At 41.7% G+C, this 271,690-nt stretch overlaps 5 protein-coding genes across 12 annotated transcripts; 3 read left to right on the plus strand and 2 right to left on the minus strand.

Moving 5' to 3' along the window:
- The first annotated feature begins 53,077 nt into the window (after positions 1-53,077).
- On the plus strand, positions 53,078-125,169 carry EPS8L1 (EPS8 signaling adaptor L1). Of its 2 annotated transcripts, XM_072156795.1 has the most exons (22): positions 53,078-53,227; positions 73,929-73,974; positions 75,023-75,063; positions 92,546-92,604; positions 100,072-100,233; positions 101,318-101,467; positions 101,556-101,638; positions 102,341-102,560; positions 102,905-103,013; positions 103,126-103,175; positions 106,058-106,184; positions 106,511-106,599; positions 106,690-106,764; positions 106,895-107,043; positions 109,591-109,726; positions 110,819-110,868; positions 112,679-112,775; positions 114,196-114,342; positions 118,676-118,784; positions 118,959-119,130; positions 122,810-122,942; positions 124,197-125,169. In XM_072156795.1, the coding sequence occupies exons 2-22, from the start codon at positions 73,958-73,960 to the stop codon at positions 124,281-124,283; spliced, it is 2,262 nt and encodes a 753-aa protein (XP_072012896.1). In that variant the 5' UTR covers positions 53,078-53,227; positions 73,929-73,957; the 3' UTR covers positions 124,284-125,169. The 2 variants fall into 2 exon arrangements, with proteins under 2 accessions (XP_072012896.1, XP_072012897.1); XM_072156796.1 differs by lacking the exons at positions 53,078-53,227; positions 73,929-73,974; positions 75,023-75,063 and adding an exon at positions 91,112-91,245.
- A 4,587-nt stretch (positions 125,170-129,756) lies between these two features.
- Positions 129,757-207,321, minus strand: LOC140135372 (leukocyte antigen CD37-like). 2 transcript variants are annotated; one of them, XM_072156797.1, is made up of 9 exons: positions 207,171-207,321; positions 167,547-167,625; positions 158,597-158,669; positions 153,921-154,045; positions 141,420-141,494; positions 140,640-140,744; positions 137,615-137,845; positions 137,262-137,345; positions 129,757-131,022 (listed from the first exon to the last, which is right to left on the minus strand). In XM_072156797.1, the coding sequence occupies exons 2-9, from the start codon at positions 167,610-167,612 to the stop codon at positions 130,945-130,947; spliced, it is 837 nt and encodes a 278-aa protein (XP_072012898.1). In that variant the 5' UTR covers positions 167,613-167,625; positions 207,171-207,321; the 3' UTR covers positions 129,757-130,944. The 2 variants fall into 2 exon arrangements, with proteins under 2 accessions (XP_072012898.1, XP_072012899.1); XM_072156798.1 differs by lacking the exon at positions 167,547-167,625 and having other exon boundaries at positions 207,171-207,320.
- Positions 207,322-240,774: 33,453 nt separating this feature from the next.
- On the plus strand, positions 240,775-247,025 carry NDUFA3 (NADH:ubiquinone oxidoreductase subunit A3). Its single transcript, XM_072156801.1, has 4 exons — positions 240,775-240,920; positions 243,170-243,244; positions 245,263-245,340; positions 246,712-247,025. The coding sequence occupies exons 1-4, from the start codon at positions 240,905-240,907 to the stop codon at positions 246,801-246,803; spliced, it is 261 nt and encodes an 86-aa protein (XP_072012902.1). The 5' UTR covers positions 240,775-240,904; the 3' UTR covers positions 246,804-247,025.
- A 661-nt stretch (positions 247,026-247,686) lies between these two features.
- TFPT (TCF3 fusion partner) lies at positions 247,687-256,173 on the minus strand. 5 transcript variants are annotated; one of them, XM_072156805.1, is made up of 6 exons: positions 254,870-254,994; positions 254,183-254,432; positions 252,096-252,166; positions 251,696-251,765; positions 250,492-250,734; positions 247,687-248,169 (listed from the first exon to the last, which is right to left on the minus strand). In XM_072156805.1, the coding sequence occupies exons 1-6, from the start codon at positions 254,962-254,964 to the stop codon at positions 248,080-248,082; spliced, it is 819 nt and encodes a 272-aa protein (XP_072012906.1). In that variant the 5' UTR covers positions 254,965-254,994; the 3' UTR covers positions 247,687-248,079. The 5 variants fall into 5 exon arrangements, with proteins under 5 accessions (XP_072012906.1, XP_072012907.1, XP_072012908.1 ...); XM_072156806.1 differs by lacking the exons at positions 247,687-248,169; positions 254,870-254,994 and adding exons at positions 249,227-250,280; positions 256,005-256,173; XM_072156807.1 differs by lacking the exons at positions 247,687-248,169; positions 254,870-254,994 and adding exons at positions 249,227-250,280; positions 255,587-255,726.
- On the plus strand, positions 256,133-265,719 carry PRPF31 (pre-mRNA processing factor 31). 2 transcript variants are annotated; one of them, XM_072156802.1, is made up of 14 exons: positions 256,133-256,291; positions 256,460-256,642; positions 257,810-257,870; positions 258,498-258,581; positions 259,445-259,542; positions 261,094-261,200; positions 261,286-261,455; positions 261,590-261,747; positions 261,825-261,914; positions 262,033-262,160; positions 262,256-262,328; positions 264,041-264,169; positions 264,765-264,863; positions 265,018-265,719. In XM_072156802.1, exons 2-14 carry the CDS (start codon positions 256,469-256,471, stop codon positions 265,141-265,143), a joined length of 1,497 nt encoding a protein of 498 aa, XP_072012903.1. In that variant the 5' UTR covers positions 256,133-256,291; positions 256,460-256,468; the 3' UTR covers positions 265,144-265,719. The 2 variants fall into 2 exon arrangements, with proteins under 2 accessions (XP_072012903.1, XP_072012904.1); XM_072156803.1 differs by lacking the exon at positions 258,498-258,581.
- Positions 265,720-271,690: the final 5,971 nt, after the last annotated feature.

The following is a 271,690-nucleotide window of genomic DNA, read 5'->3' on the forward strand; positions in this document are numbered from 1 at the left end:
AACTACTTTGGGAGAGTAGAGAGAGGGAAACAATTTATTTATTTTTGTCTGTTTTTTTTTTTTTTTTTTTTTGGGGGGGAGGGGGGGTGGGTGGGGAGATAAGTATAGTATGGAGTATAATCTCTAGATATATGTATATGAAATGTATCATCTCTTGGCTAAGGTTGGATGTTTAATTCCCAATATGTACCCTGCTTTTGTTTAGGCTAGAGATGGGAAAGTATATTATCTACGTGATTGTTATGTTCTGTATACTATATGTATATGTATTGGAGATTTATATATGTGGATTATAAGAAGAAAAATAAAAAACTTTTTAAAAGAAGAGAGATTTTCATTGAGTGTTGCCAATATAATTGGTTGTTCTTTTGATGGGGCTGCAAATATGAGTGGTTGCTACAAAGGTGTTCAGGCCCACATAAAGGCAATGTCATGCAAATCTGTATATACATGGTGCTACGCCCACATTCTAAACTTGGTTATTGTCGATGCAACTAAATGTGCTTGTCAGGTCAAATCTTTCTTTGGCCTTTTAGAGAAGACAGCAGTTTTTTTTGCAGAATCCCATAAGCGGTCTTCTGTATGGACAGAACAGGTGTCTTCTCAGGCACAAGGCCATGACAAATTAACCAGACTTAAAAAGATTGGCGACACATGCTGGTGGAGCAAGCCAAGGGCCTTAAAAACAATATTTGGTTCGTTCCGTGACCAGTCTAAGCAGCTGTATACTACATTGCTGTATTGCTTGCAGTACATTTCAACTTGCCCCACATTTGGCGATAAAGCAGTAACTGAAGCAAGTAACCTTCTTCTTTGCTGGACCAAGTATGAAACCTTACTAGTGTCATTTTTGTTTATGCAAATTTTTGAGATTGCATCCCCTGTATCAGACTACCTGCAGACACGTGGTTTAGACATATTACAAGCGTGGCGCATGGTTGAACATACCAAGAATCAGATGCTGCAGATTAGGGAATCATTTCTGGATCTGACTGAAAATGTTAATTCATTTGTTCAGACAGTTGACTCCACCCTCGAGGAACATGGCATAAATGCAGTACAGGCAGTCCCCGGGTTACATACAAGATAGGGACTGTAGGTTTGTTCTTAAGTTGAATTTGTATGTAAGTCGAAACTGTATACTTTATAATTGTAGTTCCCGACAATTTTATTTTTTTGCCCCAGTGACAATTGGAGTTTCAAATTTTTTTGCTGTAATAGGACCAAGAATTATCAATAAAGCTTCATTGCAGACAATTTTAAGCTGATTATTGCAATCTGGGACTATTTTAAAGCATCCAGAGAGCTTCACCAGAGGTCACAGTGGGCAGAGGTGTCCGTCTGTAACTATGGGTTGTCTGTAAGTCGGGTGTCCTTAAGTAGGGGACCGCCTGTAATTGAAAAAGCACTACCGCAAAAAAGAATTGCAAGAAAAAAGAGAGTGCCTGGGGAATTAGCTGTAGACGAGCCCTCTTCTGACCCTCTGCAACATTTTCAAAATTCGGTTTTCTATGTAGTCATTGACCAAGCAACACAAAGTATTGAGACCAAATTCTCTAAAAATAAAAATCTTATTCAAGATGTTGCTTATTTTGACCCCAGGCAGTTCAACCAAATAAGTTATACTGACATTCCATCAGATGCTTTGAAGACTGTAGCTGATTTGGCCGAAGTTGATATTATTCAACTTAAAGTTGAGTTACTTAGCTTTAAAGAAAATTATGCAGTTCTGAAAAAATCTATGTCCTCCTGTAGTTGAAATTAGAGAAGAAACTGAAGAAGAGGAAGAAGTGACTGATACCAAAACATTAGCCTGCGAAAACTGTCTTACATGCTGCTACAGACTGTTATTTGACTACAATTTGCACTCTGCTGCCTACAAGTGTCATGTGAAAGGGTGTTCTCTAAACTAAAAATAGTGAAAAATCGTCTTAGGTCCATGATTGGACAGGAACTTTTAGAGTCGCTCCTTTTGCTGAACATTGAGCGTGATATCTCATGGGAGTTAGACTATGATGACATTATAAGTTGATTTGCAGGGTCTTCTGTTCTCAAAAGAATGCTTTTATAATGCTGCTATTACAGGTTTCTGTTGTTTATGTTAACAGTTAGTGTTAAAAAGGTTGTATTAGAAACTTGAAAAAACCTTGATGTGGTAGTGGAAGGAAGATTTGTTTATTTAAAACTCTGTTTATTTAACTCTATTTAAAATTGAATATGTTGTTTTATTTATTGTACCTAATATGGACTCTTGGGCATTGAAGGTGCTTCCTGCCAGTTGATTAGTGGAACTGTAGGGACCTAATTTTCACTAAAGACAGGTAGCAGAAGCCCATTACACCTGCAGTGCAAGCAGGGCCGATTCTAGCATATTTGCTGCCTGAGGCGAATATTAAAATGCTGCCCCCCCCCACGCTCCCTGTTAAGTAAATGCTGAAAACTTTACTAACAATTAACAACCCTACAGGCAGCTCCCTGACACTGTGTGACTGACTACAGGATCTGAGAGACATTAGTGGCATCTAGTACCTTATAGATGACAATCTCTTCCATCAGGACGACTTTATTCCGGGTTCTCCAATCCATGACGTATCACTGCTGAATTCACGGGCAGATATCTTCAGCTCCGTGCAGCATCTCCACCCAGCGTCCCTAAAAATACCACAGTCACTTACAGTATAAAGTCTCCTGGAAAACAACACTGCGCTCCTAAATAATATATACCCCTCACAACACAACTGACCGCACGCTACCCCACATCCCTTCATTATATAGGGATAAAATCTATATACATATAATATACTGTATCCCATATACAGCCCCTGCAGCTAAGTAATATACTGTACCCGATATACAGCCCCCCCCCCAGCATAGTAATATACTGTATCCCATATACATCCCCCCAGCTTAGTAATATACTGTATCCCATATACATCCCCCCAGCTTAGTGATATAGTGATATATAATATATACAGCACCCCCCAGTATAAAATGATTCTGGCCCCATATAATATATACTGAATCCCCCCCAGTATAAAATAATTATAGCCCCAAATAATATCTATAGCATCCCCCCCAGTATAAAATAATTATAGCCCCAAATAATATCTATAGCATCCCCCCCCAGTATAAAATAATTATAGCCCCAAATAATATCTATAGCATCCCCCCCCAGTATAAAATAATTATAGCCCCAAATAATATCTATAGCATCCCCCCCCCCAGTATAAAATAATTATAGCCCCAAATAATATATATATAGCATCCCCCCAGTATAAAATAATTATAGCCCCAAATAATATATATATAGCATCCCCCCCAGTATAAAATAATTATAGCCCCAAATAATATCTATAGCATCCCCCCCAGTATAAAATAATTATAGCTCCAAATCCCCAAATAAAATATACAGAACCCCCACCCCCACCCCCACCCCTAGTATAAAATAATTCTGGCCCCATACAATATCTATAGCATCCCCCTAGTATTAAACAATCATAGCCCCAAATAATATATATATAGCATTCCCCCCAGTATAAAATAATTACAGTATAGCCCCAAATAATATAAATATATATTGCATCCCCCCCAGTAATAAAGAAATAATTATAGCCCCAAATAAAATAGCATTCCATGATCCCCCCCCCCCCAGTTTAAAATAATTCTGGCCCCATATGATATATATAGCCCCCCCCCCCCGCGCAGTATTAATTATTAGCCACAATTAATTAAATACATGAAAAATAATAAAAATCATACTCACCTGCAGGCAGCTGCTCCCTCGGCGCGGCTCCGGTGTTCACGCGGCTCTCCTGTGAGACGCGGCTCCGCACAGTGACACAGGCGCCGCGCCATGACGTCATGGCGCCTGTGTCACTGCTTAGAACGGAGCGACGCAGCTGCCGGGAAGGCGCTGCGTCGCTCCGCATATAAAACGCGCCTGTGTCTTAAAGAGACAGGCGCGATTTATTTAGCTGGTGGGCGATTCGGGCGTTAATGGACGCCCGAATCGCCCACTTTAGAGCGGCGAATTTCGCCGCCCTTTACAGGGACCCGCATTCTGCCGCCTGAAGCGAGATTTTCATCTCGCCTCATGGCAGATGCGGCCCTGAGTGCAAGTTTGTCTTTCTACTGTCTTATAATTGTGTGTTATAACTTACCTTGCACCCTGACAGAATCCTCTGTGTAGCCCCAGGGGTTGGGCTTTGGTTTGGATGCATTTCAAAAACCACATGTAACTTGTCTGTGCTGCAGACTCCTCAGCTCTTGATCCCCACCTTTGTGCTCCTGTACAGCTCCGCCTTCTGACACTGATGTTAGGCTCACCAGGCTGTGAGTTCTGTGAAGGAGCAGGATGGAGGAGCTGTACACGAGCACAAAGGTGGGGTTCAAGAGCAGAGGAGTCTGCAGCACAGACATGTCAGGTGTTGTTTTTTGAAATGGATTCAAACCAAAGCCCAACCCCCGGGGCTACAAAGAAGATTCTGTCAGGGTGCAACACACAATTATTCTGTAATGCAAATGCTCAGAGATAGCAGAAAGACATATGTGCACTGCAGGTGTGATGGGCTTTTGCAACCTGTCTTTAGTGAAAATGAGGTCCTTGCTGACGGGTTAAGTTTATTTTACAAAATGCCTAATTTCACACTTCTCTATTTGGTTGTTAAGTGAATTTGTTTTTTAACCTGCTACTTATACATTAATTGATGTTACCAATGCACAAAGATGTGTTTTTTGAAGAAGAAAATATAGCAGGTTTTACAATTAATTTACGCATAGTCTTGCATTCTTTATTTATAGTGGGTGGGCCCCAAATGTCATTTTCTCTGGTGGGCCCCAGATACTCCAGTCCGACCATGACAGTAAGTATGTTGTGCAGCACTGGAGGCTGATTCTACACTGGATAATTGATTTCTGCTCTTTCCCTCTCAAATTGTTATACCTAAACTATGTGCAGTACTGAAGGAGTCCCAACACGCATTTCACCAGATCACCCAGACTTCTTCTAGGGGCTTTTAATAATCGGGTAGTTGTCAGCAGAAAACTGGCACACAATTACATTATTAATTATGGCTTAAAGGGGTATTCCAGGAATCAGCAATTCATATACAAATGGGTCCTTAAAATATAAGAAAATCTGTAATTAGCTGTTATTTAAAATTTTACTGCCCTTATCAGAAAAATGCTGCTGACATACACTGTAATGAAGAATTAAAATGATACTGGCCCTTTAATCAGTCCGCACAGAGCAGACACAGGACAAAAGATATGGCCACTAGTCACATGTCCACATCACATGTCCTGCACCTGCCTAGGCAGGTCATGTGATCACCACTACGTTTGGCTGTAGATGTTTGGTTGCGGTGCATCCAGTATGGCCTGAGTTTTGGTGATGGCAGATACACATCATTACTACGGTAACAGAGCAAGAAAACCTGTTAGATCATCACTGGGAGCAGAGCATAAGAGGGAGGAGGAGTTACTGAGAACTAAAGGATCTTGGGACTTGTAGTTTCAAGTGGCGGCCATCTTGGTGATAACTCTTTATTAGAGATGAGCGAGCACTAAAATGCTCGGGTACTCGTTATTCGAGACAAACTTTTCCCGATGCTTGAGTGCTCGTCTCGAATAACGAGCCCCATTGAAGTCAATGGGAGACTCGAGCATTTTTCAAGGGGACCAAGGCTCTGCACAGGGAAGCTTGGCCAAACACCTGGGAACCTCAGAAAAGGATGGAAACACCACGGAAATGGACAGGAAACAGCAGGGGCAGCATGCATGGATGCCTCTGAGGCTGCTTAATCGTACCATTATGCCAAAATTATGGGCAACAGCATGGCCATAACAGAGTGACCAATGAGGCTAGATAGCATCTAAAACATGCAATAATTGACCCTGACACTATAGGGGACAGCATGCAGAGGCAGCGGCAGCAGCGGCAGGCTAGAGAGTGTCATGGCGACATACCCTAAATGGACTCAGGCTTCAAACCAATGGGTGGCAGAGAGGAACCAAAGGAGGTGAGCAAGAAGCGCTGAAATGATTTCCTATGTGAACAAAAGGTTGACGGTATATTTAGTCGATAACACAGCATGGTGGCGACATAGTGACCGAGTTCCATAACGTATCTGGTGAAACACCCGAAAAATGAGCCTGACACAGCTCTTTTGATAAGGGGACGACATGTGGAGGCAGCCATGGAGACGACTTCCATGATTAAGAGCGACAGTATGGGGCATTCATATTGCGCTGCTATGATTGCAAATTCAGTTCCCCAGCATGGCGGCGACAGATGGGCCGAGTTCCACTATGTATCTGGTGAAACACCTGAAAATTCTGCCTGACACAGCTCGTTTGATAAGGGGATGATGTGCTGCATATCCTCTCGTGCTCCAGCGTCTGGGGTATAGAGAGTTGAAATGAGACATTGGTGGACGCTGTGGAGGATCGTGGAGGCAAAATGGACAGGAAACAGCAGGGGCAGCATGCATGGATGCCTCTGAGGCTGCCTAATCTTGGGATGGAGCTGGCGGTCCACTGCCAGGCGAGCTTTCGCCTGTCCAAGCCCCTGTCTCTCGGCTCCTCCCCACCCAAAATGGGCCTGGGGGCCAGAAGCGTTTACTTTGAAAAAATTATAATTTTCAAAGCAGGCCGGGTCGTTTGAATATTTCACCTAGGAATAATGGAATAGCATAGTGGTTCTATTTTTAATTGTTTTTCAGAAATGGTTCCATGATTAAGAGCGACAGTATGGGGCAGCAGAGGCAGCATGCATGGATGCCTCTGAGGCTGCCTAATCTTGGGATGGAGCTGGTTAAGAGCGACAGTATGGGGCATCCATATTGCGCTGCTATGATTGCAACTTCAGGTCTCCAGCATGGCGGCGACAGATTGGCCGAGTTCCACTATGTATCTGGTGAAACACCTGAAAATTCTGCCTGACACAGCCCGTTTGATAAGGGGACGATGTATGGAGGCAGTGAACTAGTAGTAGATTAAAGGTACTGCAGTTAAAACTATGTTAGTTGGATCTTGGGATGGAGCTGGCGCTCCGCTGCCAGGCGAGCTTTCGCCTTTCCAAGCCCCTGTCTCTCGGCTACTCCCCAAACAGCACTTCTAAGAGCCTTTTGTATAAGATCAAGTATAGTAGTGTTCTTATAAGTTTGGGATATGGCGGGTGAGGGGAATGTAAACAGATGCGCAAGAAGCGCTGAAATAATATCGGTAAATGATAAAAGTTTGCCAGTATATTTTGTGGATTACACAGCAGGGTGGCGACAAAGTTAACAAGTTTGATGTGGAAGCCATGAAAACAACCCAAAATTCTGCCTGACACAGTTCGTTTGATAAGGAGACCATGTATGGAGGCAGCTATATGGACGACTTTTGGAGGCAGCTATGGCGATGACGTGTGGAGGTAGCAATGGAGACAACGTGTGGAGCCAGCTAAAAAGACGACATGTGGAGGCTGCTATGGAGACAATTTAATTTGGATAGTGCCTGTATGTGGCAGTCCAAAAAAGTTTTCAAACCAGAGGAGCAGGTAGGTGGTCCTCCAGAAAAATTAAATACATAGAGTACTATAGGTAGAGCCAGTTGGCCCTGGCAAAAAATAGCCAGTTTCCTCTGCTTTAGTGTACAAAGAGGAGGAGAAGGAGGACAATGAGGAGGAGGAGTGCATACTTTATTCAGGTTGAGCTTCTTTCACCTGGTGGAGAATGAAAATCCGGAGAAATCCAGGCTTTATTCATCTTGATAAGCGTCAGCCTGTCAGCGCTGTCAGTCGACAGGCGTGTACGCTTATCGGTGCTAATGCCATCAGCTGCACTGAAAACCCGCTCGGACAACACGCTAGCGGCAGGGCAGGCAAGAACCTCCAAGGTGTACAGTGCCAGTTCGTGCCACATGTCCAGCTTGGAAACCCAGTAGTTGTAGGGAGCTGTGTGATCATTTAGGACGATGGTATGGTCAGCTATGTACTCCCTCACCATCTTTCTGTAAAGATCAGCCCTACTCTGTCGAGACTGGGGACAGGTGACAGTGTCTTGCTTGGGTGACATAAAACTGGCAAAGGCCTTGTAAAGCGTACCCCTGTCAGTGGTGGAAAAGCTGCCTGCTCGCCTACTCTCCCTCGCTACTTGTCCCGCAGAAGTACGCCCTCTGCCGCTAGCGCTGTCAGAAGGGAAATACTGTTTCAGCTTGTGCACCAGGGCCTGCTGTTATTCATGCATTCTCACACTCCTTTCCTCTCCAGGGATGAGAGTGGAAAGATTTTGCTTGTACCGTGGGTCCAGGAGAGTGAATACCCAGTAATCGGTGCTGGAATAAATTCTTTGAACGCGAGGGTTACGGGATAGGCAGCCTAGCATGAAATCTGCCATATGCGCCAGAGTCCCAACGCGCAAGAATTCACTCCCCTCACTGGCCTGACTGCCCATTTCCTCCTCCTCCAACTCCTCTTCTTCTGCCCATACACGCTGAACAGTGAAGGACTGAACAATGGTCCCCTCTTCTGTCTCGCCAACATTCTCCTCCTCTTCCTCCTCATCCTCCTCCACCTCCTCCGATATGCGCTGAGAAACAGACCTAAGGGTGCTTTGGCTATCAACAAGGGAATCTTCTTCCCCCGTCTCTTGTGACGAGCGCAAAGCTTCCGACTTCATGCTGACCAGAGAGTTTTTCAACAGGCCAAGCAGCGGGATGGTGAGGCTGATGATGGCGGCATCGCCACTGACCATCTGTGTTGACTCCTCAAAGTTACTCAGCACCTGACAGATATCAGACATCCACGTCCACTCCTCATTGTAGACTTGAGGAAGCTGACTGACCTGACTACCAGTTCTGGTGGAAGTTGACATCTGGCAGTCTACAATCGCTCTGCGCTGCTGGTAAACTCTGGATAACATGGTTAATGTTGAATTCCACCTCGTGGGCACGTCGCACAACAGTCGGTGAGCGGGCAGTTGGAGGCAGCGCTGCGCTGCCCTGAGAGTGGCAGCATCTGTGCTGGACTTCCTGAAATGCGGCTAGATGCGGCGCACCTTCGTGAGCAAATCACAGATTGAGGAAACGCTGAACTATGAGATTTAACACATGGGCCAGGCATGGCACATGTGTCAGTCTGCCGAGTTGCAGAGCCGCCACCAGGTTATGGCCGTTGTCACACACAACCATGCCTGGTTTCAGGTTCAGCGGTGCTAGCCACAGATTGGTCTGCGCCGTGATGCCCTGTAATAGCTCTTGGGCGGTGTGCCTTTTATCGCCTAGGCTCAGAAGTTTGAGCACCGCCTGCTGTCGCTTAGCGACGGCACTGCTGCTGTGCCTAGAGCTACCAACTGATGGCACCATGCCCACGGATGGTAATTCGGAGGAGGAGGTGGAGGAGGGGTGGGAGGAGGAGGCATAGTAGGCCTTTGAGACCTGGACCGAGGTAGGCCCCACAATCCTCGGCGTCGGCAGTATATGACCAGCCCCAGGGTCAGACTCGGTCCCAACCTCTACCAAGTTAACCCAATGTGCCGTCAGCGACATATAGTGGCCCTGCCCAGCAGCACTCGTCCACGTGTCCATGGTCAGGTGGACCTTGTCAGAAACGGCGTTGGTCAGGGCACGGATGATGTTCTCTGACACGTGCTTGTGCAGGGCTGGGACGGCACATCGGGAAAAGTAGTGGCGGCTGGGGACCGAATACCGAGGGGCGGCCGCCACCATGAGGTTTCGAAAGCCCTCGGTCTCTACCAGCCTATAGGGCAGCATCTCCAGGCTAAGCAACTTGGAGATGTGGACGTTGAGGGCTTGGGCGTGTGGGTGGGTTGTGCTATACTTCCTTTTGCGCTCCAGCGTCTGGGGTATGGAGAGCTGAACGCTGGTGGATGCTGTGGAGGATCGTGGAGGCGAAGATGGGGTTTTCGCACGGGAGGTGTTTGGGCCGTGGTCCTGGGCAGGGGGCTGACTAGCAGATGACACAGGGGAAGGAGCAGTGGTGTGCCCGGCCGGAGGTGAACGGGCTTGGTGCCATTGAGTGGGGTGTTTAGCATTCATATGCCTGTGCATACTGGTGGTAGTTAAGCTAGTAGTGGTGGAACCCCTGCTGATCCTGGTTTGGCAAAGGTTGCACACCACAGTCCGTCTGTCATCCGGTGTTTCTTTAAAGATACTCCAGTCTTCTGAAAATCTAGCCCTCGCCACGGGAGCTTGACTACGGGCAACATTTGGCGCTGATGCACCAGCTCTGGCCCTGCCTCTCCGTCTTGCCCCACCACTGCCTCTTCCAACCTGTTCTGCTATAGGACTCGCCTCCGTCTCAGAAGCACTGTGTTCACCCGGCCTATCAACCCAGCTTGGGTCTGTCACCTCATCATCCTCCGATCCCTCAGTCTGCTCCCCCCTCGGACTTCCTGCCCTGACAACAACTTCACCACTGTCTGACAACCGTGTCTCCTCATCGTCTGACACCTCTTTACACACTTCTTCCACTACGTCAATAATGTCATCATCACCCACAGACTGCGACCGGTGGAAAACCTGGGCATCAGAAAATTGCTCAGCAGCAACCGGACAAGTGGTTTGTGACTGTGGGAAGGGTCCAGAAAACAGTTCCTCAGAGTATGCCGGTTCAAATGCCAAATTTTGCTGGGAGGGGGCAGACTGGGGGGAAGGAGGCTGAGGTGGAGGAGCTGGAGGAGCTGGAGGAGTGCTGATTTCGGTGGCATGGGTGGACTGCGTGGAAGACTGACTGGTGGACAAATGGCTAGAAGCATTGTCCGCAATCCACGACATCACCTCTTCGCACTGTTCTGGCCTCAACAGTGCTCTACCACGAGTCCCAGTAACTTGAGACATGATGAACCTAGGGAGTGTAGCTCTGCGGCGTTCCCCTGCTCCCTCATCAGCAGGTGGTGTCTCACCCCGCCCAGGACCACGGCCTCTGACCCCTGCAGTAGTTGGACACCCACATCCACGCCCTCGTCCTCTACCCCTAGCCCTCGAGTTAAACATTTTCAAAATTAAAGTGTAAACTTCAAATTATTTTTTTTTTTTTTTTTTTTTTTAAACAAAACAATGCTATCCTATTGCTATGGCTAGTTTCTAACCTACACTGATAGCACACAACTGGATTTTGTGCTGTGCCAGATGACTTTGAGTTATAAGAGAAATAGACGTAAAAAATAAATAAATCAGCAGACTGTGCCTAATTCAAATCAAACCCCTAATAAATTGTCCCACTTCGGTGTTTGAGGTGGATATGTGGGTCACTAAGAGCTAAACACAACGGTCGCAAGTCTCCAAGCAAATTCCTCACAATATGGTACTAGCTGCACTACTAATGCCAGCAAGCCCAGCCACAAGCAAACCAAAAAAAAAGGAAAATATAACGCTATTGTAGGCCTAAATAAGCCGTTGGGGTTTTCCTATGGCTATTTTCTAGCCCACACTCAAAGCACACTGCTTTGGCAGATTACTGTGAGTTCCAAAAAGAAATAAACGTAAAAAAAAAATAAATCAGCAGACTCGGCGTAATTCAAATCAAACCCCTAATAAATTGTCCCACTTCGGTGTTTGAGGTGGATATGTGTGTCATTAAGAGCTAAACACAAGTCTCCCTGCAAATTACTCACAATATGGTACTAGCTGCACTACTAATAGCAGCAAGCCCAGCCACAAGCAAACCAAAAAAAAGGAAAATAAAACGTTATTGTAGCCCTAAGAAGGACTGGTGGGTTCTTGTAGAATCACTCCTGCCTAACACTATTCTAATAGAATACCCAAACGCTTTCCCTGACCAGCAGTAGCTCTCTCCCTAGCGGCATCCAGACAGAGAATGACGCGGGCAGGGGCTAGTCTATTCCAGGGTCACCTGATCTGGCCAGCCAACCACTGCTATCGACGTGTAAGGGTACCACGTCATGCTGGGTGGAGTGCAGAGTCTCCTGGCTTGTGATTGGCTCTGTTTCTGGCCGCCAAAAAGCAAAACGGCGGGAGATGCCATTTTCTCGAGCTGGTGAAATACTCGTCCGAGCAACAAGCAGTTTCGAGTATACTAATGCTCGAACGACCATCAAGCTCGGAGAAGTATGTTCGCTCATCTCTACTCTTTATACTTTAGAGAGGCCAAAAAATTTGGTGAATCATAAAATCAACTATTTCAGCTCCATTTTGTGACTAATGTCATTGAGTGTTGATATATTCATTTATTTATAACATCATGGGTTTTTCTATCTGACCTTCATATTCCCGGAATACCCCTTTTATTTGCATCCAAATACAGTTCTTCATGCTGCATTCTATAGTTAGTATGAGTGTTACAGACTTATTCTGCCTGAAAGGCCATAGGCTAACACGATAGGGGCAAAGCTTAGATGTCATAACATTCTGCTGTAAAGAAAGCCAACTAATAGATGGCATAAACAAAGACTAGACAGTATAAAGCTGCACCAGATTGCACATCCAGACACACTTTGACAGTCTAATCTGTCTCAATATTAGGCAGGATTAGTAATCTGATCTTGAGTATTGTCGGCTTTACACATGATCATTGTAAATATGCTGTTATCTCTGTTTTGTGTGTTGTGCTAAAGTGTCATGGCCGCTAAGGCAATTGTCTGGGTTTTGTTTCTATGTCTTCTTTGTTAGTGACATCCAAATCATTCAGGTTATAATGTTATTAACACCAAACATGTGGGATAAGATAACCCAGTGGAAGAAACAAAGGGCGCCTGCAGCCGCCCACTGCCCCCACAAAAAAAAAAAAAGTACTCACCTTCTGGTGCTCCCTGCAGGGGGCTGCAGTGTGTTGGCGCTACCTATATCCTTCGGGGGGGGGGCTGCACTCTGCTGCGGCAGCCTATATACTGGGGGTGGCTGCAGTGTGCTGGGGCTATCTACATACTGGGGGACTGCAGTGTGCTTGGGCTATCTATATACTGTGGGAGCTTCAGCGTGCTGGTGCTGCCTATATACTGGAGGTGCTGCAGTGTGCTGGGGCTGCCTATATACTGGGGGTGGCTGCAGTGTGCTAGGGCTATCTACATACTGGGGGACTGCAGTGTGCATGGGCTATCTATATACTGTGGGAGCTGCAGCGTGCTGGTGCTGCCTATATACTGGAGGTGCTGCAGTGTGCTGGGGCTGCCTATTTACTAAAGGGGCTGCAGTGTGCTGCGGGTACCTATATACTGAGGAGGATGCAGTGTTCTGGGGCTATCTATATTTGGATGGGGAGGTTTCATTGTGCTGGGGCTACCTATATACTGGGAGGAGGCTTCATTACACTGGGACTACTTATATACTGGGGGGTCTGCATTGTGCTGGGGCTATCTATATACTGAGGGGCTGCTGTGTGCTTAGGCTATCTATATATGGGGGTGGCTGCAATGTGCTGGGACTATCTATGTAAGGGAGTGGCTGCTTCGTGCTGGGGCTACCTTTATACTGGGGAGGTTGGCCTCAATGTGCTCCCTATATACTGGGATTGCTGCAGTGTTCTGTCTACCTGTATACTATGGTGGTGATAGAAGGGTTCATTGTGCTGGTTCTCTGTATACTGAAGGGGGCAGTGTTCTGGATACCTAGGGGGAAGTGTGTAGTTCGACTGGGACTTGGTCCAGGTGCTGTGGTTCTGTATGAAGTTCAGTTCTAGTATTGAACTTCATACTAGTGCTATATGCTGTAAATCGCTATTATAATAATTCATGACGGACACATTGGGGCAGATTTACTTACCCGGACCATTCGCGATCCAGCGGCGCGTTCTCTGCTCTGGATTCGGGTCCGGCCGGGATTTATTAAGGCAGTTCCTCCGCCGTCCACCAGGTGGTGCTGCTCTGAAAAGCATCGGAACGCGCTGGAGTTCACCGAGCCGGGCTGAGTGAAGGTAAGTGCAAGCTCTGCGACAGATTTTTTTTTTTTTAAATGCGGTGGTTTTTCCGAATCCGTCTGGTTTTTGGTTCGACCACGCCCCCTGATTTCCGTCGCGTGCATGCCAGCGCCGATGCGCCACAATCCGATCGCGTGTGCCAAAATCCTGGGGCAATTCAGGGGAAATCGGCGCAAATCCGAAATATTCGGGTAACACGTCGGGAAAGCGCGAATCGGGCCCTTAGTAAATAACCCCAATTATGATTTGAAAGACACTGTATATGTTAGAATTAATTCAGGGGAAGCAATGTATAAGATAACATAGTGAGATAGTACGGCATACACTTTAATCCATACATTAATGCATCTCTCTAATATTTTTCATTTGTGGTGGGCTGTTTATGCAAAAAATCAGAGCGCATCATAAATATTTTAAATGCCTTGGATAGCGGGGCTATTTTTTATGAGATTCACCATGTACAGAAAATTACCTATAAACTGCCCTAGGGATATATGTGGGCATTTAACTTATTATTTAACTTACTGCAATTTTCCCCAGTGTGTCTGGTTTAAGTTTCCAAGTATTTTGCCACTTTTTAACATAATTGTTATTTGCAAATTTATGTATTTGTACAAAACATACAAAACAGTGCTGTAAGGTACTATCACTGCTTGAGCTAGATATATCTTCTCCCAGTATAATAAAAGGGAATAAAAAAATCATATATGACTGGAGGAAGGCTGCAGAAATAATAAACTTCTTATCCTCTCTCCCTGCTCCCTTTCAGCCACTTTGCGCCCTCCACGATCATTTGGCATAGAGGTGGCGTGAAAGTGGGCAAATAACCACAACTCCTAGCAGTTTGCTCAGAGTCAGCTCCAGGTTTCATTAGGCCCCAGGGTGACAGAGCCTCAGTGGGCCCCTTTACAGTGTGGCGGCATTATAAATTCAGAAGTTAAAACAGTCTCGTGTTCCCTAAAATATTGCTAGTTTATCATACCAAACAGCCTACTCCTTGTTATTTTATAAAAGGTCCCCTGACACCCTATGGATTCATTAGATACAACTCTCTACCCCCCCTTGGATTCATTATGTACAGCATTATGTAGGCCACTCCCAGCAGCTCTGGGACCCGGCACTTACTCAGGTACGCCCAGTGCACCAATCAAGTTAACATTCTTTTGACCAGTACAAGGTTGTGTAGGTCTGAATTTATAAACTATGACTTTTTAAAAACTCCCAAAGCTGCTCCAGTCCCTTCCAGGCGTATAAGCAGAACATACGACTTTTATTTTATGTTTAAAGTCGCAAATAGCAGAGCAGAAGAACACTGCTGACAAATGTATTAAAAGGCCAAGGCCACTTTAACAAATCTTATGGACTGCAGAGCTGTCCCAAGGAGCCTAATGATACCTGTCCTACTATGTTCCTGTGGGATAGAGAATGGCATGCAGAGATAGAAAAGCTATGAAGTTAGGGATTTGTGCTAACAAAGCAGGGATATTGTAAGACAGCTTAGAATAGAATGGAAAGACTGTCAGGTTTTATTAAATCACTTCTTACCATGGCTAGTTTATACTCAAAGAATAATGTACTCAAGCTCTATCCTGACGAAGGGAGCACTTCCATTTCAGGCGAAGAGCTCCGCGTGCATAGGTCAAACACCGGACCAGAATGTGTATCAGTAATGGAAAAAGCAAAAGTCCAGCACTAGTGAAGATCCTCTTAAAATGTATTTTCTTTATTTCCTTATTTTAAAAGCCATACAGAAATAGTATACATTTCGGACAGCAGTCATAACCGGACTAGGGGCTGCTGTCTGAAACGCGTCAACAAGATGTATGCTATTTCTGTATGGCTTTTAAAATGAGGAAATAAAGAAAATACATTTTAGGGGGATCTTCACTAGTGCTGGACTTTTGCTTTTTCCATTAATGATTTATTTATAGAAGTGATTTATGGTTTATCTGCTCTTTGGTCAGGACACTGAAGGAGGGATCTTTGGTATTGGCACAGAGGGTGTCTGAGCTCTACTTACTGCAGTGATGGCTGCAGTCTATGGATTGTGGCGGTCTGTGGAGAGACACGTGTCTTTTAGTCAAGAGTAAACAACCTGCTGCCTTTACATCATTCATTTTCAAAATGTATAGCTGAGAAAGCTCATATATTATCTCGCTTGCCATCTGCAAAATATTTTTATGTATGACGAGGTGCCACATTGTGCATTCTTCAGTAATGTACACACCCATTGGTGGCATTCTAGCTTTTTCTTCTAAAGCTTCCAATACCTGTAAAATCCTGCCAAGCAGGTTAATGTAGAGCTGATGGGTGTCCTGTGTTATTATGTAGAACTGCCCATCAGACTGGAGTGAGATACTCCTTATCACAATGGGTGTCTCATGGGCAGGGCATGACAAGAATGTTAACTATGTTACAGTCTAAAGTCAGAAAGGGGTTAATTGTATTCATGACAGAGCTACCTGTGTTACCGAATGTCCTCCTCCCAACTCTTGTTAAACTGGTTCAACCACTAATGACATAGTGGACTGTCACTAGACTTGGAAAAATAGTTCAAGTTTATGATCAACTGTAAATGCAAAACTTCTGACTATAGATATTGTGTAAACTCCTATATTTTACTTTAAACACCTATACAATGGATGCTGTAAGTCCAACTATAGTCCAAAGTGACCTTAAACGGCTATTATTTATTTATTTATTTATTTATTATGATCTATTTATAGTGGATCATTAATTCCATGTTGCTGTACAGTCAATAAGGGGCTCACATGCATTACATACCTATGCAAGGGTATCGGCTGTTGTATTAAGAGTAATGTCAAGACCAACACATTGTTGTGTCTACTGTCACCCATTAGGGGAAGGGGTTTAGCATGTCACAGGGATTCTCTCAACCGTTCTCTTTTTAAAAAAATTATTTATATAAATCTTTATTATTTTCCAGACTTTCTATTCACATGAATCAAAAATTAACAAAATCCCTTTCTTTCCCCTCCCACCTGCACCTCAAAGCAGAGGGAAGAATAACCACAATATCTCTTCTAAAAATATAAACTTTCCAAAATGCTTCTTTCTATTATCAGGTTCAACAATAATAAAACACATATGACATATACAGTGGATTGCAAAGTATTCATACCCCTTGAAGTTTTCCTCATTTTTAAACTTTACAGTCACCTACTTAAACTAAAAGTGTTCCTACAAAGTATTGGCTCAGGGGGCTGAATACATATAACCCACCACTTTTCAGTTTTTTAATTATGCAAAAATATTCATGAGCATCTACCATTTTCTTTACATTTCACTAATGTGAGTTATCTTAGTTTGTGGCTGTGATTTTTAAAAGGGAGGATACTATGCAACCCACTGTAGTTTAGTAAAACTAGTTTATCCAGGTCCTTTTCTAGTTTTAGTTTAATGCCTTCAATACTGTTCAGTGTAGATACAGTGGGGGTCATTTACTAAGGGCCCGATTCGCGTTTTCCCGACGTGTTACCCGAATATTTCCGATTTGCGCCTATTGTACCTGAATTGCCCCGGGATTGTGGCGCACGCAATCGGATTGTGGCACACCGGCGCCAGCATGCGCGCAACAGAAATCGGGGGGCGTGGCCGAACGAAAACCCGACGTATTCGGAAAAACCGCCGCATTTAAAAACCGAAAAAGTGTCGCTTGGGGAGCGCTTACCTTCACCTGGTCCAAGGTGGTGCATTCCGGCGCGATGAGATGACTTTCAGCGCAGCAGCGCCACCTGGTGGACGGCGGAAGAACTACCTTCTTAAATCCCGTCCGGACCCGAATCCAGAGCAGAGAACGCGCCGCTGGATCGCGAATGGGCCGGGTAAGTAAATTTGCCCCAGTGTCTTCTGTGTCTTCTGGACATCAGTGGATGTATTGAGAGGGCTCATTGCTAGAGAGTGTCACAATCGGTTCCATCACAGATCAAGGCAGTTTGCCGGTCAAACCCAAATCCAGCACCCAATCAGCACACAACACAACCCCCCCACCCCGACGTACTGATGTGTAGCCTCCGTATTTTCTATGAGCAGTCATATACAATAAAGCAACATCCTACTGTTATTACTGAGGTGGGAAAGCCCATTGAAAATCTGCTTGGTTTTGGGGTGCCAGTTAATATTAAATTAACAACAATATTCAATGGATCATTATAGGGGATTTATTAAGGGTACAATACAGGGAAATATACATAGAGGGTAAAATAACTAAGGAACAGAGTGGATAGGGGAGGAAGTATATACAATCTTATATACTATGACCCATAGCTCACACACAATGCCCATCCCCATACCACCTCCACCACTGACTTGGCCAATCCGATGATGATGTAGAGTCAATAGGTGGCATCCTTGCTTCCATATCTTATCACACAAACTTGCAGGACAGGTAGAAAGAATTATTTAAAAAAAATATATATTTTATTATAATAAAAGCTCCCAAAAACATTTTATTAAAATAAATCCTGGGCATCAATGTAGTATGTGGCAGCTCATCACATACATAGATCTGATCACACAAAATAAGTGAATTTCCAATGCCCTGAATGCTATAATGGAAACATCTACCAAATGTGTGAATCATTGTCTTGTGAATCAATGTTTTGTCTCGTATATAAATTTGAATAGAAAGTGTTCAAAAGGTGATACAATTGTCCAAATGGTATCACTAAAAATGACATCTTATGCCCCCAAAAAATTACACTTGGCACAGCTCCGTACACCAAAGTATGAGAAATTATGGATGTCAAAATAAGGTGGTGTCATTTTTTGCAATTTATACCATATTTAGATTTTCTTTCAGCTTCCCAGAATTTGTACAGAATATAAACTGGTACCATCAGGAAGTACAATGTGTCTCTGTCCTGCAGATAACAAGCCCTCATATAGCTTTTTAAAATGCATCTACCACCAGGATGAAGGACTATATGCAGATAAGCCTTATAGATCCCCTCCTGAGCCTGGAGCCCCTCAGACTCATTTGCATACAATCTTTCATCCTGGTGGTTGATGTCCTTTAACTGCTTAACGCTCAACGTCCGATATATCGGACGCTGAGCTCAGTGCCTTAGCGCTCAGCATCTCACTGGAAAAAGGGGCCAATGAGGAAACTAAAATCCTGGCAGCTGCAGGGCGCTTCTTCCCTAAAACAAGTCACGGCCACATGTGGGGGGTCTCTGTACTAAGGAGAAATTATAGAACAAATTGTATGGTGGGTTTTCTCTTTTTATCTTTTGGAAATGTGTAAATTTTAGTGCTAAATGAACGTATAACCGGCACAATTTGACCATTCTAAATTTCACCTCCATTTTGATTCAATTACTATGAAGATCTCAAGGGGTTAACAATCTTCGTAAAAGCTGTTTCTGATAGTTTGATGGGTGCAGATTTGAAAATGGGTTGGTTATATAGGGGGTTTTGATGCTTAATATGTAAAATTTCATTCAAAACTGTATTTATCCCCAAAATAGTCAATTCTGAAAATCCGGAAAATTTGTAAGCGCTTGATAACAATATAAATTATCAAGACATTTCAAAAATGATGAAAATGTAAAGTAGACAAATGGGAAATGTTATTCAGCAACAATGATTTTGAATTTCGAAAAATGGCAAATTTTTCAAAAAATTCATCATATTTTCTTTTTTTATGTAAAAAACGCAAAACCTATCAGCCAAAATTTACCACTAAAAAATACAACATGTGGGGAAAAAACAATCTCAGAATCGTTTAGATAAGTAACAGTGTTCAAAAGTTAGAACTATATAAAGAGACACAGGTCAGAATCCAGAAAATGGGACTGAGCCTTAAGCTACAAAATGGCTGCGTCCTTAAGAGGGTAAATGAAAAAATAAATAAATAAATATGGCTTTTGGAAGGATGGGAGGTAAAAAACGGAAACACAAAAACCAAGAAAGTGTGTAAACCCTCCCCATGTTAAACCTATGCTATAAGAACAGTACATACAAGTATATGGAGGAGATGTAGAGATGTGATGGTTCATGGTATAGTCCTGTGGAAACTGGAGTTGAGTTAAATAGAATATTAATATTAGTTACTACATTTATTCATGGAGCTAAACAGTGGCTCAACTGCCATAAGCGCATTGCAAAATGGGAAAGCTTATAAGGAAATATAAAAACTTGACTGGTGAGTCCTCTTTCCTACAATTGCGCTTAATTGTGTAATAAAAGAATTATGGTGCCAAGACTGGCAGCTGTATTCACTTTCCTTCAGGAATTACAGCCAGGTCACCTATCAGGCTCCAGTACATTTATCCTGGTTTCCAGTAATGCCTGGAGCAGTATGCACATTTGTTATGTTGAGTGAATGAATCTGCTGGTGCTTTTTTACCATAACTGTACACATTGTATTATCATGTTGTCTTAAGGTGACAATATCTAAACTATTCAATTAATACATTTTTAAAACACCATTTTTAGATACAGATTTTTAAATAAAAAAATGGATTGGTTGCAGCAGCAAATTACCCATGAAACACTTCCTCTAGTGACATTTAGTTACAGGAGAGTCCACTAATCCTAAAATAATCCAGTTCAATTAAACTACAAAACTGGAACAAAAATTGGGCAAACTTACTAAGCCATGTGAAGTAAAAAGTTGGAAATGTGGTTTGGGGTTCTCTCTTGATTTCTCTTTACCAATTTGTTATTATATTGTTGTTATATATAATTCTCCACTCAGTTCTTTGTCCCTCTTTATTTGTGCTATAACACTTGCAAATGTGGTTGGGAGGGATGTGGTAAGGGGTAGGAAACGGTAACGGTAACATGTCATCAGGGTTTCACATTTTCATAGTCAGAGGTTCCCATATTTTTTTTATTTTACTTTTTTAATTTAATAAATCTTTATTACATTTTTTTTATTACAATTTATATTTCTTATTACAAGGATTAAAAAAAAAAATTACAATTCTTATTTTTATTTTATATCATTACATACATACATATCACATTTTTATAATACAAAAAACATTTCCATTATGACCACTCTTACATATGTCATGGCCTAAAAAGATCCCCCCTACCCTCCCTAAAGGAAGAAAAAAAAAGAGGTTGTCTCCTCCTCACTCCTCCTGCTCCCTATTCCAGTCTTCCCATATTACGTTATACATTCTGGATTTATCACTTCTCTCAAAATATATTTTCTCATATATCAACATTTTCCTAGAACATATAGTCCAGTCCCTCACAGATGGTGGGTCATTTGTTATCAATTTATTCATTATAACTTTCCGTGTCCAACATAACAATTTATTTACCCTTCCCTCCTGGTTGTACCAATGGTTATACCGCCCTCTCCTCTCCACACCTATTACATTTGGAATCACGCTTCCTATACATTCTAGATAATCTATATGGCATATAGTATAACCTATTTACAATAAAATATTGCATAACCCTCAGTTGTGGATTAAATGATACCTCCGATATACTTTTCACAATTTGATTCCACCTATCAATCCCTATTGGGCCAAGTTCTTTTTTCCACATTTTTAAGGCTCCAAGATAAGGATCTTCATATTTTTTTCTATCAATTTTGCATAAATAAATGTTAGTCTACCCTTTCTAGAGCTGCTTTCCCATGTCTTCAATAGTTAATGGGGTTCTTGCCTTGAATAATCTCCAGCTCCACGGATTCTAATGCATGTCTCAACTGAAAGAACCTAAATATGTCTTTACTATTCAATCCAAAGTCATCTCTCATATTCATCCAAGTCTTAAGAACTCCCTCATCATAAATTTGGCCCAGCATTCTAACCTTTTTTAAATACTAATTATCAATCTGTTTTTATAATTAACTTTACTGCTTCCACACACTTTTAAAATTTAATATAAGTGTACCTGGCTCCCTGCTAGCAAGCTGGATCGAGTTACGGCGTCATCGTCTTTATCTGTACTCTGCTCTAACAACTCTACTTCTTGCTCCCTCCTTCCCCTTCCCTCATATAAACATGAGCTGACCTGTGCTGCAAGCAAACCTCTGCATGAGGGGAGGAGGAGGAGGGAGCATGGAGTTGTAAGAGCAGTGTGCAGATAATGATGATGACTCCATGACATGCAGTTTGATGACAGGGAACCAGGAATGCTTTTATCAACTTTTAAAAGTGAGTGGACACAATAATGTTAGTTATAAAAGCAGACCGGGAATAAGTATTACGAAGGCCATGGGAACCTGTTATTAGAGGAAAATGTGAACTCCTGACAACAGGTACCCTTTAAATGGTTGCATCTGTAGAAGTTAAACAATTTTTACCGTTATATCAGGCTTGATTTGCTACTGCTTCAATTCCCTAAAATAGGATTCCTAATTCCTAATGACTAGTTCTTATTCCATAGGTTACATTATGCAGGATGAACCTTGATAGAAATATGCCAGAAGTGAGCAACATACCTTGAAATGTGTGAATAATTTCCAGACCAGGTCTATTGTGACAGGAAGTAAATGTTCTTGTGTTGATCTTTCCAGCTATATCTGTAATTATAGGTGATGTAACTAATGTAATTACAGGGTTCAATGAAATCGTATTGCAGACTATTTGGAACAGTGGCTCATATGTCTACCATCTCATTACAAGTATTACCTTCACAGAGGCAGAACCTAATAGAATGACGTCCAGCATAAACCCATGGATTGTCACACTCACAGCAACAATAATATAAAAATGCATATTAATGGCCACATTCATTAAGACTTTTCCCCTCAAGCCATTTCACCTTTGAAATAGAAGCATCATGTACAGAATCAGGAGGCAATCTCGTAGTCAGGGACAGGCAGTTGGTGAAGGCAGGCTGCAATGGATCGAAGTCAGGGACGGAGCAGGAGGTCAGGGCTGGCACCGGAGGAGCAAAGTCAAGAACAGGTACAGGGTCACAACAGGAAATCAAAACACAAGCATGAGGCACAGAGAACAGCTTTCTCATTGGCTGGGAATGCTGGGAGATGCCAGGCTTCATCCATTTCCTGAAAAAGGCCAGCACCAATTAGCGGTGCGCTGGACCTTTAAATCTACAAGTGCCAGCGCGCGCTGACCAGCCGGGACGGGAGCAGGAACCTGGATAGGTAAGTGAGGTCCGGGGGAGTGGGAAGGGTCGGCGCCACAGAGAGGGGCACGGGTGCGCCTGCGATCCGAGATGGGGATCGCAGGGGTGCCCGTGACAGGCCCCTTTAGTCCTGCACAATAATAACACTTTGTAGTTACAAACCATAGTCTGGTAAGGCAATCAGACAGACAGATGATAGAAGATAAATATGAAAAATGATAAAGATTTATAGATAGAAGATAGATTTATAGATTGCTAGATAGATGATATACAATATACACTCGGTCATATACACAAATACATGCTTATATACACTGTCATATACACAAATACATGCTTATATACACTCACAGTCATATACACAAATACATGCCCATATACACTCAGTCACACCTGACATGTGTAGAGAAGATGGCAGTATACACAGAAGCCATGAGTTTCCAGGTCTCACATATGTCCCTCCACCACCCTCAGCTGGCTGCCCTAGTGGCCAATACAGTTCTTAGGGTTTTTACATCAGTTTTTAAAAATTTCCCCCTTTATGCCACCGGGCAGAGCACCGGTGTATAATAAATATAAAGGTCCAGAGAGGAGAGCCTCCGCACTGCTCTCCCCACTCCCGGGTGTCCTACAGGACCTGCGGTGATGTCAGCATGATTCTAACATTACCACATAGTGCTGAGAATGGGGACATGCTGCGCTGGGACAGGGTAAGAAGAAGGGGAAGAGGGGAAGGAGGGGAAGGGTGGAAGTGGAGGGCTCTGTGTGTATACAGTCATGTGCAAAAGTTTTGAGAATGATACAAATGTTAATTTTTACAAAGTCAACTGCATCAGGTCTTATAATGGCAATTTGCATATACTCCAGGATGTTATAACAGTCAATATTTGCCTAGAAAAACACATTTCAACTTCATTGCAGGCCTGCCTTAAAAGGAGAAGCTAACATCGTTTCAGTGATTACTCCATTAACACAGGTGTGGGTGTTGATGAGGACAGGGCTGGAGATTTATCTGTCACGATTAAGTAAGAATCACACCACTGCACACTTTAAAAGGAGGCTGGTGCTCTGCATCATGGTTTCTCTTCTGTTAACCATGGTTATCTCTAAAAAACATGTGCAGTCATCATTGCAGTGCACAAAACTGGCCTAACAGGGAAGAGTATTGCAGCTAAAAAGATTGCACCTCAGTCAACAATCTATCAGATCATCAAGGAATTCGAGGAGAGAGGCTCCAGGGCGCCCAAGAAGGACCAGCAAGCACCAGGACTGTCTCTTAAAAGTGTTTTAGCTTTGGGATCGGGCTACCAGCAGTGCAGAGCTTGCTCAGAAATGGCAGCAGGCAGGTGTGAGTGCATTTACACGCACTGTGAGGCGGAGACTCTTGAAGCAAGGCCTGGTGTTAAGGAGGGCAGCGAAAAAGATTGTTGAGTCTGAAGAAGGTTAAAGTGTCAGGATCAGTGGTATTGGATCCTCTGTACCATCAGGGATGATGACGTAAGCCGACATCTGGGACTGGAGTCTATGTGGTACTCGGTTTTCAACGGAGCCCGCCGCAAAGCAGGTTGGACTTGTTGCGGCTTGGTACCACCAGGTTGTTCCACAGGCGTGACTTTGTCTGCGGTGGCGGCCAAGGCAGAGTACAGAAACGGAAGGCAAACTCGTAGTCTGGGACAGACAGGAGGTTGAGACAGGCAGCACTGAATCAGAGTCGGGGACGTAGTGGTACGTCAGGACAGACAGCACAAGTTCAGAGTCGGGGACCTAGGGGTAAGTAAGGACAGGCAGCACAGGATCGGAGTCAGGAACAGAATCGAGATCACAATGGGAAATCGTGGTAATCGCAGATGGCTTGTAATACAGCTTTATCTCAGGTATGAAAGCACAAAGATCCGATAGGGGACACAGGAAGGGGCTGTATTTTATTATTGAACCACGTAAACGCCCTCGAGCGTGGGCATTGTGGGGACCCAGATAGGGACACGCTGGGGCAAACAGAGCTACACGGGTGTACCTGGACCCGGGTAGGGGCGGCCGTTCCAGTACCCTCCTTCCTTCAGCCTCCCCGTCTTCTTGGACTGGAGGAACCTTTGCAGAAGAGCACGATCCAGGATGTTGCCTTTGGGCTCCCAAACCTCTCCTCTCGCCCAAACCCCTTCCAGTCAACAAGAAAGAACCGCTTCCCTCTGACTGACTTCATACCCATGACCTCTTTCACCTCAAAGACATAGGTGGAATGTGCCTCAGGAGCTGGAGGTGGTACTTGCCGAAATAAGTGGTTCAGGATTGCTGGCTTCAGAAGGGAGATGTGGAAGGAATTAGGGACGCGCATGGTGGGAGGAAGGCGGAGCTTATAGGCCATGGGGTTTCAGCACCTCAAATGGACCTAGATAGGGAGGACCAAGCTTGTAGCTGGGAACCTTCAGTCGGACGTATCTAGAAGACAGCCACACCTTATCTCCTGGAGAGAAGACTGGAGAAGGCCTGAATCTCTTGTTGGCGTGGGTCTTGGTGCGGGTGGAGGCATCAAGTAGCGACTGCCGTGTTTGCTCCCAGATGGACTTGAACCAAATCCTTAATGGCAGGCACATCAGAAGGCTCAGACAGAAGAAGAGGTGGGCGTGAATGTCACCAAAAGACAGCAAAAAGTGGAGCTTTTGGCAGATTCAGAATGCAGAGAGTTGTAAGAAATTTCCGCCTATGGCAGAAGGGTGGACCAGTCGTCCTGTCAGGCGGAGACAAAATGGCGGCAATAGTATCCCTGGGTATGATAAACCCTCTCAACTTGTCCATAGGACTTTGGATGGTATGTAGATGAGACGTCCAGTTTAACCTGAAGTTGCCCGCACAGAGACCACCAGAAACCCGGAACAAACTGGACCCCACGATCCGAGACAATGTGCAGAGGAAGTCCATGTAGCCGGAAGATGTGCAGGAAGAAAAGACTTGCAAGGCGTGGAGCCGATGGCAGACCTGGCAGAGGTACAAAGTAGGACATCTTAGAGAAGTGATCTGTTACCACCCAGATGACTGTATTACTGGAAGAAGATGGGAGATCTGTAATAAAGTCCATGGCTACTGGGTATCAGCAATGCAAGCAGCAGACCTGCAGGTTTGAGACGTGATGACTTGTTATGGGTACAGGAAGCGCAGGAACCCACAAAATCTTGAACGTTTGCCACACAAGAGCAATGTCCCCAAGTTAGTATCCTCTTCCGAAGAGCAGGTCAGACATAGATCTTGCCAGGAGGGACCTGCCGTAGGTCCACAGGAGACACAACAACCAGTCGTTTCAGAGGAACGATATGACAAGAAGCCAATTCTTCCCCAACAACATCAGAGGCACGAGAGAGGGCATCCGCTTTGACATTCTTTTTGGCTGGACGGAAGTGAATCAGGAAGTTGAATCGCGAGAAAAAGAGAGAGCAGCGTGCCTGATGAGTATTGAGACGCTGAGCAGTCTGGGGATACAGGAGATTCTTGTGGTCAGTGTAGATATAGACCGGATGATGAGCGCCTTCCAGAAGATAGCACCATTCCTCCATAGCAAGCTTTATGGCCAGAAGTTCCCGGATCACCAATGGAATAATTCCTAATAATGGCAGGATGCATCTGTAGTCCTTTGTCAGAAATGACGTGTCCAAGGAACGGAAGACTACTCTGATGCAATTGGCATTTCTCAACCTTGGCATATAAGCCCTTAGACGCCTGAGAAATTGCCGGACGTGGATCAGATGAGACTGTAGGTCAGGAGAAAACACCAGAATATTGTCCAAGTAGACAACGACACAAATGTAGAGCAAGTCTCTGAAAATATTGTTGACGAATTCTTGGAAGACCGCTGGGGCATTGAAGAGTCCAAAGGGCATTACCAAATACTCAAAATGCCCATCACGAGTATTGAAGGCCGCCTTCCACTCATCACCTTAGCGGGGGAGGTTATATGCCTCCTGCAGATCCAGCTTGGTGAAAACCTTGGCACCCCGTAGGCAATCAAAAAGTTCAGTGATGAGAGGCAAAGAGTAGCAGTTTTTCACCGTTTTTCCACGGTAATCAAAGCACGGACGGAGGGAACCATCCTTCTTGGCCACAAAGAAGAATCCAGCATTAGCAGGGGAAGATGACTTGCGGATGAATCTCTTCTGCAAATTTTCCTTGATGTAGGCTGACATAGCTGCGGTCTCAGGCACAGATAATGGGTATACCCAACCTGCTGCCAGGAGATGTACCCGGCAGCAGGTGTATGGGACAATCATAGGGGCGGATGGGTGGCAAAATCTCCACTTGGTTCTCAGAGAAGACATCTACAAAATCCTTATAAGCAGCAGGAAGACCTGCCAGCTGCTTGGGAGAGTCCACAGAAGACATTACGGACACCGGGTGAACAGCCATGAAACAGTAGGAATGGCACTTGCAGAGACAGGGGCTCAGTAAGATACTGTAGAATCTGTCCACTGACGGAAGAGATAACCAGCAGCTTCTCTAGGTAAATCACAGGAAAGTGATGCTGGGAGACCAAGGCAGCATCCACGAAATTCCCTGCAAAGTCAGAGTCCACGAGGTTGAGACTTGAAGCGGGTTGCCTGTTCCAAAACTGAAAAGAGCAGGGACATTCAGAGGAGGAGAAGCTATACTTTCACTTAGGGACGCTTCTCCCAAGAACCCTAGGCACGGGCATTTTACTGGACGCTGTGGATGGACTGGTCAAGATGTAAGAAAGTGCTTTGGGCTGGCTCAAAAGAGGCAGAGATTCTCCTGTCTTCGTCTGGAACATTCCTGGGGAGATAGTCAGGCTCTATCCACTTGCGTGAGCTCCTTAGCAACAGGCACCTAAGACAGCTGAGGTGGTCTTTGGAAGACTGGAGCCAAGCGGGGCAGACGACTTGCGGCTCTTTCAAACGTTTCTCCTCAGAGCGCTCAGTAAACCTGATGTCTATCTGAGTGGCCAGAGAGATTAGATCACACAGCTTAGAAGGAAGGTCCCGTGCAGACAGTCCCTTTTTAAAGGTTGCGACCAAGGCGGCTTCATTCCAGGCTAGCTCCAAAGCCAGGGTATGGAACTGAACTGCATAGTCACCGACAGATGAGTCCCTTTGACACATATTCTGCAGGCTGGCCTAGGCCCGGGCTAGTTCCTCAAAAACTGACTGGAACTCGGCAAGGAAGGTGGTGATATTAGTGGTGACCGGGTTTTTCCCGTCCCAGAGGGGAGTAACCCATGCCAGGGCCTTCCCGTGGAGGAGGCTGATGATGAAAGCCACTTTAGACCATTCTGTGATGAACTGCGTAGACATGAGTTCAATGTGCAAGGAACAATGAGTGATAAAGCCCCTGTACAACTTGGGATCCCCATCATATTTAGACAGCATGGAGAATCTCAGCTTGGGTTCAGCGGAGGGGAGACTTGTCCGAGTTGTTGAGCTGGCGCGGCAATCCGCCAGGACTGTACGGCCACTACGGTGGTAAGATCAGCCAGTACAGGTAGCGGAACCTTGGTGGGATCCATGGGCGGATCTTACTGTCTGGATTGGTGGTAGTGGTAGAATCTATGTGGTACCCGGTTTTCACCAGAGCCTGCCGCAAAGCAGGATAGACTTGTTGCGGCGTGGTACCACCAGGTCGTTCCACAGGTGCAACTTTGTCTGCTGTGGTGGCCAAGGTGTAGTATAGAAACGTAAGGCAAACTCGTGGTCGGGGACAGGCAGCATAGGATCAGAGTCAGGGATGTAGCGGTAGGTCAGGATCGGAGTCAGAACGGGAAATCGGGATAATCGCAGAGGGCTTGGAATACAGCTTTCTCTCAGGCATGGAAGCAGAAAGATCTGATAGGGGACACAGGAAGGGGATGGAATTTATCAGGGCAGGCAGCTGCCCGGTGCCAATTATTGCAAGATGGCCCTTTAAATTTTACAGAGCTGCATGGCGGCTCCCAAGGACACGGGAACATGCACACCAGAGCATGGTCATCACGGGGACCGCTGCTGGAGCCGGGACAGGTGATTTACACGCTGGGGCACACGGAGGTACACGGGTGCGCCTGCAACCCGGGATAGGGGTCGCAGGGGCACCCGTGACATTAAGTTCATGTTATATTTTGCCATACCCGTGCCAAAACCTCCATGCAGTTTTCTGGGATTCCTGGTGACACACTTGATGATGTAAATGGTAACATATTTTATAATTTCTAGGATTTGAAGGTGTCTGGCTTCTTTTAGAAAAAAATTCTTAAAAAGTAGTACAAGAAACCAGACAAGTTGATGATCAATCCCCTAGGGCAGTGATGGTGAACCTTTTAGAGATCGAGTGCCCAAAGTGAGACTCAAAAACCACTAGCTTTTCCCAAAGTGCCAGCACAGTAATTTAGGCAGTAACAAACTTATTGCTACCAGAATCTTTGAGCTCCAATCCGACACCTTTTCACTCTTTGGACAGGACTAAGCAGCACAGGATGGGTCACTTTACAATAGCATGGCACTACCTGGACTACGTGAGACTGCGGGAAGATGCCATGTCTGGCAAACTCTGTGCCTGGGAGACAGCCTGTGTGCCCACAGAGAGGTCTCCGAGTGCCATCTCTGGCACCAGTGCCATAGGTTCGCCACCACTGCCCTAGGGTGTCTAAAAATAGTGACATTAAAAATTACAACTTGCCCGCTATGAAAAAAAGCTCTCATTTTGTTGGTGAAGGTCCAGATCACAGAGGTGAATTTGTTTATTTTTAAGCGTTCCATTATGATAATGAAGAAAAGACTAGTTGCTGCCTCCTAACACCTGAGCTGATGTTGCTGTCCTTTGCTACATGGCATTGGATTGTGTGAGGCAACATGAGCAGCACCCCTGCATTGTGCAAACATTTCAACATGTGTGACCTAACACATTCTCTTACTTACTGGAGGAAAGATTAAGAAACTTGTCTACGCCTTAAAGAGCTATAAATAGCTCAAGGTGGAGGCTGCTCTTAAACAAAACATTTCTTATTGATTTCTGACGTTTATTAAAATCCCTGTATTGTAAAATTTATTTTATTTTTATACACTGATGCTATGTCTGATTTTGCAACTTCAGTAAATGACGTGATCTTCTTTATCTGTCTTGCATATGTAGTTGTCACACAAGAGCTGTGTATAAGCCAATAGTGATCTTAGCAACCCCTATATATTATATAATTGTTGCAATGGTTGCCAATCTCCTTTTGAGCACAATTTAAACTAATCATACTCGTCCACAAAACTCTGCACAGTGCTGAATCTTCCTACTTTCGATCTGCCAGTGATCTTATATTATGCTCTTCTTTAATTTGGACCTCCTACTTATCCTGAGCTAAACCGATTCTTGCAAAGGTCCTCCCACCATTGAATTAATATCCAACCACCAAAACTTGAGGTAGTAACCGATCTTTGAAACTGCTGACTTCCCTGCCTCTTTATCTAAATATGAAGGCACTGATGTCTTATAAACTCGCCTAGCTTATATCCATTTAGGTCGCAGCACCACCTGAATGCAATGGGTGGAATGTATTATGACTGTCTTTTTCCACCAGTCATAATATAGCCCCCCTCTCCGCCAGCGCACGGCATCCCCGAAGCATGTTATTAGATCCAGAACTCGGCTCTGCCAGGCGGACCTCTTTAAACCAGATCTAACTTGGCTGAGATTGTAGCTGTAGTCTCCACTAATTTTCTGCTAAAGGCTATAACCTGCCGCACACCTACCCAGCGCTCTGCCCAGACACACCAACTGTGGGGTGTGGTTTGTAAAATGCTAAAAAGTGGCAGAGATGGGGCTTGATGTATGCCCCCTCCGCTAGAAAACTGTCAGAGCGACATCATAAAACTGAGACATTGGGACACATTTATTACAGCTTGTATACCTGTTTTCAGCTGTAATCTTTGCACATTTCCTAGCACAGACACCAAGATCTGCGACCTCTACCCCCTGTTCACCAGGTGGATGTACAGGAGGCGGTGCTGCACAGTGTATTAGGCTGGTAAGGGGCATTGGTTCCCCCATCTCTGCTCACTGCCTATAGATAGCGCCTGTTCAGGCACAAGCTATGGTGTTATTCTACACCAAGTCAGAGCAGCTTCCCGGATTTATCAGGAGGTCGAATCCTCCTGATCGATCTGGTGAGCACCGGGGAAGGGGGGCCAGCATGTGATAAATGTGTCTCAATGGGGCAGATTTACTTACCCGATCCAGTCGCGATCCGGCGGTGCGTTCTCAGTGGAGGATTCGAGTCTTCTGACGATTCACTAAGGCAGTGCACCCAATGTCCACTAGGTGTCGCTGCTGCGCTGAATTCCATCGGAGTTCACTGAAGTTCACCGTCCTACCCTGGGTGCAGGTAAGCGCGTGTCAAGCGACCCTTTTTTAAAAAAAAAATACGGCGGTTTTTCCGAATCCGTTGGATTTTCTTACGGCCACGCCCACAATCCGATCGCGTGCGCCAAAATCCCGGGGCAATTCAAGGAAAATCGCTGCAAATCGGAAATATATATCGGTAACGTGACGGAACAACGCGATTCGGGCCCTTAGTAAATCACCCCCAATGTGTCCTGTCCATGGCTTTTTCCACTAGTGTGACATTCCCCCAAATAAGCCTAAATTAAAGGAATCAAACCACAAGCTTAGTTTTGGTTTGAGGAGTCATGAGCACAGGCAATTGATATTTTTATTACATGTGAAATTAATTGTAACTTATGTATGTAGAAATGTCACAATCATTTCTTCCAGCTTCTCTCCTTTGATATATTCATTTCTTGTCTCATTCCAGTCTTTCACACATTTTGATTAGATAAAGAAGTTTTGAAGAGATTGTGAAATGGTTTACAGTATCTTTACAACTTTTATGTCAATACCTGTGAGATGATAATGTACAATATACCATGTTTCTCCATTGTCTTTACACGAAGGACTATCCTGTCTTTATTATAGAATCAAGACAGTACTTGTTGCAGCAGAAAAAAAATTTGGATGATAAATGATATGTACATTACAGTACGTACGGTTTTATTCCAGATTTACAACCACAATTAAGTTGGTGCACCATATGAAATATAAATAAAATGATTGCAATGATTTACACATCTCATAATGCCTTTGGCCATGGCAGCATAAACATCTGGAAAGCACTATGAATGCTGAACCGTATATAGAGGATATAGCACAGCATAGGCACCCAGCCAGACTTTAAAGGAAAACCTTAGATATATGATTACACAGAATCCAATAAGCACAGAATACAACACAATGAATTTCGTGATCACAAAATATCTTACATGAACATGAAGTACATTCCATATGCATAGAAATACTCACTAGAGATGAGCGAGCACTAAAATGCTCGGGTACTCGTTATTCGAGACAAACTTTTCCCGATGCTCGAGTGCTCGTCTCGAATAACGAGCCCCATTGAAGTCAAGGGAAACTCGAGCATTTTTCAAGGAGACCAAGGCTCTGCACAGGGAAGCTTGGCCAAACAAACACCTGGGAACCTCAGAAAAGGATGGAAACACCACGGAAATGTACAGGAAACAGCAGGGGCAGCATGCATGGATGCCTCTGAGGCTGCTTAATCGTACCATTATGCCAAAATTATGGGCAACAGCATGGCCATGACAGAGTGACCGAATGAGGCTAGATAGCATCTAAAACATGCAATAATTGACCCTGACACTATAGGGGACGGCATGCAGAGGCAGCGGCAGCAGCGGCAGACTAGAGAGTGTCATGGCGACATACCCTAAATGGACTTAGGCTTCAAACCAATGAGTGGCAGAGAGGAATCAAAGGAGGTGAGCAAGAAGCTCTGAAATGATTTCCTATGTGAACAAAAGGTTGACGGTATATTTCGTCGATAACACAGCATGGTGGCGACATAGTGACCAAGTTCCATAACGTATCTGGTGAAACACCCGAAAAATGAGCCTGACACAGCTCTTTTGATAAGGGGACGACATGTGGAGGCAGCCATGGAGACGACTTCCATGATTAAGAACGACAGTATGGGGCATTCATATTGCGCTGCTATGATGGCAACTTCAGGTCTCCAGCATGGCGGCGACAGATGGGCCGAGTTCCACTATGTATCTGGTGAAACACCTGAAAATTCTGCCTGACACAGCTCGTTTGATAAGGGGATGATGTGCTGCATATCCTCTCGTGCTCCAGCATCTGGGGTATAGAGAGTTGAAAGTTGCGCATGGAGACATTGGTGGACGCTGTGGAGGATCGTGGAGGCAAAATGGACAGGAAACAGCAGAGGCAGCATGCATGGATGCCTCTGAGGCTGCCTAATCTTGGGATGGAGCTGGTTAAGAGCGACAGTATGGGGCATCCATATTGCGCTGCTATGATTGCAACTTCAGGTCTCCAGCATGGCGGCGACAGATTGGCCGAGTTCCACTATGTATCTGGTGAAACACCTGAAAATTCTGCCTGACACAGCCCGTTTGATAAGGGGACGATGTATGGAGGCAGTGAACTAGTAGTAGATTAAAGGTGCTGCAGTTAAAACTATGTTAGTTGGATCTTGGGATGGATCTTGGCTCCGCTGCCAGGCGAGCTTTCGCCTTTCCAAGCCCCTGTCTCTCGGCTACTCCCCAAACAGCACTTCTAAGAGCCTTTTGTATAAGATCAAGTATAGTAGTGTTCTTAAAAGTTTGGGATATGGCGGGTGAGGGGAATGTAAACAGATGCGCAAGAAGCGCTGAAATAATATCGGTAAATGATAAGTTTGCCAGTATATTTTGTGGATTACACAGCAGGGTGGCGACAAAGTTAACAAGTTTGATGTGGAAGCCATGAAAACAACCCAAAATTCTGCCTGACACAGCTCATTTGATAAGGGGACCATGTTTGGAGGCAGTGAACTAGTAGTAGATTAAAGGTACTGCAGTTAAAACTATGTTAGTTGGATCTTGGGATGGAGCTGGCGCTCCGCTGCCAGGCGAGCTTTCGCCTTTCCAAACCCCTGTCTCTCGGCTACTCCCCAAACAGCACTTCTAAGAGCCTTTTGTATAAGATCAAGTATAGTAGTGTTCTTATAAGTTTGGGATATGGCGGGTGAGGGGAATGTAAACAGATGCGCAAGAAGCGCTGAAATAATATCGGTAAATGATAAAAGTTTGCCAGTATATTTTGTGGATTACACAGCAGGGTGGCGACAAAGTTAACAAGTTTGATGTGGAAGCCATGAAAACAACCCAAAATTCTGCCTGACACAGTTCGTTTGATAAGGAGACCATGTATGGAGGCAGCTATATGGACGACTTTTGGAGGCAGCTATGGCGATGACGTGTGGAGGTAGCAATGGAGACAACGTGTGGAGGCAGCTAAAAAGACGACGTGTGGAGGCTGCTATGGAGACAATTTAATTTGTATAGTGCCTGCTTGTGCACCAGGGCCTGCTGGTATTCATGCATTCTCACACTCCTTTCCTCTCCAGGGATGAGAGTGGAAAGATTTTGCTTGTACCGTGGGTCCAGGAGAGTGAATACCCAGTAATCGGTGCTGGAATAAATTCTTTGAACGCGAGGGTCACGGGATAGGCAGCCTAGCATGAAATCTGCCATATGCGCCAGAGTCCCAACGCGCAAGAATTTACTCCCCTCACTGGCCTGACTGTCCATTTCCTCCTCCTCCAACTCCTCTTCTTCTGCCCATACACGCTGAACAGTGAAGGACTGAACAATGGTCCCCTCTTCTGTCTCGCCAACATTCTCCTCCTCTTCCTCCTCATCCTCCTCCACCTCCTCCGATATGCGCTGAGAAACAGACCTAAGGGGGCTTTGGCTATCAACAAGGGAATCTTCTTCCCCCGTCTCTTGTGACGAGCGCAAAGCTTCCGACTTCATGCTGACCAGAGAGTTTTTCAACAGGCCAAGCAGCGGGATGGTGAGGCTGATGATGGCGGCATCGCCACTGACCATCTGTGTTGACTCCTCAAAGTTACTCAGCACCTGACAGATATCAGACATCCACGTCCACTCCTCATTGTAGACTTGAGGAAGCTGACTGACCTGACTACCAGTTCTGGTGGAAGTTGACATCTGGCAGTCTACAATCGCTCTGCGCTGCTGGTAAACTCTGGATAACATGGTTAATGTTGAATTCCACCTCGTGGGCACGTCGCACAACAGTCGGTGAGCGGGCAGTTGGAAGCGGCGCTGCGCTGCCCTGAGAGTGGCAGCATCTGTGCTGGACTTCCTGAAATGTGCACAGATGCGGCGCACCTTCGTGAGAAAATCAGACAGATTGGGGTATGTCTTGAGGAAACGCTGAACTATGAGATTTAACACATGGGCCAGGCATGGCACATGTGTCAGTCTGCCGAGTTGCAGAGCCGCCACCAGGTTACGGCCATTGTCACACACAACCATGCCTGGCTTCAGGTCCAGCGGTGCCAGCCACAGATCAGTCTGCGCCGTGATGCCCTGTAATAGCTCTTGGGCCTTTTATCGCCTAGGCTCAGCAGTTTGAGCACCGCCTGCTGTCGCTTAGCGATGGCACTGCTGCTGTGCCTAGAGATACCGACTGATGGCGCCATGCCCACGGATGGTAATTCGGAGGAGGAGGTGGAGGAGGGGTGGGAGGAGGAGAAGGCATAGTAGGCCTTTGAGACCTGGACCGAGGTAGGCCCCGAAATCCTCGGCGTCGGCAGTATATGACCAGCCCCAGGGTCAGACTCGGTCCCAGCCTCCACCAGGTTAACCCAATGTGCCGTCAGCGATATATAGTGGCCCTGCCCGGAAGCACTCGTCCACGTGTCCGTGGTCAGGTGGACCTTGTCAGAAACGGCGTTGGTCAGGGCACGGATGATGTTCTCTGACACGTGCTTGTGCAGGGCTGGGACGGCACATCGGGATAAGTAGTGGCGGCTGGGGACCGAATACCGAGGGGCGGCCGCCGCCATGAGGTTTTGAAAAGCCTCGGTTTCTACCAGCCTATAGGGCAGCATCTCCAGGCTAAGCAGTTTGGAGATGTGGACGTTGAGGGCTTGGGCGTGTGGGTGGGTGGGTTGCACTATACTTCCTTTTGCGCTCCAGCTACTGGGGTATGGAGAGCTGAACGCTGGTGGATGCTGTGGAGGATCGTGGAGGCGAAGATGGGGTTTTCGCACGGGAGGTGTTTGGGCCGGGGTCCTGGGCAGGGGGCTACCTAGCAGATGACACAGGGGAGGGAGCAGTGGTGTGCCCGGCCGGAGGTGAACGGGCTTGGTGCCATTGAGTGGGGTGTTTAGCATTCATATGCCTGCGCATACTGGTGGTAGTTAAGCTAGTAGTGGTGGAACCCCTGCTGATCCTGGTTTGGCGCAGGTTGCACACCACAGTCCGTCGGTCATCCGGTGTTTCTTTAAAGAACCTCCAGACTTCTGAAAATCTAGCCCTCGCCACGGGAGCTTGACTACGGGAAACATTTGGCACTGATGCACCAGCTCTGGCCCTGCCTCTCCGTCTGGCCCCACCACTGCCTCTTCCAACCTGTTCTGCTATAGGACTCGCCTCCGTCTCAGAAGCACTGTGTTCACCCGGCCTATCAACCCAGCTTGGGTCTGTCACCTCATCATCCTCCGATCCCTCAGTCTGCTCCCCCCTCGGACTTCCTGCCCTGACAACAACTTCACCACTGTCTGACAACCGTGTCTCCTCATCGTCCGACATCTCTTTACACACTTCTTCCACTACGTCAATAATGTCATCATCACCCACAGACTGCGACCGGTGGAATAGCTCAGCAGCAACCGGACAAGTGGTTTGTGACTGTGGGAAGGGTCCAGAAAACAGTTCCTCAGAGTATGCCGGTTCAAATGCCAAATTTTGCTGGGAGGGGGCAGACTGGGGGGAAGGAGGCTGAGGTGGAGGAGCTGGAGGAGTGCTGATTTTGGTGACATGGGTGGACTGCGTGAAAGACTGACTGGTGGACAAATGGCTAGAAGCATTGTCCGCAATCCACGACATCACCTCTTCGCACTGTTCTGGCCTCAACAGTGCTCTACCACGAGTCCCAGTAACTTGAGACATGATGAACCTAGGGAGTGTAGCTCTGCGGCGTTCCCCTGCTCCCTCATCAGCAGCTGGTGTCTCACCCCGCCCAGGACCATGGCCTCTGACCCCTGCAGTAGTTGGACGCCCACGTCCACGCCCTCATCCTCTACCCCTAGCCCTCGGGTTCAACATTTTCCAAATTAAAGTGTAAACTTTAAATTTATTTTTTTGTGTGTTTTTTTTTTTTTTTTTTTTAACAAAATGATGCTATCCTATTGCTATGGCTAGTTTCTAACCTACACTGACAGCACACAACTGGATTTTGTGCTGTGCCTGATGACTTTGAGTTATAAAAAGAAATAAACGTAAAAATATCAGCAGACTGTGCCTAATTCAAATCAAACCCCTTATAAATTGTCCCACTTCGGTGTTTGAGGTGGATATGTGTGTCACTAAGAGTTAAACACAACGGTCACAAGTCTCCCAGCAAATTCCTCACAATATGGTACTAGCTGCACTACTAATGACAGCAAGCCCAGCCACAAGCAAACAAAAAAAAGTAAAATATAACGCTATTGAAGGCCTAAGTAAGCCGTTGGGGTTCTCCTATGGCTATTTTCTAGCCTACACTGAAAGCACACTGCTTTGCCAGATTACTTTGAGTTATAAAAAGAAATAAACGTAAAAAAAATTAAATCAGCAGACTGTGCCTAATTCAAATCAAACCCCTAATAAATTGTCCCACTTCGGTGTTTAAGGTGGATATGTGTGTCACTAAGAGCTAAACACAACGGTAGCAAGTCTCCCTGCAAATTACTCACAATATGGTACTAGCTGCACTACTAATGGCAGCAATCCCAGCAACTGGCAAATCAAAAATAAGTTAAATAAAACGCTATTGTAGCCCTAAGAAGGGCTGTTGGGTTCTTGTAGAATCACTCCTGCCTAACACTATTCTAATAGAACACCCTAACGCTTTCCCTGACCAGCAGCAGCTCTCTCCCTAGCGGCATCCAGACACAGAATGATGCGAGCAACGCGGGCAGGGGCTAGTCTATTCCAGGGTCAGCTGATCAGGCCAGCCAACCACTGCTATCGACGTGTAAGGGTACCACGTCATGCTGGGTGGAGTGCAGAGTCTCCTGGCTTGTGATTGGCTCTGTTTCTGGCCGCCAAAAATCATAACGGCGGGAGATGCCATTTTCTCAAGCGGGCGAAGTATTCGTCCGAGCAACGAGCAGTTACGAGTACGCTAATGCTCGAACGAGCATCAAGCTCGGACAAGTATGTTCGCTCATCTCTAATACTCACCTAATTTTGGTGAAAACACCTAATTAATTATGTGAACAAAAAAACTCCCCATCTTTTCCAGCTTGAACAGGCCATGCAAGAGCATGAATGACCCAGTCACAAAATTTTGTGCGACAAAAGATTCTATTCTGTGACAACAAAACAAAATACCATTCTACACCCCAAAACAAAACTCCTTGGCAACTCTCCAAATCTTAGTCCACCACATGGCTCTCCTCTTATTCCTAGTTGTAAGCCAACACTATCATTAACATTTCCCCTGTGCTTACATTTCATTGGCAAAAATCAGGGGTTTGCCCTAGTAATGTTTACACAATAAAGATAAATTTTAACCCCTTGCTTAACACTTTTACTCAGGTTAATTGCTGTTTTAGCTCGTATTACTCAGTGGTCAATGTAAAATTCCAGAGTTTAGGTGGGGATTCTCTAAGCAGACACATTATGATCCATCTAGTTCTATGAGATACAGTGTGCTGACAATGTGCTTAGATTATCAGAGTCCAGGTTTATATATACTTTCATTTAGCCTCTGAACATTTACTAGTATCTGACACATAGAAAGAGAAATGAGATAGATCAGAGATGAGATAATGAGATAAATGATATGCATATACCGGATATACTAGAGTATATCTAGTATATGCCGAGGCCCCTAATAATACCACTAAAAACTGCGAAAACATATTGACTCGAGTATAAGCAGAGAGTGAAAAATGCATTGGTCACAGCCAACCAGTATATAGCCAGCAAGCTCCCAGTAATATACAGCCAGCCCCCTTTAGTATACAGCCAGCCACCTGTAATATATAGCCTGCCTGCCCCCTCCCACCAGTATATAGTCTGCCAGCCCCCTGTAGCATATAACCTGCCATCCCCTCTAGTATATAGCCTGCCAGCCCCATAGTATATAGCCTGCCAGCCCCCCATGGTAGAAAAAATTAACACTGTACTCACCTTTCCGACACCTCCCGTAAATCCTCTTCTTGCTTCCGATGCTCCGGTGCTTCTTCGGGTTCTTTGTGTCCTTCGACTTCTCTTTGGGTTCCTCCGACTCCCAACTAGACTTTTTTTGGAAAGTCTCTGCTTATCTGAATGATCCTATGAAGAGCAGCAACCTCTCACTAACTATGTCTTCTGTGTAGAATGGCATCTGGACTTCATATACTGTTGTCCAGGTTGGCCAATCACAGACATTCCTCTAGTTCAGTGGTTCTCAACCTTTCTAATGCTGTGACCCCGCAATACAGTTCCTCATGCTGTGGTGACCCCAAACCATGCAATTCGCAGTAAAAACACAGTAAAATTGTGGCTCCAATGGCTTTAGGCGACCCCCGTTTTTTGTCGTTCGACCCCCATTGGGGTCCCGACCCACAGGTTGAGAACCACTGCTCTAGTTGCTAAAGGGCTGAAAGTCACTTTATTGGCACTCAGCAGCCAATTAGGCAGATTGATGTTTTTTCCTTAACATGGACCCGGATCCCGAACTTGTTCATTCTTCAGGCCCAAGAGTGCCAAGCCCACCAAATTCAGTGTGGACCTGAACTTCGCAGTTTGGGTCTGATTATCGCTATTGGTAATGGGATGTTGCTGGACTGTTTATATATGGTTTACAAGTATGATGCTGTCTGAGTAGCATATATATGTATTCTCAAGTGAAATGTGCAGGATGGGGGTGCCAGCAAGACCTAAGGTATATGGGGCCCTGATCCAAAGTTTGCATTGGGGCCCTTTGATGCCTTATTACGGCACTGGCTGCAATTACAGCCACTGGTTTGAACCTTTTTGGGATTCCACGACTTAATTTTCTTCACTCTATAAGTTGCAAAAAAGAGGGAAACGCTGTTAAGCCAAGAAATGTTTCTGAATAGGTTTCTGTGGATGAACAATGATGCGCTATGCTATGCAGTACATCGTTCCTCAGCCACTAATTGGCAGAAGCACTTTTATATCGTACATAGATCATGGATGTACATCAGATGTAGAGGTAAGTAATGTTCCAAGTGCCAGTGCTGTACAAACAGCTGAGTTAGTGTATTTAGATGTTTAACCCCTTTCCGACTTTGCCTTTTTGCAGCTTCCTGACACAGCCCATCTGACATGTGTCACTATAAGTAGTTATAACTTTGGAACGCTAAAGCATATCCAGGTGATTCTGAGATTGTTTTCTTGTGACACATGGCACCTCATATTAGTTGAAAAATTTGTGTCATATGTATTGCGCTTTTATGAAGAAAATGGATATTTGGCGAAAATTTGGAAAGATTAGCAATTTTCGAAATTCTTAATTTTCCACTTTTCAAACACATGGTCATAACACCAAAATAACTTGATAACTAACATTTAACGAATGTCTGCTATATGCTGGCATGGTTTTTTGCATCCTCTCATTTTTTAAAATGTTATGAGGTTTAGAACTTTTGGTGCAATTTTTTTACATTTTTACAAAAACACAAAATCACTTTTGAGGGACCTGCTCAGATTTCAAGTTACTGTCACTCTGAGCAGATATGAGTTGTCACATTTTAATGACTATGGAATCTCTATTTTTTGGGGCAATTTGTACATATACGGGCTTATTTTCTGCGAGATTAGATGCACTTTAAAAATACTTCATTTTAGCAGGTCTTTAGCTTATTGATGAAATTTTATTAACTCTTGAATGTTTGGAGGTAAAGTAAATCATCAATTCTGGTTCAGATTTTTTTTTGCGGGGGGAGGGGCTGTTCACCATACCATAAAAATAATGTTATCTTTATTCTATAGATCACTACAATTACGATGATACCTCATTCATTTGTTTTAGTATCGCCATCTTTTTGAAGGAATAACTTTTTTGTTGACAGAGCTGGTCGGTGGCTTATTTTTTATGTGATAAGTTGTTCTTTTCAGTGTTTTTTTTTTAGGTTTTCTGTTTTGTTTTTTTTTTTTTTTTTTTTACTGAGCAGGTCCAATAATCTTTACGATTTCTTGTATAGCTTGTTACAGACACAGTAATACCAAATAGTTATTAGTGTTTTTGTGTACTTTATTAGCTGGTTATGGGTAATGGTGGTGTTTAGGGGACTTTCGCTTCATTTAATTACTTTTTTATTATTTTTTTTACAATTATTTATTGTTTTAAAACTTTTTTCCTGCTGATTGGCTTAAACATGTGATCGCTTGTTCAAGCTGTTATTAAGCTAGCACACTGTAATACAAATGTATTGCAGTGTGTTAGGTAACCTACTGATCAACGTGGGTTAGGGGGGAAGGGTCCGAACCACATAGGAAACACCTTACATGCAGCGTTCAAGGGGTTAACAACTGTGATCGGAGGGATCTGCGACTGCGGGAGTTATAGGCAGATGTCAGCTGTAATATACAGCTGACACCCACAGCTTCTGGCAAGGACTTGGCTTTAGAGCTGGTGCCAGATGCAGGACGTAAAAGTATGGTAAGAGACAGGAAGTTACCTTGACCCGTGCGGTGCAATTATGTCCTGGGTCAGAAAGGGGTTAAGGTGCTTTGTGTAACCTAAGTGTGCCCACTAACCCTACACCAGCTAAATCTCTTCCCACTAAACCTAAGCTACTGACCTGCTAACATATACAGTTATCTCTATAATAAAAGGGGTTGTCTGGGCTGGGGGAGTGGGGGCCTAAAATCAAGAATACAGAGATACCCCTTCTGGGGTACCCAGCTCTGTACCTCCCATCACTCCTGGTCTGTATACACACAGAGGCGCAGCAGTGACATCACAATTAGAGCAGCAGCCGCTGTAGGTCCTGGCTGTGGTCCGTGTAATGCTTAGACAGGTTGCTGACTGAGGTTCCAGAGGGAGTGGGCTGTGGTCGTGACCTCACTGCTCCATCTCTGTATACATACAGAGACCTTGGGTGATGGGAGGAACAGGGCTGGACAGTAGTGGATTATAAAATAGGCGGTTTGGGCGGTAGCCCGGGGCCCAACCTTATAGGGGGCCCATGGCCACCTAAACCAAATTTTATAATGAGAAGGACCTTCACCCATGAAATCCTCGGGCTCATGGCAGTCTTAATCCACCCCTGGCGCTGGACTGGAGCAACAGAGGGGGTAAGTACAACATGTCCAGAAATGTATAAGTACATATGTACATGAAAACAGAACCAATACCAAGCTCAGTGATCTGTATTGAGTACACATTTGTGAGCTAAGGTGTAATACCAGCACTTATTGTAAATCTGGCAACTCACACATGACGTCGTTGGTCGGGGGAATTCTCTTTAATCTTCTTCTTCTATATGGAGGATAGATTTAGAATCACAAAAAAGTTAGGATCCTCATTTTATCATCTCCACTTTCTAATAGTGTTCTTTTGTTCCTCTAAAGATCATAGTTATGCCCCTACAGTGGCAATTATCATGGTACCTGCCCCCAGTAGCCAGTGCTGCTGCCAAGTAGCCACAATGCTGCCCCATACTCCAGTAGCCAGTGCTGCCCCCAAGTAGTCACAAGCATCTTCCATGTCCCAGTAGCCAGTGATTTCCCCAAGTAGTCAAGGAGCTGCCCCATTTCCCAGTAGCCAGTGCGGCCCCCAAGTAGTCACAATGCTGCCCCCAAGTAGTCACATTGCATCCCCAATGCCCCAGCAGCCAGTGCTGACCCCAAGTAGTCAAGGGTCTCCCCCATTGTCCAAGTAGCCAGTGCTGCCCCCAGGTAGTCACAGTGCTACCCCTAGGTAGTCACATTACTACACCCATGTCCCATTAGCTAGCAAAGCCCCCAAGTAGTCACAGTGCTGCCACCATGAAGTCACAGTGCTGCCCCCAAGTAGTCACAGTGCTGCCCCACTAGCCAGAGCTGCCCCCAAGCAGGGCCACATCTGCCATGAGGCGAGATGAGAATCTCGCCTCAGGCAGCAGACCGCTAGAACCCTGAGGGGAGATGGCATGTTGACATGTTAAAATGTGGGTGATTCGTGAGCCCACAGCTCCATGATTCACCCATCAAAGAAATTAATTGCGTCTGTGCCTTTAAGACACAGATCAATGGACAGAGTGAAGCAAGTTGCCACAGTCGCTCTGTATGCAGTGCAGGACACAGGCGCTGTGTATTAGGGCTGGAAACTTATATGTGGGGCTGTAAATAATATACCTGGTGAATTTGTGGATCATCTATACATGGAGCTGTATATATTTTGGGGCAATCTGTATATGCGGCTGCATATTGAGTAATCTATGCAATTAAACTTGTTGGGGGCTATATATAGGGGGCAGATTTTAATTAAACTAGGGGTGTCTGTGTAGAGTACTAATTAATTAAACTTTGGGCAGGGTGTATATAGGGACTGGATTTTAATGAAACTGTATATAATGTATTTGGGTGGTTGCATATGGAGAGCTGTATACTGAGGCCTTTAATTAAGTTACAGAAGAGGTCTGCATATAAATATATTATATATTCATTATTCATTATATTACATATTAATTACTGCATATAAAATCATTAGGGGGCTGTAAGTAAATGAATAATAGCAGCAAGATTAGAGGATATTATTATTTGGCTGTGCTCACAGTTGTGTTTTGAAATGCATACAGTATATACAGTATACTATATGCATGTTGATGAGTTTTGCCTGATGCATTTGTACTGGGTCTGTAAGCACGCTATAAAAGCATCTCGTGATTCCAGCCTTAGGGGGCTATATATTAATTAATTAGTGGACACCAGGGCCGGATTAAAGGAGGGGCTCATGGGGCTCGAGCCCCGGGGCCCCCACCACTTTCACTTTATAAGGGGCCCCCACCAGTTTCCGACATTCAGCGACTCAGCTTAGCTGAGTCGCTAACTATCTCTGTGTGCAATGCGCAACGGCCCGTGGCCGCTAGCAATGCACATAGACGTCTAGGATGACAGCTGTGTCAGTGAGACACAGCTGCCTTCGCTGGGGGAGATCGCCGAGATCGCCATTTTCTACAGGGGACTGGCAGCTAAAGTCTACAGGGGGCTGGTGGCTATATACTACAGGGGGCTGGCAGGCTATATACTACAGGGGGCTGACAGGCAGTGGCGTAACTACCGCCGTAGCAGTTGCTATGGGGCCCGTGAGGTTCAGGGGCCCGGCAATGCACGCTCCATGCAGTGCTTTGCCACCCACTTGGAGTAAGTGGTCCGGGGCTGCAGTGCCGGGTGCCTGCCGGATCGTGCCCCCGGGCCCCTCCCTCTCTGTGCATCTACACATATCTCCTGGCCCACCCACCTCTTTCCAGGATCCAATGCCTGCTCATCTCCTTGACCCACCCCCCCCCAGCCACCTCTCTGACCCGCCCCCCCAGCCACCTCTCTGACCCGCCCCCCCAGCCACCTCTCTGACCCGCCCCCCCCAGCCATCTCTCTGACCCGCCCGCTCATCTCCCTGACCTGCCCGTTCATGACCCTGCAGGGCGGCACAAGCGACACTCTGCCCCCCCGCTCGCCTACCTGCTCTGCCCCCCCTCGCCCCCCCCGCTCTGCCCCCCCTCGCCCCCCGTATGTGGTAAGTATGTATGCTGTATATACTGAATGTGTGTGTATTTGCTGTATGTGTGTATATGGTGTTTTTATCCTGCATGTATGTGTATATATGGTCAGTGTATACTGTATGTGTGTGTGTATGTTTGTATATATATATGTAGACATATATATGTGTGTGTGTGTGTGTTGTATATGTATTATATGTATATAATGTGTATACTGTATGGGTTTGTATATACTCTGTGTATAAATGTATATGAGTGCATAAATGTGTGTATAGGTCTATACTTGTATGTATATGGGTGTGAGTATACGAGTGTAGAACTTTATGTGTGTATATATAAAGGTGTGTACACTCACCGGCCACTTTATTAGGTACACCATGCTAGTAACGGGTTGGACCCCTTTTGCCTTCAGAACTGCCTCAATTCTTCGTGGCATTGATTCAACAAGGTGCTGGAAGCATTCCTCAGAGATTTTGGTCCATATTGATATGATGGCATCACACAGTTGCCGCAGATTTGTGGGCTGCACATCCATGATGCGAATCTCCCGTTCCACCACATCCCAAAGATGCTCTATTGGATTGAGATCTGGTGACTGTAGAGGCCATTTGAGTACAGTGAACTCATTGTCATGTTCAAGAAACCAGTCTGAGATGATTCCAGCTTTATGACATGGCGCATTATGCTGCTGAAAGTAGCCATCAGATGTTGCGTACATTGTGGTCATAAAGGGATGGACATGGTCAGCAACAATACTCAGGTAGGCTGTGGCGTTGCAACAATGCTCAATTGGTACCAAGAGGCCCAAAGAGTGCCAAAAAAAAATTCCCCACACCATGACACCACCACCACCAGCCTGAACCGTTGATACAAGGCAGGATGGATCCATGCTTTCATGTTGTTGACGCCAAATTCTGACCCTACCATCCGAATGTCTCAGCAGAAATCGAGACTCATTAGACCAGGCAACGTTTTTCCAATCTTCTACTGTCCAATTTCGTAGCCTCAGTTTCCTGTTCTTAGCTGAAAGGAGTGGCACCCGGTGTGGTCTTCTGCTGCTGTAGCCCATCTGCCTCAAAGTGACTCAACAGCGATTTGAGTCACTGTTGCCTTTCTATCAGCTCGAACCAGTCTGCCCATTCTCCTCTGACCTCTGGCATCAACAAGGCATTTCCGCCCACAGAACTGCCGCTCACTGGATGTTTTTTTCTTTTTCGGACCATTCTCTGTAAACCCTAGAGATGGTTGTGCGTGAAAATCCCAGTAGATCAGCAGTTTCTGAAATACTCAGACCAGCCCTTCTGGCACCAACAACCATGCCACGTTCAAAGGCACTCAAATCACCTTTCTTCCCCATACTGATGCTCGGTTTGAACTGCAGGAGATTGTCTTGACCATGTCTACATGCCTAAATGCACTGAGTTGCCGCCATGTGATTGGCTGATTAGAAATTAAGTGTTAACGAGCAGTTGGACAGGTGTACCTAATAAAGTGGCCGGTGAGTGTATATATCATTGTATAAATGTGTGTAATTAAACATGTCTGTATAGGGGTACCTTCCCAAGAACATATGGGGGAAGTATATCTGGTCGCAAATTTGCTGTCGGATATACTTCCCTATAGGCTTCTATATGCCGGGGCTCGGTATGGTGAGCACAATGAGTACTCACTGTTTCGAGCAAAAGAGATAGAGCGTGCTCTATCTATGGCCGTAAGAACGGCCATGCGGTTCTATTCTCTATGGAGGAGGGAAGGGTGAGCTGCGCTCACCTCTCCTCCTCTCCAGTGCGCCCGACGTGTGCCTGCCATATATATATATTTTAAGGGGAAGGGGGCCCCATGCAGAAATCTACTATGGAGCCCAGCCTCTCCTGGTTACGCCCCTGCTGACTATATACCTATAGGCTATATACCTCCAAAAACATTGTTGGAAGGGCCCCCACCAGTTTGCGCCCAGGGACCCCCACCACCCTTAATCCCTTAATAACAAATGTAATCAATATACTGTAAGTGACTGTGGTATTTTTAGGGGTGTAGATTGAAGATGTCCTGCATGGAGCTGGTCAGGAGAAATCATAATAAAGTCCTCTTCCTGGAGCAGATCAGATCATGTAAGGTACTAAAGGCCACTGATGTCTGTGTCACTGGCTGATACTATTGAGGGGACAGCATCAGCCTGTAAAGTGTCAGCCACAGGGAGCCAGGGAGTTGTTGCCTTCTTATTTGTCAGCCTGTGCCGCTGTGTAATCCATTGCTAGTAATTTTGCTAGAATTCTTTTTTCAAAATTTGTCAATAAATTCAGTGAACCAATGTAGCAGGTGATAAGAAGCAAGCATTTAAATTTTCACCTCAGGCAGCAAAAAGGCTAGAATTGTCCCTGCCCCCAAGTAGTCACAGTGCTGTCCCCAAGTATTACATGTGCTGCCCCAGTAGTGAGTGCTGCCACCAAGTAGTCACAGTGCTTCCCCAGTAGCCAGTGCTGTCTGCCCCCACGCCCCAGTAGACACAGTGCTACCTCAGAAGCAAATAAATAAAAATAACTCATACTTACCTGCTCATCCAGGCGTCTTCTTCATATCTTTGGCGCAGCGATAATGATGATGTTGGGCTGTGCAGGGTCAAAGGCCACAGCTACGATCATCCAGACCACAGGCTTGACCAATAGCATGCAGCGGAGCACAGGAGCTGATAGCATCAGGTGCCCTGCTCATCACCTGCTCCCACAACACCTGACATTAAATAAAATTAAATTTCCCCCCCAGTTGAAGGCACTAGGATCCATGCCCCCAGGGCCAACATTAGGGAGTGGCAAGAGCATCTGTTCTTTCAAATGAATCTAAAATTGTTTTTCTAGTTGTCAGAAAGGGAACTGGAGATATTCACTTTTAAAGTGAGAATTTTGAGTATGATTTTTATACATAAAAATCACTCCCGGTAGTATTTTAACAGTAAATTTCTCTGTTTTCCTGACAATTTTAGATTCATTTGAAAGAAGAGACTCTCCTCTTACATAAGAAAAGAGAAGAGAGATTCTAGGTGCCACAGAGCCAAAGATATATCTCTCTCTGAAATGTACCCCCCCCCCCCCCCCCAGATTCTTAGCAGTCTACAAACACAGGAACTGCTGAACCTTGCAGATAATGGCAATATTGGGGGACATTTACTTACCCGGCTGCTGGAGATCCCTGAAAGTGCGTTGTCCGACTACAATGCACTGTGTCGCAATACCTTGCATGTGACGCTTCCATGCTCAGGTCCGCCGGAGTTCACCTTCTTCTTCCCGGTGTATGTAATTGCATTGGATGCGACACAATTTGAATATTAAATCCCACGCTCAGTACGAATCAGTCAGATCATTAGAAGGCCCGCCCCCGATTTCTGTTGCATGAAAGCCATGCCATGTTTTTAACCTTCTCCTATCCAGAACAAACTAAGAACACACTTGTTCTCTTTTATTTTGTGATTTTTTTTTTTTTTGCAAAAATTGATGAACATTCGATTCTCTTTGCCTAATGTCACTACGTATTAATACCGCAACCCAGAACATGTTCAATTCTGCCCAGGAGGTCCTCTTCTGTTCAACGTTGTTCCGGCTCCCTGTATCCGTGCGGTGCCGTTGCTCGAGCTGTGAAGTCAGCGGCTTGCTGGCGTTCTAGTGTGTGCTCCGCCATCGGCACACACTGTGATGTCAGCAAACCGCTGATGTCACAGCTTGAGCGATGGCTTTGCACGGAGAGAGAGCCAGAACATCGTTGGACAGAAGAGGACCTCCTGGGCGTGCGTCGGAAGGTGAGTACACTTTTTTTTTAAATCGGGTATAAGCCGAGTTAAGGTTTTTCAGCACATTTTTTGTGCTGAAAAACTCGGCTAATACTCGAGTATATACGGTAATGGCACCAAATTTACTTGTTAAAATTGCCATGAACAACTGCTTAAAGGAAATTTACCATCAAAATCAAGCAGGATTAACCAAGGACACTTACTCATAGATACGGACAATGTGACAGTGTCCTGTATCCTGTATTTGCCTAAATGGCTGTGCGGGGGAATTACAGAGCTTCGCAGTGCTGCAGACTCACAGGCTGTTACAATGAGCAGAGCAGATCCCTCAGAACAAGGGGTTGGGTGAGACATGTTTTGCTCACTGTAACAACATGTACACCTGTAACTTTGAGGGGCTCTGGTAATGCCAGAGAGCCCTTCAGGCTTATTAGCAAAATTTTAAAAGTTGATTTTAAAAGGAAGGAGGCCATGGATAACAAATATAAGACGATTATTAAAGTCACAGTGCCTGGATCTATGGGTAAGTGCTCCTGGTTTATCCATGCTTTATGCTAGATTTCCTTTAAGTAATGTGTACGATAAGCCCTTCTAGATGATTTGGCAGCATTCCAATAACTATGTATTGACCAGCATGCTAGTCATATGTCATGTGTTTGGCTGCAGGCAAGAGCAGATCATAGCAATATACTGGAGAGAGAAAACAAAATGACAAATATGATGTCACTCACTGTGTGCCATACATAGAATGCCTGTACTGCTACACCCACCGTAACCTTGGGCCACTAACATAACGTCTTCAAAATATTATGGAAGTGACGATCGTAAGCAAGTCTTCTTCGTCTTTGCGCAATTATTTTAATACAAACATCCTAAATTGTAGATATTAGTAGTCCATCAATGGAAATGAAACAAAAAAACATGTAATGCAGTAAAGATTGGAAACTCATGCCCCTTGGGGGGTGCTTAATAAACACCTAAGAAGCTTTACCAACAAGTATAATAACTCCAGTCGGCGCATAAAAATACCAGACCAGAACATAAACACAGAACCGTAAAATAACTGTGCACTTCTTACCCAAACATATGCCAGAAAAAAATACAAAAATTAGACCAGCCATCAAGCAAAAATAGACCCCTGAATAAGTAGAGAACCCTAAATAGACCAGAACCAAAATTTTTCAAAGTAGCCTGGTAGACCGGTAGCCTGCTCATAACATCAGAAAAGGTCCTTTATGCTTTTACATCGCAGTTGGTTTAACCTTTAATGATGTAATTAAATATCATTGTCTTTTAAAAGGAGTCTACCAGCACCCCTATCAATTTCTAACCACAAAATAAGTGTACTTTATAATATGGGAAGGGATTAAGGACCTATCAATGTAAAATCAATGGGGGTCCAATACTCCACCAATCAGATATTCAGAATTTCATTCTCTGTGTAATGTACTGAAGAGCCAGTTCACGTTGCTATTCCACCAGTTACTTAATCAAGTCAAGATCAGCAGAGGTGAAAAAAACACAGGAGAATTTTTTTTGTATTTCTTTATACAAATCCATTTATTCATCATACTTTATCTCTGTGCAGTATTTACTGTTGATTTTGAAAATAACAGAAATGGGAACAGAAAACAGTAAAATTGTTACTAAACCTTTAAAGGACATCTACCACCAGGATGAAGAAGTATAAACCAAGCACACTGACATACTGGTGTGTGCCCCCTCTGGCAGGATCTGTTCTTCTCTAAGCCTTACATGCTCTTGTCTTAAAAAAAAGGGGCTTTAGAAATTATGCAAATGAGTCTGAGGGGCTCCAGGCTCTATTAAAATCGAATTTGCATCATTTTATAATGATGGAACAAAGAAAACCAATAAAAGTCATTTTTAGAAGAATGGTGGCTCTAATCCCAAGGATAGAGGCCTCAGTGGAGCATGTATAAAGACATCAAAAATGTACTGTGTGTGGTTAGTGGGTAGGAAAGAGGTTCTCTTTAAGTCTCATTTGGTAAAACTATTCAACTATTAGCAGTACAGTTTTCATTTAACATTCAGTTTTAGGTGCCCTATGCACCTATAAAAAAATCTAAATTGAAAGTGGCTTTTTTATATATCTCCTACCATACATATCTTCTATGTGTGCCTGAATATTTGTAGCATACATATATACCCTGGATAGTGTGTTGCATTATAATTCATCTGCCCCCTGCCCTACTTGAAAACCCATCAAATGTATATAACACCACAAAGAAAAATAACACATCAATGGGCTGTGACGGTGCACATGCCATGTATCTAATTGCTCTTGGTGTCATAGAGGTGAGTGTTACATACTGGATCCCTAGAATTATTGTTTCCAGAATGACTTGATCCTGTGAATCATTATAACTATGTATGTACATCAGCACAGGGAGCATTCATTATGTTGCAGTGTAAGTTCAGTAATGAGAAAAATGTCTTATGTCATGTGATATTTGTTGGCAGACACCTTCCAGCTGTTTTACAATAAGAGAATAATTCCACGTATATTGCATTACACAGTTGTACACAATGTCAGTGCTCATGTGCAGATGACTTTGGGAGAGCACCACAGTAGCTTTTTAAGACTTGCAGACCATCAAGGGCAAAATGGGTGGACCTGTCTAGTACTCGTTTACTTTTCAATTTGCTATTCATAACTAAATTTCTTGTGTGTCCCCCACTGCTCTCCTATCTTTTTGAACTGCAGATATAGGATCATGGTAGACCACTCACACAGAGGACTCCTGCACAGAGAGAAATTGTTGTAGAAATTGTATCAGTTCTTATGCATTGGCACCAACAAAAATAGAACTCCCAACAAAGGGATCCTGCCTTCCCTTTGCATATCTCTCCTCCATGCAGATAATTTTGGTCTGTACTGATTTCCAAGGTGTTGGGAGGTATGTCCTCCATAATGTATCCTCTGTTAAAGTTGAATGCAATGCTCCAACTCTGCCTTGAAGCCTTCATCATCCCTTCCAGGCACAGAGGCTCACACAGCAATGGTGCTGTGGGGAAACAAAATATGGTGAGTATGTGATATAGGTGACTTATGGAATTACAATTGCTGTGGCATCTTAATTGTACTTACCTACAGAATAATTCAAATTTTTTTTATACTGTATGGTGAAAAGAGTAAATGATGAATTCAAAAACAACTGGCAGCTTTCTGTAGAATAACAGCAAGAAGCTTTCTAGAAAACCCTGAGGAACTGATACGAAAAGTAAATTGGAAATTATATAAATCTTCATACAAATGATCCTTATCTTTATTAGTTTATATATGTACGTTTATATGCAAACTTACAAAAAAATCACCAAACAGAGGGAGGTTCTCAATTGGTGTCCCTGCTAATAACTAGACTAATTCTCATCACTGGTCCAAGGCTATGGGTAACTGTAGTCTCCTTACTGAAATACACTGGTACCCAGTTCTTTTAATTCACCATATTGTGGCACTGCAGTAACACTACATTCTACATTGTGATATACAGGGGCACATTTACTAAGGCCCTTGTGCCAGAACTCTGCACGTTCTTTCAGGTGCAAACTGCTTGCACAGGTATGTAAGAAGTGTCGGCACCACAATTGTGTCACACGGGACCCTTTTGTGGTGCAGCTGCACTAGTCTTTATGCGACATAAATTAGGGTGCACTCCGATGCTCAGTTGGACTGTGCACCGGATTTAACATGCAAAGTCCGACAGAATAGTGTTGCAAGCCCAATGTTAAAGGAGCACCAAAAAAAAGTTGGTGCACTCTGTCGGAGCAGTGCAGGGGGCGCCAGAGTCATGAAAAACGTGTGCCAGAAATCTGGCACCCCCTGCACACTACACAGGCAAACTGCATTAATGCAGTTTGCACTGTTCTCAGTAAATGTGCCCAGAGTGTTAGTCTTAGGGTGGAGTCACACGTGGTGTTTTGAACCCATTTTTACTCTGTTTTTAAGCAGTCAGTTAAAAAAAGCATACATTTTAAAAACGCATAAGTTTTTCACCGTTTTTGTCTGTTTTTCCTCAAACTATAGTTTATGGGCAATTCTAAAAAAATATGGTTCTGACTGAAACATGCTCTACGTTTTAAAGGTTTAGTCATACTGATCAATCAAAAAGTATTGCATTCAGTGTTCAAAAACCAAATGGCACAAGACCGTTTTCACTGTTATTTGCATTTGGCCTAAACCCACAGCTGAAATAATTTTGAGGCGAAGACTTTTATCGCAGCATATATATGTAATCACATTGTACCTAAACCTGCATCTACAACATATTTTCCGGTGGTCTATTTGTTGGCTTTCTCATACAACCTGAGGGACTGTTATAAATATTGCACATATTTATATAAAATGGTGGCGAATGTGGGCTATCGTCTTTTTTTTTTTTTTTTTTTTAGGTGATTCCAGTGCGGCTGCTGACTTCTTATAGTAGCATTAGATGGCAGCCCTTTTAAGATATGTCTGTGTGCTATGTTTGAGCAGGTTGCCAAACTACACCTAGTTTCCAAGAGTTCTGGAATGTGGGTGTGCCCCATGTGAGAATACTGGAGAGGAACCTGCACCTGTCACACTACCAGCTGGGGACCCGGAGAAGGCGCACACACAGCAAGCTTTCCTTGGGCCCTTTATACAAGGAATGTGTATTTATTGCTCTGGGTTTGTGGATTAACCAGGCTGGATCTGCTTCACTGCTCCTGATCTAAGGTGAGCAGTCACGTTCTCTTCTATGTGTAGCGCACAGATTACCTGCAGCAGGTAGTTCTAATATGTACTATGCAGGTTCCATCAGAAGTCCCTTTTCCCTGTTACACTGCCAGTTTATATTCATCGATGCCATCTGATGGTGATAAGCTTTCTAAAGGGATCCCTTTACTCTTATGTTTACATTTTTTACCTTTTTTTACTATGATGATAGTCATGACTGCATTTTGAAATTGTACCACACTGTTGTGTATGCTGTACGTGCTTATATGCTAAACATAGCATAGCCTATTTTACACAGACACCATAAGAGTGTACTTTTATCTTAGATTGTCCAATTGACAAGAGCGAGATCATAAATGCTATATAGCAAACATTGTGCTATTCTGTATAGATCATCCAGTAGACAAACCAAAAACAGAAAATGACATGGTTACCTAAATGGTATCTACCGAATGTGTGTCTGAGGTTTCAATTGGAAAATCTTCTCAGCAGAAGGTTTCAACAAACATCAGTAGCGCCAATATTTGCTTTATTGTGTTATGAGCTGAGATTATGCTGGAAAATGTAGTTCTGTGGAAAATGCTACAATAGATAATGTGCGCTTTTTAATACAGACAATCTATATCATTATCTTTTTACAAATATAGTATTTACCTATCTATCTACCTATCTAGCATGCTTGATAAAGGTGGATTAAAACACCAAAACGTTGCCATGGAATAAAGCTTCACCCTCACCTTTGGATTACAACCTTGGAGTGCTGCCTATTTTTTGGAGATAATATCTATCTATCTATCTATCTATCTATCTATCTATCTATCTATCTATCTATCTATCTATCTATCTATCTATCAATTGTCTGTCTCATATCAGTCATCTATTTAATCTTCTGTCATCTATCTGTCTATATATCATCGATCTCAAATGTATGTAATCTATCTGTTAATTATGTGTCCATAGATCATCTATCTCGTAGCTTTGTTATAATGTTTCTAAAATCAATAATTTATTCTTAAGAAGGGAAATACTGAATACCTGTGTCACACTGGATTAACTCATAACTTTTGAACACTGATCTTAAGGGCCCAGCTAGGGTAGAGGGCAATATTTTTTTACATGCTGTCTCCGCAAATACATTTGTAGATTGTTCTATGCACCAACGTACATTATTATGAGGTATATTCAATGCGTATGACAGTTATCCATGGATAGTTGCAAATGACACTAAAAAAACTCCTGTCATGCCTTTTTTGAGACCTGAGATTTTTCCTGCTGATAAAGGCTCAGCTCTTATACTCACCTATTTTCAACCTTTTCCATAGTTGAGTTTGTTATTACAACACATTTTATTGACCGTAGCTATCATTGTAAGTAAGGGATCCGTTCTGACTCAGTAGTGTACTATAGTCTTGGTGGGTACACCTAGATCTTTGTCACCTTTATGTCACCACATGGGAGCAGCTTGACGTATCAAGTACATTTCACCTGAATCATCGAGGAATCACTCTGGTTCTATATTTAGATACTTGGAGGGTATTAGCTAACTATACTGATGCCATCCCTACACGTACAGACAATGCTCATTGTGATTGTGGCCTCCATAATCAAGTCATAAGCACAAGAATGACATATGCCACTTCCGAGTTTTTATGATGGTTAAAGAGCTTCTGTATTTTATAGGTGCTATTATGTCTTGTACAATGAACAGTCAGTTCAGGAAACTGTGGCTCCCCTGCTATCATTGCACTGGAACCAAAAGCAAAACTCTTAGATTTGAAAACATCTGTAATATAGCTTATCAATAATAAAAGAAGGTGCGATGAAGGTGAGTCATAGATAAATGTGGGTTTGCTGATATGAAATACACTGAAATCATTCACAAATAGCTCATTCACAAAGGGCTCTTTCACATAGGCGTTGTTTTTCACGTTCATGGTTCAGTGTTTTAGACATATGCCTCACAAAGCCATTGATTTCTATGGATGTTTTCACATTGGCTTTTGATCCGTTGACCGTGGGAAAATTATGAAACATGTCCTATTTTTTCATGCATGCGGATCATGGAAGGCAAAAGAAGTCTATGGGTCCGCAAAAAAAACTGATGAAACATTTGTTTTTTTTTTCACTGATGAGGCTGAAAAACCAGTTGTGATGTTTTCAAAGGAATCTTAAACCTTCAGATCTCTTTGCGAACACAGAGACAAAACGGAGACACAACGGAGACAAGACGCAGTGAACCAGGCAGGACAATCCATTCAATTTACTGGACATTTGTGTATTGTTTAAAACAATTTACTGTATAGTGCTACATATGTTTTAAATAGTTCTAATCAATATACAAATACTTCCAATTGTGGCAATTACATACACATAGAATAAACATTAAATGTCTTTTTTTTTTTTTTAATGTGACCAGGTCATATGTATAAGATGTTTTTACTAGGCTATTCCCAACACATTTGCAATGTCTGGTTACCAAGGCCTTGTTGGTAACTCACAATAATTGTTATTTAACTTGAGAGTCCAGTTCAGGTTTATAGACAGCACTACACCAAATTTAATTAACTGGCAATTGTACTTAACATACAGTCAACTGATCACTTTACTGACCACCATCATGGTACACAAATGACCAGACAGCCAATCCAGTTGTACATTTACGACCAGCTTTAATATTTACTTGTCTTTAGACTTTGGTCAATCGTCAAGCTCATAATGCTAATCCCTTCCCTGCCCTGAGGGGTTCAACTAGTTTGGCAGCTGTTGAATACTGCACATAGTGATGGTTGTATTCAGCTTATGTCACAGAATGTACATTGTGTTTAGATGTCTAAATTTGGAACTACCCATTAATGTCACAGACTTATTTCTCTGTTTGAAATCTTTATATGGTATCTTTGAATTCTGTTTGATGGTGGGAATTGGTAGCAGTGGTGGTCTGCATGCAGCAAGTATATACAGAGTATGACCGAGTTTCTGAATGTATAATGGACTTGCAGTTGGAGTGCTATAGGCTCTGATACAATATGCATGTCAAGCAAAATATAACTTCATTTTGCTACAATAGCAACACTCATTGCATCTGAAAACATTTTTAATCATTCCTTTTAGTTTTAACATATATTATACTGAATCCAACTTCCACAATCAATGCAGTTTTCAGCTGTCACCTGGTCGAATATTTTCTTTTATGAGAAACTTTATCAATTGTGTGAAAATATCTGGAATCAAAGGAATAACTTAACATTCTCTCAGTCAATTAGTGTTGTTGCCTATATCATCGCAGTTAGTGTTTGTCTGCTTGTTGTCCAAAAAATATCCCTTCTCAATCTATTAAAGGTTTTGTCCAGGTTTAGAAAAATAATGGCCAGCGTTTTGGTATTGTAGTCCAGCCTAATTAACTTCTGAAATGTAAGACATAGCCTCTGGACAAGGGTGGAGCTTTTCCTCCTAAAATGAATGCCACAATAAAAACACCTTTTCTATACCACCGTAAAATTGGTATTTTTGATACATAAATGTATTTTTTTTTCTGGATTCCTGGTTTAAAGGTTTTGGAGTAAAGGTTTTAAAACCTTCCAGATAAAGCCAATACATTGTTTTACCTAGTGCATTGTCTAAGGTAGTGGTGCATGGTACAGAGTCTTCCTTTGATGAATATAAATCAATGCAGGACCTATGATCTTATAATTCACACCCTTGAATGAGCATATTTTTAACATTACTATGTGCACATACCAACTGTTATCTGTGTTAAAATATGAACATAACATTGGGATTGGCGTATGGCAAGGAGGTAGCAGCATTTCTAATATGTGAACTGGAATAGATAAGCTCTACAAGCTGCAAATATATTAAAATTATAATAATCTTTATGTATACAGCACCATCATACTCTTGAACATTATATAAATCATAGAGGGCATATCCAAATAAAATAAGACAATACAGAGTCATGTGGAAACAATAGGGAGGATTGCAGAGGATGGGTTAGTAAAGAGAGAGTTGAAGTTTCATGCAGTTAGGGAATATGATAGGACTGCTTAAAGAGATGGGTTTTAAGAGCATTTTTAATGCTTTTGAGGTTGGTTTAGTTTGATAGTCCAGGGTAGGGCATTCCAGAGAATTGGTGCAGCCTAGCAGAAGTCCTGAAGACATAAGTGGGAGGTTCCAATTAAGGAAGAGAATAGTCTAAGATCGCTGGAAGTGCATGGGTTGGGGAATAAACTGAGATGAGAGAGGAGAGGTAGGGAAGTTGTTGTGCTGTGCAAAGCTTTGTGGATGAGGGTGATTATTTTAAACTGCATTTGGAAGGAGACGGCAACCAGTGCAGTGATTGGCATAGAATGGAGGCGTCAATATAGCGTTTGGTCTGAAAGACGAGCCTGGCTGCCGAATTAAAAATAGATTGTAGAGGAGAGAGTTAAGTGAGTGGCAGATCGGTTAATAGGTTGTTACAGTTGTCTAGACAAATGTAAATTAAAGAAAAAATTTGCATTTTAGAGGTTTTAATTGTAAGAAATGGATGGATTCTAAAGATGTTTTTGATATGCAGTGCAAAGGAGAGTTCAGCACAACCCTGAGACAGGGGGCCTGTTGCCTCAGGGTTCTGATGATGCTACAGACAGAAATGGAGAGTTGAAGGTTTGGTCGGTTAGGAGATGGTGGAAAGACAAGAAGTTGAGTCTTAGAATGATTCAGTTTCAAGAAGAGAGAGGACATGATGTTAGAGACAGCAGAGAGACATTACTACATTACTATTGTTCTGTAGTAAGGTAGGGGTGATGTTATGTGCAGAAATATAAAGCTGGGTAACATCAAGGCCGCCATCATGGGGGATCCAGTGCTGTTCTGTAGTAAGGTAGTCGTGATGTTAAATGCAGAAGTATATAGCTGGGTATCATAATGACCGCCAACATGGGGGGTCCAGCAGGAGTCACAGAACCCACAACCCCCCACGCCATCCTGACCCTCCATAGAGATCAAAGGTGTGTGTGTCTTTAAGGCGCACAGAGAGCTAGTCACTGGAGGCAGGCAGCAATTTTCCATTGCCTACATCCTTTAAACAAACCAGGCACTGCCCAGTTTTTTTTTCTTTTTTTTACTGTGCTGGGACGATGAGTGGGCATGCTGGGACTATGTATATACACTGAGGGGGCCTGCTGAGGCTATCTATATACTGAAGGGACATGCTGGGGCTATCTGTATGCTGAGGGGGCATGCTGGGGCTACTTGTATACTGAGGGGGCCAGCTAGGGGCCCCACAATTCCTAGTGATGGCCCTTCGGTATCTTCAGCATAAAATTGATACTGAAAACCAAATCTTCTGATGGTTTGTCCAACGGGGGCAGTTTAGAGGGAAAAGAGAAGAGGTCCTAGGACTGATCCCTAAGGAACCACAATGGTAAGAGGAAGAGCAGACCAGAGAGATCCAGAAAAGGAGACGCTGAAAGTGTGCTGAGAGAACTAGGAAGAGAACCAAAAGCACACAGTGTCCTTCAGGCCAATAGTGCAAAGCATCCTGAGAAGCTAGCGATCCACAGTATCAAATGCTGGTGAAAGATCTAGAAGAATGAGGAAAAAATAGTTACCTTTGGATTTGGCAGTGAGGAGATCATTGAAGACTTAAGAAAGAACAGTTTCAGTGGAATGTAAAGTATGAAAACCAGATTGCAGGGGGTCAAGGAGGGAGTTAGCTGAGAGATAGCGGGTTAGTTTAGAATAGAGCAGGCATTCCAGGAGTTTGGGATGAAAGGGAAATTAGAGATTGGTTGGAAGTTAATAGCACTCAACGGGTCCAAGGAAGGTTTCTATAGCAATTGGGTAACAGCATGCTTGAAAGAAGAGGGAAAGACACCAGAAGAAAGAGAGAGAGAATAAAAAAAGAAATGAATGCTGGGAAGAGGGACTGTACGAGATGTAAGGTGTTAGGGTCACTGATGAAGGTAGTGGGGCGAGTAGAAGAGAGAATACAGAATTTTCTGGTGCGCAAACTTAATTTTGTGGGGCACAAGCTATTTTCAGGTGTGAATTGGCAGAGACAGTTGCGGATTGCATGACCCTCCATCTGCAGACATTTTATGTTCAGGAATGTCTGGCAGTAAAAGACCGGAATCTTCACTTTACAAATCAAGAAAGCGGTTCAGAAATTTTATTAGATGTATGTTGGTTATAATCTGCCCCATACACATTACAAAAAAAACATAAGGTAAAGTGACCATCTCCTTTAAGGGCATCAACCACCAGGATAAAGAACTGTATGCAAATGAGCCTGAGGGGATCCATGTTCCATTTGCATACAGCCCTTCATCCTGGTGGTAGATGCCCTTTAAGTTATGCCTCTGATAAAGACCAATGTAGTCACCAGAATGCTGTGCCCTACAGACCAGTCTTTACGTATAGCAGGTAAAAGATGATTATACAATGTTTTCCTGTAACCAATCACACCCTGGTAATAAGCTTTTTTATTATTTATACTGTCTGGAACGTGTGCCCTACTTTATAACTCAACGCTCTATTAGTGCTAATATTTGGCAGTGACATATGTGTGGACGATTGCTGTAACTACATATAATTACCTCACAAAGTCTGATAAGCCGTTAAAGATCTTGTTGTGATGTCACTGAGAGAAGTCACATGTTTACTCTTATTGAATATGGTGGAGCCATCCGTAGGAAACCCTTGTGTGTGGGGGGATTCATGTTTCTGCTGAAAAATAGCCATGAGAGGTAGCACATGTGGCCACCGTATATCCCAAGGATTCTAGTGAAGGGTGTAATAAAGGTGCCTGTCTGTAGCCTGTTCACCATGTGTGCTTGCCTTCACTTAACCACTGCTCCCAAAACCTCTTAACAGATGGGCCAGAATGGTCAAGGAGCCAAGCACGTCTATTGAAATGAGAATCCTGTTTCTCTCAGTTCAGTGGTGTGCCACCTTTCAAAGTCCGTCAACTGGTCATAACTTCTTGGCATGTCTAGCAGTCGACTATCACCAATCACTCCTTTTGCTCTGCATACTTACTATTAAATCCTTCTTTGGTGGATTCTAATGTCACATTGTCATATTGGAGTTAATTATTATAACAACTTGTTGTTGCTTTAGTTGAGCTATTGTAAAGCTTTAGTAATTGGTGGTGACATGCCCACAAGCGACTCTTTGTGGTTGCTAAACAATGCATATTTATGGAGGCCCATTGGTCTTTCTGCCACTTTAACAGATATAAGGGTAAGGTTTAGGAGGTCAATACTGAGCTTTCCATAAGTCATTAGCATTTTACAAGCATTTTTACAGTGATTTTAAAGTGTGCTTCATTCTCAACTGCATGTAGTTTTTCATGATTTCAAGCGGTTTTTTTTTTGGAGTGAGATCATTTACGTATCTCATTATAATGGTATAACTGTGAGAATCCAGCATGTTCTTATAGAACATAGCTTATACAGACCTTAGGAGGTTAATACTGCCGACTCAGTTTTATGTTTAAAGCTGTTTGTGAAACCATGACACACTTGACGAGAGCTTACATGAGTGTTTACAATGCACTTCAAACATATCTGAAGTAGTTCAGGCTCTGTTCACATCCCATTTAGGAGGATTCCTGACGTATACTTCACTTTTCACGTTTCCTGCTAACATTTCACTGTACTAATCTGTGGACATGTTTATGAAATATATAAAATGTGAGCCTAGCCTTTTAGATCAAATGAGGTTCTCAGAACTAAGTCTGACATGTTGTTCTCTAACCTCACAGACTGGTGATATCCACAAAATACTAAATATCCAATGACTTGAGGCTACATTCACATGTGGCGTTTATATCTCGTTTTGAAACTAAATACAACAGCTGAGGAGAGAAGATTTGCCTAATTCACATTGATGTTAACATTTGCGCTTACATAACACAATGTAAATGCATGTTAATTAGAGATGAGCGAGTATACTCGTCCGAGCTTGATGCTCGTTCGAGTATTAGCGTACTCGAAACGGCTCGTTGCTCGGACGAGTATTTCGTCTGCACGAGATCGAGCATTTACTTAAGATAACACAGTGAAGAATACAATGAAAATAGTGAACACAGGATCATTTAAGTGAAGAACACAGTGAAGAACACATTGCAGATGTTTCCGTACATCTGCTAACTTATCCGAAGACACGCGTGCCGAAAGTTGTTCTTCACAATAGTAAATGAAGAACAATATGTTTGAAGAACACATTGAAGATATATGGAAACATCTGCAATGTGTTCTTCACACATATTGTTCTTCACATACTATTGTGAAGAACACCGTTCTGCACGCGTCTTCGCATAAGTTAGCAGATGTACGGAAACATCTGCAATGTGCTCTTCACTGTGTTCTTTTAATGTGTTCTTTCAGTGAAAAATCCTCGAGTCTCCCATTGACTTCAATGGGGTTCGTTATTCGATACGAGCACTCGAGCATTGGGAAAAGTTTGACTCGAGTAACGAGCACTCAAGCATTTTAGTGCTCGCTCATCTCTGCATTGTTTTCACATTGCTTTTGTAAAGTAAATGTTAACTGCAATGTCATTAGGCAAATCTCCTCTCCTCAGCTGTTGTATTGCATTTCAAAATGTTATGCAAACGTCACATGTGAACGCAGCCTAAGGGGAAAAGGGAACATTACACTAATGGGGGAAGTATGCAGTTGAATGAAGGTGCATATGCCAATTTTCAACCAAGAACTAATCAGTAGCTGTTTCCTTCTTTCCTAGAGCTTTCCTAGAAATCTAAGCTGTAGGGCTCTATAAAAAGCGCACATCCAAGTTGGACCAAAAATGTCATCAAATGTTCTCTGGTTTGTTCAGAGCCAGGTTTAAAAAGAATTGCACAGAAAAAAAATCCTTGCCCACACCAAGCTTTATCTTTAATCTCCAATTCTTATGAAAGGTTAAGATGTCTTCATATACTGCAAATAAATTCTTTCACGTATGCATGCTTTTCCTGTTGGTATTTGAAGGGCTGCCAGGTTTTCTCTATAAATGTGCAAGGTGTGTCTGTTTGCATAAATCTTTACTGCCCCTCCTGGGTCAAGTGCAAAATAATATACAGTAGAGTAGGAAATTGCTGCAGTGAACTGGTAATGTGTTAGTATTGCAGTTATTTTTACATATATTATTATATGGCTAAGGTGAGTGCAGAGGTAGCAGTTTCAAATCCCTGGTCCCTTTGTTTCCTCTGCCTTATACGTACAAAGTCACAAGTATTGTTAATGGCATATTGTAGATAGGAGGCCCTGTTACAGACTTAAAGCTTGAAGTTGTATGTCTTTGAATGAGTAGCTGTTTAACACTCGCTATATTGTGATAAGGTTACTACATCCGATCAAACTGTTTTGTTCAGCAGAGCTAAATTATTATTACGATTATCCAGCAGATTGATTATGGTTTCACTTGCGCCTGCTAAGTAGTTTTAATATTCATTAAATAATTATTATATTCATAAGATGGATATCAGCATGTACAATTATTTCCATGGAGTATAGATCACTTATGTGGACACTTATTCAGGCAGTCTGATGGAGAAGACACCAAGTGGGTAATTTCTGTATATTGGAATATCTGCAAGAGCTAGCTAAGGGTAGAACCACCTGAAGCTTTCTGCTATATATATTTACACTTGGTACCACCATAGTAGGGCCTTTTCTCCAAATGTACAGAAAAAGTACATGCGTCTAATTTTGAATCCACAAGTCATATCATCGGAACTATGGGTCATTTAAGAACCATGGGTTCTATACTGTTACTGTGTAATAAACATCATGTAAGTATAGTTTCTGTAGACTGTTGTTGTGTTCAGACTATATCCTTATCTTATTACATGTGGTTTATAGTTCCCACAGGGTAATTGATAATTGCTTCTGAAAAATGCACAAAAAAGCTTCTCCCTTTTTGCTGTTTTATAATATATAGCCAAAAGGGAACCTACTTTAGTCACTCATGACTAAAATAGGTACAACTGTAACCGAATCTGTTTCTTGAAATGGAATATTACCACCTACTAGCGCCACATGATTGACCAGGTTCTCCCAGATGCTGAGATTCCCAGATACTGTTGATAACATTTGTGACTCAAAACCTTTTTACTGGAGAGTGAAAATCAAGAATAATTGCATAGCGAATACCATGTGCTATAAGGGCACACTCTTAAAAAAAAAACTGCTTCATGCCTGGGTACATTTATTAGGGGTTATACACCTGAAAACTGGCATATAAAGCCCTGAAATAGGTGAAATACCTGTGCATAGGCAATAGCCTTGTATTGAACTACGCTGCCGGTGCAGCGCTGCTGTCCGCCAGATTTGTCAGGTGCCTCCTAATACAGGTGTCGGGGGGGGGGGGGGGGGGGTCAGTATTTAATTTTATGCTGGCACACTTAGATATGATAAATGTACTCTAATGACTCCATTGTCATAATTATATAAAATTACACATAAGTAATACCTCACATAGTTATGCTATTGTAGTTATCTGTAATTATATTGGGCTAGACTAATATATGTTGTCTATAGCTTTATTGTTATGAACAACTGGAGGTGACAGTGTACTAAAGTATCGAGTGAGATCAGAAGATCATATTATCTGCCTCTTGAGTGTGTGTGGCCCTACAGTATATAAAGTAAAGGTTTGTAATACTCAAAATATCTGGCATGATTTATGATCACAAATAAAAAGCAGCTGCAACATACCAGAGAAAATCCAGAGCAAAACAAGTGAAGGTTTATTGATCCATAACAGTGCAACATTTCGGTTCCACTATGGAACTTTATTCAAGCGTCCTTTATGTAAATGTCAATTGGTGCCTTAATTTAAAGGGCTGTATAAATGAGTGGGAGAAGGGTTTTGGCAGGGGGTTCAGGTCTACCTCTCTAATACTGTTGCCGTGTTTCCCAGAAAATAAGGCAGGTTTTTATATTAATTTTTGCTCCTTAAGAGGCGCTAGGTCTTATTTCCAGTGGATGTCCTATTTTTCCATTAACAAGAATTCACATTCATTGCTAAACAAAAGTATTTATTAAGATACTTTAGACATGTCATCACCCACATCAGCATAACCAGCCAAACTCTGCATTCCATCAAGAATTTCTTGTGATTATTTCCATGTACAGCAATCTATGCTACACTAAACATTCACGGAATTTATGAACACAAAGCGTTAAATAAGTTAGTACCTTCGTGACCAAGGCCACCAGCATGTGTCACTTTATTCATTAATAACTTAAGAACACTTTAACTTACTTTAGTGTTTTTGAATTTGTTTGGTACCTAGTGGGAAATTTTGGTTGATATATGTTCTGTTTTTCAAGCTGATAGTTTACCGTATCTCAGCTTTGTGTTGGCATAAGTGTCATTTTGTTTTATTACGATGCTAGAAAGATCACAAATCGAACAGCATTCTCTCAAATTTTTAAGAAAATTTTAGAATCAATTATTTTAGACAATTTTATTTGGTGGTTTTGAAGTTCTGTTAATAAACAACCCCCCCCCCCACCATATCAACCTGTTCTATTAACTTCACCCCTCAAACTATTCAAAACAGCAGGTATTCACTAGTATTCACTAATATTTATCATCAATGGGGCAGATTTACTTACCCGGGCCCTTCGCGATCCAGCGGCGCGTTCTCTGCGGTGGATTCGGGTCTTCCGGGGATTCACTAAGGCAGTTCCTCCGACGTCCACCAGGTGTCGCTGCTGCGCTGAAGTCCGCCGAGGCCCGCCGGAATGCACGAGCCTATTCCTGGTGAAGGTAAGCTCGAGTCCAGCGACACTTTTTTTAAAATGCGACGGTCTTTCCAAATCCGTCGGGTTTTCGTTCGGCCACGCCCCCCCCCCCCCCCCCCATTTCCATCGCGTGCATGCCGGCGCCGATGCGACACTATCCGATCGTATGCGCCAAAATCCCGGGGGAATTCAGGGAAAATCGTCGCAAATAGAAAATAATCGGGTAACACGTCGGGAAAACCCGAATCGGGCCCTTAGCAAATGACCCCCAATATGTTCATTTAGCCCTAAAATTTACCCACGTTAACTGAATACAAGTAGAAAATGCATCACAAATATATTGTGAAGTTTCTTCCATGTAAGAGGACACCCCATGTTTGAATGTAATCCACTGTCCGGGCACATTGCGGGGTGCAGAAGGCAAAGGAAAAGCCATTGAACTTTTATATTTCACTGGAGTTCACCTGCTTCATTCCGGTGTATGTGAGTGATATTCTTGCGACACAATTTTTTTTTTTTAATTCTGCATTTTTTCCGAATCCGTCGGGTTTTCCGATTTCTGTTTCGTGAAAGCCAGCGCCGATCACCACAATCCGATTGTGTGCGCCAAAATTCCAGGGCAATTCGGCGCAAATCGGAAAGATTCGGGAAACCCGGCGGAAAAACTCGATTCGTACCCTAAGTAAATGTGCCCCAATGTTACCAAAACACGCGATCACTCGTGGAACCTTTGGATTGTGTTTCAAAATGCAACTAAAATGCCACGTGTGAACGTGCCCTGAAGTACCACACACCTTTATCCCAGAGAATTTGTAAACTTTTTATCATGTAGTAAAGGGGACATTTTAGCTTATGGGCTTTTTCCATTTTACTTTCTGTTTATCGCTCCCCACTTTAAAAAAATCAATATCTTTTTTTATTTTTCAGTGTACAGAGCTGTATTAGGGTTTGTTTTCTGCGTAACAAATTGTACTTCCTATTGACTGTATGTTATATTCTGTGCCAAGTACTGGGAAGTGGAAATAAGAATCAAAATGTGGTAAAATTGACAAGAAACAGCATTTGCGCCATTTTCTTGTAGGTTCTGTTTTTAAGTCTTTCACTGTGCGCTCAAAATGGCATCTCTATTATATTCTTTGGTTCAGTACAATCACAGGGATACCAAATTTATAAAGGTCTTAATAACTTTTTCATACTTAGGAGTACGGAGTTGGCTAAGGTGTCATATTATTCTGGGACAAGCTGACATTTTCATTGCTACCATTTTGGGGACTGTGCAACCTTTTTTGATCACTTTTTATTATGGGTTGCAAAAGAGTGTCGATTCGGACATTCGGCCGCATTTTTCCATTACGCGGTTCACCACCATAAATAACTGTTTTGATATTTTTATAGATTGGGAATTGTGGGACGTGGTGATACCAAATATGCTGTGGGTTGTTTTTTTTTAAACTTTTTTCCACTTTTTTTTTTTCAATTTATTGTTTTAGGTTTATGGGTTGGGGGTCTTTTGGGACATTCTAATTCATTTTTTTTGTAATTTTTATTTTTGTGTTTTTTTTTTTTACATTACTAGCATATGAACTAGTGATCATGTGATACTACTTTATATACTCATAAACTGCAATAGCCATGTGTCAGCCTATGCATAGGCTGACAGGCAAACTGCTCTGTCCTGCCAAGCTTTTCCTCGGACAGATCGGGACCTTCAATAATTCTAAGCTTGAAAAAAATTGCACTAGGTCTTATTTTCAGGGGTGTCACCCTGGGAAACAGGGTATACAGGCAGTCCCCAGGTCACATACAAGATATGTTCTCTAGTTGAATTCTCCTTAAGTTGAATTTGTATGTAAATTGGAGCTGGTATAACTCCAGACAAAAGTTTTTTTTGTCCCAGTGACAATTGGATTTTCAAAATGTTTTTGCTCTAATGTGAACAAACATCAATAAAACTTTATCACAGACACCTTACAGCTGATTATTGCAGTCTGGGACTAAAGCAACATCCAGAGAGCTTCACCAGAGATCACAGGGGGAAGAGAGGTTTGTAACTAGAGGTCATCTGTAAGTCAGGTGTCCTTAAGTCGGGGACCATCTGTATATGTAATTCCTGGAATGCTGAATGTTGGTCAAGGATGTCCTATAAAGATCCCAATGAAAATATTGTACCAAAATATGTGTGTCGCAAAAAACGAATTTGGCATCCAGCACTCTGTACCATACGTGGACACGGTTCGTGGATTAATCAACGCGTTTCGGCAGGAGCTGCCTTAGTCATGATCTGAAAATATGTGTGCCTTCCTCTCTTTGAATTCAATATAGACTTGAAATGTCTTCTTCTATTTAATCACACCAACCATCTATGCTTCAGTGATGGTTTTAATATTGGGTTCAAGACTGTTTGCAATGTTCAGACACACTGCTTTCTTCATGAACTGTGTAAACCTATAGTGGGGCTTCATCAATATGTTGGCAATTAAATGGGGGACACCTAGGAAAAGGATATGGCACTATTTTTCACACAGCAGTGATGGGTAAAGAAAGTTGTATGTCTTAATATGGGAGAATAAAACCATATTGGTAAGGATCTGACATAGGCATGGAGATACATCATGTAACATAACTATTTTTTACCATGTATCACCACCAGCTTACCCTGTACTGTGTGGCTGTCATGACAATACCTTTCCGTAGTCCCACCTAAGTATTCACAGTCACTCTGATAGAAATGTTTCTATGTTGAGGAATGTTACCTACAACAAGATCTGTGTGTGTCAGGGCTCAGCTCAAATTATGTGCTATCTCTAGATGCCAAAACAGCTTCAACATTGGGCTGGAATGTAAAAGCGCTAAATTCATGAGGCATAAATCTTTAAAGAACATTAAGGACCTACCTTTAACCAAAGTATTTCTGTATGTGATCATCTGTGTTTGTCATACATGATTCTGATTCAACAGTAAATCAACCCGCTGATAACCAAGTACAATCAGACAGAGTTTATCAGTTTTTGCTGTGTGCAAAATTGATTTAACCCATGGGTTTCTAGTGTAAAGTGAGTGATACCCACAGGCAAATGGAAAAAACCCATATCTTACATATTGGGCCAGATTTATCAATAGCTCTAAGTTCAGTTTGCCTCACTAATGTGCAGAATGCGCCTGTGTACCTGTGTCTGTTTCCTCTACTCCACACCCAAACAGCTCCCTCCCCACTTTCTGTCATGTGCATTGAGCAGGCAGGGGGAGGGGAATGATGTGGAGGAGGGGAAGAATGCATGATAGAGTTGGGAATTACGGCTCTTCTTAGTAAGCTGGCTCATTAGGCTCCGCTCACAAAGAAGAGCCGGCTCTTCTGGCTCTTGTACGGCTCCCAGCAAGTACCCCCACTCCACACCACTTTTAACCCACTTTTAACCGATTGTATCAGGTTAAAGGGGTGTGGTGAGCCAGTTAAGGGTTGGGGTTAAGTGAGCCATTGGCTCATTAAGGGGAACCAGCTCCCGTTGTTCGGTTAAAAGAGCCGGCTCATAGAGCCAGCTCTTTCTCAGAAGACACATCACTAATGCTTGAGGAGACTGAGACCACAGCTAACATCGGTTGATCAGTGCCCAAAAACCTCTCCATTCGATAACCACAGCTCCTTACAGCCACAGAAGGTTGTCCCACTAAGGAGCATCCTACTTCTTGAAAGATACATCCCTTTTGCAGTTTTTCAATCTGTGGTATCAGGACCTTTGGAGGACTTTCAAAGGCCCTGAAATGGCTCTTGTATACATGTGTACTGATAGCAGTAACAGATGTACAAAGATTTCATGGATGAAGGTCCTTTTGAGGATATGGTTTGGGTGGCCATGGGCCCCCTAGTAGGCTTTGGCCCTTGGATACTGCCCAACCAGCCTATTTTATAATCCAGTAATGGTCCCACTTTTCCCAAATGACAAACAAAAATGGGGGTTCTGTCGATCTCTTTTGTAATTAAATCTCTCTCTTCACATGCTGGTGATGGGGGTCCATCACTAAACACTCCTGACCCAGCTTATGTCATCCTTCACCACTGTGGCCCAGTGTTATTCTCGCATCTTCCATGTACCGTCAAATAAAATTGGTCACATAAGCCACATATGCTTTATTCTCAACCCATATCTACAGCACAGGCTGTTACAAACAGCAGATTATCAAAAGCCCTAAAAAGATGTGTCATTACAGCACACTTGGAACAGAATAAAGGCATACATGATCCCTGCTCCTGCCATGTTTTCGATTAGCTGTTACAAGATTTTGCACTGGGACCTTAGGCCTGTGTTTCCAGACAGCCTGTTTGTTTGTCATTAAGAGGTCCAGCCTTCACTTCCCTGCTCTATTAGAAGGCTTCTGGGAAGTCTGAGGCAAAACACTAATTAGTTTGTTATTATGTCATTTTCTACAGGGGTGCCATTCTACTGCACTGTTTGCTAACTTTTAGAATTGCTCTTTGTTTAACTTTATTGAATGTGGCTTCAAAACTTAGCTACAGTGTAAACCATCTTATAATAGACGAAGTGACAGCAGTGGACTTTAGGTGACTAATGTATACAAGAAACATATATGCTACATAGCTCACATATAGCTATGTCATCAAGTATCATGGTATCAATGGCTGGGTCATGCTACATTTAATGGCTAAGTACTTCTTTTTCCACAGAGAAGTACATATAATATCTGGAAATGAAATATTGAACCTTTTATTGACTCAGTGTAATTACAAAGGAATTATACAAGGGAATGTTTCCAGCAGATTTCTCCTCTCAGTGCCAGAAAGGTGCTGTACAACACTTTGACGTCCTTTGACATCTTACAATTTAAGCATCGTAAATCCTTCCACATTACTTCAACATGTGCCCTGAGATTTATGACTGATAGCAAAATTGTGTGTACAAATGTACTGTGCGCATAATAAAGAGGGTGGATCTTACTAAACCAAATATGCTTGGTAGAAAAAAAGATTGGTATTTGCAAGTATTTATAGAGTGCAGCCAGGTAGATCAAAATAAGTATAGAGCACCCTCCCTGTCATGCTGTCCATAATCCCTAGAAATTCGCACCCGCCCTGACAAGAACAGTCCTAGGACTGACTTTAATGATTGTATTAGGAAATCCCATACCCAACAGGCTTCATGTGGCAGGTAGCCCTGGTCCTCAGGGGTTTAAACACATAGGGATACATGTATCATAAATCTGGCTTTGGCCATCTGTTTTTTTTTCTTTTTTTGGAATTCCTGATGTATCTTAGTGGTTTTTCCTTATTGATACATGTGGCATTTGGTCTTTAGTGCCCCATTGGGTAGAAAAGGCAATGTATGCAAATTGGTCAGTTGTGGGTTGTAAATATGGACAACAACGTGGACAGTGGCTCTATGCGGAATGGTGCATTGGAAAAGTGTCCACAACATGACAAAGATAGACACTGGTGCCTACCATACACATAGCAGAGTTGTTGAATCTTGGAGCTGGAAAGTAAGGCACACTTAGTGGCCACAGGTTAATGGACATAGCAGAAGTCAATGTGTAATAAATGATAAAACCTAATAGCATAATATCACATTACTAGCATACACTGAAGATAAATATAAATCTTATGAACTGCAAGGAATTGGTATTGTTTCAAGTATTACATCATTGTTTTAATAGTGACTTGGATAAAGAACAGGTAATATTTTGGCACAGTTCATGATTTGAGTTGATTGATCATTCAGTACTACACCCTGGCACCACCTTCTGCTAATTTTACAGTCATTGCAAAATTATCTCATAATCATATCAATTCAAGGGTGTGATTCCATCATAATTGGCAGCTTCATCTACAGTATGAAACAGCCAAAAAACGTAATTAAAACAGCAAAAAGATCTCTATATATACCCCCTCCATTATGAAAATGAAAGTCCACATTTACAATAATCTGGAAACTAAGATTCATTTTGATTCCACTTTTAAGTCTTATCATGTCTACAAATAATTTTACGACGCGTACAGGAACCAAAAAAAACTTTCCGATTTCTGATGTGACTTAAAACATTGTCAGGCCTGGTAGGGTAAGAAGATTATTTTAGATGACAATAAACATACTGCAGGACTATTTCCAATTCTGTATAAGTTCATATAACTCTATAAACAGGATGCTTATAAAACAAAGTATGTACTATAACTAAGACAAAGCAGAGCCAAGCACGGAGGAAGTATGGAAGAGCACGTAGACAGATTTTTCTAATTTTCTAGGTTTAACCAGCATTTTTTTTGCAAATTTAGTTTTTGGCCACACTGGCCACACTGGCCACAATTCAAAAAGGTGGAATGCTATGAGTAAGGTTTCTAAATTTATCATCATAGACACTTCTTTTGTGGTGTAATGATGCCTGAAATCTATGAGATATCTGGGGTTAAAAAGATCAGTGTAATAAATTGTGTTCTTGATAAATCCCTAATTTAAGGGAACCTGTCAGTAGTATTTCACATATCAGGTTAACGGCATGATGCTTTTGGTCTCATTGAGAAATCAAACTCCAGCTGCTGCTTTGGAAGCCCACATGTCTCAGGCTCCAGAAATTGAATAGAGATAGTTAGCTTTTCTATATGTGATTTCTCAAGAACAAACCAACAGATATCTTGGTCAGATACATATTTGTGTTGAGTAAATTAGACCTGTAGCAACAGGCAATTCATTTGATATGGCAATTTTGCCAACAGGATCCCTTTAAGTTACATACATTTTTTTGTAGAATTTTACTACACAGAGAGCAAAGCTGTCACTTGTACCTACATTATGACTTTCACTATAAAGGTCTATAGAAAAAACATTAAAGATGTCAAACCCCTAATCAAAACTCATCACCTACTTCACCTGGCTTCAATGGGCATGGGGCCATTTATGATGATTGGGGTCCTACCACTATGAACCAGATCACTTCAATTCAGTCAATGTATTTTTTGGCTCTCAGATGTTCCTTGCGTTTCCGTCTCAAGCGTAACATAATTATGTATATTATGTTTTTATTTTTGTAAGTTTTTTCTGTTTTGTTTCTGAAACACTGATCCATTTATCCCAGATTCAGTATGTCATATACTTAGATTTGTTATTGACCAACACATTGTGGCTTCAATCATGTAAGTCTTTGTAAGGTGGTACATAAAATCAAGACTACAACCATGCAGCCTCTACTGCTTCTCACTCAGCCTACCCGATGTCATTCTTCTCACACAACCAGCATACTCATATCCCATGCTCCTTACAAGGCCAGCTCCCCCTTGTTGCCACCTACTTTGCACATAACCAACAGCCCCAGGTACCTCTCATATGCACAAATGGAATGCCTTTGCCATGGCCAGCTGCCTTAGGTTCCATTCCTCTTCACATAGCCACCACATTTCCTCATGTCCTCAAAGAACTAGCAACCCAAGGGTCCCTTCCAGATCAGCAGCCTTATGTCCTCATATTCCTTACATGGCCTGCAAAACCACGACCTCCTGAATTCTCCTCCAGAACCTGTGATTACATAATTACAGGAGGAAATAGCTACTACATATACAAAAGTAGTATATTTGTTATTCCCCCTTAAGTTGTAGGGACTGTGATGATTAAGTTGTAGGGACTGTGATGATATCATCACGAGTCCCAGAGGATGATTCAGTTTGCTTACTACATACAGTTTTCTTACAGTTTTTGTTGTACATGGCAGAAGAACACAACAAACAACTGCCCCCAATTTGGGAGCTGCCCTAGTCAGGCACTTACCTTCTCCTTCCTCTTATTTGGCCCTGATGTATCATGTTAAAGTTGTGTAAAGCAATGGCGATACAAAAGTTTTATTATGGTGGTATAATTGCTAACAATAGTATACATTCAAAAAAATGTAAATGAAAAATGGATATTGTTACACAATTATGTAATGTCTGACCTGTGAGTTGCCTTGTGAACATTAAGAGACTCTTACCAAAAAGGCACAAACTGATTGTAGGTTTGGAGTTTTGTAGCAACAGTTTTGGCAGGACAGTTCAATGACAAATTGCAAAGCCTTGTACTACATTGCCTTGAAGGTTTAGCAAATAAAATTATCCTCCACAGAGCCCAGATATTATTAGGCTATTTTGGAAATAGTTGGTAAACCAATGGTGAATCGTCTCTGGTCCTCACTGACGATCTTATGCTTGATTTTCATAGCCATGACATAAAAATCATGTCTAAAAACAAATAAAAAACGCAAATAAAGAGCTCTTGTTAGGCTATGAATTGTTATGCTAGATAATGTAAACCAATTTGTGGAAAACAATGTGATCAAGAATCATATTTGTTTTAAGCAGAATCAATTTCAATACAGAAATTAATTTTACATGTAATGAAAACCTAAAATTGTCATGAAGTGGATCTCGGCAGAAATTGCTCCTGGTATTGTAAAAAAACAAAAACTCAGGCTAACTGCAAACCATTTATATGAGGCAACTACTTATACCTGTAAAACTTTAACTAACCTCTAGTTAGCACCTACTGGTTTACACATTCTCTGTATGAGTATTCATGGGAGTATGGTCCTAGCATTAATGTGTATATAATAATGTAGGCATCATAACAATGTTGATACAATACAGCACACAAGTCTAACATTTCATACAATATAATAAAATGCCTGGTAAAAACATTTGAAATATTCTAAATACTAAAATCAAAGTCTAACCCCATTGGCCAGTTGAACTAAAACAAGGCATTGACTAGCAGTCCCAATTTCAAGTTAACATCAAACCACATTATACAACAAAAGGTAAAAGAACAACAAAAAAAACCAAACTTTTTTTTAAATTTTCTACTTGTTCCACTTAATTTAAAGAATCAGTATGTGCACCTACTCCTGTCTTACGTGTAGTATTTAGGAGATTGTATTTGACTTAGTAACTACTGTATATGAAAATACTCACTATTGTTTTTCTTCACTACTAGGAGAAAGATCACGAAACCAGAAAGTCAAAATGAGTGCTTCGCCCCGGTATGTGCTATAAATGTTCATGAATACACATTAGAAATACAAATCAGGTTATTTAGGAGTCTAGTAATGGCAGTACTGTGGTCCATGGAGCATCAAAGCTTCTAGAGAAAATCCCTTGAATATGGCAGCTCTGTGACAACTTGGCAATATCATATAGTTAACTGATGATACAAATGCAATATGAATATACGATACTGTGAGGTGGCTCCCCCTATAGGTACATGTACATACCAGTCAGCTGTTTATTTGTGCTTAGTAACTAACCACAGACTACTTGCCAATTTTACCTGCAATTTCCTTATCACACCTTGCCATAAGCTCGCACATAATCTGTAACTTCTAACTACATATGATCTTGATATATTTCTACCAGTTAACATTTCTGTTTGTTTTGACTACTAGCTTTTTCTCTTTATTATGCTTCTTCTTTATAGCTTTAATTAGTTTATGTGATACAGTTGGGCAAAATTTGACAGCTATGTTAACAACCAGCCTGGCTCTTATCTTCACTTTTATCCTGTATAAAGCTTCATGGCAGGTGTAATAAGGAAAATTTAGAAATATGAATAGAGGCTGGGGAGTGGACCTGTACTCCTACCAAACCACCCCAGCTGGATTCTTCTGGGTTCACTGAAAAAACACTTCCGGTCCATTGAATAGTGTTTTCTCTTACACATTCATAGAGGATGACATGAGGCTCTCCCAGAAAAACTATGGGAAATAAGGTAGAACACAGCGTCTCTTAGAGGTGGCATTGCTGTGTGCATTGTTCAGGGACCCATCCCATACTCTCTATTACTTTATAACAATACATGGGTGACAACCCATGCAGCACCCATGGACCTACCTTTCCAAGAGAAACTAAGAATAAAACTGAATAGAAATCATAGACTTAATGAAAATGACTAGAAACCTACTAATTTGAAATAAACATTTCCCTGTAACATACGGACATGTGAGCTGATTTTCTGTGAAAGTTCTGTGGATCATTAATCTAGTAGTACCAATCTGATCACAGCATTCTAATTTATTGTTTGTTCTGTTTTAGGCTGAATGGGTTATCAAAACCCAATGCCAAATCCATATATGGTGAGTCCAATATTACTACAGATAATCCAAGTTTAGATATTTATTTTAAGTTATACTAGTATATTATTTTAATATGGAATAATTAGTAACAAATAGAAACAAGTTGTCTGATTACAATAACCCCTTTTTTCTCTTGAAGCCAGCCAACAGCTGAATAGTGATAACACTGGAAAACTAGGAAAATCATTCTAGTGGTGCTACAATTTCCCTATAGGGAAAAGTAAATGCTGCTGTTGGCAGAGACTCTACACTATAAGGACTTATAGATTTGAGCCATTCTTATATTAGTTGCATGGGCGTTCATGTAAATGACCACCATATCATACTTTATATTTTAAAAGGTGTTGTCTCATATAAAACAAGCCCTTCAAAATACAGAGATACTGATAAGGCATAAGTTGTCTTATTGAAACAAGCCCTTCAATTGTGGGAGGCTATAATAGGGCAAAAGTTCTCCTTAGGAGACAATCCCTTTAAAAAAGTTATTCCTAATAGGGCATAAATAGTATTGCCGAGATAAATCCTTCAATAGTGGGCAGTCCTAATAGGGCATAAGTTTCCCTGAGGAGTAAAGCCCTTTAAAAGATGTGGTACTAATAGGGCATGAGTTTCCCTGAGGAGTAAAGCCCTTTAATAGATGTGGTACTAATAGGGCATGAGTTTCCCTGAGGAGTAAAGCCCTTTAATAGATGCGGTACTAATAGGGCATGAGTTTCCCTGAGGAGTAAGGCCCTTTAATAGATGTGGTACTAATAGGGCATGAGTTTCCCTGAGGAGTAAAGCTCTTTAATAGATGTGGTACTAATAGGGCATAAGTTTCCCTGAGGAGTAAAGCCCTTTAATAGATGTGGTACTAATAGGGCATGAGTTTCTCTGAGGAGTAAAGCCCTTTAATAGATGTGGTACTTATAGGGCATAAGTTGACACATGGGGGAATTTATCTTATGCTGGAGCTAGGTGCATCAGTGTATGATGTTCCCCCCGCCTTTATGGCTCTGATCTCCTGTGCTGGATGGCAGCTGCACTGGTATACAACTATATGCCAGGCCCTGTCTGCTGTAGAACAGGGCCTGCTTCACCTTCTCGACCCTCCATGCCCACTTGAAATGGCGGTACCATAAGTGGGGAAATAATTGCAATTCCTGGTAGTGCAGCTGGAGTTTCTAGCATTTTAGGGCTTGTAAAACTTGTAGAAATTTGATAAGTGTCCCCGCTTGAGACTAGCTTTTTAGCACTGTTACCAGACAGATAACCCAGATTTATGCAGAACCCTTCCCTTGTGAGCTTCCCATAGGCAAATGCTTCATGTAAGGGTCAGTTACTAGAAAATCTAGACTATCAAGTCTTTTATATGTAATTAAGGAAGTGACTATCTTGACTATCTCCCAGAATCAATTAGAAGTGGGGGAACAAGCTAGTCAGACCTGTCATAGGTGTAAATGTCTATTATTATTGTAGCAGCAGGTGGTACAATGTACATATACAGCTGCTTTCTTCTTGGAGACAAAGGAGTGATGGGCATGAGGGTTTCAGGGTGTATATGATCTTTCATAAGGGCTGATCAGTGCTGCTATAATGTTTAACCCAAATAATACAGGGACTGCAGCCTCTTTCAGATAATTTTATTATCTATTCCAACTATAAAAAATGAGCCTTTGTACTTTTACAAAATTTTCAGAGATCTGGACTCCTTTTTTCTATTTTGTTCTGCATTATTTTTTGGTTTGTTTTTTTCATATGGTTTTACTTCATACACAGTAAATCTAAAATTACATTTAGGAACTGGCTCTACATGTATTTTTTCTTTTAAGTTTTATAAATTTGGGTCTTTCCTACCACTTCTAGTACATCTATTTTAGTGAATAATTGTAACCCTCATGACAACAATTCTAGGACAATGGCGTGCGACAGTTGGGGGTGTCCCTATACGGTCTGACACTGTCCAATAAAGGCCATCACTGTCCAATACAGTACTGCTTTGACAAAGAGACTTGTAAAACTTGCAATTCATTCATATATTTCTAGGAGGAATAACAGAGAAGTAAAACTGTGTTTAACAGGGAATACAAGTATTTAGTAAAATAGACAGGAGAGGTGAGGTCCTAATAAATCCTTATGCTTGTCAGAGGATTCACATAATGGGGCACATTTACTTACCCGGTCCTGTCGCGATCCCTGATCCGGACTGTCCAACGAGGATGAAGTCCGGAGCGATTCACCAAGATCGTGTGCCCGAGATCCTGCATGTGTCGCTTCCCCGCTGAGGTCCGTCGGAGTTCACCTTCTTCTTCCCGGTGTATGTGAGTGCAAGTCTTGCGACACAATTTGACATGTTAAATCCCGCACGTTGTCCAAATCCGTTGGATCGTCCGTCGGCCCATCCATTTGCAAGAGCGGGATGGTAATGCCCACTTGTAAATTTATTCATAAATATTCTGGAGTAACAACAGAGAAGCATGTCAAAGCAATGGACGGATTTATCAATCTGTTTACAACAGAATTATGTTATTTGCACCAAAAACCTGTCTAAAACACAGCGCAACATATTTATCAAAAGGTTTCAGTTTTTAGACACTTTTGTGACTGGGACCTCTAAATGGACATATACAGAACAAAAGGGGCATATAATTAGTAAATAGCAGTGTAATTTTGGCTGCAACAAAAAATGCATCCAAAATCTGCTGGATTTCTTTGCACCATCTAATAGGCAAAGCAGAGTATAACTAGTCAGTCTTATATTATGCCAGATTTATCATACAGCATCAAACATTGTAATAAATCTGACACCGGATAAGACTGTTGTCTAATTTAGCATTTTCTTACTTTCAGACACTTTTGATAATTCTGTCCCCTAATGTTTTTAGAAAACATGCTCCAGATTTTGTAATTTAGTAGAACATATACACGTGTCTACCAAAATAGACAGGTTCCAGCCTGTTGTACCATTAAAGGAAATCAGCCTCATGGATTTAGTGGTTTAAACCCAATAATACTTACACACTGAAGTGTGCACCAAAAGCAGGATTATATCTATATTTAACTATTAATAACTTATTTTCTTGTGAAATTACTTTTAAAAATATGCAATGGGAGCAGCATGTGCTCCTGTGTATGTCACAGGAGCCCCTTCTGGCTCCACTGACTGTCACCAACCTTTTGGCAAGGGAAGGGAGAAAGGAGACAGGCATAAACGCCGAAGGCAGGTGTAAAAAATTAGCATCCAAAAGAGGCAGAAATGGCTTCTGTGATGTACACATGAGTCTATTTTTTATAGTTTTTATTTTTGTAAAAATAAGCCATTAATAGTTCATGATGAACAGATCATTTTTTCAGGGGACACATACCAATGTATGAATGGTTTAATGCCACTAAACGCATGGTAGATTGCCTTTAAGTATATTCACTGCATACACAGTATACATATATATCTTAAGCTCCATCTAGTGGTGGCTGCAGCTGCTTCGAACATCATCATTTAAATCTATGGCTACATAGCAGATTTGCGATTCTGTATTATATCCAGCAAATAATTTTTTTTTTTTTTAAGTTTTTTTTTTTTTTGCATCATTTGTATCTGGAGGATCCGTAGCCCGATCTCAGTGAGCCTGCACCCACATTCTTCTCCTCTTTTTTATCTCCAAAGTGTGCTGTTTGTAATTTCTACAAGCAGCAAATAAATAGGTTGTCTGATTGATGCTACCATATACTGCCATTTTACAATATGGCAGTATATGGGGATTTTCCACATCATCTATGTGGATGAGCAGCAGATTGCTGCTCCCCAATGACATCACGTGAAGCGGCAATCTAAGCAAACATGGCATGCGAATTAACCCATCCAAGTTAAAGACAGCAGCCTCCATGTAGGATGGGGAGAAGTATAATTCCATAAAGGATGGGTAGGAGTAGAAGTCCATGAGGCATACTGTAATTTCATGTGATCAGATATATGCATGGTGTACAGCTTGCTAATGTTAGGAGGCTAAAGGATGATGTCATCCTGGTCACATGACATGCTGAGAAGAGGCATGGGACATGAGGTTGAGTAGATGGATAAGCCTTCTTTGTTGCCAGGGACTTTAACATAAAGTTGATTTATGTGGATGTAAGGAAAACATTTTTAGTTAAAAGAAGGGTGTCAATCAGTTAGACTCTGTCACTAGCTGTATATGTGAAAATGCGGTGACAGGTTCTCTTTAAGACAAGTAATCATATCTAGATGACCAGATAAATTTGCCATGCAGAGTTCTATATTCTGTTATTTACTTCACACCTTAGAAACTGTGCATTATCAATATATTTAATGCTTGCCCTTCCCTAACAAGAATAGGATACATTTTAGAAAAGTGTCTACCACGCCCTGGTTTGTTTCATTCCGTTCATATTTCTTCAATTTGTTCTTTTCCTATCTTGAGAATACATCACCTTTGATGAAATGTTCCTAGCCTGCTGTCCAGGATCACCTTGCTCTTCCAGAATCATCTCTTGCTGTTACTTAATGAAGAGTTCTTTCAGGAATGATATCATGTTTTACAGGGTGTAACTCATGATCTAAATCACATCTGCCATTACATTCTCTGTTGTTGTTGTATTCTTCTGCATCATGGGTTTAGAATCCAATCACTAATATATACATAGACACAGCTGAAACCAGAAGTTTACATACACTATATAAAACAACACATTCATGTTTCTCTTACTATCTGACATGAAAGCAGAATAAACCTTTCCCTTTCTAGGTCCATTAGGGTTACCAGGAGCATTAGGATTTATATTTGCCAAATGCCAGAAAAAATGCGAGATCGAATTTTTAATTTTTTTTACTATTACTGCAAAGTCAGATGTTTACATACACCAAGATTGCTATGCCTTTAAACAATTTGTCACAACCCATATGATGATGTCATGTCTTTGGAAGCTTTTGATGGTTTATTGGCAACATCTGAGTTAACTAGAGACTGTAGATGTATTTGAAGGCACACCTGAAACACACTACTTTTTTGTGTAACATCATGGGAAAATCTAAAGATATCAGCCAAGACCAGGAAGATAATTGTGGACTTTCACAAATCTAGTTCATCCTTGGCTGAAATTTCCAGAAACGTAAAGGAACCTCATTCATCGGTACAAACAATAATACTCAAGTATACACAAGCCCCCATCATAGCAGTCAGAAAGGAGAAGGGTTCTGTATCCCAGACCTGAACATGTTTTGGTCTAAAATGTGCACATCAAACCAAGACCAAAAGCAAAAGACCTTGTGAAGATGCTGTCTGAAGCTGGTAAGGTGTCATTTTCCACAGTTAAACTATTACTGTACCAACATGAGCTAAAAGGAACCATTACTCCAAAAGAAACATAAAAAGCCAGATTGTTTGCAAATGCATACAAAAGCCTTAATTTTAGGAAACATGTCCTGTGGTCTGATGGAACTAAAATTGAACTATTGGATATAATGACCATTGTTATGTTTGGAGGAAAAAGGGAGAAGCCTGTGAACACCATCCCAACTGTGAAGTATGTGGGTGGCAGCACCTTGTTGGGTTGTTTTGCTGCAGGAGGGTCTGGTGCACTTCACCATCTAGATGGCATCATGAGGCAGGAACATTATGTGGCAATACTGAAGCTACATCTCAAGACATCAGCCAGGAAGTTAAAGTTTGGGTACAAATGGGTCATCCAAATGGACAATTACCCGGCGCTACAGCCAAACTGGTTACAAAGTAGCTTAAGGATAACAAAATCAATATTTTGGAGTAACCATCTCAAAGTTCCAATCTCTATCAATTGAAAATTTATTAGCAAAGCTGAAAAGGCAGGTGCAGGCAAGATGGCCTTCAAACATGACTCCATTACACCAGTACTGTTAGGCGGAATGGGCCCAAATTCCTACAAAGAATTGTGAAAAGCTTATGGAAGGATATCCAAAATGTTTGACCCAAGTCAAACAGTTTAAGGTACCAAATGCTAATGAAATGTATGTAAATGTTGGACATTGCAGAAAGTAATAAAAATGCTATAATAAAAAATTCTGCTGTCTCATTATTCAGGCATTTGGCCAATGTAAATAATTTTGGTAATCCTAATTGACCTAAAACAGGGAAGGTTTCCATAAAACCTTGACTAAACCCTGACAGTGTGGATTTAACTTTGAAGACCAGGAGCAGTGTAGTGGGGTTAATTTTAGAGATTGCCGCAGGGCCAGAGGTAGGAATCCATCAGACATGGGGATATATCATAAATGTCCTTTATAAGAATACTGCTTTATTTCAGGTTGTAGAAACATTACACAGTAGATTGTCATGTGTTTCATAAATATTAGCTAAGGGTGTCCTTGCTTAAGGCTCTTCGCTATACAATGACATTAGCTGTAATATAACACTCATTTTTTAAATAGTCTCATACGTCCTACCAGTCCTAGCAAGTAAGAAGAGCAAGGTGTGCTGACAACATACTGGGGTATTTATCATGCCAGTTTTTTGGTGAACGAGACCGTAGCAATACCAGCAGCTTAAAGGGAACCTACCACCACGAATCTACCTATAAAGGTAGATCGGGTGGTAGGTGGATGTATGGGACGTGAGGATAGCCCTTTTTAGAGCTAATCCTCACGTCCCCGCTAGCATACCATAAACTTTATTGCCCTAATATGTTCATTTAATTAAGCGGCTACCGGGGCGTGGAGTAGCCGGACACGAGGCTACACGGCGCGGCTACTCCACGCCCCAGTAGCTGCTTTCCCCCGCCTACCCTGTGATCTTCGGCGCGCAGCTCCTGGCAGCTGCGCGCCCTCGTCCGAGAAGCCGGAGTTCTGCGCATGCGCAGTAACTCCGGCCAAGATGCGCGATCTCGGGAACGAGGCCGGAGTTACTGCGCATGCGCAGAACTCCGGCTTCTCGGACGAGGGCGCGCAGCTGCCAGGAGCTGCGCGCCGAAGATCACAGGGTAGGCGGGGGAAAGCAGCTACTGGGGCGTGGAGTAGCCGCGCCGTGTAGCCTCGTGTCCGGCTACTCCACGCCCCGGTAGCCGCTTAATTAAATTAACATATTAGGGCAATAAAGTTTATGGTATGCTAGCGGGGACGTGAGGATTAGCTCTAAAAAGGGCTATCCTCACGTCCCATACATCCACCTACCACCCGATCTACCTTTATAGGTAGATTCGTGGTGGTAGGTGCCCTTTAAAGTTAAGGATATCCGCAGGCTCAGGGTTTAAATTTTATCAAAAGTCCGTAATTATGGTGTTTGTTTGTTTGTACATTGTATTTATAAGATCAAGGCATGAAAGACAGGTCACACTTGGCATTATCCTGAGTCTAAAGCAGATTTTCCTGAAGGAGGGTACATGCTTCATTGCTACATGGAGAGTAGGACTGGTACCCAGCTTCCTGCCTTGTTTCGAAAAAACTAAAAAGCTGAAATAAGATCCTTATAATATTTGTTAAAACTTCTCTGCACCAAGCCCAAATTTTAGATCTTTCTTGTTGGATGCAAAACGTGTTTGGCAGGTGCCATGTGCTTGACACTAATGTTAATAACATTAGAATTTAGCTCCACCTTTATTGGATGGCAGAGCAAGACAAGGGCCTCCTGGCAGCCCTTGTAGCATCAGCTACAGATATGACCAATGAGGCCCTAAGAGAACGTACGAGGGCTGTTACTTCCACTCCGGGTTGGATGCGGAATGTGCTTTGTCTCTGTGCAAACACTGGTGAATAAATATCTTGTGTCTCCTGTTTTCTGCTCCTTGGGAAGTGTTTCAACAACAGAATAAGACGTTCTGTAAATAATGGTGCCCTGCCAACTCCAGCAATAGATGGGACGGATCCGAGCTTAATATGTGCTTTATTCACATGAGCAGTTAATATTTAAAGACATGTTGTTGAAAGTTCTCTGTAGCAGATTACATCCCTTAAAGGGGTTGTTGTCTTATTGTTTATATTCTTATGCTCTTAAAAAATAGACATCTTCCCAGTCCTCTGTTTCTCGCTCTAGCCACTCCATTCCGTCAGGTGACCTTTGCAGAACAGAAGTCGGTGACCTCAGCTCAGTCGTTGACTGATTGGTATCACTATCGCTTTTACTGTATAGGACTTCCACCCTCTAATGCTGCAGAGAATAATAAAAGAAGAGTTAGACATAACCTTTAATGAATTCATTACACACCATTTGTCCTTTAAGGGGCTATCATAAGCTCTAAAATGTGTGTTTTATTCTTAGGATCCCACTCTTTAATCTCCAGAACCTATAGACAGGGGTTTTGTTTATAAGCCAATATACCATTTAAGGTCAAATATAAGAATTTCCTCCACCAGTTTTTCCAATATACAAATGTGTAAATGAAAGTTGGTGAGGTTCCTTGATTCAACAATAAGATGTGGGCTGTGCTATAAAGCTGTTTTGCTCATGTTTCTTGCAGTGCCTCTACAGGTAAACCACAGAAGTACAACAGATTGATATCACATATGAACCTTATGTGAATACATCACTCATGTTGCTGTATATTCAAGTGACTAATCTGGCTGCTGGCCATGGATCTGTTGCAGGCTGTACTTGCTCAGATACCGGATATGTTTGCAAATGTCATTGAAATATATTGTTCTGAATTGTTTAACTATCTTTGAAATATGATGTCTGTGTACCTGGGTTATTCTGGGCACAATATTTGTATTCCATCCTTATCCAGTGGCATAAAGATAGTATAGAGGATATAAAAGAAGTCATTATACATTCTCCATCCGATCTATTCATCTTCATGTATGAAGTGCTGATCACCATAATTATAGGCCAGCCACTTGTGACAGTGATGATTGCAGGCGTTGCTTCATGAAGCAGGGTGGAGCGATATTTACAGGGAGAAAACAGGTAAGCAGATGATCCTCTCTGTAGTGCATAACCAGTGTAGGACTAGTTGCAAGTGAAGAACATTTACTAATTTATAGTGTATTATAGGTATTTTGTGGCAGTTGGTTTTACATTTTCACAAAAGAAAAGGAAGAAAATCCGATGATGATATCCCCCCCCCCTTACCCCCCAGATTCCTATTCACCCCTGGCTCTACTTATCTCTCTATGTTCCCTATTATTTTCTTGAATACAAATATCCATATTCATTGTTCATGTAAAGTGAAGTATTCTCCTAATTTAGACTATATTCAGAGAAATTTAATATACTGTACACGGTAGCTGGGGACATGCAGAGACTACTCTTCTGACAATTATAGATCCTTCTCTGCAGTTAGAATTATTGGAGTACAATTTTATTTGCATAATTGATTAAACCAATGTGTGCTTAATCCCCTCTGTGAAATCTGTAACTGGCCTCTCCCAGTATAAGCTATTTTAGATATTAGTACCATATTGCATAACCTGATTAGGCACCAGGGTGTTTGTGTGGCTGTTGCCTCTGACCTGTGCACCCCCTATCGCTATATCCTAAACAATTATAATCAACAAACGGTAAATAACTGTGAGCAGTGGGGGGCTGGCTATGCTGTCCCCCAGTCCAGCTCTCATTCATACAACACATGCCATGCAATGAACTGCGGGCTTAGATCTGCCCTCAGACTAATAAACACAGATCTGCAATATCCTATATAAAGCATACTTATGGATAGCAGTCTGAGTAATCCTGCTTCAGAAGGGTGCCAAATACCAGGCCTCTTCTGCTGTCACAAGACAAACTGGTTCTTCCAGACAACAACCAGGTCTTCCTTATACAGCCGCCTGACAATGCTCAAGATTCATACTCAAGGAGCAAAAAGGAGTCAGTCTTGTGGGGGATTCAGCGTTGTACCAAGCCTGCCCGAGGTAAATAACTTAATGAAGAATCTTCAGCGTGTGATATATAGATTCTGTCACATATTTAGCAGAGGCTGTACGGGTAGGACCATAATGAATACACATACAATTCAATATGATTTTCATCTTCTTTCATACTTCTCGCCTCCACCCTTAACATACATTTCATACTTGATGTTTTTACACTTACCGTGTGAATAACTGAGGGGTCTCCAAGAGCGATGATCAATACAATTATGTCCAAGCATACAGGGAAAGTAGGGAAAGGTCAAAATGTCACAAATGTGCATTTCTGTGACAAACATCCCCTAAATGTGAATATGAAGACTATTCCCCCAAAACAGATCTAGGTGAAGGCATATTGATGCAGTTCTAGATTTACTCTACGATCCCCTGATATAAACAGATGAACGACTTATAGGTCTCCCTGGTCTACTGTTTATTCTGCAAAATACTACTGTTAGGGCTTCACTGTGACATTTGGGTGCCCTTCAGTTGCAAGATGCAAGAAATGTGTAACAACTGTAATGATTCCAACCAGCATTTTAAACTATACAGGCAGTCCCTGACTTAAGGACACCCGACTTACAGATGACTGCTAGTTACAGACAGATCTCTCTGCGCCCTGTGACCTCTGGTGAAGCTCTCTGGATGTTACTTTAGTCCCAGGCTGCAAAGATCAGCTGTAAGGTGTCTGTAATTGAGCTTTAATGATAATCCTTGTTCCCATTACACCACAAAATGTTGAAAATCCAATTGTCACAGAGACAAAAAATACATTTTGTTTGGAGTTTCAATTACAAAATATACCTGTTCCGACTTACATACAAATTCAACTTAAAAACAAATCTAAAGAACCTATCTTGAATATAGCCTGGGGACTGCCTGCAATGGGAAAAATATAGATGTATACATAGATGGACATATTTGTGTGTGTGTGTATATATATATATATATATATATATATATATATATATATATATATTATATGTATTGTTTATAACTGCCAACAGCAAGCACTGAATCGCTGCAGTAAGATGTTGAGTGGGAGTATTGAAGGTGTTGGCAGTACATGAGATAGAAACTCAAACAATCCGCAAGTAACCTGTGTACATGCAGCACTCCTTATCCCTGAAAGGCGTTGTCACAAGGCTGCAGCCTTTACAGTTGTTTTGCAAAGAAAAAATACTGTCTAAACATTGCTTTATGTCTGTATGTGCTATAGAAGTATAGAAAGTAAAACCAAAGATTTCTGCACAGAATATGGCCATAGAAAGAAGAAATGTCATAACAATATTACTGTATAATGTACATGTTCACACTGCAAGCTCAATCGTATTAAACATTCCAGGAATCCACTTGTTGTGACTACAAGTCCTCCAAGGCATTGGCCTATAAGTAGTAAGATATAGAGGAACACGGTCTTTTCAATGTTTCACAGAAGTATAGCTGTTGTGAAAGAATCTCAGGTCATTTGCTATATAGTTGCCACATTTTTGGTTTTTGTGGTTTGTCTGCTGCTGTGTGACCGCTGTATCCTTGTACATCCTCCATGTACATGGCTTGTCATCATGCACAGAGTGATATTTACCAGAAGAATAATATTGGGGCATGAGAGTTGGTGTAGCCCTGTCTGCTGTGGGTTTAGGTGTGTTCCTGAATGTTTACAGAACACTGTAGGTAGACGCTTCCACGTTACATTCCTTTCCCTAATTACAGTACATTGTTAGAAAACTCTCCCCTATTGTTCAGCATTGACTTGGAGGTAGGTGGTAGTGAAGACTGGGGTCACAACAGCACGGGCTGCTTGAGTGCAAAGTCCTTGTCTGTAGCTGACCTGAGTGGTAATGCTGTCCTTTATGTACACTGCTTAAAGGAAATTTGCCAGTGTTAGCTCCTTCACTTACTATGGGCATATTTACTTGCGCCAGTTTTCTGTCGGACTTTGAATGTTGTCAAATCGGTTGACAAATGATACTACAAAGTTCAGTCAAGATTTTACCATGAAGAGGCTGCATGGTATTTCATTTGTCTGGCTTTCACGCTGACAAAGTCTACTTGTCATGTTCCTTGTTTGCATATAATACTTTTTAAGTTTTTTGAGGTCCATCAGCAGAAGAGTCCCTCAAGAGAACCTCAAGCTATGTGGTACTGGTCTTCTTAAGAGGGACCAGGGTACTTCATGTGATCCGGGTCAAGGCACCCCATTATACCCCAGCAGATTCTAAATATAATATTTTAAGTATTTAATCCTGTAAAACAGATCAGTAAGTGAAAACAGGTTGTGAGTGTCGGTATTACTGGCAGGGCCTCTATTTAACCAGCCCTGCTATGCTCTGTTGCTTTGCTTCACTAAGACTGTATCTGGTTTTTCTTCTGATTTGAGTACAAGATACATGAAGATTTATGCTATTTACTAAAAGTTCTGCCATTTGGAATGTATTTGGTTTTTATTCACCCTCTTTCTAATATTGACTGTTTCTCGACCAGCAGCATTTTTCAACAGCATTCAGTTTCAGCTTTGTAGGCGAGCAGGCATCTTCCCTATAGCCTACATGTTGCTGTGAACTGAATCAGATTGTAGTTTACTGTAAATAAATGCTGACTTACAGATGACTCCTAGATACAGAGGGACCTCTGTGCCATTGTGGCTTCTAGTGAGGCTCTCTGGATGTTGGTAAATTACTGAACTTTAGCCACAAGCTGCAATAATGGACTGTAACAGTTATAAAAGTGTCAATGAAGCTTTATTGTTCTTCCCAAATTTTCAAAATCCAATCATCACAGGGACAAAACTTACAAGATATACCTGTTCTGAACAAACCTACAGAACCTATCTTGTACATACTTCCTGTATATATGTCACATACAGTAAACTTACCAGTGTATTTGTCCAGTGGACTCCACATAAATAATTTCTACCATTACAGGCGGTCCCCTACTTAAGAACACCCAACTTACAGACGACCCCTAGTTACAAACGCACCTCTGGTAATTTGTCATTTACTGTACTTTAGCCCTAGGCTATAATAAACAGCTATAACAGTTATTAAATGTGTCTGCAATGAAGATTTATTGTTAATCCGGGTTCTGATGACAATCCAACATATTTAAAATCCAATTGTCACAGAGACCAAAAAATTTCTGTCTGGGGTTACAATTATAAAGTATACAGTTCTGACTTGCATACAAATTGAACTTAAGAACAAACCTACAGAATCTATCTTGTACATAACCCGGGGACTGCCTGTACAATGGTAATGGAGTTACATTGCAAAAAATGTTGTCTTTTCTACATACTTTTTATTCTTTTTTGAATACATAGTTTTGTTGGACATTAGTACTAATAAAAGTGACATTTAATATACCTGAATATACTTATTTATATATCATATTACCTGTGAATTTCAAAAACACTATGGAACCAAAACATGCAACACAATGCTGTGCATAAATAAATTGTGATGATAAAAAGTGATGATTTCACAATATCATGCATAAAGCCTTGTGCCCAGCACAAGGATAGTCCATAAAAATCTAGAAGAATTTCTGTTTTTCCGTTGACTGGGGCAAGCACCCAACTGACCTTTCTATATCCCTCTGCATTATAGCATTATAATTTGCATATTTGGCATATTGTTAAGAAATGCAGTATAATAATAATAAAAAAAAAACTTTAATATTTCTGTCCATTATGCAGTTTCCAAGAAATTCCCAGTATAATCTATATGCTATTTAGGCAGTTGGAGCACCCATGCTATGTCTTTAACATTGAAAGCGCTGTTATTCCTGCATCAAATGAAATGCTCTTCAGCAGAAGAGGAGAGTGATGAAGGTGGTGAAAGCATTGCTCCAGGTGCTGAGGACATGACATAAGTTCACCCACAGGCTCATTAGCATAAGGATTAAACTGGGAGTTTCTTGGATAAGGCAGTTATTAGTTCCCAAGACCAGTTGATACAAGTAAAGTGACTACACCAAGTGTACCTGACCCCTTTGCGCTTGCTTCAGATGCGTAGACTCCCCTCAGACTTGTGTTTTAGATGCGGGGAGGGTACAGGTACCTTCTTCCACATGATTTTGGAATGCCCATCCATTCAGGATTATTGGAAGGACATTCATTCCTACATTAACAAGTGTCTGGGTCTTCCGGGTGTCTGCTCCACTCAGGTGTGTTTTCTGGGCCTGGGGGGGATATTCTTCAGGCTAAATTTGAGAGGGCTCTGTTCAGGTTGCTAATATTCTATGGAAGGAAGGTTATTTTGCTGAATTGGAAGCCTTCTAAGCTCCGCACATTGGTCAAATGGATCTCGATGATTAATTTGGAACTTCTGGTTTATAAACTCACTTACACGGCTAGAGGTACTCCAGATCGTTTCTCTTCAATCTGGGATGTGTGAATGAGTGAGTGAATGTGTGTACTTGGAGAGGGGATGCCTCCTGTGGGGGGAATATCTTCTGTTGCTACATCACTGGCTGATGCATTTATCCTATGTTGATATTTTCATGCTGATAATTTTCATGATTGTACCTTGTACATCCCTGAGGCGGGTGTTTGCCTGTGTGCACTGTACATAGGCTTTTTTACAGGCCAGTTATGTACTCATCATGTCTATGATCTGAAAATTTCCTGTACCATTAATCCCTTAGGTACTCCAGTCAAGTAGTTAAAGAGAGAGAAGGCTCTTACTGTCAGACATCAAACTCTTATACATATGATATGGGGTGCTGATGCCGTTATATGGTTGCTAATGAATGTCCCTAGGAGGTTTTCCATTAGTATGTGTATTAGGCCATGCCAGAGGTGTGGCCTAACAGAATTCAGGGTGGTACTTCACTTACAGCATAATGCACTGCACCATATAACTAGAGCAAGCCATCAAATGATCACACGTTAAAGCTTTCTTTCTTGTGGGGCTAAAAAACCTTATTAATAAATTTACAAAATAGTTTCATGAATATAAAAAATGTTTAGTAAATGAAAATATATTGTAACAACTAAGAGATGCCATATATGTACTCCAAAATGGTATCATTAAACAATCTAAGGTTACGTTCACACTGCTTTTACTTATTGAGTGCAATAACTTCCTACTGAGGGCTACCTTATATATCATCTAAATATCAACATCAACAGTTTGCGCTCAGTGGAGGGCGGGGATGATATTTTGGCCTCCACTGACCATAGAGTTAGGATGAAAAAGCAATGTCTTCTCGACTTTTTATCATTTGCTTCCTGCTGGATAAAATGTATATTGAACGGATGATCTGTCTCTGGATACGAATGAATAGCTTATTGTATCTCCATACTTCTGACTCATTCCTTGTTTGTGCAACATCCCCCACCGGACCTAGCCTGTTTGGGCTTGGGGGCAGCTGGATTCCCTTTGGCTGAGCGTGGCCTAAGGTTCGTCTGGGTCAAGAGAGCTGGGTACCGGAGGAACAGGCCTCCCACACGCCAGGCAGGTAGATTTGCATGAAAAGAGGGAGATGTTGAGGATTGATGATGGTTCTCCCTAAGGGTTTATATAAACTTCCTTGAGAATGGTCAGCTCAGAGGTTTTCCAACCAGAACGTTTGTAACAGAAGTGATAAACATAACATTCGAATGGTCACATTAAATAACATTCCTTCCCAGGAAGATATTAACCAGTTGCATTATCATTTATAAACACCAGATGGCTCACAGAGGGGATCAGTCTCTATGACAATACATTTTATCTATTAGGAGATTTACTTTGTGGCACACTGCGTTGGCAGGGGTGTTACATTTGCTCTTTTATATACTTTTCTCAAGACTTCTCAGTTGATTCTTAGCAAATATTTCTATTGTTTTTTCTTTCACTTATGGGTCCATTCATTCAAGAAATGCAAACTAAACTGTGACTAGAATTAGTTTGTGTCATTAAAGGAAATCTACTATCAAAATCAAGCATACTCCTAGATCCAGGCACTTTGACAGTGGTTATTTTCTTATAATTGTTATCCATGACCTCCTTCCTTAAATCAACTAAAATCCCCTAAAATCAACTTCTAAAATTATCCTAATACACCAGAAGGGCTCTGGGGGGTTTTAAAAGCCCATCCATACAGCAGCTTCACATCCTGTTTTATATTTTGATGCAGGGACTAACGTTCACTTCACTGTGTGCAGCCTGTGAGATTGTGCCACCCTACGGTCCTTAGTGCCTAAATGCTGGAGCACTATCCCATCCCACTGTGTGATGAAACCTACTCTGCTGCATTGAGATTACCGTAGGCATGGAGAGGGGGAAAGTTCTGATGGAGCAGAGAGGGAGACACTGTAACAGCCTGTGAAGCTACAGCATGGAGGGGCTAAGGTTACGCCCCCAGCTCCCCAGTCACTCTGCCTAGATCTATCAGTAAGTGTTCCTAGTTAATTATGCTTGATTTTCATGGTAGATTTAAAACCCCTTCATGACATTGGACATAATAGTAGGGCACAGCGCACTGACGTGCACCTGTTTAAGCCAACCTGTAAAAAGAAAAAATATTTTTTAATAAAAACAAATAATTAAATAAATTGAAAGTGCCCTGAACACCACCAAACCCACATGTATCGCCGCGTCCTTAACAATCTGTGCAATAAAACAGAAACATTATTGGACCTGCTTGGTGAACGCCGTAAAAAAAACCAAACATACTAATTTTTAATCAATTCTCATCACTAGAAAGTGATCAAAAATGTTATGTGCGCCAAAATGGTACCACTGAAAAGAACAACTCATCCCACAAAAAAGCCCTCAACCAGCTCTATCAACTGAATAATACTAAGGTTATACCTTCAAAAAGATGGTGATACTAAAACAAATTTAGATTTTCTCTACACTAGTTTTTCTATAGTAAAATTTATGAGAATATACATAAAAAACTATATAAAAGAGGCATCACCATAATTGTAGTGATCCATAGAATAAAGATTGATGATTTTCTTTTCCTCCATACATGCAAGAGTTAATAAAATCTCACCAATAAGTATTTGCAAAATGTGTCTAATCTCACAGAAAATAAGCCCTAATATGTAAATTGCCAAACAAAATAAAGATTGTATAGCCTTTAAAAAGTGACAATACAAATCTGCTCTGAATGGAGCACTTTCCCATCAATGCCCTGGCGTGTGCCCATACAGCAGGTTACCGCCACATATGGGGTATTGGCGTACTCAGGAGAAACACTCTACATAAATGAGAGGACATGTAAAAAAAGCATGTCAGAATAAAGCAGACAAGTATCAAGATATTTTGGTGTTATGACTATGTCTCAGAAAAGTACCGTAGAAAATGTTGAATGAAAATTGCACATTTTTTTATTAACATGAAGTGCGTTGTGACACTAGAAAAATATATCAAAATCACGTGGACATGGCAGATTTGAGAAAATGGCCGTGTCAGGAAGCTGCAAAATGATCAAGTTGTTAACAAGGGGTTAAACGAGTAGGTGACTTTGGTGTTATGAATTGATTGTTTTGCATATAGGGGGTTTGACTGTTTTCTAATAGGGCGAAAATGTGTTGTACAGTACAAAACCCTTTAATACTTAACTTCTGGCTATTTATTGCTAAATACAATTCTTATAACCACATCACTGTATAACTAGGCCGGACAGGCAGGAAATGCTTTACATCTTACAATTTATCATTAGTATCTTTTTTTAATTCCACAGAACAAAGGAAGAAATATTCAAATGTCATCATGGCTGATGTCTCGCAATATCAAGTCAATGTAAGTATACCAGTGAATCACAGAGGAAGTATGTACACTATGGCATTTCCTCATAAATGCCAGTATTCTATTGATACCTGTCAGCAGAGTCATATATCTCATTGTTCACAGCGCTCGGCATGAGCTGTCCTATATAAATGACCCAAAGACAATACTGTTATTAAAGAGTCTTTCACCTGAATACCACTTCTGACATGACCGACAAATATCTGACATGCAACCACTGATTATGTGGGAACACAATCTTCCGAATGTGCGGCTTCAAGGAAACTGCATGTATATAGAAAGTAAACAACAAATGTGCTCTGTATTCATCATCTAATACAGGTTATATGGATGGATTGTGATCTTAGATCATCAATGTTTTTCAAAGTATCTACATAAAAAAGCCTAACCCCTTTGGCGGAAGAGCTGTCAATTGGTAGATCCCTTGCTTAGACACTGCTTGACACGTTCACAGTTATAGAGGACCAATAGATGACCAGATGATTGCCAAAGCAGTGTCTGTAGGAATATAAGGCCCATCCCCAGTGCACTTGCAGGCTGATTTACATATTGTTAAAAAATTATCTTTGCAAAGCTTCATCAGTTCATGGCCACAGGCTACCTTTTCTGTAATAGCTACATAATATTTGCACTGATTTATCAGATTTGCTGATTTAAGGCGAGATGCTTAGAATCAGGGTTACCTGGAATAAGGATTTAGGCCCACATATCATCACGATCTGTTACTCTGCAACAAGTAAACAGTGATGTTATTCTGTGTTCTGGGAAATTCAGAATTATTTAGAAAAAGTGTTGATACTGTATTCAAATAACGTGTAAGAACACACAGGGATGGAGAGGAGTCAGACTGTGATGTCCTCTCCAGCAGTGATTGATATCCCATAGGCCAGATATATAAGCATGTGTAACTCGATGGATGGCATCTGCTGGGCGTAGGTTTTGCTGATATGCAATACTTATTCAGTATTCCAGCCAGGTGTGGTCAACTCAGCATCACTCTGCTCCACACCAATAACTGCTTACAGACCAGGGCCGGATTATAGGCGGGGCTCACGGGGCTCTAGCCCCGGGGCCCCCACCATCTTGCCCCCCCAGGGGGCCTCCACCAGTTTGCACCCCCGCGGCTCAACTCCTGTGCCGCCACCTCCCTGAAGCCCGGCTGCCCCCCCGCCACAGGTGACTTCCAACTGCCCGCCTCCACGGCATAGGTCACCTCCTCCCCACCCGCCTCCATGTCCGAGCCTACCGCCCCCCGTCCATCCCCCTGCAAGGCCGAGCTGCACGCCCACTGCACAGTCGACCGCCAACACGCCTGCCCATCCACCTGCGCTACAATGTTAGAACTCCCGCCGCCCCCCGCCCAAAACTCCCTCCGTCACAACCCCCTTCCCCCCCCGCTGGAAAAAACGCCCGCCCTCCGCAACTCCCTCCGTCACAACCCCAACCCCCCCCCGCTGGAAAAAGCACCTGCCCTCCGCAATTCTCTCCGTCCGCCTATCCCCCCCCCCCCCCCGGCTGGAAAAAGCACCTGCGCCGCCCCACCTCTGCCGAACGAGCAAGCCTGCCGCCCCTCGCCCGAAAGAGCACCCGCCCTCCCCAGCTTCCCCCGTCTGAAAAATGCACCCGCGCCCCGCGCCCCCCCCCCCCCCCCCGGCCGAACAAGCACCTGAAAGACCCCCCACCGGCTCGAACACCCGGCTGACGCTGTGGCCAGTAACCCTTAAAGGTAAGTATATAAATATGTATTTGTGTGTATATATAATGTATATTATGTGTATATATGCATTTACTGTATATATGTATATTATGTGTATATATGCATCTACTGTATATATGTGTATATAATGTGTATATATGTATCTACTGTATATATGTGTATATACTGTGTATATATGCATCTACTGAATATATGTGTATATACTGTGTATATATGCATCTATTATATATATGTGTATATACTGGGTACATATGCATCTACTGTATATACGTGTATATACTGTGTAAATGTGTGTATATGTGTATGTATGCATCGACTGTATATAAGTGTATATACTGTGTAAATGTGTGTATATGTGTATGTATGCATCGACTGTATATAAGTGTATATACTGTGTAAATGTGTGTATATGTGTATGTATGCATCGACTGTATATAAGTGTATATACTGTGTAAATGTGTGTATATGTGTATGTATGCATCGACTGTATATAAGTGTATATAATGTGTAAATGTGTGTATATGTGTATGTATGCATCGACTGTATATACATGTATATACTGTGTAAATGTGTGTATATGTGTATGTATGCATCGACTGTATATACATGTATATACTGTGTAAATGTGTGTATATGTGTATGTATGCATCGACTGTATATACGTGTATATACTGTGTAAATGTGTGTATATGTGTATGTATGCATCGACTGTATATACATGTATATACTGTGTAAATGTGTGTATATGTGTATGCATGCATCGACTGTATATACGTGTATATATGTGTATATACTGTGTAAATGTGTGTATATGTGTATGTATGCATCGACTATATACGTGTATATATGTGTATATACTGCGTAAATGTGTGTATATGTGTATGTATGCATCTACTGTATATACGTGTATATACTGTGTAAATGTGTATATACTGTGTATCTACTGTGTATGGGTACATTCACACGAGGTATGCCCAACATGCGGGCACCGCCATGTGCTGGAGAGGAGGAGGAGGTGATCCCTCCTCTCTTCATAGAAAAAAGCGTTGAGCGGCCACACACACGCAAAAAGATAGAGCATGCTCTATCTTTCTGCAATGTATGGCACGGATTGGTGCCATACATGTGTGGCACTGTACCGCTGCCGGGCCGCCATTGCCCTCTATGGGGACGTATATGAGGCCGCAAATTTGCGGCCGCATGTACGTCCCCCCAGACGGCCGTGTGAATGAGCCCTAAATATGTATATACTGTGTATATATGTGTATTTATGCATCTACTGTGTATATATGTATATACTGTGCATATATGTTTATACTGTGTATATATGTATATGCTGTGGATATATGCATAGATGCATATACAGGCAGTCCCCGGGTTACATACAAGATAGGGTCTGTAGGTTTGTTCTTAAGTTGAGTTTGTATGTAAGTCGGAACTGTATACTTTATCATTGTAATCCCAGCCAGAACTTTTTTGGAATCTGTGACAATAGTATTTTAAAAATGTTGGGTTGTCATAAGAACCAGGATCAACAATAAAGCTTCATTACAGACACCTGTGATAACTGTTACAGCTGATCATTGTAGCCTAGGACTAAAGTACAATAAATTACCAATATCCAGAGGTCCGTTTGTAACTAGGAGTCGTATGTAAGTGGAGTGTTCTTAAGTAGGGGACCGTCTGTACTGTATTTATACACGCATAAATTTATATGCACATATATAGGTGCACCTTTAAATATATGTATATATGATGTGTGTTTTTATATATGCTATGTATATGCTCTATATAGTGAATGTGTGTGTGTGTTGCTGTGCGGGCTGAGGTGTATGTTACATGGGACTGCATATCTGGTAGCGGTGAAGGTAGATATAAAGATGTGTTACAGGGGGGCGAGGCGGCTGTAAGTAGCTGTGTTACTGGGGGCGAGGCGGCTGTATGTAGCTGTGTTACTGGGGGCGAGGCGGCTGTATGTAGCTGTGTTACTGGGGGTGAGGGGGCTGTATGTAGCTGTGTTACTGGGGGCGAGGGGGCTGTATGTAGCTGTGTTACTTGGGGCGAGGGGGCTGTATGTGGCTGTGTTACTGGGGATGAGGTGGCTGTATGTAGCTGTGTTACTGGGGATGAGGTGGCTGTATGTAGCTGTGTTACTGGGGGTGAGGCGGCTGTATGTAGCTGTGTTACTGGGGATGAGGCGGCTATATGTAGCTGTGTTACTGGGGCGAGGCGGCTGTATGTAACTGTGTTACTAGGGCGAGGCGGCTGTATGTAGCTGTGTTACTGGGGGCGAGATGACTGTATGTAGCGGTGTTACTGGGGGCGAGGCGGCTGTAAGTAGCTGTGTTACTGGGGATGAGGCGGCTGTATGTAGCTGTGTTACTGGGGAGGAGGCGGCTATATGTAGCTGTTTTACTGGGGATGAGGCGGCTGTATGTAGCTGTTTTACTGGGGATGAGGCGGCTGTATGTAGCTGTGTTACTGGGGGTGAGGCGGCTGTATGTAGCTGTGTTACTGGGGGTGAGGCGGCTGTATGTAGCTGTGTTACTGGGGGTGAGGCGGCTGTATGTAGCTGTGTTACTGGGGATGAGGTGGCTGTATGTAGCGGTGTTACTGGGGGTGAGGCGGCTGTATGTAGCTGTGTTACTGGGGGTGAGGCGGCTGTATGTAGCTGTGTTACTGGGGATGAGGTGGCTGTATGTAGCGGTGTTTCCTGGGGATGAGGCGGCTGTATGTAGCTCTGTTACTGGGGATGAGGCGGCTGTATGTAGCGGTGTTGCTGGGGATGAGGCGGCTGTATGTAGCTGTGTTACTGGGGATGAGGCGGCTCTATGTAGCTGTGTTACTGGGGATGAGACGGCTGTGTGTAGCTGTGTTACTGGGGGCTAGGCGGCAGTATGTAGCTGTGTTACTGGGGGCTAGGTGGCTGTGTGTAGCTGTGTTACCTGGGATGAGGCGGCTGTGTGTAGCTGTGTTACTGGTGGGGAGGCGGCTGTATGTAGCTGTGTTACTGGGGGTGAGGCGGCTGTATGTAGCTGTGTTACTGGGGATGAGGTGGCTGTATGTAGCGGTGTTACTGGGGGTGAGGCGGCTGTATGTAGCTGTGTTACTGGGGGTGAGGCGGCTGTATGTAGCTGTGTTACTGGGGATGAGGTGGCTGTATGTAGCGGTGTTTCCTGGGGATGAGGCGGCTGTATGTAGCTCTGTTACTGGGGATGAGGCGGCTGTATGTAGCGGTGTTGCTGGGGATGAGGCGGCTGTATGTAGCTGTGTTACTGGGGATGAGGCGGCTCTATGTAGCTGTGTTACTGGGGATGAGACGGCTGTGTGTAGCTGTGTTACTGGGGGCTAGGCGGCAGTATGTAGCTGTGTTACTGGGGGCTAGGTGGCTGTGTGTAGCTGTGTTACCTGGGATGAGGCGGCTGTGTGTAGCTGTGTTACTGGTGGGGAGGCGGCTGTATGTAGCTGTGTTACTAGGGGTGAGGCGGCTGTATGTAGCTGTGTTACTGGGGATGAGGCGGCTGTATGTAGCTGTGTTACTGGGGATGAGGCGGCTGTATGTAGCTGTGTTACTGGGGATGAGGTGGCTGTATGTAGCGGTGTTACTGGGGACGAGGCGGGTGTATGTAGCTGTGTTACTGGAGGCGAGGCGGCTGTATGTAGCTGTGTTACTGGAGGCGAGGCGGCTGTATGTAGCGGTGTTACTGCGGGGATAGTGGATAGTGAGCAGGAGGACGTGTGTGCACGCTACAATCAGTGGGGGCCTCCACCAGATTTTGCGCCCAGGGGCCCCCACCAACCTTAATCCGGCCCTGTTACAGACTATTTACATACAGCATCCAGAAAAAGCATCCAACTTTTGATTTGTCTTTTACTACATTGTTCTTATCACTATGTATTTGATCCATCCCTGGCAGATGGCAGTCACGTGGATACAGCCTGTACATGGTCCACCTCTGCCATAAGTTTGGGCAGCATGATCTTTCCTCATTACATAAGTGCTGAACTTTCACCATTTACCACATAAGATTACCATTTGAATGATGTCTCCATGTGTGTCAGGGGTAAGATTTGTGTGATAGAACAGGATGACATCAAGGACAACAATAGCCTTTAGGTCAGTCTGAGTCACCAAGACTTTTTAACATTCTTGCCCCACCCAGTTGATATTTTCTTCACACCAGAAATGCAAATATATAATGAGTAATTTAATGTAGCACAAAAACAGCATCGATACAGGTATGTGAGTATCTACCATTGTAATGCCTGGCACACCCACTAATGGCTTCTTCATGGCTTAAGAGTTAATCTCTGACCATACATGTGTATTATTCTAATCTAGTTAGAGCTTCTAGTGAGGATGAACTTTGCTGCACCAATAATGAAAACCTTGACAATACATTTTGCATTTTGGCTTGAAATCACAAGATTAATTTATGATTAGTACAGATTTACCATATGACAGTCTTATTGGATCCCACAAAGCTTCTGCAGCACAATGTAAATGCTCACTTTAGTTTAGATGGTCTTAAAGGGAAGCCCTCAGCAGTATTTTCATCCCTAAACTAATAGCAGCAACAGGTAGGGCATGATATATCAATTTTATTTCCGATCTATTTTGTTAAAAATGTCTATTTACTTAAGACAGTGATGATGAACCTTTTAGAGACCAAGTGCCCAAACTACAACCAAAACCCACTTGTTCATAATGAAGTGCTAACACAGCAATTTAAGCAGTAACATTGTTAATTTATTGCTCCCTGCTCTGCCCCAGCCTTCAATCTATTGGCATTCTGAGGATATGTGTAGAGAGAAGGAGAGGAAATTCAGATTATCGTTGTAGCTTGCTACCAAACAGGAAAAATTGCGTGGTCCAGAGCTAAATCCAATGATAATCCAACTTTCTACAACTTTTCATTACTTATGCAGTAATGTGAGGCCAAGGATATGCCACTTAAAAACAGCACTGAACGTGGCACGTCCTGGGCTGCCTGGGATTGCAGGAGGATGTTTTATGTCCTGTCACACTTTGTGCTGGGACAAAGGCCTGGGACCCCACAGACAAGGTACTGCGTGGCTGTGCACCTGTACCATAGGTTTGCCACCACTGACCAAAGACATTGGTGCATATTCACATTCACATTCTGTGTATAATGCAGAGTGCGCTAGATTCAGGATTTCTGGTGCACCTTCAGCATGAATTTGGCGCACCCCACACTGCTCCGGCAGAGTGAACCACTTTTTTTTCCATGCAGCTTTAACATGGGGCTGCGACACAATACAGCAATACTTTGCCCATTAAATCTGACGCACACTCCGACTGTGCACCATAAAGCATCCTTCAGTGGAGAAATTTTTGTCGCATGAAGCATAGTACAGCATGTAACACCCAGCCTTTATTATTTATCTCCTCTAGTTTCATTATTTGCCACTTTTGACACATTTGAATGACATTAAGGCAAATTATATTTTTTAATATCAAAGTGGGCAAATTTTGCCATTAAAAGAAAAAGGATTAAAAAAGATATTTAATATGCTACCTGAGTGTGCTGTGGTGAAAATCTTTGTTAATGGTTCATGCAAAGGCCAGTAATTTGGAGGAAGTTCCACATATTCAGATCATTTACATGTACAATTACAATGTATATAATTTTTTAGTATTTTTTTTAATTGTCCTTTCTGATCAGCCATAGAAATATTGTTCTGTCTTGTCTCCTTTAACTTTTTATATATATTTTTTTCAGCATTTGGTGACCTTCAAAATCGATGAAGATGATGATGTTCACACAGTGGAAGATGCCATTCGAAAACTTAACAAAATGGATGCAAAAGGAAGAATATGGATCCAAGAGATGATACTGCAAGTCAACAGTTCTGCTGTTAAGCTTCTAGATGTAGAGTCCAAGGTAAGATCACTGTTTCTTTTTGTTTTTCCATTTACCTCTTCCTGTTCATTCCCATTATCCTGATCAAATATCCTTTCAAATACTGTATCATGCACATGCATTCGATCTCCTGGGGCACAGAATAATATCAGTAACTCGGTCCCTGCCTACAATGTGCAATTTCTGATCTTCCTGTCTCCTCACATGTCCCCTCAAGCATGAGATACTGCTACCTTTATGTTACAGCTGAACCATGTCTGAAGTCCAGTTTGGCATCAGACATTGGGGCTCATTTACTAAGGGTCCGCTGACCGCTCAAACGTTGGATATTCCGATGATTACCGATTTGTGCCGCATTTAAAAGGGGATTGTGGCGCACGCGATCGGATTTTTGCGCAATCGCAACGGCTTTTATGCAACACAAATCGAGGGTGCGGGCCGTCGGGCGATCCGACGAATTCGGACTGAGCGCAGGATTTAACAATCAAATTGTGTTGCAAGACAATGCAGTTACATGCACCAGGAAGAAGAAGGTGAACTCCAGCGGACCTGAGCGGGGAAGCGACACATGCAGGATATCTGGTGCACTATCTTAGTGAATAGCGCCGGAGTCCATGATCGTTGGACAACGCACAGCGGGGATCGCGACAGGACCGGGTAAGTAAATGTGCCCCATTGGGTCCAATCTAACCTTTAGGACACCAAGTCAAAACAACGCCTCCCAGTCTTAGTTTTTTTTTATTTTAAAGCAGCTCCCTTAAGGATCAAAATGAACTGCTGCCAACCCGATTGACTTTGATGGACTTTGAGCTCCCTTCGCAGAGGGTGGCAGGGGTAGCAGCAGTACACCGCAATAAAGGCCATTCATAGAAGCAGCAGGGTCTTGCGATTTGCCATAACTATTTTCGAAAAGCAATGCTATAGTCAGATACTCAGAAATATATTTCCAAGGTTTAAGCGTGAAGAAAAGTTTCATATACACCTTTACCTTGATATGGGTTCAACAGTTCAACATTCTTCTGTTTCCTCTCTAGAACATTGTGCACAAATACATGTACAGTATAAATCATAGTAACTGATTTGTTTTGGTGTTTTGTGCTCATAGGAGGAGTTGGAAGTTTTTCCGATCTCTGCCATCCAGCGTTGTGATACTTTTCTCCCAGACAATAGACAGAGATCTCTATTGGTGTTAGTATGCCAGGAAAGATACCAACCCAAAGCAGATGTTCACTTCTTTCAGTGTGATGACATCGGGGTAAGCCATGCAAATTCAGAAGTGTAGAAAATGAACTGGTTATTATATTGTCAGCCGTTTCCTAATATCTTATTTTTCCATTTTCCAGGTGGAGTTGATTAGTGAAGATATTAATAGTGCCATATCTGATTCCAAAACTGGAGATAATGCAAAGAGACCTGCAGCCCTACGGTATTACAGCATTGGAGTAACCTCTAGCACCTTAGGGTGCTACTCATTATTTTTATTTTAGGTTGTTATGAGTCATATTATGAGGATTATAATGTAGTCATCCTTCAATGCTTATAGTACTGGACTCGCAGTAAACATTTTCTGTGAAGAACAAATAGTTGTGGGCTTTTGGTGAAAACATAACTGCACCTAGCAGTCTTCGCATAGTTATGCCCATCTATCTTCCTCTGCAGATAGAGAGAGGAGGGGAAGTGCTATAGTTAAACCTTGCCTCCCCTCAGCACAAATTTCATATTTTGAATTCGGCATGTGTGAAATAGTAAGATGTCTGAGACACTTGAACTGAGGCCTGAACTGAGGGCAGATGAAGTGATTCTATTGAAAAAATTCCAAAAACATCTCCACTCCGGACCATGGTTTGTGTTTGTATTGCAGCTCAGCAGTATAGAGATTAATGGAACTTATTTGCACTACCACACACTACCCATGGTCAGAAGTGGTATAATATCTGAGGGTCCCTAAATATGCAGCAAAACTAGGGGAAGAGTCGACGATGCATGTGCCCTATGGACTGTGTTCCAGGGGGGATATGTCATCTTCCCAGGATCAATATATAAATGTGTTTTTTTTCACCAAAATGTTTTTATTAAAATGTTTAGTAGAATTCTGTAACTTCTTATAATTTATGTTTCATTTCTTAAGAAATACCCAAGATAAGATAAATCAGCAAAGCACAAGTATCCCCAATTCATTTATGCCTCAGAGACAGTGGAAAGAGCTACAGCCACGCTCAGTCTCCCCAGCAGAGATCCTGGAGAGGGAATCACAGCGGCGATTTACTAAATCTTCAAACTCATCACTAAACCCTCACATCATTATCAATTCATCTCCACAGAGGCAGCAGTCAAAAAATTCCACGCAGGTATTCAGATTTGTATTGACTGGATATGTTTACATTTGATATTGACATTGTATATGACTTTTTCATAACTCACGGTTTAAATTGCCATTTTATAATCTCAGTTTGCTGTCAGTGAATGTAAACAGTCTTTTTTTTAATATATGCTTAAAACTGCACAAAATGACGACGGGAGAATTTCCTTATCACTGAGTATTTTCAGCACATGAGATAAAAGGTGAACATTGGACCTGGTTGTTCTATGTGAAGGGAACAAAGCTCCACAGGAACCACAGGATCATTTAAGTGTTGCTTAAGAAAAATGTATTTGCATTGCATATAGTGATTATTTTCTATTGTGTGCATAGGATTTAATCTACAGCCAAGTTATACGATCTGAGAAGCCCTCACAAGTCCCACAGTACTCTGGGAGTCAACAGATGCAACAGAAAAGTAGTTCAATAGAACAGACATTTGGTAAGTAATAAAATGTAGAACCAGGATGAACGGACACTAAAGCGAGCTCTACACTTACCTGTGTATATATAAGATCAAGAGTTCTGTACACTAAATGAATATTGTCTCATAGTTGACGGGGAACCCCAAGACCCAATGGCTGTCAGAGCTGGACAGGAAGTGGTGAGTATCATAAGATAAAACCACTTTTTAAAAACAATTATTCAATAAATAACTTTAACAGAATTTTATAGTACACAAATAATTGGTAGATTACAGAAGCAGTTTTCTTAAACATGGAGCTGCCTGGAAACCTACATATAGAAACCTATGCAGTCATTACTAGCCCAAATGGAGTGTGCTCTGAGTGACTTTTTTATGTATATATATGTGTATATATATATATATATATATATATATATATATTATTATTTTTAGGATATTTTTGGTTTTAATCTTTTTTTCTATAAATATTATACATTGTTTTATATTTTCCACTACTGCCCACTAGAGGGAGAATCATCTGCGTACTGCATTATGTAGCACTTAGATGATTTTGACCTTTGATGTTATCATGATTAAAGAGAGGTGGGAATCCCGAAACCAGGAGAACAAGTTTTGAAATCAGAGTATACTGTACATGGCATTGTGCTGATCTACTCAGTACAGATATCTGTAACAGAACAGACATTCCTGAAATGCAAAATAAAACAATAATACAATTCTACTTTCAAATCAGTAAATTAATAAATCAGTAATATCTATATTATTATATATATATATATTATTGAAGCATTTCCTTGAAGTATCTTCCACCAGATGACTGTCCTAATTAGCTTGCTCATTAGTGATTTTTATTAGTTATATTGTTTCAAGAATTGCAGAGAAAATAACTTTATAAGAATATGGAAATGACCCTGAGGTGCTCAGGCTTACCTGAGCGCCTCATTGCTCCACTGACAACTAATTATGCACGCTTCCACTCTTTGTCAGCCAGCTGTCCGCAAATCTCGAGCATGCGCGTCTCCAACTGACTATAAAGAGTGGATTGGGGGGGGGGGGGGGGTTCGGGGGGTGTGGCGTGTATAATTACTTGTCAGTGGTGCTATGAGGCTCTCAGGTGACATCAGGTTCCTTTAATATTCTTACAAAGTTACTTTTTCTGTAATTTGGAAGCCTTATTACTAATAAAGATCACTGCCTGCCACCCCACCCCCCCTTACTGGTAACGAGCAAGCTAATTAGGACAGTCTACCACTAGTAATCTGGTTGTAGATGTCCTTTAAAGTCTTTGGTTACTAAACATATCTAGAATATGATTCTGCATAATTGAGGAGTGTCAAAATGTACAATGCTGTACAAAGGATTCATTTTATTACATTGCATACAAATGGTTCTGCTTTTTTGAATGACTTTAGCAAATGTTATACTTTTGTTGACTAGAAATTTTGTGTTTAGCATTTTTAGTAGTAAAAATAAGTGAAAAAGAAACTTTCTCACACCACGGATTACTGTGCTACCCCAATGCCAAAAGGTCCTCAAAGCTCTGCACTTCCAGGTCAAGCAATGTTGTCCCCAAAGGACTCCATTAACATAAAAAACACAAATGAAAAGACACTAGAACAAAGGGACCTTTCGTCCTTCTAACACTCCTAGTTGATATTTTCACATATATTATATAATTGTCTCCTTTCTCTCACTACATCTTTTGTAATTTTTTTACCATTATTTTATAGCATCAGTAGAGGGCAGAGGCGTTTTTCAGTTCTTAGTACATAATGTCCTTGAGTTTGTCGCCACTCCAAACATAACTTTAGAGATGCCAAGAGTCTGAGATGCAAGTTCCTACCAGCCGTGATCTGGAGTGTACTGTCCTAAACTAGCTGGATTATTTACACTAGTGGTAAATACTGGATTTTCTACTAAAGATCTTACTGACTGAACCATTTGGGCTGTTATACTTTATTTGCATCAGTTGTAAGAGAGCTCCCTACAAAAACGTTAGGTTGCAGACACACCTGAAGGGAGTGTAGCGTGTATGGTGTTCATACAAATCCCATCCACAAGCCATGTACAAAAATGGCAACACAAAATGATTTACACTGCAGGTTTTGGGTCGTCAATTATTGCACAGCATTCTTAAAGGGTTTGCCCATGAAAGAGAATTCTCAAATTTCAATCCCCTAGTGATGTTTACACAATAAAGATTACTTTACAATTTTACTCTATAAGCAGAAACATTATGAGACATCATGATACAACATGAGATGTATATTACTGTACACATGACATTCTCAGCTCTGCTATAACAGCCATGGCATACACTATCAGCACTGCTTTATGCCTCTATTCTCCTACCCCTGGGTAAAGACCTTATCTGTCTGTAGCTTGTAGCTTTACTCTCCTCACATCGGCTTGGATGGGGGCTGGAGTGCAGAGAGCAGCTCAGTGCAGCTTCAGACATTAGAACAATATGTCATCCCAAACCTAAAGTCAGAAGATTCCGGGTCAGGTCCAGCGGCAACCGAAATTGTGTACACCAGGACTGATAAAGAGAGGTTGGAATTATATCTGTGTAATGCTGTATTTCTTTAAATAGCATTGAATTAGAGAATGTGTTATTTTAGTACATTTAAGAATCATGTCTTCATAGGAATACCCCTTCAATGTGACATTCTTTGCAATTCAGTGTGTCTTTTTCCCACTTTTAATAGGAGGATGTTACACATAAGAGTTACGGGCACCTTACATACTCTGGCTGAAACATTCAAAGTGTTTGTTAGAGAGGAACTGGCCACAAATAACCAAGCCTGGACCATTTATTCTCAATGTCTCACTGATCTGTGATTCACATTTTACAAATATGAAATTTATTCTACAACTACAGCAATAGAGCTAAGGAATTCTTCAGGTCTGGTACACTGGTGCAGGTTTCAGACACATAACCTGTAGCATTTTGCAAAACAGTATATGTACAACACACTTCCATTGTGGTAGAACATCATTTCATTGACTGTAACTATATTATCCCGAAAATATTTTATTTATACTATTGTGTTGTACAGGATCTACTGAACCACTGCTTCGATGACATTGAGTACTTTATGGGAAATCTTCAGAAGTCCGCAGAAGCATTTAAAGTCCTGAATCAAAGAAAAAAGTCAAGAAGAAGCAAGAAACAGGAAGCTGGAGGTAAAATGAACACACAGGATTTAATTATTGATATTTATGATATATTTTTATGGCATTGGCACTCTGGTGCATGAAACACATTTGTATTGACCATGAAGTTTTGGGATGGTATATGTTTTGTTTCTAATCTGCAAAAACTGCTGCTAAAAAGAATGGGACAAACCCCTCCATGAAATAAGAGAAGTAAAAAATAAGGCTCTGTATTTATATGGTCTACTACTTACCCTGTATGAAAATATTAACCTATAACATCCATATAAAATCTTAACCTATAACACCATAATAGAAAGCAAAATTCTTCTTATTTTGAACTTTTTTTTTCTCAGAGGGATTGCTGACTCTCCGGGCCAAACCACCAAAATTAGAAGAGTATGAAGACGCTGCACAGAAATTCAAATACTGCTTCTGTCTGCTGGTATATGAGAACACGAGCAGGGATTTAAACAGAACTTGTAGAACTTGAAATGTAGTGTCTTTATTAACTTTTTTCTTTCTCACATCATAGGCACGGCTTCGAAATAACATTATGAATCCCAGTTCAATTGAACTTGTTCACTTTTTATTTGGACCACTTAAAACTGTAAGTTTTATTTATTAGGATTTTTTTATTAACCTTATCTATTGATTGTATGTATGTGATGTATGTGATGATCTAAGGTGCTCTGCTTTGTATCACACAAAAATATAAATTTGACTTTTCCTTATATCAGCTGGTGGAGAGTTCTGGAGGTCCGGACATGGCTGGTAGTATCAAAAGTCCAATGCTCACCAAAGAAGCTGTTGCTCTGCTGAAAGAGTGTTTAGATGACAATGAACTAGAATTATGGAATTCTTTGGGACCACACTGGACCAAGCCAAGGTAATTCCACTGCTGTACATATACAATAAGTATTATAGGTCTATATTATTATTTATCAAGAGTTTCTCTTGGGGAAAATAAGCTATATGTACAAAATTTTTATGTATATTTTATTTACAGCTTATGCTTTGTTTAAATTAGCAATAGTCATCTGAATGGTGCCAGTGGGGTGAAGAAAAGTCACTGTGACATGTATCTGTGGCGCATAAAAAGAGGTGCAAAGTTAAAGTAGAAAGTTTTATCACAGTGTCTGATGCTGGATGATAAATTCTAGTCCGTCTGCATAATTTTTGCTACACTCCCCTTTCCCAGGGAAGCAATTCGTCCTGCGCTTTTTGTGATATTCGTTGTAAAAATTTCTAAAAAATTTTGAAAAATATGGTCCAAGACTTTTAAGACATAATTTACACTTTTTGGCAAAAATTTGCACAGAATTGGGTTGTAACCTGCGTGCTAGTCAATGGCCTGAGGCACATGTGGTTCCTGGTCTTAGGACACTTACTGTGACAGCACTGACATGTACTGCTCACTCTGACTAGACTTGACTCCAAGATGGAGTCTCTCACTCGCCTGTTCAGACAGACAGACCATGTGCTCCCGCCCACCAGCAGTTTATATACTCCCTTGCTCAGGTGGTAGCACACCTCCATTCATCTTCCAGCTTGCTTTACATCTTTGGACAATAGCATTAGGTATTGTTAACTCTTGAAAAAATAGGTAAAGGATTGGGGCTACTCAACATATATCATTCCATCCAATAGGGGTCCAAAAACATGTGCTCACGGATAGTTGAAGTATCATCAACAAACAAAAACTAATTACAAAGTGTCCAGAGCACCAGTATATAGTTGAAAATAAAATACACAGAATTTGTTTTTGAATAAAATACAGTTTTATTAAAATATTAATGTACTAGAGGTCCAACAAAATAATATATATATATATATATATATATATATATATATATATATATATATATATATATATATATATATCAAACTAATACACCTAATAGTACACCTAAGAAAATCACTAGCAACATAAATGTGAGTATGGCTATATCCACTGGTTGGTAAAAGAGGCCCCTGAAACAATTGTGTGATTGTGCAGTGTTCATACTGTTCAAGTGACTAATACCTCAACAATGTTTCTCAGAAAAGTCTTAATCATGAAATGAATACAAAATGTAAAAGTCAAAAATGTATGAAGGCAAAATCTTCTTTTCTTTTTTGCTTTCTTATACGTAATGTCTCAATTTAGACGCAATAGTTGGATAGAGCGTAATACACATTTGTCGTCACTTTAGTTGGATAAGACGTAGTGCACATTTATCATCACTTTGGTGTCTTAGTTGGATGAAGCATGACACACATACTAACAGTCTCTTACCTGGCTTGCAAATGGTTAAGAAAGCAAGATTGTGATATTTAATGGTGTTTGCTGCGTGTTTGTGAGAAATGTAGGGTCATATAATACTCACACACCGTTCAGTTTCCACTCTACTTGCAAGCGTGTGTCTTCTTCGGCATCTGGTCAGATTTACTGCGCAGGCGTAAAGCCAATGTGTGTTTAATAATCCGGAGCTCCGTAACTGCTGGTTCCTTTTAATGATAGCGCTTCTCCAAGGGCGTGCTCCACTCCTACCAAAGTTCACCTGGCATGTTGTAGTAATTTCCTTTCTAGAAATGGTGCAAGGAGAGTCTTACCGTGGTAGGATTTAAAAAACACACTTGTTCTTTGGTATCTGTGCATATATGTCTTCTGTGAAGACGAAGCGAAGTTCCAGTATTAAGATGCAATAAGATTCAGTGACAGTCAAGTTCACTCGCCAAGCTAGACGCGTTTCAGGGGTTCTCCCTCCTTTCTCAAAAGCTGGTGCTAAATGACTGCAAGATAAGGTCTTTATCTGGAATGGAGGTTTATAGCAGAGCTGACTCTGTGTGTATTATAGGCGAGTTAGCAGAGCTGATCTGTCTCCTCTCTTTTTCAATGTGTCGGATAATAGTATCTTAAGAGGCTAAATAAAAGTGTAGATAACCCCTTAACCCTGATAATCTAAGCACATTGTCGCACCCAGCATCTCATAGCACTGGAGGGATCATGAAGTGTCTGCTTAGAGAGTCCCCACCCACACTCTGGAATTTTACACTAACCATCACTGACTTATAGGAGCTAAAACAGCAATAAAACTGAGTAAAATTATAAAAAAAAGAAGTTTAAAATGGTCTTTATTGTGTGGACATGACTAGGGGATTAAAATTTCAGAACTTTCTTTCATGGGAAAACCCATTGAAGTCATTACACATTTTATCAGGTTCCTTTATATCTCATCTGCCCTTGGAGTATGGGACAGAGCTGATTTACACAAACTAAATTACACTATGAATAAAATAAGATATGTTTGGGAGATGCTCCATACCTGTCTGTTTAGAAGACCTGTGTTGTAGAGAAACTGTTGTGCAGTCAATCTCAATAACAAGAATATTGTTTTCCTTTCATATTATCACAAGCTGTTACACATTATACAAAATTTCCTTTTTTCTTAAGACTGGAATTTCCACGGGACTATTGTGAAACATATTTTCCAACATTTAACAGTGGATGGGTACCCAATTATATAGATGGGAAACCCTGGGAGGATCCCATTGAGCTTCAACATCGCCATGAAGAATTAAGATCACAGGTGAGTAGCTTGTGCATGTGATACATTCTACAGTGATACAGTCTCTTATTTCCTAGAAACATCACTATTCTTGCCCATGGGTTGTGTCTGATATTGCAGTTTTGACTCATACATGTATGTAATAACATCACATTGAATTTCTTCCTAAATTACCTTTCTTCCTATAGGAAGATAATTTCCCATAAATGTAGCAATGTTGTCTCTTAGAAATTAGATGTCCTTGGATACGACCACTCTGCACCCTGGCAGTGGTGGCTAGACATGCACTACTGAGCCCTGCCTGACCACCTTGATTCAGCTTTCAGTACCACAGGAAAAATGCAGGACATGCAGTAATTCCCAGCAATTTCATATGTAAAATTTCATTTGTTTCTTTCTGCAAAAACTCCAGCAGAGTTGGTCATATCTAAGGACAGCTATCTTGTTTCTATAGCACAACATGGCTACATTTATGGGAAATTCTTTTCAAGCAGGAACATTTTTTTTAATAACCTCCAGTTGAATAAATGTATAAATATAGTAGATTCATTCAATTAAATGTCAATGCCCAGATGAGAATACCCATTTTTAATCAACTGTATGATTTGTTACAGGGGAAATAACTGCCTCTGTAAACCAACAAACCATGCTTCTGATACTCCTATCAATAACACAGCTACTTCCCATCTGTTATTTCATCAGTTTTTTTGCATCAGTTATTGCGAGTCAAACCCAGAAATAGAAACAACACAGAGAAGGCTCCTGTTCTTTCAAGTTTCCACTCCTGGCTTTAGTTGTGAATAACTGATGAGAAAAAAAGATGAAATAACCAAGATAAAATTAATTAATCACATGGCAGTACTCTTGTCAGTATTTTGCATCAGTATTCATAACGGTGCATGAAGGACGACCCTGCAAGGCTTTTTTTTTATAATTTACACCAGAGACCAAATTATAGTGCAATTATATGCTAGCTTATAAATTATGTACTAATTATTGTATGTCACTTCTAAGACCTGTGTAGTGTAGTCAACAGAGTTCTTTAAAATGTAATATTCCTATGGACTGTTACTGTTTCTGTTTCATTTATTATTTCCTGTATGTTTGTTATAGCAATCAACTCCTCAAGTACAACAGCCACCCCCTCCCCCAGCTCTGAATGGGTAAGTGATGTCAAGTATTACTAATATCTAACTGTATACTATAAAGACTACAGGTTACAAACATTAATTCAAGTAGATGGCACAGCCACTATCATGTAGTGCAATGTCCAGTGATTCTTCTCCCTACAGTATCTCATCTGCTTTTTGCTCATATAATGTAAATTCTTCCAGTTCTGTAGTTTTGAGAAAGAGATTTTATGGCCAGAAAAATGTTTGCTCTGTGGGGGCATGTCCAGGAGCAGTTACAAAAACCTATAGAATCATCCTAACTTACCTAAATACCGGATTTGTATGTACATAGGATTTTTTGCCACTCATTCCTAGTTTAGCAAATAAATGTTATTGTTTGTATAATGAAAAGTTATATAATTTCCCAATATACTTTCTGTATAAGTTTCTCGTGGTTTTCTAGATCTCTGCTTACTGTCATTCTATAGAAAGCTTCTATGTTTACTTCCAGTGGATAGAAATCTGAACGACTCGTTATAACACAGCTCTGATTACTCTCTATGATAATAACAAGCCGTGCACCTGTGTGACCTTGGACAGATTTCTATCCACTGGAAGTAAACATAGAAGCTTTCTATAGAATGACAGTAAGCAGAGATCCAGAAAACCGTAAGGAATTGATACAGAAAGTATATTGGAAACTTGTACAAACAATAACATTAATTTGCCAAAATAGGAATACCCCTTTAATATCAAAGCTTAAAAAGTCACATAAAAGTTGTAAATGAGTTGCAACAGTTTCTCCTGTGGCTGTTCTGGAATGGATGGCAGTGAGAGTACCTACTTTTTGATAACTTGCACTTCATAAATCTGTTTACATCTGGATTCACAATATAAATCAGGACCAAGTTTTCTGAAGTAAAAAAGTGGAGTAAATTGTCTCATTCCAACAAAAAATTGCAAATTTGGAGCAAATCGGCAGATGTGGCCATTTTGAGACATTTTGAAGACAGAAAGATGATGTAACTGCAATGAAAATGCAATGTAGAAAGCAAGGATGGCACTCACCAAATAGTAGTTGTGGATATCTTCTTTTTTATTTCATCAAGTATATATACTCACAAAAAATAGGTGCGGGGGAGGGAGTGGGAGCTGAACGCCCAAACTGCAATGAAACACACACACTCTACTGCGGATTTTCCTGTGTGCACAAAGAATGTGTAGATTTCATGGCAATAAAATAATGTAACTACTGAGCATATTTGTTATTTAGTTATTAGAAGTTTGCATACAAAACATACTCTATAGAGGTTTGCACAGTGAAGGTTTGCACCTTGTGACCAGTGTTCTGCCCTGCTATGCCACACCGATGAATAAAGTTCAGCACATGATGTCAGTGAGTGCTGCCTTTCTTTCTTCCACTATGCATACTTTTCTACGGCTGAGCACCCCGTCCAACCAAATACACTCCCTCCACCCTCAGCCTGAAGTTAGTGTGTTTCTGCTTTAAGTGCCAGTGTTTACCCTCTACTTGTTTAAATCTCATTTGTTGCATAGAAAGAAAGATCTGAGAAAAGAGATGTGTTGATTAGCATAAAATAGTTTATAATAATAATATGTTATGCAAAGTAATACTTTTTACAATTTTACAAACACGGGGGAAGTACATAACTACATATGATACAGTAGACCTCAAAAGTCTGACCCCCAAAAGTCTGACCACTGCCATACTGGCATCTCGCCAGCATTCTGCACCTAGCTGCACGTAGCTTATCCTAGTTCCTTACTGGTTTATGAAATGTGACATATGAAGAGGTACATCTTACATAAATACATTATTACCATTGCTATTTTTTTTCAGCCACCAAGAAAAAGACAGCAAGTGTGTAAGCTGTTCATACGATTTTGTTGCCAGAAACAGCAGTGAATTGTCAGTGTTACACGGTGAAATACTAGAGGTATGTCCATATCTGCAGTCTATCTTATGGCATCCTGTTAGGCTCTCCTGATATATTGGATTCTGGTTCACAATTAGAGTCTCATGCCAGTTATTATTTAGATTTACGCCATGTAAGTTAATAATTTTTAGAATACCAGAAATACATATGGTATGAGGGTGTTCATCCAATAGCTGCCTCTAGAAATCATACAAAATACATGTTCTACTTGGCCAGGCATGGATGTTTTCACAAAGGGGAAAAAAACGTAATGTAAAGCATCTTGTCTTCCTGAGAACAAATTGAATGGGCAAGGTAAAATATGGCATGTCTGACACAGGGATTTGCCATCAAGTTTGGTGGGCATGCATCTAATGTGCACGGTTAGTTAAAACAAACCTGTCATATGGAAAGTATAATTAGACCTTGTTCATAAGATAAAAATAATAAGAAGAAGATACATTTGAATACCAGGAGGGAGACCTGCATTTAATAGATATTTATGACATTATAGAATGTCTAAGGAACACTGCATTGCCATACAAGCAGAGTGGGCGGTCCGAGGTGCTTCTTCCCTGTACCACCTCTCCCATGTCATAGGCAGCAGTGACTGCCAGACATCATACGCCTCCTCGGACCGCCCCCTCATGCATATGCTGGACCACTGTAAGCTTGGTCCAGTGTTCTGAGGGTATGGCAGTGCAGTGTTCGCTAGCTTTTTCGGAAAGTTGCTTACTCCAGTAAGCAGCTCCTAGAGCATTTTTTTTGGATGACAGGTCCTCTTTAAGAGAATAAATGGCAAGTTGAATCCTTTATTACAAAACTAAGATCGGACTTTTGAATATCAACTGAACTTCTCATATTGATAGCCCCTAGGCGCATAGCCGTTGGGCTAATGACTGCTCAAAGGTGGCAACAGTCCTCATACAATAAAAGGTGTAATTGGAGGTTGCTGTACCCTCTCTCATCTTTATTCATCAGAGGGATGTGCTGGGGGCATGGCTAGTAATGTGGGCGGTACAAGAGGTGGGCACATGCTTAAATACTGTGAATAGCAGTATCGTTTTTATATCGTTTTCGTATATATTTTGTCATCGCAGCGGTTTTTTAGGGGTAACACTGCCCTACATGCCCTTACATATGGCAGGCATACAGGGTGTTATCTGGTGTTATGTAAAGTGGAATGGTTAAAAGTGTGTATATATTCAAACAAAGAAATGGTTAAATTATCAATGGTTTCAATAAAGCTGTGGCCGACCCCGAGTCAACCCACAATTGAGAATGGTTAAGCAATGGTTTATGTGTGGTTATTTATATTTGGGGTATGCGCTATTAAAGGGGCCAGTCCGGCTCCGGGTTAGTAAGTGTTTATTATTTGAGCAGTCTTGAGTGGAGCGTGGGCCATACAACATAAGCATGTTTCATTTTGACTTTTTTTTAGGTTTTAGATGATTCCAAGAAATGGTGGAAGGTCCAGAATCGCTTTGGACAGATTGGTTATGTGCCTTATAATATACTGGCTCCTGCCACCGCAGCAGACCTTAATAAACCAAAACCGAATGGAGTCCCTCCTGGTAGTCCATTAAAGGTAGGTTCTGTGTGCCCTTTAATTTATTTCAAGTCTGCATAAAGAACAGTTGTATAACACAGAGATAATCTGAGAAGATCAGATTGAAATACAAAGGTCCAGAAGTGGATTTTAAAGTTTACCTACATAGCAATAGATCAATATCAGATATTCAGTGTGTTCTTAGAAAAGTATATTACCATGCATGAACTATAATGCTAGTTAAACAATGGGGCTCATTTACTAAGGGCCCCGCAGACCACACTTTCGTCGGACATCCCGATGATTTCCATTTTGCGCTGCTGGGATAGGGATTTAAAAGGGGTTTTTGGCACACACGATCGGATTTTGGCGCAATTGCGCCGGCTTTCATGAGCCCTCCTTCTCGACCTATTCAAAACAAAATTTGGTATCTGGTTGAAACCTCCGCTATCTGAGGCAGGGGAAATTTATCTTGTAAAGATGGTTATACAACCCAGGGGTCTTTATGTCACTACACACTTTTTCCATCCCATCTCCCAGTCGTTTTTTAGTTGAGTGGAATCTCTCATGATCCCTTTTATAAGGGGTTCGGGTAAATCCAAGTTGCAACTCGCTAAATTGCAGAGACCCAAGGCAATGGCGGGTTTGGCGCTGCCTGCTCTGCATTTATACTATCCGGCGGGTCAGCTATGGTTCCTTGGACCGTGGCCCTGATGGCCCCTGATTCATACTTGGCTGAATTTTTCCAGTCCCCCTCATTATAGTACACATTGAATCCCCTTTGTGGTCTGGTCCACGGTTGCTACCCTGTTTCCCCTAAAATAAGACATCCCCCAAAGACCTAGTACAATTTTGTTCAGGCTTAGAAATATATAGAAATAAGTCATTGCAGCAGTTCCCCCCGCGCCTTCTTTTAGATGCTGCAGAAGGTTGTGACATGGGGAAGAATTTATGGAAGTAATTCACCGGATGTTGTGCTGCAAATGTGATACCGGCAGCTACCAGGATAAGAAGGGTCATTTATGGAAAGTGCTTTTACTAAACATGAGAGATTGGGGTCAATGATTCTAATAGAAATGGAGTCACAAGAAAGAAAGCATGAAATTCATTAATGTTTGAGAAGTTGACTTTTTGTTCAATAATAAATGTAAATACTTGTTCATGGAAAAATAAGACATCCCCTGAAAATAAGACCTAGTGCCTCTTTTGGAGCAAAAATTAATATAAGACACTGTCTTATTTTCGGGGAAATAGGGTATCAGTGCAGGAAGTGGCCAGGTCAGTGTGGAGACCATGGTATACAGAGGCGTATCTTTGTATACCCACTGTGGAATAATCCAGAACTCCCACACCGTAATGAGGCCTTAGGACCAAGTTTTACACAAACTTATGGGGGTACAATCTATACTTGTAAAACAACGTATTTCGCGCTCCAAAAATGAGTTCACATATAAAAAAGCTTTACTGAAAAGGTTTTCAGTCTTTTTATTCCAGTCGGCAATCTGTAGTGCAGTTCACACACTTCCTGCAACTAGTCCAAGGCAGCCCAGGCCACGTGCTTGCTGTGTTGTGTTCGCGGGCTTCCACTTCAGTTACCTCAATACTTTACTATGGGAAGGAATGAAGATCAAGTTTCCTACGTGTTTTGGAAGCTATTTGGCTTCCTTCGTCAGGGATTCTGGAATCAGCACCTTCCTTTTATCGCTGACGGTTGTGCCATTGAACCTATTTCGGCTTTTACATAGTTAACTACTAAAAAGCAAAGGTCTCAATCGCACTGTTTAATCCTAGTGTGGCCATAGTGTTAAGTTTCAGACATTTTAGTAATGAAGTTTCCCCCTTCTCCAGCCTGGAAGAATTTGTTTTGTTCCAAAGGTAGTTACTCCTGTCAATTTCCCTGCATGTTTATCCATAAGGGGACCTGACAGGAAATTACCCTTATTCTTTCTCTTTACATTTCTCAGATGTTCGTTGATTCTTTCATACATCAGTCGTATAGTCCTCCCGACAATTATAGTATAGATCTCCCGACATACAATCTATACTTGACATCTGGGGAGACACCTCACTTATGTCCTTTGAATAGGTAGTAATATCAGGTAACAAGGCAGAGCTTTTATAGATTTCCAAGCCCAAGCTGCAAGCCCAATTTCAAAGTACCGTATGTCTGATACACTATCTTAACGCCCCCTGATTGGTTGAATTAGGTCCCAGGACCTGGCAGTAGTCATTTCTGTTATATATTCACATCTAATACAAGTCAAGTCTTGAGCAACCCCTTTTTGTGCACTGTAGGAGTGGAAATCCTTATTACCATCCCTAAGCGAGGAGGTGCATGCCGAGCTGTTAGAGTCACACAGATATGTCTGACTTGCAGCCAATAATAAACTTAATTACCGGTAATAAAAAATTCAACTGTATATTACACACCAATGTTATCTTACCCCGATTAGGTTTCATGCCTGATACGAGCTGTCACAGGTACAAACATGTTCCGGTCACATTTTGGCACATGATTTGGGATTGTCCCATCATCCAGTATTTCTGGTCGGCACCTGATAATTGGTCCAATTTTTTATTGTAGATTAGCTGTGCTACATGCATCAAATATATCTAATATTTGATGCATGAGAATAAAGCTCTCATTACTCATTGTGATATTTACAAGCCGTGTACCTGTGTGACATCACATGACCATGGTCTGGTTATTATCCGATGGACAAAATCAATGAAGCTTTAGAGTTCAGTCACACGTTGCATTTCTAAAAACGCAACAAAAAATGCACAGTGTGACCGCACACTCTGAATGAAAGCGAGCAGAGATCTATAAAACCAAAAGGAATCATTACAGAAAGTACATTGTCACAAGATAAAAAGACCAATTGCAAACCGACACGTTTCACTCAGCCGAACTTAGTCATGGCTAAGCTCGGCTGAGTGAAACGCATCGGCTTTTTAACCTGTGATGCCATGTATTCCTGTGCACGTTGCCGTGTGGTATGTTTTTATGTGGATTTGAATAAAAATGAAAACATATTTTTCACATTGATACTCCATAGAAAATACATTGTAAATTGTATAACTTTTCTTTTTTTTAACGTACATTTTTATTAATTTTGTTATTTGTTAGAACAAGTACAGGTTATACAGTGTTGTTTTTCATATACTAGGTTCAATACAGTAGTACCTTGCCACGCAGGGCACTTCGAAAGGAAAACTTAAATACATTTGCTTACTTGTGTTACACAACCTAGAGGTGGCATTTTTTCTTATTAATGTGAAGTCAATATAACCCTTTCCTCACAGCAATAAAAATGACGTAGAACAACATACAGAACAAGTAATTGTATTCACATAATACAACAAAACTCGGCTTACACCATGCATTAAATTGTTTAGGTAGCGAATTTTACTTTTTGATGAAGGGACTTTTCTTGTAATGATTAAATGATGACAAGGGATAGAACTTCTCCCATTTGGACCAACTAACTTCCCATCTTTATGTTGCCCTAAATTTCGGGCGATGAGTTTTTCCATTGAATAGTTAAATCTGAGCTTTATTTTATTTCTGTAATGGATGGTAAAGATTGGCTTTTCCATTTTGAAGCAATTGCTTCATTATAGTTATATCACTATTGGTGAGGTACTCTACTGTTAGCGATAGTAAAGGTACTTTTGGACCCTTAAAAGTTGGATATGTGTACATGTCCACCAGATGTGCATTAGTGTGCCTACTACCTCCGACATATATTAGATGCGCCCGGGCATATTTTTGATTAGCAATATGGTGTGTAGGACGAACTGTACAGTAATTTGCGTGAGGCCTCTAAATGATTTAATCTTTTTTTACATTTTTCCTGGAAAGGTAATTCCAATAATTGTTTTTAAATGAAAGAGCTTGGTAGGCTTTGGCTAGTGTTCTTAAAAATGTTCTTAACTTTTCATCAAGCAAAAAATGAAATTGTTCATTGTTTCATTTTTCAAAAAGATCTCAAAAACAACAACTAAATTAAGTAGTGAAAAAAAAACACTACATTCAATCTCCCCAAATTATGGACATCAAGTATCCATTTTGGGCTTGGTACACCTGTAACAGTAGTCTATGGCATAGATTGCGTGGAAAACCCTGTCTGAAAAAAATCAGAAAGCTCCCCTTTTTCAATCAAATGATGGCACCAGAATATGTGGTATCTGTTGTACATCGTTCATGTCACAGATCAACCCCATTATGTTTTACTGTTGCTATGATAGAAAAAATGAAACAAAAACTGTTGATATAAACTTAACCTTGGTCATAGAATGTGATGCAAATACAGCATCATAAGACATATAGAATAATATTAAATAACCCTTTTACTCTTTATTCCATAAGTCTCAACCACCAGCACCTCCCAAAAAGCCACCAAAATCAAATATTACCAACCCAGGACAGTGGGATACTGTAGATGGTCAGCAACAGGCACAGACTACTGTCAAACAAGGTAAGAATTGGAACTTTTATATTCATCAAATCAGTTTGAGCCGGTTGGCTAAGACTGTGAGGAAGATTTATGAAATCTTAAAGAAAAACTTTCAACAATAAAGTTGGGTAGTGGCAGTTATATTGGAAAATTCCACACATTTTGTAAAAACCTAATAAATCTAATCTGTTTTAGAAAAATTTGACAGTATGAATGAAGAATTGCTGCTCAGGCTGGCAAACGGGCGAACAGCACCACAGAAAAATCTAAATATACAGAAATCGTCAGATACCTCCATTCCACTTAACGAAGAATCTAGCCCCTCAGAGGTCGCCGCTTGGCTCAGAGGAAAAGGATTTAACACACTGTAAGGCTTCATTTTTCTTTTTGCCAATATGTTAAGCTGACACCAGATAGCAGTTTCAGTTCATACTAAAAAACCCACTATAATGTAAGATTTAAGCTAATGCACTAGAACGTAATACAGGCGGTCCCCTACTTAAGGACACCCGACTTACAGACAACCCATAGTTACAGACAGACCCCTCTGCCCACTGTGACCTCTGGTGAAGCTCTCTGGATGCTTTAAAATAGTCCCAGACTGCAATAATCAGCTTAAAATTGTCTGCAATGAAGCTTTATTGATAATGCTTGGTCCTATTACAGCAAAAAAATTTGAAACTCCAATTGTCACTGGGGCAAAAAAAAAAATTGTCGGGAACTACAATGATAAAATATACAGTTTCGACTTACATACAAATTCAACTTAAGAACAAACCTACAGTCCCTATCTTGTATGTAACCCGGGGACTGCCTGTACAAAGAAAATAAGTTGTGTTAGCGGCAGTTTTCCTTCTAACTTCATACACTTTATACATATGTAAGCAGTTTGCACGTTCTTTTCAGTGCAAAATGTTTGCACCAGTTTTGTGTTGAGGCTGCGCTGTGTGGGACAAGACAGAAAAATGTTCACCTAAAGGGGTGTGTTACTGATTAGTCAGTGTATACGCCATATTTATTACTGACATGTGCTACAATTCTGTCTGTGCCACAATTCTGCAGCAAGAACAAAGTGCATCAAAAAAAAAATAATGCACACTTCCCAAACAGTGCAAGGGGTGCCAGATTCATGAAGATTGTGGGGCACATTTACTTACCCGTCCCGTTGCGTCCACCGATCAGGAATGTCCGCCGAGGATTCGGAGCTGCCGCGATTCACTTACATCGTGTGCCCGATTTCTTGAATGTGTCGCTTCCCCGCTCAGGTCCGCCAGAGTTCACCTTCTTCTTCCCGGTGTATGTGAGTGCTGATCTTGCGACACAATTTGAATTTTAAATTCTAAATGAGTCGGGTTGTCAGACGGCCTGCCCCCCGATTTGCGTTGCATGCAAGCAGGCGCCGATGCGCCACAATCCTATCGCGTGTGACACAATCCCCTGTGCGATTCAGCGCAGAACAGAAATAGGCGGGAAACCCCACAGAATTGCGGTCCGCGATCCTTAGTAAATGTTTTGATTAATCTGGTGTACTCACTCACTCACAGACTGCACTAGTTTTAATAAATGTGGGCCATGAGGTCCTGCAATGCATGCATGTCCTGCTCCAGTATCCTTAATAAAGAGAAGTATATATGCAGAAGTAGAAATTAGCAAGTTAATTCATCATGTTAAAAAATGTAACATTTTTCTGTGCTATGCACTTCACATAACATTACTGCTTCCCATTTAAAAAGTATGGCAACCACATTATGCATTTTGCAAAAACATTAAAGTTCTCCATCTGTAAATGTAATCTGGCCGAACAGGGGCTATTCAATTCTGCATACAGTGTGAACTGTATTATAATAATTCCCTTATTTTTATAGTACACACAGGTTACACGGTGCTACACAGAGCTCGCCAAATCAGTGTATACAGTACATAATGGTACAATGGTCATAGATACAAAGCAAAGCCCTTTAACCATTCCCTCCCTTGAACTTACACGGTGTTGCTCAGTTTGGGTTCTAGGTGATTACATGTTCAGCCTCTACTTACTGTTTATAATATGGAACCCAACAAACTCAGTCCTCCAGCTGTAGCTTCTTCCCTTTCCTGCCAGGTTGCTGTTAGGGCTGTGGCACACTAACCTCTCCCTCTAGGGACATGATCGAGGTTCTAATGCTGCACAACTTCAGGTCAAAGAGCTCTAATAGAGCGACAGGGGACGAGCCACCAGGCTGGGTGACCTGGGTCCCCTCATGTTCTGAGGTGGTAGAACATGTCAGGTTTTTTTTTTTGCCCCCCTGGTGCCTTTTTCTTCTCCTTGAAGTTTCTACTTTGAGCTGGATTAGGCTACTGCAATTTAAAATGAGACCATGGATATGAAAAAAAGCACCTGGGAGAAGCCTCCACAAAGCATCTGCAATAAAGTCTCTTGTGAGGCAGTCTTGCCCCTTTCAACAAATAAATCGGTAACCCAGTTGATGAATGTGAGGATTAACACTGTTTCTAAGCATTGTTACTTGTTATCTATATTCTATAGCAGTGATGAACCTATGGCACGGGTGCCAGAGGTGGCACTCAAAGCAGACTTCACCAGATAGGATTCAAGGCCTCTTGCAGTTCCAGGCAGCCCAGGACCCTAGAAGGCAGCTACACTGATAATCCACACTTCTTCTTTCTACTGTATTGGTGTCCTCAGGTGCCTATATACTTTAAACCTGTGACAGAGCAGGGAGTATTACGTTACAGCTTAAATTGACACATTGGCACTCTGCGAAAAATATGTGGGTTTTGGTTGTAGTTTGGGCCGTCCGCGTCGAAAAGGTTTGCCATCACTGTTCTATAGCATCTATATAATCTGTAGTTGTCTTAGCTCTTCGGGGTGGAGACCTAGCAGTAGCAAGTCACTCCTCCCCCTCCCTTCTACATAGAGCTTCTGTGTAATCTAGTACAGCAGTGATAGTATGGCTCTTGCTGACAAGACAGAATTTCAGGGAGGATGTCAATTTTACCAGAGAGATGCCAAGTAAGTGAAGAATGAGGCACTTTACAACGCTTCTTATACAAAGATTGATGAGATGTTTGTGACTATTTAATAAAAAACAAGTTGACCTCGAAAGGATCAGCTGTCAATTTAATGTGTATGGATGCCTTCTGATTCTTACAACTACAGATGATCACAGGAGAGAGAAGGTTTAGGTAATGGGATTTCAACATGCATCACCCTTTACTCACAAACTAGCATAAGCTGCTAACAAATGAGCCTGGCAGGAATTTACTTACTTAAAAAAGATCCACGCTAAAAAGAGTTAAGTATTCATGTGTAAGTGGGTGACTCCAAAAAGAAAAAGACTAAACAACAGAACCACACGAATGCCACCACACTAATGATGAGGGTAATCAACAGTCCAGATGCTCAGATGTGGCTTACTTACTGAAGTGGACAGATTAAGATGAAAGAAAATCTACCATCAAAATCAAGCATGGATCAACCAAGGGCACAGATCCAGGTACAGTGACTGTGCTAATATTTTTATATTTGTTATCCATGGCCTGTTTCCCTCTTAAAAGATACTTTTTAAATTATGCTAATGAGCATGTTGGGCTCTAGGGGCGTTACCAGAGCCCCATAGTACTGCAGATCCACAGGCTGTTACAATGAGCAAAACATGTCTCACTTAACCCCCTGCTCTTTCGCTCCTCCCACTGCCTGTGTCATCTAGCAACAGCAGGAAAGGAGGGGAGACCTGCACTGTTCATTGTAACAGCCCATGAAGTTAGAAAAAAGAGTGGCTCTGGAAATGCCAAGGCAGAGCCCTTCAGGCTCATAAGCATAATTTTACAGGTTGATTTTAGAAGGAAGGAGGCCATGCATAACAAATTTAAGATTACTACAGTCGCGGTGTCTGGATCTATGAGTCAGTGTCCATGGTTTGCTATGCTGGATTTTGATGGTAGATTTCCTTTAAGCATAAATAAAAGTGTATTTGTGTTATATAGAGGTTAACCTACTGTATAATGTTTTATAATAATAATAATGATCATTTCTGTTGCTATTTTAGGACAGTAAAATCTCTCGGTGTGCTAAATGGAGCACAGTTGTTTTCTCTCAGAAAAGATGAGTTTAAAACTGTGAGCCCTGAGGAAGGCGCCCGGGTATACAGCCAGGTCATGGTGCAGAAGGCTCTTCTTGAGGTATGGGATTACATGGTTCATACTCCTCATAATGTTTGTAGTATGACAGCACAAGGGGTAAATATACACACTGATGTGACAGCACAGGGAGTAATGTACACACTGATGTGACAGCACAGGGGGTCAATACACACACCCTGATGTGACAGCACAGGGGGTCAATACACACACATTGATGGCACAGCACAGGGGGTCAATACACCCACATTGATGTCACAGCACAGGGGGTCAATACACCCACATTGATGTCACAGCACAGGGGGTCATTACACACACCCTGATGTCACAGCACAGGGGGTCAATACACACAAATTGATGGCACAACACAGTGGTTTTATGTTTTAGTCACCCACACAGTGATGTTACAGCACAGAGGGTTAATACACACACACTCATGTCACAGCACACAGGGGGTTAATACACACAAATTGATGGCACAGCACAGTGGTTTTATGTTTTAGTCACCCACACAGTGATGTTACAGCACAGGGGGTTAATACACACACACTCATGTCACAGCACACAGGGGGTTAATACACACACACACTGATGTTACAGCACAGGGGGTCAATACACACACCTGATTTGACAGCACACGGGTCAATAAACACATTGATGTCACCCAAAACATACTGGCCAACATTTACTAAGGTCTTTGCAACAGTTTTTTCTGCTGGACTTTACACATTCTTTTCAGTGCAAAGTGTTTTCACAGGTAATAAAAGTGTCCAAGCCACATTTGTGTCACACACGTCTGCACCAGAATCTGGCGCCCTCTGCACATAGTGCAGTTTGTTCAATTTTTAGTAAATGTGGGCCACTGTTTGTACTTGCTGGCACTACCTACTTACCAAATTAATATTCCCATGTGTCAGCTCCTCACTATCAGAGATCACTCAGCAGAGGTGGGGGGTGATCAGTTGGATAACATACCTAACACTGATTGGCTAGGACTTGGCTGGCAGCTAGCTTACTCAACCAATGTTAGATATTCAGAAAAGGGGAAAGACCTGGGTGTCTGCATGCAGCGCAGCTATATGCTGTGTTATATGTATAGGTACAAGCACACAGCATGGAGGCATATGTGCGGCTCTGGAGCTTTCCATATAATCTTGCTCTGGAGCTTTATATACAAATTGGGCATATAGCATGACATCAAGACATCAAGAAGCTGCTTCATTTTCATTTTAGGTAGATAGGAACAATCACTAAGCAAACTTTACAAAAATAAACTTTAATTTGATTTTATTTTAGGATTCAAAAAAGATCTCAGAACTAGAAGCGGTGATGGAAAGGCAAAAGAAAAAAGTGGACAGTGAACTTGAGAATGCCAGTCTTTGAATGGAATCATTGGGATACACGGACTTTAAACAGATGCTATTTAATGTCTTCCATGCAATATATAAATATATATATATATATATATATAGTATATGAACTGAAATATATCTATATACCAAAGACGCCCTCAGTCACATGTGCTGGGGAAGCTATTTCTGTGGAGCTACTGAAGAATGAGCCTTTGGACTCGGGTGACATGGAAAGATACTGCACTATGCCATTTTTCCACATTCTGAATATGAAGATTTTTTTGTAAAGCACAAGATGTTAGTGACCACTTATGCCCTCTTATCCTCTCCCGCAGCTTGGTTATGATCAGGTATACAGTGTTTCGTACTTGTTCCTTTAGGGTTTGTGATCTGATGATTGGCTTCTAATGTTACTAGTTTATTAATGTTACTGATCTTTAGTCTATTTTTTGCAGCACAGGGGGAAATCCTCTATTTTAAAATATTAATATTTTTGCAAAAGTTTTAAATTTTGTATTTTATAAATGGGTGGCTAAGGGCAAATTGCCCATACGGGTACTGTAGAATGAAATAATTGAAGCTGCAGGGTATGGTCTCAATTATATGTAATGTATAGACAGGGTTACATATTTAGTAGATGGTCTTCCTAAAACCGGAATAACATTACAGATACTAAGGTGGTTCTGGCTTTGATTCGTCCTGTATATACAGTATTGCATATCTCAAGAAATGTCCTTTATTATGCTGTAAACTCTATTTTTCACTTGTATGTAATTATTTCTGTCTGTTTAGCTATTTAAATATATAAGAATAAACTAAAGGGCTATATATTTGTGTAAAAAAAAAACTTTCCACTGTGACGTCTATCTCTGGGTGTAACATGTCATGCAAAAAAAGAATACATTTGTGTCTTCCTGCATTTGTTTTATTTATCACATAAGGCTCTTTTACATGTTTGGTATTGAGCTCCAGGCTGTGCGCTCTTCTTTTCTAGTGTCTTGTAGTTTTCCATTTTGATTTTCTCTTGCAATGTGGAGTTTAAAGGGCATCTACCCCCAGGATTAAAGAATGTATACAAATGAGCCTGAAGGGCTCGAGGCTCCATGGGTGTTAATGAAGCCTGGAGCCCCTCAGACTCATTTGGTTGTAGATGTCCTTTAAAACTTCAGTTACTGTCTATGAGCCCCCATGGCCACCCATGAGAGTTGGCCACATTCATATAATAGAAAAGTTGTCCGGAACTGTACAATATCTTCATTTTTCAACAGCAGGTGTCAGTACTCTCCATTAGGCATTATGTTTGGATGGATGGCATAATGCCCCACTCAAATATGTAGTGAGGCTGAACAGAGGGTAAGTGACCTCTGCTCTAATAATTGTAAAGGATCCAGCAGCTCCTAGTAAACATTTATCACCTGTCTATTAGTGGGGGAAACAGCCCTAAAGGGGATGACCAGGATTAAGATTTGTCTCAATGGTGACACAGTGTTGACAGTGGGCCTCACCCTCAGTTTACATACAGATGATTTATAAAATTTCATGCTAACACTTTTATAAATGAAGAACTATAAATGCAAAGCAAACAAATAACAATGCAGTTTTATTCTAGACTGCTCTATAGCTAATATATACCTATTCACAAACCATGAACTATAGTGTGACGAGCAAAACTGATGCTGCTTTAGAACAAAAAAAATGGGCAATTTAATCATCGGCCAAATAGGGGATTGTCAGATTTTTGTCTTTGTATATCTTGGCAATTAAAATATTGTTGTTCAAGTTTTGTCCTTTTGTTGCTGCAATACATGCAAAATTAAAAAAATGAAGCAACTATGTATATAGTACTATTTTTCTCACACCTTATATACTGTATTGACAAGATGGAAAGAAATCTGATTGGAAAAAACAGACTATAGGGTTTTTTTTTTGCAGACTGAAACTCATGGGGACAGATCTGCAAAGTAGCTCTAAACACAAAATAAAAGGGATTTTGCTTTGTTTTATTTTCCCATGAACATTTTTATCCATTTAAATTTAGATTCTAAATTATGGAATAGGGTGTCTAGTCTAGTTTCGGAAAATATCCATGCTTACTTCCATGTACACAATTAGAGAAAATAATGTATATCTGGCTGCAGCCTTTAAAAGAAACTTTTCAACAGCAATTGGTCTAATAAACCACTACCAGAAGCAGTGTAACACCTTCTAGTCATTGGTTCTTTCATGGTCCAGTGTGGCGGCATCATCCAGAAAATCAACTTTGAAGTGAGATGTAAATTGATTGTGTAAAGTCAAAGAGGATGAGAGTTTAACACAGAAATCCACTCTGAACATACATTGGACTTCAGGATATCTGGTTACTGATGTCTCTGGATGCAGGACCAACAATTACAGGGAAGAGGGGGGGGGGGGGGTTCTGAGGAAGAGAGCGCTTGACTTCACTGTTAGAGATTACCTTCAGCACTACTTACAATAGGCAGTACAATGAAATATTAGGAATTATTAAGAAACATCTAATTTTCTACCAAGATAATGATCTAACCAACATATTAGGATGTCGTTTTGTAACTAAAAATGCACAATCTTTGGGATCCATGTTATCACTGATAGGAAACCAACTTGGTTAAGTAGAACCAGCCGTTACAGGTGCGGGGGCACTAGATGTAGCTTATGTAAATACATGCAGGTAACCACCAAATTTGTCTCTACGAATAATCAGCCTTATAATATATAAAAATATCCTAACTGTAATACTGTTGTCTATATAATCAGATCTTCTCATTGTAATGTACAATATGTAGGCTGTACTGTATAAAAAGTGAAAATCTGTATAGCGGAACAAATATCGGCTGTGCAGGTTAACGGCACCACTGCCCTAAATCTGCCGTAAATTACTGTAATGATCTGATATATATTTATTAAATACCCATAGAGTTTGGTTTGTATTGGTTCCACCCCAGAACTTAACCAAGTTGGTTTCCTATCAGTGATAACATGGATCCTAAAGATTTGTGCATTTTTAGTAACAAAACGACATCCTTTTTGTAATATGTTGGATTTATATCAGAATATGAGATAAACCCTTGTGTAAGAAATTGTGACTTACATACAATAAATTTTGAACATATCATGAGAAAACTTACCTTTAATGAATCCCAGGTTCTTTCCCCGGGTTCGCCTGAGGGAGCGGTCACACAGTGCGATTTGGTTGTGTTTTCATTGCGTTTTGAAACGCATTACAACAGCTGAAACGCAAATGTTAATAGTAATGTAATCAGGCAAATCAACTCATCTCAGCTGTTGTAATGCGTTTCAAAACGCAATGAAAACGCAACCCGCCCTAACGCAGGTTCTGGGGTGGAACCAATACAAACCAAACTATTTAGTGCGGGGTTTGCCATGCACACAATTCAGACTACAACTAAGAATCTCTCCTGATTCTAAACACGTCAGTTTTTCTTCCACATGCTATGGTGTCATAACTTTTTAATCTTATGAATTAAACTGTGTTTTTAACCATGATTTTTATACAAGGATTTGGCTATGTGCTGGATATCTTCATCCTCTATATCATTTGAGCTGACTCCGACTCAGCTACCCCGAGCACTAGGTCATTGGGTCAGCTGAGTAGGTGAGCTGAAATGACTTTAAAGGACACCTGTCATCATCTGTGTCACATGTCCTGTCACCACTACCTAGTGAGGTAGCTCACTAGGATCCAATCCCAGCCTTTATCTAGTCAATTCATACATTAATCATTGCAAAATCATCTGTTCTTTATTATGTAAATGCAACTGGTCACATGGTTAGAGGCAGTCACCCCTGTTACCCCTCCCCTCTCCTCCCCCTGCTCATGTCTGTGTGTAATGTATAGTAAAGCATTGCTAGTGTGTGTGCTTTATCTGCTGACATACTGCATCCTCCTAATACACATGTGTGAGACCCAGACATTAGCTACACCTGACAGGTTCTGCTATAACATGACTGCCGGGAGATGTTGTATCTTTCACATACACATACACATACGGGCTGCTGGGGGCGTGGCCACCAGCACCAGGAAGCTCATCAGCCTCACATCATTATACATGCTGTCAGTCAAGCACTGGGGGATGTGGCTGTGCCTCCCACTCATGAATAAGGTGGACAGCTTGAATATGCTAATGCTTCATTGGACATTTCACAGGTCATTTGCATACAGCTTTAGGACCTCATTGCATAGGTTTACAGGCATATAGAGGGACAATGAAATGATAGAGGCAATGCTCTCTAATGGCAGTTTATGAATATATATTTAGTTTAGGGGGGTTATTTTGCCTGACGGGTTCTCTTTAATATATTTTCCCTTTGTTAAAATCTCTGCCTCTTTGACTTTATACAACCAATTAACATCTCACTTCAAAGTAGATTTCCTCAATAATACCACCATAAAAGAAACATGATCTGGAAGCTATTTGACAACATCATGGAGTGGTTTATTAGGTCAATTTCTGATGACCAGGTAAATGGACCATAGAAAATGGTGTATAGAAGATAGATCTTTGGCATGTTAGATATGGTAAATCCTCCAAATTACTAATTCTAAATTAGCGCTCTAGGCTGTCATTTCATGCCATTCCGCATACTATCAGAAACATTTCACACTCAAATCTGCAATTTAGTACAGTTGACCTACAATATAATTGTAATATAATACAAAGAAACAAAATGGAAAATAATGTCTTACAAGGTATGTACTTTTCTGTTTCCATTTTTCACTTCCCGTCTTTAAAAACCCATAACCTTTTTATTTCTCTATTTACAGAGCTGTAGGGGGGCTGGTTTTCTGTGTAACAAACTGTACTTTATAGTTACAGCATTTTATATTACAGCCAACACCCACCATGTATAAAGAGGGCTCAGCTCGAGAGAGCCTCTTCATACATCCTTAACAAATTATGGTGTACATGCAAATGATAATGCATTTAGGGCTTAAAGGGGCTATTGGCATGAAATTCTAACCAGATGTCAGTACCGACCCATCCACTCTCCATTAAGCTATGTGTAATAATGAGAAATGTCAGAGGGAACAAGTATTGAAAAAAGGGTTACAAAAAGCTAAGGAAAGACATTACATGATAAATCTGACGCTAGGTCCGTTTGAGCACCGGAACGCCCCCTAGGCATGATGCCTAGTGCAGCTGCGCTACAAAAGGGTCGCGTGTGACACAATTGTGCTGCAGACTTCTTGATGACTTCCTCCTGTAAAAGTGGGTCTAAATAAATGTATCCCCTCTCTCTTCTATAAGCAGCACTTATAGAGCAGAATTATACAGTCAACTTGATTTAGGATGCTTAATCTGTGATTCCGAGAGAACTTTTCAGGATCTTCTTTGTCAACTGCATGTTCTTATTCACAGTCTATATATTCAGGTCTATACCAGCCTGCAGGCCGGCATGCTATGTGCTCTCTAAACAGCATGATGACAGGGGACCTTTAAAAGTAAGCCTCCTATTAAATATACAAGTTAGATGTGTAATTATTATTTTATTCACATGCATTACATAAGAATAGATCACATACTTTTCAGATTTCTCCATATTAACTTGTATAACAACAAAAACTATAACAAGTGGAATGTTACACACTGCATAAACATTTTGGAGGCACTTAGAATTATAATGACATTGCATAAATAACAATTCCCTCATATTATATACCATTCATTTATGGTATTATTAGATTGTGCAAGTGATCTCAAAATATTGATGGGGACTGTTAAAGCATATGGTGTCAACCATAACATTATATCATATAATTGCTGTGCTTACAAGTCTGTATTCAGACAAGTCGGTTTCGTTGCTAGTTTTTGCAAAATTTGTGGTAAAAACACAATGCCACCATCAAACATCAAGCAGGGGTTAATGTGCATCTGAATACCTTACTGCTTACTTACATGTTGGGTTGCCTGGGTAAGCAATTCAATGGTGCAAATAGAAATGTGTAAAACAAAGTGACTCAAATAACCATATAACATTTCATAAGAACATTGGAATTCAGTATGAATTCTAAAATTTAGATTCCACATTGTGATTATGAAGTATATTTGTTAAAAAAAAGGAAAAAAGAACAAAAAATCACAACCACTGAGCCAAACACCGAACAACAAACATATAATTATGTGAATCTAACTACTACATCACATGTAAATCTATTTACAACAGTAATTCATTCCATAAAGTAACTTCTTTTCTTTACAGATGGTGATTTCTGTAATTTTAATCCTTGTAACTTTAAAAGCAAAAAAAAAAGAAAAAAGTTGTAATACACAAAATGACCTCTAGATGTCACTATTGCCTTAGAGACCCGACAATAGTAAAAGCCCCATGAGTAGCGTAAACTGCGCAGTTCATGGAAGTTCATCCATAGGGCTAAATACTGTGAGTGGCAAGGTTTTTGTTAAATATTCCAAATATAAAAAGGAGTCTGTGGTAGAGCAGATCCTGCTGTCCACACAGAGATGATCTTGGGTTTTGAATGAAGTCCAGAAGCTCCAAACTTTTTTGCAAGTAGGCCATCCATGGGAATCGGATGAGGGGATGCTAACAGGGAAGGGCTTGTGCTATGAAAAAGCTGAACGGGAACATGCAGTTTCTTGGCTGTGGTTGGATGCACAGAGTTTCCATCTTCCTATTTTTTGGAGCTGAAGGGTCTTCTAGGAATAGCGTGCAAGTTTGTTGTAGTTTTGATCCAAATTTCTACACAGACACATCGACAACGTCATGACAAAGAGCTGGGGGAAGAGGCAAGAAAGGAATATCATTTTAGTGAAAAACTAGTAACAGAGCAAAAAAATCAGAAAGAAAAGTGTATGGTAATAAATTTCTTTTAGATTTTATTACAGTGTTTCATGTACAGTCTTGTGGCATTTGTGCCAAGGTCAAAGCTGAAGCCTCTAAAGCACAAAGAAATCAGCAGACTAAGGCCCCTTTCACACTGGCCGTGTGGGGATGTAGCTCGGCCGGATCTACGCCCCCACAGACGGCTATGGCCATGCGTCACTATGGAGAAGTCACCTCCTCTACTCCAGCGAGCTGCCGTAGTCAGACCAGCACACGTTAAGTGTGAAAGTAGCCTAAGTAAGAGGGAGCTGTCGTTGGAGGTGAAAATAGTGTAGTAGTGGGGAGAATGAATCCACAAATACTGGAGTTTCCATGTATGGCTATGTGATTCAAGGCTCCCCTGCATGTGTGATTGCAATTTATCTGAGTAAAATTCAAGTTGTCAACTCCCTCAGCTGCCGCCCTCCATCAGCCTTCTGCCTGTTTGACACACCCATTGGGGGTCATTTACTAAGGGCCCGATTCGCATTTTCCCGACGTGTTACCCAAATATTTCCGATTTGCTAAGATTTTCCCAGTATTGCCCCGGGATTTTGGCGCACGTGATCGGATTGTGGCGCATCGGCGCTGACATGCACGGAAATCGGGGGCAAGGCCGAACGAAAACCCGACGGATTCGGAAAAACCGCCGCATTTGAAAAAAAAAAGTGCTGCGGGACTCGCGCTTACCTTCACTAGGAATAGGCCGGTGAACTTCAGTGCATTTCGGCAGGCCTCGGGGAACTTCAGCTCAGCAGCACCACCTGGTGGACGTTGGTGGAACTACCTTAGTGAATCCCAATTAGTAAATCTGCCCAATTGTGTTTATTGATCTCTATTGCACAAAAGTATCCACAGAATTTAATGTTGGCAGTGGCACCAAATGAACCACATTACGCAATGAACCACAAATTTATGTCCTTCTTTTCTAAAAATTTTGTACTTGTAAGTAGAGATCTGAAATCCCCTTTTGGGTTTGTGGTTCAGGTGCATCTCGCATGACCTAGACATATTGCAACTAGCTATGGCTTTGATTGACAAAGGGTGTCCCATTGGCCAATCACAGGCATGGCCAATTGCCCAATATTTTTAGCAAAGGGAACATGTCAGGTTTTTTTTTTCCACCCAATACTAGCGACATAATCTGCCACATTAAGAATTGACATTTCATATGGCTGCCCTCAGATTGATGTTAAATGGTGGAAGAATTTACTTTAAAACGTAACACAGTCTTTGTATCAGAGGGATTTTTCCATTTTGTTTTGCATTTATGTTACCTTGCCAGTACTCCGAATAAAAGTCTCTGTAGAACAAGGACACAGAAAACTGCAGATATTAGCCAAGTTATTTACAGTTTTATTGACACTAAGAACACAAGAATCACTACAAAACACACAGAAGAGCCAGCAGACCAAAGATTGTTTACCTAGAGAAGGGTAACTTGGCAGTGTAGAATATGTCATTGTTTAGCAGAGTTACCCGAGTGACCTCCATGCTGGAGCTTCACAGGCAGTTACACTGTGGAGGAACACATCTCACCCTCCCCCCTTCCTCTGCTTGCTGTAATCTCATACAATGGGAGGGGGAGTGATCCTGCACAGCATAACAGCCTGTGAAGCTAGAGCACATAGGGGATCTGGTAACACCCAAAGAGCCCTTCTGACTCATTAGCATAATTTTAAAAGTAGCTTTTAGAATGAAGGAAGGCATGGATAACAGATAAAAGAAGATTACTACAGGCACTGTGCCTGGATCTATGAGTAAGGGTACATTCACACAGCCGTATGCCTGCCTGGCAGCAGCTGGGCGGGCATACCGCTGTGCGATGGAGAAGAGCACAGACACGACCGCACACATGGGGAAAGATAGAGCATGCTCTATCTTTTCCCTGTGTACAGTGCAGAACAGTGCTACACGTATGTGACACCGTACCACCGCCGGGCCGCCATTGCCATCTATGGGGAGGTATATACATCCCCCAGACGCCCGCTTGAATGCACCCTAAGTGTCCATGGTTTAACATGCTTGAGTTTTCCTTTAACTGAGTGGTTTAGATAATAATTTTACATTATAAACTGCTTTCAAAGCAATTCCTTTATATAGGAGACTGTAAAACAGAGTTTAACCTTTAATCAATACTGAACAGTAAGGCACATTAGGCTTTTTATTTTTTTGTCTAGGACTGACTACTTTTTTCCATTTGGTTTGTAGGGCTTCCATAGAAATCACAATGTATTGTGCACAGGTCACAGAACAGGGAAGAGGAAGAGAGGAAAGGTCTCTCCCACCCGCCATCATGTGTTGTTGAGGTTCACAACATGCATTGAGCAGATAAGGAGTCAGAAGTACAAGAGACAAAAGAGGAACAGAAAACAGACTGCATGATCATGAAAGAGAAGATAATATTTTTGGGCAGGTGTGTTTATACAAGGGGAAAGCCATACTGTTCTGGAGCAAAAGTGAAGAAAAACAAATAGCTAAAATAAGCCTGTGCATAAAGTATCTACTAATAGAGACCTTGCTCAAATTGGAAGTTTACTGAAATTCACTACATCTCAAATGGTTATAGACTAGTACAGTGTAGCCCAGCAGCATCAAAGACCAGTGACGTCACACATATGGTTATACCATGATATTTATTTTCAAATTGGCCTCATAATATGGTTGACGGCCAAATGAGGTAAGTTGTATTACATTCTTGCTGCATTTATCAGCGAGGAAAGATCCAAATCTCACAATTTACTGTAGCTGCAATATGACTTACAGGAGTCTGCAAAGTGCTGCATTATGGAGAAATTTGATTTAGCGCTATCATTTGCAATTTTTTTTAGATTTTATTAAAAAAAAAAAGTCAATATCAACATTCTAACTGAATTCTGCTGCCAATAGAGGGCGCTTATATGCCTACATACACTATTGGTAGAAATAGGAAGAGAACATTTTAGAATTGTATTATTTGAAGTTTTGTACAAAAATTTTAGGTATAAAAACAACAAGGTATGGACCAATTTAGAAAAAATATTAAAACATTAGTTATTGTACTTATGAAGAGAACATACAGTGCATGCATATATACTGCTTTTGTACTTGATTTGGTTGAAAGATGCACTTTTACAGACTGAAAGAGGTTAAAGTGGTTAAAAAGTGACTGCAAATGACCTCTACACAGCAAACAAAGCAAAGGTCACACAAAGCATAACCTGACTGGAAAGAAGAGGATGTCATCTGAAGAGCTTCTCATTAATCTTTTCTCTAGAACCAAAGCCAGTATGTGGCCCATGAACTGGAGAAACTAATAGACAAAGTACAAAGGAGGCTGGTAAGTATTTGGTAACTTCTGGTCCGGATGAAGGATGTGGGGGCCCCGCAGCATAATGTAAATATTCTATATTAGAACTATCTGTATGTGGACATGTAAAGACTATGGTGAATCCCCACAACAGCAGGTGTGATCTCATTTCCTGCACGTTAGTAAAAAATAACAGTAAGTAGCTAAACCAGAAAGCTTCCTCTGCAGTAAATATTCCGTGCACTGCATGACATTTCCTCAATACAATAATGTATGATAATGTATAAGCAATATGTATGAAATATGACATACACAAGGTCCACAAAGGACTCGAGGTTTGGGGAAATTAGAAGTATCCCATAGTTATTTTTTTTTTTAGTCTTGTTAGACTTGTATACATTTTTGTAATGATTATAATATCTTAACATTTGTACTTGAAATACAAGTAGATGTCTTCTCTACATGTCCACTGCCCAGCACATACAATATACAAACCATCTGTCTCTACAGGCTGTCTTTTAAAATGATTTTTTAACCTTATGGAAAATCATTTTCCAGACATCTACTTTTCTGAGCAACTAAATTTATGTTTTTCTTTAGTTTTGCTAGTGGTTGCAAGACCTTGACTACTAAGCCAGTCAGCAATATAGGCAGTCCCCAGGTTACGTACAGGAAAGGTTTTATACGTTTGTTCTTAAGTTGAATTTGTATGTAAGTCAGAACTGCATATTTTATAATTGTAACTCCAGACAAATTTTTTTGGTCTCTGTGACATTTGATTTTTAAAAATGTTGAGTTGTCATAAGAACCAGGATTAAAGGGGTTGTCCGAGTTTAAAAAAATATATATATATATATGTGGCCGGGAGCGGGCTGCCTAAAATAATAAAGCTGTACTTACCTTCCGGTGCCCTCCGGTATCCATTCAGCTTCCGGCCGGCCGTGGCCTGGTACGCCTATCCGTCCCTATACACAGCATTGTGTATGGGGGCCGGAAGGTTGTCGTGTCCGGCCGGAAGCTGAATGCAGCTCTGGACCGGAGCGACAGCAGCGCTGGATACGGGAGGGCACCGGAAGGTAAGTACAGCTTTATTGTTTTAGGCAGCCCGCTCCCAGCCACATATATTTTTTTTTTCAAAACTCGGACAACCCCTTTAACTATAAAGCTTCATTACAGACACTTGTGATGACTGTTACAGCTGATCATTGTAGCCTAGGACTAAAGTACAATAAATTACCAATATCCAGATGTCCGTTTGTAACTAGGGGTTGTCTGTAAGTCAGGTGTTCTTAAATAGGGGACTGCTTGTACTACATTCAGATGTTGTATTCTTCCACTGTAAGTTTATATTTAATAGGTATCCTTACAACGGAAGGCTAGGGTGTATCCCATACAGTGGGATATGCCCTTAGGTTTCTCCCTCTCCCCCTTGAAAGTAGGAGGTTCAGTGAACATTAGCAAATGCCTGTGGTTGGGTGTTTCCCCATTGATGTAACATTCGTTATATGGACAGTTACAGCATTTGACCTTCCAGAGGCCGGGGTGAACGCTCAGCAGAGGCCGGGGTGAATGCAATAGTGTTGCAACCATCCCCCAAAGGCTATAATGGCTTCCAATGAGTAGGATGGAAAGAAGCAGCTAATACTATTACTATTAAAGGATACTAATACTATACTAATACTAATACTAGGATACTAATACTATTAAAGGATGGATGGAGTGTTGATGTATGACTTTATAAAGAGTGGGAATATCAGAAAGATAATGACTTTTGAAGCAAATTTTTTCACAGTGCAGGTGATAACAGTAAACTTTGTAAACTTTTACTATACAATGTATCACGTAATAAAGATTCTCTGTCCCTAATTTGCTCCTTTTATCCTCTGTAGTGAGCAGTGATTCCTATAGCCTCCTCAATTCCATAATCAGGAGATGGATAGAAGGCTAAAAATTAAAGGGGTTGGCCATTTTTAAACAAATCTGTTCCATTCTGGACTACCTGTACCTTTGGCTCCTTTGAGAGTTTTAGCCTTTCCTTTGTTCTCACACTGCTGCCATCTTCATATATACAGAATTTCCTGTTTCTGACTTCAGTCTGTCCTAATGGTGTCACCCACTGTGCCTCTTTCTCTCACAGTCTGTCTCACTAACAGACACAGGGAGAGGGGAGGGGGAGACCGGGATGAGTCATTACTCTCCTGCTGCATCCCCTCCTATTCATTAGTGTTCAGACATGTAAACAAAGACCCATAGAGAGTCTTTGTTTTAATAGAGAGTTTTAGTACAGTACACTTGCTGTTGTAGTGCTCTTTTAGGAAATACAGCTTACAGTTTACAGGAAATACAGTTATAACATTAATTTTAATTTACAAATAACATAAATTGTGGTTCTGGAGCTATATGAGACTTTATAGAAGACATTGGGGCAGATTTATCAAGTGTCTGAAAGTCAGAATATTTTCAGTTGCCCATGGCAACCAATCACAGCTCAGCTTTCATTTTACCAGTGTTCATGAATATGTTAGAGGCAAGCTGTGATTGGTTGCCATGGGCAACTGGAAATATTCTGACTTTTAGACACTTGATAAATCTGCCCCATTATGTTCATAATGGGTATTTTGCTTCATAGGAGCACACAGAAGATCTGGAGATGTGGCACATAGAAAAAAATCATAAATCAGCTTTAAGTAGGTCTAAAAGTTTATATAGATTTGTTGACCTCCATCTGTTGTCTGTATCAGTTTGAATTGATTAAGTCCAAAATAGATGAACACTACATGATGATAATAGGTTAAAGTGGGAACACCAGGTCCTAGTGAATAATCTACAGAGTGATCTGCCAAGGAATGTAATGATACTCACCTCCAACAAGGCAATTCCTATGCATACTCCAATGATACAGATGAAATTGTTCATTATAAACGTCTGGATACTGTTCATGCAGCCCTGAAATAGGCAGCAAGAAAATTAATCAAAAATAAGTTTTGCATAGGATAACATAAGTCATCAATATGGAAGCTGAACACGTGGAAACCAAACAGATCAGCACAATGATTTCTGGAGGACCTACTAAGTAGTTCCTACGCACATGTGCTTAAATGCATTATGCTGATCGATGTGGCGCGCAGCAATGACCGGGCAAATCCCTTCCCATGTGCTAATTGGTGAGGACCAGAAATACCACAACTACAAGTCTTTAGGTGGATCACACTTACTGTCTTGTACACAGGCCAATTGTCTCGTGAAGTGGTTGTGCAGAATCCACTCCGCTGCTCAGGTAAGGGCTCAGACGTGTCAGTATCATTACCAGTGCCATTAATGTTTGGGTTAGAATGGTAGGAAGATAGATTTCTGCAGGAACAAGGATATAAGTTGACTGATGAGTTTTCAGAGATTTTCTGATTTCTCCTCCAGTCCTCAGGAGCGATCCAACCACAGCAGCTCATCTGTAATACAAGAGGTTGAGCAATAGCTAGTGAACCAAGCCTACGATAAAATTATTGCTATGTTCATACATCAGACATACAGATATTTTTTTTTTTTTTAATAAAGAACAAATGTTGAATAAATTTTTATTGAAATTAAGGAAAATAACCTGACCCTTAAATTCAGGTGCTCAGTATTAACCCCTTAAGGATGCAGGGTATTTTCGCTAATTTCTCGCTCTCCATCTTCAAAAATCCATAACTTTTTCATTTTTCCGTGTACAGACCTGTGTGAGGGCTTATTTTGTGCGTAACCAATTTTACTTTCCCATGATGTTATTTATTATTCCATGCCATGTAGTGGGAAGCCGCAAAAAAATTCCAAATGTGGAAAAATTGAAAAAAACTGCATGTGCGTCATGTTCTTGTGGGCTCAGTTTTTACGACTTTCACTCTGCGCTCCAAATAACACCTCTACTTTATTCTTTGGTTCGGTATGATCGCGGTGATACCAAATTTATACAGGTTTTATTGCGTTTTAATACATTTTCAAAAATTAAACGAATGTGTACAAAAAAGAAAAAAAGATTTTTGCCATCTTCTGACGCAAATAACTTTTTCATACTTTGGCCCACGGAGCTGTGTGAGGTGTCATTTTTTGCGAAATGAGCCGACGTTCTCATTGTTACCGTTTTGAGGACTGTGCGACATTTTGATCATTTTTATTACATTTTTTATGTCATCTAAAAAGGTGTAAAAGTCGCGTTTTGGACATTTGGGTGCCATTTGCCATTCCGGAGGTCACCGCCGGCCGTAACCGTTTTTATATTTTGATAGATCGGGCATTTTGGGACGCGGCGATACCTAATGTGTCTGTGATTTTTACTATTTATTATATTTTATATCAGTTCTAGGGAAAGGGGGGTGATTCGAACTTTTAATATGTTATTATTTTTTTACATTTTTTAAACTTTTTTTTTCTTTTTTTTCCCACTATTTCTTAGACCCGCTAGGGTACATTAAACCTAGATGGTCTGATCGCTCCTGCCATATACTGCAATACTACTGTATCGCAGTATATGGCATTTCTGCTCACTATACATTACAATGAGCTACCATGGCAACCGATCGCCGCCCCCCGATGACATTCGGGGAAGCGGCCATCGGAGGTAAGATGGCGGTGCCCATGCGCCGCCAAATTTAAAGTGTCAAAGTGTCAAAGTTGCCGGCGGCAAAGAAAAGGTTAACACCCGCGATCGGTGCAAGCACCGACCGCGGGTGATAGCGATGGGTCTTTGCTGCGATATGCAGCAAAGCCCATCTCTGTATGAAGAAGGCTCAGCCCGTGAGCCTTCTTCATACAACCTTCACAGCTCCATGGCAGATATATCCGTCACGGAGCGTGAAGGGGTTAATAATGATAATTCTTTATTTATATAGGTCACACAGATTACGCAGAGCTGCACAAAGCATGTTAAATTGGTCTTATGGCTAGGGTATCACTAGCCCAGAACAATCCCTGACCTCAAGTAGTTTCGTCTGGTTAACTAGTGACTCCTGAACACCTCATTGCATCTTTCTTTTCTACTCTGCTGAAGAGAACAGATGCTTGAGATGCTAATTACATAGGACCACATTTGTTCTATACTAAGAACACCTTATACTATACTCCATACTAAGAACACCACAGTACACAGTTTAGTGGCTGTACTTGGTACTGCAGCTCGAATGGCCATGACAGCACTGTGAAGTGGAAGCAGTGTTCATCGGAGAGCCGTGGCTACTTTGGGAAGCTCAACAGCAGGGGTCCAACATCCTAAGAACTGGTGACCAATTTTTAGATGCTGATTTCCTCTTTACTTTTTGTTAAATATTTTTCAATTATTTTTGACAGCAAGGAATAAACAGGCTGATATCAAATTATAGAAAAAATGTATGTTGCACAGAAATGGTTAAACATGTAGGATTCTAGGATGGTGTAATATCAAATATGATCAAGAAATTGTAAAATTATGTCCAAAAACTGTTTTAAGACAATGAAGAACAATACATAGAAGTTAATTTTGGGTCCAGCTATTTTGCATAATTTCACAAATATAGTACATAAGTACAATTTTTTAATACATTTTTTTCCAGTTGCTTTTCCAACAATAACTAAGTTGCCTGGACCTGGTTCATTTGGAACTTTGCCAACTTTGTATTTCTTGGAAAATTTGGTGTCTACTAGAAGCAGTAAGAGGAAACAGCAAGCAATAAACAAAAGCACAAAACGAATACTATGTATAAAAGAGGCCGAGGCAGACATATAAGGGTGCAGAAGTATAAGGTAATATTTGTAGGTATAAATGCTTCAGGGAGAACCCAAAAAACTTTTTTAAATAAAGTACTTTGCTACAGAGTTTACCCCATACACATTACATGTAAATTGCCTGGATCCATCAATGGTGTATGGGGCCTCTCAGGGCTCCGATGACTTTTCTCCTATGGCATATACGGGAGAAATATGGATAGAGCAAGTTGAAATTCAACAGTTTGATTTTGTTCTCCTCATTTACAATATAAAATGTTTTAGCTAAGTCGATTGTGCAAGTGTATTAGAGATAGCTGCTGGAAGACAGAACATTGAGACGACAGCTCTATCAAGCATATGGGGGCCTTTGGGGTTCAGCAGACTCAAGTCTTACCACAGGTAGTCAATGGCATTAGGAAAAGTCCATGAATGGGTATTATTATTACAGCTTATAAGATATGGAGATAAAGAGGATATTATGATCGAGTAAACCAACAATAGTGTCAAATACTTATCAGTTAATACCTGCTCCTGTGCAAAATCTAAGCCTTCCTGAAGTTCAGTTTGGTTTGTTACAATCCCATAGTTTTTAATGATATTTTCCACATATTTTCCCACTGCAGCATTCAGCTGGAAAAAGAAAAGAAAAAGAGGGTTTTAGGAACTTTAAAATGTGGTTTATAAGTTGTCTTGCCATCCCTTCTGAGGCTGCTGTGACTATCACACACACTATACCTGTAGTCAATGTTGGGAAATCAAACTTAAGATGTAAACAATATTAGACCGTATCGGAAAGACACATTGGGGCACATTTACTTACCTGGTCCCTGCACAATCCCCGAGGTGCGTTTTCTGCCAGAATGCCCATCTGCTGCGATTCATGAAGATCATGCGCCCGATTTCCTGCATGTGTCGCTTCCCCGATCTGGTCCACCGGAGTTTACCATGTTCCTCCCGGTGTATGTAAGTGCATTCCATGCGACACAAATTGATTTGTTAAATCCCGCACGTTGTCCGAAACCGTGGGATGGTCTGTCGGTCAACCCACAGATTTCTGTTGCGTGAAAGCCGGCGCGATTGCGACACAATCTGATTGTGTTCGGCACATTCCCCAGTGCTATCTCTGAAAACGTCTAAAAACCCAGAAAAAGACGGAAATGCGGCCGCAGGACTTTAGTGAATAAGCCCCATTATGTCTCATCTGGTGCTTGTGTGCATCCAATCCAATAACAGAGTGCCAATTACAGTATATCTAAAAGAGGATGCAATATATGTAGTATATATAGAGGACATGTGACTACTTACAGAGGATCTCTGGGTGTAAACCAGCACTCCGACAGTAATCTGGGCAGCAAACAGCAAGAGAAGAAATGCAAAATACTGAAAAAAAAAGAAAATGCCATTAACACTTTTCAATTAGAAATAAGAAATATGGACATTTTAGCTTTATAATTTTCTTAGCTTAGAATCAAATTGTCCTTATGTTTTGGATAATAGGAAATGCAAGGAAAGCTCTTGACTATTGAGCCCCGGGGCCCCCACCAGATTGCACCCCCAGGGGGCCCCCACCAGATCGCACCCCCCGCGGCTCCCCTCTTGAGCCGACATCTCGCTGAAGCCCGGCCGCCCCCCGGCACGCGAGACTGCCACCTGCCCGCCCCCCGGCACAGGTGACAGCCTCCCCACCCGCCCATCTGGAGCCTATCACCCTGCGCCCGCCCTCCGCCTATTCCCATGCAAGGCCGAGCCACACGCCCCCCGGCAAAGTTGACCGCCTCCACGGCCGCCCACACCCAGCATGGCCGAGCCATCAGCACCCGCCCTGCGCAACTCCCCCATCCTGCCGGAAAAAGCACCCGGCTGAACACCACCCCCCACTGAACAAGTAATCCCACTCGTACTCCTGCCGCCCCTGCCCAAAAAAGCACCGCCCCCACAACTCCCCCGCCGGAAAATGCACACACACGTTGACGGCTGTATGTAGCTGTGTTACTGGGGATGAGGCGGCTGTATGTAGCTGTGTTACTGGGGGCGAGGCGGCTGTATGTAGCTGTGTTACTGGGGGGAGGCGGTTGTATGTAGCTGTGTTACTGGGGATGAGGCGGCTGTATGTAGCTGTGTTACTGGGGGCGAGGCGGCTGTATGTAGCTGTGTTAATCCGGCCCTGCCCTGTCCCATGACTAGTTACTTCTGACTACTGATGATCACAGATAAGAACAGATGGCAATCCCTGGACAACAGGCACAGAGTGTTACACAAGCCTAGGAGTGGTCTGGGCCATCTAGCAATACTGTCCATGGGCAACATATTGAGCACCACAATTATGCTGGTTATACTGGGAGTGGTTGAACACATTTATCACAAGTATTTAAGAGCAAAACTGTTGTAGATGCCCATGAAAACCAATCAGAGCTTAGCTTTTATTTTCTCACAGGTGTTTGCAAAACTAAAGCTGAGCTTTCATTAGTTTCAATGGGAAACTAGAATGGTTTTACCTCAGACATTTCTGATCTCCCCCATAGCTTTTATGTTTATGTCTTGTACTGTTCATTTTTATTTACTTGAACTGTAACCAATGCTGTATCTAATAAGTGGGCTATGGACCTCTTATTATTAGAGGCCCTAAATGCCTAAATATACTCTACTATAAATAGAAATCTACTTTGCACATCACAACTGAGTATTCTGTAGGTGTGGAAAATATCTGTACATGTTCCCAGATAAACTGATTAAGGACTCATGTCCAAAATGCATATTAGCCTTTATTATTGAAACTTTGAAACAGAAAGAAAACATAAAACTACTAATTTTAATCAGCTTGTGCTCAGAAGTGGGCAATTTTTCATCGGATCAGTGAACATCGAGCGGGTTTACTTTTGTACATGTTCACAGAGCGATTATTTTATTCCATGTATGACCGGCTACAGTGTTTATAGCTCATTAAATGTTTATATATCTGCAATGTGTAGGACACCAGGTGCAAGAAGTAACCAAGCAGAAACACAGTCATTTCCCTTAAAGGAAATTATGACTAATACTTTCAGTTCTGCCAATCAAGAAGCTAAGTAATAGTAACACAGCGGATGGGTCCTGTTTTTTAAGTTTTGTTTTAAATTACCAATCAAGGTAAATATATATATATATTTATATACATATACACACACTATATATTGCATAGATGCCCCTAGTGGCCACCGACACATACAAGCAGTGTTTTTAGGCTAAGCTGCCATGTTGTGCCATGTTGCTCAGCTGTCTTATGACCGCCAAGCACACTTTTTAATAGCCTCTTTAGCCCCTTAGTAATGGCTGACTATAAAAAACAAAATAAAAAAATAACAATAAGAGTTATCATCTTATGTGTAAGGATCTACAGCTGTATTTATTAGTCCTGTACAGTGTAAACATAATACCAGAAAATGCAACAATAGTTTTTTTGGTCCCTCCGTCTCCCAAACATTTTAGTAAAAAGGGTTGAAAGACAGAGGTGATTTCTTAAGGTGAAATTCAAAGCAGAAGAGAAACAAAATCTGCAATTTCAATAAAGATTTTTCAAATTTTAGAATATAAGAAGCAGACAAACCTCACATAGTTTGCAATTTTAAGAATATATATTGTGGATGAGAAATATTCAACTTTCTCATGTTTACATTTTAGTAGATACAAATTAGGAAATCATTCAGTGATGACAAAACCTACACACACTACAGTACAGGCCACAAATCCAGCAGATATGTTCACACAAGGTCCTGGACATGAAAGCTCAAGAAGGAGATCAGTGAATAATACACATTAATATAAAATGAGCGCAAGACCTGAGGACAATAATCTGATAAATTATAAAAAGAATAGTGTATGGTGACACTGTTCCATTCTACTTTTTAACATAAAGTTACTTTTAAAGTAAGCCACTTGTGTTTGGCCTCAAATTTGGTAATTTTTCCTGAAAGGGGATATTAATGGCTGCTGCAAGAAGTAACTGGTATTTAAGGAACATTTCAGTGAAGCTACTGTTATACCATGTGCAGAGTTTAACCCCTTATCACCGACACTAGTTTTCAGCTCAATGACCAGACTTGATTTTTCAAATCTGACATGTCTCACGATAATTGGTTATAACTTCGGAACGCTTTAACATATCCTGGTGATTTTGAGAATGTTTTCTCATGACACATTGTACTTCATGTTAGTTATAAAATTTAAGTGATACGTTTTGCGATTTGTTCTGAAAAAAAGTGAAAATTTGGCAAAAGTTTGTAAAAATTCTTCATTTTCCTAGTTTGAAATGTTCTGGTTCCCAGACAGGAAGTAAAATTACCCAAAAAGCTTGATAAATTACATTTACGGAATGTCTGCTTTATGTTGGGATGATATTTTATGCGTCCTCTCACTTTTCTAGGATGTTATGAGGCGCAGAACTTTAGGTGCGATTTTTCTCATTTTCATGAAAATTGCCAAAACTCACATTTTGAGGGAAAACTCAGCTTCCAAGTGACTTTGTAAGGCCTAAGTAATAGTAAAACCCCATAAATTACCCCACTATAGAAACTTCACCCCTCAACGTATGTAAAACAACTTCTATTAAGTCCATTAACCCTTTAAGTGTTTCACATGGGTTAAAACAATATGGACCTGCGATTTAGAAACTATAGAATTTTTTTGGAACATACATTCATTTTTTTTCAGAATAAATTAAATGATGAAACGCACTGCAACGTTTGATGCCCAATTCCTCCCGAGTGTACTGATACCACATATGTGGTGGTAAACTTCTGTACAGGCGCACGGCCAAGTATAGAATGAATGGAGGCGCCATTCACAGCAGATTTGTATTGTCACATTGTACTACCTATACATTTTTATTTTTTTTTGGTAATGCAAACATATGAGGGCTTAATTTTTATGGGATGAGATACAATGTATAGATAATTTATTTTGGGAGTCTAAAGCTTATTCATGAGATTTTATTAACTAAGGGGGACACAAACAAATTCATCAATTTTTATTTTGGATTTTTAGCATTTTTTTCCCCCCGTTCACCGTAATGTAAAAATAATATTTTATCTTTATTCTCTGGTTCACTACGATTGCGGTGTTACCTCATTTATATAGTTTTTCTTATTTTTGCTAAATTTTCCTGAGCAAAACCAATATTGGAGAATATCGCATTGTTTTTACTATTGACAACTTTTTAGGGCCATAACTTCTGTATTTTTCTGTTGTCAGATCTGGTTGAGGGCTTATTTTTTGCGAAAACAGTTGTTCTTTTCAGTCGTATCATATTAGGGAATGTAGCTTTTTTTGATCATTTTTTAGAACATTTTTTGTGATAGTGTTTGATGAAAAATTGTATATTACGGGAAGTTTTTCGTGGTTATTTTTTTCATCGTTCCCCGAGCGGGTTCAATATTGATTTAGATTTATTGTACAGATTAATACGGACGCGGTGATACCAAATATGTACATTTTTTGTGTGTTTTTGTGTTTTATATACTTTATTTGCATTATATGTGTAACTGGGGAGATTATGGGACTTTATTTTATTTATTTATTTAATTATTATTATAAAACAATTTAATCTTTTTTTTTTTTACTTTCACTTATTTTCAACCTTTTGGCTTGAATAAGCGATCATCCGATCGCTTATTCAAGCCTCTACACTGCAATACACTTGTATTGCAGTGTATAGTGTAAGTAACTGAGCATGCCGCGCATGCTCAGTTACTTACAGCCGGGTCCTGCCAGGAAGGCAGAACCCGGCGAGAAGAGGAGCCGACAGCCCCGGGTCACTCGTCGGGACCCGGGGCAGCGGCAGGAGGGATCGGATCCCCCGGTAAGCACACCGGGGGGGTCCGATCCACGGGGGACACACTTGCACGCCGCGGTCATGCTTGACCGCGGCGTGTAAGGGGTTAAACACCCGGGATCTGAGTTTTTCCGATCCCGGGTGTTAGTGCCGGGTCTGGGCTGTGATATCACAGCCCGACACCGGCACTATAATAACCCGATGTCCCGAAATCTTCTTCTGATGCGGCGCCGTAGAAAGGCGTCGCATCAGAAGAAGTACCCTTAATGACCGACGTAGATTCCCGATAGGGCGGTCATTAAGGGGTTAAGGGGCAAAACATCATTCCCTTCAGCCTTGTATTAGACATAACATATTATATACGTTTTTCCTGGTGTGCCGCCTTCAATTTACTAATAACTTTACTAATAATGTCAAAAACATTATCAGGGAATCACGGAACGCACTTCAACAAATGTCCATAAAGCTACAGCGCAAAGTGGTTATAATTTATAAAATTAGCCTGTAGTTTGCTAAGCTTATTGTTTTCAATTATAACAAGTTAATATACCCAAGCATATCATTTAAAAGATCTTGTAATCTCCAGAAAAATGAAGACTTACTTGTTTATACAACCAACATTGACACAAACAAGAGTCTGGCAATAAATGCTAGATATGTACTCAGTACTAGCGCTATCAGGATCATTATCATTATACCTAAAGGCTACACAGACTATAAGTGGATGGACAAGCACTACATGTATGGTTGTAAAAAGAATTTGTTAATAGGGAAGAAAATGTGTCACAAACCTGTCCAGGAAACTTTGCAACCACAAACAGACATGGCACAAGCTGTGAGACTGGCTAAGTGGTGCTGCACTAAGGGCTCATTCACATGGCCGTCTGCGGGGACGTACACGCGGCCGCAAATTTGCGGCCGCATGTACGTCCCCATAGACGGCAATAGCGGCGCACCGCAGATACGGTGCCACACATGTTTGGCACCAATCCGGGGCGCACACCGCAAAAAGATAGAGCATGCTCTATCTTTTGGCGTGTATGTGGCCGTGCGCCGCTATTCTCTATGGAGGGAGGAGGGGTCACCTCCTCCTCCTCTCCAGCACACGGCGGTATGCCCACACGGCGGGCATACCGCGTGTGAATGGACCCTAACTCTGCAACGTCCATGTGGTCTAAGGCCCTGCCTTCAGCAGATAAGACCATCCTGATAGGTTCCAGATAACAGATTCACCTTTAACGGACCCTACAAGGTGACTTACTTCATATGGGAGCTGCTGGATGGTGGGGTAGATAGGTAAAAGGACCTCAGAGACAGACTAGTGTTCACAATAGTACACAGAAAAGTGTCAAGCCAATAACAAACAAGGGACAGGGAAAGCAGTGTCACACCGGGAGATACACGGCACTGAGGTACAAACAACAGATACAGACAGACAAGCAGAGTCAAACAGAATGGGGTTAAAACAAGATGGCAGCAAAGGTGCAGAATCAAAAAGCTATAGAATGGTCGATTACATGTAGCACAGAATAGCTGAAACTGGGCAGAATAAAAAGGGAGTAATGGACACTGACTGGTTCAACCATAAATCACTTAAACCACAGCTACAGACAGAACAAGCTCACACCCCGTTTTCCCCAAGGAAAGATCCTAGAAGGGAGCTGTCAATCACAGGTAGATCTGGGAGTGGATTTCAACCACAGAAGCCTGAATTCTGATCCCATCTCGAGCAATTTAGGGAGTTCTGGCAGTGACACTATTTAGTAGCCAATTTTACAATGGCTGGGGTACTGGAGTATTGGCAGTCCCCTGCTTAAGAACACCCGACTTAAAGATGACTCCTTGTTACAAATGGACCTCTGGATGTTCGCTGTACTTTAGCCTTGGACTACAATAGTCAGCTATAGGACTTTATTAAGCGTCTGCAAATAAGTTTTATTGTTAATTCTGGTTCTTATGACAGCCCAAAATTTTTAAATTCAATTCTCACAGAGACCAAAAAGAGTTCTGGCTGGTGTTACAATTATAAAATATACAGTTCCGACTTACATACAAATTCAATTTAAGAACAAATCTACAGAACCTATCTTGTATGTAACCTGTATGTTACGTACTATATGTGCTATATGTGCAGTAGAAGTATCAATTTATTTACATCAGCTATGCAAAACTAGAAAATAGAGTAGCTGGGCTTACTGGTAGACCTGAAGTACATTTCCTAGCCGAGACATTCTTAGATAGATTACCACACCATAATAAGGCTATCTGCACATATAGTGTATAACCTACGGATTTGCTAAAAAGAGATTCTGGGAAGTAAATCTGCAGCATAATACAGTAGCATTTCAGTTCATGGGATTTATAAAAATGCTGACACTACAGAAAAAAAACATTTCTGCATTTGATTGCTATGGAAATTTAAAGATCAGTGCCCCCTTGCTGTGGCAAAATCATGGCATAAAATATATTAGAAACTAGGTTGAACTCCCAGCACCCTGACTAATCCCTGTTTGAGTTGATTTTTAGAGGGTGACACTGCACTCAATGGGATTGATAATAAAATTAGAATAATAATTAGGACACAAGTTTCTCTGGGGGACAATGATTATTATCTCCATGGAAATATGTGTCACAAGCTGCTGTGTCCCCTGGTTTTCAGGGGATGAGCCTGATTTGTACAAGAGTTCCTAGGATAAATAACCAGTGAGTTGGTCGTGCTGCTTATAACATAGATCTCAACGTTGCAGGCTCACTGTTTGAGGGAATACTACACTCTGGAAGCAGGAACATGTCTGCCTGGAGTTCTGCTGTCTGCAATGTGGATGCTGCCTCATTGTGGGTGTTTGTTATCCTAAGAACAGGTCATCAATATTAAAACAACATCTAGTTTATTAAACATGCCTAAGTACAAGAGAGCGATTCTGTGCCAAATGGCCTAATACATCTAGATTAAAATGTGCACTGAGAATCTCTATGATTAAATGTCCTTTCAGTCCAGAGGCTACCTCTCTTAATTTCAGACTTGTGATCGAATAGTATTGCCACAGTGTTGAGGGTCTAGTCACAGTAGGTCCTGGTGTACAGGTCTCGTGACTCTTGTCTTCCCTACTCTTCTGTGGTTGTTTATTTACTTTGCATGACTTATCTGCCTTGCAAGGTTCATTCAGTTTTTCTATTTTTTGGCCAATAGTACCCCCTTGCTAGGACGCATTACTTCTCTTACATCCAGTTATGTATATATAGTGACCATATATCATGCTGATGACAGATGTGTCAGGTGCAGATTTTGGATTATGCCTGTGCCTTTACTTACATATTAATGTGCCTTTACTTACATATTAATTATCTTTATTCTATGGATCACTACGGTTATGGTGATACCTCATTTATATAGTTTTTAATATATTTTTACAACTTTGCTGAAGAAAAAGTAATACAGAGCATATCTCATTTATTTTTGTATCGCCATCTTTACGGAGATATAACGCTAATATTTTTTGGTTGACAGAGCTGGTTTAGGGCTTAATTTTTGTGTGTTGAGTTGCCCTTTTCATTGATACCATTTTGGCGCACATAACTTTTTAAAATCACTTTTTAGAAATTTTTTGTGAAGGGATTTAATGAAAAATGTACATTTTTGGCGAGTTTTTCGGGGTTTTTCTTTTTACGTTGCTCACCAAGCGGGTCCAATAATGTTACTGATTTATTGTACAGATTGTTATGGACGCGGCGACACCAAATATGTGGTTTTTTTCAGGTGATTTTGTGTTTTTTTTACTTTATTAGATATGTATAGGGAATGTTTGTGTTTAGGGGACTTTAACTTTATTTAATTACGGTAATTATTTTTATTAATAAATGTTTATATTAATATTTATATATTTTTTTACTTTTACAGGTTGGCTTGAACAAGCGATCCTCTGATTCATTTTTTGCATTTTTGTCCATTTTTCATACTTTAGAAAAAAAACTGAAAATTATTGAAATGAACAGCTACTGCCAAAATACAGCCCTATTTGTTAACTAAAAATAACATTAATATAAGAGACACATGGCAATTAACTGCTGAGTAATTTTCACCTAAAACAAAATTTTCCCTGGTCATTAAGAGGTATAATGGCTTAGTCTTTAATCGGTTAATCGAGTAAAATTGTAAAATAAGGGGTTAAAAATGTGTAATCATTTTGAGGATTTTCTTTTGTGGGCAAACTGCTTTAAAAATCCTGGAACCTAACCTAACTTGTTAAAAACTTATTTTCATAATATATATAAATTTTTTAAAAATCAGATTGATCTCTATTGATTTTCCATTTTTTAAAAGAATAATACAAACAATAACCCATTTAGGGGGAACAACCCTTCCCACCCATTACACCCATTCTCAAGGTCCAAGTTGTTCCATAGAGGGGTCTATTCTGTAAATCCAACAATCCCCCTGAGCTGCTTCACTTTCCCCTATAGCAGTGGTGGCGAACCTATTGCATGGGTGCCAGAGGTGGCACTCTGAGCCCTTTCTGTGGGCACTCAGGCCATCGCCCCAATTTCACGAAACAGAACCAAATCCACCAAATCTTCCTGCAGTCCCAAAAAACTTAAGGGATGCTGCTCTCAGTTCTATTTTAAAGCGACACATTGCTGGCTGTTCGAAACTGCAAGAAAAGTGAGAAGGTGTTGACTGAACTGCATTGTCTTTGGAGGTCATCCTGCTGGACCCACCATTCTTCCTAGAGAGAAGCTACAATGATGGTCTGAATTTGCCCACCTTCTTTATACTGTATTGGGGGCCTTAGGATCCAATAGAATTGAATGATGTTGAAGAACAGGAAGCAATAAGTTACTGCTTGAAATGCCATGTTGGCACTACATGGTAAATAAGTGGATTTGGGTTGTTGCTTGGGCAATTGGTCTCTAAAAGGTTTGCCGTCACTGCCCTATAGGGTGTGAATAAGTTTCATTGTCAGGAGCCAGTCAGATTCCCAGTGGAACCCCCCCCCCCAATCCAAGGTCACCTGTAGCTTTGTGGTACCTAAATAGTAGCTAACCATTCCTCCTGACACCCCTACCATTGTGTCAGCCCCCCACCCCTGTGCTGCAAGTTAATAGAGCCATGGATTGGGGAGGGCTAATCCCACGTTTGTCTTTAAGTGTTGCAATGTTTCCAGCTTGATGCAAGGATGTTTCTGCCCCGAAACCAAGTCTCTGAAGAGAGCATGATCCTATAGAAACTGTTTAGGAGCAACCATGTCGGGCCATTATGTAGAGTATAAAGTAGCTGGGGCATCACCACTATCTTTACAAGATTAAGGCGGCCTATTACAGTCAAGGGAAGCTTGCACCGAGCTGCTATTTTTACTCTAATCTTAGTAAGGAGTGGCGTCAAGGTAAGTTCTTTAAAGTTCCATACACATGGAGAGACCTCGATCCCCAAGTATTTAAATCTAGAGACCACTGGTATGGGGTTCACCGACCCCGCCAAAGCAAAAGTCCAATCGATCCACAGCCATCAAATCCGATTTGTGCCAGTTAATAGTGAGCCCTCACGGGGATTCAAATTATAATACTTGTAAATTAACTGCAGAGACTACTGGGGCGTGGAGTAGCCTTAGCTCCCAGTACCCGGCCAGGCTAGTACTAGCCTCTGCATTGAAATTACAAAAAATAAAGCTTTTAACAAAATTGGTCAGGTTCCAGGATTATTAAATTACAGATTATGGCAGGCAGAAGGAATCTACTATCAGATCTGTTTCTAATGGTAGAGTCCTCATGATAGGCTTCCTTTAGTACAAAATGATACAAAAAGGGAAAATAAAGCAACACTTTTGCACAAATAAGCATAATATTCCAGAGTGCAAGAATAATAAATACCCTCCATGGAGTCCAACAGTGATTGCTTATAATATAACAGTAAATATAAAGTAATTCCATCAGATGTATATTAAAGGGGTATTCCAGGAAAAAAACATAATTCATATACAAATGGATCCTTAAATGGGTCTTTTGTGAATCATAAAATCAAACTATTCAAGCTCCATTTTGTGACTAATGACATTGAGTTTATATTTATATATTGAGTTATAATTATTTATTTATAGCATTATGGGTTTTTGTATCAGACATTCATATTCCCAGAATTCCCCTTTAACAAACACAAAGTTGAAAATTTACTTAGTTTTACACGGTCTTGATTTACACAGTCTTGATTTAAATGGTTACAAAGAAAATCCCAGGACACCGTGAATCCTTACAATCCTTAATGACCTAAAAGTTACAATCCTTAATGACTTCCAGATGACCTAACACAAGTTCTTTGGCTTTAGTCCTTTCTTTCCTGAAGCAACTGCATGGAAATCAAGTCTACATACATGCTGACTGACCTGAACAGATGGTCTCCATATTTTTGTGCTGCAGTCACATCTACGACATACATGGGACTGTATTGACAGCAGATGTTGGAAAACTTTTACCACCACCAAGTGTCCATGATTTCATTATTCCTGTTCTGTTCATGGAATACGTGCTGCCTGAATAATTTTTATCAGTCTCTACAACATTAGTAATGAATTCCATACATGTAGAGTAAGTGGGATTCAGGCAGTGATTTGTATGTACTGTAATACCAACAATTATCAGGAGCATAAAACTTTATGGGATATGTTTGAGTATGTAGTTTGTATAGATTTCATGAACATAAAATATACGGTACTTTCTATATACAATGTTAAGGGGGCAGTATTCATGTTTACTATGAACCAAAAAGACCTGGCGTATACGCTATACAGAAATATTCATTATGTGTTATTTTTTTCAAATCTTATAAGAGGGTGGGGTCTATTATGAACATGGCTTGTTGAAAAAGGTTCCTGGTTTAAAGGAAACCTGGCATCAGAATTTCACATTTCAACCTCATGATAGGTTCCCATAGGCTTTTAAATATTAATTACCAGGCTACTTTTATAATTAACATTCTTAGCCCCATTCAGTTTTAAAAGTATACCTGGCTCCCTGACCACAACGAAGATCGGATCATACAAGTATCTGTGATAATCCTGTTTCATCACAGTTCTGGCTCTACCCCCTGAGCTTGCAGCACAGGCTCAGCTTACATCTGCATGAAGAAGGGGGAGGAGGGAGACTTGGGGAAGCTATGACAGAGAATTATAACAGATATCTACAAGACTCGATCCACTTTGCTAAAAAATTTTCCATACTTTTAAAACTGAATTAGACGAAGAATGTCAATTGAAAATGGAGATTGGTAATTAGTATTAAAAAGCATATGGGAACCTGTCATTAGATCCAAATGTGAATTCCTGGCAACAGGTTTGCAAATTGCACCAAAATGCTGATACAGGATTCTGGTGCAAAACGGGTCAACTGATAGGCGGTATAAACCTAAAAGCTGCATCAAATTGATCATCCAACATCAGAAAGTGATAAATATTGTTAATTTTCCAATTTTCTATGTAAACCTAGTTTACATCCTAGAATTAGGATTAGGTATTTTTTTTAAAGTGAAAATGTCACCAGGAATGACATTTTTAGCTGTTGACAGGCTCCAATAACTAGGTCTCACCACACACTGCTGGGAGATAGCCAGGTAATGTAAAATAAACTATTATAAAGTACTGAAAGGCATTTTTAATATCAGCCTTAGATGTAGCTGATGTCATAGTGTCTTTATGCCCAACAGTGGTATGAGATTAGGATGGCTGCTTTCTTGTCCAAAGGCTGAGTTTAGTATTGCAGCTCACAGCTATTCACATGAAGCAGTTCTGCAATACTAGACGCATCTGTTTAACAAAACTGCCATTGTTCTAGAGTCAGGTCCTCTTTAATTGTGTATGAGCTCTTCTCCTTAGGTCTCCTGTGAACTCTGTCCTCTCATACCAGGTGTTTAGGTTGTGTGCCGACTCCAAGGGTATGAAGTCATTACATAAAAAAACAATTGCAGAAAGTTCAGGTATTATATGTTATGATTAAACAAACAAAAAATTGCTTACAAATCCAAGGAGACATTTGATCTCTTTTAATGAGCCAAGGCAGCCCAGAAACCCTAGCAACATGGTAAGGATCCCAACTCCTGATAAGACATAGGACCAAATCTTCAAGGTGGGTGTTGAAGACCCTGAGGGAAGGAAAGAAGGGAGTGAGAGAGGAGGAACAGGTTAAATAAATATCATCTGCTGAATCATTCTGCTTTCTGAAGATTTCAGCCCTAGCCTGGGGGATCAAACTACAAAGATCCCTGCAAGTTGGAGCAAGGCCTATTATTCCCTTTATTCATCATTATGTCTCTATTTTCTCATGTCTGATCTTCATTATTGAGTTGTCTTACTCTTACCTCGGCCGCTTTCTGTATGGGATATCATGAGAGAACAATATGTATAAAGCTTGTTATTATATGCCAGTCTCATCTTTATTGAATCAACTTATAAATAAGAAAATTACATAAGCAGGACTTCCCATATATACATTGGATATAACCGGGATATAGGACCTCAAGTTGCTACCCCAATAAAAATATTTGTGGGCATTGAGAGGGCGTGAATAGGAACTGTCTATAAAACCTTTCCCTGCACATGTGATGCTGCTGAGAAGCTGGACACCTGCACCAGGCCATCTCCATACAGCTCCTCAACAGGGCTCCCAACAGTAGGACACATTAGACCAGATCTCTCGAATTTGCACACGTAGTTAAGTAGGGTCTGACCAGTTTTGTGTCGTGGCTGCTCTGTGTCCGACAAGACACACTTCATGTGCACATAAAGGGACGTGCAGGACCGGTTTTAGACAAAGTGGGGCCCTGGGCAAAACTAAAAGTGTGGCCCGAAAATAAAACTATTTTATGAACAGTCATAGTCATTAAGAGGCTCATTTAGGCCTGCACAATAATAATACTCTGTAGTTACAAACAGTAGTATGGTAAGGCAATCTGTAATATGTTATTAAAATTCTAGCAGTCGAGGCGAGCCGGGGAGGAGCCGCTCTGCCATCCGCCTCCATCCTCCATGAGATGGGAAGCTGCGGGCCTTCCCCGAGTGCAGGCGACACAATTTAGTCACGTTGGTTTGCACCCAGTCCTTGCCTCACAGGCCATAGGCCTATTCAGTCCTTTGACCACACAATGATATAATTGTTGTGCCATGCTGAAAGGAGTGCAGGTGTCGCCAGCAAGGAGAGGAGCATTTCTACTGGCTACTGGAGTATGACTGAAGGCTACTGGGGGCATTAATACTGGCTACTGCGGGCATGACCACAGGCAACTGGGGGCATGACTGCTGGCTCCTGGGGCCTTACTACTCAGGGTATTATTGCCGGCTAATTGGTGCATTACTGCTGGCTAATGGTTGCATTTCTGCTTGTTACTCAGGGAATGACTAGTGGCTACTGGGGGCATAACTATTGGCTACTGGGGGCATAACTAGTGCCTACTGGGGGTATGACTTCTGGCTACTGGGGGCACAATACTGGCTACTGTAGGCATGACTACTGGCTACTGGGGGCATGACTGCTGGCTATTGGGGCATTACTACTGTGGACATAATTACTGGCTACCGGAGTCATGACTATTGGTTACTGGGGGCATTACTATTGGCTACTGGTGGCATGACTATTTTCTATTGGGGGCATTACTATTGGCTACTGGGGGGGGGGGGGTCTGACAGCTGGCTACTAGAGAAATTACTACTGAGGGCATTGCTACTGGAGGAATTAATGATGGCTACTGGAGTAATTATTACTGGCTACTGGGGTCATGATTACTGGCTACTGACGGTATAACTGCTGACTACTGGGGGCATTATCACTGGCTAATTGGGGGCATTACTACTTGTGACATTACTACTAAGGGTATTACTGGCTACTGTGGGCATGGCTATTAGCAATTGGGGAAATGAGTGTTGGCTACAAGGGGCATAACTGCTGGCTACTGGGGGCATGACTACTGGGGGCATGACTACTGAGGGCATTATTAATGGCCCAACAAATATGTAAACGGTGGAGCTAATATTAATCTGTAATGTGGTCTAGGACTGGGAGCTCTCCTTCACTCCCCAAACGCATCAAATGAATAGTGTCCAAAAGCAAAACTGACCACACAAGTTTTCTGAATAAAATCTTCCTTTTACTTCATAATTTCTCGTAAAACATTCACATTTTTTGATAAATTGACCATATATTCACTATGATAAAGTTCAAAGAGCTTGCATTCTCAGACCACGAGGTAACGTGAGTATGTTAACATATTTGTAAACTTATTTGTAAACTTGCATAAGCATAATCACAGTCCATCCTTTGAATGTCCTTTTAAACAACTCACATATCCTGGTGCTGACCATATATTCACTATGATAAAGTTCAAAGAGCTTGCATTTTCAAACCACAAGGTAGTGTGAGTATGTTAACATATTTGTAAACTTATTTGTAAACTCGCATAAGCATAAGCACAGTCCATCCTTTGAATGTCCTTTAAAACAACTCACGTATCCTTGTGAATGTCCTTTAAAACAACTCACGTATCCTGGTGCATGGACGGAGACCCTGACTCAAGCAGACGCCTCCCGAAAGTGCTGTGAGCACAAATAAGTTTACAAATATGTTAACATACTCACGTTACCTCGTGTTCTGAGAATGCAAGCTCTTTGAACTTTATCATAGTGAATATATATATGGTCAATTTATCAAAAAATGTGAATGTTTTACAAGAAATTATAAAGTAAAAGGAAGATTTTATTCAGAAAACTTGTGTGGTCAGTTTTGCTTTTGGACACTATTCATTTGAGGCATTATTAATGGCTACTGGGGGCATGACTATTGATTACTAGTGGGATTACTATTGGCTATTGGTGGCATGACTATTGGCTACTGGGGCATAACTGCTGTCTACTCAGGGTATGACTGCTGGATACTGGGGGCACGACTACTGGGGGCATTACTATTGGCTATTGGTGGCATGACTATTGGCTACTGAGTCATAACTGCTGGATACTGGGGGCATAACTGTTGGCTATTGGGGAAATTACTATTAAAGGTATTATTAATGGTAACTGGGGGCATTACTGCTGGCTGCTAGGGGCATTACTGCTTGCTACTGGAGGCATTATTACTGGCTACTGGGGGCATAACTACTGGCTGTATGACTAATGGCTACTGGGGGCATTATCACTTGCTACTCAGGGCATTACTACTTGAGACATTACTACTGGGGGTATTACTGGATACTGAGGGCATTACTACTGGCTACTGGGGGCATGACTACTGAATAATGGCATTATGACTGCTGGCTAACAGGGGCATGACTTATGGCTACTGTGGGCATAACTGCTGGTTACTGCAGGCTTTATTAATGGCTACTGGGGAAATAAGTGCTGGTTACTGGGAGCATGAGTAAAGGCTACTATGGGCATAACTGCTGGCTATTGGGGACAAGACTACTGAGGGAATTATTACTGGCTACTGGGACATTACTACCTGGGGTATTATTAATAGGGTCATTCTGAGGGCATTACTGCTGGCTACTGGGGGCATGATTGCTGGCTACAGGGGACGTGACTATTGGCTACTGGGGGCATTACTACTGGGGTCATTATTAATGGCTATTGCATAACTGCTGGATACTGGGTGTATTATTACTGGTTACTGAGGGCATGACTACTGGCTACTGGAGCATGTCTGCTTGCTACTGGGGACATTACTTGCTACTGGGGACATTACTACTGGCTACTCTGGGCATGACTATATGCTATTGAGGATCCTAACTGATGGCTATTGGGGACATTACTAGTGGCTACTGGGGTCGTTACTGCTGGCTCCTGGGGCATTATTACTGGCTACTGTGTGCATGACTGCTTACTACTGAGGGCATTATTAATGGCTACTGGGGGAAATAGTGCTGGCTACTGGGGGCGTGACTGCTTTCTACGGGGGGCATTTCTACTGGGGACATTATCACTGGCTACTTGGGGCATTACTACTGGGGACATTACTTACTACTGGGGACATTACTAATGGCTACTCTGGGCATGACTATATGCTATTGGGGACCATAACTGATGGCTCCTGTCGGCAGAACTGATGTTTTTTGAGGACATTACTAGTGGCTACTGGGGTCGTTACTGCGGGCTCCTTGGGCTTTATTACTGGCTACTGTGGGCATGACTGTTGGCCACTGGGGGCATTACTACAGAGGGTATTATTAATGGCTACTGGGGGCAATAGTGCTGGATACTGGGGGGCGTAACTGCTGGCTATTGGGGGAATTTTACTGGGGACATTACTACTGGGGGCTTTTAGATACAAAAAAGTGTATTTACATATTATATCGATCTAAGGATATTGTAATTCTTTATTACAGTAGGTATAGTTTTTCCGTGCGACAAGCTACACAACTGACTTCTTGCTTGCCTGTTGTTAAAAATTTGAATCCCACCCTTGTCTAATATGCTAATATATGGTTTGTAAAAGGGTCATTGTGTGTGCTACTCTTATTAAGTGCAGCCTAGCCCAAGCAATTCATAAACTTCTGCAAGAGAGAATGGGTTAATAATATGGATATAAAAAAGACCACAATTCTAATGACAGCTCAGTGGAGCCAAAAAGTTCACTTACACTTAGTGGATGTAAATAAAATGACATGGTATGTAAGCAACTGAGCCTCTCCAAATATGATCTCACTCACCTATCATAGAGGCAAAACTACTTCTGTCAAATAGGATCCAGAGTCCAAAACATAGCAGCACACCTCCCAGGACCTGTCCGTAACAAAACACAGTGCTATGTTAAGGCAACTTTATAAGAACCAATTATGTTCTGACTACCATGATATATCTGATGCCAGAAATGAAGCACAGATTATACAGTCACATATGGCTGCAAAAATAATTTTCCATATGTGTTAACTGAGATTACATGTTATTTGCATAAGATATTTTAGAATTACATAAACATTTAATGGAAACCCTCTGTAAGGATCTTTCGTGTGTGAATCTGTAGCACAGTACACCCAGACATTATTGCTATTTATATGAAAGTACTTTTCTCACAGTAAGATGAATTATGGCATGCACAACAAATTACATATAACAGTGTGGTATAACATAGCTTCAATGGAGGATATTTATCATACACACCGGCGTTCGTGCCCCGCCGCCTCATTTTCGCAGCGCGATACATCAAGAGGCTTGTACCTGGCGTAGAAATAAACGCAGACCGCGACTTATCACATCTTAAAAGTCGCCGTCTGAAGCCAGTGCACAGGCATGGGGACAGTGATGACCCACTAGCGTGACGGTGGCGGAGAGGGTTAAATAATCGCAAGTGCTAGCATCTGCTATTATTTTAGGGCTTCTAAGACACTGACGTGGCGCAGAGGCCCTGAAAAATATGCCCCAATATTGTACCCAATGTGGTATTTTATGTGATGACCAAACTACAGTGCATTGAGTGTATGTTCACTAGTGCATTAGGCCTTAGGATGTTATCAAAGTACAAATGTAGCAAAATGAAGCTTGGCTTTTATTTGGAGTTTTTGTTGTTAAAGTTATTAGATTTTGATTAGATTCAAACATTGTAATGAATGTAAATGGGGAGGCTGTGTATACAGCAGGGAGGCTGTGTATATAGAGGGGGAGGCTGTGTACTACTGGGGAGAGGCTAAATTAGGGCACCTAATATATTGTGGTTACTGTATATAATATAATTTATTCTGGTGTTTATATAAAGGATGTTTTATTTGGGGAGTAGTGTGTTCAGTCATGTTGTGAAGATAATACACATTAGGAACATGCTCCATTATACTGTAAGATAAACCGTGACCGGGAAAAATTGTAAAGAAGTCCTCTTCCTGATGGAGCAGATCATCACCTGTAAAGTACTAGATGTCACTAATGTCTGTGTCTAATGATTGACTACTAGTTTGTAAGGTAGCATCATCAGGCGCGATGGGCAGTATTTTCACGTTTCGCCTCAGGCAGACTCAAAATGCCTTAAAAAATTCTCTCTCCCTCTCATTATGCACATTATAGAGGCATATTATGAGACTAGTTTGAATAATAATTGTTAAAATTGTTTGGAAATGTAGAGAACTATATATTTATATATACTATATAATGAAAAATAAAAATATAGGTTAAATATTAATATTTGAATGGAGTATCCAAAAAGCATCTAATTACCCAGACACAGTTTAATACTGGCATACCACACCCTGAAAATATCTAGGTTACTTAATATTGTTTCTGAGAAAATGCCTAATGGCTTCAACACCATTCAAGGCTAAAGCATGTTTTTAATCAGTTGGCAAACTCATTGTACTGTCCTGAAGGAAAACTTGAAAGGAAACATGCGCCAGAAGTTCAGATGATTGCAGTATGTTTTCCATTTATAATGTTTTAACAGCAGACCATTATTAGGAAAGATGCAGGGATCCATATCACATCTAGGTTATTACAGGCCTGGTGCCTGATATGTCCTGGATAGGTCTGAGATTCAATGTAAAACTGTGTAAGAATTTTATAGCAGATCCAATGAGAAATAAAACCGAGCAATGAAAGGCCTGGAAACCAAGAACATCATGTGAGAAAAGAATAATCTAAACCCTCTACATGTGACAGATATTGTACAATGTGGCCACTTTGGGCTAGAGGAGTAATGTCTGGAAGGTAACTCAACCCACACACAACCTATACAGTCACTGAGGGAGTCATGTCATAAACTAAAAGGTACTCTATGTGCCTCAGTGGGACATTGGGACAGATTTATGATTCTGTTCTGTTATTTTTTAGTATTTTTTAGTATTTTTAAAATTATTTAGTAGTTATCCAACAAATAGCAAGTTCAAAGTCTTAACCTAAGGATTGACACTGTTTAACCCTTTCACACATCACAGATAGTTGTGGTACAGTAAGGGCTGTATGGAAAAAGCTCAGGGGCAGGTGGCAACTGCCTGCAATTGCCATGATCGGTCCGGACACCGACTGTTCCCCCTGTTAAGTGCCACATTTGAAACCGTCCATGGTACCTAACAGAGCTGCCATCTTTAAATGCTGATCTGGGCCACCCTCCTTTGACGTCATCAGAGGGTGCAGATTGGTTGTTATGGCAGCCTGGAGTCTTATAGAAACTTCTAGGAGTATCATGAGGACTGATCTGCAATGGCGTGCCAGCAGCATTGCAGCATATTTTATGAGCAATCAGATCCCCTATGGTTAAAATAATCTACTGTGACAGTAGAAGCTGACCCTCTATAACAGCTGACTGTATACCTTAGTCAATCTTAGGCAGTGTGAGTCCGAGCTATAACGCAATGTGGACAACGGCCAGTTTGCTAAATGCCAGCTGATAGAGGAGAGACCTCCCATATCATCTAGTGTACACCAATTAAAAGGAGGGGAATTCCGATCAAATTGCAGACTCTTGTAGTCCTGATGTTTCACCTCTTTCACCCATTGTCAAAAATCAACCTCTGATGAACCGCTGTGTTTATATCAGTGGGGAAACGCGTCAGGCAGATATGTGACAAATTGACACTTACTGGTGAATACACTCTCCAATGAATGTATAGTGTGAGATCACCGGTGTGCATTATTGGGTTTAATGGAAATTTCTGACAGATATCACAAGAGTGTTAGAAAACAACATACTGTACCCAATTAATGCGGCAACACGTTCAGGGTACAGGTTACCGCTCTTGTGGCTTACAGTAATACTCCTTACCCAGCCTATTGCAGTCGGACTATTCTTTGTAATAGAGATAACCCTGCTACTTTCGTTGTGTGTTTAATTTTAATGAAATATCAATAAAGTTATTTTGTTTTAAATGTCCCCAATTACAGGCAGTTGACTACACGATTTATTGGACATAAACGCTAGCAATATCTATTATTTTTCCTTGAAATATTACATTTGGTTTGTCAAGAAGGGTATGGCAGGCTTTCTGGCAAATAAAGTGAGTACTGATCGTTGGTTAGAGGATGTTAAAGAGGTGTTCTCTGAGGGTGAATTACCAACACAAAGCTTAACCATCAGCATTTCAGCAGCTTTTAGGAATTTAACCAAGATATATAAAAATCAGATTCGTTCATTTTGGGAAGTACAGACCCTGGAGACATATTTGCAGCACAAAATAGTACCACGAGGTCTGAGAATTGGATTACTTCCGGCACCGAGGATTAGATCACCCATTCTTATGGGAAAGTGGGAAAAGGAATCAATAGAATCATCTCTTAGATTTATGGGGCTTCTGTTGGAGGAGGAGAGAAGTCTCTTGACTGAAAATACTAAATTATTGAATGAGGGGATAGAGAACATTAAGAAATTCTCCAGCCATACTGACTTTGGGAAGAAGGAACTGACATTACAACAAGTGATTGAGAAATTCATAGCGCATATCAAGGAGAGGAAACATTTTCAATTCCGGAGGGATACCCTTGATTTTAAGGAGGGCAGAATTTTGGAATTCTTGGGATCATCCCAGGGGGGTGCTGAAGGAGGTCTTTCGTCCTCAGAATACGACCTCTCAGACTCAGAGGGATCACAGGGGCGTGATCCCAAAGAAAAAGAAAGAAAGAGACAACAATCCAAAAGTCCTAGGCCGTCCCGAGGTAGGGGATCAAGAGGAGGAAGAGGAGGCAGGGGTAATAACAAAAACACACCAGGTACTACCTCTGATAGGGAAGGTTTTTTATCCCAGGGCCCACAGATTACCGAGTATCTTCTAAGAGGCAAAAGAGACCAACAACAAAAAACCTAGTCCCTGGACCCCAGTACATCACAGGTCCTACTCCCCCCCACCTAAACTCAGATATGCAGATCATCAATCTATCCAAAAAAGTTTTGTCAACATATGAAAAGATGGTGATGCTAAAAGGATTATCATTTGTTCCAGTCCCTCGATTTGACCCATTTGATTGGGTGAAGGACTTGAACCTCTTTTGTCGTCGCTTGAAGTGGAAGAAATTCTTCAAACTAAATGACAGAAAAAGATGTGGGGAATTGGGTCTGGATGAAGCAGATATGCCAGACTTCTATAATCTCACGACCCTTTTAGAAGAGAATGAAAGGCCCCCAGGTGTGGGCCCGTTCACCGATCTAAAGCCCAAGTCTGTCAAGTCAGCCCCTATTGGGGATTGTTCCCCCATTGATATTTTCCTGGAAGTAGTCACAAATCAATTGAAACAATTGAATACATCTACCACTCCCAAATACAATCTTTCAAGGGACGAACATGAGGCATTAATGGGTCTGAAAAACGATTCTACAATAATCATCAAACCCTCGGACAAGGGGGGGAATGTGGTCGTGCTGGACAGGGACCAATATGTGGATATGTGTCTCAAAATCCTAAGTGACCAACAGTGCTACAGGAAACTTCCATCTAATCCTACTGAGAAATTTAAGAAGGAGTTGGTACTTATGTTGGATCAAGCACTAGAGGATAAATTAATTTCAGTTAATGAGCACAGGTTCATATGCCCCTACAAGTCCAGCATGGCCACTTTTTATTCCCTCCCCAAAGTCCATAAGGGGACATTTCCCCTCAAGGGGAGACCCATTGTTTCAGGCATCAACAGCCTGACGCAGAATGCCAGCATATACTTGGATACTATCCTGCGCCCCTTTGTGGTATCCCTTCCATCTTATGTAAGGGATACCATGGATGTCTTAAAAAGGATCGAAGACCTGACACTTCCACAAGGCACCCTATTGGCAAGCCTAGATGTGGAGGCTCTTTACAGCTCAATTCCCCATCAAAAGGGCTGTAATGCGGTAAAAGACTTCTTAAAAACCAGAGGGGTGCAGTGTGGAGCACATAATGAGTTCCTAATGAACCTCTTGGATTTTGTTTTGACTAGGAACTATTTCCTTTTTGAGGGCAATTTCTTCCACCAGCTCAGAGGGGTTGCGATGGGGAGCCCCTGTGCTCCCACATTCGCAAACCTTTATCTGGGCTGGTGGGAGAGAGAAGTGGTTTTCCAGGAGGAACTTGAGAAGTGGACCTCGGCCATAGCTCTATGGCTGAGGTTCATTGATGACGTGCTCATCCTGTGGACTGGATCTGTGGATCTCTTTAGGGAGTTCGTAACCCTCTTAAATATCAATGAGTTGGGTCTCTTTTTTACTTCAGAAATTAACTCCAGGGAGATCACATTTTTGGATATCAAGATCTTACTCACGGACACAGGGAACCTGGAGACACGACTTTTTAGAAAACCTACAGCCTCGAATAGTCTTTTAAGATGGCAGAGCTGGCATCCGACACCCCTCAAAAGGGGAATTCCCAAGGGGCAATACCTGAGGGTTCGCAGAAACTGTTCCTCATTGGGTAATTACTTGGAGGCTTCCAAGGATCTCCAAGGCCGTTTTTTGGAGAAGGGATATCCACCTCATATCCTGAAGGAGGCCCACCAGCATGCGCTGAATCAGAAAAGACAGGAGCTATTAAATCCCAAAAACAGGGCCACACAAGAAGGAAAAATGAGAATTATTGGGACCTATGACAGTTGTCATCTCGAGGTACAAAGGATACTTCGAGAGAATTGGAACATCTTAAAAATGGACAAAGATATTGCTGAGGCCATTGACCCTTTTCCCTCCATCACCTACAGAAGAGGCCAGAATGTCGGAGACAGCCTGGTCCACAGTCATTTGACACCATTGACTGGGAAAAGAACCTGGTTGTCAGAGAAACCCACTGGGACCTTTAGTTGTGGTGGATGCAAGTCTTGCAAATACATTAAAACTGGAAAGATGTTTAGAAGTACAAGCACGGGAAGAACTTTCACTATCAAGCACTTTTCCAATTGCAAGACAGTGGGGGTGATTTATTTAATCACTTGTATGTGCTTGATACAATACGTGGGACAAACCACGAGACAAGCAAGAAGGCGTTTCAGAGAACACATCAACAACGTGAAAAATAGGGAGGACACAGCAGTCTCTAGACATGTGTGGCAAGAACATCAAGGGGACCATAGTGTCCTACAGTTCCAAATTATTGAAGTGGTGGAGCCCTCACCTAGAGGGGGGGACTTTGAAAGAAAAATGTCCCAACGGGAATCCAGGTGGATCTTCAATTTGGGAAGCCTACAACCAAATGGACTTAATGAACATATAGTCTATTCGTGCTTCCTATGACTCCCCTGTTCTCCCCTTGTAAAGAAATAAAGAAACAGAGGCACGGCTACATCGCACCATGGTCATATATACCAGTCCTTCTCTATCTGTCAATGGTTACCCATTTATGCAATATCCCTCTCTATTTGTCTACAGTCACCCGATATTTCTTGATCACAACATCATCTAACCACTAGGCTAGCTTTGAATAGCTGATGGATGTACACATAAGAGAACATTTTAATGTCCAATCACCTATAAACAGTATACCTTACACTCCTTGCCGACGGCCGCGATGATTACCCCTGGTTACTATAGTTACGATTCAGTAACACACTATGGGAGGCGGAGATGACACATAATACGGTGCTGACATTCCGGCCAAGCCCTCTCGATCTGATTGGATCCTGGCGCGATGACGCGCCGGAACTATCAGCGCATAGAGAGACTTGATTGGCCCGGACAGCTCGGAAACTCCGCCCTCTCTTTGCACACACCTTAGGGGCGGTGCTTAAACTTTAAAGAGTCTTGAACGCGAGCGACACACGCGGCTGTTATCAATGCCGGCGTGTGTGTGCAGTATGAGAGGAGGCACGTCCTCTGCTGTCTATTAGCTAGGAAACTGAACCATCTAACCTTATAACCGTATAAGAATAAGTAGGGAGTGAAAGCTCTGTGACAGTAGAAGCTGACCCTCTATAACAGCTGACTGTATACCTTAGTCAATCTTAGGCAGTGTGAGTCCGAGCTATAACGCAATGTGGACAACGGCCAGTTTGCTAAATGCCAGCTGATAGAGGAGAGACCTCCCATATCATCTAGTGTACACCAATTAAAAGGAGGGGAATTCCGATCAAATTGCAGACTCTTGTAGTCCTGATGTTTCACCTCTTTCACCCATTGTCAAAAATCAACCTCTGATGAACCGCTGTGTTTATATCAGTGGGGAAACGCGTCAGGCAGATATGTGACAAATTGACACTTACTGGTGAATACACTCTCCAATGAATGTATAGTGTGAGATCACCGGTGTGCATTATTGGGTTTAATGGAAATTTCTGACAGATATCACAAGAGTGTTAGAAAACAACATACTGTACCCAATTAATGCGGCAACACGTTCAGGGTACAGGTTACCGCTCTTGTGGCTTACAGTAATACTCCTTACCCAGCCTATTGCAGTCGGACTATTCTTTGTAATAGAGATAACCCTGCTACTTTCGTTGTGTGTTTAATTTTAATGAAATATCAATAAAGTTATTTTGTTTTAAATGTCCCCAATTACAGGCAGTTGACTAAAATAATCAAGGAGCCTAACATAATGGTACAAAATAAAATGCTGTAATGTAAAATAGCATCCAAATGTCCGAATCACAGCTTTTTGCCATTTCTCCTTAAATATTTGAATAAAAAAATAACAAAAAGAAAAAGTTATGGGAAAATTGCACAAAGGCAAATGGTTTTTTGTACAAAAGATTTGAACAAAATTAAATCTACAAAAAAAATTGAAAACCTATATAAATTTAGTATCTCCGTGATTGTACTGACCTCAAGAATAAAGGGGAGGTGTCATTTGGACAACACAGTAAAAATCTAAAAAACATAGCCCACAAGAAAATGCTGCAATTGCAGTCTTTGAAAATTAACCTCATTTGGATTTTTTTTCCAGCTTTCCAGGGCATTGCATGGAATATTAAATGGCACCACTAGAAGGTAGAATTTGCCCCACAGATAATAATGCCTCATGCCTGTAAATTAAAAAGGTCCTGCAGTGTTTAAGGGCGGTTTCACACTCAGTGTGATCAGCCCATGATCATGGACAGCACAGACTCACGTGTCATGGGCTGACCACACTGCAGGAATGGGATTCCTTGCATTGTATCAATATATATGATACAAAGAATCCTTGTTTCAACATTTAAATGTCAAGGAGGGATTGCATGCATCATATATCACTGTGAACTCTGTGAAGTCACCCGTATAGTGTTGAACTAAATATGGCTGATACTATCACAGATACTAACAAATAAGTATGAAATGTTGTTGAGCATGGAAGAACTCATACAGTTAGGCTATATTCACACGAACGTATGGGGGACGTATATACGGCCGCCGTATATACGGTCGATATACGTCCCCCATACACTTCTATGGGCGCACGGCACCCTACGGGAGCGGTACGGTGCTGCACACGTGCGGCACCGTACCGTTCCGTACCCGGGAAAAAGATAGGACATGTCCTATCTTTTCCCGTAATACGGCGCCGTGCGCCATAGGTTGCTATGGAGAGGGGCGGGGGTGAGCTGCGCTCACCTCCTCCTCCTCTCCCCGTACACTGCCGTTGCCCGCTACGGTACGGAACGGGCGGGCAACAGCAGTGTGAATATGTTACAATGTACAGTATGACATACTACAATACAGAAATCATGTTATTATCATGTTATTATCAATTACATTACAGCAGACCATGAACTAACAATATAATATGTATATAAATAAATTAATATGTTACTTACAAAAAAGAAAAGGTTGAATACAAACAGGAAATATTTTGTCACGCTCAGGCAGCCTTTCATAGCCATCTTCTCGTATGTCCTGTAGAGGTACAAAACAAAATTGTATACATGTCGCCATTATATATGGCCACAATTATATATTAAATTATATATATATATATATATATATATATATATATATATATATATATTATATAATTATATATATATATATATATATATATATTATATATTAAATTATATATTAAAATCTTACAATAATGTGGAACCAAAATATTACTGTAATCTTCCCAATAATGATAATTCATGACCACACTCGTACAAGTTATCTGAATACGGAGAAATCTTTGGAATAATACAGTCTATTAGTAAATGAGTCTTTCTAACCACTGTTGACATGTTATTGCCTTGATGTTCCTCCAGTGGAATCTTTTGTGGTTGTCCAGATCACTTTATGAGAAACTTTCCAAAACACCATTAAGCACTTTAGATATAAAGTAGTGTCCTAGCTCTGAGAACTCCAATGATGTGCAAAATTTGGAAATTTAAAATGGCCCTGGAAAAAAACTCATAGTGGCCCCAGCTCGACCTGAACGCATGCGATCAGTAACCAGCACCTGGTAACCTACCCCAATTACAATTCACATACTTCCCTCCCCCATTCACAACACATAAGCCTCCCCTTCCCCACTCACAAAACCCCAGTGGTATAACAAGACGCCAGTGGGCTCTGACGCTAATTTTGGATCAGGGCCCCCATATATCTAAAATTGCTCTGTCATCCCTGTCATGCACATTACATTGACATGTACACACAGCCCCATACTCCTACACCTTACACATAGGGGCAGATTTATCAAGTGTCTGAAAGTCAGAATATTTCCAGTTGCCCATGGCAACCAATCACAGCTCCCCTTTAAAATATTCATGAGCACTGGTTAAATAAAAACTGAGCTGTGATTGGTTGCCATGGGCAACTGGAAATATTCTGACTTTCAGACTGCTTGATAAATCTGCCCCATAGTGTCAAGCAGCAGCCTCCTTTCACTAAAATGTCCAGCAGCAGCCTTCACTCACTAAAATGACCAGCAGAAGTCTCCTACTAATAAAATGACTAACCGCGCCTCCTCTCAATAAAATTTCTGGCAGCAGCCTCCTCTTAATAACATGTCCGGCAGCAGCCTCCTCTCAATAACATGTCCGGCAGCAGCCTTCTCTCAATAAAATGTCAGGCAGCAGCCTTCTCTCAATAAAATGTCCGGCAGCAGCCTCCTCTCAATAACATGTCCGGCAGCAGCCTCCTCTCAATAACATGTCCGGCAACAGCCTCCTCTCAATAACATGTCCGGCAGCAGCCTTCTCTCAATAAAGTGTCTGGCAGCAGCCTCCTCTCAATAACATGTCCGGCAGCAGCCTTCTCTCAATAAAATGTCCGGCAGCAGCCTCCTCTCAATAACATGTCCGGCAGCAGCCTCCTCTCAATAAAATGTCCGGCAGCAGCCTCCTCTCAATAACATGTCCGGCAGCAGCCTTCTCTCAATAAAGTGTCCGGCAGCAGCCTCCTCTCAATAACATGTCTGGCAGCAGCCTTCTCTCAAAAATTGCTCTGTCATCCCTGTCATGCACATTACATTGACATGTACACACAGCCCCATACTCCTACACCTTACACATAGGGGCAGATTTATCAAGTGTCTGAAAGTCAGAATATTTCCAGTTGCCCATGGCAACCAATCACAGCTCCCCTTTAAAATATTCATGAGCACTGGTTAAATAAAAACTGAGCTGTGATTGGTTGCCATGGGCAACTGGAAATATTCTGACTTTCAGACTGCTTGATAAATCTGCCCCATAGTGTCAAGCAGCAGCCTCCTTTCACTAAAATGTCCAGCAGCAGCCTTCACTCACTAAAATGACCAGCAGAAGTCTCCTACTAATAAAATGACTAACCGCGCCTCCTCTCAATAAAATTTCTGGCAGCAGCCTCCTCTTAATAACATGTCCGGCAGCAGCCTCCTCTCAATAACATGTCCGGCAGCAGCCTTCTCTCAATAAAATGTCAGGCAGCAGCCTTCTCTCAATAAAATGTCCGGCAGCAGCCTCCTCTCAATAACATGTCCGGCAGCAGCCTCCTCTCAATAACATGTCCGGCAACAGCCTCCTCTCAATAACATGTCCGGCAGCAGCCTTCTCTCAATAAAGTGTCTGGCAGCAGCCTCCTCTCAATAACATGTCCGGCAGCAGCCTTCTCTCAATAAAATGTCCGGCAGCAGCCTCCTCTCAATAACATGTCCGGCAGCAGCCTCCTCTCAATAAAATGTCCGGCAGCAGCCTCCTCTCAATAACATGTCCGGCAGCAGCCTTCTCTCAATAAAGTGTCCGGCAGCAGCCTCCTCTCAATAACATGTCTGGCAGCAGCCTTCTCTCAATAACATGTCCGGCAGCAGCCTTCTCTCAATAAAATGTCCGGCAGCAGCCTCAACTCAATAAAATATCCAGCTGCAGAACCACTCATTAACCCCTTAAGGACGCAGCCATTTTGTAGCTTAAGGCTCAGCCCGATTTTTTGGATTCTGACCTGCGTCGCTTTATACGGTTATAACTTTTGAACACTGTTACTTATCAAAGCGATTCTGAGATTGTTTTTTCCCCACATGTTGTACTTCATTTTAGTGGTAAATTTTGGCAGTTAAGTTTTGCGTTTATTTACAAAAAAAAAGAAAATATGATAAATTTTTGGAAAAATTTGCCATTTTCGAAATTCAAAATCATTGCGTTTTCAGGCAGATCGATTTACCACCTAAATAAGTTGCTGAATAACATTTCCCATTTGTCTACTTTACATTTTCATAATTTCTGAAATGTTTGGATAATTTATTTTGATGTCACGCGGCTTACAAAAAGAATATCGCTTTTCCGGATTTTCAGAATTGACTATTTTGGGGATAAATACAGTTTGGAATGAAATTTTACATATTTAGCATCAAAACCCCCTATATAACCAACCCATTTTCAAATCTGCACCCCTCAAGCTATCAGAAACAGCTTTTACGAAGATTGTTAACCCCTTGAGATCTTCATAGTAATTGAATCAAAATGGAGGTGAAATTTAGAATGGTCATATTGTTCCCTTATACGTTCATTTAGCCCTAAAATTTACACATTTCCAAAAGATAAAACGAGAAAACCCACCATATAATTTGTTCTGCAATTTCTCCTGAGTACAAAGACCCCCCACATGTGGCTGTGACTTGTTTTATGGGGGCACAGCGAGGCGCAGAAGGGAAGGAGGGCGCTGCAGCTGCCAGGATTTTAGTTTCCTCATTGGCCCCTTTTGAAGGCTATAAAATTTTTGCTTTTTCGTTATTGGGGCCATGTGATGCCATTTTTTTTGCGGGATGAGATGCTTTTTCCAATGTCACCATTTTGGGGTTTGTATCACCTATTGTTGAAAATTTAGGAACTTTTTTTGAGGACAGGAGTAGAAAAGCATCAATTCTGTACTGGATTTTTTACTTCTTTTTTTTTTGGTGTTCACCGTATAGACTAATAATCCTGTTATCTTTATTCTATGGGTTGATACGATTACGGGGATACCAGACATGAATATATTTTCTTACGTTTTACTAAATTTGTCAAACAAAACCCTAATGTGGGGAAAAATCTATCATTTATGTATTGCCGTCTTCCAAGTGGCATAACTTTGTTACTTTTTTGGCTACGGAGCTGGTTGATGGCTTGTTTTTTGCGGGACATGTTGTACTTTGCACCAGTATCATGTCGCAGTACATATGGTTTTTTGATCACATTTTATAGCATTTTTTGTGGGATTGAAAAGGTAAAAATCATAATTTTTGGAGGGTTTATAACAGTTTTTTTTTACAGCGTTTATCGTGCGGGTTCAATAATGATTTACTTTTATTCTACGGGTTGTTACGGACGCGGTGATACTATATATGTGGGGTTTGTCTTATGATTTAGACTTTTTTTTTGAGTTATATGTCTCTTTATATGTTTTGGGGGTTTGGGGCATTTTTAGTGATTTATGACTTTATTTTTTTATTGAATAACTTTTTTTTTTACTTTTTCACTTTTTCCACCATGGGACATGAAGAAGCAATCATCTGATTGCTTCTTCATGCTAATATTCTGCAATACTGATGTATTGCAGAGTATTATCAGTGTCAGCCTATGCACTTGCATAGGCTGGCACTGTGCCAGTAAGATGACGTCACAGACGCCATCTTACTGGCAATTCTTGCAGGTAACTCTGGGGTCCAGATCGGACCCCAGAGTTACTATAGCAACGATCGGCGCACCCCGAAAACGGTTCGGGGGGGCCGATCGTGGGGGAAAGATCCCCCAGATACATGTTAGATGCCGCGGTCGCGCTGACCGCGGCATTTAACGGGTTAAGCACCCGCGATCGGAGACAACTCCGATCGCGGGTGTTACACTGGGGTGCCGGCTATCAGTCACAGCCGGCACCCCGTCTTTCCCGATGCCGGTTCGGCTCAGATCTTGAGCTGAACCGGCATCAGCTCAGCGTCCGATATATCGGACGCTGAGCGCTAAGTCACTGCGCTCAGCGTCCGATATATCGGACGCTGAGCGTTAAGAGGTTAAAGTCACCAGCTGCAGACTCTACTTACTGAACCAACATGAACAGCAGAAAACCTTAAGGTGTAACAAAACCCTTTTTTGCAGAATGGGGCAAATCATAATAGCAAATTTTGCAATCCACTTTATTAAGGACAAAAGCTTCTGGGTCCCATAAGCAAAACATAATAGAGGCCATTTTTGACATTTATCTATCTAAAGGGTTAATCCTTTCACTGTCTTTCTTTAATGCGCTTTTAGAAATATTTTAATTTTGCTTAAATGACTTCAAGGGGTTTCATATAAAAAAAAAGCTAAATTGAAGCCACTCCTCCACAAACGACCTTTCTAAAGTTTAAAGGTCATTAGAATATCACCACCTACTAAGCATTATTTACCATCTATGATCACATTAGTAGAGGTAGAAACTTCCAATTCATAGGTATTAAAAGGGGAAAAATTACAACATGTTGCGCATTACTATGTCATTCACAACAAAATGTTAAATTCTGGTCAAGGCTCAGTGACACATATGCCTAGCAGGTTGGGTAAAAACAGTTATCTCCCAAATTTTCATTGGCCAGAGATGCCTGACAGGGCCGACATACCCTCTACCCAGTCATCGTGCATGTGTATGGGGGGGCCCAGAGTATTAGCTATTTGCTAACATTTACTGAAATTGCATGGCTACCTTTACTGTTTGTAGATCAAGACATGACAACAAAAGTTGCCCACATTCATTACACTTAATAGTAACAGAGATTCAAACAGAGGACACCTTATTCTGTCCAATAATGTCTTGGAAAAGTAAATGAACCCCTGCAAACAAGAACATTCTCTTTCAACTGATATTAAAAAGTACAACATTCAAGTGTCCAGTTTCCAGCATAGTCTACTAGCCATTTACACCTATGGAGCCCCAGTTTTTTGCCTGTATTCTATACCCTTAAAGGGAACCTGTCACCAGGAGACCCATTTTTAGCACTCCCCCAGTCCCCACAGAGCATAGTACATACACTGCCAAAGTGTTTTTGCATTAAAAATTGGTTTTACAGAAAAAAAGATATGTTATATTGTACCTTTTTATTAGCATCTGCTGTTTGACTAGGCAGCTGCCAAATGGGAGGAGCTGGAAAGGAGCAGTCCCCCCCACCCTTGGGGAACTGCTTCTCCATGTGACCTTTTCAAATATATGAAAACACCCATCACTTGGCTTAGCGACGCCCCCTGCTCCTCTACAGCCAATCCCGAATGTGGGGAGTTATTCATATTCATGAAAAGGTCACATGTTTCCCAAGGGTGGGGGGGGGGGAACTGCTCCTTTCCAGCTCCTCCCAAAAGGCAACTGCCTAGTCACACAGCAGATGCTAATGAAAGGTACAATATAACATATCTTTTTTTCTGTAAAACCAAATTTTTATACAAAAACTCCTTGGGAGTGTATATACTATGCTCTGTGGGGACTGGGGGAGTGTTAAAAATGGGTCTCCTGGTGACAGGTTCCCTTTAATTTAACAAATTTTCGAGGGGGAGCTTCCATTAAACTCAGTATTAAATTAACATGACTCTCTTCTAATTGGTGGCCAGAAGTTTGTTGCATACCTACCCTAAAATGTTATGTAAGATTTTTGTTTATGAAAGCTGATCTGGGCCTCACTGGTCACATAGCTCCACCACTGCTGGCCCGTTCACATCATCATTGATAACTTTATTAAATAACCTACAAGATGTCTCTTTAATAAAGGTACTTGATGCATTTAGAAGGTTATTAAAATATTAGTTTTGGCACTTTCATTGTAATTCAAGTAGGACATGACATACATCCAGAGATTTCCTTACAGTTCTGCAGTGCAATTACCTTGAGATCATTAGGTTATTATGTGTTATTATTGGACGAGAAGGTTGGGGGGTGATTGCAATCACTCTCTGTTCAACGTAATGGACTTAATGGCTACTCACAACTAGTTAACTTTTAATCTGCTGTATATTGAGTTGAAAGTACTCTGGAGAGTATCCCAGGCTTTAAAGCATGGAATAATAGCCCCAAGCTTAACATGCACCAGTCCAAATACTGCATGATCACCAACATGAATAATTTAGGTGGTATGTAATGTAAATGCAGAAGTGAACAATGAATGGACTAATGAATGAAAGACTGATCCAACAGGCAATATGGAAATACAGATTGTTATACATAGAGTCAATTATTCATCTAAATTGTATTTTCCTTTAAATGTGTAATCCCCTTGAAAGGGTGAAGAAAGGGTCACATATGTCAGGAGAATGAGCAAAACTGCTGACTAGATCTAAAAATCTAAGAGTGAAAGAGATAGTTATACAAATAAAGAAAGATGCTCTGCTTGCAGCCATAGTATCATAGTTTACACGGTTGAAAAAAGACACATGTCCATCAAGTTCAACCAAGGAAGGCAAGGGATTGCATGAGGAAGGGATTTACGGGAAACTATTCTATATAACATAACCATCAATGTTATTTAGGTGTAAAAAGGCATCTAGACCCGTCTTGAAGCTCTCTGCTGTCCCTGCTGTGACCAGCGCCTGAGGCAGGCTATTCCACAGATTGACAGTCTTTTGATTTGATTTAATCTGAAACACCTCACGACCATATTTTTTGTATGGACCATTCATATATTTATATAAATGAATCATGTCCCCTCGTAGTTATCTCTTTTCCAGAATAAATAAATCTAGTTGTTTTAATCTCACGATAGCCAATGAGAGAAAGAATGACTGGCACCACCTAAACACAGGCACAGAACCAAAGTCCACGTCCAACAGACACAGCCACACCTTGGGACCGGCAATGGGAATACTGCTGCGGGGTGCACGTCCAGGCTTCACAGAAGACACTATTTCAACATCCAAAGGAGTAAGGAAAAAACGTCACTCACCGATTCGCAAGCAGAGAAGACTTTATTCAGGAAGGAATCAGGACAGGGGTGATGCACGCCATGGAAGGCGACGGGCCGTTTCGCGCTGGAAGCGCTTTCTCAAGCCTCGGATCGAGGCTTGAGAAAGCGCTTCCAGCGCGAAACGTCCCGTCGCCTTCCGTGGCGTGCATCACCCCTGTCCTGATTCCTTCCTGAATAAAGTCTTCTCTGCTTGCGATCGGTGAGTGCCGTTTTTTCCTTACTCCTTTGGATGTTGAAATAGTTGTTTTAATCTTTCCTCATAACTAAGACCATCCATACCCCTTATCATTTTTGTGGCTCTATACTCCAGTTTATAGTCTTATATATAACCCTTCCAATATTTTCTCACAATTGAAGTTAAGCTTACAGGCCTGTAATTGCCTGGCTAAGTTCTAGAGCCCTTTAATCTATTGGCACTACATTTGCCTTGCGCCAGTCACTTGGCACCACACCAGACATTATGGAATCCCTGAAGATTTTAGGCAGCGGTACAGCAATAACAGAACTGAGTTCTTTAAGAACTCTGGGGTGTAATCCATCTGGTCAAGGGGCCTTGTACACATTGATTTTATTGAGCTTAGATTGGAACATGTCTACATTCAGCTAGACTAGTATATTACAGGATGCATGACCCGCACTGGCACCACCCACGTCAGAAGTTCTTTCTTCTATCGTATAAATGGAGCTAACAAACCCATTAAGTATCTCTGCTTTCTCTTGGTCTCCAGTCTCACTGATGAAGAAGAGCCCTGACCCCAATTTATATTTGGAAAGTCAGTGAATTAGATATTTTACTGTTTACATTAGAAAGTTCAAAAAAACTTAACCAAGGCTAGGTCAAACATCTGTAGCATTGTCAGGATTATCCTGAACTGTTGAGAAATCCTGGTGAATTTAGTTAGTCTCAGTTCCAACACTGGCAGAGAAAGTGGGTAGCACTGGCAGGTCATGAGTTTCTCATGGGCAGGGCTTAAATATCCACATTTTGGTGATTATAGAACTATAGTTGTGCAAAGGTAGAATTGTTTTTCTCAGCCTAAGGCTGGATTCACACTACCGTTGCCCGCCGTACCGTAGCACGGCGGGCACACGGCAGTGCGCGCGGAGAGGAGTAGGGGGAGAGGGCTGCTTATTCCTGCCCATCTCCATAGGGATGTATGGTGCACGGCGCCGTATGCCGTGAAAAGATAGGACATGTCCTATTTTTTCACGGGGTACAGAGTGGTATGATGCCGCACATGTGCTGCACTGTAGCGATCCCGTAAGACGCCGTGCGCCCATTGCCGTCTATGGGGGACGTATATTGGCCGTATATACGTCAGCCTTATAAACGTCCCCCATGCGGAAGTGTGAATGAGGCCTTAGTAGGCAGAGGTCCTGTTTGAGATTTTTTAATTCTTTTATACATGTTACAGTGTATCAGGTAGGTGGTCTAGGTATGGATATTTTTTTGCAGCTTTTGTCTGTAGCACACAATTTGTGTAGGAAGACCATTTTGTCAGAAAGCCATTGACAGGTTTTCAGCTCCAAATTTAGGTATTAATGTATTTTGTTGCATTAATTTGTGCAAGTTTTCATTATACAATGACTAAATTAATATTCTTATCTTATAACCTGGTGGAAGGACCTGCTAATTCTAATAATGAAGAGCTTGTACATACATTTACTCCAGCCATGGTTGGAATTGGAGGACAACCTGATGTACCCTTTAAAAAGGACAGAGATAGATATTGAATTTAGAGGTGACTGGTGCCTTGTGCCAGGATAACTGCCACAGATAGACAGTTTGGGATAAAGTTATGCAAGAAGTAATTTATAGCTATAGTATAAACTTATTTCTGTGTTTCCCCATAAATTATTTTATATTTCCATAAAATAAAAAAAAATCCCATACAAAGACCTGTGGGTATGACCCATGAGGTCACACAGGAAGTATTAATTGACTTGTCAGCTCTGTTATTATATTACTCCATTTACAGATCAGTTACTTTATGTGGGTATCAGTTGAGGACCATATGGTGAGTTTATTGACACCTTTCAGTGTATAAAATTGTCCTGAGGCAACTTTAAAGAGGACCTGTCACCCCTAAAAAAAGGACTAAGAGCTGCTTACTAAAGTAATTTTTAGCAGTATTAAACTGATAGCTTTATCGGAAACCCTCCGAGTTTACAGCGATACGGCGTATTCATGAGGGGGCGCTGCTTCTTACCCGGACCGCCCCTCCCACGCCATAGGCCGGCGTTGACTGCAGGGCCCCATAGCCCTTCTGAGACTATGGTGCTGCAGTGTCAGCTAGCTTTATCGAAGGGTTCCGATAACGCTAGCAGTGTGACACTGCTACATCTGACATAGCGCTAGGAGCTGCTTACTTTAGTGACAGGTCCTATTTAAGGAAGCACTTTTTGGGACATGTATTTGTACACTATTAAATGGTTCACAATCTTAGAAATGCCAATTGAAAGGATTACTTCAAGTTGGGATACAAATTCTAAGTGAGATGTTAAGATACATTAAATTGGTTGTTGCCTAACGTTTCCTTTAATTTCACCTTGATAGAAAATTGCTAGAATTTTGGATCACCATTTATACATTCAATCACATAAAGGAATGATAAAAAAAAACATGCATTACCTATTGTGAACTCAGACAATGAGCGACTTGTTTTTATGATAGTAGGAAATGATGAGAGTTATATGCAACAGGAAAATGGAAAGTGATCTATGTCAGCAGGTGGAAACAGGGGGACTTGCTTGTTTCAACTCTAGGTCTTGAAGCAGAGAATGGAGCCACACTCATGTTTATGGACCTTTTATAGTATAAGGGAAAAGACTAAGGTGAAACCTGTTTTTCTCTCTTAGATTCAAATCTGTATCAGTTGCAGTGGACAGATGGGCGTTCCTGCCTATGTAAACAAACAGGGGCACAGCACTGACGGATGACGGCTCGGGATAACGGGAGTGACAGCGGATAATTTTTGTTTTTTTGTTATACCCCATTCTCCCACCCCCTCACATATCATGCAGAGTAGGTATTGTTATTGTTTGTTTAGTCACTATAGCAGAATTGATGCTTATACAGTAACTCCAACTTACAGACAACTCCTAGTTACATACAGACTAGTCTGCACACTGTGACTTCTGGTGAAGCTTCTGGATGCTGGTAATTTACTGAACTTTAGCCGAAGGCTGCATTGATATAGGCCTCATTCACATGGCTGTGTGCTTGCTCAGTCCAGAATCCGGAAATAGCACAAAGCCTGGTGCGGAAGGGAGGGGGAATAAGCGCTCCTCACCCCTCCCCTCTAAACTGAAAATCATGTGGCCAGATGCAATACACTTCTACTGTGACAGCTACTGTGGGCACATTTACAACCATGTGAACGAGCCATTTAGCAAGCTCTGTGTAGCATTATCATAGGGCCTTCGAGTTATTAAAAGTGTTTGCATTGATGCTTTCTTGTTGATCCTAGTTCCCATGAAGACTCAAAATTTGGAAAATCCAATTGAACAGAAACAATAAACAAATAATACCTGTTCCAATTTACATACAAATTTAATTTAAATACAAACCTACATAACCTATATTGTTCACAACCTAGGAAATGCCTTAATGGGCCAGAGATCTTAGCTACAAATTAAATGAATATACACATTACATCCAAATGCTCGTTCCCACAGTCTGCAAATAAACAGTATTTCACATATTGCACAATGGTCTTTATACATGGAAGGCACAGATTAATTGGAGTCGCCAATTGTGACAACCGATAACATTTCATTTATATGTATCTTACAAAATGAGACATAAATTCTTTTGATAATGTTATTGGTTATAACAACAATCTTCCAGCTATGAAGCCAGTTATGTCGTAATGGTTTTCCTGTATGACTAAATATGAAATACACAGAAGCGAAGTAAACTAATGGGAACTGGAACCAGATGCAAAGGGAAGTAACCAGGTACTTCTCTTAAGTTTTGTGCTGCAGGTACGTGACAAATTTCAGAATATTCCTTAACCCCTTCGTAGTACAGTTTGTGTCGGGAGTGGGAGGATAGAGAAGGCTCACCGGTAGAGCCCTCTCTGTATTGGTTGGTTGTTTGCTGCATATCGCCCAAATGTTTGAAACGCCAGTTTAAAAAAATTTACCAAAAGGTTTACAGTCCTTAAAATAATAGCAATGAAAACGTCATCTCATCCTGCAAAAAATGAGACTGTACACACATCTGTAAGCTCTAGTATGAAAAATGTTATTAGCACCAGAAGATAGCAAATTTAAATAAAGTAAAGGTGTTATTTGGAGAGCACTATCAAAGTTGTAATAACCGGGACCACAAGAAAATGGTGCAAAATTTGGTGATTGTAAACGCAACGGTGCAGATTCCTTTAGCGGAAATACTGTTAGTAAGCAGTTTCCAAAACCAAGACTTATGTGTGTAAAATGGAAATGTATATCAAAATGTCATTGACATGCCTCAACTAACCAACATCTAGGGTCGGGAAATAAAAGTTCTCCTTGCAGAGCCCATTAAGGCCGCCGTGTAGGTGTTTGCAGTCTTAAAGCCATTGATCCTCCACTAGGGGGATTCAGTGAAAATATGCAAAGTTTTCCAGGATTGGATAAGGAAAATCATGCCTCTTGTACCACCTTGTACTAACCAACATCTACCAGACATGTAACTTAATCCTACACCAGCATGGAGATCGAGGCAGTTTTTAAAGAATTGGGATAAACATGGCATGTGGACATGTGTTAGAGGCATCTTTAATTTTATATATGCAAACCATATACAAAGCTTTGTCATGTGTTGAGGTGTCATTGTAGATAATAAGGCTAAACATTAACAGAATATATTGCAGAAAATTACCTTACATCTTACCTATAAGAGATTACTTATCATACTAGTATGGTTCATGATGTCTATACAAGGCAACTTCCCTACTGATGTGTAAAGACATAAAGGAAAAGGCTCATAGAACGTGATTTATTAAGGAACGGCAATTTATTGGAGGGGTTTTCCCAGGAAACAACTTGCTGATTTTTGAGACCCGCCACAAAGACCATGAGATCGGGGCGTCTCGGACATCGGACCCTCCCCCCCCATTCTAGTGATCACAGAGACCCCCGCCAATCAGCAAGTTGTTTTCTGGGAATACCCCTTCAATAAATTGCAATTCCTTAATAAACCATTTTCTATGAGCCTTGTCCTTTGTGCCCCACTGATCAGCAAGTTAGGCCCTATCCTGTTGATAGGGTCTAACTTGTTTCCTGGGAAAACCCCTTTAATATTATTGCCAATATTTAGTCAAAATGTGGATTTGGATTTCATACCATTATGTTCTAGCATCTATAACAATCAATTTCCCATATTCATGACATTTATCTGACACCACACATGATGATGATGATGGTTTAAATGATGTCATCTCCTGCCTTTACATATGACCTACTGACATGTTCCACTGTCTGAATGACCACCATTTGACTACATGATATGTGGTCACAGAAGGAAACCATGTCTTAAGAAGAGACCAAAGAAAGCTATTCATATCATCTTTACAGCCCGCCATTAGAAGGAAACGGAGTGCTCTTCATTTGTATCTTGTCACAGGAAGCCCTGTCAGATATAAAACATAGCAGGGACCACAAGAGGACTGGACAAAATGCCATTTATATCAAGTTTAATTCCAAGTCTAAAATACAGGTACTTGAGTGTGTAAGGGTGAGAAATTATGCAGAAAATGGATGACAACTTTTATTTTATAAGGTTTATGTGACCTCTGCGGGGGTCTTTGTTGCCTAACAATAGATTATGTGGTGCTGTAAGTGCATGACCTTTTATAGCAAATGAATTCACAAAAAAGCCTTTCAAAAATACAGCAATCAGCAAAATAATATTGCCTGTATAAATATGTATATGGATTCAGTTTCCTAGCAATAAAGTCTGCTTATGTCGGGAGGTGATAATTTCGAAGTTCATTTATAGCTCTCAGTCTAGAGGTCATTGAACTATCATTATCCATGACAAACATCATTTGACAATCACAACAAATTATTCTGCATATTCGGTAACACAGAACGGTCCCAAGGTGTTTAAGACAAAAACAGCGTCTTGTACAGTATGACCATTAGGACCTAGCATAAATCAATAATACAGGCAAATAAAAGCATTTTTAAATATATTATCAGAAGGAAGTTGTTCTTTCCCCGTTTACTCTTCCTTCCCATCTTCCTTCTCTGCTCTGAAATCTTCTCTGATTTGTTTGATAGCAATTTGGAAAAAGACTTACCTAGGTATCAACTAAAAGCATTGTTTATAGCAAGCAGCATCTAAAAGATAGGGAGACGTTGAACTTAAATTTTTACATTTGGCTATTAGTCCTTATTCTGCTCAACAACTTTGTATCCAGACGGTTCACAGTGGTTGAAGACAGAAAGACAATCTGATTTGGGGCGGAACAGCATTGAGACTAACACTCTCTAAATCAGCATGCATTTTGCCCTTAAGACCAGCTGGCTGAGCTGAAGGCGGATAGGTATAATGGCAAATCACATGACTGGCACATTGGATGTTATGCTGCCATTGTAAATGTTGTCCCAGTCGCTTGACCATCAGGCAGAATGGAAATAGTGTATACTAAATAATGCCCACAAAACATTTGTGTCTTTTTAAGTTAAAAGGATTTCCCTATAACTGCATCACAATACAACAATATATCTATAGACTTACATATGTCAGATTAATGTTTCATTCATACTACTGTATATGGATATATGGGTGTCATTTATCCTAGGTTTTTCTCTTTTTTTTTCTTATATTTGTGATGTTTCCACTCGCCTAGCAAGTTAGAAGCGCATGAATCTTTGAAATCTAGATGTGGTTATATAAAAATGGAGCAATTTTGGCGCATAATGTGGTAAAAAATCGTAAATAAACTCCAGTTCAGATCATGTTTAGGAAAAACTTTAGAAGAGGTTGCAGAAGAGTTTGCAACTTTTGTGCGACTCAGCTGCCTGATATATCAACCTCTAAGATAACCAAAAAAAGACACAAATGCCCTAAGGATAAATGACCCCCTATGAGTCCTTCAGATACTCTATATACAGAGCTAAACTGAACTAATATAATATAGTTTTCTATGGGGTACCATATAACAGCAAGTGTGTATGAATAAATCTGAGCAGAAATAAGCTGATACTACATCTAAAACAACAGGGTGTATGTCTTGATATAGCCTTGTGATAAAACTGACATCTGCTGTTCAGATCTTAACGCTTCAAAATCCTCCAAGAAAAAAGAGATATGTAATGTAAGGAAATCTTGAACAGGGCTGCTGAATAATGGAAGAACTTACAATAACTATATTGAATGTGTATTTGCAGTGCTATGTACAAAAGATTATCTTGCTCTCAGTAAATCTCCCCTGTGGTCTTCCACGTTTTGTTTGGCAGATATTCAGTTTTCCTTTTGCTTATTATTGTTAGATATGTGCTAGTATTTGGCTGCTGAGGGAATGATAACATATGAAAAGATATGAGAAAACAGAATGGATTTGCAATGGGATTATTATATTTGCCTGTACAAAGCAGCTTTCAATGAACTATGTTGTTATTTGACCTTATTATTAGGTGCATAAATCAAAAAAACACTTTAAGTCAATAACAGAAATAGGAGAAATGGGTATTTTATGAATAAGAAGACATCAGTCTTATAAACCAAGTAACTTCAACTGTAGCCTGGCAATAAGTAGGTAAATACTGATCCAGGATATGCAACGTATGACAGGAAGTCACATGACTACATACATGCAGGACAGATTTTAACTACAATGACAAAAACAGCCTAAAAAGTCCTTTTATCGCTAAGCAGGAAACATAAGGCAAATTTCAATTCATATAATCTTTTTTCTCTCTCTTATCTCAATTAAAAGAATGTATCTGCTCTGACACAGATGTGGTCTCAGGAGCATAAACAGAGGTACTGTACATTCTTTTCGAAACACAGTGGTCTTCAGCCCAGGATTCTGAATCCAACATGTGTCGACTTTACACACTAATGTATGAATGCCAGTGCTCTATGAACAAACTGTTTTTCAGATAGAGAATATTCTAAAAAAACATATGGTGAAGGCTTAAAGGGTTGTTCCCATTTCAGAAAATGAATGTTATTGCTTGAATAATGAGAAGTTATAACATTTTCCAATATACTTTCTGTATTCATTCCTCACAGTTTTCTATGTACATCTCTGCTTGTTGCCATTCTATAGAAATATTCTATCTTCATTTCCAGTGGACAGAAATCTGACAATGGTCACACAGACGCACGACTTGTTAGAATCACAGAGAGTAATCAGAGGTGTATTATAATGAGCCTTGCACCTGTGTGACCATGGTCAGATTTACAAAAAGTAAATATAGAAGCTTCCTATAGAATGATAGCAAGCAGAGATCTATAAAACTGCGAGAAATAGATACAGAAAGTAAATTGGAAAATTGTATAACTTTTCATTATTCAAACTATAACATTTATTTGCTGAAATAGGAACAACCCTTTAATGTGAAAAACGTTTGTTTGTGATATAAAAGCACTGGCATTCATGCATTGTTGTGTGCCATCATACAACTTATCTACAGATGTGGTCTCAGAGCTGTAGTCACAGAGAAGTGCTTGCTGTGTAGTCATCTACAAAGGTAAACATATATATGGAGTCATAAATTACCGATGGTCAATTGCATTGTGCATAGTCTTTAGGATGACCATACAAATTAGATAGATGTTGGTGTCACAGTCTATGGGAATTAGTCCCTTAGGACTAAGTAGGTGGACTCTCTGGACCACCGCCTGAGATAACAACCTTAGCCGCACCCTGGAGCGGAGTCTAAGTGAACTCCTGGTCTTCGCCAGAGCCCGCCGCAAAGCGGGATGGTCTTGCGGCGGCGGGAGTCACCAGGTCGCTCCGCGGGTGCGACTAGGCCCGTGGCAGCAGCCAAGGTGGGGACACGGGGACCACGGATGGCAGGCAGGACTACGGAAGGCAGGCATGACCACGGAAGGCAGGCAGGACCTCGGAAGGAAGACAGGACCTCGGAAGGCAGGCAGTACCTCGGAAGGCTGGCAGGACCTTGGATGGCTGGCAGGACCTCGGGTGGCTGGCAGGACCTCGGGTGGCTGGCAGGACCTCGGATGGCTGGCAGGACCTCGGATGGCGGGCAGGAGCTCGGATGGCGGGCAGGACCTCGGATGGCTGCTGGATTACCAGAGCGCCACAGGATACCGGGACCGCCACAGGATACCAGGACCGCCACAGGATAACGGGACCGCCACAGGATAACAGGACCACCACAGATAACAGGACCATCACAGGATAACAGGACCATCACAGGATAACAGGACCGCCACAGGACAACAGCAGCCAAGGTAGGGACACGGGGACCACGGATGGCAGGCAGGACCACGGAAGGCAGGCAGGACCACGGAAGGCAGGCAGGACCTCGGAAGACAGACAGGACCTCGGAATTCAGGCAGGACCTCGGAAGGCTGGCGGGAACACGGAGGGCTTTCTCTTCAATAACAGGACATGAAGATCTGGCAGGGGATGCTGGGAGTAGCCAGGTTATATAGTAGAGCCAGGTATGCCAGCACCAATAAGGAGGACGCTGGCCCTTTAAATTCTTAGAGAGTAGGCGCGCGGGCGCCCTAGCAGCGGGAGTGCGCGGCCTACACAGGAGACAGACCTGCAGCCTGGACGGGTAAGTACTGACCCGAGAGGAACGGGGCAGCGGCAGCAGAGTACGGGTGCACCCGCGATCCGCAACCTGGATCACAGGGAGAACTGTGACAGTACTCCCCCCCCCCCCTTAGGGCCCCTCTTCTCTTCTTCTTCAGCTCGCTGGTCTTCCTTCTTCACCTCCTCCAATTCTTCTTGATGATAAGACACCTTAGGGAGAGAGCAGGCACAGAGTAGACCTGGGAAGCCGCAGGCTGGGACGTCTCTTGGCACTCTGGGGCAGCCTCAGGGGAGGTCGTGGAGACTCTGGAAGGCCTCAGGGGAGCCCGGAGCAGCAATGGCAAGCTGCAGAGTCTGGGGCACCACTGGAGCAGCACTGGCAAGCTACGGATTCTGGGGCGCCACTGGAGCAGCTCTGGGAAGCTGCAGAGTCACGGGAGCAGCTCTGGGAAGCTGCGGAGTCACAGAAGCAGCTCTGGGAAGCTGCGGAGTCACGGGAGCAGCTCTGGGAAGCTGCGGAGTCACTGGGGACACCAGGCAGGAGGGGCGAAGTGATCGCATGTGAGGTGGTTCAAACCTGGACTGGATCTTTGCCAGGAACTTGGTATGGGTAACCATGTCTGGGTCACCACTATCCCATAGAGGAGTAGCCCAGTCCAGCGCCTCTCCAGTGAGCAAAGAAAAAAACACATGCCAACTTAGTGCGTTCGGGGGTGGACTGGGAGGACGTCTGTTTGATATACAACGAGCACTGGACAACAAAACTCCTGCAAAAATTGGGGTTGCCATCAAATTTGTTTGGCAGTTCGCTGCCGAAAAACATGGCTGGGGGACAGAAGCAACAGGAGGAGTCACAGGAGCCTGCTGCTGGGAGGCAATAATCCGCAGGGAGGCAGTGAGTTTATCCAAGAGTTCTTTTTGTGCAGTCATCTCTTGGGACTGCTGGGCAATAGTGCTGGGAAGGTCACCCAGAAGCTGGTACGGATCCTTGACACTGTCCATGGCTTTGGCAGAGATCATGACCTTGGCGGAGTCCATGGCCGGATCTTACTGTCACAGTCTATGGGGATTAGTCCCTTAGGAAAAGGTAAGTGGACTCCCTGGACCACCGCGGGAGATAACAACCTTAGCCACACCCGGGAGCGGAGTCTAAGTGAATTCCTGGTCTTTGCCAGAGCCTGCCACAAAGCCAAGGTAGGGACACTGGGAACAACAGAAGGCAGGCAGGACCACGGAAGGCTGGCAGGACCTCGGAAGGCAGGCAGGACCTCGGATGGCTGGCAGGACCTCGGATGGCTGCTGGATTACTGGAGCGCCACAGGATAACGGGACTGCCACAGGACAACAGGACCGCCACAGGATAACAGGACCGCCACAGGACAACAGGACCGCCACAGGATAACAGGACCGCCACAGGACACAGGAACAGCACGAAACACGGGAACACGTGAATCACAGAATCCACCGTGGCGTCTGGAAACGCTAGGGAACACGGAGGGCTTTCTCTTCAATAAGAGGACATGAAGATCCGGCAGGGGATGCTGGGAGTAGCCAGGTTAAATAGCAGAGCCAGGTATACCAGCACCAATAAGCAGCAGTATATTATGCAGTATACCAGCAGCGGGAGCGCGCGGCCTACACAGGAGACAGACCTGCAGCCTGGACGGGACCGCGATGGAGCCAACAGGAGCCGGGACAGGTAAGTACTGACCCGAGGGGAACGGGGCAGCGGCAGCAGAGCACGGGTGCACCCGCGATCCGCACCATGGATCGCAGGGACACCCGTGACGTAACCGTAACGGGGGCGGCGCAGCAGAACTGGGTGCGGGGGCCCCCGCGATCCAAGACATGGATCGCGGGGACACCCGTGACAGTTTGCTAAATATTTTTAGAATTCACAACTGTTGCTCCCCTATGAAAATGCATATCCAGCTTCTCAAGAGGCTCCCAAATTAGATGTTTAGTCGGTTCCACAAAAATTGGTGACTACACCCAACATTAATATAATATACATTACTTGCTCATGATCTTTCAGGTGTTTACTAAAAAAGTGTAACCTGACCTATGTATCTGGCCATTGTTAGACCTGCCCAATAATGTACCAGAGGATGCTCACAAAAAAATGTGTAAATCACAGGGACCCAGCGCTCTGGTTGAAAATCCAGATATCTTGGTAAACCTTAGTAATAAGACATTCAGAATAATAAAATAGACTTTCTCAACCGATGACCAATCTGGCCGAACTTAAGTTCCATTGGAACCATTTGGTTTTGTCTTCTTCCTCTTTATAGGGTTGTCACAATCAGAGGTAGTGGATCCTCTGTACCACCACAGGCGATGACGTAAGCTGGGACCGGAGTCTAAGTGGTACCCGGTTTTCACCAGAGCCCGCCGCAAAACATGTTGGACTTGTTGCGGCGCGACTTTGCCCGCGGTGGCAGCCAAGGCGTAATGCAGAATCGTGAAGCAAACTCGTGGTCAGGGACAGGCAGGAGGTCAAGACAGGCAGCACAGGTTCGGAGTCGTGGACGTAGCAATAGGTCAGGACAGAGAGCACAGAATCGGAGTCAGGAACCAAATCAAGGTCACAACGGGAAAACTGAATAAACGCAGAGGGTTGGAACATAGCTTTCTCTCAGGCATGGAAGCACAAAGATCTGGCAGGGAACATAGAAAGGGGCTGTAATTAGGGCAGGCAGCTGGCCAGTGCCAATTAGCTGCACGTTGGCCTTTTAAATTTTGCATAGCCACCGTGCGTGAGTCCTAGGACACGGGAGAGCTTGCACACCTGAGCGTGGCCATTACGGGGATCACTGCTGGAGCCGGGACTGGTGAGTCCAGATGCTGGGGCACACAGAGGTACATGGGTGTGCCTGCAACCCAGGATATGGATCGCAGGGGCAGCCGTGACAAGGGTCTGGTGTTGGGAGTCAGAACCATAGATTGGAGCACGTGTTGGATCGTTACTGATCATAGTTGTGGACCTATACATTATTTTGTCCTGGAGAAAGATTATCCATGATTCTAAGTCTGAAAGGCACCAAAGCTGTCTTCTGAGCCACTAGCACCACGGGGCACCCAAAATTTAATATGAAGTATCCAATCCAAAGGACACTGAGATACAACTTTCCAACCTTATCAACCCATCATCTTCAAATGTAGGCTGAGATTTGATGGTTGAGATGGAATAGAAGAGTAGCAAATTATGGCAAATAAAAAGTAAGATTATTCAAGTGCTCAGAAGACTTTTTACAGAGGATATTAGTTTGATATCGTCATAATGTCATTCTATACTATGGCTTTTTATCAGCAGTTTTCTTCATCTCATGGTGTATCATCTATGTGTCATAAAGACTGACAAAGATCTGCTTTTCTCTTAGAAAGTCTCAATTGCAGCATCTGATGATGAGATCTGCTGTCTGGTATCCATAAGCCTTCAAGCTACATACACTTTTTTTCCCAGCAGAACATTAGACAAAGATGCATTTATGTGTTAAGCTACGATGAATGCCTCCTGCTCGATTTCAATTCTGAGGCAAATTCTACTAAGACCTTACAACAGTATGCTATGCATCAAGTTCTCATGTAGATGTAGCAAGATACCGTATATAAGCCAGCGAGTATAAGCCAGCTTTTTCAGCACAAAATTTGTGCTGAAATACCCTAACTCGACTGATACTCCAGTCTATAAAAAAATTAAAACTTTACTCACCTCTCTGATGCCCACCGTAGGTCCTCTTCTTTCTTCTGATGCCTCCTCGGGTCCTTTGGGTCCTCTTCGGGCCATTCCGCTCCTCTTCTTGTCCCCTCACGATGCCGGCGGCTCACAAACAATGACGTCAGAAAGCGGCTGTGTGTGCCGGCCGAGTGCACATTAAGAGAACTGCAGGACCTGAATAAGACCGAATGACCCAAAGCAAAAAGAGCACCTACGGGGGGTGAGTTGAGTACAGTGTTCTTTATTTTTTACTACAGGGTGGCTGGCAGGCTATATACTACAGGGTGGCTGGCAGGCTATATACTACAGGGGGGCTGGCAGGCTATATACTACAAAGGCTGGTAGGCTATATACTAGGGGGATGGCAGGCTATATACTACAGGGGCTGGCAGGTTATATACTGGGGGGCAGGCAGGCTATATACTACAGGGGCTGGCAGGCTATATACTACAGGGACTGACAGGTTATATACTACGGGGGCTGACAGGCTATATACTGGGAGGCAGGCAGGCTATATACTACAGGGACTGGCAGGCAATATACTGGGGGAGCTGTGACCAACGCATTACCCACCGTCGGCTTATACTCGAGACAATAGGCTTTCCCAGTTTTTTGTGTTAAAATTAGGTACCTCAGCTTACACTCAGGTCGGCTTATACTTGCGTATATAATAAGTCATAAAGTATATGAACAACAACATCTTTGCAGAAGAACACAGTGTTGACTTAACACAGAATTAAAACCACAAAAACTGCCTCAGTTTGTCTAAGTTTGTGGATGACGCTATTTGATTAATAAGAATAATTCTATATTTATAGCGCACACAGATTACGATTATTTCTTTGTCTATCACGCTAAATTCTGAGCTAAGCCTTTGGTTGTTGGGGTGTCCTACAGGATAAATGTGGATGATCCATATAGAATTAGATTATATGCAGCACCATACCTAGATGGACTATATAGTAAGTGTTGGGGCAGTAGGGGCAAACATAAACCTAAAATTTAAATAATATTAATAATCCCTAAGAGTATTTATTGGTATAATATAATTGGATCAAATGGCAGACATAGTCTTTACTGATTTACTACTGCCATAGGTACATCTCTAAATAGTATTTGATTGCTGAGGGTACAGCACCATACTGACACACTGATCAGAGCTAGAAGCAGTCGTCCCGATATCCCTGTAGGAAGCAGGTACAGTTTATCAGTGGGGAGCCTGATCAACTATTGATGTCCTTTAGAAATTCCTCTTTAATTGATCATATATATGAATTCACAAGTGCATAGATCAGCATAGTTCCACCTCTTCTTGCCTTTTCTGAACAATGGAAAATGAAATACTGTAGGAAGGAGGGGTAAACTGGAAAGGGGGACACGTGTTTTCTGAACCCTCTGGTTCTTATTTCCATTTGGCAGGCAACACTCTCAAAAGAAATTTTCCAGTCTCAACTTCCTAAAAGCTCTGGTTTGTAAAAATGCAACCTTCATTATATATGTATATAACATAATAAAATGTATAAAAAATAGAGGAATAAAAATGTAAAAGTAAAGAAGTATACTAATTGTATAGACTTAAATATAAAATTAGCATTGCCTTGAAAATCTCCAATGGTGCAGATAACAAATCCTTTCCACAACTTGCACAGTCAGCAGCAATGTGCTGTGTAATGTCTCCCAGATCCGTTGGCAACAGAAAGATTAAAATCCCCCTTCTCCCCAAGCCACATACAAATATACCTCTTAGCTGATACGTTTTCTTCTATTACAGATTTTACTGCTTTATTTCAACTGCTCCTTATCCAGCTTGTACATTCACCTAGGATGAACTCGCATGAGTTACGACTACAAAGGAAGAGTTCCAGGTTCTTCAACACTGTCCAGAATTCAAGCATATTGCATGATAAACCAGGGAACACTACTTAATATACAAGTAAAAAAAATTCTGGAAGAGCTACTACTGAAGGCAGCCAGAGACACCTTTTATTTTACAAAATGAATTCAATTTTCCATAAAATTTTGATTTTATGTTCACTTTTTGCCCAAACTCCATGTACTGTAGTTTTACCATACCTAAAGGATACTAAGCCAGCAAAAGCAATAGGTAAGGGAAGGTTTTATGTAAACCAATGTGTAAGGGGTTTGAAAACTGGTGTGGACTGTGGGACAACACATCACTAAAAGGGTATATTTAAACTTTTTTGTAGTTTCATCACAATTACATAATTATGCCATATGATATATAGCTGTCCTAGCTGCTATGAAAGCCGAAACATAATACATCCCATAAACATACCATTCCACTATACCAGGGGTCAGGAACCTTTTTGGCTGAGAGAGCCATGAACGCCACATATTTTAAAATGTTATTCTGTAAGAGCCGTACAATATGCATATGCCTCCTAGTAGATTGGTAACCCCAGCACATACTCCCAGTAGATAGGTAGCCCCAGCACATGCCTCCCAGTAGATAGGTAGCCCCAGCACATGCCTCCCAGTAGATAGGTAGCCCCAGCAAAGCTTCCCAGTAGATAGGTAGCCACAGCACATGCCCCCCAGTAGATAGGTAGCCACAGTACATGCTTCTCAGAAGATTGGTAGTCACAGCAAATAAATGAATATTCACCTACCTACGCTTCCTGCGGCCAGCTCCTCATCGCTCCCACGCTCTTCTCTTTGACCAATACTTAGACGATGGTGCTTGGGTCATACAAAGGACATAGGCAGCAGTAACATCGCTGCCTGTGTACAGTGATCAGTCTAAGAGACACACAGCACCCATCACTATTTATTAAAGATCTGTCTGAGAGCCAGATGCTGCCAACAAAAGAGCCACATCTGGCTCCCGAGCCATAGGTTCCCTACCCCTGCACTATACCCATCTTATTGGAGATCTACCAGAAAGGTACCAATGTTTGTCTCCAAAGATATTAAATAATTACCGAAAATATTCAATAAAAACATTTGTATGTCTTCCATGCTTTGATATCAAGAAATATCACCTCAACGGCCTAACCTGCTAATGAAGTCTAAGTGTTTTAATTAAATGGCAACTTAGCTGTTGGCCCATTCACGTATTAGATATGTATGGAATATGCTGTTCCTGTTTATTTCCTATTTACTATAATTCTAGTTTGCAGGGAAATCTAAATACTCATATTATGGATAGACATTGGTTTCTAAACATAAGGAAACATTACATATGGCCAACCAACTGTACTTTACTTCCTGGTGTCTCCTGACATCCACATCCATTTACTAACTGTGATGGGTCACCACTCTAATGGGCAGCACGTAGGAATTGCTTGTGTGTTGGTAGACACCAGAAAGAGGAGTGTAGTGGCGTCATGCAGCCAGGAATAAGAAATAGGTGAGTAACTGTTTGGGTCCCCATGTTCAGCCTTTGCAGGAATAATCATAAAACCCTTAAAGGGAATTTGTCACCTCCCCCAACACCCCCCTCCTAAAAAGAAACACAAACTGTACCTTGTCTGCAAAAGGTGTTTTTATAGCTGGCCAACATTGCAGCATGGCTCTAAAAGCTACTTTTATAAATCCCCCTCCTCTCCAAGATAAAGGCAAGGAGATAGAGGAGCCTGACTATCCAGTAAAGCTACCCCGCCTCCTGGCGGCCATTTCCACTGCCCAACCTGCATCCATTGCCAACGTCACTCTCCTGTTTGCCGATGTTCTTACACATGCCCAGTGCGCTTGTAATACCGCCAATGACACTAAGCTTACTGCTTGCTAGCTGAGAGTTGCTCCTGCACCGCAGCAATGTGGAGCAACAGTTGACCAGGTACTGTTTTGCAGTTTTCAGGGGGTAGTAGAGGTGAAACAATCCTAACCTAAACCAATTTAGAGCATGATAAACCCTGCTAAAACAAGGTATCCTTATGATAATCCCACTAGAAAAAAAACGGACTGATGTCATAGGAAACCCTTAGTAATGATAATCATTATATATAGCGCCATCATATTCTGTTAGGCTTTATAAACCCTTATGAATACATCATCAGGGTTTCCTGGGAAGCAGTAGAGGGACACCCATTTTGCTGCACAGTGTGATCCCTTTACTAAGGAATCTATAACTTTCTGATGTTAGAACGGAAGTTGGGGTAATCAGTAATTGCCAGTTTCCTGTCTCGGTGGGTGGGCATAAGTCTGGTTATAAGAATAGATGTCTATCTATGTTCTCTGTGTCTCTGACACATACATCTGTGTCACTTTCATGGGTATTTTTGCTAAAAAAAAAATGTCTTTTTCATGAATAAATTTGCTTTCAACATAAATATTAGGAGAAAGGAAAGTGTTTCTGACCAAAGTTATTTTGACAGTTTTACAGCATATGGATGCCTTACAGAACGACACAAGTATCCGGAAACATTCCATTGTGCTTTGCTTATTAAATATTTAAGGGCATCCATCTGCAATCTATTATTGATGGGCTCAAATGATAAACTGCACTATAAGAACTTTTTGTTAAAGAAAAATTGCTAAATTCTGAAATTCAAAGGAAACACCCAGGTTTCCTGACACATTGAGCTGCTCTTCTGCTTAGGTATGAAGGGAATTATATGACACATGAACCCTTTAAAAACGCACAACAAAAGTAGCCCTCCCATTTATTATCTTTGTAGTAAATTCCATTGTTTAAATAAAAATCTCTGCCAGTTTACAATTTAATATATATTTTTAGAGTGCCCGATGCTCAAACTTTTGATACATGCCTTTAAAACCTACTTCAGTGACTTGGGGAAGAGCAGGAACTCCATGCATCCTGTTTTATCTTTTATTTCTTTTATTTTTCTTTTTACTGTCATTATTATTGAAATTTTTAACAACAAGGCTCAACAAAATTTAAGGACCCTACCGTCAAGGAAACAGCTTTTAAGTATAGTATATACTTGTATATAAGCCGTTTTTTGTATAAGCCGAGTATGGGATTGGCTGGCTGCATGGGGCATTTCATTTCCGGAGAAGACTGTGACCAATGCATTCCCCACCCTAAGCGTATACACAAGTCAATGGGGCTCATTTACTAAGGGTCCGTCGGACACATTTTCGACAGGTTTCCTGACGATTTCCATTTTGCGCCGAATGGCTCCGGAATTTTGGCACACAAGAATGGATTTTGCCGCATTGGTGCCGGCTTGCATGCAACAGAAACCAGGGGGCGGGCCGTCGGATTCGGACAAACAGCAGCATTTTAAAAAGGATTTGTGTTGCAAGATCAAGCTTTCACATGCACCAAGAAGAAGCAGGTGAACTCCGGTGGAGCTCGGGGCAGAAGCGACGGATGCAGGAACTCAGGCACACGATATTAGTGAATCGCTGCAGACCCAGCTATTTGTGACAAATTAGGGTCCTTGACTTATACTCGGGTTGACTTATACTCGAGTAAATAAGGTATAGTAAAGTGGTTCAAAATTTGAAAGGAGGAACCAATTCTGGCCATTTCCATTATTTGGTTGTGGCAGTATTGTTAAAGGGGTAGTCTGGAAACTATACTATTATTAATCCTATCCAAAGCATAGGAAGTGCAGAAAGAAGGAGGACAGTTGAATCTGCAGTGTATTAATTCTATGGGAAAGATTTTTAGCGTATGCTTCGCTGCTACGCCCCCTCCCCTTGTTGCGCCACATACAAGCGGGCAGAGGGCAAGCAATACTACGCCTGGTCCGACCTGACATAGTTTTACGTAAAACCCAGCGAATGAAAGCTCGCTGGTTTTTCAAAAGAGTGCAGGCATGGGGTGGGAATGTGCCTGCCCCTCCACCAATCGCTATGCCCCTCTATGCCCCCTTCACACACACAAGGCGGGGAGGTGGCATATTTGCTATTTTAATTGCAATTATTTCACTGCTTCTAAACCAGATAACACATAACAGGTGTAGAAGTAGTGATAAATGAGTGCTGTGATTGCAATAATCAGACAGCTCGATTTACCAAATGTGACACTATCACCAATTAATTAGGTGCCTAGAAAACAACACAACAAAAATTTTACTATAATCAGTTTCTACTGTGATTCTCTTGATCATTCTTTTAAATACAAAGGGCTTAGGTCTAGCCAATAGTTGACTCCCTCTTGAATATATACAGGAATGTATACATTTGCAGGAGGGAGGATTAGAATTTGATTAATTTTGGAAATTACTCCCTTTGTAGACATTCCTGCTTTGCATTGTCTTTTAAAGACTGTGAGCATTGAAATCTGCAATGAACTTAAATAAGTTGAATATAAAGATAATATGTATCTTATTGTAGAGGAAAGCAAACAGAAGTAGTTTCCTTTTGAAGTCATCAACTAAATCTACCAAAAGACATGCCCAGTTCTGGTCTGATTTGGCAAGCTCTGTGCAGCGCTGCGTAATCTGTGTGCGCTATAGAAATAAAGGAATTATTATTATTACCTGCACCATCTTAGGGATAACACCATCCAGAAAGAAAGGGTTTAATTTACCAATGATTTCAAAGTATAAACTGTATGCAAGAAGCTGTATGTCTCCCTCTAGTGGTGGCTCAAGGTGTTTAAAAGTAACTGGTTAAGATTAACTTACCCTAATCAACCGTAATGGCCCACCAATGTATCAAATCGCCTCAGCTTGATATAGTCATTTACCATGTTGTTTGGCTACAATGTGAGAGAAAAGAACAGCCAAGAGAAAGTGATTGTAAAATGATAAAAAAAATGCTGAACACGTCATGAGGCCTATTTTTAACACTCCCCACATTTAGCCTCCAGTTCTGGAAGAGGCCTCTTTGGACAACAAAGGCTTCTCTTAGCACTTGGGCTTACTCACAATATACAGATCACACTGTGTGACAGAAAGCTCTTTATCTCCCAGCTCAAGCTCCACATTCTGAACTGTATTTTCCGCATGAAATTGAAAGTTATATTCATTGATAGGCTGGGTTATAAAAAAATCAGTTGTGAATAGTAGTATGAAACCATAGGTGAATAAATTACTTGTGTATCAATACTAGGCCCTGGGAAATGTAGTCCCCACAAACCATGCTGCATACTACATTGGACTTGTCTCCTCTTCTGACATGTCTATATTAGTAAATGCCCATATTCTCCATATGACAGCTCTGAGCTGTGCCGATTTTGGGTCACTGTAAATTCAACAGTTTTTTCACAAAGATAAGGTACAATGGAAAGATTTTTATTGTTGCCAAATACTGATGAAATAACTAAGATGTTAACTGTTCTTAACTTTAACCCATTCATAGTCAAGTATTGTATTTGCTTAGCATGTATGGGTAGGTGATTAAGTGGCTACCAGACCTCAAAGCACTTACTTGTAGAATTATACTGTAAAATGGGATATATTAAAATCAACTTGCCAATCCTTAATTTCCCCTGCTAGTATCAGATCAAATACCCCTTCATATTAAAATACTCTAGGACTTTTTCCCATTTAACTTTACCTAAATGTTAAGTGAACTTTATATAAATGTTAAGTTTTTCATTGACTTTAAATAATTGGTTTGTACACAGTTTATTTGGTAAACTATGTGAAAATTGATTGAATATTGTCACAGCGCCATTACTTACCCAATGACTCATAATACATTGGACTTTCAATTACTTTTTTCCATGCCCTGAGCTATTTTAAGCTGCTACCCTGTTTCCAATGCAAGAAAACTTCATGGGAATTGCCGGTTTTAGACTTGCAAGCCTGCATTATGCTTATAATTTGAAATTTGGCAAATGTTAGATTAAATCTAAATCAGACAACTAATATGGTTATAACTTATGACAAAATAACTGATTGGCCAACATCTGGCCCCTAAGATTGATCAGCTGTCCAGATCTGCTGCTGTTCCATTACACAGTTGATGAAGTCAGCAGCAAATGTCTGCGTAAATTACTGTGTAATAATAATTCCTTTATTTATATAGTGCACACAGATTAAGCAGCGCTGCACAGAGCTTACCAAATCAAATCAGTCCCTGTCCCCATGGGACTCACAACCTAACAACCTGCCAGTATGTTTTGAAGAGTGGGAGGAAATCGGAGGACCCGGAGGAAAACCATGGAAACACGGAGAGAACATACAAACTCTTTGCAGATGTTGACCTGGTTGGGACTTGAACCCAGGACCCCAGCACTGCAAGGCTGTAGTGCTAACCACTGAGTCACCTGTATAGTGGTCATACTGGGGTACTGCCAGTTCAGCATGGTTACTAAACAGCTTTAGACTACATCCACTGTGTAATGAACCGTGTGGGACAATTAAGGCATAAATAATATTTGGCCAGAAAACCCCTTTTATTCTGGCTTTAATTCTGTATTTGCTTCTTGGAGACAAGCCACTACTAGAGGGATGTGACAGTGACTTTCTGCTTTCTTCCAAGCATATATGTGAATAGCAGAGACTGCACACATAATTATGCTCCTGGTCCAATGCCAGGAATTGTCAATATGTTCCCATTATGTCATCTCCATGCAAAACCTTTCCACCTGCTCCACGCCTGATATAGTGCCTGTGCACAAGTTAGAGCCATCTCAGGTTGTAGCACAGGCAGGACCTGGCGCACAATTGTCTGGCCGAGCAGCCACCTGACACATATATCAGGAGGCCGAAGCCTCTCGATATATCTGGCGTGTCCCAGGGGAGTGGGTTAACATCATTCCTTAACATGGCACCTTGTGCCAACAAATGAAAACCTCACCCCCTTAGGTTCAATCTAGCAAGCCTTTCCAAGTATCAAAGACAGATAAATGAAGACACAACATGATACATTCAGCTCAAACTGTAAGTTGACTATCGTTCGGCCAAAGCTCTATTGAAAACTTGATTAATTTTGCTGAATTTTAACAGCAAGATAATATGCTGAGATGAAAAACGAGAATCCTAGACTAAACATAATTGGCAAGTAGGTGAAGTCTGAAACTCCATAACCACCAGTTATGACATGAAACACACAACACATTGAAGCCAACGCTAATTTGGACAGATAACCTCAAAACAAGAGAGGGGGAAATGTTCCAGCTACCAGGGTCCCACAAAAGAAACAGGGAGGGCCATAAGTCATAGACAGAAACAGTACCCAACCGAAATGACCCAATCTCTAAAGGCTGAGAATACAAAAAAGTAGCAGGTAGCCCTGTGACCAGCTCATCAATAGGGGGTGCCTGTGACTTTAATATGGATTATTTTACTTTCCCTTAGTAGCTGAAAACCTAGTTCTGCAGTCATACAATTACCATTGTTCTTTAACCAGACATGTCAAAAATCTGACCCAGTTTTCAGATTATGCTCTGGTTGAAGACTCTCTTGTGGCCTATAAATCTTTAGTTTTACAAATGGAAAAATCATGTTTTTATGCCTTGCAGACTTGAAGTTTCACAGAAAATAGTCTGTTTTTTCATGTTAAGGCATTATCATAGACATTTAGATAAATAATTATTAAATAGTGAGAAATTACATTTATATCTCTTGTGGTCACCATTTACATTGAAGACATTGGCTCACATTTATTAAAGTGTTTGTGCCAGTTTTCTGTCTGACTTTGCACTGAAAAGAACATGCCCCTAAAGGGGCATTCCGGTGCCAATTCCGACTGTGCTCCATATTTATTATAGCAACTCGACAGAATTGTGTTGCACACTCTATGTTAAAGGTGCACAAAAAAAAGTTTCTGCACACTTCCAGAGCAGTGTAGGGTGCACCAGATTAATGAACAACATGCCTAGCAGAGAAATAAACGCATCCAGCAAGTTCTCACATGAGAAGTCACTGGCTGCAGCAAGTGGCCGGCGGAAGGGCGAGAACGCTCTACGCTAGCCCACTCAGATGTGGTGGAGGTGGTGGGAAGGGGGAAATAATTGCAAGTGATGATCACATTTACTATGATTTCAGGGCTTCTATGCCACTTTAGTTGAAATACAAATGTATTTCAAGATTAAAGGGGTATTCTCATCTGGACATTGACAGTATATTGAACTCACTGACATTGATATATACATAAAGATAAAGTTATTACAAAAAATGTATGTGTGAAGATAATTTCCCATAAATGTAGTTGTGATGTCCTTTATAAAAAACACTGTTGTCCTTGGATATGACCACCGCTGCTGGAGGGATTGCACAAAGAAACAAAGTTTCTTCATGTGGCAGGACTCAATAGAGCATCTGTGACCACCACTCCCAGAGTGTCGGGTTGGTCGTATCCAAGGACAGCTATCTTTTTTCTAAGAGACAACATGCTTACATTTATGGACATTATATTCAGACAGGCTAATTGAGAAAATGTATATATATGGCAGATTATTTAAATTAATTGTGAATGAACAGATGTGAATACCACTTTGATAAGAGGGAGTAGCCCTCCTAGGTTATATGCTAGGTTGTGACTGGCTTATCTTAATTTTGACATACATCCGGAGTTGCACTGTAGACATAAACAATAAAAAACATATCATATGAGATATATGCATCTAATTTACATGTTAGTGGACAAAGAAAGTTCAGTTACAGAGATAAAGGGTCTCCGCACAGCTCAAACTTTGGTGTCTGTCCAATGCAGGTGTATCGGTTAGATGGAAACAAATGGCTAGGAGTGAGTGGGTAATAGACCGCTGCTGCTGAGGTTCCGTGGCAGTGTTGCTCAGCCTGAGCTCAAACAAGTCCGTAATGCAAATAGAGAGAAGAAGAGGCGGCACTCACCAGACCTGTGGAACTACTTCTTTTTATTCAGCAAACGATGTGGTACAGGGGGAACACTGGAGCCATACGGCGACGGGCCGTTTCGCGCTCACTAGCGCATCTTCAAGCCGTTGACCAAACGGCTTGAAGATGCGCTAGTGAGCGCGAAACGGCCCGTCGCCGTATGGCTCCTGTGTTCCCCCTGTACCACACCGTTTGCTGAATAAAAAGAAGTAGTTCCGCAGGTCTGGTGAGTGCCGCCTCTTCTTCTCTCTATTTGCATTACAGAGTTAAATACTTATATAGTTTCACTACAAAATAAAGTCATATCCATAACAATGTTATGGTCATACCTAGTACTATTACCTATAACCCTGGCATGGTGTTAAAGGAATCTACCATCAAAATCAATCATGATAAACCAGGGACACTTACTCATAGATCCAGGCACCTATAGTCATCGTCTTATGCTTTTTAAATATGACCTCCTTCTTTCTAAAATCAACTTTTATAATTATACAAATGAGTCTTCTGTGCTGCAGCTACAAAGACTACCTTAAACTCCCCCTCTGCTCCCTCAGCACTTCATATAATTATAAAAGGTGATTCTAGAAATATGGAGGCCATGGATAACAATTATAAGAAGATTACCACAGCCTAGATCTATGAGTAAGTTTCCCTGGTTTATCAGGTTTGATTTTGATGGTAGATTTTCTTTAAAGTACCTGGCGTCCATCTTCCAGGTTTGTAGGTTTATTTAAGGGATTGTGCCAAAAAGGTAACCACATTCAAAAAATGAAGCACATGTAAAGTTTTGTTCACAAAACCGCACCTTTTGCTCCACCCCTTAGAACACCCCCACATTTTTAAAATGTGCTCCCAAGTCCGCCGGGCATTCCTTTTTCATCAGTAAGACGCATTTATCTTCTATTCCAGAGGTGCAAAATGTTTCAAATGACATTTATCTTTTCAAATAGTCTAAAATTTGCACACAAAACTCCAACCAAACCCATACCTAAGGAAAACATAGAAAAAGGAAAGAAGTTACTTGAGAAATTTGTGCGACATTTGTGAGACAAAAAAGCCGCACTGTGTCCGTCAAGAAGGAGAAAATGTGCACCTAAAGGGGCCTGTTACTGGTTAGTCGGAGTATGCACCCCATTTATTACAGATGTGTGCCCCAATTCTGTCTGCCCCACAATTCTGAGACATGAACATGAACAAAGTGCACCAAAAAAAATGGTGCACACTTCCAGAGCAGTGCAGGGTGCGTCAGATTAATGAAGACCATGCGCCACCATGGATCTACTGCACTCTGCACACTCCACAGGCAAACTGCACATTGTACAGACTGCACTAGCTTTTAAATGCGGGCCAATCTTCTGATGGATAGAAGCTCTGCAGATCATATCAGTGATTTTTATACATTTACATCCATTGTACTTGCGCTATATAACAGATTTCTGCATGCTGATACACTAGAGAAAAGTGTTAGAAAAGCCCAATGTAATGTATATGTAAAGGTAAAGAACAGGAAGCTGCCAGCTACAGGAAACAAACTGTTGGGTTGATGTTATACACTTATCCTTATCTCCTAATCTCTAGAGGATGCTTACCTCTTCCTATGCTTTTAATGGGTTTTCAGCCATAAAACAAATACGACACATCATTGACTGTAAGCTCTTGCAAGCAGGGCCCTCGCTATTGTTTCATATGACTATGGTCTTACTTTTTAATGTCTTATTTTTTTGCATATGCAAAAAACATAATCTTTAAAGCGCCACAGAATATGATGTTGCAATATAAAGATTATTATTAAAAATAAAGATTATTATTTTATTATTAAATTACACATAATTATTTGACTTATTCAGCATTTTACCATCCATCATCTGACTCACACAGGACACAAGTGTAAAATAATGAAAACAATAGATCATCTGTTAAAAGTCTGGGGAAGTGAGGTCACACTTTCTCTGACACTTTTCTGACTAGAAGAGGGGCCGAGAGTAGGGGCGGTGCTGCATGGCACGCGGCAATCACCGCTGGCCTATGGAGTGAGCGGGGAAGAGGCAGCACCTCAGACCGCCCTTTCATGAATATGCCGCACCGCTTTGAGAGTGGTCCGGCGTTTCTGGTGTACTGTTTTAGCACTAGGAGCTGCTTACTTTAGAAAGCAGCTCCTTATGCCGTTTTTGAGGATGACAGGTCCTCTTTAAATACTTTTTATTTGAGTTTTTACAGTTGTTTAAACAAACGCAGAATACACAATAACATCCCAAATCTCTATCCCATTCACTCCCTCCCCAGATGAGCATGTGTATTTATGGCCTTAAATATCCGCCTATTGACACATTAATATGGTACCATTCCATAGAGAGCATCATTTCACATCAGCATATAATGATACTCATAGCAATACATCTACAATTGTAACCCAAGTTATGAATAAGTGAAGGTACAATAATATGCTTTACAATATGAAAATCCAGGGCAAGGTTTTTGGAAGAGCCACAAGTACAAGCAATATGCCATCTTAAGAGTTCAACCCAAGAGATTGCGAAATAATCTATCCCTCACCAGCGTCAATGAAGCCAGACCTGGGTGGTCTAACCACGGGCCCCATAGAGCCTCAAACTTTTGAATAGCATTCCACACTAGCTCCACCTCTGCTATATACTAGCTCCACCTCTGCTGAAATTGATACATTAAAATGAGAGGCTTTTTTGTGCATTAAGCCCAAGAGCGTCTACAGGCCTTCAGGAGGAATCATCTTGAGGTCACTTGGATCCAAACCAATCCTGACACTGTGTATATTTTCCCCTCTCTACTATAACTATTTTAAGAACCCATAGTGATTTATATACAATTGTAACCTGTTCAAACAAATAAACCAAAAATTCTAACCTAAAAAAAGATGTCACTCCAGCCACAATGTCATTTATGCTCATCCATGTATCAGAAACTTGTGACTAGCAAACACAATCATGTAAAATTCCCTGTGAAATTAGGCATGCACCAATGAATCACAAACTTTAGCTCTTTCTATTACAAGTAAACTTTTCCACAGCATCTGGTCTGAATCAGTTTTTCTAGCAACCTTGACTCAAGAGAAATGACACAACAGGAGGTGAATTCAACACAACATGTAGTTCAGATAAAATTTTATATGACCCAAGTTAAACACAACGACCTTTATACAAGTTTGGTGACACCCACTGACACCCTGCAAAGGGATTCAAGACAATGAAGTCAAGCACAAGATGGTCCTCTTCATCAAAATAGTACAAGAACAAGACTCTCTATCACAACAAGGGATTAGGGAAGTTAATCCAGAATATGGGCCATGTATTACTCTGAAAAGGGTGCCATGTGATGCTGTACTTCTCCTGCAGTGGCCGCCACTGCTTTAACTTTATACCCGCTATCAGGTGATTGCCAGCAGAATCTTGTTATAAAAGAAGAGGTTTCCAGATGGAATGGCCTCTTTAAGAGCACATTGGAGCTAAGAAGCTTCAGTGTTCAAGTCAAATGATAACATGTGTCATATCTATCAGTATTCAGCGTTGTTGGATGAATGTGAAGACAGGCAGCCAACAGTGAAATCCCCCACCCTTTTACGGATATGTGCAAATAAAGAGAAAACATCTGCTGCGTAGCATTTGGAAAAATAGCAGAACAGAAAGGGCCTCATAAAATAAAACCAGTGTAGAATAAGGCCCCTTGCACACGAACATATGCGCAAGCATACAACCACACGCAGGAGAGGATGGGGGGTGAGCGCTGTGAATCGTTTTCCTTGCAAGGTCACGGTACAATGAGACAACATGTGCTAACTGCACCGTGACCTTGCACCATGGCGTCAATAGGTTCCCCCACATGTTCTTGTGCATGAGGCCTAAGAGTGCATGAGGCCTAAGAGTTGGCCAAAGCATATAGGTTAAGTAGTCTGTATTCTTACAAGACATGGTTCAGCCTACAGAGCTGGTAAATACACTGGCAGTAAATGGGTACAGTATAAGGTATTATATAATTGCACCTGTTCCAACTGTAGATTTATGAATAAATTGAAGACCTAGGTGATGTGTGTCCCTTTCACACTTTCTAATCAGTGTTCAGCTTTTCACATTGAGCAAGGACACTCCCCTCTGACATCACCTAGTTGTTAATTTATTAATATAATTCATGAAAATAATAATAAAAGAATGGTACGTTGTGCTATGCTGAATGTCCTGTATGTCTTGATCCTTCTTTTCACGAGTATTCCAATAGTAGATGTAGACCAATAATGTAATGTAGCCTTAGCACAAGAATGAGTGGAAACGGCAAGCAACTAAACCACCACCAAGAAACAATTGCTGATAAGAGTCAAGTAAGGGAAGCAAGGTTTAGTTTCAGTCTTTTAGAAGTGGAGTTTCACCAATCATCACTGTAGGGTCACATTTTAAGGGGTTTTCTGTAAGCTGTGATGTCTTTGCTCCCTATCTGGTCTCATAATTATTCAACATATACATTTTTTAAGAAGGATTTTATGCATGAATGACAACCTGTTAGCAAAATATTAAAAAGTAACACTCTTAACATAGTTAGTATAATAAAGTTCAGTCTGCTAGAGTTGTGTTGGTTTATCCATAGTTAACCAACATGGGGAGAGAAAAAGAACTGGACCGCACATCCACACATCACACAATGATCTACTGCCGCTAGGCTACATTATATAACGAACTCGAGGTTCTTAGTTACATTTTGATCAAATTGTATAAGCCCACCAACCACTTCACGGTGACCTCTTTATGGTGGGTCCCTACGCTATTATGTACAGCATCACATGGCGTCCACCACCGCCGCAGCACAGCGCCGGCAGGGACCAAGACCCGGTTGCCCCCAGTACCCATACTGGCAGGCATAGCCCCCATGGTTCCGGGCCCCCACCAGCCCCGCACCACAGAAGCGGCGGAATCCATGCAACACTGCACCATGTGAACAGGAAAAAAGGCTAACCATGTGTGAACAGGTGTAGAATACTCACTGTTCCATGTGGTCTCAGACACTGGCTGAGAGGAAGTAGGCGGCCCCTATATGCAGTCTCCTGCTAATTTTAAAAACACCTGGGTCGAATGGGGCGGAGTTCTGGTACTAGGAAAAACAAAATACATGAAGGGATAGAATATACTAAACCAACATGGGGAGAGAAAAAGAACTGGACCGCACATCCACACATCACACAATGATCTACAGCCGCTAGGCTACATTATATAACGAACTCGAGGTTCTTAGTTACATATTGATCAAATTGGTGGGCTTATACGATTTGATCAAAATGTAACTAACAACCTCGAGTTCGTTATATAATGTAGCCTAGCGGCAGTAGATCATTGTGTGATGTGTGGATGTGCGGTCCAGTTCTTTTTCTCTCCCCATGTTGGTTTATCCATAGTTATATCTTCGGGACTACCAAGGGCATTAGACTTGGGTCTATTACAAATTTACACTTTCAATCATCCAGATGCATTCCTTTAAAAAGGACATTTATTGTGGAAACTTAGTCATACAGGTAGCGTGGCATAGAGCAAGAAGAACTGAGCAGATAGATTTATATATTTGCTGTTAAAATCCTGTATAACTTGTAATTTATTGATTTTAACATTTGCTTATGTAAGCATGGAAGTCAAGTGGGCAGACCTTATCAGTAACTGGCAGCCTATCATGTGAGCAGGCAATTGGATTATTAAGCTAGGTTACATCTTTCACCCAAACGTCTCTACCATACTTTAATCTACTTAGTTTTCCTCTTTTACTTGTTTCTGGTAGATAGAATTCTCAACATTACAGGTTTCCTTTAAGACCATTATTTTCTTGGCAGAGGGATTAGTGATTGTCACAAAGTAAGGCCCCTTCTCCACTGGCGTTTTTCACGCGCGAGTTCTGCGCGTGCATTTGACGCTCAGAACTCGCATTGCACTCTGTCCCATTGTATTCAATGGGTCTTTCTCCATTAGCGTTGTTTTTGACGCGCGTGCTTGCGTTCGTTTGCACGCGCGTCAAAATCGCAGCATGCTCTATTTTTGCGAGTCACGCGCAATTTTCACGCCCCATTCAAGTCTATGGAGATGCATCAAGAACGCATTGCACTCGCAATCATTGCAAGTGCAATGCGAGTGCAATGCGTTTTAAACGTAAGGGTTGCTAGGTGACCAGAATAACATTATTTCCCCTGCTCGCGAACGATCATTTAATTAAAAAAACACAGTGAAGAATAGAATAAAAACAGTGAACACAGTGAACACAGTGAACACAGGATCATTTAAGATAAAAACACAGTGCAGAACACAGTGCAGAATAGATTACAGATGTTCGGCACATCTGCTTACTTGTCGGGAGATACGCGCGGAACGGCGCGAACAAAATAGCATGTGAAGAACAATATATATGTGTGAAGAACACATTGCAGATGTATTTAAACATCTGCAATGTGTTCTTCACACACATATATATTGTTCTTCACATGCTATTTTGTTCGCGCCGTCCCGCGCGTATCTCCCGACAAGTAAGCAGATGTGCCGAACATCTGTAATCTATTCTGCACTGTGTTCTGCACTGTGTTTTTATCTTAAAAGATCCTGTGTTCACTGTGTTCACTGTGTTCACTGTTTTTATTCTATTCTTCACTGTTCTTCACATCTGCTAAATTGTCGGGAGATAATATACGCGCGGAACAGTGAAGAATAGATCGCAGATGTTTGCAAATTATCAGAAGACATTATTTTTCAATTAAATAACACATTTTAATCCCAAACCATGATCCCTTTGAAAAATGCCCGAGTCTCCCATTGAATCGCGCGTCAAAAATGCGCCGAAAACGCAAAAAAAACGCAAATTACTCCAAGGAAAAATGGAACAAAAACGCAGCCAAAACGTCAGTTTTTCACGCATTGCACCCTGACGTGAAACGCAACGCTAGTGTGCAAGAGGCCTAAAGGAGAACATTTCTTGCACTAGCTATGTATCTAAGTGCCCTGAGTATTTCGTATTTGGTGGCTGCTTTTCCACTCAGTACTTGGCATCCAGTAAATAGGCCAAATAATCACCCCTCGGACATGGGGCTCCATGTAATAGCTCCTAAACGTTCATCCTAAATTTTGCAATTGAAATGAAACAGAGTAAAAAGATTATCTATCATTGGAAATGGTCCTAATTGATAACAGGCCTCCATTCTTTTCTCTTGAGAGGGGCAGCGGCACATGAAACAACTTTATAGCAATAGGAAGCTCGAGATAGACTAATGTCTTGCTATCGCATTGAAGCATGTGCGAGTTCCTTATTCTAATGTAACACAGTCATCAAGCCTTACATGACCAACTTCTCCAGAGGTAGCCAGGCTCAATATGACAAGCATTGCCGCTGCATTGTATAACTCATTAAGCCTTGTGAATAATTCATCCATCAGCTTACACTCACTGGCCTGCAAGCTCTCACATCTGCAGTTACTGGTTGTGTAAATGTATTTCACAAGTCTTGAGGTCTGAGGTTTTCTCGTAGATCTGCTTTGAAGAAACCCCTGCACTGACAGTAATGACCTAGAACCAAGCTACAAACTCCAATGATGCCCCTACAAGTAAAAGGTTAACTGAAGAAGAGGAGAACTGCTGTATCCTAGCTGATGTAGTCAGATCTTACAATTGAGACTGGATCACATAATAGTTTGTTGGCTTATTGGGCTAGACATACCATTTTGTGTATCTACTATTATGGGAGTACAATTGACCATGCACATTTTTCTTATCTGTTATTTTTTAGTCCCACAACAAAAAATCTAAAATATATTTGGGCAGCATATAGTGTTAACCTCTATTACATGAGCACACTGTTGCTTCCATTCATTATACAAGAGACACATGAACACAGATGCTTAAGTATCAAGTCAATAAAATGTTCAATATGCAGCGGAGCGCATAAACTCTCCGGTGCTCTAAACTATTACTCACCGGAGAAGAATAACCGTCCTTGGAACAAAGGGTATTTGAGAAGAGATGGATTTCAGCAGTACTGTTGCCTCGGTCCCTGCTATACAATGTAAACTTCAAACTTTTAGGACTTCGCCCTCTGTTGAATGATTACCAAAGCAGAACTGCCCCCTCCAGAGCTCACTGGCTGCCTACAGTCACTCCTACCGGGGAGGGCATGTGCATGTAGTGGGAGTCAGCCTATGTGTGTCTGTCTGGTTCTACAAGTAGTGTAGCTACGCTCTTATAGTTTACAATGTGACTTAGACACTGGAACAACATGCAGAATATGCAGGATGTGGTAGGCTTGCTGTGACTTGCTGTCCTACAAGGAGGAGCATTTATGTGATTACTAATACTGGATAAGAGGATACTTTCCTTATATGGAAAAAATGAATTGACGCAAATGAATCTGAAATGATCTTAACTAGCATTATCTCTCCAGGCTTTATGTCTTTTATCATACTGCACTTTTTGGTTTTGCTTAGAGCATAAGGTAACAATAATCATATACTGAGTGTCATGAGTGTCATGTGTATGCCAGAAGTATTTCCTTTGAGCATACATACTGTATGTGACTGCAGTGCTTTGTTTCCACCTTTCAGATATTTTTGACCTATACACAGGATAGATTAATTATCAATATGAAGTCAGAGGAGGTGAATGGGAGCTGACGTGTTGTCCCGGGGGCTAGCAACCGTACAGAGAACAAAGCTTTCTATGTGTGCTGGAATCAGCTGATCGCCGATATAGATTTACTATCTTAAGGAAAGGTCATTAAGATCTTAACGCCAAAGCCACTTTTCACCTTCCTGACACGGCCCATTTTTTCAAATCTGCCCTGTGTCACTATAAATGGTTATAACTTTGAAACGCTTTAACATATCCAAGTTATGGATGTAATGGGTTTTTGAAGGTTAGGTGCGATTTTTCACATTTTCATAAAAACCGCAAAATCCTGCTATTGAGGGACCTGCTCAGGTTTCAAGTCACTTTGAGAGGCCTCAATAAAAGTAACCCCATTATAGAAACTACACCCCTCAACGTACGCAAAACAACTTTTATGAAGTTTGTTAACCTTTTAATTGTTTTACAGGGGTTAAAACTAAATCAGATGCAATTTTGAAAAAAATGTACAAATTCTCAGTGGATAAAGTACCAAAACGCTCCACAAAATTTGATACCCAATCCCTATTGGGTATCAATATATGAGGCATATAACAATACCTTATATGTGGTGGTAACCTGCTGTATGGGCACACGCCAGGACATTGAAGGGAAGCTGCGCCATTCAGAGCAGATTATGTATTGTCACTTTTTATTGGCTATGTAATCTTAATTTTTTTGGCAATTTGGACATATAAGGGCTTATATTTTGCGACATGAGATGCACTTTACAAATATTTCATTGTTCTATTACGTCAAATGTCGGTAAGGGGTTAAAGGTGACATTAACTACACTTTTTAGAACAGAGACAACCTGCAAAAGCACTAGTACTCACGACCATATTTGCTATTAGCCACTTAAAGGAAATCAGAAATGGGCCTAATAAACCACTGCTAGTATGTTGTCAAGCAGTTTAACACTTTCCAGATCATGTTTCTTTCATGGCTCAGAGTGGTAGCATCATCCAGAAAATAAACTTGAAAGTTAGATGTAAACTGGTTTAAAGTGAAGGAGGCGGAGATTTTAACATGAAGTTAAGCTGTCCCCACATCTTCCATGTGATTGACATTATGCATAAGACTTCAGGGCATTTGCCTAGATCCTTGACTTTATACAACTAATCTACATCTCACTTCAAAGCTGATTTTCTGGATGATGCCACCATATGGAACCAAGAACATGATCTGGAAGTTGTTTAGCTGAATGACAACATTCTAGTAGTGGTATATTTGGTCAATATCTGATGACAGGTTCCCTTTAAGGACCTGTGCCTAGGATGCCCAATTAATAAAGGGAAGACCATGATTTTTTTTCTCATTTATTTTTCTTTATTTTATACATGGCCTACTACCACAGACAGAAGGTATCATAAACTGAAAGGGAGGTGGCCCAAAAGGTCATTAAGAGTGGGTGTTACGATGTAATGGAACAAACAGGAGTGGTAGTCTATAGAGTTGAGGAAAGAGAGCTTAAAGCATAACTATCATTTGAGATAATTTAAATTAGTGTAAACATTTTTCTAATATACTTCATTAAAGGGCTTGGCCACTTTAACTCATGTTTTTGTAATGTGTGTGTAAGTGTGGGTGCCAGGATATTTGGTAATTTACTAATATACATCCAATACAAGTTCTGCACCACTTTATTGATATGTAATGTTAGGGTGGTTTCACATTGGTGTTTTTTTCACATCTGTAATTTTTCACTGAACCTATTTTGGCTTAAGGACACATACAGGTTGGTTTTCTCTTCTTAGCTTCAGTGATTTGTCACTGATGTCTTAATGACCCATTCCTTTCAATGAGCTTTTTTACACTTCAGTTTTTTCAATGGTCAGTTTAGAACATGCTCTTCTTGTGTTCACTGACATCATTGGATCAGTGGGAAAAAAGTAATAATGTAATATGTAACTATAATAGAAGATTTATATAGTTTTGGATGCGATCCTTGATGGGTTGATAGATCTAATATAATACAGATTCATTGATTTGTGGTACAGGCAGTCCCCGGGTTACATACAAGATAGGGTCTGTAGGTTTGTTCTTAAATTGAATTTGTATGCAAGTCGGAACTGTATATTTTATCATTGTAATCCCAGCCAGAACTCTTTTGGTCTCTGCGACAATTGGATTTAAAAAATGTTGGGTTGTCATAAGATTCAGGATTAACAATAAAGCTTCATTACAGACACCTGTGATAACTGTTACACCTGATCATTGTAGCTGAAGGCTAAAGTACAGTAAGTATGTAAGTCGAGTGTTCTTAAGTAGGGGATTACCAGTACTGTAAAAAAGTACAAGACATTGTATAAAATGTCGATAATAATTGAAATAGTTTCAAGCCATAGTAACTTGTTTTTGATGCTTTAAAATAAGGAACAGGGATTACAGTAAGGAACAGTACATCAGATTGTAATATTTATATTTGTTGCTGTTATGCACAAGTACCAAAGCCACTGTGGGTAATTACAACAGCTTATCTGGCCATGGGAATAGGTATGTATTCATTCGGCACCAAATCACCTAAATGACATTTAGTGCACTGTTCCCTGCAGCCGGTGGTCTTCCTAAATCCCAATTGCGTCCCTGGGTTAAAATGGGGAGGGGTCATGTGATCTGGGAGGGGTGGAGACAGCAGGCAGAGTGGGTCCAATTATGCAACCCATGGGGGTGGTGACGGGTAGCTGTGCATTTGTTCAGTCATTGGATCACTTGTGTGGCAGGCCTGATACTTCCTACCATGTGGGTGAATGCGTCAGGCTGCAACAGGTGAGGCCTCTCATGCAACCGCGCTGAAACGCCAGAAACTGATATGTTTGAAACAGCAGCTTTCTGTTCAGATAAATTATGGGATGTTCCTCCCCTTTGGTGTTCACTTGGCTGAGCACTGCACCTAGGCCATACATGCTGGCATCAGTCTGTACCACAAATTGACAAGAGAAATCTGGGCTTTGCAAGATTGGTGAGCTTGCCAGGGACTCTTTCAATTCTGTGAAAAACCGTGTACAGTCTGGAGTCCAATTGACTATTTATGGGCAGATTCTTTTTTCTGTGGTCTACCCCTAGTACCCTGCCGTTCCTCAAAAGGACATCACCTGCCTTTTGGTTTGGGGATTGGGCCAGGTGACAATGGCATCTAGCTTCCCTGGTCCTGGTTTCAGGGTTCCTCCACCCACTCAATGTCAGAAGTATTGTACCCATTCTGTATTGTCAGAGTGGCTGTTTGGATTCGCTGAAGCTGTACACCTGTGATAGGTGTATTAGGAGATCCTCCCAGGTCTGACTGAACACAGTGATGTCATCCAGGTAAGCTATGGCAAACTCTTTAAACTCCTCAAGAAGATGGTTAACTAAGTGCTGGAAAGTGGCAAGTGCATTTTTTATCCCAAAGGGCATTTGGGACCTCTTCTGAGCCTCTTTGGACATGTGTGATCTGGCAGTATCCCCTACTCAAGTCCATAATCGTGTTGTACTTGGCACTGGCAGGTGATACAGTAACTCTGGGTTGAGGATACATTTCTTAATTAAGACCTTTTTGATGACCTCATAATCTCCATTTTAGTCCAGGGGTTAGGTACCTAGCCCATTGCTCAGGGGGTAGTTGCTACTGCCACCAGATATTTTCAAATCCTATGGGAAAAGTTTCCAGGTCACCATCCTTTTCCATCACGGCAAAGTGGTCCATATGGAGTTAAGCACCACCCTACTGGAAACCCAGCATGGTGTTGAATTACTGGACATCTGGATTTGTGCTCCCTCTCCGCCTGATACTCTGCATTCTCTCTCAACCTGCCGCTCTGCAGGGGTGCACCATCCATGAGGCGAGTTGAGCTTCTTGCCTCAGGCAGCACAAACTGCAGCAAGATGGGGGCAGCATCAGGGGCACAGTCACTGGCTATAAAGCAGGTCTTGACACCTAAAAATAGTGTATCTTCATATGTCACCATGGATGTGAGATGTTGCAGGGAGAACCCACTTACTAAAAAAAAAAAATCATTATGGCAATATATGGGGATTTTGCAAATCATCTATTACAATGTGCAGATCTTTGTGTGACCTGAGGCAACGGATCGCCACTCCCCGATGACGTCATGGGGAGCAACGATCGGAGCCAAGATGGCAGCTTTGCCGGTGGCAATCAAAGGGTTAACACCCGCGATTAGTGCTAGCACCTATCGCGGGTTTTAGCAATGGGTTTTTGCTTCATTGTGAAGCAAACATCCGGTGAGTATGAAGAGGGCTCAGCCCGTGAGCCTTCTTCATACTATCCCCTATGCAACAAGACGTACAGGTACATCTTTTCGCGCTACGGGGTTAAAAAAAATTATTAATAATATAAATATAATAATAATAATAAAATAATTTTGGTTTATGGTTTTTAGCAATCATTCTTATTTCTCTATCGTTAACTTGTTTTGCAGAATATAGAACTCATTGGGGCTTATTTACTAAGGTTCCCGTGGACGTATTTTCGTTGATTTTCCCGACTTTTCAGGGATCGCGCCGGGGATTGGACGGTCGTGCCGCAGACCGTCTGGCGATCCGACGGATTCAGACTACACGCACGGGATTTAACATTTCTATTTGTGTCGCGAGCTATGCACTTACATACACCAGGAAGAAGAAGGTGAACTCCGGCGGACCTGATCGAGGAAGCGACACATGCAGGAAATCGGGCACACGATCTTCATGAATTGCAGCAGAGTTCATCCTCGTCGGACAGTCCGGATTGGGGATTGCGCAGGGACCGGGTAAGTAAATGTGCCCCATTGTGTGAGAGATTCACTTTTTTTTTTGTTTAAAGAGTTGTATTTGAGTATTTTTTGCGGGATAAGTTGTACTTTTTTGTGGTATCATGTTGGGGTAAATGTTACTTTTGATCACTTTTTATGTGAAAATTTTTGTGTTTATTTACGGTGTTCACCATAGGGGTTCAGTGACAATTTTATTTTATTGTACGGGTTGCTACGGGCGTGGAGATACCCAATATGTTGTGGGTTTTTGGTGAATTTCACTTTTTTATGTTGTATTTGATATTTATATGGAATAGGACTTCAGGTGACTTTTATTCTTTCAGTTTGAATTGCACTTTTATTTTACTGGGTTTTTTTGTCCCAGGGTGGGACATGACCAAGCGATCATTTGTTCATTGTAATACTAATGTATTGCAGCACATTACATACCGTATTCATTCTGCAGAGGCTGACAGCTACACTGTTAGATCGTGCATTCATGCTTCTACTGAAGGCAACTCTGGGGTGCTTCATCGGACCTCAGGGCTACTATGGCATCTGTGCCTGTATGGAGGGTGCTGATCATCGCGGTAATACCCTATAGAAGCCGCGGTCACTATGACCACAGCATTTATAGGGATAATCCTGGCTGTACTGTGAGATCCCAGTTATCGCATTCTGCTGGGATCCTGCGGTGATAGTAGAGGCTCAGATTGTTACTCTACATCAAGGTGCGGTAACTACCCACATCCTATGACGTAGAGTTATGTAAAGGTGCGTGAAGGGGTTAAAACACCTGTGCACCAATCATATTCTTGTCTTAAACCTTTTTTTTAATATAAATTTAGCAACTAATGCACAGCAAGATAGTATTAAAAGTGCAAATATTAAATAGTAGGCATAATTACAATTACAGTAATGGTATACAGGACTTAAGGACACTCAACTTACAGACGGAATAAATTAATATATATATGAAAGAACTGCAGAATCTTAGAGGTAATAAAAATAATAAGAACACAAAGAGACAGAAAAGATACATAAGGTGAGGCTGAACAGCTGCCATGGTCCCTTGGGCGTAACAATGGGAGGATTAAAATAAAATAATAGGATATAATAAAACATAAAAACTAATAATAACAACTGGTTGTGCATATGAAGTGTTTAAGAATGCATGAATAAGTGTCCCTGGTTTATACATGCTCAATTTTGATAACAGCATAAAGGACTATATAAACGCCCGCCCTTTAACCACTATCCTCTTTTTTATCGTTTAAGATACTTACTTATGGTTTTAGGCACAGTGACTGTGGTAATCTTCTTGTACTTGTTATGGTCTCCTTCCTTCTAAAATCAACTTTCTTAATTTTGCTAATGGGTTACCATAGCCCCTCAGTGCAGCAGATTCAAAGGCTGCTACAAGGAGCAGAACATGTCTCACGCAAACAATGTACGGCACAAATGCCACTCTACTATTGCATTTGTACAACAACTAATACATGGGGAACCCTCATTTTGGTGCCTTAAAAGTTGGAAGTGTTTTTAAGTATGTTTGGGGCCCTGATTCTGGAAATGACACCTGTTTTTCCCTTTCAGCTCTACATCTGAAGATCTGGCAGAAGAAGATCTTGACAAGTATACGCTGCTAAATCTAGTTGTCACTCAAAATTGTACTAAAGAAATTTTGGAAATTAATTCATAAAACATCATATTGCTGGCCAAATTAGGGTCATTCCATACTGTGCTAAAGAAATTTTACAAATGAATGTCCTATGTTGTGGCTGTAGACTAGAGACTTCCATTGGGTTGTTGAATCCTTGTTTCAGTGATTTCCTGTTGTTAGGTGTTCCTGGACATTCGCGCTGGATGCTCCACTAGTAATCAGCCATCATATGTGTATCCCATCGTCAACAGTACCGTTCCATTACTTTGTACTTATTTCTTGATGGAAACGCTCAACATCTTATAAACTAGAGCTACTAGAGAGAAATGGCAACTAGTGTTATAGGACTGATGTGGACTCACTGGCCTACATTAATTAAAGTGTTTGCACCAGTTTTCTGTCTGACTTTGTACTAGAAAGAACATACAAACTGCTTGCACATGGATTTATGAAGTGCCTGTGCCAGTTTTGTGTTGAGGCTGCACTATGTCTGACAAGACAGAAAAATGTGCACAGAAAGGGTTACTGCTTCATCCGACTGAGCGCCAACGTGTTCTGTCCAACGTGCAATTGTATCTGCAATTTGCAATGTGAACAAAGTGCACCACAATTCATGAATATGGCGCACCCTGCACACTTCACAGGCAAACTGCACATAGTACTGACGGCAATACTTTTAATAAATCTGGGCCAGTGCCTCAATATGTGTTCTGCTGATAATACTTTTGACTTATTTTCCTTTAGTTCAATCACACCAAATGTGCATATTGTTAAAAAATTCTGACTGTAGCCATGAAAACCCTACAAATCCTAGAGGTCCCACAAGGAGGCCCCATTGTACACATTCTGTGGGAAAGTGAATTCAGGAAACATTATGCAGACCTCTCTTTCTGCTCTGAAATAAATGACAAACCTGTATGTGACATGTGTTAATTTTCATGCAAAATTGGCTAAGTATTTCTCTTTGCTCCCTTTATCACTGAAGGTTTTCAGCACATTAGCCTCATCGTATTATATATATATATATATATATATTATATGCAGAAAAAAATAATAGTTTGACAATTGTGTAGTTGTATACTCTTTTATGTCTACTGTTCTGTTTCAGGTTTTATTTCCGTTGTGTACAAATGATCTACAATACTGAATGTTTCCCTCAGCAGGGATTTATTGCCAAACATGGAGCCATACAGAGCCGGTACTGGCCACAAGCTGTGAACAAATACATCAAAGAAATCCTGTGGATTAAACACTTTTGTTCAGAAGGAAATATCATAGTGACGTTGTGAGCACAAAACTCACTTCCCAAGTTATTCCTTTGGCAACGTGGCATTAAAGTTTCATTGTTTAATGAGAATAATACACTGAACTAGAGTCTGGGATTATTAAGACAGCCGTCAATGTACACTGTACCGTTTCAGCACTTCTTTCCAAGAAAAAACTACTATAAACTGTTTGGAATATAACCAGTTAATAAGGCGCTAGCTTAAAGGGGTTGTATTTAATATTTATTCTCTAACCTTTGAAAAGTAAGATCACAGGAAGTTTAGCGGCTGAGACCCCTCGATCCACAGAAGAAGAGACTACAGTGGACATCAGATGTCAATGAATAGCCGGGCACAGCTCCTGTGCAGATCAGCGGTGACCAGCCAGAGTCTCTAGTGCTCACTGCTAACAGAGGCCAATGCTTATAGGCGATCCCGCTGTGCAGTGGAGCAAAGTGAGAATACCATGTTTATTGTTTTCATAAACTCTGACAAAAAATAAAAATTCATCCATCCTCTCCAGTCCAGATTCTAGTTGACAACAACATAAACCCCTCCCCGCAAACCAGACTATGCCTGATGCCACTGACCCCCAGACCACACTATTCCAGATGCCACTGACCCCCATTTTATTTTTGTGGGGGGTTAACTTTATTTTTTTTTACTTTTTTTAATTAGCCTTTTTAAATTGAAAATTTTAGTTTTTAGAATTTCTCAAGTAGGGCACCAATAAGAAGGGAGTGCCTTACTGGTATTTTATACAGATCACATTTAATTTATAGTAACATCCTATTGGATCACTCTTACCAGGGATCTCTATGCATGGACATGCAGAGAGGATGCATATTGTTTCTTCCCTGCATGCATCTCCCCCCTCTCCCGGCAGCTCTGGGAATCCCTTTGATGTCAACAGTGACATCATGGGATCTCTCTGCAGACACAGATCTCAGTGTGAGTACTGTATTTGGGGGCTGATGACCGGCGCCTGTCGCAGTACAGTATCATGCATTCAGTCTGACATCCTGATCCTGCCGCCGCCCCAGTATGCAGGAGCGCACAGTGTCACATAGAAAGGAAGAACTCCTCACTGCTGAAGCTCCCGGACGCTGTAGAAGGTTATGTGACCGCAGCATCAGCAGCCTGTACTGAGCAATTGATCTCTAGTCACATGACCTTCTAACTGGGCCAGGAGATGTAGCAGTGAAGGGACAAGAAGTGGCAGCAGCTCGCGGCCTTGACAGAGGGAAAACATACAACTGCATGGGAGTGAGGCTGCCTCACCATCTCTCTACTTAACAAGCTTCATAAGTCAGATCCTACTTGACAAAGGTCGAGATGACCAAAACGTTGTGTTAAATAGTTATGATCTGTGAAAAATTACTCTTGTATTCACATACATTACGGTGAAGGCTTTGCAATGTGATATATTCACTGGAATAAAAATCATTTGAAAAGATCAACAAACTGGTGTGTGCCATATTCTTCATATAGATAGAATGTGGATTGAGAATCCTACATCGAGCACCACCCCAATATTAAGTGTGTGGCCACTACTGTTCTACGTGCCAAAGAATAAAGTAGACATTTGGGGCATACAATGAAAGCTGTAAAATTATTTTTTCACCAATTTCACTGCATTTGGAATTTTTTTCCCTCTTCCCAGTACACGGCATGAAATATTAAATGCAACCATTTTGAAGTGTGATTTGTTACGCAGAAAATAAGCCATAACACAGCTCTGTACATGGAAAAATAAAAAAGTTATAGATTTTTGAAGGTAGGGAGTTAAAAATGAAAACGCAAAAATGAAAAAGGGCATCGGCCTAAAGGGGTTAAACACAGCAGACACTTTGGAAGCTGGGATGCAACTCAGTCGGACGCTTCTAGGGACACCTGGCTGGAGATACAGAGGCAGTATAACCTGCACTTGATGGAGTGTACTTCTAAAAAAACTGCTGAGCCAGAGACAACGGGGCTTATTTACTAAGGGCCTTGCGGCCACATTTTCGTGGGGTTTCCCAACTTTTCGGGGATCGCGCCAGGGATTGTGTTTCACGCCATCGGATTGTGTCGCAATCACGCTGGCTTTCACGTGACACAAAAATGGGGGGCGGGCCATCGGACGATCCGTCAAATTCAGACTAAGTGCAGGATTTAACATTTAAATTTGTGTCGCAAGCTAAGCACTTACATGCACCGTGAAGAAGAAGTTGAACTCCGGCGGACCTGAGCAGGGAAAGCGACACATACAGGATATCGGGCGCAGGATCTATGTGGATCACGGCACAGTGCATCAAAGTCAATGTATTTTTTCTGATGGAGATAAAGGAGGGACAATATTGGCATATTTATCAAGAGTTAAAGCTCTCCAGACTGTGGTGGCTGGTATAACTGACGTGTCGGGTTCCGCTGTGACAGATCCAGTAGGTATTTGTGCACAGTTTGTTTTATTCTATTCGGGAGTTTATGCTTCCAGGGTTGATCTCCTGCTTGATGCCGCTGGAGCCTATTTAAATAGTAGGCTTCTCCCGAGTCTGGTGGCAGCTGACACAGATTTTCTTGGACACATCGCATAAACTTACCTCTTCCTGGAAAAGCTCCAGGCCCTAATGGGTTCCTGGCAGAGTGGTACGACAAACGGGTAGAGGAGATTAGCGCTAGACTGCTTGAGACCTTTAGGTATGCTTGGGGAGTGTCAGAGCTGCCTGATACCTTCTATGAAGCTACCATTGTGGTAACACACAAACAGGACAAACCCCCTGACTTGTGTAGTTCATACCAGCCTAGGCACAGTCATACTATCTGTTATTTCTGTGGACCAGCCTGGCTTTATGCCAGAGAAATGTACTGATATTAACTTGAGGAGACGATTTTTTTTTATTTAAGCTTATTATTATTGTTATTATTATTCATTCATATCCTAATAAGCGTCATAGGTTATGCCACCCTTTTTTTTGTAAGAAAGCAGCCAGGGGTGTCTCTCAAGTCCCTGTGTGAGGTCCAGGGACTGGAGATAATCTATCTACAGCAGGGTCCAGAAGGGAATTGAAGTCACCTGTGCATACAACTGTCGCTAGAGGATAGGAGGCAGCAAATCTTGCTGCTTTATACAACAGCACTAGAGAATCCGGAGGTAGTATGTATAAACAGATGATTATGATTAATGAGCTAAACTGTAATTGGGCCATAGTGTTAAGGCTGAAATACATTCTGCAAACTCAATATACTTAAAAGAAAAAAGAAGGATGTATATATATAGTATATTTATGCATATATAGTATATATATAAATATATTTTACTATGGATAATTACAGAAAATGTTAAAAACCATTAAACAAGTCCACAGTGGGGCTTAAAAAAAACAATAAGACAAGAGTACAGGACACTGTTCCACCAAAATTACATATAGTCTGCAGTATAGTAAAACACAAATAAGTAGTTAAATCATGTGTAACCCTCTAATCAATCAATAAATAAAGATACAAATTTACAGCAGTCATCATGATGTATTGAGGGATACACAGTTGTATATCTAATAGCATGGTCAACTAGTATAGAGATGACACATGAATATATTGCAACACTAGGAACATGGAAAAGCTAATTACCAGTCCTGACTAGAGATGAGTGAACATACTCGTCCGAGCTTGATGCTCGTTCGAGCATTAGCGTACTCGAAACTGCTCGTTGCTCGGACGAATACTTCGCTCGAGAAAATGGCAGCTCCCGCCGTTTTGCTTTTTGGCGGCCAGAAACAGAGCCAATCACAAGCCAGGAGACTCTGCACTCCACCCAGCATGACGTGGTACCCTTACACGTCGATAGCAGTGGTTGGCTGGCCAGATCAGGCGACCCTGGAATAGACTAGCCCCTGCCCGCGCTGCTCGGATCATTCTGTGTCTGGATGCCGCTAGGGAGAGAGCTGCTGCTGGTCAGGGAAAGCGTTAGGCTGTTCTATTAGAATAGTGTTAGGCAGGAGTGATTCTACAAGAACCCAACAGCCCTTCTTAGGGCTTCAATAACGTTATACATTTTTTTTTTTATTTGCTTGTGGCTGGGCTTGCTGGCACTAGTAGTGCAGCTAGTACCATATTGTGAGGAATTTGCAGGGGGACTTGCTACCGTTGTGTTTAGCTCTTAGTGACACACATATCCACCTCAAACACCGAAGTGGGACAATTTATTAGGGGTTTGAGTAGAATTAGGCAGAGTCTGCTGATTTTTTTTTTTTTTAGCTGTATTTCATTTTATAGCTCAAACTCATCTTGCAAAGCAGTGTGCTCTCATTGCTCTCATTGTAGGCTACAAAATAGCCATAGGAGAACCCCAACGGCTTACTTAGGCCTACAATAGCGTTATATTTTCCTTTTTTTTGTTTGCTTGTGGCTGGGCTTGCTGGCACTAGTAGTGCAGCTAGTACCATACTGTGAGGAATTTGCTGGGAGACCTGCGACCGTTGTGTTTAGCTCTTAGTGACACGCATATCCACCTCAAACACCGAAGTGGGACAATTTATTAGGGGTTTGAGTAGAATTAGGCAGAGTCTGCTGATTTTTTTTTTTTTTAGCTGTATTTCATTTTATAGCTCAAACTCATCTTGCAAAGCAGTGTGCTCTCATTGTAGGCTACAAAATAGCCATAGGAGAACCCCAACGGCTTACTTAGGCCTACAATAGCGTTATATTTTCCTTTTTTTTGTTTGCTTGAGGCTGGGCTTGCTGGCATTAGTAGTGCAGCTAGTACCATATTGTGAGGAATTTGCTGGAAGACTTGCGACCGTTGTGTTTAGCTCTTAGTGACACGCATGTCCACCTCAAACACCGAAGTGGGACAATTTATTAGGGGTTCGATTAGAATTAGGCAGAGTCTGCTGATTAATTTTTTTTTTTACCTTTATTTCATTTTATAGCTCAAAGTCATCAGGCACAGCACAAAATCCAGTTGTGTGCTGTCAGTGTAGGTTAGAAACTAGCCATAGCAATAGGATAGCATCGTTTTGTTAAAAAAAAAAAAGAAGAAAATAAATAAATAAACACAAAAAAATAAATAAATAAAAGTTTACACTTTAATTTGGACAATGTTTAACCCGAGGGCTAGGGGTAGAGGACGAGGGCGTGGACGTGGGCGTCCAACTACTGCAGGGGTCAGAGGCCGTGGTCCTGGGCGGGGTGAGACATCACCTGCTGATGAGGGAGCAGGGGAACGCCGCAGAGGTACACTCCCTAGGTTCATCATGTCTCAAGTTACTGGGACTCGTGGTAGAGCACTGTTGAGGCCAGAACAGTGCGAAGAGGTGATGTCGTGGATTGCGGACAATGCTTCTAGCCATTTGTCCACCAGTCAGTCTTCCACGCAGTCCACCCATGTCACCGAAATCAGCACTCCTCCAGCTCCTCCACCTCAGCCTCCTTCCCCCCAGTCTGCCCCCTCCCAGCAAAATTTGGCATTTGAACCGGCATACTCTGAGGAACTGTTTTCTGGACCCTTCCCACAGTCACAAACCACTTGTCCGGTTGCTGCTGAGCAATTTTCCGATGCCCAGGTTTTCCACCAGTCGCAGTCTGTGGGTGATGATGACATTATTCACGTAGTGGAAGAAGTGTGTAAAGAGGTGTCGGACGATGAGGAGACACGGTTGTCAGACAGTGGTGAAGTTGTTGTCAGGGCAGGAAGTCCGAGGGGGGAGCAGACTGAGGGATCGGAGGATGATGAGGTGACAGACCCAAGCTGGGTTGATAGGCCGGGTGAACACAGTGCTTCTGAGACAGAGGCAAGTCCTATAGCAGAACAGGTTGGAAGAGGCAGTGGTGGGGCCAGACGGAGAGGCAGGGCCAGAGCTGGTGCATCAGCGCCAAATGTTGCCCGTAGTCAAGCTCCCGTGGCGAGGGCTAGATTTTCAGAAGTCTGGAGGTTCTTTAAAGAAACACCGGATGACCAACGGACTGTGGTGTGCAACCTTTGCCAAACCAGGATCAGCAGGGGTTCCACCACTACTAGCTTAACTACCACCAGTATGCGCAGGCATATGAACACCCCTCTCAATGGGGCCAAGCCCGTTCACCTCCGGCCGGGAACACCACTGCTCCTTCCCCTGTGTCATCTGCTAGTCAGCCCCCTGCCCAGGACCACGGCCCAAACACCTCCCGTGCGAAAACCCCATCTTCGCCTCCACGATCCTCCACAGCATCCACCAGCGTTCAGCTCTCCATACCCCAGACGCTGGAGCGCAAAAGGAAGTATAGCGCAACCCACCCACACGCCCAAGCCCTCAACGTCCACATCTCCAAGTTGCTTAGCCTGGAGATGCTGCCCTATAGGCTGGTAGAGACCGAGGCCTTTCGAAACCTCATGGCGGCGGCCGCCCCTCGGTATTCGGTCCCCAGCCGCCACTACTTTTCCCGATGTGCCGTCCCAGGCCTGCACAAGCACGTGTCAGAGAACATCATCCGTGCCCTGACCAACGCCGTTTCTGACAAGGTCCACCTGACCACGGACACGTGGACGAGTGCTGCCGGGCAGGGCCACTATATATCGCTGACGGCACATTGGGTTAACTTAGTGGAGGCTGGGACCGAGTCTGACCCTGGGGCTGCTCACATACTGCCGACGCCGAGGATTGCGGGGCCTACCTCGGTCCAGGTCTCAAAGGCCTACTATGCCTCCTCCTCCTCCCACCCCTCCTCCACCTCCTCCTCCTCCGAATTACCATCCGTGGGCATGGCGCCATCAGTCGGTAGCTCTAGGCACAGCAGCAGTGCCATCGCTAAGCGACAGCAGGCGGTGCACAAACTGCTGAGCCTAGGCGATAAAAGGCACACCGCCCAAGAGCTATTACAGGGCATCACGGCGCAGACTGATCTGTGGCTGGCACCGCTGAACCTGAAGCCAGGCATGGTTGTGTGTGACAACGGCCGTAACCTGGTGGCGGCTCTGCAACTCGGCAGACTGACACATGTGCCATGCCTGGCCCATGTGTTAAATCTCATAGTTCAGCGTTTCCTCAAGACATACCCCAATCTGTCTGATTTGCTCACGAAGGTGCGCCGCATCTGTGCGCATTTCAGGAAGTCCAGCACAGATGCTGCCACTCTCAGGGCAGCGCAGCGCCGCCTCCAACTGCCCGCTCACCGACTGTTGTGCGACGTGCCCACGAGGTGGAATTCAACATTAACCATGTTATCCAGAGTTTACCAGCAGCGCAGAGCGATTGTAGACTGCCAGATGTCAACTTCCACCAGAACTGGTAGTCAGGTCAGTCAGCTTCCTCAAGTCCACAATGAGGAGTGGACGTGGATGTCTGATATCTGTCAGGTGCTGAGTAACTTTGAGGAGTCAACACAGATGGTCAGTGGCAATGCCGCCATCATCAGCCTCACCATCCCGCTGCTTGGCCTGTTGAAAAACTCTCTGGTCAGCATGAAGTCGGAAGCTTTGCGCTCGTCACAAGAGAGGGGGGAAGAAGATTCCCTTGTTGATAGCCAAAGCACCCTTAGGTCTGTTTCTCAGCGCATATCGGAGGAGGTGGAGGAGGATGAGGAGGAAGAGGAGGAGAATGTTGGCGAGACAGAAGAGGGGACCATTGTTCAGTCCTTCACTGTTCAGCGTGTATGGGCAGAAGAAGAGGAGTTGGAGGAGGAGGAAATGGGCAGTCAGGCCAGTGAGGGGAGTAAATTCTTGCGCGTTGGGACTCTGGCGCATATGGCAGATTTCATGCTAGGTTGCCTATCCCGTGACCCTCGCGTTCAAAGAATTTATTCCAGCACCGATTACTGGGTATTCACTCTCCTGGACCCACGTTACAAGCAAAATCTTTCCACTCTCATCCCTGGAGAGGAAAGGAGTGTGAGAATGCATGAATACCAGCAGGCCCTGGTGCACAAGCTGAAACAGTATTTCCCTTCTGACAGCGCTAGCGGCAGAGGGCGTACTTCTGCGGGACAAGTAGCGAGGGAGAGTAGGCGAGCAGGCAGCTTTTCCAGCACTGGCAGGGGTACGCTTTACAAGGCCTTTGCCAGTTTTATGTCACCCCAGCAAGACACTGTCACCTGTCCCCAGTCTCGGCAGAGTAGGGCTGATCTTTACAGAAAGATGGTGAGGGAGTACGTAGCTGACCATACCATCGTCCTAAATGATCACACAGCTCCCTACAACTACTGGGTTTCAAAGCTGGACATGTGGCACGAACTGGCGCTGTACGCCTTGGAGGTTCTTGCCTGCCCTGCCACTAGCGTGTTGTCCGAGCGGGTTTTCAGTGCAGCTGGTGGCATCATCACTGATAAGCGTACACACCTGTCGACTGACAGCGCTGACAGGCTGACGCTTATCAAGATGAATAAAGCCTGGATTTCTCTGGATTTTCATTCTCCACCAGGTGAAAGAAGCTCAACCTGAATAATGCATGCACTCCTCCTCCTCATTGTCCTCCTTCTCCTCCTCTTTGTACACTAAAGCATAGGAAACTGGCTATTTTTTGCCAGGGCCAACTGGCTCTAGCTATAGTACTCTATGTATTTAATTTTTCTGGAGGGCCACCTACCCGGTCCTCTGTTTTAAGCAATTTTTGGGAGTGCCACATACAGGCACTCAATTTATTTAATTTTTCTGGAGGACCACCTACCTGCTCCACTGGTTTGAAAACTTTTTTGGACTGCCACATACAGGCACTATCCAAATTAAATTGTCTCCATAGCAGCCTCCACATGTCGTCTTTTTAGCTGGCTCCACACGTTATCTCTATTGCTACCTCCCCACGTCATCGCCATAGCTGCCTCCAAAAGTCGTCCATATAGCTGCCTCCATACGTTGTCTCCTTATCAAACGAACTGTGTCAGGCAGAATTTTGGGTTGTTTTCATGGATTCCACATCAAACTTGTTAACTTTGTCGCCACCCTGCTGTGTAATCCACAAAATATACTGGCAAACTTTTTTCATTTACCGATATTATTTCAGCGCTTCTTGCGCATCTGTTTACATTCCCCTCACCCGCCATATCCCAAACTTATAAGAACGCTACTACACTTGATCTTATACAAAAGGTTCTTAGAAGTGCTGTTTGGGGAGTAGCCTAGAGACAGGGGCTTGGATTGGCGAAAGCTCGCCTGGCAGCGGAGCGCCAGCTCCATCCCAAGATCCTCCGAATTACCATCCGTGGGCATGGCACCATCAGTCGGTAGCTCTAGGCACAGCAGCAGTGCCGTCGCTAAGCGACAGCAGGCGGTGCTCAAACTGCTGAGCCTAGGCGATAAAAGGCACACCGCCCAAGAGCTATTACAGGGCATCACGGCGCAGACTGATCTGTGGCTGGCACCGCTGAACCTGAAGCCAGGCATGGTTGTGTGTGACAACGGCCGTAACCTGGTGGCGGCTCTGCAACTCGGCAGACTGACACATGTGCCATGCCTGGCCCATGTGTTAAATCTCATAGTTCAGCGTTTCCTCAAGCCATATCCCAAACTTATAAGAACGCTACTACACTTGATCTTATACAAAAGGTTCTTAGAAGTGCTGTTTGGGGAGTAGCCTAGAGACAGGGGCTTGGATTGGCGTAAGCTCGCCTGGCAGCGGAGCGCCAGCTCCATCCCAAGATCCAACTTACATAGTTTTAACTGCAGCACCTTTAATCTACTACTAGTTCACTGCCTCCATACATGGTCCCCTTATCAAATGAGCTATGTCAGGCAGAATTTTCAGGTGTTTCACCAGATACATAATGGAACGCGGCCCATCTGTCGCCGCCATGCTGGAGACCTGAAGTTGCAATCATAGCAGCGCAATATGGATGCCCCATACTGTCGCTCTTAATCATGGAACCATTTCCGTAAAAACAATTAAAAATAGAACCACTATGCTATTCCATTATTCCTAGGTGAAATATTCAAACGACCCGGCCTGCTTTGAAAATTATAATTTTTTCAAAGTAAACGCTTCTGGCCCCCAGGCCCATTTTGGGTGGGGAGGAGCCGGGAGACAGGGGCTTGGACAGGCAAAAGCTCGCCTGGCAGCGGACCGCCAGCTCCATCCCAAGATTAGGCACCCTCAGAGGCATCGATGCATGCTGCCCCTGCTGTTTCCTGTCCATTTCGCCTCCACGATCCTCCACAGCGTCCACCAATGTCTCCATGTGCAACTTTCAACTGTCTATACCCCAGACGCTGGAGCACGAGAGGATATGCAGCACATCATCCCCTTATCAAACGAGCTGTGTCAGGCAGAATTTTCAGGTGTTTCACCAGATACACAGTGGAACTCGGCCCATCTGTCACCATGCTGGAGACCTGAAGTTTCAATCATAGAAGCAATATGGATGCCCCAGTAGTCACTCTTAATCATGGAAGTCGTCTCCATGGCTGCCTCCCCATGTCGTCCCTTTATCAAAAGAGCTGTGTCAGGCTAATTTTTCGGGTGTTTCACCAGATACGTTATGGAACTTGGTCACTATGTCGCCACCATGCTGTGTTATCGACTAAATATACCGTCAACCTTTTGTTCACATAGGAAATCATTTCAGCGCTTCTTGCTCACCTCCTTTGGTGAAACCTGAGTCCATTTAGGGTATGTCGCCATGAGACTCTCTAGCCTGCTGCCGCTGCCTCTGCTTGCCGTCCCCTATAGTGTCAGGGTCAATTATTGGATGTTTTAGATGCTATCTAGCCTCATTCGGTCACTCTGTCATGGCCATGCTGTTGCCCATAATTTTGGCATAATGGTGCGATTGAGCAGCCTCAGAGGCATCCATGCATGCTGCCCCTGCTGTTTCCTGTCCATTTCCGTGGTGTTTCCATCCTTTTCTGAGGTTCCCAGGTGTTTGGCCAAGCTTCCCTGTGCAGACCCTTGGTCCCCTTGAAAAATGCTCGAGTCTCCCATTGACTTCAATGGGGTTCGTTATTTGAGACGAGCACTCGAGCATCGGGAAAAGTTTGTCTCGAATAACGAGTACCCGAGCATTTTAGTGCTCGCTCATCTCTAGTCCTGACTCATGTCTGCAGAGAAGACCCGACGCGTGTCGCCTATCAAGCAGGCTTTATCAGGAGTGTGTACATACCAGAGGAGAACTGCCTTATATACCCACACCTGCCCAATATGTATTTCCGGTCGGTGGCCAGAGCATGCGCATTGCAACTCGGAAGTATAATACCTCGGCAGGATAATGGAAGGTGGAACGCAAGCTGCATGTCACCGCTAATGATGCTATGTCATATGACAAGTAATAGGTGGCGTTTCAATTCAAGGAAAACTTGATATATCGTACAGACGTACTTGAGAAACCTAAGGGTAAGTGCTATCAAAAAACGGCAATGGTATAATGTGATGCAACGATAAGCAGCTTAATTAATAAAAGCAGATCATAACTTATAATCGGCGACAAGTAATATAGTAAAAGGCGAAGCACTGAACATCGTTTCTGAGCCTGGACGGCAAGTTATAAATTGCTGGGAAAACAATGAAACACCATATGTAGCAAAAAAGAGCTATAAGTGATATATAAAAACCCAATATCAAGGGTTGGGGATTATAACATTAGTGACGTGACAAGGAGTATATATGATTGAGGAAAGAAATGATCCCAACCATAAATAAGTTCTAAATCCCATATAATCGGCGACAAGTAATATGGAATAGTAACAGCAAAAAGGCTTATTAAAGATTGGACATGGCTGATGATGTAAAGACACAAAAAGTGCAAAGTGCTCCAAATGCAAAGTGCAAGTGCAAAATTGCTGAAAAATAGTAAGGAGAATTAAGAAATATATATATGAAAAATATATTTAAAAAAATATATAGAAATTATAGATTATGATTAATAATAATACAAACAGATACCTACCTTCTGGGTCAGATTGATATAAGCCTCGTTCCCACCTGACTGAGTGATTAATCAGTAAGGTAACCCCTCGTGAATGTGAAATATGCATAGAGTGCAACAATGTTGGATCAGGGAAACAGTTTCAGCGGTCAAATGTTTTTCAACCAGACAGATACGATAAGGATTAGTTTTACGGACATGGGAAAATACAATATTTTGTTTGCAGGCGCTGCCCATACCCCTAACATTCTATGTTAAGATAGATAAAGGCATATCATAGAGGACACTTACAGTTATAACAAGTCAACCTAGAAAAGGAAAACAAAAGATAAAATAGTACAGGGTGGCCACTACCCTTTACCAAGGGTAGATGACCTAAATCCCCAACTGCCTGACCCGAGTCACCAAAGCGGTCCCCAATAGGAATTCCCCCAACGCTTCCAGTCCCAGACAGCTGTGGCATGGAGCACAGAATACAAGATGCTCTGTTCCATTAGTAGTGACCAACTAATATGGGGGATGTCCAACAGGATAAGATGTTATTGTCCACGGATTAATGCAAGTCTGGGCCCCTCCATGTTGGAAACTAGGGCTTTCTGGCACAGAGGCTGGAAGAACTTATTAAACTAGACAAATAGGTAGATCACTCCGAAGTTGGCTGAGAATGCCATGGAGTGGGAGATCTGCAGCTCCTGAAAACCTTTCTTTACTCCGGTAGACCTCTGCAAGGCCGCAGAAAAATCTGGATAAATCGACACAGCAGCAATTTGGAACATTAAGGCGCCTTATTTCCAGGAGGCTTGCTAGATGGCGTCACAGTCTCAGCTGGGCTATGAAGGGTCTTGCTGGCGCCCCCAGTGGTGGCGGCTTTGCAGTGATCCTGTGCACTCTCTCAATTGCATAGTTAGGTGTAAGCCTTGCAACCGGAAAAGTGTCACGGATGCATTGCTCTATAAATAAGAGCGTTCCAGGAAGCCTAGTATATGCACAAGAGCTATTTTCTAGAGTATCCGCTTTTTGCTCCCACAGCTTAGCTGCTTTCTCCAGTGCATGCAACTGACCTGGCATAGGGTTAAATAAGTCCTCCACTTGGGAGATACATGCCTCGTTCTCTATGACTCTCTCCCTCAGTGACTGTAAGTCATGTCTCACTAATCTGACATCCATCGAATTTCATCTATTTTAGATGTTAGAAGTAGTAGAGGTTTGGGTGACTGTGAGTAATTGCGCAGAGACCTCTTCCAGAGATGGTTCCGAGTCTTTGCCTGTCTCTGCAAAGGCAGGCGCTGAGGGAGAGGCAGCACCACGATGCGGGGATGATGATCCGGCACCATCTTGGGCACCTGGCCAAGAATACTTCCACAACGTCGTTGTGGCCCCGGAGGGCTTATTATTCTTACTCATTCCGGCACCCTGGTGAGTAGTGCTAAGGTGGAGCCTTTGGCCCGAAATGGTGGCGGCTGGTGTTGGGCAGGATGGAACAGGAGAAGCTGTGATAGAGCGGAGCACTAGTTACATGCGGCCGTTCGCACCAGCAGCTGGTCACGTCTCTCAGCTTGAGGAGACTATTCACCAACCTTCAGATACCCCATGTTAATAGTTGACAGAGGGTTGCTTCCCTGGATAATGAAAAAGCATTTTACTTGGTTGAGTGCAGTTTTATGTGGGAGGTGCTTGATAGACTAGGCCTTCCATTTGGGTTTGTCAAGTGACCCCAGATTCTCTACCGCAGGGCCATAGTGAGGGTATGGGTGAATGTGTATCTATCTGATTATTTTCGGCTGGGGAGGGGGACAAGGTAAGGTTGCCGCTCTCTGCCTTGCTCTTCGCCCTAGTGCTGGAGCCTCTGTTTCCCCTGATCAATAGTAGCACAGCAATTGAGCGGTGGTATATTGCCGGTATCAGTGAAAAAATTTTCTCTCTGTGCAGATGATCTGCTGGTATACCTAGCTGACCTGGGCCCTTCACTTGAAGCCTTACTTACAGTTTGGGGGTTACTCGGGGCTAAAGGTCAACTTGCACAAATCAGCTCTCTTTATGGTGGATGAGTTTGACTCCCATCTAATTTCACAGTCTTCGGGCACATAGTTGTTGACCAATTTGTCTACCTGGGGATAGTTATTCATAGAGATGTCTCCAAATTTGAGTCCCTTAATTTGGCTCCTGTCCTTTAAGCGACAAAGCTTAAAGCCTGCCTCTCTCTCTAGTAGGTAGAGTTAATATTTTTAAAATGGTCCCCTTGCCCAAACTCCTCTATCTGTACAGGGTTGCTCCATCGCTGTTACGTAGCTCTCATTTCCTCCCTATTAATAAACTCCAGACCCCATTTTTATGGGGGAATGGTCCATAAAAATAGATGAAGGTTAGATTTACCTCATATGGCAAACTACTACCAGGCAGTACAGTTGACATACGCAATGTGGTGGATAAAGGCGGACTCCAATAATCCAGCTATAGTTCTAGAGACGTTGCTTATGGGCTCATATGAAGGGTTGACCAACTTTGTCTACAAGGGGGGAAGGTTCATGGGTTATACTACACATCTAACATGATGGCAACCGTAACAATGTGGAACAGAATGTTGGATTGTCAGGGGGATGACTCTAGGGCTTGGTCTCCTTTTACCAGAATGGTCCTCAAGACCTTTGCATACCTTATTTAAGAGTTTAATCTAATGCCTACAGCTTTCTTTAGATATCTGAGATTGCGCCATGCAGTTGTGCCAGTTTGGGAGGGAGGAACTAAAGAACAAGTCCCATGGAAGCAATTGCCGGGACCAAAGACCTTGGGAAACCTACATCCACCGTTTATAAACAATTGATGGACTCACAGCCCTCACCTGCTACAAGAAGCTTACATATAGGGCTACAAGATATCCCTAAACTAGAGGACCAACACCATAAGGAAATCACACCTAACTGATGCTCAAGAGTTATCACTGCCCGGGACCAGTTGATACAGGCCAAGTGGCTGCACCGAGGTACCTGACCCCTTTGCACTTGCGTCAGATGTGTAGAAACCACTCAGCTTTGTGTTCTAGATGCAGAGATAGTCGGGTACTTTCTTTCACATGGTTTGGGAATGCCCATCCATTCAGGATTATTGGATGGACTTTCATTCCTACATTAACGAGCATCTGGGTCAAATGACAATAATGGGTCCGTAAATACTTACCCCTGAGGAAGTCGTCTAGGAGCCTTCCACCCCTGTTTTTGGATTTCCTCCCGCCTGTATGCCGGTCTGTTAGGATGGATGTAGAATGCTTGTATTGCAATATTGGAGATATACTTGGGCATTGGCTACTTATACTATGTGGTGACTATTATCTTTCTTATATGCATGCCCTTTTGGAATATGTGATGATACCTATTATAGTACGGCATTTCTCTTTTACATTCTGGCACTTTTGTTGAATTATTTTATAAAGAGACCTACTCTCACGTACCCATTATTGTTGGTCATTTGATATTTGGGAATTTAAAACAAACATTTAGTGGAAGAACCATGATTATTACTGAGTGATTTAACAGGAGGTGTTACACAGTTGACCAAAACCTTGCTCGCTGGTTGTATTGTATGTTCATTATATTTTTTAGATGTTTTGAAATTGTGTGTGATGTTTTCTCTTTATCTGGAAATGAATAAAGTTGTTATTATTAATTGTTGATTGATTTCGGGGAGCCTTTTTTGGTGCATTACTTTCTTTCTTTGTTTTGGTATTTACATTTGTTATTGCACTGGCTCATAAAAATATCTAAAGTTGTTGTTGCCCTCATGGAATTGAAGCAGGGCCTCTTCACCTGCAGTCCAGATGATCAGAATGTCATCTATATAACAGAGGTAGATCATGGGTTTTGTGGTGCATGTGGATAAGTAAGCATCTTCCAGTTCAGCCATAAAAAGATTGGCATACTGTGGTGCACACCTTTAACCCATCGATGTTCCCATACACTGTAGGTACAGATCCTCTCCAAATGAAAAATAGTTGTGGGTGAGTACAAATTGTATAAGTTCTGTGACCAGTTCTGTTGGTAGGTTGTCCTCCTCCATGTGTGCCCGGCATGCTGCTATTCCATCTTTATGGGGGATGTTAGTGTATAGAGATTCCACATCCTTGGTGGCCAGAATTGTACCATAAGGAAGTGAGCCTACAGTCTTGAGTTTATTTAAAAGGTCAGTAGTGTCCTGGATGTAGCTTGTAGTACTTCTGCCCAGGGGTTTTAGGAGATTTTCCACCCAACCTGAGATGCTTCCGTCAAGGTGCCATTGCCAGAAATAGTAGGCCTTCTTGGATTGCCATCTTTGTGGATCTTGGGGAGCATATAGAAACAGCCTGGCCTGGGATCCTCTGGGATGAGAAGGTTAACCTTGTGTTGGATATCAGTTGAAAACGTCTTGGTCAATTAGTTGATTCTTGTAGGCCTCTGTGGGGTCACTTTCAAGTTTACTATAATGGATGGGGTTGGACAGCTGTCTGTTTCCTTCTTTGACAATTGCACCCCCTTTGTCAGCAGGTTTTATTATGATATTTGGGTTTGTTTTCAATGCCATAATAGCCATTTGTTCCTGCAGGGTTAGGTTATTGACTTGTTTCTTTCTTTTCCCAAGGATTTCAGTTTTCACTTTTTTTCTAAAGTGGTCAATGTATGTATCCAGTGTTGAGTTGGTTCCAGATTTTGGGGGGCCTGCTAAGTGACATTCCTCAGGATATAGAGAGCCCTCAGGAGGGCTCTCTATAGATTGCTCATTTTCTATAGAAGGAAGGCTATTTAGCTGAATTGGAAGCCTCCTAAGATCCCCATGTTGGCCAAATGGACCCCGCTGCTTAATGCGGAACTTCCATTTTATAAACTTACACTGCTAGAGGTATTCAGGATCTGGGATGTGTGGGTGGCAGCTCAGACTGCTTCAAGTGTGGAGGATGAATAGCTCTGCCTGTGTGTTGTGTGAATGGTTAAGTGACTGTGTGTTCTCCGTGTTAAGTAAGGAGTGCCCTTTACTGGTGGCAAATGTCTCTATTTTTTGCATGATTGTACCCTTTACTTCCCTGAGGTGGATGTTTTGTCTTTTGTACACTGTTATATTAATGAAAACTGAAAATAAAGTCTTTAAAAAAAATACAGAAGACATATGCAGTAAGTTTGTTGGTCCAAACTTACCTGTGGTCCATTGGCCTTGGTTAATTGTACTAGTGATTTATGCAAAACTTTTTTGTACCATGTAATTTGACAGTAGTGACTCATTCACAATTTTCGGCATTAAATGCTGGTAAAACAAATGTCTCTTATTAACCCAATCCATGTCCAAAATAAAACTCCCTACTAATCAGTCTTTGGCTTACTAAACTCTCTCTCCTACAATCAGGGCCGGTTTGAGACAAAGTGGGGCCCTGGGAAAAACTAACAGTGGGGCCCCAAAATAAAACAATTTTATGAACAGTCACACTCATTAAGATTGCACCTTTTACCGACCCATGGCGTACTTAGCGTCCTTGAAAGTGTATTTACGTCATGCAATGCTGTCACCGATGACAACTGTCAACAGTGACAGCAGTGCGGGACTCCGGTTGTATTCGACAGTCGCGCTCCCGAGGTAACAGCTGGAATCGCGATGTCCATGAACCCAGCTGTTCACCCCTGTAGGCGCCGTGGTCATACCCAGCTGTTCACCCCTGTAGGCGCCGTGGTCACAGGTCTTCAAAAACTTTCCCCTGCACGATTTTCCCCCTCCACCAATTTTGGGGTGCACTAATCGGGGTCTGGAAGAGGACCCCAGGGCTGCCTTTAGCTGCACAATGACAGATCCCGTCAGAGCATCACACACATAGTACATGAAATATCTTGCACATCCCTAACAACCCATAAAATAAAATAAAATATTTACTAAACCCGTACAGTGAACACCTCAAAAAAATAATTTAAAAAATACAGCAAAAATTAGGATAAAATTAAGGATAAAAAAGCCATAAAAATTGATCAAAGTCAGATGCTTGCCACAATGATTTCAATAAAAAGTACAACTCATCAGACACTAAATAAGCCCTAATACAGCTCAATCAACAAAAAAAATCTAAATGTTAATCCCCTTAGAAAACAAGTGAATTTTCTTTCCAAATGCCTTTTTATTCTGCAAAATTATTCAAACATAAAAAGCTATATGAATGGTATATTGTATAATGTATAGTATAATCGTACTAACTCACAGAACATAAATAACTTGTATAAATAACAGTGTATAAAGTAAAAGTAAAAAATCAGTATCAGAATTGATTTTATTTTTGCATTCCTGCAAAGGAAGTACATAAAATGTAATTAATGGGCTTTAGACACGCCAAAAATAGTGTTACTATACTCTTTGATGGCTTTAATTTTCAATGGTATCACTTTTTAGGAGTTTCTCTTGTTCTGATATATTATAGGCCCCGCAAATGCCACTTGGCGTCGGAAATTAGTTTCAGAAAAATTTGCCTTCCAAAAGTGTGATGGTGCTCCTTCCTTTCTGCCATCTGTTATGGGCCCATAAAGTGGTTTACATCCACATGTAGGGTATTGCCAGATTTGAGAGAAAGATATCAAAATATCAGATGTGTTTTCTCATTTTATTCTGTATGAACACTTTGTCAAAATAAAGAAATTCCTTATAGAACCCCCATTTTGTTTTATATCATGTTCGATGCTTAAACGATTTAAATGACATCTACCACCAGGATGGAGGATTGTAAACCAAGCACACTGACCTACTGGTGTGTGCCCCTCTAGCAGGATATGCTCTTCTTTTAGCTTCTTAGGACCTTGTTTTTACAAAAAAAAAGTTTTAAAGATTATGTATAAGAAGCTAAAAGAAGAGCAGATCCTGGGAGCACACACTTGTATGGAAGTGTGCCTGCTTTACAATCCTTCATTCTGGCGGTAGATTTCCTTTAACAAGGGCTATTTTGAATAGTTTGAGGGGTGCAATTTACAAATGTGGTACTTTCGTGGGGAGCTTCTAATAAATAGAACTTTTAAAACCCCTATAAATATGAATAGGACTCTAAAATAGTTGACTTTCACGAAAATCTGGAAAATCGTTGATCAAATTGTTAGCCTCCTAACATCCTAATAAAATGAAAAAAATTATGTCAGCATAAAGCAGACTTATAGATAATGTTAGTTAGTAACCTATATGGGAGGTTAGACTAAATATATCATGAGCATAACATTTAGAAATCATTTTAGAATCTGAAAATCATCTTCGTACGTTAAAGCATTCTAATCGCATAAAGTGACATATGGCAAGTTTTAAAAATTGGACTGGGTCCTTAAAGAGGACCTGTCACCAGATTTTTAGATGCATAAGTATAACGTGATTATATATAGATAGCTAGATAGATAATAGAAGATAGCTAGATATTAGAGATAGATACAGTAGAAGAGAGATAGAAGTACGATTGCTAGACGGATAGATAGATAGATAGATAGATAGATAGATAGATAGATAGATAGATAGATAGATAGATAGATAGATACGTAAAGAAAGTCCAAACAGCACACGAAAAAAGTAATTTGTAGTGGGTGCAGGCTCACTAGGACTAGGCCTCAAGTCCTCCAAGGTAGGTAAACGAAAGCAGGCAGCACTGTGCTGCCTGCTTTCGTTTACCTAGATAGATAGATAGATAGATAGATAGATAGATAGATAGATAGATAGATAGATAGATAATGGTTAGATAGACAGATACTGTATATAGATAGGAAATAGATGATAAGCATCTTCACCCAGGCATTCAGCCAAGGGGTATTAAAGGAGCAATACATCCTTTGCCCACAAAAGTCCACATGCTGGGATCCCTTTAGGACAGGGGACCCTGGGCAAAGGCCCAATTTGCCGCCACTTAACGCCGACCCTGCCTACAATCTATCCTGAATGCAGCAGTCAGGCTTGTTTTCAATCCTGGCATTACACAGATGGCTCTAGTCTGTGCCAGTCACTGCACTGGTTGCCCATCACATTCCAAAAACTATTTAAAGGGGTGGCATAGTATTCAGTTTGTAGTAATTTGTGCTTTTAGAGTGCTGGTTACTAATGTCGCTTGTTGAAGTTTAGTGGTATGACAATGCAGTCCTTCTTTACATATAGAAAGTCCCAGGTGAGTGGTCATGCAGAGTTATTAGTATTGATTCCTTATAATGAAGTATGGAGTATACTGTGCAACCCCTCCTTTCGCACAGAAGGTGAGCAGGACCTTCATTCCCTTTATCTGAACATGTTATTACTCTGTAGTGTATTATTTTGTTTATATATCTACCCCATGATCTGTAAAGCTCTGTGAAATATGTTTTATTAACTTCCACTGCGTCGGTACACTTTTGTGTAGTTTTTTATTGCATTGTATGCAGTTGCGCCATCTGCTGCACTATTCCATTTGAAGGTTTGTATTTAAAAAAACATCTTTCAATCAGCTTTTTTTAAACATGGGGTCCTCTGAGGGTCAAGAAAACTGTCAAAATGTTCTATAGCACATTGAACTAATACTGACATCTAGTGGAAAATAGCAGAATCACTAAAGCAATGAGACCAATGAGACACCTGGAGGGTAGTAGGGACTTTTCCAAAAGGAGACGGATCCCTGAGCTGTACAACGGCTGGCCTTTTTGTTTACAGGCCTAGCCACTTCACAGAATAAGAAACTATCCGTCTATATTTTGTGAAACAAAATGAGTTTTCTACACACAAAAATTATCACAAAACTATTATTGTGCACTCTGTAATAATTTAAATTAATTTTATTCACACAAAAATTATTCTGTCATCACTACTTTAATTATGAGAAAAAACTAAACACACATTGGGGCACATTTACAATGGACCCTGTGCCAATTTTGTCAGATTTAGCATTTTTAGACTATTTTATGTGCAAACTGCACTACATATGTAGCATATGACACCCTTATTTGTCGCAGCTGCACAAATTTCATCACTGAAATGGGCGTTCCGTTGCTCAGTCGGACTGTGCAGCACATTTAAAGGGGTTTTCCTACGAAGGAAAGTTAGGTCCTATCCACGGGATAAGGCCTAACTTGCTGATCAGTGGGGGTCTCAGTGCGGAGACACCCCCATATACCAAAAATGAGGAGTCCTGCGGATTACCATTCTGCTCCATTAATCTCTATGGAGCTGACTGAGATCATGAGCGTGGCGATCGGCAATTTCCGTCAGCTCCATAGAGATTAATGGAGCAAAACGGTCAGACACGTGTGCCTCCGTGTGCCCCCATAAGCCAGCAGCCACCTCGCTCCCCTAGCAGCGCTCTAGTGACAGTCACTTCGCTTCCGCGCGTGCGAAGGGCCAGCGCACCGCTAATTGACACTGGCCACATAACTACCTATAAATGCTCAGACTCTTCCTGTGACCCCTGCCGGATCTTCATGCCTTTGAGAAAGCTTTTTTCCTTATACCCTGTGCTTGTCTTCTGAATTCCCGTTATGACCACATTCCATTCCTGACTACGCTCCTTTGCTGCCTACCCTGACCTACCGCTACCTCCCCGACTCTCATCCTGTGCTGCCTGTCTCAACCTCCTGCCTATCCCCAACCACGAGTTTGCTTTATGAGTCTGTACTTTGCCTTGGCCGCCACAAAGTCGTGCCTGTGAAACGACCCGGTGGTACCACGCAGCAGCAAGTCCAACCTGCTTTGCGGTGGGCTCTAATGAAAACAGGGTGCCACTTACATTCCAGTCCCAGGTATCGGCTTACCTCATCGTCCGCTGTGGTCCACCGGCTCCACTAACCCTGGTGCCTGACACTGAGATTGTCATGTGTAATTTGCATCTCATGGATCTCATACTCTCTCATCTCACTTTCTATGTGTAAAACACTAGTAGAATGTCCAGAAGCTAACTGAAAGTGGATATAAACCTGCACCCTAATAATCTAAGCACATGTCAGCACACAGCATCTCATAGCACAGAGAAGCATGAAGTGTCTGGATTCTTCTTCGTGGCCAAGAAGGATGGTTCCCTCCGTCCGTGCATTGACTACCGTAGCTTTAATAAAGTCACTGTGAAAAACCATTACCCTTTGCCTCTCATCACTGAACTTTTTGATCGAATTCGGGTGCCAAAGTTTTCACCAAGCTAGATCTGCGGGGAGCATATAACCTCATCCGTGAAGGCGATGAATGGAAGACAGCCTTCAAAACTTGTGACGGTCATTTTGAGAATCTTGTAATGCCTTTTGGACTCTGCAATGTTCCAGCAGTGCTCCAGGAATTTGTCAACGATATCTTCCTGAGACTTGCTCTACACTTGTGTCATTGTCTACCTGGATGATATTCTGGTGTTTTCTCCTGACCTGCAGTCTCATCAGGTCCAGCAAGTTCTTAGGCACCTAAGGGCCAATCGCTTGTATGCTAAGCTCGAGAAATGCCAGTTTCATTAGAGTAGCCTTCCGTTCCTGGGATACATTATTTCTGACAAAGGACTACAGAATGATCCTGCCAAGCTGTCTGTCGTCCTTCAGTAGCCTTGTCCGCTGGGACTACGTCCCATACAGAGATTTCTGGGCTTCACCAATTATTACCGGCAATTTATTCAACATTTTCTCTCTTGTATCTCCTATTGTGGCGCTTTCTCCAAGCTGAAGTCTGCCTTTGCCTCTGCTCCAGTTCTCACACGGTCTGATACTTTCCTTTCCTGCTAGAGGTCGATGCCTCATCCATTGGTGCTGGAGCCGTTCTCACCCAGAAAGGGCCCAGAGGTCAAACCCTTACCTGTGGCTTCTTCTCTAAAACCTTCTCAGCTGCAGAAAGGAATTATTCCATTGGTGATTCTGAACTTCTGGCCATAAAGCTAGCTTTGGAGGAATGCGCTATCGTCTGGAAGAAGCTCATCATCTGGTCTATATCTACACTGACCACAAGAATCTATGAGGTAAAAGAGGTCCTGGGTATGAAGTCAGTCAGAGGGAAGCGGTTCTTTCTTGTTGACTGGAAGGAGTTCAGGCCGGCAGAGAGGTCTTGGGAGCCAGAAGACAACATTCTGAATCGTAGTGTTCTTCAGAGGTTCCTTCTCAGGCCGCAGATGGACCAGTGTAACTGTGTGTGGGCTGCTGCGTTAATCACCTTGCCAGGTTCCAGCGGCGCCTCCCGTGGCTCCTCGGGCGCGCGCGCCCCAACTCTGTTAAGTTTAAAGGGCCAGCGCCCTGATAAATTCCCAGTTCCTTCCTGTGTTCCCAGCTGGATATTTGAGCCTCATAGGTTTAGAGAAAGCTTTCCTGATGCCCTGTGCGATTATTCTGAATTCCCGTTGTGACCTCAATTCCGTTTCTGACTTCGTTAATGTGCTGTCTGTCCTGAGCTTCCGCTACGGACAAAGTCGTGCCTGTGGAACAACCTGGTGGTACCACACCGCAGCAAGTCCAATCCGCTTTGCGGCAGGCTCTGCTGAAAACCGAGTGCCACTTAGACTCTGCTATGTCGGCTTACTTCATCGTCGGCGGTGGTCCAGAGGATCCACTACCACTGATCCTGACAAGGTATTGTTAATCATGGTGTCAAAATCAGGTGATGAGGTGAAAGAGGTCCTGGGTATGAAATCAGTCAGAGGGAAGCGGTTCTTTCTTGTTGACTGGAAAGAGTTCAGGCCAGAGGAGAGGTCTTGGGAGCCAGTAGACAACATTCTGGATCGTAGTGTTCTTCAGAGGTTCCTTCTCAGGCCGCAGATGGACCGATGTAACTGTGTGTGGGCTGCTGCGCTACCCACCTTGCCGGGTTCCAGCAGCGTCTCCCGTGGCTCCTGGGGAGCGCCAACTCTGTTAAGTTTAAAGGGCCAGTGCAATCATTGGTACTGGCCAGCTACCTTTCCTGATAAATTCTCAGTCCCTTCCTGTGTTCCCAGCTGGATATTTGAGCCTCATAGCTTTAGAGATAGCTTTCCTGAAACAGCTGCCCTGTGCGATTATCCTGATTTCCCGTTGTGACCTCAATTCCGTGCTCATTTGCTGCCCATCTTGACCTTCGGCTATGTCCCCGACTCTGATCCTGTGCTGCCTGTCTCAACCCTCTGCCTGTCCCCGACCACGCTTCTGCTTCACAATTCTGTATTTCGCCTTGGCCGCAGCGGACAAAGTCGCCCTTGTGGAACAAACTGGTGGTACCGCGCCGCAGCAAGTCCAATCTGCTTTGCGGCGGGCTCTGGTGAAAACCGGGTGCCACTTAGACCTCGGTGGTGGTCCGGAGGATCCAGTACTACTGATACTGACAAGGCATTGTTAGTCAGACCTGTCAAAATCTGGTGACAGGTCTTCTTTAACAACTTTTTTGTGTTTCCATTTATCATACTCCACTTTCAAAAATCCATACCTCTTTTATCTTTCCATGTACAGAGCTGTGTGTCGGCGTGTTTCCTACGTAACCAATCGTACTTCTAAGTGACAGTACTTATTATTCCATGCCGCGTTCTGGAAAGTGGGAAAAATTCCAAATGCAGTGAAATTGGAAAAAAAATGAATTAACCCATTTTCTTGTGGGCTCAGTTTTTACAGCTTTTAAATTTGCACTCCAAATGACACTTCTCTTTTATTTTTTTGGTTGGTACAATCACAGGGATACCAAATATAGATTTAGTTTTATTGTGTTTTAAAACATTTTTTTTTTAAATTAAAAGCGTCTCTACAAATAAAATTTGTCATTTCACCATCTTCTTTGCTACCATATTAGGGACTATATAACCTTTTGATCACTTTTTGTTACATTTTTTTAAATATTGCAAAATGTTCAGGATTTTACAGAATACAGTCTTACGAAAACCCAAGATTGTCATGGAGACAGATCGTCACTCCCCGATGACTTCACAGGTAACAATGTTCTCCGGGTCATCTCTTTTCACTAAGCCACTTTGCAGCAAACTCACGTGGCTGCATTAAAAAATTCTGAAATTCTACTTTATCATACCAAACAGTCCTTCACAGTTATTTTATATAAACCCCACTCACAACCTATGAATTCAATAGATACAGCCCCTCTCACCACCATGGATCACCTTTTTATGTACAGTCTTATGTTGGTCCCCCAGCAGCTCTGGGCCCTGGTATTTGCCCAGTGTGGGCACCAGCCCTGAATGTTCTAAACAAAGATGGCAGCAGGTTCTGGGAGGTGTGACCAGATGACTGCTGCACCAAGCACCACACCACCCCCTATGGGAAAAAGGATGCACATCTAACTTAATTCTTCATACAGCACTGGCCATATATAAATACATCACCAGAGAACACGCAATCAGCCACTTAAGGGACATTTTGTAGTTTAACACGGCTTATGTAGGTGACAGGTTCTTTTTAAAGCCTTTTAAAAGAGGCTCATCCTGTCAATTTCTGAATACTCCAAACCACAAAGAATATGTCAGATAATGATAATATTGTGTGACGTGAAGTTTCCTCACACAATATAAAATAAGATCCCCTGAGAGAAACACGCTGTGATATAACACCACACATTGACGTCACATCTTCCTCGCTCTGAGCGAAACAGGAACAACACAAAAGACTACAGTTCCCAGCAAGCATAGCGAAGTGGACTTCCGCTTCCGGGAGCAGGTCAGGGGGAAAGATGGCTGCGTTCTCTAGTAAGTGAGAGTCAAGGAGACTCGTCTACTTTGCGCTTAATGGACTTGATGCGGTTTGTAGCGATGGGCTGGTATATGCCCAGTCACTGATTAGTGAGGGCCCGGCAGCGGCTCGTGGATGGGGGCCCAGTGTGACGTCATGTCATTGACCTGTCACTGACAGCAGCAGCAGGGGCTCACTGATCCCCCTGTCCCAAAGCCTATATCTGTATGAAGGATAGCACCAGTATCAGTATATTGCATCAGTATTTCACTATTGGGACATTCTCTAAGTTTATATCATTAAAAGACATGGTTTGATTCAATGCTATGGCAGCAGATGGAGGCATGCTGAGAACAGAACAGAATAGGGCAGTGATGGCAAACCTTTTAGAGACCGAGTGCCCAAACTACAACAAAGACCCAATTATTTATCGCAAAGTGCCAACACAGAAATTTAATTTGTGATTTATACTCCCTTCTCTGTCACAGTTTTCATTGATACCAGCACCAATAAAGCAGAAAATAGTCCCAGGTAGAGCTGTCACTTTAAAATACCTCTGTGCATAGCAAGTCCTGGGCTGTCTGGGACTGCAGGAAGATGCCTGGAGTCCTCTCTGGTGATGGCCTGAGTGCCAACAGAAAGGGCTCTGAGTGCCACCTCTGGCACCAGTGCCATAGGTTAGCCATCACTGGAATAGGGGATAACCATCAAACATGCTACAACCCCATTTAAATACTAATGGAAAGCAATGTTCTGCAAATGGGGAAACATCTGTGTGGCTTCAGCTTCTCCTAATCTAATGAGGAGGTAGTAGGATTGAACATTAGGGCACATACTTAATCCATTAATGTGATAAAGAAAGGTCACACAGCATGTCGTAATAGTCGGCGACTAAATGTTTAAAATGGGCCAATGAGCAACCCAGCAGGGGTAGTCCGGAAAAAACTAAGAATGCTAGCACATAATAGCTTCCTACCTGAGAAACACACTAAATCTCATGTTATGAAATCGAAAATGACACGGCATGAAATCCTTTCTGTTATATAACAGCCCCCTCTCTGTGCCCTCACTGCTGCTCAGATACCTAGAACTATTACAGCTAGTCTTCACAATATGCCTCAAACCCATGATCCTTGGTAGCAACATGGTCCGAGGCTTGTGCTTCAGTACACAGAGACCGCATTCCCATGTGTTGATTGTGCTCAATCTGAAATGAAAGGCAAAGTCTGCGGTCACACACTGCGTTTTGTTTGTTTAACGCATGCGTTTTAAAACAGCTAAAGAGAAGATTTTCCTAATTACATTGTTGTCAACATTGCGTTTACAAAACGCAAGTGTTCTCACAATTTTAACAGATACTATCTGCGTAAAACGCAACGTGTGACTACAGCCTAAGGCTCCTCACCTGTTGAAATAACATTGTGTTTGCATTTTTATTAATTTGAGTGGGACTAAACTGCTACTGGGTGTTAGATTCCCACTTGCCAATACTTGATCTATCCTGAAAATAGGTTATTGGTGTCAGATTCCGTTTAAAAGGGGTTTGTTTGCTCTGTCAGCAGTTTGACCATGTGAAGCTACAATAAATTCTGTAGTATTCATACAGAAGCTGCATTTTAGCAGATGGACAGGGTTGTGTCAGAGTACAGTGGAGAGATATCACACACCTACAAGCTTTGCATATACAGTGGGAATGGAAAGTATTCAGACCCATTTCAATCACTTTGTTTCATTGGAGCCAATTGGTAAGATCAAAATTTTTTTATTTTTTGTTTATTAATGTAGACTCTGCACCCCATCTTGACTGAAAAAAACAAATGTAGATATTTTTGCTAATTTCCCCCTTTCCCAGCCAGGTTTGCAATCATTGCACAACATAGTCAACAGAGTGGCAGATTTAACTAATAATAATTAATGAGCAATGGAATACTTTCCATACACACAGTGCTGTTACTAACCCAGACAAAGGAATGGTTACACAGCTCTTCAGTACTGCAATCTAATGCTGTCTGCAGATCTGTATAGTCAAAACTGCTGCTACCATAGGGAAAATTAAGCTTCTCTTTTTATCTGCTGCCTAGTCAATTCATAAGAACCCTTATCTTGCAATCCCACTTTATAAACTGAGAATGACAGAATAGGGTATATAAAAGTCGGCTACCCCTTTTATTTTGGGATCCCATGCTCTTTCAGTTGAACTAAACTGTGACAACTTTATAACAATTTCTTCATAGACCTATTTTAAACTTTGTTTTCTATATTAAAGGAGTGGGCGCATTTCTGAAAAATGCCTGGAATAAAGAACCCGTCGTAACCGTGTCTGCTGGCATTGGAATTTTGGGTAAGATTTCAAAAAATCTCTGCATCCTGTTAACTAACTTCTCTTCTCTTCCCTTACTGATGAGAAAGGTTTCCTCCATGCTGTCAAGCTCACATCTCACTACTTGTGCCTTTGACCCAATTCCATCACATCTTATCCCCAACCTCACCATTGTGCTCACCCCAGTTCTAATTCATCTCTTTAACCTTTCTGTATCCACTGGTATTGTTCCTTTTAGTTTTTAGGCCATTTGTTAACCATTCACATTAAGGACATATAAGGTGATCTGCATCAGTGAAAAATATGGACAGGTTTCAAAAGTTTTTCTTGAAACAATAAAAGAAGCCAATGTGAAAACACCCGTTAAAACCATGTCTCTGTAAGGCATCTGTGAAAAACAACGCCAGTGTGAAAGAGCCCTTACAGTATTTGTCCAAGCAGTCAGACCTCCCAGCGTTCAAACACTCATAAAAAAATCAATATAATAAGTGATCAAAATGCCATATTGTTCCCACAATGGGATCATTTAAAACCTCAGCTCTTTCCTTCAAAAAATTACACCTTACACCAAATTCTGAAAAAGTTACGGGAATATAGTGGGTGAATATGGCGATGTAGAGACTGTTTTTCCTATTTAAAGGAAATTTACCAATTAGTAATGCAGTATCTAAACCAAACATACAAGCTGTTGGGGTTTAGATACTGATCCCGGATCATATCTTCATTTAGAAACCGCTTTTCTATAATATGCAAATTAGGTTTTCCGGCCTGGAGCTATATATAGCTATATATCTGGAAAGTGCAGTTATAGTGCAGTATGTTTTGCTCATAAAAAAAACATTCGGGGCTTGAACATGAGAAGAATCTTTTAACTTTTTTTTTTATATAAAGTAGAAATATATATACAAACTTGTGAGCAGGGCCCTCACTCCTATTGTTCCATATGACTGTTTGTACTCTGCAATGTAATATTATATTTGTATTTGTCCCCTACGGAATTTGATGGCGCTATATTAATAAAGATTATTAGTATTATACATAAACAAATGGTCAAACTTTATTAAAAAAAATATGCTAAACACTGTGCGTGGGCTGTGAGATGCGTTTTGATGCCCGGACCGGGCTTGTCATCGGACCCAAACGCTGAATGTTTTTTTTTTTTTTTTAATGAACAAGGCACAGCTCAGAACTTTTTCTTTGGTTACCCGCTCTTAGGAAGGAAGATAGGTTCTACTCACACTTTGGACGTGCATTATTAGGAACCAAATTGCGCCGGGGGCTGCTGGGATGTGATGCACGCTAGAGGCGTGCATAATTAGTAGTTGTGCAGAGCGCCGAGCCCCTTTGTGAGTGCCTGGCTGCAACCTAATTTGCATTTTATCTAAAGACGTTTTCTAGACTAACTAAATACTTTTTTACTTCAAGAAGATATGATCCAGCAACAGCATCTAAACCCCAAACAGCAGGTATGTTTGGTTTAGATACTGCATTACTAAGTGGTAGATTTCCTTTAAATTTTGTATCCGAGTGATGAGCAGGGTGGTAGAAATTAGGCTAGTGGCTGTATTTGGCCAGTGTTATGATTTAGAGAATTAAAGGCACCTTTTTTTTCCATTGTGCCTTTACTGCTTAATGGATAGTCCCTGAATGTTCCTAAACTTCTACTTACTTTGGTATAGTGTGCAGACTCTTCGTGCTTCTTTCTTTAAATCTCTCTTGAATAGGAGGAGCTGTAGCTCTCTGTCAGTGAGTGGGTGACACCATGAAGACAATTTAGAGTAGTGAGAGAGAAGGCAGCTGTGTGTATATGCAGAGGGCAGCATGCTGAGAACAGGGAAAGGCTGAAGCTATCAAAGGAGGCAAAGACACGTACATGTACAAGACCAGATTTATTGAAAAGTGTCCAACTCCTTGGATGGTATTGTGATTCTCATACATGGCAGGTGTACGACATATTTGGGTTATGGAGCTGCTCTGATTGTCTAATTTAGTGAATTACTTCAATCTTTAATGAGACTATATTTTCTTTGTCTTTACAGCTATTGTATTTCCTTTTATCAGTCCTTACACAAAATACAGCTCCTTGTACAACGAAGTTGTACCATTCACTTACCCAGGTAAGTAAGCTGATGCTATACCATGAATGAAATAAAAATTGGGCAGAGTAAGAGACTTCCCCTTGTTTTTGTCATTCCTAGGTGTTTTAATAGAGATTTAGCTAAATTTATAGGATTATTTATTTTATAGTATTAATGGAGAATTATAGTTTTTATGATTTTAGTTATTTGTATTATGCAAAATAAGTCTTCTGTTTGATCTGGACTTGGGACCAGGGGCTGCCATTGGAGCATTCTCAGTTTAGTGGTCATACTATGATGGTGCAGATGGTTACTTATTCACATAAATACTACAGTGACCGTGTTCAACCACTACACAGAGCATTGAGTGAGATTGCCATTGGATGTTTGACCCCTCCCAGCAATATGAAATTGATAACCTCTCCTTAGGATTGGTCAATAATATTTTTTAGCAAAGGAATTGCACATTCTCTGTTTTCTATGGGCTGCTTAGGAACAAAAAAAACCAAACTGGCTGCTTTCATCAAGAAACCGTACATGGGATATATCTCGATTAAAGTTTAGCTTTATCTTAGAAAACCCCTTAACAGTGGATTGGTGTTTACCACACATAATAACTTGCTAATACAGTACAGTATAGTATACAGTACAGTTTCTTTTCACAAGGCAATGGATCCAGGGCCCCTTGTTTTCAGGCCGTGTATCATTGGTGTGAGATCTGCTGATGCGCCTCTTGACATTAGATGCCCTAGCCACAAACATGGGCAAGAATACGCCATGCTCTAAAATTTGCGGGTGTAAAGTGAGTATAAGCTCATTGAAAAACATGGATCTTAAAGCTATTTGTGTGCATCTGGACTTTTTCTTTCTTGGGTACTTGGGCTGCAAAGAGTCTAGGCTCACTTCGGGGTGCAAAAACTGGATGGTGTCTGTGCAAGGAAACAAGAGGGACATGCCACACAGGCCTAGGGCAGCTTTAACCAGACTACTTGACAGCAGCAATGAGCAAACCTGTTGAAATTCAAGTTCTGCCAACCGGTAACGCCAGTGATCCTTGCTGTATAAATGTTGCTGGCAAAGTCGCTGACGGCATTTAAATGGCCAGTGGCCGTATGTGTTCTGGCACAAAGGTTAGTGCTGGCACAAGGCCACGTATAAAATTTAAATACTGCTAGTGATTTTGCCACGGCATATGGTACCAGCACCATAGCGTGTCTTAACGGAGGGAAGAATTGGTTGAACTAGTTCGGAGTCCGGTATGGGGAACCCAAAGGGGCAAACTTCGAGAGTAATTTTGGGTCTGCTCAACGCTACTTGGCAGTTATAGACTTCAGGCGATAGAGAAGATATTGAAGATTTAGGTATGCACATTTATTGATCTGCCCTAAATCCATATGTATTTTGCTTTAGTTCCAGTTCGAGATGATGGGAACATGCCGGATATCCCCAGCCATCCCTGTGACAAAGTTGGACCTACCTTGGATTGGCTAAAGAAGTTGTAGCTCTGATGAATGATGTGCCGTTGCATGGTACTGGAAATCTCTTATGGACTTATCACATCTCTTGGTCACAAGTTGTGACATGCCAGCTAATATTAAAGAAATATGAATACATTATTCTTCTGGAAAGGTGATGAAAGAAGGATGTCTGTTATAAGGCTCTTTCCAAAATTCCTTGTAGTATGGTCTTGGTAACACAATAAAGTCTACTTTCCCAAACTAAAAGTTATTTGTTTTACTCCATTCACAATGTATATAACACTTGTGATTATGTAAGAGGTGTTCTCACTACAGCTGAGCCTAGATTCACGCAACACTGAGGATAGATCATCAGTATCCTAGGCTATCTTTAGCACACATTGCAAAATTGCTATAAAATGTACCCCAGTGATAATTTCACTGCCAGTCCGCAGCCCCAATTCTGATGCATTTTGTTGCAGCAGGGAGGTGTAGTTTAGCCTTTGCCTTGCTTTCCTTCACTGCAGAAATTCATATTTTCTATTTTTTATGCAATGTTTGTATAGGCATTTTGTAAATGCCTGTACCCCAAGTTTATTTATTTATTATATATGTTTTAAGAAATTGTCCCAGCGAGGGGAAACCTATTGTTCTCCATGAAATGTATTTGCGTATGGACAGAAGTTTTTATTTAGCAACTCCCTTTAAATGGTGAGCAGAAGCAAAACATTACAAAAAACATACCCTATACCTAGTACCATTTTCTATGTCACTATCAATGTTCAATGAAAAGAAAGATGCCCTGCAATTTTCTTTATGGCAACTAGGCTTAACAATAGACTGAAACTTGCCAATTCTGTAAGAGTTTTATATACAGTAGTCTCCTCAGTCACATCTCACAGGATTACAAATGAAGATAACTAGTCATTTGGAGGAGTTATCGGAAACAAAAATTGGAGACCCACTACAGGAGCAGAAATAACGTTTAAAGTGTATTCAAATGAACTGTAAGGAGTCAGGAAAACAGGCATGTAACAATGTCCCATAGTCCAGGTACATCTTATCAAGTCTGGATGACAGCTACAGGTAGTTTATGATGAACTAGTCCTAGGGGGATAGACAGTAGGAGTAGTGCTGGATAACCTGGGGAAATAAAGTTATCACATTCTATTATGTTCATTGACTCGGGTAAACCTTACATCCTAGAATGTATATGGATGTTACTTAATAATGCCTACCTAAACATTTTAGCTTACCCTTTTATGGCAGTGGTATTTCGGCAATATAATGCTAACTGCCAATGGCAACAATAGTTTATTTACTATGTTTCCTGTGTGCTCTGCTGTGGATTCCAGTGCTTCACCCACTCTTGCATCATAGAGGGGTTTATATTCTTCAAATGCTTTACTTCCTGTAAAAGAATATTTAACATAACCTTTAACGTTACTATTAAAAATGTATCCACCCAAGAAATACCATAAAACAGGCTTCCAAAGATAACGCTCCTAGTTATTACGAGACTTATCCACTAGAGGGCACCCTAATAGTCTAACCCAGTGGTGGCGAACCTATGGCACGGGTGCCAGAGGTGGCACTCAGGGCCCATCCTGTGGGCACTCCTGTGACCACATCCACCTAATCTTTCTGCAGTCTCAAGCAACTTAAGAGTTGCTGCTCTCAGCGCTATTTTAAAGCAACACTTCAATGGCTGTTTGAAACTGCAAGAAAAGTGAGAAGATGTTGACTGAACTGCATTGTCTTTGGAGGTCATCCTGCTGGACCCACCATTCTTCCTGGAAAGAAGCTACAATGATGATCTGAATTTGCCCACCTTCTTTCAACTACATTAGTGGCCTAGGTAGTATCTTTGGATTAGAATGTATAGGGTTGTTATTTCTGGCTCACTTGTATATCTCATTCTTATACACCTAACGTGTTTCGTCCTATTTGTTGTGTATTAGGACTCATAAGAATAAAGAATACCACAAGTGTCTTAAATAAGGTTTCCTTCTGGCTTCTATAATAAACATTTGTAGCCAGAAATAACAACCCGTACATTGTAATCCAAAGATGTTGCCTGGTGATAAATGATGATCCACTAGGAGGAAAAAAAAATATAGACATTACTATCAAAAACTGGTTGAAATACTAGGGTGCCCTCTAGTGGATAAGTCGCATAATAACTAGGAACATTCTCTTGGGAAGCCTTATGGTTATGCTCGGATAGATATACCCACATTTTTAATAGAAACATCAGAGGTTATGTTTTAAGAATCTTTTACAGGCAGTAATTATTTTTTCTAAATCCCATGCACCAAAGATTTTCTACACAGAAAATCCACACACAATGAGCATTGTTTGCAGGGTGCATACATTTGTATTGTCCTCTTATATTACAGTTCCTACTTTTGCATGTAGTGGCAATAATGCACATTCAGGTAAGGAATAAGGCTGACAAAGTACACATCTCAGTATATGGTTTTTAATAGATGTCCCCCACACTTACACACACATTAAAAAAGCATGAGGTAAAGTGGCCTACTCCTTTAGATAATTTCAGCCAAGACACTCGCTAAGGAGTATGGGAAAAGGAGTACATTTATGGATGGTAAGCAGGATCACCAAATATCTCTTACACCACTAAATTTAGATACTTCTGACCTATCCATAAATGTGGTGAGGTACTCTCATTGATCTTATCTGGGAGTGCCATGATGTTCAGGTCTAGTGGTCTGAGGAGCAAATTTGGGTTTCCAGGGGTCTGCACTCTGATGGTAAGTATCCTGGGCTCAGGGAGTGCTGTTACCATTATGACAGCTTGTGTCACTGTATACATCAACAGATGGATCTAGGGGGACTCTGGGTTGCTTATTCTGTTTTGACATTGTTAATGTGTCTATCATTTTTGACTATGGACTATTTCAATGTGACTGAGCAATATTCAGATTTTTTTTTTATTATAAGAAAAGAGTGCATATGACATTTCTTATGTAGATTTAAAAAAAATAATGATGGAATTATGATGTAATCGAGAAATGCAATTCAACAAATTTTCTTTACCATTAATATGTACTACATTATAATATATTTTAAGCAAGGAAAACATACAAAAGTATTTTTAAAAAAAATGGACATGTACTGTACTATTATCTCCACATATTATTGAAATGGGGGCCAAAGGTCAAATAATTTCATGTATGATGAGGTTGAAATGTCTTCTGGATTTTGGCAGTTGTGGATTACTGATATTATTCAGGCTATTGCTTCTCTACAGCATAGTCCTAGAACTGAGGATCCAGCCGTTGTAATTTCTAGAAATGAACCTTAGGCAGCTTTCTAGCAGAAGAAGGCACAACATCTTCAGTAATCACATATAGGTTTCAAGTGTCAATCAAAATCTGGGCAGGGTCCAGGACTAGAAAACTTTGGATACTGCAGAATCTTGTCTCGTGGACTCAGAGGACGCCAACTAAGATTAAGCTCCTCATCTCCATCGCATAAATAGTCCTCTTCAATCTTAACCTGAAATACAGCAATGGATGTTTGTTAGCCTAGTTGTGGGATTCATTGGGTAGGCTAAAAGTTGCACCTATTCTTCAGGAAAAATGTTTGGAATAGGGCTGTCAATAGTGTGGGTGAAGCATAGTTTGAAATGTGTGGCTCTATTAACCTTTTCTTAGGAAAGGGAGCAATACTATAGGACATTGGTAAGTAGGATGGAGGGGACCTTTACCTGTGCTAGAAGGGGTTCTGTTGGAAGAAGAGATGGGCTTATCTTTTTCCCATGGTCTTTCTCCTCTTTGAACTTTTTTCTCTTTTTAGCTGGTGGTCCTTCTACAAGGGATGGGCTTTCTGGACTTGTAGCTTCCAAGCCGAGGGGAGGTTGGCTTAAACACCTTGAGAGGTCCTCATTTTCAGGAGGTTCATTTTCAGAGTTTGCTGGAGTTGGTGTATTACAAGTTTGTGTGCCTTCCTCCTGTAAAAGCAAGGATATGAATGGATTATATTCAAATGTAAAACAAATTAGTATCAACCTCTTCAACTATTCTATCCAGAGCTTATATTTATCCATAAAATCCATAAATGGCAAACTAAATTGAAGCAAGACAAAAGTCCTGCAAACAGGAAGGGGTGAGCTTCAGATCCTGCTGCTGCAGAGGCCTCCATAGAGGTATCTTAAGCTTAGTAGAGTAGAGATCTAAGAGTCCAGGTGGACCTGACATGTTTATCCAATTACAGCATATTGAGTACCTTTTTTTTTTAATGCACACGTTTTTTTTTTAACACACATCTCAGCACGCTTTACTTTTACAAGTCCCGTGTGCGAAAAACGCACCGTACAAGTCTACGGAGACACATCAAAAACAAATTGCACTTTGAGTCACTTGCAAGTGCAAATCATTTTTCACTGATCAATTGCCATAGAAAAGATAGACCACAGTCATTGTGCGTGAAAAACACAATGAAAACACCAAAAAAAGTGTGTGAAAAACTGAGACAACGAACAAACTGACTGATAACTGGTTTTTCACTGACCAAACCATGATTGCACTGTGATCAGACTCTGAAGTGATCTTCATCACAAGTTTGAAAGGGGCCTTAGCCTTCATGCACACGTCTGCTATTCATTGGGTCATAAACAATAGTCCCTTGAACCCTTGTTTGCAGCCTGACGGTCATCATGTGATCCAAAAAAAATCTGTCCGAGCCACAAAACCTGCGGCAACAATAGGACTTGCTCTGTCTTTTGATCCATGGACATACGGCTCATACACAAAGCTGTGGAATCCACAGCCGTGTGCATGAGCCCATACAAGTAAATAGGGATGCATGCTAGCCACTGTAATAACACATGTAGCACATGTCCCCACTTCAAAATTGTTAGCATGAGGACTTACACATTTTACTAGAAGTTTGTACAGTAGAATAAATTGTACCTCAAGCATGAAGGTTAGGTTGCTCTTTCTGTAATCATCTCCATAAGAGTCCAAAATTTTCATCAGACATCTGAAATAAATATAAAGCATTAGTTAATCAGATCTGTGACATGACAAAAATTGTAAAAAAACATACAACAATAATTCAGCATGCTTCAAAAATGGACTTGCTGCAGTATTCCATATAAGGGAAACACAACATCACACTCTACAAATCTCTATTTATTTCTATGTTGTGCAATGTTACCATGTTCACTGAATGACACATTTCCTGTGTGAGAGTAGTCGTGTTCCATACTGAATCAAAAGATTTCAGACTAAAGAATATTACATTAGTGGAATTATAGACACGTTTACAGAGGGGCAGAATTGTGACTGGCATTATAAGACAAGTAAAGACCTTCTTTCTTGTTTCAATCTTCGTGTTATCTTTTGAACTTGGTGAAGCCTGTTAAGGATTCTTTCATTAACCTAAAAAAAAAAAAAAAAATACAGAATCTTACTATGTAATCTGGTAATGTGTTGCTGAATAGATTCAAGTTGTTTAATCTAAAATGTACATAATTTATGTTGTTGCACTTGTCATTTACAGTCAGTGAATGATCCACTGTGAATATTATTTATATTTAAAGGAAATTTACCATTTGTTTTTATACATTGTGAACCAAACATAGCTTGAGAATGCTGTAGCTACACTGATTCAGAGACATATCTTGTTTAATTAATGAACTGAGTGGTTTTGCTGAAAAAACTATTATAAAATTATAATAATGAGGCTCATTTGCTCCTGTCGCTGGCCCAGCGTTCTCCTCTTACTTTAATTATGCACTGCTCCAGAGAATGATGTAATCACTGTGTTGTCCCTGACAGGCAGAAGTAATAAATTGCTGAACCATCCCTCAGCTGCTATATTGGAGTCATCCAGTTCAGGTTTATTAGTCCTGTCTGGACAGTTCAGGAAACTGTGTGTAATGTGTTTATGAATGGCAGCCACCATGCAACCCAGCTTTCCCAAGGTCCTGAATTTTATAATTGTTTTTTGAGTAAAACCACTCAGTTCAGGGATTAAACAAGATATGTTTCTGCTTCAGTGTTGCTACAGCATTCTCAAGGTATGTTTGGTTCGCAATGTATGAAAACAAATGGTAGATTTCATTTAAGAAGGATAATTAGTCTTAGGCTCTCGGTCCTCGGCGGCGGCTTCTCTCTTCTATCTTCACTTGCCGGCAGTTGCTTCTATGCGATCTGCCGGCGGGCGCACAATATGATGTAGCAGTGTCGCCGCTGATGACGTCATCAGCGGCGACACCGCCGCATCGCACTGTGCACCCGTCGGCAGGTCGCATGGACGCGACTGCCGGCAAGTGAAGATAGAAGAGAGAAGCCGCCACAGAGGATCAGGAGCCGCCACTAAGCATCAAAGGGGAGTATCGTCAGAGGGTGAGTATTAAGTTTATTTTTTTATTATTCGCTAGGCATACTGAGGGCAGGCTGTATACTTTTTGGGGCAGGCTGTATACTTTATGGGGGCAGGCTGTATACTACAGGGGCTGGCTGGTTGTATACTACAGGGGACTAGCTTGCTGTATACTACACCCTCGGCTTATACTCGAGTCAATAGGTTTTCCCAGTTTTTGGTGGTAAAATTAGGGGTCTCGGCTTATACTCGGGTCGGCTTATACTCGAGTATATACGGTACATGTACTGTTCAGGAATTTTGGAGTTGAGAAAGCTAGTAATATCATCTGTCATTCCACCTTAGGCTCCATTCACACATGTGTATGCTTGCTCGCCCGCCCGTAGCCCGGGTGAGCATTTAGCTGCGTGCACGAAAGGAGGATGTGTGAGTGCTGCTCATCCCTCCCCTCTCCATAGTGACACATGGCACAAGCCTTAAACACGGTGCCACATAGCCATTTATGGGGATGTATATCCGGCCGCATATACATTCCTACAACGACTGTGCAGCCTTATTTTATATGGATATAGAGCAGACAGAGTGATATACGTGAACAAAAAAAGTCATGTATATACGGCCAAATACAGCACTAAAATAAGTAACATACTTCATGCCAATTATTGAGTACTGCTGTATCCCTACAAAGCGACCGGTCTCATTCCTGCACTGCAATGTTGTGGAGAAAGTTGACCTCATAATATTTCCGAAACCTACTTATGAGTCAAGAACAACCTTTTCAGTTTCCTAACTCTATCTACAGGAGAGATTTTCTGCCTCTGGAAATCTACAAGAATGATTCCGTTCACTAAGTGTAGGTAAATGCTGAGAGTGAAAAATATATCAGATTTGTATAACTCTTCAATCACACAGGAAACACCATTTTAGTATACTTTCAAATGCTTGTAATATGTCTGCAAATACTATTCCAAGTCTATTGTCCCCATCGTACAGCTTCTTAGACTTCTATAATGCTAAAGTCTAAAATCTGCACACAGATGACGGTAGCCATAGTGACATCATGTACCGACCTGTTCAACTTCTTTGCAACGACGATTTAAAGCAAGGAATTTTCTCTTGTTGAGTTCTCTCGTGCGTAGCTGAGCCTCCTCTTCCTCCTCATCTTGTATGTTATCGCCACTCAGTCCGCCATCTACAAACTCAACTTCTGTTTCTAATTCACTTTCTAAAATATTACCGCCAAACAGAGGTGGAAGAGCAAGCTCAGATCCAGGCGGGACAGAAAACTCTTCAAAGTTTACAGCAGCCATGATGGAAAATCTAAGATAGATAAATAGGAAATTAGGCAGCAGTTTTGACAATACAAAGCTGTAGACAGGACCGGCTCTGGAGATCTGTGTAAACATAGCTTTGTTTGTGTTGTTAGTAACAGGACTGTGACAGATGGATTTAGATTCCAGGATTGTAGCTTGACTTGGAGGACTCCAATGCACTGGTGTGTGAGATCTCTTCACTGAACAAAGCACAAACCTTCCCCCTGAGTAACTACTGTTGTATTATAACAGAAGCATGCAACAGCATACCTAGCCTAAACCCAACACTGTCTGCAGCTTTGTATGATCAGACTCCCTTTAAAATGCATAAGACTTTTCCTTATGTTTTTGTAATGTATGTATAGGTGTGAGGGGCAGAATATTAGGTATTTAACCAATATACATCTATTAAAAGTTATGCATGTGAAGCCTCCTGTCTTTTACCTCATTAGCCAGACATTCCTGATCGTTATACGGCTACAGATGGAGGTCCATGAACAATTGCTCTGCCAGGATCTGCAATGATAGTATTCATGCATATAGTATTAAGTTCCAGGCAGTGGGATTGTTCATGGGAGATAGAGATCACATGACCCTCCATCTGAAGCCATATAACGATCAGGAATGTCTGGCTAATGAGGTAAAAGACAGGAGGCTTCACATGCAGAACTTTTAATAGATGTATATTGGTTAAATACCTAATATTCTGCCCCTCACACCTATACATACATTACAAAAACATAAGGAAAAGTCTTATGCATTTTAAAGGGAGTCTGATCATACAAAGTTGTATTCAGCTAGGTATGCTGTCCTGCCCCCATACTCATACACACATTACAAAATACATGAAGTGACCAGCTACTATAAGTCATATAATGAATAGATAACATACACACAGTCCCAGATGAGTATTTTGGAGCTGATATTTTGCAGTGTAGTGAGGAGAATTACAGAAACAAAAAAAATGATTACTAGTCTAAACCTGCACCCCACATCATCACTGCAAGCCCAACCTGTTGTCTGTAATCTGTACACTGAAGACAGAAACATCACATAACAGACACTACTAGTGCCCACTGACCACTAGAATTATTATGTAAGTTACACTATGGTGTTCTGTTTTCATGAAACAATAATTGCTTGACTAGACAATCTTCGCACCATAGAAAGAGGCTCCTAATGGATCTCATCCTTGCTGCCGTTATATTGATGTACATAGCCCTGGGGGGAGATTTACCCTATGTGACAGTTGCTCCTGGCAACCAATCAAGGCTCAGGGTTCATTTTCCCACAGCAGTCTATAAAAAGAAAACTGGGCTCTGATTGGTTGCCATGGGCAACTAGAACAGTTTTTCCCCCAGACACCACTGATACATCTCCCCCTTTGACAGTATGAGGGTTATTTCTCCCACCACAGTGTGGCGCTATGTTTTACAAATACAGACATAGCGAATACGTGTGCTCAGGGGACAAGCCTCCCTGAAAGCGGAGATTTTTCACTGAACATAACCATGGGAGTGCAGGAACATTGCTGGATGCACTACAGTACACGACATTGCTCCGTTGTTTTACCACATACCTGATCGCATTATCGGTTCCTTCTTTCCATATTACTGGTGTAACCAGATAAAGTTACGATATTCAAAATGAAAAAAAATACTCCTCGTTATCGTCCAATGAAAGTGCCCAAAGCGACGCTGCAATGCGCAGGCGCAGTTGACGCCTAGTAGGAACGAGAGAACACTTCCTGGAAAGAGGTGACGCTGTTCCTGTAGTGACGTCATATCTGTGCGTCTTGGCTTCTTATTTTACTTAAAGAGAAGTGCGACGGATTCTCATCGTGTGTGGCAGGACTTCTTGTTATTGGTAGGACTGCAGGGTTACTATGAGGGAGGAAGGCTAGAATGTAGCAATGCCTGTGTATTCCAATGGAAACTACGTGACAACCTTTATAGGAATAAGAGGGATTCTTTGGCGAATTGATTCTTTATGAGTGAATTTTTTTTTGTTTTTTTTTCTTGATGTTCCTTGCAGTGACGGAACATGTCTCTGGCGGATGAGCTTCTGGCTGACCTGGAGGAGGCAGCAGAGGAAGAAGAGGACAACCTAATAGATGAAGATGACCTGGAGACCATTGAAGAAGTGCAGGAGGAGATGCAGGTGGACGTAAATGCTGAGTCTGTGAAAAGTATAGCAAAGTTATGGGACAGTAAGCAGGTGAGTGTGGTATACACTTATATATTGTACACAAATGCTGCACTATTGTCTTCATATGTACAGAAGGTGATCAATGATCAGACTCCTGGGTATCTCTCTAGATGAGCCATAAATGTTCCCTTAACGAGGTGCACCCTGCTGTTACATTGCTGCATTGTTAGAGATGTATGGAGAGGGCTTATGGGCTGAGCCCATTTCATACCCTGAAGATGCCAGTTGCATTATGCAGCTAATGCCTGTGATCGGTGCTGGTTAACTGGTTAAGTGCTGTTTTCAACTTGGGCACTGCCACCTTGTGTCTGTATAGCCACATTTTTTTCCATTTCACATCACATAAAAATGTGAATAAAAAGTGATCAAGAAGTTGTAGGTTCTCCAAAATGTGCTACACACCAGTATATGAAATGGTTATTATAAATCAATAGTTATTGAGTCATAACAAAAACTATATAAATTTGGTATCTTTGATTGTACAGACCCAAAGTATAAATGGGAAGTGTCAGTTAGACCATACAGTGAAACATGCAATTACGAATCCCATAAGAAAAAAGCTGGGCGAAGGGGTGCAGTTGAGACGAAGTGCACATGACCCATAATTAAGGAAGTTTGCGGCTGTTGGCAATGTTTGGGCTCTTCACCCTTACCTCCTCCATAGGAGCCTGGCAGCCACACCATGTCCCGTGGCAGAGATAAGACCTTCTCTATCTTTTGCGCCAGGGGTCGGTTGGACACTATGGGGCCGATTTATCAAGTGTCTGAAAGTCAGAATATTTCTAGCTGCCCATGGCAACCAACCACAGCTGCCCTTTAAAATATTCATGAGCACTGGTAAAATGAAAGCTGAGCTGTGATTGGTTGCCATGGGCAACTATAAATACTCTGACTCTTAGACACTTGATAAATCTGCCCCAGTGTGCTTATCTTATGGCTGTGCATAATCGAAGTCAATGCGGCCATGTTTTGGGAATTGAGAAAATAAATATTTTCAAATGGTACAGCTTTTGAAATGTGTGAAATAATGAAAAAAATGTGAAAACAATATTGGGCATTGTCTAGTAGTTATGATTTTGCTGTTTTATTGGATCCTCACTTTGTTTGTTAACTTCATTGCTAGCAAAGTGATACAGTTTTTAAAATTATACTTCTTCTTTTTTTTTTTTATTATAGTTTTCAGAAATTCTGCACAAGATTGATGAATATGTCAAAAAACAACCTAAAAATTCTGAAGGTAATGTTATTTTAGTTTAATTAAAAATGGTACAAACAAGGGTCACAGGTCATACATGTTAATTATCACACAGGATCCAGTCATAAAGGTAGATGCATGGCAACTGTACACAAATACTGAAACCGTGAACACGTATAGTGCAATGAATAGTAGGCATGATGGCTAATGGTGCTGAGCATGATTAAATCGGAACTTTAAGTAAAACCTTTTAAAAGTCAATTTAGTTTATATTGTTGCTGGCATAGGAGGAGGTTTTTCAAGGGTTTGGTAATTTTGATTTACTGTTCAACAAGGTTATCAATATAAGATCTTGGAGTGGGGGAGGGAGGGTCTGGCGTCCTATATGTCCACAATTCAGCTCCTAGCCGGAGCCATGAGACTGCACAATACTCATTGTGTAGAGCTGAAAGAACATTGCTCAATAAATTGTAGTTGCTGACTACTGTTTAGACATAAAATAGGTCCTATATTTTGAAATCCTGGAAACCCCCCTGAAATGGGAGTTGTCCCAATCTGTGGTGGCATATTACCAAGATTAGGAGATGTATCTGTGTTTTGTATTTTTAGTGATTTTTTTTTTTTTTTTTCCCCCCTCTTGTTTGTACCATATTTTTTCCTGATTTGCAGTTATGGGACCTGTAGAAGCAGCTCCAGAGTATAAGGTTATAGTTGATGCTAATAACTTGACTGTGGAAATCGAAAATGAATTGAGTAAGTGTCACGGTATACTATCATGCATCCTTACAGATTGAGGGCTTGTTCACATGATTTGCGACCTGTTCACTGCCCTCATAGACTTCTATGGCTACCGATGATGGTACAGGGAGCACATGGTGTGTCAAAGTCGTCTCACTCCTCTGCCTATGAGAGAGGAGTGAAGGCCACTCGCCACCATCCTTCTCCTAGTCCTGTGCTGGCCAGGGATCCATTCCAGGCGATCACTTGACTGTCTGAATGTATCCGAAGAAGTATAAATATATAAAGGCAGAATACCAACATGCTGCACTGACCAGATAAGCCCTGCCTGGTTAGCCTACAGCCTATATTTCTTGGGAACAGTTGTGTAAAAGTCGACCAGAAAGGGAATATGTCATTAGTATTTAGGCTCCCGAGCTGTCATCAACCTGTTAAGAAGGACCGTGTTAGGACCACAATGGTGATTCTGGAAGATTCAGCATTTAACAGAAAAAGAATCTTGAGCAATGTTAGGACCCAAGGAAGCACAGAGACGGAGAAGTCACATTGGCCTGACCTCTCCTGAGTTGATGAATGTTCTCTAAGGTTTTGAAATTTTCACCATTAAAATGATAAAGCAAGTTTCTAGGTGCTATAGAACCAAGCTAGAGTGACACTTCAGTTCCAGACACTTTGCAGGCGCTTGAGATTGCATCAGGCTCCATCCATTTTCATACACTCGGGCTTGGAGTTGTTGAGGAAAGTGAAGTGTGCTTGCAAAGTTTTTCTATAGGCAGCCTTGTCTAATAGTATGGTTCAGACAAATTGCAGACACTGCAACAGAGATTTCGCCTACCTCTGCATTAATATAATGTTATATGTTCTGTATTTTCTTTTAGATATAATCCACAAGTTTATCAGAGACAAATATTCTAAAAGGTTTCCTGAGCTGGAGTCTCTGGTTCCTAACGCCTTAGACTACATACGAACAGTGAAGGTAGGTGGGGAAGGTGTATGGCCTGATAAAGTGAAGGGGTAAATGTCAGGTATTTTTTTTTTATTATTTAAATACTTCAGTGTTCCTTGCTTTCTTAAATGATGAAATGCAAAGCCATTATTTATAAGTGTCACAAAGATTGCTTGTTTACCCATGAAATATAAAATAATGCTGTATTATAGTTAAATGGACCCTTTCCCCAGATTTTACCCTATTCTCCTAACTGAGGGGGTAGTAGTTTATTAAAGTGTAACTGTAAAGATCCCCCCCCCCCCCCCCCCCGTGTACGCTCTGCTCTCCTGTCCCCATGCAGCTGCACAGTTTAAAACCATTAACGTAGTGTGCCCACTTTGCATTGCCTCAATCTCTCTAAAAGGCTACAGTTTGGTCAGTTAAGAGAAGGAGTTGTGATCAGCACAGCAATTTGATACATATGGAGATTATTTACTTGCTATGTCTCCTCCATGCTTTGTAATCCTGGTCCCCATTGAGGCGAGGCTGCTGGCATGTGCTGGACGGCATGGCTGACACCTCCATCATAGTGTTTATAAAAATCTTTAGGCTGTATTAGATTATAGGTCTATCTGTGTAACCTTCCATTCATGTATACATAAGTGTTTGTAATCTGTACATAGGTCACTGTAACTGTATTTCATGTTGGTATGAATGTGAGGATGTAAAACTGACATTGAATTTATACATTAGGCTAGTCATCTGTTGTGTACAGCAGCAACACTATGGAGATGATTCAACCTCAGATGCTGGCCTGGGCTGCTAGTAATAATGCAATAGAGTAGAGATCAGTATGATGGGAAGTGAGGCAAAGCTGCTCTGGCCACAACCAGGAAGTGCATGTCCCCTTCAGAATCTGAAGATCATTTTATAAGTAGGGCTGATAGATTTATAGAGCTAGCCCTCTGGTTAGAAAGAATCGCAGCTGGAGAGAGATTTTGACAACAAGTCCAACAATGCCTATATCATGTTGCTGTCTAAATCCATTTTTGACCAGGTAACTTCAGAGTTATGCCTCAAATGTCTCTTCTAGAATTCCCTTGTTTTTGTGAAATCTCATCTCTGCTTATCTATGAAAAAAATCTCTTCCAAAGTCATATTTGCAGGAGATGACAGTTCAGACATCGTGTCTTTTTATCAGGTTTTTGTTTCTTACTCCTTTTTTAATCTGCGGAATTCAGGCTTAATTCTTTGAGATTCTTTTAGAGACAATCAGATTACTGAGGGGGAGAAGTGAGCAGATAAACTGCAAGAAGCTAAACAGGAGACTTTTTATCTCTTTCCAAATATCTCTAATACATACAGATTGACTTGTCTCTATAAAATCCGCATGTGCAAGTCAGACTTGTGCAGCAGATTCTGCTCTGCTTCCTGTATGCTGTCTATGGCAGATGTCATATCACCCCCTCCCTCATCCATTCCAAGTCTGCTCCAGGACAATTGAAAACTACTTAATGTCAAGGATGGGTCATCTGTATTGATTAGTGCAAACTTTGTTACATGAGAGTTTACCAAAGTATTACAAATTTTACCTTGCAGGAGCTTGGAAACAATTTGGATAAATGTAAGAATAATGAGAATCTTCAGCAAATATTGACTAATGCAACAATCATGGTTGTTAGTGTAACAGCTTCTACTACACAGGGGTAAGTCTATACTAGTCAAGTGTGATGCTCATATACAATGCTTCCTTTGTATCAAATAAATCTGATATTTGTGTTTCCTATGCAGACAGCAACTGACTAATGAGGAATTAGAACGCATTGAAGAAGCCTGTGACATGGCGCTGGAACTGAACCAGTCCAAACACAGAATCTATGAGTATGTGGAGTCTCGCATGTCCTTCATTGCTCCAAATCTCTCCATTATTGTTGGGGCCTCAACTGCAGCTAAAATAATGGGTAATGTGTTGAAATTATTACCTTTTCCCATGTGATCATCTACATGTGACTCCTTGATCACGGTACAGAGGGTGTATCACCTAGACTAAACATGATCTTTATTCTCATGGGTTGTCAAACCTTTTTTTTTTAAGGTATTGCTGGTGGTCTTACAAACCTCTCAAAGATGCCGGCCTGTAATGTCATGCTGCTGGGAGCTCAGAGGAAAAGCCTGTCTGGTTTCTCCAGCACTTCTGTCCTACCTCATACTGGATACATCTATCATAGTGACATTGTCCAGTCTTTACCTTCGGTAAGCAATGGAGCACTTTGTCTGTGGGGTAAAAATGAGGTGGGAACAGAAGTAACAGTTCGTTTTTATCATTCTAGGACTTGCATCGTAAGGCAGCCAGACTGGTGGCTTCAAAATGCACCTTGGCCGCACGAGTAGATAGCTTTCATGAGAGTCCTGAGGGAAAGGTCAGTCTTGGGTTGTGAGAGGATCCCACATATCCTCTTTTGCATGACTTTTTTTTTTTTTAAATCAATTTTATATTTTCATGCATATTTGTGATCTGTCATGTTTTCCATCTAACAGGTTGGCTATGACCTAAAAGAGGAGATTGAAAGGAAGTTTGATAAATGGCAGGAACCTCCCCCAGTCAAGCAAGTGAAACCTTTGCCGGCACCTCTTGATGGACAAAGAAAAAAGCGTGGTGGTCGCAGGTAAGAATTTGTTTTAAAGTGTGCTTTCTTTATATGTAATATATAGATATATATCATCTTTCTATATATTTCCCCCCCACCCCCTCCCTTTCTAGGTACCGCAAGATGAAAGAACGACTAGGGCTGACAGAAATACGCAAACAGGCTAATAGGATGAGCTTTGGGGAGGTATGCACTTTATTCCAGCTTCTATTTTCTGTTCTTTTGTGTGATAACCATGCCTCTAGTGACAGTTCACTTGTTTTTGTTTTGTTTTTGTTTTTTTGCTTGTGTGTGTTCTAATAAGGACGTTAAATAAAAATGTCAGAATCGCCACTTTTTAAACTTGTAACAAATTTTCATATGTATGCAAATTTTATTTATTTTAATTACAGTGGTAATTCTGGCATTTTTATCTATTGTTAGGTCCTCTTTAACTGCCCCTTCACCACCCCAAACTTATTAACTTTAACATAATAGAATGTAGTGGCTTGTTCACTGATTTAGGGGACACTTTGAATAGTATTCATAGGCCCCACCATAACCGAGATATGAGCACCGATCTCTTACCATTCAATGTACAGGATCGTCAAAGAGGAGGTACTGCAGCAGGGTATGTGTGTGATGTGACTTTTCTCAGCCACTGATCGAGCATCTCCTCCCTAGATCACTCCCTATGTTCAGAGTGTTATAACATAGAACTGCACTTAGAACACAGCGTGAGATCGCAAGATCATGCTGTGTTCTATGTGCTAAACACAGCAGCTGCGTGCACCAGGCAGACAAAATGATCAGAGTAAACAGGGAGCACAGCGAGACCACTCTGCAAGTTCAGTGCCTAAGGAAGATCTGATCTGACACCGTCCACCGCTGATTGGCCAGTGTCAGAAGATTCGCATATACACCCGTCCCCACCCCTGCTGCAGCACCTATGACAATCCGGTACATTGACTGGTCAGAGAACGGTGCTCATATTTTGGTAACTGTGGGGGTTAGGAATACAATTCAAAATGCCCCTGAATCGGTGAGCAAGCCCCTACATTCTGGTATGTTGAAGTTAATAAGTTTGGGGTGGTGAAATGTCCTCTTTAACCTTTGTTGGCAGTTGCATTATATATACAAGTACCCTCAGAGGAGGTTTAAATTAACCAACTCAAAATACTTCATTAAAATGTATAATTAAAAAAACCTTAACCTTCTCCCCAAATGGTTTTTTTTTTCCCCCAAGGTGCCAATAAAAAAAAAAAAAAAGTTTGGAAACGTGTATGCAACTCACCTGTTGTAAGGCCTGACAGTCCTGCATATTAAATTTTTCTTGCATTCCCCTGCCTCCTTGTTCCTGATTGACAGGTCTTGCTGCTAGGAAATTCTGCTGTAGGGAACATTGAGAGCTCTGTAACCTCATTGGGCACTTCATGTCATGTGACCATTGTGATGTTAAGGTCCTGTTAAGTTTGTAAAGTCTACCCCATGTATGTAACAGGACCTTAGATGACCTCACCCTGGTCACATGACACACTAAGAAGACAGGAGTAGATAGGAGAGGGTGGCAGAGAAGGACATGCCCCGCTGATGGCAGGAAATATATAATCATGTTGATTTATGGGGATGTAATGGAAACAATATTTAGCTGAAAGAAGGGTCAGTTAGTTAATAGGGCTCTGTGGGAACCTGCCACTAGCTGTATTATGTGGTGACAGGTTCTCATACACAGCTTTTAATAGTGTATGTTTTATTGATTTATTCCCCACCAATACTGGTTTTGTTAATTGTTTCTGATATGATTAACAATTACATTTAGGTATTTGTTGCACAATTTGATCATTCTACTTGCTGGAATCATATAAAATCTGTAAAATGCTACGGAATTTGATGGCCTCCATCCTTTCATTCTGCTTTAGATTGAAGAAGATGCATATCAGGAAGACTTGGGCTTTAGCTTGGGACATCTTGGGAAATCTGGAAGTGGAAGAGTACGGCAAGCACAAGTTAATGAAGCTACAAAGGCCAGAATCTCCAAAACATTACAGGTAAAGTAAAATAGCCATTTTTATAGTTTTCCATGATCACTAGTCCTCCCTTGTGGCTCACATAGTTTAAAAAGCCCCCTTGCTTTAAAAATGAGACTCAATGGTTCAGACTAATAAATGTTTTTCCTAAATATTGCTGAACTAGGATAGGTTATTCATTACAGATCAGTAGGGTTTTTCAAATATGGCACCCTTGCCAGTCATCTAACTGCAGAAGTTATGGAATGCAAGAATTGCAGCAATCTGGATCCACACAGGGTATAGTGCTGTGTCTTGCCATATGCAGTTCCTGCTTTTGGCTGATTTGGTAGGAATGTTGGGAATTTGACTTTCTTAATGTTTGATGAAATTTCATTAGTAGGTAATGATTCTAATATATGGAACAAACTCTGCTCACCTGCAGGACAGATGTTGTCTTTCCCTGCATACCAATATAATTTCAGTGATCTTATATTTTTTTTACATTTCTGGGTCACTGGAATTAAATATGAGCAGATAGACATTTGCTACTAGCTCATGTTTAGTAGCCAAAATTTGTGGCATTGAACTGTAGCCTAAATTTTACCATTGCTTCCATTCCTGTTATCATCCCCAGCGTACACTACAGAAGCAAAGTGTGGTTTATGGAGGAAAGTCTACGATAAGAGACAGATCTTCGGGTACTGCATCCAGCGTCGCCTTTACTCCCCTTCAGGTAAGTTCAGTTTGCATTATACTCTACTGTGTTACCTGTAGCCAATATGTCCTGCAGCGTGGAGACCTTATCGAATGTGTTTATGGCTGCCAAGTGTGCAGATGTACTTTTAGAACTTTCTTTTCATTGAACTTGTGTGTTTTTATTGCGACAGGGTCTCGAGATTGTCAACCCACAAGCCGCAGAGAAGAAGGTGGCTGAGGCAAATCAGAAATATTTTTCTAGTATGGCAGAATTCCTAAAAGTGAAACATGAAAAAAATGGTACAATGACACAGTGAAGTTGTCATCTCCAAGTACTGTACTTATTGGTAACTGATGCTCTGGATACATCTAGGCTCTTGTATATACCCTGTACTGAGAGCATGTGCAGGGTATTGCAGGATCATCGTTAATTCTACTGATGATCAATGACTGAAGATGAGCTCCACGTTACAACCCTACACCTGACCTCTACCCTTGTTGCCGGAGCTGGTAACACAGGAAGAACATTTGTTTTGTTTTCTCCCATTGGATGGATGCTGTGTCAAGCGTTTATAATGGAATAAATTTTATTGTATTTTATCTGTTGTACATATTACCCATCTATATAGTCCTATATGCATCTCAGGACCGGCTTTTTGTATAGGCTGTCATTTCTGAGTACACGAGTAAGAAGCAAGAGAATATTTTAAATTTTTTTTTAGCTTTCATTGCATGAAAAATAAATGCAGGTAGCAAGTACAGTTTGTAACATAGATAACATGTCCTTATGGTTCTGTTATGTAAATATTAAGTTTTAGTGTGTGTGAAGTACGAAATTAAAAATGCTTCAGTATTAAAGGGGTTGGGCCACTTAATAAATCTCTTCCATTTAACATGGCTCTGAATATGCATGTACCTGTGTCTCTGCCTTCTTTGAAAGCTTCAGCCTTTTCCTGTTCTCCGCATGCTTGCCCTCTGAACACATTCACAGCTTCCTATCAATGCTCTAGGCCAGTGGTGGCGAACCTATGGCATGGGTGCCAGAGATGGCACTCGGAGCCCTCTCTGTGGGCACCCAGGCCATCACCCAGCACAAAGGTCACCATTCAGGACTCCTCCTGCAGTCACAGGCAGCCCGGAACGTGCCATGTTCAGCACTATTTGTCATTGAAGCCCCTTCTCAGGGCCTGTGATTCATCCTGTTAAGGGGACCTTAGAGGGAAGCTGCAATAATAATCCAAATTTCTCCATCTTTCTACTGTATTGGTGTCTTCAGGACGCCAATACGTTCAAATCTGTGAAACAGCAGGGAGCAATGTTACATTAAACTGGCATTTGGCACTTCGTGAAAAATGTGACTTTTGGTTGTAATTTGGGCACTCAGTCTCTAAAAGGTTCACCATCACTACTCTAGGCTGTCCTCATGGCATCACCCACTTTGTCTCTTTTCACTGTACATCTTTACTGACTGGGGAGGGAGCAGCATGAGTCTTAACTCTCTTGCTACAGGTCTGCCTATCCAGCAGAGCTTAGAGATGTAAATAATGAAGTATGGAGAGAATGCACAAAGTACAAATGTAAATAGCAGGACTAGTACGTTGCATGAGATCAAAACCTGGCACTTGCCAATGTCTCTTTAGAACTTCACGGTTTTATTCAGTGCATACAGGGCTAACTGGTCACTGACACACGGCTGAAGCTTTGGGCTGTTTTGCATTCTGCAGTGCTAAGTAAGAAGCAGGACAGCTGAATCACTTGATAATCCCTGAATGTTTATCTGCAAGGTAATAAAAGCACATGGGCAACTATTATGAAAGAGTGGGCAATCCTTTGTAGGGGTTGATGATTATCTAAGAGCTACATCAGAGGTTTATGCTTCGTCATAAGCAACATGAGTAAAACATAATTGTCGGCTACAGATCATCTGCATAATGACCACTGACTGTATTGGAGTCTTTAGGGCTTTCACCATTACAGGCAGTCCCCGGGTTACATACAAGATAGGGTCTGTAGGTTTGTTCTTAAGTTGAATTTGTATGTAAGTCGGAACTGTATATTTTATCATTGTAATCCCAGCCAGAACTTTTTTGGTCTCTGTGACAATTGGATTTTAAAAATGTTGGGTTGTCAGAAGAACCAGGATTAACACTAAAGCTTCATTGCATACACCAGTGATAACTGTTACAGCTGTTTTATTGTAGCCTAGGACTAAAGCACAATAAATTACTAATATCCAGTGGTCTGTTTAACTCGGTCGTATGTAAGTCGAGTGTCGGTCAGGGGACCGCCTGTATATTATATCTGAAAATAGCTCAGGTTGTTGCAGTACTGTATTATGTAAGAATTTTTTTTTTTCTTTTTCAATAGTTTAGGAGTTGCCACTATTTTCTATAACAGCATAAAATGCTCCCTTTTTTTTCTCTCCTTCTTACCTTCCTGTCTAAGTCTGATCTTTGTCACTATGTGCTGATTAAGTTTTGAATGCTTTAATACAGTGATGGCGAACCTTTTGGAGACCGAGTGCCCAAACTACAACCAAAATCCACTTATTTACTGTGATGTGCCAACATGACATTTAAAGCAGTAACTTTTTGCTACCTGTTATTCCAAATCTTTCAATCGTTTTGGCCCCATGAGGCAACCAAAACAGTTGAAAGAAGGAGGGCAAATTCAGACTCTAGTTGTAGCTTCTCTCCAGGGTCTCTCTGTAGAGGAAGAATGGTTGGTCCTGCGGGAGGACCTCCAAAGATATTGCAGTTCTGTCAACACCATCTCACTGAGAGCAGAATCTCTTAAGTTGCCTGGGGCTGCAGGAATATTTGTGGATTTGGTCCTATTTGATGAACTCTGTCCTGGGGTGATGGTCTGAGTGCCCACAGAAATGGCTCTGAGTGCCACCTCTGGCACCCGTGCCATAGGTTTGCCAACACTGCTTTAATATGAGAAAAATTGTGGTGATATGTTTTGGATACTTCCACAAAAAACAAAAAAAGCTTTCACTTATATGAACTGTCTTTTATTGATACTCTTAAATTCTGGATACTGGATCAGTTCAGTTAGCAGTGACTTTTAAAAAGCCTACATAACAGAAAACCCCCATAAATTACAAACACACATCTCAATATATTCAAAATGGCCTTTAGGAAATTGGTTTAAAAAACAAAGCGTTAAAAAAATAAGTAAAAGAGAATTATACAGTACTTTTTTTAAGTAAATCTATAAGGTTTAAATAAGAAAATTCCTCCTTTCATTCGGTATGTAATTTCTCCGGGCAGTACCCTGTGTCTATAAGCTGCTGTATAGGCACAGAAGGGAAAGAGCCCCATTGGGCTTCTGGAGAGCAGATTTATCGTGGACAGTTTGCAGATGCCAGGATGCATTAGGAAGGGGACCATGAACCTGCCATGGTCCAACATCAGAACATAGCAAATGGTTTCCAGCACAGAGTAATATGCAACGTCTCACAGGGCTCCCTGCAAGCAAAGAGGATCAAGTCATGGGGGTTGTCTGTGCAAGGCTGCAAGCCCTATCTCATCACTGATCTACTAGCTCTCCCTCCCCTTCCTATTAAGTGCAGACATGAGCTGACAGAGCTTTGTTTTCAGCAGTCTTAGCTTAGGTCTGTTAATGGGAGGCGGATGCTGAGAAAGCAGTGATAATGCAGGGACAAAATCCTGGGGTTAAAGTGCCTTAGGGGGTCTGAAAAAATAGTTCAACTCACCCCCTTTCCTTTAGAAATGATATAAAAAATAAACATATAGATATTGCAGTGTTCCAAAATATCTGGTTTATCAAAATATAAACCATTATTCCTGGCGTTGAACCCTGCAACAGAAAATAGTGGCCATATGTCTGAAACGCCACTTTTTTGCCATTTTGCAACATTTAGTTCATGTCACAAAAAATGACACCTTACACACCTCTGTACACCTTAGTATGAAAAGGTTATTAGCAAAACAAAGTTTTTCATACACAAGGTTTTAATTTTTTTAAAAATGTATTAAAACACAATAAAACCTGTTTAAATTCAATATCCCCGTGATCATAACAGACCAAAGAATAAAGTAGAGGTGTTATTTGGAGCGCACTGTGAGTCAAAAAATAAGACCACTAGAAAATGGTGTAAATGCATTTTCTTTCACCAATTTGGAATTTTATTTCACACTTCCCTCTACAAGGCATGGAATAATAATTTCTACGCCTTCTTGATTCCCTTCCCACCTCCATCTTGTGATTGAGACCCCTTTTTTGGTAAGTGGAAAGAGAATTTATGGATAACTTTCTCTGATCAGGCAAAATCACTGGTACCTGTTGCCTTTTTGGTTGCATAAAATGCTTCCCAAGGCCTCCCCCCTCTGCTGGAGCTGTGGTGATGTGGAAGGTACTCTCCTTCATGTCCTCTGGGGGTAGGATCAGCTCAAGGAGTTTTGGCAAGGAGTCTACCATACCATGGCCAAAGTGATGAGGGTCCAAACACCTTAGAGTACAGACTTTTACTTGTTACATTGTTTGAACTTCACTTTCGATCTTGCAGCATTTGGTTAATGCTGCATTCTCGGGAAGGTCCCAACGTCCGCCTTCCATGGCCCACTGGGTCATAAAATTGAAGATCGGACTGCCTCTGTGCCTGTGTGTCTCTGCTTAGATTCATTGGATTGGATTGAACTGGACTCATTCCAGGGTTTTTACGCAGATCAGTCCATACTGTCTGGTATAGGATTGAGACATGGGGGCAGATTTACTTACCAGTCCCTGTGCAATCCCCCGACGAGAATGCACAGCTGCCGCGATTCACTACCTGTGTGCGCCTGATATCCTGCATCGCTTCCTCGATCAGGTCCGCCGGAGTTCAACTTCTTCTTCCCGGTGTGTATGCAAGTGCTTGGCTTGCGTCACAATTTAAATGTTAAATTCCCCCAATTTGTGTTGCATGGAAGGCGTCGCCATTGCGACACAATCCAATCGCATGCGACACAATCCCCTTTTAAATCCCTGTCCCTGCAGCGCGATCCCCGAAAAGTCATAAAACCCGACGGAAATGCGGCCACGGGACCCTTAGTAAATAAGCCCAGTGATCTTTCTGATTTCTAAATAAGGGGTTGGGTTTTTTTTCCTTTCCCCTCTTCCATAAATTCTTAAGGTATATTTTATGCTATTCATGCTCTATTACTTTTGTTTGAATTCAGTGTCTCTTGTTTGCTAGATGCATTATCAAATCCTAACAAAACCACTAAAATAATATTAGTATTTAATAGGGTAAATGTGACAATTATCTACATGCACATAAGAAATTAATAAAGAACACACATTGGGAGACATTTACAAAGGGATTTTGGACTATTTACCCTTTTCAGTGCCAAAACAACTTGCACAGGTAAATAAGATGTGTGTGTGCTGGGATTGTGGCACAGCTGCGCTTGCTTCCATGTGACACAAATTAGGGGGTGAGCCCTAAGGCTACATTCACACGAACGTATGGGGGACGTATATACGGCCGACGTATATACAGCCGATATACGTCCCCCATACACTCCTATGGGCGCACGGCACCCTACGGGAGCGGTACGGTGCAGCACACGTGCGGCACCGTACCGTTCCGTACCCGGGAAAAAGATAGGACCTGTCCTATCTTTTCCCGTAATACGGGGCCGTGCGCTATAGGTTGCTATGGAGAGGGGCGGGGGTGAGCTGCGCTCACCTCCTCCTCCTCTCCCCGTACACTGCCGTTGCCCGCTACGGTACGGGCGGGCAACGGCAGTGTGAATGTAGCCTAAGGCATTTAAAGGCTTGAAAATGCCTTTAATGAGAAGGTGAAACGTTGCAATTCTATGGTGGAATTAAGTCACTGTTTTTTCTTATACGGAGTGCTGCTTCAACATCCGACTACACGACATTGCGGTTCCTGTCTGAACCTCTTCAAAGACGTGCACCTGGTTTCCTTCACACACGGTGCTGCTCCATATCTATTGCTTTTCTACAGTATATTGCCTATATTTTGGGGTTTAACTGTAGTGTCCTGATCTTTAAGAAAATCGAGGTACACTCTCCAGACCCGTAAGTACATTTTTGATGTTATCTTCTTCCTACTCTGGAGTAGTGTAGAGATGACTGGATCTAAAAGGAGTTTGTTTCTTAAGAGGTTTCTTTCAGCATCTACGCTGTTAATTGCAGTAGATGGATGTTGGATCCTGAGACAGGAGATCTTGGTTTGGAGAAAGGATCCAGAAGTCTCCTGCTGACATCTGAAGTAGCTGAGGGAACCAGGCTCTCTTCTCGCAAAATGGCATGATCAAGATCACTCTTGCCTTTGTAGTCTGGATATTTGCATTACCCTTGATAGGATTAAACGGCAGAAATGAATAGCCAGGGCTAAGAGAGAGCATCAAGAAGACAATTCTCAGGGAATAGTTGAAGGGAGAAGAATTTCGGCACTTGTTTTTTTTCTGGATGCAAAGAGATCCAGTTCCGGTATTCTCCATTTTTGGGTAATCTGGAGAAAAATTTCTGGTGACAAGGACCATTTCCTTTCGTCCAGGTGGACATGGCTCAGGAAGTCTGCTTTGGTGTTCAATTCCCCTTTTAGGTGTACCGCTGTGAGGGAAAGCATGTTCTTTTCTGAATGAATAGATTTTTTGAGGTAGGGAAGTCACCTTTTCCTGGGGCAAGGAGGATATTTAATTGTGAGTGTCCAGCATCAATTCTAGAAAACATTTTACATATCCGATTTCACACGGTTTGTCAGCCAGCCTAAAGAGGAGAAAGTGTTCAGGGTGAAGTCGAGGTTTTGACTAGGAATTGATGGGGTCTGTGCTGCTAGAAGAAAATCACCCAGGCACAGGATTATCTGTATAAATTAAATTTATT

The sequence above is a fragment of the Engystomops pustulosus genome, chromosome 6 (assembly GCF_040894005.1).
Source record: "Engystomops pustulosus chromosome 6, aEngPut4.maternal, whole genome shotgun sequence".
Taxonomy (NCBI): Eukaryota; Metazoa; Chordata; class Amphibia; order Anura; family Leptodactylidae; genus Engystomops; species Engystomops pustulosus.

Bases quoted from the DNA above. Each gene is read 5' to 3' on its own strand.
- EPS8L1 (XM_072156795.1), top strand. The intron at 107,044-109,590 runs GTAATTCCACTG...TTTTTTCTTAAG, and splicing joins CCACACTGGACCAAGCCAAG to ACTGGAATTTCCACGGGACT. The intron at 122,943-124,196 runs GTATGGGATTAC...ATTTTATTTTAG, and splicing joins TGCAGAAGGCTCTTCTTGAG to GATTCAAAAAAGATCTCAGA.
- LOC140135372 (XM_072156797.1), bottom strand. From the start codon at position 167,612: ATGGCTATGAAAGGCTGCCTGAGCGTGACAAAATATTTCCTGTTTGTA. The intron at 140,745-141,419 runs GTAAGTAGTCAC...TTCTTTTTCCAG, and splicing joins TTTACACCCAGAGATCCTCT to CTGAATGCTGCAGTGGGAAA. The intron at 131,023-137,261 runs GTGAGTATCATT...CTCTTCCCCCAG, and splicing joins TAGGAATTGCCTTGTTGGAG to CTCTTTGTCATGACGTTGTC.
- NDUFA3 (XM_072156801.1), top strand. The intron at 243,245-245,262 runs GTAAGATTTCAA...TTGTCTTTACAG, and splicing joins TGCTGGCATTGGAATTTTGG to CTATTGTATTTCCTTTTATC. The intron at 245,341-246,711 runs GTAAGTAAGCTG...ATTTTGCTTTAG, and splicing joins TGTACCATTCACTTACCCAG to TTCCAGTTCGAGATGATGGG.
- TFPT (XM_072156804.1), bottom strand. From the start codon at position 254,964: ATGCATGAATACTATCATTGCAGATCCTGGCAGAGCAATTGTTCATGG. The intron at 254,433-254,869 runs GTAAAAGACAGG...TATCTATCTTAG, and splicing joins AGGAATGTCTGGCTAATGAG to ATTTTCCATCATGGCTGCTG. The intron at 252,167-254,182 runs GTCGGTACATGA...TTTTTTTTTTAG, and splicing joins GTTGCAAAGAAGTTGAACAG to GTTAATGAAAGAATCCTTAA.
- PRPF31 (XM_072156802.1), top strand. From the start codon at position 256,469: ATGTCTCTGGCGGATGAGCTTCTGGCTGACCTGGAGGAGGCAGCAGAG. The intron at 258,582-259,444 runs GTAAGTGTCACG...ATTTTCTTTTAG, and splicing joins GGAAATCGAAAATGAATTGA to ATATAATCCACAAGTTTATC. The intron at 261,456-261,589 runs GTAATGTGTTGA...TTTTTTTTTAAG, and splicing joins AACTGCAGCTAAAATAATGG to GTATTGCTGGTGGTCTTACA.